This window comes from Argiope bruennichi, chromosome 10 (assembly GCF_947563725.1).
Source record: "Argiope bruennichi chromosome 10, qqArgBrue1.1, whole genome shotgun sequence".
NCBI classification, from domain to species: domain Eukaryota; kingdom Metazoa; phylum Arthropoda; class Arachnida; order Araneae; family Araneidae; genus Argiope; species Argiope bruennichi.
The window spans coordinates 23701489-23989846 of record NC_079160.1 but is presented as its reverse complement, the minus strand read 5'-3'; positions in this window follow the sequence as shown (position 1 = coordinate 23989846).

Below are 288358 nucleotides of genomic sequence, written 5' to 3'. Positions count from 1 at the left end.
TAAAATCATAACTATTTTGAAAGAAATGTTGTCATTGTTAGCAAAATCAATTTCTTGAACTTCAACTTTCACTTCGCACACAATGAATGTGATTGGTTAAAATTCAATGAACGCCAGTTTCACAATTAAAGACGCCATTTTCAGTGAAAGTGTTCAGTATTCACTTGTGTGCATAATTTGAGACTTTGTGCAGACTCTGATTTTCATTTGATTTTGCTGATTGCTTAATAAAACCTTTTGATTTACATTATTTATCTGTTTCTAACATCTGATATAAAATATGTCTTGTTTTGGTTTGCTCTTAGATCTCGTTGCAGGTCCCGACATGATGGACTGGAACTGCTGCAGCGACGACGAGGCCATGGACTGGGAGCCAGTGGACTGCGTGGAGGACATGGAGTGGGAGGAAGACCCTCTTCCTCCTCAGGTTAGTCCTCCCTTGCATCCGAAGTCGAAGGAGAACTTACCTTTGAAGGCAAAAGTACCCGCGCCTTTGACGTTAAGCGCTCCAAAACAGAAGGAGCGTTTAACTTTGAAGACGAAAGTACCTCAGCCAGCAAAGGCAAAGGCTCCTGAGATGAAGGAGCAAGCTCCTGTTAGGAATGTTAAGAAAGCTTTGCGCAGGTTGTAGGACAAAAACATCGAATTAGACCTGAATTTTAAGTGTTAAATGTCGCTCGAATAAAAGAAATTTTCTAAAATATCTCGATATTACAGATCAGAAATATTATTTACAGATATGAAGCCCGTTATATTTGGTATTTTACTGAGAAATTTGAAAACAATTGGTCTTTTATTCCCTTAATTCAAATTTTGCGATTTGGATAAAAAGATTAAAATTCACTAAATATAATTGATAAATGAAATTTTGCCAATTGCAGGTTTTCGATATTTTTTTATCACATAAGAAATTCGGTTTGCTTTCCAATGTGAATACAATTAGCTTTGCAACATTCTGCAAACGTCAAATCAAATCAAATATTCCTTATCTTTAAATATTTCGCCATATATTAGCATTTGAAATTTCATTTTATATATGTCCGTTAGAATTATAGCAGATATTCGCCAAGTTACAATGTTCGCTTTATACGGTAGTTAGTTTTTTATTTAAAGGTTTTTCGCCAAAGTAAATCCGCAGTTACTGAGTTGTTGGCTCAAAATGTTTTCATAATATCTTTCTATTGGAAGAACAGCTAAACTAACCGCTTTGAATCCAAAGTATGAAATCTTACATGCATATCAATTAGAGTAACAATTATAGTGGGGGGCAAAACTAATTATTAGAATGTTATAAAGCGCTCTTGGCAAAAGTTATATTTCACCAATATTTGGCTGGTGTTCTCAAATTTCGTTGTTGTCGTTAATTCAGATTTTCTGTCTTGCATATCTTAAATTTTTGAAAAAGATATTGGATATGTGCCTTAAAATGTAGCAATTTTGATATAAAAATTAATTTCAAAGTAACTTTCAGTTGTTTGTCTAGCAAATACTGTATGCATAACCGCTGTAGTAAAAGATATTTTATCCGATGAAAAGAAAACATACCTTTTTACTTATTTTTGATTTTTGAAATCTGGTGGAATTTCATTCTTTTGGATTATTTACGTTGCACTTGGCATTCTTACATTTTTTTGGCCATATCTGAACTAACGAAAGAAAGTGGAAGTTTTGAATAAGTTGAATTTTGGTGCATTTTTACATTGAATGAAATTTCAACTAAATTTGTTTACTATTTTTAAAGGGAAATTTCGCTTTGTAGTTTCATTATAGTAACTGTCTATCTTGTGTCGGAGTAAACATAGCATTCCTTTGCTCAATTGCAAAATCCTTAATATAAAAGTAAAATTATTGAAATTTTCCCAAAAGAGATATAAGCAACTTCTATTACCTCTTTTATTTTTCTGGGAACTTTTAAGCACAGTTTTATAAGAAGTATTTATTCTTCAATTTCTGTCAACTTTGCCATATATTTATTTTTAAACTGACCATTTAACTTCATATATATAACAGAGAAAGCAGATGCTATTAAGTATTTTAACACTTAACTTTATAATGAAGCTTCAAAATCTTTGAAACAACGACAATTTAGTCCTCACGATGTAAAATAACTTTTTTTCAGTTATTTATTTCCGACTGAATTAAATCAAAATTGTAGAGAAATTGGTAGCACAAGCCTCAAGTACAATGTAAGATTTATTAAAAGATAATTTAAAAATTTAACGATAAAGTTATACAATGTTTAATAAAAATCAAAAAAATTAGGTGGCAGCAATTTAAATTTCCTCTGGGGAATTTTAAGATTTATAAATAATTTTTAATCATGTATAACCTTATTGTCGTAGCAAAATAAAATAATGCAAGAGAATTACTGTGCAAAGCTTTCTTTTCAAAAATAAGTAAATAGTACATCAAAACATCAAATAAGTGAAACGAGAGTTTCAGATAATTTATATATATTTAAATAATTTTTCTACTAGAAGCGACATGAAATCAGAAACAAATAACTTTACAATTTTATCATGTTAGATATTTTGTTTATGAATTTCATTTGCTTATTTCTTCTCAGATATAGTTATTTCTATTCAAAATGAATAATCTTCAATATCGTTAATTACCATTTTAAGATAGACGCTGATTATTTTTAAAACAAATAACTATACATTGAAAAATTGCAACTATTCTTATGAATATATAAATATAAAATAAATATGTAATATTATCTTTCCTTAAGTCATTTTTTTAATGTTACGGAAAGTGCTCCAACTTTTTATGAGAAAACTCAGAGAACTCTATCTTTTACTTAAAACTATTGCAAGATAACATAATTACAATCAATTATATTGGCATATGTCTCTTACAACAATCAATTTTATACATTTAAAGACGGCTTTCTAATTTTAAAGTTTGACAATTTAATTTGAAAGAAAATATTTTAGCTACATGAGCATCTATGTCATGCCATTTTGGCTTAACCTCATGTCATTGGAGAATATATTCAACAGCAGAGCATGAAGTTACTGGTAAATTTTTAGTAATTAACAGATTGGTTTCAATAATATTTTATAAAAAACGCCAAATATCATTTGACAAGTATTCACTGGCAGATGATTAATGTACAAATACATCATTTTATCATACATGCAAACGATAAACTAATCAGATAAAGACATCAATAGGAGGAAAGAAATACAGGAAATATAAAAGAAATACTTCAAATAAAAACAATTTTTTTATTGCTACTAATGAATATGAAAATAAAATCAAACAAAGAACGAGTACCAGAAGTTGAGTTGAAGAAAATCCCAAAGCGTTGCTGCGAAATCATAAGATAAAAATTGTTGACTGCAAAGTAGATAAAGGGGAAACGATTGACTTAAAAATATTTTTCAATTGCAGAAAACTAACTTGACAGATATTTAAAGACAGAAGACAGATTTTAAAAACCAAAACAATTTATTGAATATATTCATAGCTGCGGGCGAAGCAGATTCAAACTTTTGTGGACACAAATAACAACAGTGCTTGGTATAGACAATCTATATATGTGTGAAAAAGAAAGAAATTATGCTCATTTAACGGACATATTATCATATATTAATTTTATGGTATTTTCCATTTCACCGGTTTAAATCACGCCAAGCAAATTTTATTGGCGACAACACACAATATAAACAAACACAAAATATAATTCATAATTTCATTGACGCATAGGATATCATATTTGGCGCGGGCTGTATCATTTTTGGCGACATTATACCCAGCTTTAGAGAAATAATGTACTAAAATTTTTTACAATTTATCTAAACTATCATGTAAAACAAATTCTTACCCACAGAAGCCTGCTATAGGAATTTTTGGAAGACGAGATATCCCGTCAGTGCAATAATTGTATTTGAATTGTGGAAGAAAGTAATAAATACATGACATGAAGCGTTTTAAAAATAAAACGATTTATTCAATTTCATTAATTATAGAGTGGGTTTTTTTAAAAAGAAATCCATGAAAAATAAGCCATTTTAAATTTTATTTTCACACTTGAGAATAAGGATAAAGCGAAGGAACTATTTAAAAAAAACTATTCCTTATATCTCATTTTAAATAGAGATTATATTAAAAATGCGCATTCAAACAGACATAAATGATAGTGAAGCCACATATAAACATTTATCAATTGGATGTTATATTTTACTAGAATATATAAGGTATCTCTGATATATTTTAGTCATGAATGTCAATTCTTTAAGACTTGAATTACGTTACAGTAGCAATACATTATTTTAAGCCATAACTCATCAAAAATGGCATTCCGGAAATCTCTAACTCTTAATTAAATTTTTAAAACAATTCAGCATTTCTAAAAAAATAGAAGTGGGCGTTTGTCGAGAGTTTTAAATTTTGGCGATATTTTCTTTATCTTGTTGACAAGTCTTATGTGACCATTTTAAGTTTAAACCGTAGATTCTGGATTTACTTATTGACAAAAAGCAGTGAAGATGATAAAAAGACTAGAAGAAATTTCTGAAAGTAAGATTTAAAAGTAATGTTTAACATCATTTAGAAATAAATTACCGAAGTATTAAAATGAATAATAATGTTTCAAATCATTATAACTGTTACATTATATGAATAGCAACAAATGCTATAGACGTAAAATGAATCGTCATTGCAGAATAAATGAAGAATTACTTTAATTTAAAGTTTATTGTTCATCAAATGAATTATGATTTCTTTTTATTAGCAGGAATTCAAAAGATTTTTCTATTTATAGTAAGGAAATTTTTAATTTAAAATATTTGAAATCCAATTAAAAACAAATTTTTCTGACTTTTGGGGAATTTCCATTCAGAATATTTTCGAAGCACGCATTTTTTTATTTTCCAGTTATTTGTTGTTGCTACAAAAAAAAAAATCTTTGGAAAAAATTAGTTAACAAGGTAATTTATATTTTAGTTATGGAATTTAATCATCTCATTGAAAGAAATTACCTATCCTACCCTAGCAAGACCAGTTTTGAGCCAGTTGGCAACTTCAACAAAAAATATGTTGCCCTTCAACCATAAAAAGGGTAATGAGTAATTAGAGGAAACGACAAAAACTAAAATTATAAATAATCCAGTTAACAGTAAAAAAAAAATAAAAAAAAATCTCGCTAACCTTTAAGAGTTGAATTTTTTTTTAAAAAAGTTACAAAAACAAGGCAAAAAAGACATATTAATCAAAAGGAAAATACATAATTAAACAACATTGAATTTTAAAAAAATATTTACTAAATAAAATTCCGAAAACTACAGATCATGAGGCACACATCGATTTTTGGCAGAAGGACTAAGATTATTTAAAAATGAAGAGCAATTTTACTCCAAATACATCGTTTGCACTTTAACGGTCAAGCAGGAGAATTATTTACTTGAATTTGCATCTTCAACATGTTTACGCTTGAATTCATTTTTGATTAAAAAGTTTTAAATTAGGAATTTCCACTCAACATTTTATTGATATTTTCGCTTTCAATTTGATGCAAATGACAAAAGAGTAAAACAGCAAAAAATTTAAATATTATTTTTTTTATTTAGGGCTAGAAATAAATTATGAAGATTATTGAATTATTTATGAATTTACCATATAGAAAGGGCGTATTCATGTGTCAAAAAAATTAATTCTTCTAAATTACTATGCTGGAATTTTAAGCCGGTGTTTATCACGATCGTATTCAAATGTTTATGTTGAATTTGAAATGAAATTTTAACAAAAAAAAATTTTCAGCATCAAGTAAATAATTTCTCGTGTTTTTTTTAACCCTTGGAAATTTTGGCATAAAAGAAATTCAGACGAGTGAAATAGATTTTAGCATTGTATTTCTGGGTGAATAATTTATATTTTTATAATTTATCAAAACATTTAAATGTCATAAGTAGGAAAATTAAAATAAAACCAAACTGAATGTTCCAAAAGTCCATTACTTTTATATTCAATATAACTTATTAACTAAAATATATACTCATCATTTAAAGCTAAGATATATATTCATCCTTTAAAGAGGCACTATCATTGCACTCAAGTAAAAATAAATGGGAAAAAATTAATAATTTTTATCTATTTTTATGAATTTGCCAATTTTATTTAAAGCTTATAAAAATCATTTATTAAGACGTAGATTAGAAGTACATTATAAATGATCTACCATCTAATTAGCACTGAATAAGAAAGACAGCTTTTAGTAAAATGATCAAATGTCATAAAATCCCCATTTATATGTATATAATTCTTGCAGTTCTCAAATTAATAAAAATAAAAAAATAAAGGGTATCAAAATATTAATTGAACCATTGCAAATATCCAAAAAACTTTGTTCGATTGATAGTGCAAAATTTTCAAATAGTTTCCTAATTTAAAGATTTCCTGCGTACTTGTGAAACATTTATCTGCAGGCTTTATTCATTCATTTGTAATATTAAGAGCGACAGAAACATCCGAATATGTGACTTAAATAAAACTTCCCGAATATGTGACTCAAATAAAACTTCCCGAATATGTGACTTAAATAAAACTCCCCGAATATGTGACGTAAATAAAGTGGCAGCGTTGGTCCACTCCCACTCACCAACGCTTTTTTCGTGCCCCACCAGTGGCCGAGCGCCGAAGCTCTTCAAACTGGTAGGCGGAGTCCTTCGCTTTAGAAAGCGGATCTCTGCCGGGTTGGCTGCTACGGGTTTTGCCTGGTTTCCCCGAGCTTCGCACGAATGTGGGCCAGCTTCCCTTACAAGTCCTTCCAGGGAGGCACTTAGCGCACTTTGACCATACTCATTTGGCATTAACCCTTTTCAAATTAAATGTTGAAGAGACCAGAGCTTAGTTAAGTAGCATCTACAAATACCGAACTTATATCCAAAACCGTGGCTTAGGTAGTTATAAGAATATTAATTCCTAAGTAACACGAGTGCGCTAGGTTTTTGTGGACGCGTCGATCCACTTTCCCCTTCTACCATCAACGCACGACACTTTGCTTATAGTTTACCCGAACTTGTGACCAGGAGATGGAACCCATTTTTAGGCATGTGCGAGGGAGGTTGATGTATTTTCGACCTCCCGGGGCTGTCCAGAAAGATAAAAAATGGTGTGAAAGTGGACAGCCTCGAGGGACTCTGGTAGCCGACCTCCAAGCGGTGTTCCTCGGGCAACGTTGTTGTCTTAAACACAACAGCGGCTGACGGGCTACCGAAATTTTAAAAGAAAAACAAAACTTTTCAAGTGATTCCGTAAAAAAAATTCAAAATTATTTTTGATATTACTCATCTCTGCATTATGAACAGAAATTAGTAGAAAAATGAATAAGCAACATGAGAAGACAAGTAAATGTTCCTTCTTACGAGTGTATCTATTTTTATTTTAAAAGTTCGTTTAAATAGGCAATCCTTTTTTTTTATTTAATTTCTTTTCATTTTTTCATATAGCCGTTTTGGATTGTTTTCCAGAGCATTAGCCTCTGCATCGGAAAAAATGAAAAGATAAAAGAAAATTAATTATTGATTTTTGAAATTAAAAGAAAAATGTATTTCGTTTAAAATTTCGTCATGAACTCTTATATTAGTTTAAATAGGAATGCTACTAGTGTATCCTCTTTTGAGGGAAAGAAAATTTTAGAGATTTATACTTCAAGTCTGTCAGATTATAACATGATAATGCGATTTTTATAATGTAAAGTTCATACATTGGAATAATATCTATAAATTATGGCATAATTAGTAAAAAAATTGTTCAAACATTCTAAAGTTTGCAATATTTGATATTAGAGCTATAAAGTGATCATTAACGAAGGATTTTTTCCAAAATTAAAAAGTACTCAATATTTTAACATTTTCATTAACAAGTTAATACCAAAAATTATATTAACTTAATATTTTAAAAATAGGTTTTTATTAATGCAGAATTTTATTACGTGCAAATTTTTAATTTCCCTAAATGAAAGGAAATTATTTGGATAGATTTTAAAACTATATTTTTCATTGTTACTGTTACTGTATTTATACTGAAACTGCTGTGACATATGAAAAAATATATTTTTGTCAAGTACCCACTTTATTACAAAACTGAAGACACCTTATTTATGTCCGTAAACCTTAATTAAAAATGCGAAGCGCGTTTTATCAATTTGCATTATAAAGCTACAGATTCATTCTGAGCGTGAGTTGGTTACTTGACAGAATGGCTCCGAAATTCGGTATTTATTAAGCATTCTTCGAAAACACAATCCCATGTACATAGGCGGCTGTTTTTGATCAATCTATATACATGGAATCACTCTTCTCAACTTATGTCATTTTCTGACAAACTTTTTCTGATGAAAACTAGACATGCTGGTGTGTGATGATTCATCAAGATGCATTTTTTTTTAATGAGTATTACATGCAAAAAGTTTGATATTGCGTGTAACTTATGGGGACAACCCAATGCCATCAAAAACATAACTTGTAAAAAAAACTAAGTCTTGCAACTCAGTTCTATCGTAAAATGTTGTGAGATCCATGTAATACCAAGTCGGTCGATTTATTTAGTGCCTACTTAAGGGTCCTTCTGTCTTAAGTTATTACGTAATTAGCTAACTTAACAACATCTTATAGTAACCATATCAATATTAAAAATCTTTTATGGTTAGAATAAATAGACTGACTTGGCCATCGCATATATTGACTTGGCTTCTCTATGAACTTTGGGATGAGACCCCATCGCATGAAATCACAATGTATCTTTACATTAAATTAGATTACATATTATATTAAATTAGATTGTTTAGTGCGATTGCCAAGTCAATTTATTTATTTAACCATAAAAGATTTTCAATATTGATATGGTCACTATAAGATGTTGTTAAGTTAGCTAATTAACGTAATAACTTAAGACAGAAGGACCCTTAAGTAGGCACTAAATAAATTGACCGACTTGGTATTACATGGATCTCACAACTTTTTACGATAGAACTGAGTTGCAAGACTTAGTTTTTTTTACAAGTTATGTTTTTGATGGCATTGGGTTGTCCCCATAAGTTACACGCAATATCAAACTTTTTGCATGTAATACTCATTAAAAAAAAATTCATCTTGATGAATCATCACACACCAGCATGTCTAGTTTTCATCAGAAAAAGTTTGTCAGAAAATGACATAAGTTGAGAAGAGTGATTCCATGTATATAGATTGATCAAAAACAGCCGCCTATGTACATGGGATTGTATTTTCGAAGAATGCTTAATAAATACCGAATTTCGGAGCAATTCTGTCAAGTAACCAACTCACGCTCAGAATGAATCTGTAGCTTTATAATGCAAAATGATAAAACGCGCTTCGCACTTTTAATTAAGGTTTCGGGGAAAAACGTCAACATTCTAATAAAAGTTTCATTAATTCAAATTCTAAATTATACCAAAAAATCGCATAAAGGCACACATTCTCAGATTCAAAAACATATAAGTTAGTACCTAATTTATTAGCTGTAGGTCAGACGGTTTGTGTACAACATCAACACAAAAAAGCGCATATTCATCTGTATTAAAAGTAGTTATATGCTAATTTCCTATCATGACTTTCCACATAATTTTAAAATATAAATATAAATAAAAACAGTGAAATTTCATTGATATTATCGAGTTCTTAGAAATTCTTAAATGTATGGTTTTCGAATCTAACATTCAATTCAAAATATATAATTATTTTATGTAGAAAGCACAAATTTAAAAAAAATCTGACTAATTTGATAATTCCCAGTTTAATTTAAAACATAAATTCTAGCAGTTTCTATTTAATGACCAACGAAAATTAATAATAAGAAAATTGGAAAATAAAATTAATTTCAGAAAGAAAATTAATTTTATTACTTAATTAACATTACTATTTTAGATCAATTATTAAAAATCGATAACAAGATATATGAAAGCCATTTATAGTTTTATTAAAAAAATCACTTTCAAATGATTATTAAAGATGAAAAATTTAAATTTCCTGCAGTCTTGAAATTTGCTTTTAAATCTACGAGAGTGGTCTTCCCCAAATTTTCTCACATATTCTCTAATAAACGTGTCATGCCAGAGAACGCCTTACAGGGCACTGGCGCAAAACCGTAACTAAATATTAACTTTTGAAGTGGACTTAGCATTTTTATTCAATTTATCGTGTAATACTTGGCGAGTTATTTGGCGATTAATGCTTGGCACGCAGTTAATATTATCCGAAAATCGTAATTGTCTCATAGATATGTTTTTCCCATCCAATTGAAACAAAAATGTGACACAAAACTGCACTTGTAGTTACAAATTCTTATACTAATGTTGATATATTTAAAACATTGTGTTTTTGAATTATCGCGTTTATTCCTTTCTGGAAGTACAGGCCGACACTCAGTCAACTCGTTGTTGGATTTAGCTCAAAATTTGACAAGTATCCACAATTCAGATATTAAATAAGTGTACCGAATCTTATCTATGTAACTATCGTGTTAAACTATATTCAAACAGCTGGACAGACGGACTTCCAATGAACAAATTTTACTCAAAATTTGATAGAAATCTACAAATTTCGTAGAAAAAACGTATACTAAATTTCAACCGTCCAGCTCAAAGGGTTAGTGAGTTGTCTTTGAATTTCCCCACTCTAACACAATTTGGTTTGAGTTAAAGACAGGAAGTCACGGATATACACACAGACATAATCCTAAACCAGCGGGAGCAGTCTCTCCTAAGCGCATTCGCACGGGATTGGTGCACAAAAGTTTCGAGGTATTACCCTTTGGCGTGAATTTAGCATTTTTACTAAATCTATCTTGCCGTCCTCGGCGAGTTTTTTGGCGATTAATCCCTGTCATAAAATATACGAAAATCAAATTTGAGCCTTAGAAGCGTTTGAAACACAAATTGGACTCGGAAATGTAATTGCAGCCCCAAAATCCCTAATAAAATGTAATATATTTAAATCCTTGCGTTTCCGCATAATCGCTTTACACGTTTCTGAAAAACTAACCAACAGACAGTCAACCCCTCATTTGTAAAACTCAAAATCTGACGGATGTCTACACTGTAGGATATTAAATATGCATATAGAATTTTAACAAACTAGTTTTCTTTGTTTGGCAGCTTTCGTATTAATTTATATTCTAACAGCCTCACCGATAGACTTCGTCTTAACGAAGTTTGCTTAAAATTGGGTTAAAGACTGTGTAGCAAATTCCATCTATAAAGCTCAAAATATTTTTGTGTTATTTTCGTCACAGACAAACGGACATTTTCCACAAATATGCTTTTCCAGTTTGGGGAAGCTTAAGAAAAGTCAAGAAATTTCGAATTTTATAACTATTATAACACTTTATTTATACTACGTACACGAGAAATTAAAAATATGTATATTTGATTCATAGATTTCAGAAACATTATATTCTCGAAATGGAGAGGTTGGATTTCATGCTGATAAGAATATTTACTTTGTAAATTTTATATACGTGAAGATAATACGGGAAGCAATAAACTCACATAAATATAAAAAATATACCTAAAAAATCAAAATATCGTTTCCACAAAAAGTATCAAATGATCTTCAAAAGTATAAAATTTTCAAATGATTAACAATATCAAGATTTTACAAAACGGTAAGGGTAGAAAATATCTGATGAAGAGGTCAAAATGAAGAGGAGGAAAATTAGAAATAAAAAGGTGGCAGGTTTATAACTTACTTCAGTTAATTGAAGAGGTCTTGAAATGGCCCACGTTTTCTCTAAGTAAGCTAAAAACATTTACCACTTTCAGAATACAATTATATTCCTATTTTAAGTTATCAATAGATTCTTTGAACTAAACATATTAAGTTGTTAATCTTGCTTGAATTTCTTCAAAACTAAGTTAAAGAGGGAATATAATACTTTTTATGAAAAAATTTATGAAATTTATAATTATTGAAAGATACTTGTAATTTCTTCTATTTTGTCAGCTATTAAACATCATAATTCTGCAAATACTTTCTATTGAGTTTGAGATTTCCTGCAGCTGACAAAGTATATAAACTTAGAAATAGATAACAATATAAATAACTTATTAACGGATAATAATTTAAGATTAGAATTAGAAATAAACATTTGTAGAATCTTGATATTATTCAGAGTTATCTAAAATAATCTGACAATATACTAATGACATAGATATTGGAACAAAGTATAGATTGAAAAAATTTATTTAAATGCAATCCTCTTCGGCTATTTTCACAGAATAGAAGTTCTCAGAAATGTTTAAGATTTATTAAATTTATAGTGCTTGCCTTTAATTAGCTGGTGATAGTTTCTTTTCATCACAAAAAACAAAAGCTTTTATTTTATCTTCTAAACTCATGTTTGTGCGATCGTTAAATACATAATTTTATTAACTGGCATACCAAAGAGCTAATTCGATGAAGATAAACATTTTCAGTTTTCATTTAAAAGCTATAAATATTTATCTTCTACATGTTTGAAACATTGAAACATCGATAAGTCAACCATCTAACTCTCTGACCCGCCCGAAGGCACACGGATTTAAACCATAAAACTGAATGACCGGACCGCCGCAACAGCAACATTGGCGGGAACTGTGGTTGAGTCCTAAGGGCCGTCACCACCCACGGTACAACCCTCCCCGAAGGAAGAACGTCCCGTCATCGATGGGAGGAGCCAGATCCCCCACCTATTAGTGTACCCTCCAGGGTGGCGAGATCAAACAACCATGACGGAAGCATCTCATCCTCATTTCGAGCTGCCCCCAGGGGGGATTGAAACATCGATAAAATAAGTTAGTACATAAATGGATTTTTTTATTATATTAATGCAGAGAATTTCACAAAGAATTTGCATATATCTTAAATTTTTTTAACAAAACGATAAAAGAGGTTTCCAAAAATGATTCCAAGGAGAGAATGAACAAAAAATAAAGCCTTTTATTTATTCATTATATTATATCTTCAGATATAATTATTAATTATTATATCTGATAATTATTCGTTTAATTATTATTTTTATATCGTAATTCATGGCGACAACTGAAGGCTAATGCTGTCTTTTGTTATGAATTTATTTTAGTTTCAGAAACAAGAAATAAGAATTCCAGAAAAATGCTCATTATTCAGAAACTAAATACACTAGCTTGAATTTTATCAAAAGTTATTTCTAAAATCTATTGAGTATTTCTGGTATAAAGTTTACAGTTCAATTCCATGAAAAATACAAATAAATGAATTTCACCTTTTTGAGGAATTTTACTTATTATTTTTCATAACTATCCAAGACTGAATCACCTAGAATATTATAATTTTTGCCTTTATATTCATTTAAAACATGTTACTTACGCACCTTTAAATGTAAATTTATTTAATGCACTACGGTTTTTTACATAGCCAAATACATAGCAACACAAAATACATAGCAAGCTTTTCATTTCTTTACGTTCAGTCAAACGGGCTACATTAAGCATCCAAATATAGACAGCATAAGAGAAAGATAAACTACGGTTTTTTATATTTAGATAGATAAGATGTTATCGACATAAAAGGTTTGATGTAAAGTTATCGATATTAAAACTACTTAAAATAAAACATCTAACGTTAGTATAAATTAATTACAACAGGAGTAAATTCATCAAAACTATAGAGTTGGAGCTGATTTTTTCAATGTAAGATAAATACTACTATCGACCGATGAAAACGAACATAATTATGCATGATTAATAGATTTCTTTGCACTCAGAATGAATAAACAGTGTAATCTAAACGATATTTACATGTGTCAGTTTCCCTGTATTAAATAAATCTGCATTATTAAAATAAATGATTTCATGTAGATTTTAAATTAATCCGTCTAAATTTAAAAATAACCATATCTCTGCCAAATTTGCAGCTCCATTATAACATGCGAATAATTCCTGCAATCATATTTTGGTTGGAATCTAATTTAGGATGCCTCTTCGCATCGCCAAGGATGCCAATAATAGTAAATCGCAATCAAGGTGGATGATCAGATAAACAATACTGTAAAACGGTTATTGTCAGCCATCTTGATTTTTCACTTTGGAAACTTGGCATTATTGGCAAGATAAGGAGCTATCTTAAAGTACATTTCAGCCCAGAATTTATTTGAGCCAGTCGAATCTTTCGTCAACATTAACATACAATGCCTGAAAATGTTTTTGTTTATTCAATATTCAATTTGAGTTAACAACGATTCTTTGTAAATACTTCCAATTAAGTAAATTGTACTAAAATAAAAGTTATATACTGAATTAATTAGAATTAAAGTCAAGATTATTGCGCTGTAACTCAATGCATCAAATATCGCAGACGACTGAAGAACAATTAGAAAATTTTCATGTCTGTAATAAAAACGACTGACGAAAGAGTCTAAACCTTATCATAAGAGATGTACATTTTTAAAAAGCCTCAAAATAGGTTATCCAAATATACTCTGAAATGCACCATCAAATGCACAGATCAAAATAGCAATGCTTGATTCAAAAAATGCGACCATAGATTATTAATCTCTGAGACTTCAAATCAGTAGAGTGAATGAATTTTCTTTATTTATTGGTACAATCTAGTAGTTGAAATGCATCTCCTGTTTTATAAATATTTTACAACTAAAAATATTCTATATATTCTCCCTTAAGTATTAGCAGCACCAAAAATATTACAATCAGAACCTATAGAAAAAAGTAGAGTCACCATATTCCAGAGAAAAGACTTGTATTTTTAAAGCAAAAAAAGTAAACAAAATGTTAATAAAAAATTTGAATAAAAAATGTCAAACTGTTTGTTTTCTTATTTTATTTGCTAAATTTTTTTTTAAATCTAAAAACTTACATATAAATTTATTTTCATTTTGCTGATAAAGAATAATTCAAGTAGTCAAGCAGGATAAGGCGACTCATAGGGAAAGCTGACCCCTATCGCATCACCAAAGGTAGAATAATATTAGAATTGATCATCAGCACAACATTTGAAGTATTACGACACAGAGAAAAGAACTCCGATTATTTTTTAAACATTAAAATATAAAAGTTTTTTTGTTAATAAAGAATTATAATTTATTTTACAAATAATGAAGGTACAATTCACCAGACCAAAATTAATCTTTCCGCTAACAAAAAATTATATAAGCTCCATAAGTATTAATTCTTCCGGAAGCAATTTAAAAACTGATTTGTTTGGAAAGAAAAAAATTTCAATATATAATTATGAAAATTTTACAAAGTCATCCTAATTTCCGTCGACGAATTGTTAATATAAAATTAAAAACATAACTATTTCGAAAGAAATTTTGTCCTTGTGAGCAACACCAGATTCTTAACTTCTACTTTCACTTCGCAAACAATGGATCTGATTGGTCAAAATTCATGGAAAGCTAGTTTCACATTTAAAGAAGCCATTTTCAGTGAAAGTGTTGACTTGTGTGCATAAATTTTGGGACTTTGTGCAGACTTTGATATTCGTTTGATTTTGCTGATTGCTTAATAAAAACTACTTGATTTACATTATTTATCTGTTTCTAACATCTGATATAAGATATGTCTTGTTTTGGTTTGCTCTTAGATCTCGTTGCAGGTCCCGACATGATGGACTGGAGCTGCTGCAGCGACGACGAGGCCATGGACTGGGAGCCGGTGGACTGCGTGGAGGACATGGATTGGGAGGAAGTCCCTCTTCCTCCACAGGTTAGTCCTCCCTTGCCTCCCAAGTCGAAGGAGAACTTACCTTTGAAGGCGAAAGTACCAGCGCCTTTGAAGTTAAGCGCACCAAAGCAGAAGGAGCGTTTAACTTTAAAGACGAAAGTACCTCAGCCAGAAAAGGCAAAGGCTCCTGAGACGAAGGAGCAAGCTCCTGCTAGAAATGTTAAGAAAGCTTTGCGCAGGTTGTAGGACAAAGAATCAATGTACAATTGAATTTTAAGTGTTAAATGTCGCTCGAATAACAATTTTCTAAAATATCTCGATATTACCAATCAGAAATATTATTTGCATATCTAATGCCCGTTAGATTTGGTATTTATTTTACTGACGAATTTGCAAACTGTTTTTGATTTCCATAATTCAAATTTGGCGATTCGGATAAAAAGATTATATTTGACTAAATATTACTCATTAATAAAATTTTGTCAATTGGATATTTTCAGAATTTTTTATTTAGCACATAAGAAATTCCTTTTGTTTTCCACTGTGAAATACAATTTTCTTTGCAATAATTTGCAGGCCTCTAACCAAATAAAATATATCTTATCTTCGCATATTGTGCTATATATTAACATTTAAAATTTCTTCTTCTATAAGTCCGTTGGAAATACAGCAGATTTTCGTTACAATGTCGTTACAAGCCAAATTATATTGTTGGCGTCATATGGTATTAGTTTTTTTGTTAGTCGATCGCCAAGTAAATCCCCAATTACCGAATAATTGACTCAGAATGTTTCCATAATATATTTCCATTTTATAAACAGCAAAACTAACTGTATAGAAATGCTGTCTTGAAATGTTTTATGCATCTGAGTGTTATGCGTTGCAGAGTAGCAATATCAAAAAAATAAAAAAAGGAAAATATTAAAAATATACAACGAGCCATATTCGAAAGTCACATTTAAGAAATATCTGCTTGTTGTTTTCCATCGTTAATACAAATATTTTGTCTTGCACATCTTATATCTTTTAAAAATAATTTGCACCTGCGCCATGAAATGTAGCAACTTTGGCCTAAAATTTAGTTTCAAAGTAATTTTCAGTTTCTCTAACAAGTACTGTATACAAAATCGCTTTTAATGTAAAATATTTACCCGATAAAAAGAAAAAGACACCTTTTTACTGATCTTTGTTTGCTTGGGTTTTTTTTTCTTTTGAAATTTTATGAAATGTTTATCGTGGTTACTTACGTTGTACTTGGCGTTCTGACATGTCTTTTGGTGACGTATGAATTAACGGAAGAATGTTAAAGATTTGAATATGTGGAATTAAGGAGCATTTTTTACACTCAACGAAGTTTTTAATTAAAATTATTTGCTATATTTTAAGCAATACATAGCTTTGTGTCTTCATTATAGTATCTGATTACTTGCTGATCTTCATTATAGTAAGCCTCAATCCAGTCCTTTTGATATATAAGCATAAAATTCTTTTGCTCCATTGCAAAATACTTAATATCAAAGAATAATTATTGAAATTTTCCGAAAAATAATACGAGTACCTTATATTACTCTTTAGTTTTTCAGAAAAATTCTGAATGGAGCAATTTCTTCAATATCACTTCAATTGGCTTGTTTCTCTTTCAAACTGGTCTATTATCGCCAATATATATAAACAGAGAAAATAATTGCTATTTGCAATTTTAACATGTGAAACTGTAATAAAGCTTCAAAAGCGTTCAAAAAATGAACATCTAGCCTAAAACGATATGAAATATTCAACATATCATAGCAGTACGTAATGAGATTTTCCCGATTGAATTATCAAAATTGTAGAGCAAAAGATTGACAAAGCATAAAAAAAAACGAAATGCAGCTTTTATATACATTGTTTATCAAAATCAAATATGAAACTACAGCAATTTATATTTCTCTATTTTTGTGGTGAATGTTATGAATAATTTTAAATCGCTTATAATCATTAACGTAATAACATAAAGAAACAATGCAAAGAGAATTTCTGTGCAAAGCTTTCTTTTCAAAAAATAAGTAAATATACCGTCAAAATATCAAATAAGGAAAATAAGATTTTCATTAAACTAGAGTTAAATTAAACTATTTTAAATAACTTATCTATTACAAAACGTTATAAAATCAAACAAACATCTTTGCCATTTCATCATGTTAGATATTTTTATATATAAGTATCATTTGCGTAGTCCTTTTCAGATATAATTATTTCCAATCAATATTAATAATCTCCAACATTAATAATTACCATCTTTTTAAGATAAAAGCTGATTATTTTCAAAATATAAAAATTATTCGTAAATCACACCTATTTTTGTAAATTCCATAATATAAAATACACATATAATATATTTTCTTAAGTACATATGATAATATTTACTTATTTAAAAGACTATTACTAAAAGTATTCTATCATTTTTGAGAAAACTCAATAATTTACCTAAAATGTTTAGTAAATCTGTTGCAAAATACCAAAATTAAAATCAATTATATCGGCGTATCTTTAGCAGTCAATATATACATTTAAGAACAACTTCCTAATTTTAAAATTTGGCATTATAGTTTGAAAGAAGACGTTTTGACTGCGTGTGCATCAATGTCACATCATAAGCAAAATTTGGCCTAAACACATGCTGTTGGCGAATACACTCAATAGACAAGCATGAAAGCATTGGCGATTATTTTTGATATTTTACCAATGTTTTCAAAAATATTTTTTAAAAAAAATTCATTTGGAGATCTTTTGTCGGCAGGAGATTATTGTAGAAATACTTTATTTTATCATGCATGCAAACGGTAAACAAGTTTAATAAACGCAAGAAAAACAAATGAAATGTAAAAGGAATTCTCCAAAGAAATAATTTTTTTGTTTTATAAATGCTAATAAATATGAAAATAAAATTAAAAAGATAATGAGTGCAGAATAACCATTGGATACAATATATATGGCATAATTTTGAAGATAAAACAATACTGAAAAAAATCTCTTAGCATTTTCATGAAATAATGACACAAAACAATTTGGTGAATGTAAAATCCCCATAAAGTAAAACAATATATGACAAAAAAATATTTATCATGTATAGAAAATTAACTAGGAGGATATTTCTTAAAAAACAATGATGTTAACACATTCATCGCTGCTGGAGAAGTTGGTTCAAACTTTTGAGGACGCAAATAACAACAGCACCTAGACCTGTAAAATCTAAAAATGTAAAAAAAGAAGGAAACTATGCTCATTTAACAGACATATGTTATCATGAATAATGTTGTACTTTTTCTATTTCGATGGTGCAAGTCATACCAAGTAGATTTTATTGGCGAAAACATACAATATACACGTAAAAACAAATTAATAATTCTATTACCATGTAGGTTATTATATTTGTTGTCGGTTGTATCATTTTTGGCGACATTAACACCTTCACTGGCAAAATTGTGAAGTACGAGAATTTCATCTAATTCATCTATACAATCATGTATAACAAATTCATATGCAATAAAGTGTGCTGTAGGAATTTTTCGGAGGTCGAGATCCCGTCATTGCGATGATTGTATTTGAATTATGGAAGGACCTAAAGAATATATTATCAAACGCGTTTTAAAAATGAAACAGTTTGTTCATTTTTATTCATTATAAAGTGATTTTTTTAAAGAAATCAGTGAAAAATAAGCAGCTTAAAACTTCTTTTTATAATTTAGAAACATTATATAGCGAATGAAATATTTAAACTGGCCTTTTTCCTTTCGCTTTTAATTCAAAACGCAGTATAAATGTATATTCAAACGGACCTAAATTATATTTAAAAATACTTTCAAACATTTATCAATTGGATGCTATAATTTTCGAAGAATATATATAATATTTCTGCTACAGATTAGTAATGATGTGAAATACGATACAGCTATACATTTTTAAGCCATAAACTATCAAATATGGCCTTCCGGAAACTCAAACTCTTACTTCAATAAAAAGAAAATTGAATACTTCTAAAAAACAGAAGTGGACGTTTGGCGAGCATTTGAACTTTTGGCGATATTTTCTTAATCTTGTCAACAAGTCTTATGTGATAATGTTACGTTTAAACCGTAGATTCTGGATTTACTCACAGAAGGAAAAAAAGTGAAGATTAGCAAAAGTCCAACAAAAATATCTCTCAATGTAAGATTTATTGGTAATGTAAAACATCATAAAAATAAATTACCACAGTGAATAATAATGTCATTCATCACTGGAGATGTTACATTATACGAGGAGCAACGATGGACTGTAGACGCAAAATGGATCGTCATTGCAGAATAAATGAAGAATTACTTTAACTTAAAGTTAAGTGTTTATCATACGAATTAAAATTTTATTTTATTAGCAGGTATTCAAAAGATTTTTCTATTAATAGTAAAGAAATTTTCAATTTAAAAAATTTGAAATCCAAATAAAACCAAATGTTTCCGAGTTTGAGAAACATCCATTCAGAATATTTTCGAATCACGCATTTTTAATTTTCCAATGATTCGTTGATGTTTCAAAAAAACTTTCTATGGGTAAAATGAGTTAATTAGATCATTTACATTCTAATTGAGAAGCTCAATCATCTAATTGAAGAAAATCACCCATCCTACCTTAGCAAGAACAGTATTGTGCCAAATTAGGAATTTAAAGGCAAACATATGTTGTGCAAACAACCATAACAAGGTAACATGAAACCGCAAAAACTAAAATTATGAACAATCCACTTAAAGGTTAAAAGTAAAACAAAAATACGCTAGCTAAACTTTAAGAATTTATATTTTAAATTACAAAAGATGAGTTATAAAAATCAGTCAAAAAGTCACTTCAAACTAACAAAAAATTGATAAGAATAATTTTTAACTATATTTACAACTGCTGTAATACAAGCATTGGAAGGCGGTTTTAGTCATAATATCAAACATTCGCAACACTATAGAAAAACAGATGAAAGTAAAACTCCTAAATTGCTTTAGGGCGATAAAACCAATCCATCTCTCGACAATCGAAGCACCCAAAACCATGCCTTAAAAAAATATTAGTCACTAGAGTTCCCGGTAATAATAAACTACAGCTTATGAGGCGATATATGGATTTTCGGCAGAAGAACTAAGATTATTTAAAAAATTAAGAGCCATTTTACTATAAATATATCGTTTGCAGTTTAGCCGTCAAGAAGGAGAAATACTTCCTTCAATTTGGATCCTCAATATGTTGAGACTTGAATTTGCTTCTGATTAAAAAGTTTTGATTAGAAATTTTCAATAATGATTTTAATGATATTCATTCATTTCAATAATGATTTTAATGATATTCATTCATTTCAATAATGATTTTAATGATATTTTTTATTAATTTGATGCAAATTACAAAAATGGAAAAAAACAATAATCTAAATATTATTTTTCATTCCGGAAAAGAAATGAAATATGAAGATGCTTTGTTAGATATACTATAACCTCTGAATCTTTCCTAATATTATTTATGAATTTATCATATAGAGAGGGCACATATTTTGCACGTTAACGTATTCATGTGCTAAAAAAATGTACTCTTCTAAATTTCTGGGCTACCATTTTTAGTAAATGTTTATCACTGACATTAAATGTTTATGTTGAATTTTAAGTGACATATTAACAAAAAAAAAATGTATAGCAGCAAGTAAATGATACCACTTTTTCTCTTCCCTTTGAAAAATTAGAATAAATGAAATTCAGGAGAGTAAAATATATTTTTTAACAGCCTTTTTTAAATAATTTCTATATTTTAAATTCATAAAAATTTTTAAATGATATAAGTATGAATATTAAATAAAAATAAAATTGAAAGTTCCAAAAACTCATTATTTTGATAATCACGATACGTTATAAAACTAAAACAGACATATTCGTCAGTAGAAGGAAAGATGAGCTGGTACTGTTCAAGGATTTAAAAAAAAATGGAAAAATTTTTATTTAATAATTTGAAATCGTCCTTAATAAATTCGGCCATTTATTAATAATGCACCTGTATACCCATTTCTAGGACATATATTTGTAGTAAAAATAATCTATCATCTAATTTAGTAGATCTACCCGACTAAATTAAGAGAAATTATGAAATAATATAAAATCAATCCTTATATGTACATCATAATAGATCGCACAAATGAATGCAAATACAAAAATTAAAGGCCATTAAAGCAATTATAGAATCTTAGCGAATATTCTAAAACTCAATTCAAATGAATTTTAAATATCATGTCAAATTTTCTAAAATCAAGCATCTATTTTTAAAATATAATCTTTCAATTGTTAATAATATTAAGAGCGATAGTAATGCCTGAAATTCCCTAATATGTGACTTAAATAAAACTTCCCGAATATGTGACTTAAATAAAGTGGCAGCGTTGGTCCACTCCCACTCACCAATGCATTCTCCGAGCCCCACCAGTGGCCGAGCGCCGAAGCTCTTCGAACTGGTAGGCAGAGTCCTCCGCTTTAGAAAGCGGTTCTCTGCCGGGCTGGCTGCTACGGGTTTTGCCTGGTTTCCCCGAGCTTCACACGAATGTGGGCCAGCTTCCCATACAAGTCCTTCCAGGGAGGCACTTAGCGCACTTCGACTATACTCATTTGGCATAAAACTTTTCCAAATTAATTGTTGAAGAGACCAGAGCTTAGTTAAGTAGCATTTACAAATACCGAACTTATATCCAAAACCGCGGCTAAGGTAGTTATAAGAATATTAATTTCTAAGTAACACGAGTGCGCTAGGTTTTTGTGGACGCGTCGATCCACTTTCCCCTTTCACCATCAACGCACGACAATTTCCTTATTGATAACCCGAATGTGTGACCAGGAGATGGAACTCATTTTCAGGAATGCACGAGGGAGGTTGATGTATTTTCAACCTTCCGGGGCTGTCCGGATATGTAAAAATCGGTGTGCGAGCGGACAGCCTCGAGGGACTCTGGTAGCCGACCTCCAAGCGGTGTTCCTCGGGCAACGCTGTTGTTTTAAATTCAACGGCGGCTGACGGGCTACCGATATTTTAGTAAACTAATCGACTGCAAATTCAGTATCGGAAATGAAATTGTACATGTCCAATACATAATATGTTTGCACATTAATGTAAAAGTACGCAAGCCAGTAGTTTTCTTAATTTTTTTTTTTTTATTTTCTCTTTTCATTAATCTTAGATTTGTAGAATATCAAATTCAGAAAACCGGAGCTTAGTTTCGATACACGATGGCCTCCGTTATGTTAATGTTTCTTGTATATGCAAAAACTATATCACCTATGCTAAAATACTTTATACGCTATTTATTACGCTACTATTACTATTTACTATTTATTACTATTTATTATTTATATACGCTATTTATTAAAAGTTTCAGAAAATTGCTCTTAAATCCTTGAGATCGATCTAAAAAAGCTTGAAACAATACATCGATATGGAAAAAAGCATTTCAGAAACTAGGTGACATTGGCGAAATGTTTCATTTCTACTAAATTTGAAAGATGCGATGTCTTTAGAGATGAAAATATTTTCATTACTTTTATGAATAAAAATAACTCTTTAATTCCTGTCAGGAAGTCACCATTAAAATCTGCGCTTCAACATTTGAGAGCAACAGAACACATTCTTCACATATCGAATCAGGTACTGATGGCCGCGTGTTACGTGTCAAAATTTTTTATTTAATACGAATCAGCTTTGACGACTCGTTTTTTCGCTAGTATTAGTCGTAGCTAAAAATTGAAGCTAAATAATTTCTGTTACTTGTTCTAAATTCTTCGAAAATTAAATTCGATTGATAGAAATAAAATAAAACGTGTTTCTCTTTCAAATACAAATACTTTCAAACTTCCTATTTTAAGAAACATATGACTCATAATATTATAGAAACCTTACGCAGCTCTGTTCATTATACTATGCATTCTTAATTTTTTGTCAGCCGCCGTGGTATTTAAAGTGAAACGGAAATAAATACGTTTCAAATAAAATATTTAAAAAAATCTCTGTTTTAGAATTTTTACTCAGTTACTGCCATTTGTGATATGAATTTTGCAAATCACTCTTTATGTACATATTCATACAAGAGTATATCATAGTAAAAAAAAGAAGTAAAATTTAAAAATAGTTATGTTTCATAAACACCAACGTGTGCAAAAAGTTTTAAATCAATATTCCCAACTAATAAATTCGCGAGTTCGCAAATTGTACAGACTAAGTGTATGGCAAAGGATACCGACGTGCTCTGATTGGTTTAAGCCTTGGCATCTTTTTGGCAATATTTTGCCAAAAAGATGCCATACCGAAATATATTTTTATAAAAATAAATAAAATTTGTAAATTTATCCCCGCCCTATTTTTTACGGTTTTCATGTAATATTAATCTGGAACACATATACAGCGGGAAAGATCAAGTCCTGAAACCTAAATTCTGGAAATATAAAAATTACAATTTATTAAAAATATTTTTTGTGTGTGTTTCTTCTTAATATTATTTTGATATAACTAAAAAAATTAGCTACGAAATCACATATTCCGTTAAAGCTTACATATTTATACGTTTTGGCCATTAAGTAATCATCTCCCCATATGTATTTGATGGGAAAGTAACAAACGTTCAGCACCAAGTATCAATGACTGAATAAATTATCTAATAAAGGCACAAAAATCATAGAAAAATAAGAATTATTTCATTGCTGCATCATATGTTGAGTAATTACTTTCATTTATTTTTTATACTTCTGTGCATAAACAACATTAGTTACTTGTATTACTACTGTTATTAGTAATATTTATTATTATTAATAATAATTAGTATTAGTAGTATTACTAGTAATAGTTAGAGAAAACAAGTATATTAATAAAAATTAGATCGTGTTCATATTAACTCGTATCTTCCATAAAACTAATGAAAGGTACAAGGTTTGAGCCAAATAAGAGAAAACTACACTATTATGAGTGCAAAATATTGCCAAAAAGATGCCAAGGCTTAAACCAATCAGAGCACGTCGGTATCCTTTGCCATAAACTTAGTCTGTACAATTTGCGAACTCGCAAAAAATTCACAATTACTTAAATTTTAAGTGCAACAAAATTTTAAAGCCGTATTAAAAGCATGGGTTATATAAAAATCAACTCAGTATAAACAAGTAATATATAAAAAAAATTAAAGTCGATTCCTATTTAAGTCAACAATTTTTTTTTATTTTAGTTACTTTTTATTAAATAATTGCAATTAATATAAACATGTATATACACATGACAGCATTACAATATAAAGTGGCAAAAGAGAGCTTGGTGACAAACTTGGCAAACATTTGGCAACATGGCGATGGAATTGGCGACCAAATAGAAATTACTGAGCAAATTAAATTAATTAGTTAATAATTGAAAAAAAACTGCATTAACATCAAGTGTCATCCATTACAAGTTTTAAAAAATGTATTTGAACTTGAGTGGATGAAAAAAAAAGTATTTTATTAACGAATGAAAATTTGAACAAGATATATAAATATAGAGAGAGAGTGTGAACTAATAATAGGAATTGAAAAAATAAGTTGACTCTTTTCATCTGGATCATCAACAAAAATATTTGTAACAATAAAAGATATTGTTATAAACTACGCTTAAATAATTTTTAAAAAGTAATTCAGTGTCATTCAAAAGTAATTCAGTAAAACATTAAGTGTTATAACTGAAAACATCTTAATATTTTTAGATGATGAAACATTCATGTTTGTGCAATAATATTTTCATACCGCGGAAAAACAAAACTTTAGATTAGTTTTTAATTGATTAAAACGTTTTTCAAATTTTTTCCAAGATGCACAATCTCATCCTGAACGGTAAATTTATACCAAATTTGGTAGTTTTAAGTTTAATTATCTGTTTTGTAGAAAGACGAAAGATTTATCTTTATTATTAGTAAATACTTGTAAAAAGGAAATTTGAAAGTTAACCAAAGAGCAAATATTTTTAATCCAAGAAGTATAAAATTAATTTGTAAAAAATAATAATTGAGAATTCTCCAAATATTGTATGAATCAACAAAATCTGACTATTTTCCCCAAAATTCTTAGCATTGTTCTATCTCGTAGCACAAATGGATGAAAAAATATGTTCTTTCATTCGAAATGTAATTACATTTCTCACAATGTACTCAAGAAAAAAACACTGGTCTCTAATAATTGTGTTAAAAATAACAACAAAAAAAACGGTGGCAGCAAATATTTCCTAAGCTATTCTCACTTTTGAGCAAAAGTAAAATAACTAATTCCAGAACATTCATTAATTATAAACTGGAAGACTTGCTATTAATGCCCGAAACAGAATGGATGAGCCTACGAAGAAATGGTGAACAAAAATCAAAGGAATTTTTTTTTCTCTTGTTTTTTTCTTCAAACCTGTAATCAGTCTTCTCCTTTGTATTCTTTTTTATTAAAGAAGACTTAAAGTTTTTTCCAGTTTATTTTCGTTTCTCTTCCCATTTTTTAATTTTTTTAAATACGTATGTGAACATAGTTTGGAGTCAACGTTCATAATTCTGTTTGGATATTTGTTCCTTTGTTTTGCAAAATTAGAAACTGCATTACTTAAATAGTCAGATGCGAATTATAACTTTCTATTTGTCTTTGATGAAGAATTTCATACTAAGGTTTTTATAAGCTTCGCATTTTTCAATGCATTTCAGTTAGAATAAAGCGCATCTTTACTTTCGAAAACATCAAACAAATTGTGAATGTACACTGAAAAATACTTCGAATAATATCTTTCGTAAATGAAAAACAAATAGAAAGAATTCTTTTTCAAGTATTTTTTTTAAATTCAAAAAATAATGAAATAAAATTATTTCTTCAAATCATCAATATTTATTATCACTTTAAAACATTCAATTTTATCAGCTAAGTCTGTTTGAAATTGGATAAGATAATTCTAATACAAACTGTTTCTTTAAACACTTATGAACATAAGCAGAATAAAGCAGAATTGTTTTCACTTTAAACATTACAGAATCATGAGATATCTTTCTTCTAAAATTTATTACGATAGCAACATTAAAATGGAAGAAAAGGCTTTTTTTTAAATAATTAATTAATAAATTGATAGTTAAACTTTGAAAATATTGAAATGACAAGAGTAAAAACTTTCAAAACTCAGCACCTCAAGAAATGAATAAAAATTCTGTTGCAAATCTCTTTCATTTTAACTTGAAACATATATTAAATAAAAGTGGTTTAATATAACTGAAATATATGTAAAACTACTGTGATACAACGTCGAAAACTGTTTATGTGTCTCACTTTTGTCGTGAATTTGACCTTTAAATTTAATATTTATCTTTTTTAACTCTTTGAGATACGCGATTTTAAAAGAAATAAAAACAATAGTAGTCCAAAAAGTTTTTTTATCATAAATAAATTATTTATTCCGATTATTTAAAATCAAACTTTACCCAAGATAAGAAAAATATAATAACATTTCAATAAGTTATTTTATACAGGTAAGAAATTAATAATCTTACTATCTCATCCCTTCAGAATAGTATAAAACATCAAATAACATGCTTTCATATTATAAAATAATTTATTCACTCATAATAAAACAGTGTATACCGTTATAAAATAACCCATACTGCTATGAAAGGGAAAAATACACTGTATCACACATTGCGTCAACCTTAGTCGCAGCAGAACATACAACTTACTGATGAGTTTTGATTTGTATCATTTTTTTCATTTATCTGCACATTTACATAGCATTTCCAAAGAGATGGAAAACTTAAAAAAATATATCAAACTATGACTTTGAATAATTTCGAGTTTTCTGTTTCAGTAAAAATATACCCCATAATGCATGAAATCCCTTTGCCACTGAAAAAAAGTAGTACAGTTTAAAACACACAAAGAGTGAATGATTCCAGGTCAAGCATTGCCCTTTTTTCAGGAAACTGAAAATTAATTTTTATTTCAAAAGAGAATGAAATTATCAAATATAAAATCATTAAATATAATACAGTTAGTTTGCATAAGTCAGCGATTCTCAACCGGTGGGGAGCGCCCCCTAGGGGGGCGCGAGCACACTAGAGGGGGGGGGCGATAATATCCAAGAGAAAATATTATTTAAAAAAATTGATTAACTGACTGAAAGCAAAGCACACATACCCATAGAAAACAAAATACATTTGGACATATTTAATAACTTATTAAAGTAAAACAAATTACTAAATCAAAAACTTACTTAATCAACACATACTAAATTAAAACAAATTTAATAATTATTAGTGACTTCCTGGGACCTGTCTTGTATAGCAAAGTTTTTCGAAGAAAGGCTTAATATTAGAAATAGCCACTCTCAGTTCTGCCGAGATCTATATTTTGTCTTCAAAGTAGCCACAGCTGAGAATCCAGTTTCACAAAGGTAGGATGTTGAAAATGCTAATAGAATGCGAAATGCCCTTGTTTTTAGTGCAATTATCCTCTACTCCTGCCCAAAATTCAAATAGTGATTTATTACTGAATTGTCTTCTAGTTTCACCTCTTGTCGTGAAGTCTATGAATTTTTCTTCCTCGTCAATTGAGAGTCCTTCAGGAGTCTTATGAAATGGATCCCTAACTCTCTCGTAACTTGCTATCAGTTTGTCGTCAGCAAGAAAATACTTTTTAAAATTCTTTGCCAGCATGGCTAAATGATTTTCAGTGGTATCCAACATATACGTATTTGCTCCTCGGATTTGAAGATTCAAGTTATTTAATTTCTCGAATATGTCAACCAAATAGCTCAATTTCATCACAAATAAACCATCGCGTAAATTCTCGGCCTCCGGTATGTTTTCTTCTTTTTCTAGGGAAAGGGTGATTTCTTCCTTTAATTCATAAACACGTTGCAAAAATTTCCCACGTGATAACCATCTTGCCTCGTAATAAAATAGTAAAGCTGAATGTACTGAACGCATGTCTTTACAAAGTGCGGAAAAGATTCTCGATTTCAGGGGGTCTCATTTTTATATAATTTACTACGGTTACAACCGTAGTTAACACAATATTCAGACCAGGACTCATTTCTTTCGAAGCCAAAGCTTCTCTGTGGATCATGCAATGTGTCCAGACCCACTAGGCGATTTTTGTTTTACAAGTGCTTGTATACCTTGGAATCTTCCGAACATTGAACGAGCACCATCGGTGCATATTCCGACGCAATTTTTCCATTCTATGTTTGTCTAGTTCATAAAATGTGCTGCAAAATCATTTAAAATAGCAAATAATGCGAGGGCCGTTGTTTTGAGTTCTATTTGTTTGCAGAAAAGTAGTTCTACTACTGAGATATTATCACAAAATCGAACATAAGCAATTAAATCAGCATCTTTATTACTATCTGTTGCTTCATCAAGCTGTATTGAAAACAATTTGTCACGCAACTTCGAAAAAAGCTGACACTGTACATCTTCACCAATCTATAAGACCAATTACCATCTTCATCAATCTATAACACCAATTCGACGAGCAACAGTATCATTTGAAACAGGTGCGGACTGCAATTGGTTTGAAAATTTATCTCGAACCATAGTTTCTACAATCTCAATTGCTGCTGGCAAAGTAAGTTCTTCACCAATGGCGTGAGGTTTTTTTTACATCTGGCTATTTTATATGAAACTTTGTAAGATTCGATTAAAGCTTTTTTATTCGCAGACAAAATTTCTTTAAAAAAGGATTTTTGCTTTTTATATGATTTTAATTCGAAGAATTCTCTGGGTTTGTTTACGTACTCACTATGAAGCGTTTCCAAATGTCGTTTATTAGGTTTCATGCTGCCTATGGCCAACATTTTTGAGCAAATTATACACGGGGCCTTTCTTCATTTACTTCAGTACTGGTAAACCCAAAATTTAAGCATTCTTGAGAATATTTTCTTGATTTTATTTTAGGAACCACGCTCCTCTGTGTACCTGTTGATACTTGACTGTCGTCTAATGCTCGCTTACTTCCGCTTAAAAATTTATCCATGAGTCTGCATAAATCTGCTGCCATAAATATTTAATAAGGTGAATTGCAATTAACATGAAAACATATATAACATACACATTTATGATATATTCGATAGCGATAGAAGGATCGACTCGAATGAGACTGGCTGGAATTGAAACTTGCGTTATCAAACATTTTCCTTCTTCCTATGAGAAAACATCTGCACATGCTCGAGACGGCATCGGTCGTGTGGATTCTCTTCCACAAACATTACTTATTTTTTTTTTCTTTTTAGTCATGTTTCTGTTTTATTTCGTTTATTATTCGAAAAAACGTATTCCCAGTTTCTAAATTTAGCTCACTCCATCTAGGTTAACTTTCATTAAAGAATTTTTCTACTTTCATATTCTTTTAACGTTATCGCCCTATTTGGCTTTCATTTCAAATATAATATTTAAATTTTCCCCGCTTTCATTCGCTTCATCTATTTACTGTCCACTTTGTAAAATGCCAGATGTGGTTTATCGCCAATGTTGGCTCGCTTTTACTCTTTTATTGGCAGTTAGTAAAAAATAATTTAAAAGCAGAATACAAAATACTCAATATACATTATCGCTGTATACTTTTGAATTATGATTGAAAACTGGACCACGAATACTGGTTGACCATACTGGACCACGAAAGGTTGAGAAAAGCTGGCATAAGTTATTTATATCGTGAAGATACCACACTCATTTATTCACAAATGCATTATATTATAAACATAATTTTTGAAGCATAAGCGTAGCCGAAGTCAGAGAAGAATACACTTTGAATTTTTAACTTCGTTTTATTTCCTTCCCGGAAAGCTTGATTTATGAACAAACAGAAGCGATTAGCACAACACAGAACGACACGGAACGAAATGAATAAAAGCTAATGAAAATTTTATCCCTGTGAATATATACTGTGAGATTTTAATAGGCATTTCTTACACGCGTCGACCTCAGGTAAAGGAATCATAGGGATTTTTTAGAAGAATTTGCATAAGTCAGCAATATTGCATCCCTTCACTCGGAGTGTTGGAATTTGTCGACATTTAGCCAATTCAGCAATTTTACAACTCGTGTTGTATTAATTAAATAGAAAAAGAATTGGGAAATTAAGAATTAGTAATTAGGAAATAAATTAAGTTTAAATTCGATTTTTTAATATCATTCCAAATTATATATACCAAATTTTAATCTTTCAATCCAAGAATTTTGCATCTGATAGAAGGAATACAATATTATTTAAAAGCTTTTTTCCAGCCATAGTCAGCAAAAGGGACCTCCAGCGAAATTAACACGCAAAGCTTTGAAGACTTCATGTGAAGATTTCTACGGAGAAATTGCTCTTAAATCAAGAAGGAAAAAATATCTTGATAGAACGAAACATGACCAGCAATGACCATGATAAAGTTTAACCACTTTATTGCTGAATTACTTAACTCCTTTCCAGTAGTGAAATATGTGAGGCATGGAACAAAACACCTATCCAGCAATAAAAACTCTTTAAAGTACCTATGTATAAATCAATAGTAAGCTTTATCCAAGTTTAACCCGTTATTCACGATAGCCAGACTCGGTCGTGAGAAACCATTGACTCATTATATATATAAAATAATAAAAATTCTTACATAACAATTATTTTTGAATAAAAATTGTCAATTTTTTACTTTTGTGAATATGTTGAGTATACAAATGGAAAATATGGTAATCGTTCAAAACATTCGCTGCCAGGATGTTGATGAATCGCAATGTTTTAGACCACCCTGAGTTCCAGAAACCCATTTAAGTACCGAATAAGTATCGAAAATAAATTTCGAAGAGATCCGATCAGAATATTTCATCTTTAGTTAATGGTAAAAAAAAAAATCGAAATCAGTCTTTAGTCCACATCTTTATCAGAATGAATCAAACTTTTTAATTCTTATATGATGAAACAAACTTGTATGCGTGCGCTATAAAAAGCATGTTGTTCTGAAAATAATAGCAATGAATACAACAAACGAAAAGGCATTTCGTTTATCATTTATAAAATGGCTCTAAAAAATTTGCTTTGATTAATAAATACTATTCTTTTTTGTCATAATAATTGGAATCGACATAATGCTAAAATACTGCTATCATTCAGAAGACCATAGAGTCGAATAAAACCAGTTTTTCTTTTCTGCATTAACTGACGCCAATTTTTTCGATGATCTTCGTAGAAATGCAGTCTCTCAGTATAGTCCAATCACATTTTCATGAAAATCAAACTGTGGAAAGAATATAATACAACAATATTCTTCATTTAAGTTGTTGGGTTGGGCATCCAAAACAAGCTATCATATTTGATATTTGAGTATCGGACATGATGACGGTAGGAAAGAGTGAAAATATTCTAGCATTCATTTTTCATGTTTAAACAAAATTTGTTATTGTGAGTAGGAAAATTTCAATCGGAAAGATATAAGCACAGAAATGGTTTAGGCAATGAATCGTCGAAAATTAAGCTATTTTAAAAGCTGATCTAGAAAAAGTAACACAAAGAAAGAAAAGGATGAAATTTTGACTTAAATATTTGGGTAATGAATGAAAGCAAGATATGGAATGATTTAAAATTTTCAAAATACATAGAGATTGCTTAAACAAAACAAAAAAGAAGAAAGGTTTAGATCCGGAACCTGTTAAGTCACTATAAAATAAATAGGATAATGGACATTAGAAAGCAAAAAGAAATGAAAAGAGTTCAAACTATGCGTAGTTTTAATGCCATGTATTTGAGATAGAATTTCAAAAATATTTGAAATGTGAACAAAATACAAACTATTTTCTTCTCAAAAACAGTATAAGATTAATTTGTTGGAAAAAACATAGTCGAGGATATCGAAATGATTGCACAAAACACTGTTGTTGTTTATAATGGCACTTGCCATGCACAAGCTCGCTGACGAAATCAACGATTTTAAGCCAAGGGAGCGTCTCTTGTTTTTAGTAGCGACAACTAGGGCCAAGAGTACGTCTTAGCTACTCACACATCTCATTCGCTTGCACAACCCCTTCTTACAGGGGGGCACATTCACACATCCCACAGATAGAACGGAGGAAGAACAACCATGCCCGTACCGGGACTCGAACCCAGGACGCCCAGAACACGGGGAAAGACGCGCTACCCCTATGCCAGGACGCCGGCGCACAAAACACTAAAGCAGGTTATTTTCCAGACATTTAAGTTAACTTTGTTCAATCTGTTTATTTCGAAAATAACACAAATGAAAAAAATCCTTCAAACCACAAATATATTTCTTTCATTATAATGCATTTCTGGAAAAAAATGCCGTCAGATAATGATGCTCAGAAAAATAAGTTAAAAAGGGTATTCTCAGCTCATATCTTCTATGCTTTGCAGTCTTCGGAGACAATAAAAAGAAAAAATTTCCCTAAAAAATATCGATTAGTTCCAGACTGGAAGCCCCACTATTAAATGTTTAAACTGAATCGAATCTAATAAATGGCGAATAAAATCAATGAAAATTTCTTTCATTCTTTTTGAGCTTGTAAACAGTTTTCTTCTTTGAAAACCATTTTATTGAAGGAGAATGGAAAACAATTGTCGAAGAACATTTCTACAAATTTTTAAAGTGTGTGTGTGGGCATATTTCGAGTCATTACACTTGGAAACATTGCCTCTTTAAAAATCACAAATCGCATTCACATAAGGAAATCTACATATACACATTTGCATAAAAAATAATTAAATGTTACCATTATTAACTGATTATAAATATTAACATTTTTTTCTAATTTCCATATAAAGTTAAAAAATGTTGTTACTTTCCAACATCACAGTCCTTCAAAAGCGATTCCTAATATATTTTATTGCTTGTAGTCAATGAAAGATAAATTCAAGAAAGTTAGGAAATTTAACATTGAAATATATCCTCTTAAAAATATGCATACTGCCTTAATATAAGAGGACATCTATATAATTATATTTGCATAATATTCAACATTTCGAATTGGAAACCCATTGTTTCGTGTTTTAAATTATTTCGAATAATTAAAAATTCTTATACACAAAATGAGAGATATTTAAAATAACCAGGAGATATACATTAAAAAGAATTAGGGTCGGTTTCAAAATTGGCAAAGTAACAAAAAGATCAGTCTATTAATTTATTTCATTAAAGTTCTCATTTCAATCTTTGACAAAACTTTACTCTAAAGAAAATCAGTGACTTTTTTTTAATGTTAATAGTTCAGTAATAAGAATGCATGTCCAAATTAGAAGAAACGTGACTAATAAAAAATTCTCCCAGTAATCCTCTAAATTTTATGCGTTGAGAAGATGCAGATGAAGATAGCATAAAAGAAAAACAGGTGTTTGTTGCTTAAGCATATTAGGGAATACTTAGAATCTCTAGAAAGTTATCTCAATTTTCGGAAGGTCAAATTACATAGAGCAATTAGAAGGCTTCTTTGAAACAAATTTTTGGAATTCTTTTGTCAATATCTACAAAGAATATACTAAGAAAATCAAACTAGGCCTTAGTTCAGAAATAATGCTATTCAAAACTAACTGAACACACCAAAATTGATTCAGCATACTTTTGTTGGAAATAGAACCACCTAGTGTTTCTAAAAATTGAAATGCATAATACAGTCACAGAAAATGACCACTGATAATGATCCTCTTATACGAGGAATTGATTTTTAACCCTTCAAAAGTGGTTACTTTGAAGATTAATATTTCTGTCACGAATAATGTAATCATATTCGTAATATTTATATTTATATATTATTTTTTATAGTAGTGTTCAAATTTTTTATAATAATGTCCTCAGAAAAGAAAGATTGTTCATCTAATGTAGAATCCAATTGTAAACTTCTAAACGTCGATCGTATAGTTATTTACTCTACGGATGCTAGTTGAAACATTGTCGATTTTAGAACTTTCAGTTCTAAGCTGACTCTTAGCACACTAGAATGAAAGTTACTTGAAAAACAAAATGAAATGTCAATTTCTGCATAACACGTATAATTCCTCATCCTCCGAGGAAAAGTAAGGAATTTCAGGTTTGCAGTGACTAAACCACTCAATGAAAAGACTTCACAGAAGAATATTGGGATTTCGGAACACGCTGTTTGCATTGTTTTACAACTAGATCGACATTACGGTTTCATATAGCATAAATTTTCAGCAAACGAAAATGTTTCTTGTTTCTGAAATATCAAATTCTATTAGTAATCACTTAAGTGCGATCAAAGTATTTATTCTTTTATTCAGTATTCCATTACTTTTTGAGATTTAATAAATATTTATTTTCTTAAGTTTCTTATTACTTCTTTATGAAGTGCCAAGTTCAACAATCGGCAAATCAAATGGAGCATAAATATGCATGATTAGCAAATTTCTTTGAAATCCTGATGATTGAATGATATACTCGTAGATTAATATTTACATGACAGTTTTTCTAAACTGAATAAATGTGCATTATCGAAATAATTGTTTCCATCTTAATTTTTAATTAGTCCTTCGAAATTTAAGTATAATCACATTTCTGCAAATTTTGTAAACACAGATATTATACTTTGTTTATGTCTAGGTAAATGTTTAATCAAATATTTCATTAAATGAAATATTTTATTAAAGAGTTCTTTTACATTACGGCTAACGTATAATAATCCAATTTTATACGTCTATTTTCTAGTGTCTTCCACAAATTTTAAAGTGCTTTGCACTCAGTTACTTACAAAGTTCCCTCTAAATAAGGTAACTGGATGTATATACAGTACTATGCGAATTAATTGGGACAAACTCCATTTTTTATAAATTTCTTCATTTCTGGGGAATTTTTTTGCCTCAAATAGTTTTAACTACATTTTCTTCCAAAAAGGTTTGTTCATGATTGGTCTTAACTGGTTTTACTATGTGATCATCACATATAGAGCATTTTACCATCCATTGTGTTTCAGTTGCTGCAGGAGATTGATTGTGTGAATTGTCTAGTTCTAATACATATAAAAAATGCATATATCACTCCCAGGAAAATGACCATAATTAGTATCCTCAGTCAGCACACTTCAATAACAGTGAGGAATATTGCTGCTGCAGCTGGAGTTTTGAAAATTGAGTGTTTCAATGATTATTAATCAGCAAATTAAGTTTGGGACAGTTTCTCCAAAACGAAAGAGTAGATGTGGATACAAACTCAATACAAAACCTCAGACAGACAAATTTCTTGTAAGAAATAGTAAAATGCACTCTCTCAAAACAAGTGCATATCTTCAGAGAGAATTATTAGCTACTGGTTTGAGCATGGATTCATCAACAAATAGATGAAGGCTTAATGAAACAGGGAGATGGGTAGAAAACCAATCAAAAAAACTATTGTTAACACCTGCAATGAAGAGAAACCATTTGTATTGGGACAGGAAATATCAATGCCATCAAATACATAACTTGTAAAAAAAACCAAGTCTCGCAATTCAATTCTTCTACTGTAAAAAGTTGTGAGATCCATGTAATACCAAGTCGGTCAATTTATTCAGTACCTACTTAAAGGTCCTTCTGTCTTAAGTTATTACATAATTAGCTAACCTAACAACATCTTATAGTGACCATATCAATACTAAAAATCTTTTATGGTTTAAATAAATAGATTGACTTGGCCGTCGCATGAAAACACAATGTATTTTAATGTACATTAAACTAGATTACATTAACATATTATACTAAATTAGATTGTTTAATGCAATTGCCAAGTCAATCTATTTATTTAAACCATAAAAGATTTTTAATATTGATATGGTCACTATAAGATGTTGTTAAGTTAGCTAATTATGTAATAACTTAAGACAGAAGGACCCTTAAGTAGGCACTGAATAAATTGACCGACTTGGTATTACATGGATCTCACAACTTTTTACAATAGAAGAATTGAGTTGCGAGACTTGTTTTTTTTTTACAAGTTATGTTTTTGATGGCATCTCCTTTCTTTTTGTAGATAATCCTTTTTTTATTTTTGTATGTAGCCTTCCTCTTTTTCTTTTCTAGTACTACTTCTTGAGCTTCAGCTACAGATTTTCTCAAAGCCCACTCCCTGTCTCTATGGGTTTTTCTCGTAAGCTTTTATGTCACAATTTTTGACAAGTCTGGACGGTAAATGCTTCTTAGTCTGTTGTATTCACAAATTAAGGATTCCTGCATTTTAATACTTCCAAAGTCGACATTAATTAGATGTAAGCCCTCCAGACTTGTAAATCTCGAAAATGCCACGTAAGCGTGACCGGATGTGAATACTGTGGACCGATATCCATCAGTGCATTATTTAGACATAGGCCCTGACTTTTGTGTATAGTTGTAGCATAGGCTATACATATCATACTTTGAAGATTAGTTTGCTTTTCTTCTACCAGAATTGATTCTCTGAAAAACACCCATTGCGTTTGCAGTTTCCACAGCTTCAAATTGAGTTATTTCAAATTAGATATTGTTACAACCTGTAATTTTGCTTTCCAGTGCGAATAGTGTCATCATACGGAAGACCGTTTTACAGTAATCTGTATTGGATGCTGTCGGATGCCGAACCAGTGATCCCAGAGCTTGGTGATAAACTTGGCGACCATTTGGCGACTTGCCGACAAAATGGATAATACTCGAAATTTCGAGAAATTTATGGATCCATCCATTATTACACGAATATTTTAGTTTTTCCTTGATTTATACACTAAACACTAATTGTATTCTAAATTTGAAGTTTCTATGTCTGCTAGAAGTGCCTTACAGTTTTGATGATCGGTCAGTCAATCAGTCAGTCAGTCAGTGACAAAATTCACAAATTTTGACTAGTTATAATTCTTAAACTATTTGTTCAAATTTAATTAAATTTGAAATATACCGTGTTTATATACTGATTGCTTGGTTGCAGAAAATTCAGACTTCTAGGTTTATCCACAACGAAGTTATAGGGGGTCAAAAATGGCCTGAACTGCAACGAGAAAAGGATGGTACGGATGTGCCGCTTGTTTTTGCTCGACTTGACGAGGGCACTGACGTGCCCCCAGATACTGGACTGCACAAAACAGGAATAAGGTCACATTCAGCGACAAAACATTTTTTGTACAAAGGATGCAATCAGCATTTGTCAGACGAAGTGCTGGAAAACCCATCAGAGAACAACATCTTAATCAAAAAGTTAAACCCATTCAGAAACAGATATTTTGGGGTCATTTTACAGCTGTAGAATCCGGTAGCTTAGTACCAGTTGAAGGGATGATGAACTCTAAAAAATACATTACAACACTCAAAGAAAAAATTGTCCCTCTGATGCAAATGTTTGCTGTTGGTGTCCTTCAACAAGATCTTGCTCCAAACCATCATTGAAAAGTGGTAAAGATTTTTTTCAAGAAAGGGTATTAACAGTTTTGGATTGGCCTGGTTATTCCCCAGATGTAAAGCTAATCAAAAATTTCTGGAGCATTGTGAAGAAACGTGAGAGTAAATCGAACTGTTAAACTAAGAGAAATTGATTGAGAATATCATAAAAGTGTGGTTTCATCTTGATGACAATAAAAACAAATGTTATAAATTAGTAGAATCCAAGTTAAAACGTTTACAGGATCTCATTAAAGCTACAGGAGGACATTCGCTACTAGATTGTTATAGCAAGCATGTAAGTGAACCAGTAATTAAACAACAAAGGTGAAACTTTTTGTGTTTGTCCCAATTAAATTGCACAGCACTGTATGTGTATGAATAAAATATAGAGAAATTTTTTTGGGAGAGGTCCCCCCCCAAAAAAAAAACTTTCTCTTATAATCACTAATAAAGGTGTAATCCCAGAAAATACCTTGAATGGCATTGGCATACAATAGTTATGAAAAATAAACTTTGGAGTGAATTCAGCATTTTTAATGAATCTATCATGACATCCTTGGCGAATTTATTGGCGATTTATCCCTGGCATGTAGTTCATAGTATCCAAAAATTCAATTTCGGTTTCAAGCGCCTTCCTCCCAACCAAATGAAACATAAATTTAACATAAAATAAAATTTATAATTATTAAATCATGTATCAAATTTGATATATATAAATCATTTCGTTTTGAGTCATCGAGTTTACATATTTCTACATGCAAACGCTAAAGTACAGACCGACGGATTGCCACTCTTAGTAAGATTTCGCTCAAAATTTGGTAGGTGCCTATAACCATATTTCTGTTAGCAAGTTCGTAAATTGTACAGACTAAGTCTATGGCAAAGGATACCGACGTGCTCTGATTGGTTTAAGCCTTGGCATCCTTTAGGCAATGTTTTGTACTCATAATAGTCTAGTTTTCGCTTATTTGGCTCAAACCTTGTACCTTTCATTAGTTTTATGGAAGATACGAGTCAAAATATCAACAATGTCTATTTTTTATTAATATAATTGTTTTCTCTAAATATTAGTAGTAATACTACTAATACAAATTATTAATAATAATAATAAATATTACTAATAATACTAGTAATACAAGAAACTAATGTTGTTTATGCACAGAAGTATAAAAACTATATGAAAGTAATTATTAAACATATGATGCAGCAATGAAATAATTCTTATTTTTCTATGATTTTAGTGCCTTTATTAGATAATTAATGCAGTCATTGAAACTTGTTGCTGAACATTTGTTACTTTCCCATCAACTACATATGGAGAGATGATTACTTAATGCCCAAAACGTATAAATATGTAAGCTTTAAAGGAATATGTGATTTCGTAGATAATTTTTTTTAGTTATATCAAAATAATATTAAGAAGAAACAAATACAAAAATTATTTTTAATAAACTGTAATTTTTATATTTCCAGAATTTAGGTTTCAGGATTTGATCTTTTCCGCTGTATATGAGTTCCAGATAAATATTACATGTAAACAGTAAAAAATAGGGGGGGGGGATAAATCCACAAATTTTATTTATTTTTGTAAAAATATATTTCGGTATGGCATCTTTTTGGCAAAACATTGCCAAAAGGATGCCAAGGCTTAAACCAATCACAGCACGTCGGTATCCTTTGCCATAGACAGTCTGTACAATTTGCGAACTCGCTTTCTGTTATGTCTGTTACATCTGTGGACCGAATTTTATCTGTCTGGCTTTGTCTTCGATTTCCAGTTATAGAACATTTATATTCAAACGGGCGGACAAACTTTATCTGAACGGGCTTTCCTCAAAATCTAATAGAAATTTGGAAATGTGGCAGTAAGCCAACATATCAAATTTCATTCATCTGGCTCAAATTCATTTTAGTTATGTTTCTCATTGACAGACAGACGAACATTTTTAGAAAATATTTTTTTCGAACTGAGGGTGACCTAACACGAGCAGATTCGTCCAAATCTCGAGTTCAAAAATATTTGAAGGTTGCTATCATTTCTCTATATGAAGTATATGAGAAATTATTAAAAAGCGAAAGCTTGATTCAGCTACTATGGCCTCTTCTACATACTCTCGATATTATTACATTTCTTAAACTACTTTTCGATTGTTTTATCGCACTTCCTAAATAAGAAATGAATACAGATAGCAGATTTCAATCATAATATATACATTAAAAAAGGCAGGAACTCTATTATAACATGCGAAGAAATTCTGAGTTCAGATTTTGATTCGAATCCAGTTAGGATGCCTCTTCACATCGCCAAGGATTCCAATAATACTAAATCGCCAATCAAGATGGCTGACCTGATAAACAATACTGCAAAACGGTTATTGTCAACCATTTTGATTTTTCATTTTCACCTCTTGGCATTGTTGGCTTTGTACGGAGATACGCTGAACTACATTTCAGTCCAGATTTTATCTAAGCCAACCGAATCTTTCACCAATATTAAAATATAATATCTCGATATATTTCGTTTATTCAGTATTCAATTTGAGTTAACAGCTATGTTTTGTAATTCTTTAGGTTAAGTATATTTTACCTAAATAAAAGCTATGTATTAAACTACGTACTGGGATTCAATCTGGAAACGCTTATAAACAGAAAATCGTAATATTTGGTGAATATTTTAGCTGTTGGAGAATTTAGTTGTTATTTTTGAATATACAGACTTCGCATAGCTGGCGTCCTTGGCGAATACAAAAAATTCCATGAAATGCCTTTATTCCAAAAGGTTAATGAATTCATAGCTCAATTATTTCAAACAATTTGTCGTATAGCATTAATTTTATTCAAGTAAAATTAATTTTATATGCTAAGTCCAGATCATTGTGCTCTAACACAATGCTTCTAAATAGCAGTAGATTTACGAGGGCTCAGACCATTTTGACGGCTGTAATAAAAATGACTGACGAAAGAGTCCATAATTCTATCATCAGAAAAGTACATTTTTATCAAGCCTTATATTAGGGTACTATAACATACTCTGAAATGCACTATGAAAAGCTTAAGCATAGCACAAATCAAAGCAGCATTACTTGATTCAAAAAATGCGACCATAGCTTATTAATCCATTCCTGTGACTCCATACAAGTTTGGTGATTCAATTTGTTTTTTTGGCGCAATCCGTATTGTTGAAATTCATCTCTTGTGGTTTAAATATTTTATAATTATAAATGTTTTGTATAAGATCTCTTAAATAATAACTATGCCAAAAACATTACAACCAGGGCTAAAAGAAAAAAATAAAGTTTCCATATTTCAGAGAAAAGACTTGCATTTGTAAAACAAAATGTAAATTTGTTTGTTTGTTTGAATGAGGGGGTTTTAGGGATTTTTAGCTACAAAGGCTGTCATCCCAAAAATGTAAATAAAATGAAAATGTAAATACGAAATGTAAAAATGTATGTATGTTAATATCCAAAACCTCTCATGTAAATTTATCGTCATCACAAAGATTTAAAATGTTTCAACGAATCAAGCGGGATAATACGACTCTTAGGGTCAGTTGGCCCCTTCCTTATAACGAAAGGTAAAAGTGATATTAGAAATTAGTATTATCACAACGTTGAACATACTTTGACAAAAAAAAATAGAATTTCGATCATTCTTCGAGCAGTAAATGTAAAAGTTTTTGGTTAAGAAAAAATTTTATACTTTTTAAAAATAAAGAAGATTTAATTCATGAGACCTAAATTCTTCTTTCCATTAACATAAAATTATATAAGCTCCATAAGTATTAATTTTTCCAGAAAAAATTTAAAACATAATTTATTTGGAAAGAAAATATGAATATATGATTATGAAAATTTTATAAAGTCATTCTAATTTCCTTCAACGAATTATTAATATAAAATTCAAAACATAACAATTTTGAAAGAAATTTTGTCATTGTGAGCAACATCAGATTCTTTACTTCAACTTTCACTCCACAAACAATGAATCTGATTGGTCAAAATTCATGGAACGCCAGTTTCACAATTAAAGACGCCATTTTCAGTGAAACAGTTGACTTGTGTGCATAAATTTTGAGACTTTGTGCAGACTTTGATTGTCATTTGATTTTGCTGATTGCTTAATAAAAAAACCACTTGATTTACATTATTTATCTGTTTCTAACTTCTGATATAAGATATGTCTTGTTTTGGTTTGCTCTTAGATCTCGTTGCAGGTCCCGACATGATGGACTGGAGCTGCTGCAGCGACGACGAGGCCATGGACTGGGAGCCAGTGGACTGCGTGGAGGACATGGAGTGGGAGGAAGTCCCTCTTCCTCCTCAGGTTAGTCCACCCTTGCCTCCTAAGTCGAAGGAGAACTTACCTTTGAAGGCAAAGGTACCAGCGCCTTTGAAGTTAAGCGCACCAAAGCAGAAGGAGCGTTTAACTTTAAAGACGAAAGTACCTCAGCCAGCAAAGGCAAAGGCTCCTGAGACGAAGGAGCAAGCTCCTGCTAGAAATGTTAAGAAAGCTTTGCGCAGGTTGTAGGACCACGAATCGATGTATAATTGAATTTTAAGTGTTAAATGTCGCTCGAATAACAATTTTCTAAAATATCTCGATATTACAAATCGAAAAAATTATTTGCATATCTAATGCCCGTTAGATTTGGTATTTTACTGACGAGTTTGAAAACTCTTTTTTATTTCCATAATTCAAAGTTGGTAATTTCGATAAAAAGATTAAATTTCACAAAATATTACTGATTAATAAAATTTTGTCAAATAAAAAATTATGAAAATATCTAATTATCACATAAAAGAAATCGGTTTGTTTTCCACTGTGAATAAAATTTGCTTTGCAATAATCTACTGGCGTCTAATCAAATAAAATTTATCTTATCTTTGCATATTGTACCGTAAATGAAGATTTAAAATTTCTTCTTATATACGTATGTCCGTTGGAACTACAGCAGATTTTCATTACAATGTCGTTACAAGCCAAATTATATTGTTGGCATCATATTTTTTTTAATTAGTCAATCGCCAAGTAAATCCCCAATTACCAAATATCTGACTGAATGTTTTATTAGTATATTTCCATTTTATTACCAGCAAAACTAACTGTATAGAAATGAAGTCTTGACATGTTTCATGCATCTTATTGTTATGAAGTGCAGAGTAGCAATATCAAAAAAAAAAATGACAAATAAAAAAGACAATTATTACGATTTTATAACTAGCCATAGTTGAAAGTTACATTTCAGTAATATCTGCTTGTTGTTTTCAATCGTTAATTCAATTTTTTTGTCTTACACATCTTATATCTTTTAAAAATACGTTGCACATGCGCCGTGAAATGTAGCAAATTACGCATTAGATTTAGTTTCAAAGTAATTTTCAGTTTCTCCAGCAAGTACTGTATGCAAAACCGCTGTAGTGTAAGATATTTTATAAGATAAAAAGAAAAGTAACCTTTTTTATTAATCTTTGTTTGCTTGTTCTTTTTTTCTTTTGAAATTTTGTAAATTTTTAATCGTGATTACTTATATTGTACTTGGCGTTTTTACTTGTCTTTTGGCGACTTATGAATTAACGGTAGAATAATAAAGATTTGAATAAGTGGAATTACGGAGCATTTTTTACACACAACGAAGTTTTCAATAAAAATTATTTGCTACATTTGAAGTGATACATAGCTTTGTATCTTCATTATAGTATCTGATTACTGATTGATTACATGCTGATCTTCATGATAGCCCTGTCCTTGGAGAAAATAAGCATAACAATCATTTGCTCAATTGCAAAATACTCTTAATATCAAAGAATAATTATTCAAATTTTCCCAAAAATAATGCGAGTACCTTATATTCCTCTCTAGTTTTTCAGAAAAATTTTGAATGGAGCATTTTTTTTTTCCAATATTACTTAAATTGGCTTGTTTCTCTTTCAAACTGGTCTAATATCGCCAATATATATAAACAGAGAAAATAGTTGCTATTTGCAGTTTTAACATGTAAAACTATAATAAAGTTTCAAAAGCGTTAAAAAAATGAACATTTAGTCTAAAACGATATGAAATATTCAACATATCATTGCAGTACGTAATGAGATTTTCCCGATTGAATTATTAAAATTGTAAAGCAAAAGATTGCCCAAGCATAAAAAAAACAAAATGCAGCCTTTATCTATATTGTTTAGCAAAATCAAATATCAAACTACAGCTATTTTTATTTATCTTTTATTGTGGTGAGTTTTATGAATAATTTTGAATCGCGTATACTCATTAATGTAATTGCATAATAAAACAATGCAAAGAGAATTTCTGTGCAAAGCTTTCTTTTCAAAAATAAATAAATATCTTGTCAAAATATCAAATAAGGAAAATAAAAGTTTCAGATAGTTAAATTAAACTATTTTAAATAATTTATCTATTACAAAATATTATCAAATCAAACAAACATCTTTTCCATTTCATCATGTTAGAGATTTTTTTATATAAGTTTCATTTGCATACTCCTTCGCAGATATAGTTATTACCAATCAATATTAATAATCTTTAATATTAAAAATTACGATCTTTTTAAGAATAACACTGATTATTTTCAAAATATAAAATTTAGTCGGAAATTACACTTATTCTTGTAAATTGCTTAATACAAAATATACATATAATATATATTCTAAAGTACATATAATAATATCTTTTCTTATTATACTTATCTTTTCTTATTATACTTTCTTATATTTACTTATCTTAAACTATTCGAAAAGTGTTCTATCTTTTTTGAGAAAACTCAAAAAACTCTGTAATTTACTTAAAATGTTTAGAAAATCTGTTGCAAAATACCAAAATTACAATCAATTATATAGGCATATCTTACAATAGTCAATTTTTACATTTAAAGACAGCTTCCTAATTTTAAAATTTGGCATTTTAATTTGAAAGCAGACGTTTTGACTGCGTGTGCATCAATGTCACGCCATACGGCAAAATTTCGCCTAACAGCATGCTATTGGCGAATACACTCAATAGACTAACAAAAAAGCATTAGCGATTTTTTTTTTTTTTTTTGTAATTAACAAATGTTTTCAAAAATATTTTTTTTTAAAAAAACAAATATCATTTGGTGATTTTTCGTTGTCGGGTGATTATTGTAGAAATGCTTTATTTTATCATTCATGCAAACGGTAAACCAGTTCAATAAACGGAAGAAACACAAATACCTGAAATATAAAAGAAATTCTCCAGAGAAATAATTTTTTTGTTTTATAACTACTAATAAATATTAAAATTAAATTAAAAAGATAATGAGCGCAGAATAACCATTGGATACAAAATATACAAGAAAATTTTGAAGAAAAAAATATTGAAAAAAATCTCTAAGCGTTAAATAAAATAATGACACAAAAAAATTTGCTGAGTGTAAAATCGCTATAAAGTAAAACAATATATGACATAAAAATATTTATCATTTATAGAAAATTAACTATGAAGATATTTCTTAAAAACAAGTATAATTTAATCGTTAACACATTCATCGCTGCTGGAGAAGTAGATTCAATCTTTTGAGGACACAAATAACAACAGCGCTAGCTCTGTAAAATCTGCAAACGTAAAAAAGGAAGGAAACTATGCTCATTTAACAGACACATGTTATCATTAATATTGTTGTACTTTTCCATTTCGATAGTGCAAATCATACCAAGCAGATTTTATTGGCGAAAACATACAATATACACGTAAAAACAAATTAATAATTCTATTGCCATGTAGGTTATTATATTTGGTGTCGGTTGTATCATTTTTGGCGACATTATCACCTTCGCTGGCGAAATTGTGAAGTACGAACATTTCATCCAATTTATCTAAACTGTCATGTAAAACAAATTCATATGCAATGAAGTGTTTTGTAGGAAATTTTCGGAGGACAAGATATCTCGCCATTGCGATGATTGTATTTGAATTATGGAAGGAACTAAAGAATACATTATGTAACGCGTTTTTAAAATGAAATAGTTTACTCAGTTTCATTCATTATAAGTGTGTTTTTTTAGGAAATCAGTTAAAAAGTAAGCAGTTTAAAGCTCCTTTTTAGAATTGAGAAACAGGATATAGCGAATGAAATATTTAATAAAAACTGTTCGTTTCCTTTCGATTTTAATTCAAAACGTAGTATAAATGTGTATTCAAACAGACCTAAATTATATTTAAACATACTTGCAAACTTTTGCCAATTGGTATATAATTTTCGTAGAGTATATAGAATATTTCTGCTACAGTTTAGTAATGAATTTCAATTCTGTCAGATGTGAATTAGGTTACAGCCATACATTTTTGAGCCATCACTTACCAAATATGGCTTTCCGGAAAACTCTAACTCTTATTTGAACAAAAAGAAAATTCAATACTTCTAAAAAAAAAAAAACAGAAGTGAACGTTTGGCGAGCATTTGAACATTTGGCGATATTTTCTTAATCTTGTCAACAAGTCTTATGTGATAATTTTAAGTTTAAACCGTAGATCATTCCACTGGATTTACTCATAGACGAATAAAAGTGAAGATATTCAAAAAGCCAAGAAGAAATCTCTGAAAGTAAGATTTAAAAGTAATGTGTAACATCATAGAAATAAATTACCTCTATGAATAAAAAAGTCATTAATCATAAGAGATGTTACATTATACGAGGAGAAACGACTGACTGTAGACGCAAAATGAATCGTCATTGCAGAATAAATGAAAATTAGGAATTTTTACTCAACATTTTAATGATATTTTCATTTTCAATTTGATGCAAATATAAAGAAAGTAAAATAGCCAAAAATTAAAGTATTATTTTTCATTCAGGAAAGGAAATAAAATCTGAAGATGCTTTATTATGGATTTACATAAAAATATTATAAACTCTGATTATTTCTTAACAATATTCATGAATTTATCATATGGAGAGGACACTTATTTTGGTACATAAACGTATTCATTTGTTAAAAATATTTTACTCTTCTAAATTTTTGTGCTACAATTATTAGCAGATGTTCATCACTATCGCAATAAACGTTTATGTTGAATTTTAACTGAAATATTAACATAAAAAATTTATAGCAGCAAGCAAATGATTTCTCGTTTTTTTATTTTTTTTTCTATTTTACCAATCAGATACTTGCATAAATGAAATTCAGAAGAGTGAAATATATATTTTTTAAACAGTTTTGAGTGAATAATTTCTATCTTTCTAATTTATCAAAATATTTAAATGATATAAGTAGGAAAATTAAAACAAAAAGAAACTGTAATTTCCAAAAGCGCATTATATTGATATTATACCTTATTAACTAAAACATATATATTCATCATTTCAAGAAAAAATCAGTTTTTATTGTTCTAGAATTTAAAATAAATGGAAATTTTTTTATTTAATAATTTTAAACTGTCGTTAATAAATTCGTATATTTATCATTAAAGCTTATGAAAACCGTTTGTAGAACATAAATCAGCAGCAAACGCAACATACCATCTAATTGAATAGATGGTAGGTTGCGACTAAATTAAGAGAAATTATCAAATGATATAAAATCCACCCTCATATATATATATATTAATACATCGCACAAATTAATGCAAATATAAAAATTAAAGTCCATTAAAGCAAATATAGAACCTTAATAAATATTCGAAAAATCAGTTCAATTCAATTTTAAATATCATGTCAAATTCTCTAAAATCAAGAATCTATTTTAAAAATCTAATCTTTCAATTGTAAATAATATTAAGAGCGATAGTAATGCCTGAGATTCACTAATATGTGACTTAAATAAAACTTCCCGAATATGTGACTTGAATAAAGCTTCCCGAATATGTGACTTAAATAAAGTGGCAGCGTTGGTCCACTCCCACTCACCAACGCTTTCTTCGAGCCCCACCAGTGGCCGAGCGCCGAAGCTCTCCGAACTGGTAGGCAGAGTCCTCCGCTTTAGAAAGCGGTTCTCTGCCGGGCTGGCTGCTACGGGTTTTGCCTGGTTTCCCCGAGCTTCACACGAATGTGGGCCAGCTTCCCTTACAAGTCCTTCCAGGGAGGCACTTAGCGCACTTTGACCATACTCATTTGGCATTAACACTTTTCAAATTAAATGTTGAAGAGACCAGAGCTTAGTTAAGCAGCGTTCACAAATTTCTCAGGTTAAGGTAAATTATAAGAATAGGTAATTAGGAATAAGTTTAGGTATTATAAGATTATTAATTTGTAAGTTACACGAGTGCGCTAGGTTTTTGTGGACGCGTTGATCCGCTTTCCCCTTTCACCATCAACGCACGACAATTTCCTTATTGATAACCCGAATGTGTGACCAGGAGATGGAACTCATTTTCAGGAATGCGCGAGGGAGGTTGATTTATTTTCAACCTCCCGGGGCTGTCCCGAAATGTAAAAATCGGTGTGCGAGCGGACAGCCTCGAGGGACTTTGGTAGCCGACCTCCAAGCGGTGTTCCTCGGGCAACGTTGTTGTCTGAAATCCAACAGCGGCTGACGGGCTACCGAAATTTTAGAACAATAATACATTTCATTCGTTCAATTAAATTGATTTAATAATAAGATATAATACACATCGACATTTCTTCGACATTCGACAGAAATTGTATATGCTGAAGTTATTAGGAAATTATTGGTCACGGTGTTTATATTATAATATTTTAAAACCACCTATTCTCAAATCTTCACAAACACAAACTTAAACTTTTTTTATTTTGCCTTTTTATGGTTTATTTCAAATTGTTTCAGATATGCCAATAATAATAATAAAAACAAATACAAAGCAAAAGATTCCCATCTGATATCTTTCTTATAAACGCAATTACATTTTGAATATTTATATATTAACTACAATGCTAACGAATGAACTTTAATATTCATTTGGTGTTCTTCAACTAGTCTTTTATTGCAATTTCTTTTTGTTTTTTTGTCACAGAGAAGAACCTTGGTATAAACGAAAGAGCAATAAATATTGCATCGTTTGTTTTTCAAAGTAAGATCAATGCACAGTCAAATTTTTAGTTGGCAGTAGAAATGAGTGAAAATGGCATTTAAAATCGAATGCATATACGGCTTAGGTCATGCATAGTGCAATTTTTAGGTTATGAAATTATTAATTAAGCAGGTGCAAGTGTTTCTGGTATACGTTGAAGATTAGTCTTACACATTGAGCGAGATTCACTCCATCATCAAGGAATATCAATAATATTTGAGTACTTCAGTTATAATGATAAATTCTTGAGTATTGCCTCCTCGAAAATTTCTCGCATACTCTTTAATAAAATTTTTTTCCCCTTTCTCCTCACTTTTATAAAATTGAGGTCCTTGGGCAAGGCTGTAAACGCCAAGAAGGCTCTGACTTTTTAAATGTATTTTGCGCATCTTTTTTCGGACAGATTTAAAATCAAGATTTTAGTAACGAAAACCGATATCAAATTTTATTTACTCAGATTATACAGTTTTTGGAATTATCATATATGTATTCATGTGAAAGTATAGATCAACGGGCATCCTTTTCAAAAATATGGTTCAAAAATTGTTAAAAATGTACACTTCAGTTGAAAACTTTGAATGGAATTTCATTTACCTTATCATGTTAAAGTTTTGAAGCTGCGTGCGTAGATTCAAGATTAAATACAGACGGATTTAGTACAAAATTTGATAAATTCGTGTTCCAAATTTGCTTTGCTTAGCATTTTTTTTATTTTGTAGTTATCATATTAATTTGTATTGGAATACCCGTATAAACTAGTTTCCTCTGAATTGATACATTCAAATTTTCATAAGAATGTGTTCTCTCAAATTTCCTACATCACTAATCCGTAAAAGAAGTAAAAGCACACACGTAGCCTGTAAAATACGGAGATAAACACCTTTAAACAATGGTTGAATAACCGAAAAGAACACAGAAACAATATAAAGGTAAAAATACTTTAATTAGTGTAACATAGCCCTAACTTTGCTTTTAGGAGATTGTGGATGGTATTAAAACCCAAACCATGGAATAAATCGACATTATCTTTGATTCAAAATTTCAAATCAGATATAATTTGCTGATTCTATGTTCAACCATCCACAAATATTACCTGCTCTTTAGTATCTTCCACACTCAAAATATCATTATAAGAATATTATTATTATATCATTATAAGAAATGCTAAAGTTATTTTATGAGCACTCTACACCCAAGAGAAGATAAAATTTTCCCATGTTATTGAATTTAAGATATACATTTTAAAATACTTCAAAGTAATAAGTACCTTATGATTGTGGCTCACTTGTTGAATGGCTTTGCATATTCCTCTGTCGAACCGGCAATATGTAGTTCCGCCTTGAGTCAATTTGTGTCCCAGGCAATATGTGTCCCCATGGACTCAATATGTGTTCTCCTTTTGTTTGTGGGACAAACAAAATATGTGATTTTACGTCTGTGTAATTAATAATCAAACTAAAAAAAGGCTAGTTGAATAAACCAATTTAAAATCAGCGGCATTAAGTAAAAACTCTTAATTAATACTTTCATAAAATTATACAGAGAGTATAGAAAAGATTGGGACAGATTTTGTTCAGGTCTAATTCAACTTCTAATTTTTTTTCACTGCTTTTAGGTGTTTTCGAAAAAATGAAAACACATGATGCGTACATATGTAAATATTTTCAGGAAATCGAAAAGAATAAATGTATTATTATTTCAAAGTGATTGTACTCTTCATTGATTTCTACTGAGCTCTTAGAGAAACTCGTTGTAGGAATTTTTTTTTATTTTACGCCGAAGAGCTGAGAAAGTAAACAAAATGGCGTGAAACATCATCTGGCTTCAGCTCGTTTTACTCACTGCGTCCTTTTCCGAATGTTAAAAGAACAATTGCTATTTCATTATTTACTAATTTAAGAATAAATTATAAAAGGAACCTATGTATTTATATCCTGTTAGCCGAATAAAATTTAAAAAGTAGAAATGCACAAGTGAATAAATCTTTAGTAATTCAAAACAGGAAAAAAAAGATTACTTTAAAAAATAAAAGAACATCTTTATAAATGCAAGTTTAAAATTTACACGAAAAAATTTAGAGTATATCCACAAAGTCAATCCGTTACCGATATTTTTTTCCCTCTAGTTGTTAGTTTCTTTCAAAAAGCGTTTAGTTGTCATTTTTTGATGAAAAAAATTAAACGGGAACTTTGTATATTATTTGCGATAACCATAAAATGCAAGTAACGAATATCGAAATTTAAAATAGACTAATTATTACAATGCAGAGATTTTTTTAAATACTTTTCGCTGGAAGCAATATAAAGTAATTTTGAGATGTTTTTACTTACAATAAATTTTCTCTTAAAAATGAATGTTTCACAATGTAAGCTGTATTCTTGCGTTTCATTCGGTAGATCAAATAAATTTAAACACTTATATTTTGCTTATTCGCATTACATTTAATTTTTTCAATTTATTCTTTTCAAGTTTGTAAATATTTCTTTTGCAAAAGTTTCAAGAAGTTCATTCAAGTTTATTTTAAACAAAGTAATCAAAATCTAAAATTTCGAATCATTTTCTGCTAGTTGTTTATCATCAACCGAAGGCTTTAAAATTCCTTGTATAATGTTCCGCATTATATTTATGATGAAGGCTACTTCGATATGATAGTATCGACAGAAAGAAAAATCGATGCTCAAAGCACCTATTTATGGCAGCTGTCATAAAATATACCTGGACATGAACTATCATAAAACTTACTCATCAGCATTCAGAGGCACAGTCATTGATGCCTGAATACAAATGAGAAATAAGAGGTTGTTCTAAACACGCATTGGACCCACCTGGAAAAAAATTATATTATATATATTGTAAGCATAACTGAGTCATAAACAGCGTAGCATCCAAAAATAACAAGAACCCCATGAAGACGATTTTTATGTAAGTGTGTAACATTGATATAAAAAATATGTTAAATTTGAAAGGAATATTAAACTGTACTAAAGTTAGAATTCAACTTTTGTCTCGCCATAGACGTATTTTATAACAATAATTATGTTTTAAGAAAGTAGTGAAGTTTTTTTGGAAAAAATTTAATGTATAGAGCAAAGTAATGTGATGTTATTAAATTATCGTCTGAAAATTTATTACTTCCCGAACTTCATTTTTAAAATACCAATAATACCTTCGTTTGTAAAACCCATTTGCCAATACATAAATTTCTGTAAAGCTAATAAAAATATGGGTACTTGTTTATTTTTATGTAACTCGCCGGAAAATGCATACTGGATCCAACTATTTGGACAGAATCTTTTCATTTTATGTATGCTCTCTTTAAAATCTGAAAGTCGTTTTGCAAAATGGGCAACCGCGAAAATAAATAATTCCGGAATATGATATAGACACCTATGGTGACAACCTGGTTCACAAAGTTCAATGTTCGCTAAAATTTTCAATTAAATATCCTATGTAACTAGTATCCTTGTAGCGTCTTCAGCAAAATATTTTTTTAGATTTTGATAAAAGCGGAACTCCTACTATTACAGAAGCTTTGCGACATTCTATTCTCTATACAGTATATCTAATTTTTTTTTTTTCATCTCCTGTAAAATTTGAATTTTAATTAGAAATAGAAGTAATTATTTCAATTAACACAAAAAATTTTTTGCTGAATCCAAACATGATTTTTAAAAATATCAGAACCAAAAAAAAGCAGAGTCTCACAATATTACAGCTTCACATGCATTAAGTATATGTTATATATATTAGAATTTATGCAACATTACGAAGAATAGATAGATTTCTTTAGATAGAAAATATTGAATAAATAGATAGATACATATTGTATATATATTATTTATATTTATATATTATTAACTTTAAGTACTGGAATAGATATTATATAATTGAATAGTTTTAGCTTTATTTTCAAACGGTATTAAAAGACATAAGACATAAAATAATCTCGCTAGATTTAGAGTGAATTCCTAAGTCAAACTAATGTAGCATATTTGAAGTGTGTCATGAAAGCATGATTCGGCTTCATTCTATTGATAATTAATTCTGCTGTGGGTGGCGATTAGATTGATGTCAAAAACAGAATATCCAAAGCTAAGAAACCGAAAACACTATTTTAGTGTCCTTTTCTTTAAAAAACCCACTGTCCGTTTATTTCTCTTTGAAATGTTACATGGCCATTTTCATGAAAACAAAATTATTCATAGTGAAACTAAGAATTGGAATTTCAAATTATGAAATAAAATATCAACGAAAGTCTATCAAAGTTTGTTCTGGTCCCATTCTTTGACATTTTCGGAAATTGATTTTGGTGTCATTAGTTTTCTCAGATCTTTTACACAATCTTAAAAGCAAAAAAATGTGTATTTTATGCATTAAAAGAAATTTCAGTTTAAGTAAAGGTATTCAGGTAATCAAAGTTTCTGTGCAAAGTCTATGAATGGAAACTTTTGCATTAAAAATTGAGAAGATATATACATGAAATATACAACGCAGCTAATAAAGTCAAATTTAGCTAAATGATTTTTATATCGACTTTAAACAAGCATATAAATGATATGTGTCACATTACATACACATTTCATATATAACGTGACACGTTTTCAAATATTTTATATTCCAAATTGGACATCGTGTCTATCTAGTTTTCACAAAGAGGTCATAATTATCAACGCCATGATATTGATAATTAATTATATCCAACATAAATTGATTTGCCTTGCAATTAAGAAACGATTTATTTCATTTCCCTTTATTTCATTTTAACATTATTTATCGTTTAAAGTGCTTAAATTTTAAACGAAATGCTTTATACTTTTATCCATTTCAATGAAAAGTGACTTGGGTGCATTTATCAAGAAAAATAAATTAATACTTTAAAAGTGCCGTAAGTTTCTTAGAATTTTAGCACCCAAAGGAAAAGCAATTTAACACTATACAGAAAAAATAATTCCAATAAAATTATCTCACAGACGAAAAGGTTTCAAATAAATTATGTGTGTGTTAATAAATTTGCAGATAAAAGATTTTGTCCTCATTGACCAATTAGTTATTAGTGACTAATAGCAATCAGAACATTTACTGTCTAGCTTCTCATGCAGTTTCTTCTCACTAACCGAAACTGATTTTATTGGCTTTCTGTAACCGAGAACTTGGTAAAAGGAAATAATATAGCATTAGTAAAAAAAAAAAATACTTACACAAATTTCCGAACACTGTTTTATTAACCTCGCTTTATGATTGCATCTTGATCAAGTTCAAGTGAATAATGCGCTCCAATATTAAGTTATACTTTTATACGTTTTAATGAAAAGTGATTTGTGCACATTTCACTATCAAACATTATAATCCAACAAAATAATTTAACACTTTAAGAGTTATTTTCATTATCACGTATAAATAAAAGTATCTGACAAGAGCTAATAAGTTTTGTGATACATTTATCTTTCAATAATTATTACTATTCCGATTTATTATACTAAACAGCAAATACAACCCTTTAATTCTTTCCTCAAAATCAATATTCGATGTTGAAATAAATATCTAGGAAGCCAATGGCATCTTTTATTTTTACATCTTCCCATACACATTTCACCGCAGCAATACCAGAAAGTATTGTTTCGTCCTCTTAAATAATTTAATGACAACCATCAAAGAAAAATATCCGTCCGTGAGTTTCAAATTCAATGAAACTCTCGCTGTTTAAATAAAAGCTGATTCGCATTTCGAACAATCCAGTGGCACAATCAGGACGCTTAAAATTCCGAAACAACTCACACCGCTGTGAAACATTAATTACAATCAAAGGCTTAAAATCAAAGGAGAATGCCTACCTGCTTAGATCGAGTTTTATCAACTTGTACAGATATATTTATTGATTGGAAGAATAGTAGGTAACTAAATTGCAGTTTGTAAAATGAAAAATGTTATCATCGAAAAAATATCATTGTCAATAGTTTGCTGCTAAATTGCTATTAAAGTTCTTTTTTACTATTTCTAAACATTTTAACGTTTTTCTTTATTTTACAGTTCGTTTTAACTCATGTTAGAAATGATATCGCGCGTTCAAAAACAATATGAAAAAGAAACTTACTATATTTATTAGCATTCCTTTATTTACAATGATATTATTAAACGGTGAAAGTTAATTTTGGATCATGCATTTTCTTATGTCTTTAAACACAGATATCAATAAAACTATAAAAAAAATTCTTATAAACTGTGAAAACTTTAAAAGACTTCTAAACTAATATGCATTTCAGCATATGTCAAAAGTAGTCTTCATTTAATATCGATGGCGAAAATATTTCAGGTGCGTAGTCACCAAAATCGGCATACAAAATTGGCCACTATCCATGTTAAAGTATGCGGTTTCGATCTGTTAAATAATTGTACCATAAAATACCGATAGGAGAAATCAAACTTTGAACGAAATTCATTGAACCAAATGTCTGAATATCAAACTTTGAACGAAATTCATTGAACCAAATGTCTGAATATCAAACTTTGAACGAAATTCATTCAGAAGAAACCTGTCTGAACAGTTACCCGAGAACGAATGAACTAAATTACTCTAAAAACGTAATTAAGTGAATTTAAAGGAAATATACGTCTAATGCATCAAAAATGCAGATATAAATAGAAATTGAAACCAAATCTGTGAAGGGGTTAACTGTCTGTCAGTCTTTACATCTTCATGAATGTAAATGGGATAATTGATCGAAACCTTACTAAACAAGTAAATAAAATTTGAATTCTTCAAAATGTGAATTCTTATTGAATGATGTTAAAATTCGATAATATATATCGCATTTTATGACGTTAAAATGATATACTATAATAATTATATAATTTCTGTAGCTGATAATATAAATTCTGCAATAATAAAAGCTTATCTTTATTTAAACAAGATTAAAATATGCTATGTGAAAAAAAAAAAACGGAAAAAATTCATAGAAAAATTCGTAGATTTCTGTTTGTGAATATTTTATCTTTAGTAATGATGAAAAAAGTCTAAATCAGTCTTTAGTTCAGAGTATTTATCAAACTTTTGAATTCTTAATTTATTTTTACTGATACAGGATGATAAAGAAGTAATAGAGGATGTTTGGAGTGCTGTAGCGTGTAAGGTACTAGATGAAATATAACAAAATTGGCCACTATCCATATTAAAGTATGCGGTTTCGATCTGTTAAATAATTGTACTGTGGTGACGCTTTATAAGCCAGATAACAGCTACGAAACATGAGAAATTTCTTTTGTCTTGTGGTCATTTTACTCGGCTACGAACCCAAAGGTTGCGAGTTCGATCCTCGCTTATCGCCAACAGCAACATTGGTGACCCGATGACGTCATACGCAAAAAACCTTCATATAACTGTTGTAGCGCCCTCTACCAGAAATAAATAAAATCAAAGCTGATAAATAATCAGCCAATAAAAAAATGAAAAAAAATGAAGCTGATAAACAATCGGCCAATAAATAAAATGAAGCTGATAAATAATCAGCGAATAAGAGAAAAAAATGCAGCTGATAAATAATCAGTCAATAAATAAATAAAGCTGATAAATAATCAGCAAAAAAAAAATTGGATAAGACGCTACAGCCAATATATCACCACTAATAACAGCAAAGACAGGACAAAAAATCGTTCGTCTCACCTCCGACGCACTGAAGGGGGAGTAATGTGGTGACGCTTTATAAGCCAGATAACAGCTACGAGACATGAGAAATTTCTTTTGTCTAGTGGTCTTGTTACTCGGCTACGAACCCAAAGGTTGCGAGTTCGATCCTCGCCTATCGCTAGTAGCAACAGTACCATAAAATACCGATAGGAGAAATCTTGGCGCTGCAGGCGCATAAAGTGTGAAAAAAGAATATATAATTGCAGATGCAAACAGTAAATAACAACTCACCAAATACTAATGATAGCAATAAATTGTATAATACTTTATTATAGCACTTTACAAATTTGGCTCAGGGTGACCACCAGACTGATGTTCCAATCATTTCATGCAGTACATGAGGTTTTCGACAGTGTATCGCAGAATATCGGCATTTATTCATCTGACATGTAACAGTACTATATCTTTTAAAGCAGGAATGCTAGGAACATGTCCTTGATACACAACACCTTTCAAGTATCCCCACTACCAGAAATCACCAAGATTCAGATCAGTGTTATCAGTGAATAGCTGATAACTTATAAGGAAAAAATGTCAAGATCTTATGCAATATTTTCTGCTCCGTCGAGAACGCGAGTTCGCAAATTGTACAGACTAAGTCTATGGCAAAGGATACCGACGTGCTCTGATTGGTTTAAGCCTTGGCATCTTTTTGGCAATGTTTTGCACACATAATAGTGTAGTTTTCGCTTATTTGGCTCAAACCTTGTACCTTTCATTAGTTTTATGGAAGATGCGAGTGAATATCAACACGATTTAATTTTTATTAATATAATTGTTTTCTCTAAATATTACTAGTAATACTGCTAATACTAATTAATATTAATAATAAATATTACTAATAATACTAGTAATAAGAGTAACTAATATTGTTTATGCACAGAAGTGTAAAAACTAAATGAAAGTAATTACTCAACATATAATGCAGCAATTAAATAATTCTTATTTCTCTATGATTTTCGTACCTTTATTAGTTAATTTATGCAGTCATTGAAACTTGTTGCTGAACGTTTGTTACTTTCCCATCAACTACATATGGGAAGATGATTACTTAATGAAAAAACATATAAATATGTAAGCTTTAACGGAATATGCGATTCCGTAGCTAATTTTTTTTAGTTATGTCAAAATAATATTAAAAGAAAAGCACACAAATATTTTTAATAATTTGCAATTTTTATATTTCTTGAATTTAGTTTTCAGGATTTGATCTTTTCTGCTGTATATGTGTTCCAGATTAATATTGCATGTAAACCGTAAAAAATAGGGGGGGGGGGCTGGGATAAATTCACCAATTTTATTTATTTTTATAAAAATATATTTCGGTATGGCATCTATTTAGCAAAACCTTGCCAAAAAGATGCCAAGGCTTAAACCAATCAGAGCACGTCGGTATCCTTTGCCATAGACTTAGTCTGTACAATTTGTGAACTCGCGTAGAGAACGAAATATTGATTTGTCATGATATTGAACGTGTACTGCTAGTACCATCTTATTAGCTATCGCCTGATCCATAACCGCAGTTACAACTTCTTCAACTTGTTCCTTACGTCCTTGCATTCCTGTTGTTTCAAATCTTTCAACCACTCTTCGTAAGTTAGTTATGGTCATCGGTCCTCTACGTAACTGTTTTAACCGCTGGTATTCACTGGTATTTATGCATTGGTTGTTATGAAGCACTGATATTTTCATCCCGCTGATAAAACAGCTGGACTAATAAAGCACGTTCACGTAGTGACAACGCCATCGTGAAATCTTGCAGAATCGTAAATTCCCGAAGTCACAAAGTACCCATATAAGCAAATTACATAATATAATTTTCGATCGCAGCGGAAGAAAATCACATGCATAAAGTCGTACACATCCACCAGCAAATTACATTGTAAAGTTTTCGATAGCAACGCAAATTTCATAATAAGTTTTCCCTAACTGAGTTTTCTGGTACTAATTTTTTTTTTCTTGACAAGTCGAAACCCCGTACTTTAATGAGTATGGTGACCAAATTTTGTTATATTTCGTCCAGTACATAACACTCTACAGGGCTCCGAACACCTGTTAAAATATTGATAATATTTGCATCAATGTAATTTATCAATACAGTTCCAATCTAATTCTCAGGAAAACCAAACTATGGAATAAATACAAGGCAGTGATTTTCTGTATTTAATTTGTTTGGTTGTCCGTCCAAAACTCACCACTATATTTGATACTGGATATAGTACAAGATAAATGCAGGAAGGAGTGAAATAGATTCCAAAATTGGTGTTTCTGGTTTAAATAAAACATAATTATTGTGAGATGAAATATTTACATCGAAAACATTGAAAAAAACTTATATAATGAGCCGTCGAAGATCAAAACAGCTTAAATAGGGCTAAAAGTTTCTTTCGTGCAAAAAGGCCATAAAAAACATTTCAAAATAGTTTTATCATTATATATATATATATATATATATAAATTGTTTAATTATTACAAAATATAAAATAAAAAGGATTATTTTCCAATTCCTTGCATTATTTTGAAAAATGATCTAAAAAAAGGCAATACACAAATAAATAAAAATACGGCAATAAAACTGTGATTTAAATATTTGGCTAAAGAATGAAAAAAGGTCATTGGACATTTAAAATTTTCGAAATACATACAGATTACTTAAACAAATCAAAAAAGGAATATGAATCATGAAGGTGTTAAGTAATTGTCCAATAACTAGGAACACTAAAACAAATTAAGAAAGTTTGAAACTATGCATTGTTTTGCAACAATATATTTGAAATGAAATTTCAAAAACATTTGTAATTTGAAGCAAGTAATATATAAAAAAATTTAAGTCCATTTCTACTTATTTTCTTATATTATTTATATATATCTTATATTATTTATGATCGGGTGTCATGTCAGTAATCAGAGAATGGTGACAAAATTGGCAACCATTTGGCAACATGGCGGAGGATTTGGCGACCAAATAGAAATTACTGGACAAATTTAATTAATTAATTAATATTTGATAAAAACTGTATTAAAATCAAGTGTCATCCAGTACAATTTTAAATTTTTAAATAAATGTATTTGAACTTGAGGGGATGAATAAAAGGTATTTTACTAAGGATTGAAAATTTGAACAAGAATATATATCTATATATATATATAGGGAGAGTGTGAACTAATAGTAGGAATTGAAAATATAAAAACTATTTTTGTCTCAAAAACATCTTAAGATTAATTTTTGGTAAAAAAAAAAAAAAAAAGAATCTCGAATATTCGAAATATTACACAAAACAATAAAAATAATTACCAAGTTTTAAAGATAATTCAGCTCAATCTACTTATTTCGAAAATAATATAAATGAAAAAAAATGAAACCGCAGTGATATTTCTTTCATTTAATACATTTCTGAAAAAAACCCTAATAATTATGTTCAGAAAAATAAGTTAAAAAACTTATTATCAGCTATTATCTTCTATGCCTTGATGTCTTGTGAGGCAAAAAGAAAATAAATTTCCATAAAAAAAAAATCCATTAGTTGCAGATTGTAAGTCCCAATATTAACTCTCTGACCAGAACCGATTCTAAGAAATAGCGAAAAAAATAGAAGAAATTTTCTTTCAGTTTTTCCAGCCTGTAAACTGTTTTCTTCTTTGAAAACTATTTTATTGAAGGAGAAGGCAGAAAGAATGTCGAAGATATTTTCTGAAATTTTTTTAAGTATGTGTGTAGTCAGAGTTCCAGTCATTAACACTTCGAAACATTGTCTCTTTAAAAATACCCAAACTGCATTCACATAATAAAATATGCCTATATATATATATACTTTAAATAATACTATATATATAACCATTTTTTCTAATTTCCATATAAATTCAATTGTTGTCATTTTCCGATATCAAACAGTACAGTCCCTCAAAAGGAATTGCTTGTAATCAGTGAATTGCGTTTTTAATTTTTATTGCTTGTAATGAGTGAAAGATAAATTCAAGAAAAATATGAAATTTAACATTAAAATATATCCTCTTAAAACTATGCAAATTGCTTTCATATAAGAGGTCATCTACATAATTAAATTTGCATGATACTTAACATCTCCATACAGAAACACAAATTTTCTGTGTTTTAAACTATTTCGAATAATTAAGAATTCTCAGATACAAAATTATAGATATATGGATTTAATAACATCAGAGATACACATAAAAAAACTATTTTATGTGTATTTTATACTGAGATACATATAAAAAATTAGGTTCCGTTTCAAAATATGCAAAGTATCAAAAAGATCACTGTATCAATACCTTATTTCGTTCAAATTCTCATTTCAATCTTTGACAAAACCTTTCTATAAGAAAAATCTATTTTTTTAAATGTTCGCCGTTTAGGAATAAGAAGAAATCATTACTTAATTAGAAGGAATGCGACTAATAAGAAATTCTCCCGGTTTTCTCCTAATTCTTCTATGTTTAAAAGATGCAGATAAAGACAGAAGAACAGAAAAACATGTTTTTTCTTTTAAGTATAAGAGTGAATACATAGAACCTTTAGGAAGTTATTGCAATTTTTGGAAGGTTACACATAAAGAAATTGGAATGCATTGTACTAAACCATACAACAGAAAATCGGTTTATTTTGCGAAGATATCAATTAATAATGGGTCAAAAAAATAGATGCACTATATATCCCCAAAGTTGATCAAACTTGATCTGAGGTAAAATTGATTCACATCTGATCAATGTTTGAGGGAGGATTCCTTGGTAATTTTCAGGGAAAATATACATATTGCAAAATTTCATTTATAGCATAGAAACAGAAAATAATAAAGCATTTATTAAGTTTCATCAATTTTTAAAATATAATCAGATAATCTATGAATCAAATAGTTCAGAAACTTGTTCCAAACAGATATCTCAGAATGTTCAAAATAATGTATACGAAGTTACATTATTTTAGCAATACTTGCCCATCTGCGATCGAGTTGATTACCTGCGACTTTGAAACAGGTTTTTGGAATTCGTTTGTAAAGATTTACAAAAAATATACTAAAAAACTCAAATAAAGCCTTTGTACAGACTTAATGTTATTCAAAACTAACTGAAAACACTTGTCATGACTCCAACAGCTCCAAATGTGGTTGTTTTCAAGATTAATGTTTCTAGCTGGAATAATGTAATAATATCCATAATATTTTGTATTTATATATATATTATATTTTTTATAGTAATGTTCAAATAGCATTTCTCAAAAAAAAAAAAGGATTTTATTTCAACTACTGTAGAACTACTGTAGAAAACTTCTAGGCGTCTGTAACTTAATCATTTACTCTACGGATGCTAGTGGTTAAATTGAAACATTGTTGATTTTAAAACTTTCAGTTCTAGACTGACTGTTCGCATGCTAGCATGAAAGTTACTTGAAAAAAAAATCAAAATGATGATTTCTGCATAACATGTATAACGTCTCATCCTTCCAGGCAAAGAAAAGAACTTGAGATTTGTAATCACTAAACTGCTCAGTAAAAAGACTTCTAGATGAATGGTGGGAATTCGTAAAACGATGTTTGTATTCTTTTATAACTAGGCGACAATACGTTTACATACAGTTTAAACTGTCAGCATATAAAAATATTTCTTGTTTCTGATATACGAAATTCATTTTTTTATTCCATTCCATGGTATTCCATTTTTTTCTGTTATATAATAAAAATTCATTTTCTCAATTTTCTCATTACTTCATTATAAAGCCAACACTTCAACTATCGACAAATGAAAATGAACATAATTATGGATGATTAGCAAATTTCTTTGAAGTCACGATGATTGGATGATGTATTATTTGATAAATATTCACATAAGGCAGTTTCGCGAAACTGAATAAATGGGCATTATTGTATAAATGTTTTCATCTAAATTTATAACTAGTTCCTCAACATTTAAATGTAACCCTATTTCTGCAAATTTTGTAAATAGAAATATGATTCTTTGTTTATCCAATGTAAGTGAAAACATTTTACTCCCTGGCATTTTTGCATTATAGGTGACATAAAAATGCAATTTTATACCTCTTTTTACTTTCTTATAATTACTTACCTTATTTAATGAAACTTTGTAATTAGAAGTAGAGATATCTATGAATAAAAATTTAGAGAAATAAAAAGCGGAACTGTTTTCATTTTTTATGGATACCATCTGTGTATTCCGGACTTTATTTCATTTCTTAACATCTTTTTCAATACTAATATCACATTTCGTAAATAAGAAATTAGTACAGATAGCAAATATCAATCCTAATAGATACTTTGAAGAAAGCAAGAAATCCGTTATAACACGCGAATAATGTCTGTAATCAGATTTTCATAGGAATCTAGTTTAGACTGCCTCTTCACATCGCCAAGAATGCCAAAAATCTGAAAGCGCCAATCAAGATGGCAAGCCTGCTAAACAATACTGCAAAACAGTTATTCTTAGCCATCTTGAATTTTCATTTTGACCATTTGGCATTGTTGGCGAGGTAATGAGGTACTTTGAATTATACTTCAGTCCTTATTTTATCTCAGCCTATCGAATATTTCGTCAATATATTTTCGTTTATTCATTATTCAATTTGATTTAACAATGATCGTTGTAACTTCTTCATGTTAAGTATATTTTACAAAAATAAAAATCATATACTGAATTAACGTCCAGATCTTTCTGCAACAACTCAAAGCATCAGACATAGCAGTAGATTTAGAAGGGTTAAGATCATTTTGATGGCTGCAATAAAAACGACTGATGAAAGAGTCTAAAACTATCTTCAGATACGTACATTTTTAATACGCCTTAGAATAGGTTAATCCAAATATACCATCAAAAGCGTAAGCATAGCACAAATCAGAGCAGTAATTCTTGATTCGTAAAATGCACCCAAAACTTATTACTCTCTGCGCCTTCATCCCCTCAGGGGCTCACCTTCTTTAGGTGGGTACGGGTGTCCCAATCCCGAGGTATCCAGGGATCTTTAGTCTTTCTTCTCTCTTCCTACCCTACTCTATCCATTTTCTCTTCTTTTCCCCCTTCTCTCTTTAAATCCCCCCTTGCCCTTCTGTTTTCTTCATTCTTCCATCCCTCGATGGTATTAAGGGGATTAAGCGAAGGGGTCACTTCTTGGGCTTGGTGTTAAGGGTGGTCAATGTCCCCGGGGGTTACTCTCAGCGTATAGGTTCCGGCTAGCACCATGGTAAGCGCCGAGGCTGGGAATGTCTGGAGCCAGTGGCTGCCATCCCTTGTTGGGCTCCGTGGTGGGCGGTGCCGTCGAGATCCGAACTTTTATCTGAGTCTTATTGGGTTTTTTTACTTCTGACACTGAACCGTTATCTGAAACTGCTCGTTTTATTATTCTCTCCATTCCTGATGGAAAACTTTCTGAATTATCTCCTTTTGCCGTTGAAAAAGCTTTGAAAGGTATTGGCGGTAGTCCAAAATCAGTCAAGAAACTTCGGTCGGGCGACTTATTGATCGAAACAACTTCTGCTCTTCAAACCAAATCCTTTTTGCAAGCCAAATCATTTTTAAATCATTCCGTTTCTGTAACACACCGTACACTTAATTCCTGCCGTGGTGTTTTATCTGAAAAGGAACTCTTGAATTCTTCTGAAAGTAAAATTCTTGATGGCCTTGCCAGCCAAGGTGTAATTGCAGTGAAAAGCATTTTTATGAAAAAAAGGAAATGCTCTGGTTGCCACTAATAGTATTATCTTAACTTTTTATGCAACAAAATTACCACCCAGCATTAAAGCAGGCTACTTAAACTGCAAAGTACGCCCTTATATACCTAATACTATCAGATGCTATAACTGCCAACGTTTCGGTCATTCCAAGACGGCTTGTAGAGGGACACAGACCTTTTCTAGATGTGCAACTGCTGGCCATCAAGCTAATGATTGCACTGCAGACCCGCAATGTGTAAATTGTAAACAACCACATCAATCCGACTCCCGAAACTGTCCACAATGGAAATTAGAAAAGAAAATAAAAGAACTTAAAATAAAGAAAAACATATCATACTTTGAAGCTAAAAAGCTGTTAACACCTGAACAAAGGCCACTTTCTTATACCAATGCAGTGAAATCAGTAACTTCCTCAAGTACCCTGACATCCATTGAAACTGGGAAATCTAAACCAAACACCAAGCAGAAAGTTGAGACTAAGAAAGCAAACAAAAAATCTGACCAAATTAAACAAGCTAAAGAAACAAAATCCGATAAACGTACTAGAATTTTAACAGAGCGTAGAGCCCAAACGAAGTCTTCAACAAAACATTCCTTAACACAGGAAGACTTTCCAAAAGAACAGAAAAAAATTAAAGACAAAGACTCGGGCAGTGATCCTCTCTTCAGTGTTCACTTGTCTGAAGAAGAAATGTCCTTTAGTGACTCGAACGAATTGGTATCCTCTAAGAAACTATAAAGCAGTTTTCCTCCTTTTATCCCCCTTTAATGGCAGACTTTCTTTCCTGGAATTGTCGTGGGCTAAAAACTAAAATTTCAGACTTAAAAGATCTCATCAATACCTATGCACCAGTTTGTGTCGCTTTACAGGAGACCCATCTGAAACCGGGCGATAATATCCATGTTTCAAACTACACTGCATCTTTCAAAAATCATATAAATGATAGAGCTACAGGTGGAGTTGCACTGCTTGTTGCAAGCGGCCACCCGTCCACTCCGTTGAATTTAAACACAAATTTACAGGCTATTGCTGTTCGAATACATATAAAATCCCTGATAACCATATGTAATTTATATTTACCTCCTAATGAATATATCAATCAAACTGATTTAAATTCTTTAATTCAACAACTTCCTTCTCCGTTCTTATCATCGGAGATTTTAATGGCCACGGCCTCATTTTGGGGAAATTCTGACACCAATACAAGAGGTTTACAGATTGAAGAGCTTTTACAGGATCACAATCTATGCCTTCTAAATACAGACGAACTAACCTATTTCCACCAGCCTACAAAATCCTTCCATGCAATCGACCTTGCCATTTGTTCTCCATCAATCTTACCGTTTCTTAATCTGACTGTAGACAAGTATTTCCACAACAGAGACCATTTTCCTCTCATTATAACTGACGATAGACATAACCATCATCATTATTATCAACCATCTAGATATATATTCACAGCAGCTGATTTTAATACATTCTCTGTTCTTTCAAAAATAAGTAAAATTATGGTAAAAAAATTATTCTATTGATCAAGCATTAGACTTAATTACCCAAACTATAATCTATGCTACAAATTCATCCATCCCACAGACTAAATGCACTCGGAAGAAGCAAAGTAAACCATGGTGTAATAGTGACTGTCAACAAGCCCATAAGAAACAGAGGAAAGCATGGAACAACTTTCGAAGATATCTCACAACCGAAAATTTAATAGCATACAAAAGAGCCAAAGCAGAGTCTCGACGTATTCAACGACATTTTCGTAGAATGTCGTGGCAAAAATTTGTTTCAGCCTTAAAAGTTCCTATTTCAAGCCGAGAACTTTGACAAAAAGTTAAAAAAGCTACAGGCACTCCTTTTTCTAATATTGTGTCAATATTAAATGTTAATAATCAGATTATATCAAATTTAAAATAGCTGTACAAATGCAATAGAATACAAATACAATAGCTTCTAATTTAAAAAGTACATCCTCCAGTGAAAATTATAATCCACATTTTTTAAATTTCAAAAAACTTTCTGAGAACAAAAAATTGAATTTTGAGTCTCAATCTGATTTACCTTACAATAGTAATTTTACATTTCAAGAACTTCAGTTTGCTTTATCAAATGTTCATAAATCTTCTCCTGGTCCAGTTAACATCAGCTATGCAATGATCCAGCATCTAACTTACCAATCGCAGAAAAACTTGTTGCATCTCTTTAATCGTATTTGGAAGGAACAATATTTTCCGTCTTCTTGGCAACAGGCAATAATTATTCCTCTCTTAAAGCCCAATAAAGATCCCACGAATCCTTTGAACTATCGCCTAATAGCTTTAACAAACTGTCTGTGCAAACTCTTAGAAAAAATGATTAACCGACGACTTATATACTTTTTGGAAACAAAATTCTTAGTCAATTCCAAAGTGGCTTTAGAAAGGGAAGATCAACTTTAGACAATATTTTAAGTTTAGAAAACGATATTCGTTCTGCTTTTTTACAGAGGAAACACTTGGTGACCATCTTTTTCGATATCGAAAAAGCCTACGATCTCACATAGAGATATGGCATCCTGAAAGATCTCTACGACTTTAATCTATGAGGAAACTCGCCAATTTTTATTCAAAATTTTTTACGATTGAGACAGTTTAAAGTTAAACTAGGACATGAATTTTCTGATATTTTTACCCAAGAAGAAGGTGTCCCACAGGACAGTGGTTTAAGTGTCACACTTTTCATTATAAAGATTAATAGCATTTTAAACCAGCTTCCATCATATGTCAAAGGATACCTTTATGTAGACGACCTATACATTTCTTGTATGGGAAATCATATGTGTTTTATAGAGAGACAACTGCAAACGGCTATGAACAAAAGTAAACAGTGGTCAGATTTAAATGGTTTCACTTTCTCAACTGCAAAAACAGCGGGAGTGCATTTTTGTCGGAAGAGAAATCTTCATCCAGAGCCTGAAATTATTCTATATGGTCAAAAAATTCCTTTTCTAAATGAAATTCGGTTCTTAAGAATCACTTTCGACGAAAAGCTAACGTTTCAATCCCACCTAACTTTTTTACGAAAAAAATGTGAGAGGGCTTTAAATATCTTGAAAGTTCTTTCTAATACATCTTGGGGAGCTGACAGAACTTCATTGCTGAGAATTTATAGAGCTACCATCCTTTCAAAAATAGATTATGGGTGCGCAATCTATGGCTCAGTTAGGAAAAGCATACTGAAAAAATTGACCCTGTTCACCATGCAGCTCTTAGAATATGTTCTGGAGCTTTTCGCACCTCTCCAGTTTATATGTTGAGTGTTACGAACAAGATTTACACCTTAGAAGACAAATGTTTTCTTTACATTATTATTTTAGAATTCAGTCTCAACCTTGCCATCCATATTACGATTTTAAACTTCGACATTTTCTCCTTAGTTTGCAAGAAGCTAGAAAGAACTTTGAACCTATATTTTTAACCAGGGTGCGCACTATTTTATCGGAACTCAATATGAACCATCTAGAATTATCCCCACATCCATTTAACAGTATCCCCCCACGGAGAATCCATACCTTTTATTTTCTGAATTCTTTTGAAAACTTTAACAAATCGGACACAGCAGATATTGTTTATCAAAAATTATTCCTCGAACACAGGTATCATTATCAGTCTTTCATTCCTGTTTACACTGCCGGACCTAAGACATCTACCCATGCCTCATTAGCTGTGGTTTTTTCCAGATAAAATGTCATGTTTTCAACTTTCTTCATGTTGCACCATTTTTACTGCTGAGACCACTGCAGTTTTGCATGCTTTATTAGAAATTTTAAATAAACGTAGTAGAAGCTATATTATTTACATTGATTCTTTAAGTGTTTTACAATCTTTAAAATCGCTCCAAAATCATGCTCATCCAAATATTTTAAAGATTTTAGACCTATTTTATAAGATTATCTCTCGTGGTTTTACTGTCTTATTCTGTTGGATACCATCCCATGTGGGAATATGCGGGAATGAGCAGGCTGAGAAGAGTGCCAAATCCGCAACTCGTTTTTTAGAAACACCCATACCTGCATGTGATTTGAAAAAACAGGCAAAAATCTGTCTTTACAAGAACTGGCAAACTCAGTGGGATTCAGAAACTCTAAACAAACTTCATACTTGCAAGCCTATCATAGAAAACTGGCCTTCTTTGAATTATCGAAAACATGACACAGTTTTAACTCGTCTGAGAATTGGTCACACTAGATTCACACATAGACATCTGTTATTAAATTATCAATTGCCAACATGCCCACATTGTGACTGTGGAATAACAGTTTATCATATCCTTGTTGAATGACTATATTTTAATGCTCAGCGCTTATTTTATTTCAAAAAACAGCGGTGACTTAGCCCTTGTTGCTTGGAAAAGATCCACATGGGAACCTTTTTGTCTTTTTAAAATCTACAGGTTTTTATTCCTTAATTTGAACTTGCAATTTTGACTTCGTTTTGACTTTTTGTAATTTATCATCGTTTTACTAATGTTTTTTTATATCACTTTTATAGAAACTGTTTTTATTAAACGTTGAAGTAGAAATAAACTTGTTTGGCGCAGTACAACCTTCATATTGGTTCTTGTGCCAAAAAACATCAAACCAAGTCAAATCAAACTCCGCGCCTCCATATCAGTATAGTGAATCAATTTATTTTATCCATTGGTACAATCAATTAGTTGAATAGTATCTCATGTTTTATAAATATTTTATATAAGTTAAATTAAATATTAGTACTACCAAAAATAATATTATAATCAGAACTCATAGAGAAAACATGAAGTCACGACATTTCAGAGAAAAAACTTGTATATACAAAACAAAAAATGTAAAAAAAGGGTTAATATAAAATGTTAATACAAAATTTAAAACTGTTTGTTTCCCCGTTTTATTTGCAAAAACAATTTTAAAAAATCTAAAAACATACATATAAAAGTATCTTTATTTTCCTGTTAGATAATAATTCAAGGAATCAAGCAGGATAAGGCGACTCATAGGGCAAGCTGGCCCCTTCCGCGTCACCAAAGGTAGAATAATATTAGAATTGATCATCAGCACAACATTTGCAGTATTATGACACAAAAACGAACTCCGATTATTTTTCAAACGTTAAAATATAAAAATTTCTTTGTTAAGAAAGAATTATAATTTCTTTTACAAATAATGAAGGTTCATCTCACCAGACCAAAATTAATCTTTCTGTTAATATAAAATTATATAAGCTCCATAAGTATTAATTCTTCCGGAAGTGATTTAAAAACTGATTTGTTTGGAAAGAAAATTTGAATATATGATTATGAAAATTTTACAAATTCAACCTAATTTCTGCCGATGAATCATTAATAAAAAATTAAAAACATAACAATTTTCAAAGAAATTGTGTTACTGTGAGCAACATCAGATTCTTAACTTCAACTTTCACTTCGCAAACAATGGATCTGATTGGTCAAAATTCATGGAACACCAGTTTCACAATTAAAAACGCCATTTTCAGTGAAAGTGGTGACTTGTGTGCATAAACTTTGAGACTTTGTGCAGACTTTGATTTTTGTTTGATTTTGCTGATTGCTTAATAAAAACCATTTGATTTACATTATTTATCTGTTTCTAACATCTGATATAAGATATGTCTTGTTTTGGTTTGCTCTAAGATCTCGTTGCAGGTCCCGACATGATGGACTGGAACTGCTGCAGCGACGACGAGGCCATGGACTGGGAGCCAGTGGACTGCGTGGAGGACATGGAGTGGGAGGAAGTCCATCTTCCTCCTCAGGTTAGTCCCCCCTTGCCTCCTAAATCAAAGGAGAACTTACCTTTGAAGGCCAAAGTACCCGCGCCTTTGACGTTAAGCGCTCCAAAGCAGAAGGAGCGTTTAACTTTGAAGACGAAAGTACCTCAGCCAGCAAAGGCAAAGACTCCCGAGATGAAGGAGCAAGCTCCTGTTAGAAATGTTAAGAAAGCTTTGCGGAGGTTGTAGGACAAAAAAAATCGACGTAGAATTGAATTTTAAGTGTTAATTGTCGCTCAAATAAGAATATTTTTTTTTAAATATCTCGATATTACCAAACAGAAATATTATTTAATATCTGATGCCCGTTATATTTGGTATTCATCGTTATGTGTTTGTTTACTGAAGAGTTTGAAAACAATTTCTCTGTTATTCCCATAATTTAAATTTGGCGATTCGAATAAAAAAAAAAAATTGACTAAATATTACCGATGAATGAAATCTTGTCATTGGACATTTTCAGAATTTTTTATTTATCACATATGAAAATCGTTTGTTTTCCAATGTGAATATAATTTGCTTTGCAATAATCTGCAAACGTCTGATGAAATCAAATATTCCTTATCTTTAAATATTGCGCCATACAGTAACATTTAAAATTACATTTTATATATGTTCGTTGGAACTACAACAGATCTTCGCCAAGTTACAATATTCGCTTTATATGGTAGTTTATATTTTAGTTAAAGGTCCATCGCCAAAGTAAATCCACAGTTTCTGCGTTGTTGGCTCAAAATGTTTTCATAATATATTTCCATTGGAAGAAGAGCTAAACTAACCGCTTTCAATCCACATTTGAAATGTTTTATTCATATCAATTAGAGTAACAATACAAATGGAAAAAACTAATTATTAGAACATTATAAAGCGGTGTTGTCAAAAGTCATCTTTCAGGAATCTTTCGCTGTTGTTTACGACCGTTAATTTAAATTTCTGTCTTACAAATCTTATATTTTTGAAAACAACATTACACATGCGCCAAGAAATGTAGCAACTTTGGCATCAAAATCAATTTCAAAGTAATTTTTAATTGTTCTTCTAGCAAATACTTTATGCATACCCGCTGTAGTGAATGATATTTTTTCTTTTAATCGGTTAATATACCTTTTTACCTCTCTTTTTGTTTAAAAACTTTATGTAATTTCAATCGTGTGGATTATTAACGATGTCCTTGTTGTTGGCTTTTTTTTTCTTGTCTTTTGGCGAGGTCTGAACTGAAGGAAGAGCTTTAAATATTTGAATAAATTGAATTAAAGGGCATTTTTACATTGATGGAAGTTTTGATTAAATTTATTTGATATTTTGTAAACAAAATCTATCCTTGCATCTTCATATAGTAACTGATTACATAAGCTTCTACCTTGTCCTTGGCGCTAAATAAATATAAAATTCCCTTGTTCAACTGCAAAATACTAAATATCAAAGAATAATTATCGAAATCATCCCAAATGTATCGCCTCTTTTTTTCTCCAATCTCGTTCAACTTTGCTTGTTTTTCTTTCAAACTGATTTATCAGCCTCAGTACATATAATAGAGAAAACGGATGCTAATTTTACATATAAAACTATAGCAAAACTTCAAAAGTTTTCAAATCATGCAATTTAGCCAAAGACGACATAAAATGTTTGATTTATTTTTGCATTAGGTAAAAAGATTTTTTTTTCAGAATCAATTACTAAAATTTTAAAGGAATAGATTGCTGAAGCATAATAAAAAATGGCATACACCATCTATATAAATTGTTTAACAAAATCAAATATCAAATTATAGAAATTGATATTTCTTTATTATTTGGTGAATTTTAAGATTTATCAATAATTTTAATCGTTTATAATCATAAATGTAATAGCATAATAAAAATGGAAAGAGAATTACTGTGCAAAGCTTTCTTTTCAAAAATAAGTAAATAACAACAGAATATGAAATTAGGAAAATAAAAATTTCAGATAGTTCATTTCTATAAATTTAAATAATTTATCTAGTAAAAACGTCATAAAACCAGAAACAAAAAAAATTTCCATTTCATCATGATATATTTTTTATAATAATTATCAAATGCGAACTCCTTCTCAGTTATAATTATTTCCAGTCAATATTACTAATATTCAATGTCAATAATTATCATCGCTTTATGATAAACACCGATTATTTTTAAAATGTAAAATTATGCATTCAAAAATTAGAATTATTCTTATGAATGCCTCAATATAAAATTACATATATAATTTTACCTTTCTTGAATTTATTTCTTTTTAAAAAAATATTACTGGAAGTATTCTGCCACTTTTTTGAGAACTCTAAAAACTCTAAATTTTACCGTTTTCATAAATCTATTTCAAAATAACATGATTACAACCAATTATATCGGCATATCTTACAGATATAAATTTTATACATTTAAAGTCAGTTTCTTAATTTTAAAATTTGAAATTTTAATTTGAAAGCAGACGTTTTAACTGTGTGAGCATAAATATTCCGCCATGTCGCCAAATTTTGGCTTATTGGCGAATACATTCAATAGATTAACATAAAAGAATTGGAGATTTTTTGTTGTTTGTATTTAACCAATATTTTCAAAAATATTTTTTTAAAAAAAATCCACATATCATATGGCGATTTTTCGTTGGCAAGTGATTATTGTACAAATACTTTATTTATCATGCATGCAAATTGTAAAATAGCCCGACAAATGGGAAAAAAATACTTGAAATATAAAAAGAGTTATCCAAATATGGAAATATTTTTGTTTTATAACTGTTAATAAATATGAAGATATAATTAAAAAGATAATGAGTGCAGAATAACCAATGGATACAAAATATATGGCAAAATTTTGAAGAGAAAAAAAAATACTGAAAAAAAAATCTAAGCGCTACCATGAAATTATGATACAAAAAAAATTCTATTGAATGAAAATTCTCTAATGACAAAACAATTTCTGGCATAAAAATATTAGCCTGGGAGAGATTTATTAAAAGCTAAAATAATTTATTCGTAAACACATTCACTTCTGCTGGAAAAGTAGGTTCAAATTTTTGAAAGGACAAATTGTAACATTGCTCGTACTCGAAAATCTATACATCTAAAAAAATTGAGCTCCTTTAACAGACATATGTTATCACCATCTTTAAAATTCTAATGCGTAAATCACGCCAAGCAGACTTTATTGGAGGCAACATACGGTATAAAGACATATACAAATTTATTTTAATACTATTGTTAGCGGGGATATAACATTCGGCATCAGTTGCATCATTATTGGCTACTTTGGCGTCCAAAACGATGAAATGGAAAAAGTACCAAATTTCTTTCCAATTCATCTTAATTATCATGTGAAACAAATTCATGCGAAATGAAGTCTTCTGAATGAGTTTTTTGGAGGATGAGATATCCCGTCGGTGGCAATGATTGTATTAGAATTGTGGAAGGAAGAAATGAGTACGGATCTGAAACATTTTAAAAAGGGAATAATTTACTCATTTTCATTAATTACAAACCGATTTTTAGGAAATACGTAAAAAATAAACACTATTAAGATTATTTATTCTGAATTGAGAAATAGAATATAGCGGATGAAGTATTGAAAAGCAACTGCTCATTACTTCTCAATTTAATCGAGATCTTATTATAAATGTACATTCAAACAGACCTAAATTATTTTTAAGCAAACAGAAAACATTTGTCACTTAGACGTTATATTTTCAAAGAGTATATCAAGTATCTTTGCCACATATTGTACATAAACATCAATTCTGTAAGACTTGAAGCACGGTACAGTAAACATACATTTTTTGAGCCATAACTCATCAAATAAGGCATTCCGAAAATCTCTAACTCTTACATAAATTTTTTAAAAATTCAGCATTTCTACTAAAACAGAAGAGGATGTTTGGAGAGCATTTTAACTTTTGGTGGTGTTTCCTTAATCTTGTTTCATATCCTTATACGATACTTTAAAGTTTAAACGATAGATTCTGGATTTATTTATAGACGAAAAAGATAAAAGATAGCAAAAAGACAAGAAGATATCTTTGAAATTCTAATTTAAAAATAATGTATAATACAATACAGTTTTTACATCATACTAGCAGCAACAACTAAACAGTAAAAGCAAAATCAATAGCAAAATAAATTAAAAATTCCTTTAACTTAAAGATTAGTGTTTATCAAACGAATTAAGATTTCTTTTTATTAGCGGGGATTCAAGAGATGTTTCCCATTTAAAGCAAAGAAATTCTCAATTTTTAAAATTTAAAATATCATCTTTTATAAGCCCTATTAAAAATCAATTATTTCATAATGCTCGGTATAAAGGTTTTTCTGAGGAAAAATTAGTTCATTAGATCATTTATATTCTAGTCATGGTACTTAATCAGTTAACAGATGCAAATTACCCATCCTACTATTGTAAGACCACTATATTGAGCCATTTGGATACTTAAACACTAAAATATGTTGTGCAATCAACAATAACAAGGGGGGTGAGTAATTACATCAAACAGCAAAAACTTAAATTCTAAACTATCCATTTAACGTTAAAAAAAAAAAGAATACACCCTGGCTAACCTTTAAGAGCTTTTATTTAAAAGTAAAAAATACCTTTTTTTTTACCGCTGAGATATTAGCATAAATGAAATTAGATTTCTGAAAGTGAAATAGATTTTAGCATTGGGTTTCTGAGTGAATAATATATTTTTCTAATATTTCAAAACTTTTAAATGGTATAAAGAGAAAAATTAAAATAAAACGCAACTGAATGTTCCAAACTTATCTTCACTATTACTCATTGACTAAATATATTCATCGTTTAAATCTAAGATGGGCTACTACTGCTCTCAAATCAGAAACTGAAAAAAAAAAATTAATAATTTCTATCTACCCTTAATAAACTCGATTTTTTTCATTAAAGATCTTAAAAACTATTTCTAGCATATAAAGTCAAAGTATATTATAAAATATCTACCATCTAATTATAATGGAATAAAAAAGAAAGCATTATTGAAATTTTCAAATGACATTAAATTCCCATTTATATGTATATATTTGTGCAGTTCATAAATCAATAGAAATAAAAAATTAAAGGCTATCGAAATAGTGATAGAAACATGACAAATATCCTAAAAATTTTGTTCGATTGAACATGATTTTTTTTTTAAAGTTTCCTAATTTAAAGAAATTCCTGCGTATTTGGAAAACATTTATCTGCAAGCTTTATTCATTTATTTACAATATTAAGAGCGATAGTAATACCCAAATATGTGACTTCAATCAAACTTCCCAAATAAGCGACGTAAATAAAGTGGCAGCGTTGGTCCACTCCCACTCACCAACGCTTTCTTCGCGCCCCACCAGTGGCCGAGCGCCGAAGCTCTTCGAACTGGTAGGCAGAGTCCTCCGCTTTAGAAAGCGGTTCTCTGCCGGGCTGGCTGCTACGGGTTTTGCCTGGTTTCCCCGAGCTTCACACGAATGTGGGCCAGCTTCCCTTACAAGTCCTTCCAGGGAGGCACTTAGCGCATTTCGATCATACTCATTTGGCATTCACCCTTTCCAAATTAAATGTTCAAGAGACCAGAGCTTAGTTAAGCAGCGTTCACAAATATCTCAGGTGAATGTAATTATAACAATAGGTAATTAGTGATATGTGTTTAGGGATTATAAGATTATTAATTTTTAAGTTACACGAGTGCGCTAGGTTTTTGTGGACGCGTTGATCCGCTTTCCCCTTTCACCATCAACGCACGACAGTTTCCATATTGATAACCCGAATGTGTGACCAGGAGATGGAACTCATTTTTAGGAATGCGCGAGGGAGGTTGATGTATTTTCAACCTCCCGGGGCTGTCCGGAAATGTAAAAATCGGTGTGCGAGCGGACAGCCTCGAGGGACTCTGGTAGCCGACCTCCAAGCGGTGTTCCTCGGGCAACGTTGTTTCAAATTCAACAGCGGCTGACGGGCTACCGAAATTTTAGAATACTATTGGACTGCATTCTCAGAATTAGAATAAATTAATGGAAAGTTGTAATAAATATCGGCGTTGTTATATGGTTGCTATATTAGATATGGTGATATATTTTGGAAAATTATTGGTCACAATGTTCATATTATAATATTTTAAACCACCACATCGCGTGTCTCCACAAATATATTCTTTGACTTTAAGAATTTTTTTAATTGCCTTTTTATTATTTATTTTAGAAGTAAAAATAGATAGAATTTATTTCAGATTCTTTTCATATGCCTATAATAATGTTATTATTGAAAAATTCAAACAGATCCCTAATGCATATCTTCCTTATATAATGCAATTTCTTTATGAATAGTTATATATTAACTACAACACGAATGAAACTGAATATCTATTTGATGTACTTAAACGTGTCTTTCGTTGTAGTTGCTTCTTTTTTTGTCACGAAGCATAAATTTTATAAATGCGCCAGGACAATAAATGCGGCATCACAGATTTCTCTCAATTTTTTTCAAAATTTAGCAAAAATGAATCAGTGAAATAAGTGGAATGTATATACGACTTTGAGTACAGCTAGCAGTTCAGTTTTTGGACTGTGAAATTATTCATTAAGGGGATGCGAGTGTTTCTTGTGTATTTCGAAGATCGGTCGTAAACATTAGAACAAGATTCCCACCATCATCAAAGAAAGTTAATAATATTTTAAATGTATTTACCGGCTGATCGCCAAAGGCGGCTAACATTTAAATAAGAGAGAACCGCCAAAGAATTTCCTTCAGTTTTCAGACTGTGGCTGACATTGTTATAGAGCTTTGTATTCCTCTGGTTCATTTTCAAGTCAAACAAAAACACTATGTGTACTCGTCTTATATATAGGACAAAATAAATCTACGACTGCAGATTGGTACTATGAAATAAAAGAAAAACTACCAAAAACCTTCTGAATAAATCAATTTTAAATTCGTGGTATTAAGAAAAAAATCTGAGACAATGCTCTTAGAATAATAGACAAAGAACATAGACAAAATAGAGAAAAACAGACAGAGCAATTGTGACAACTTCTGCTGAAATCTAATTCAAGTACCGTTTCTTATTTCAATGCTTTTAAATAATTTAGGAATAGCGAAAAAAAATGTATATGCATGTGTAAAACTCTTCGTGTATTTGAAGGTAATAAGTTTATTATAATTTCATAATGATGGTAAATTATTCTATTGTCAGTAAAGTGAGAAAAAAACGTTCATCAGTTGGAAAGTACAGAGCTTCTTAGAAAAGGTCCAGTAGGAAAATTTTTCTTTTATTCAGACAAACGTGCATTCTGACAAGCAAAATAAATACACACTTTGAAAATATTTCCATTATCATGCATAAATAAACGCATCTGACAAGTTTCAATGCATTTCGTAACACCTTAAATGGATTTCATTTTCCAATAATAATTACTATTCCAATAATTTGTATTAAACAGCAGATAGAACCTTTAAATCTTTCCTCAAATTCAGCATTCGGTGGGTGCAATAAATATTTATGAAGCCAATGGCATCCTTTATTTCTATACTTTTAAAAACAAATCTCGCCAGACTAATACCAGCAAGCATTGTTCCGTCCTCTTCAGTCCTTTCATGACAACATTCAAAGGAAAATATCCGCCCGTGAGATTCTAATCCTCGTCATTTCTAGATGAAATTCTTGCTGTTTAAATAAAAGATCATTCGCATTTCGAACATTCCAGTGGCGTAATCATGCCAATTAAAATTCCGAAATAACTCACACCGCTATGAAACATTGATAACAATCAAAATCTGCACCGTGGAGAATGCCTAACTGGCCAGTTCGTAAGTTTTATCATCTTGTAGAGATATATTTATTGATTCGAAGAATAATAAGTATATAAATTTTAAATTGGTAAATGAAAAATATTATCATTATAAAAATATAATTATCAAAAGGTTGCTGCGAAGCTGCATATAAGGTTCTTTCTAATTGCTTCTGTACATTTCAACGCTTTTCTTTATTTCACGGTTCGTCTTAACTCATGTTAGAAATGACATCGAGGATTCAAAAACAGTATGAAAAAAACTTACTACATTTATTAACATTCATTTATTTACAATGATATTATTAGACGGTGAAAGTTAATTTTGGATCATATATTTTCTAATGTATTTAAATAGAAATATGAATAAAAATAAAAATAAATAATTCACATAAATTGTCAAAACTTTTAGAAACTGATATTTCATTCAGAGTCTGTGAATAAGAGTCTTCATTTAATATCAACGGCGGAGATGCTTCAGGGGAGGAACCCAAAAACTTTCTCGCATACTCTCTAATAAATACCACAGAACCCCTCACATGTCATTGGTGTACAATAATTAGGAAATATTCATTTTTGGCGTGAACTTAACGATCTTACTGAATTTATCGTATCATACTTGGTGATTTATTTGGCGATTACTCTCTGACATGCGTTAATTGTATACAAAAATGTTAATTGTAAACAAATATTTGACACAAAACTGCTCTTGTATTTATAAAATCTCATCCCCAATTTCATATACATAAATCTTTTTTTAATTACCGCGTTTATACGTTTCTTAAAATACAGACAGATAAACCGTACATGGATTTAGCTCAAAATTGAACATGTATCTACGCTATAGATGTTAAATCTATATACTGAATTTTATAGCTTTGTCTAGCTTTCTTCCATTTATCTTTATAGTGTTAATTTATATTCCAATAGCCAGACAGACGGTACACCTCTGAACTCTGTGTGTGCCAAATTTCAATCATCTAGCTCAAATCATTCTAAGTTAACTTTGTCACAGACAGACGAACATTTTTCGGAAATGTGTTTTTTAAACTCAGGAAGATCTAAAATGTGGAGATTTGTCAAAATTATGTTATTTTGTATCATATTTAATATATCATGACACTCTTTTTTAAATATGATTACAAGTTGACAATGAATTTAATATATACGAATAATATTTATATATTATAGAGACCAGAAATAAAGCAATCTGATTGAACTGTCAATCCCCAGTATAAGTTAAATCATCATTTCTAATCATTTCTTTTTAATACCTTCAAAGATATTATTATTAAAAAAATTTTAATTAAATTGAACAAGTAATATATAAAAAAAATAAAGTCAATTTCTACTTAGGTCAATAAAAAAAATATTTTATTTTAGTTACTTTTACTAGAAAAAATCTGGAAATAGGTTAAAGAAATACTTCTGATGTTCCTGCATTATCTTGAAAAGTGCAAAAAACAAGCGTACAATATATTCCATTTAAGTCAGATGTTATCGAATACCGGTTAATGAGTGGTGATTTGTTTCTAATGTATAATGTAACACAATATATCGGAAAGTGTAAAATATGGTCTTGGGAATGAAATATACCAGTCCAATACATAAGAAGGTTGCACATTGAAAAGTACACAAGAGAAGAGGTGTTTTTTTTTCCCAATTAATTTTGAATAGCGAAATGTCAGCTACAGAGATGAGTTCGGATTTACACATATATAAGACGGTTGCACATTAACTTAAAAGTACGTAAACAAAGAATTTTTTTTCTATTTTAATTTCTTCTTTCAATTAATTTCGAATTGTGAAATGTCAGCTACAGAGGTCAGGAGTTCAAATTTGATACATGATGTCATCCGTTATGTTTCTGATTCTCCGACATGTTAAGAATATGCCTCTGCCTCGTTGCTTAAGTACTTCAATTTCAATTTAATAGAAGAAAATGTGCCAAAATCATTGATACAGATATAAACCGGCAGAATTGGTCTATTCAAAACTTTCTTGCATACTCTCTAATAACGCAGTTATCCCAGCGAACGCCTTGCATGGCACTAGCATAATATAGTTACAAAATATCAACCTTTAATTAGTAATTTTTACTAAATCTCTCACGAGATCCTTGGCAAGATTTTTTGGCGAAATCCCTGGCATTGCGTTTTATAATATCCGAAAATCCAATTGGTCTTTTAGACGCATATTTCCCAACCGATTGAAAATTTGACACATAATCACACTTATCAGTGCTATCAGTGAATAGGCGATAATAATAGTTTAGCCATAAATAGTATAATAGTTTATTATAGCAATTTGCAAATTTGGCTCGAGTTGACCAGATAATAATAGTATAATAGTTTATTATAGCAATTTACAAATTTGGCTCAAGGTGGCCACCAGCCTGATGTTCCAATCACTGCATGTAGTACACGAAATTTACTACAGTATATCGCTACATATCGGCATTTATTCGTCTGACATGTAACGTTATTTGATCTTTTAAAGCAGGAAAGTCAGGAACATGTCTTTGATACACAACACCTTTTAAGTATCCCCACAACCCGGAATCGCCAAGATTTAGGTCAGAGTTATCTGTGAATGGGAGATATCTTTAAAGAAAAAAATGTCAAGATCTTAGACAAAATATTTTCTGCTCCGTCGAGAACGAGATATTTGTTTGTCGTGATATTGAACGTGTACTTCTGGTACCATCTTATTAGCTATCGCCTGATCCATAACGGCGTTTGCAACTTTTTCAACTTGTTCCTGCTTGATACCCGTAAGTCCTTGGCCTGGTCCTTTCTGTTGTTTCGAATCTTTCAACCATTCTTCGTAAGTGAGTTATGGTCATCGGTCCTGTACGTAATTGTTTTAACCGCTGATATTTATGCACTAGTATTTTCATCCCGCTGATAAAACAGCTTGACTAATAAGGCACAAAGCCATCGACGGCAGAATTCTTGCGGAATTTAAATTCCCGAAGTCAAAAAGTACCTGTATAAGCAAATTACATAATATAATTTTCGATCGCAACGCCAGGAAATCACATATGTAAAGTCACACACATACACCAGCATATTACATAATAGAGTTTTCGATCTCAAAGCAAATTACATAATAAAATTTTCCCTATCGGCGTTTTCTTTCATTAACATTTTTTTTTTTTTTGACAAATCGAAATCCCGTACTTTAATGTGTATGGTGGCCAAATTCTGTGTTATGTCTCCAGTACATAATACGCTGCAGGGCTCCGAACACCTGTTATTTTTTGATCATCCTGTATAATGAAACAAACAAGTATTCCTGTGCTATAAAAAGGAAGTTGTTCTGAAAAGGAAAGCAATGAATTCAATAAATGAAAAGGCATTTAGTTTCTTATTTATAAAAGGCTTCTGAAAATTTGCTTTGGTTAATAAATACCGCTCTTTATTATCATAATTGGGGACGATATAAAATTAAATTACCTCTATAATTCAGAAGACCATATTGTGGAATGAATAAAACGTTTTTCGTTAGTTGATGCCGGTTTATACTGATAATATTCGCGTCAATGTAATTTATCAATACAGTTCCAACTAGATGGAATAAATACAAGGCAGTGGTTTTCTTCATTTAATTCGTTGGGTTGGCCGTCTAAAACTTACCATTGTATTTGATACTGGACATAAGACAGGATGAAGGAGGGAAGGAGTAAAATTGGTTTTTCTTGTTTAAATAAAATATAATTATTGTGATATGAAATGTTTGTAACGAAAGCATTGAAAAAAACTTATATAGTGAGCAATCCAAGATTAAAATAGCTTAAATAGGGCTAAAAGTTTCTTTTGTACGAAGAGGCAATAAAAATCATTTCAAAATAGTCTTATCACTATATATATAAATTGTTTAATTATTACAAAATATAAAGGAATAAGGATTATTTTCCGATTCTTAGCATTATTTAAAAAAATTATCTAAAAAAGCAATAAACAAATAAATAAAAATGATTATTAAATATTTGAGTAAAAAATGAAATAAGGTCATTAAATTTTAAAATTTTCGAAATACATACAGATTACTTAAAGCAAAAACGGAAGATGAATCGCGAAGGTATTACGTAACTGTCCAATAACAAGGAACACTAAAACAAAATTAAGGAGATTTCAAATTATGCATTGTTTTCAAAAATATATTCGAGATGAAATTTCAAAAACATTTGTAATTTGAAACAAGTAATATATATATAAAAAAAAATTTAAGTCAATTCCTACTTATTTTCTTATATTAATTATATATATCTTATACTATTTATGATCGGGTGTCATGTCAGTAATCAGAGCTCGGTTACAAACTTGGCAACCATTTGGCAACATGGCGGCGGATTTGGCGACCAAATAGAAATTACTGGACAAATTTAATTAATTAATTAACATTTGAAAAAACTGCATTAACATCAAGTGTCATCCACTACAATTTTAAAAAATGTATTTGAACTTGTATTGATGAATGAAAAGCATTTTATTAACGATTGAAAATGTGAACTATATATATATATATATATATATATATATATATATATATAGGGAAAGAGTCACTAATAGTTGGAATTGAAAAAATACAAACTATTTTTGTCTTAAAATCCTCATAAGATCAATTTTTCGGTAAAAAAAAGAATCGAGAATATTCGAAATATTACACATTACAATAAAACGAATTACCATGTTTTATCGATAATTTAGCTCAATCTATTTATTTCGAAAATAACACAAATCGAAAAAAATAATTCAAACCACAGTTATATTTCTTTCATTTTAATGCATTTCTGAAAAAAAAACATTCTAATAATTATGTTCAGAATAATAAGTTCAAAAAGGGTATTTTCCGCTAATATCTTCTATGCTTTGATGTCTTGTGAGGCAAAAAAAAAGTCAATTTCCATAAAAAAACATGCATTACTTGCAGACTGTAAGCCCCAATATTAACTCTCTGAACAGAACTGATTCTATGAAATGGCGAAACAAATCAAAGAAATTTTCTTTCATTCTTTCGAGCCTGTGAACTGTTTTTTTTCTTTCGAAACTATTTTATTGAAGGAGAATGCAGAAAAAATGTCGAAGATATTTTCTGAACATTTTAAAAGTATGTGTGTGTTTATATTTCGGGTCATTAACACTTGGAAACATTGTCTCTTTAAAAATGCACAAATTGCATTGACATAATGAAATCTGCCTTTATATATTTGAATAAAAATAATTAAATTCTAACATTATTAAATGATTATAAATATTACCATTTTTTTTCTAATATCCATATAAAGTCAAAATTTTTTGTTATTTTCCAAATTGAAACAGTAGTCTCTCAAAAGTGAATTTTTATTGCTTGAATATAAGAGGGCATCTACATAATTATATTTGCTTGATGCTTAACATCTCCAAACAGAAACCCAAACTTTCTGCATTTTAAATTATTTCGAATAATTAAAATTTCTCAGATACAAAATTACAGATATATGGATTTAGAAACACCATGCACATAATGCATGCGGAGGTACACAAAAAAAAAATCAAGGTCCGTTTCAAAATATGCAAAGTAACAAAAAGCTCATTGTATTAATACTTTATTTCGTTCAAGTTCTCATTTCAATCTTTGACAAAACTTTGCTCTAAGGAAAATCGATGTCTTTTTTTTAAATGTTCGCCGTTTAGGAATAAGAAATCATTACTTAATTCTAAGAAACGGGACTAATAAGAAATTCTCCCTGTACTCTCCTAATTCTTATATGTTCAGAAGATGCAGATAAAGACAGAAGAATAGAAAAACAGGTGCTTGTTGTTTAAGTATCATAGTGAATGCATAGAATCCTTAGGAAGTTATTGCAATTTTTGGAAGGTGACACAGAAAGAAATTACAAAACATTGTAATAAACCATACAACAGAAAATAGGTTTATTTAACGAAGATATCAAATAATAATGGGCCAACAAAAATATATACACTATATATCCCCCCAAAGTTGATCAAAAATGATCTGAGGTCAGAGTTCATTAACATCTCATCGGTGTTTGAGGTAGGAATATGTTGCTATTTTCAGGAATATTATGCATATTGCAAAATTTTATCTATAGCACAGAAACAGAAATTAATAAAGCATTTGTAAACTTTCATTTATTTTCAAAAAATAATCATATAATCTATGAATTCAGTAGTTTAGAAACTTGTTCCACACAGATGTGTCAGAATGTTCAAAATAATGTATACGAAGTTGCATTATGTTAGTAATACTTGCCCATCTGCAATAGAGTTTATTACCTGTGACTTTGAAACATGCTTCTGGAATTCGTTTGTAAACATTTTCAAAAAATATACTAAAAAAGTCAAATAAAGCCTTTGTCCAGACTTAATGTTATTCAAAACTAACTGAAAACTTCCGTCGTAACTCCAACAGCTCCAAAAGTGGTTGTTTTGAAGATTCATGTTTCTATTTCGAATAATGTAGAAATATTCATAATATTTTGTATTTATATATTTTAATATTTTTTGTAATACTGTCCAAATTGCATTTCTCAAAAAAAGGAGGATTTTATTTCAACCCTTGTATAACCCAATTGTAAACTCCTAGACGTCTATAATGTAATTATTTACTCTACGGATGCTAGTTATAAAGTTGGAACATTGTCGATCTTAGAACTTTCAGTTCTTGACTGGCTATTCGCATGCTAACATGGAAGTTACTTGAAAAACAAAACAAAATGACGATTTCTGCATAATATGTGTAACGTCTCATATTCCCAGGCAAATTAAGGAATTTGAGATTTGTAGTCACTAAACTGCACAATAGAAAGACTTCTAGAAGAATGGTGGGGATTCGGAAAACGACGTTTGTATTCTTTTATAACTAAGCGACAATACGTTACATACAGTTTAAACTGTCAGCATACAAAAATGTTCTTGTTTCTGATATACAAAATTCATTCAGTAAGCACTTAAGTTCGACCAAAATATTTTTCTTATACGGTATTCCATTTTTTTCTGAGATGTAATAAATATTCATTTTCTCAAGTTTCTCATTACTTCATTATAAAGCCAAAATTTCAACTATCGACAAATGAAAATGAACATAATCATGCATGATAAGCAAATTTCTTTGAAGTTATGACGTATTACTAGATAAATATTCACATACGGCAGTTTTACGAAACTGAATAAATGGACATTATTGTATAAATGTTTTCATCTGAATTTTTAATTAGTTCCTCAAAATGTAAATGTAACCCTATTTCTGCAAATTTTGTAAATAGACATGCGATACTTTGTTTATGCAATGTAAGAGAAACATTTTACTATCTGACATTTTTGCATTATAGATGACATATAAAAATGCAATTTTATGCCTCTTTTTACTTTCTTATAATTACTTACCTTATTTAATGAAACTTTGTAATTAGAAGTACAGATATCTATGAATAAAAATTTAGAGAAATAAAAAGTGGAACCTTTTTTTATCTTTTATGGATACCTACTGTGTATTCTGGACTTTATTTCATTTCTTAACATCCTTTTCAATACTAACATCACATTTCGTAAATAAGATGTTAATACAGATAGATCAAATCTAATAAATACATTAAAGAAAGCAAGAACTCCGTTATAACAGGCGAATAATGTCTGTAATCAGATTTTCGTAGGAATTTAGTTTAGAATGCCTCTTCACATCGCCAAGAATGCCAAAAATCTTAAAGCGCCAAGCAAGACAGCGCCAATGTCTGTCTTGATAAACAGTACTGCAAAACAGTTATTATTAGCCATCTTCATTTTTCATTTTGACCATTTATCATCGTTGGCGAGGTAAAGTGGTACCTTGATTTATATTTCAGTTATTATTATATCTCAGTCTATCGAATCCTCGGTCAGTATATTTACGTTTAATATTCAATTATTCGACTATTCAATTCGAATTAAGAATGATCTTTGTAAATTCGGGTGCACCGGAGTTTAACCCCCATCTTCGATCCGGTGGACCGTAAATTCTTCATATTAAGTATATTTTACAAAATAAAAATCATATACTTAATTAAAGTCCAGATCATTGTGCAACAACTCAATATATCAGACATAGCAGTTGGGTAACAGGATGGTTAAGATCCTTTTGATGGTTGTAATAAAAACATGAAAGAGTCTAAAACTTTATCGTCAGGTTTGTACATTTTTAACAAGCCTTAGAATAGGTTGATCTAAATATACTCTGAAATGCACCATCAAAAGCGTAAGCATAGCACAAATCAAAGCAGTAATTCTTGATTCATAAAATGCACCAAAACTTATATACCTCTGCGTTCCGTATAAGTATAGTGAAAAAAATTTCTTCATATACTGGTACAATCAGTTAGTTGAATAATATCTCAAGTTGTAGGAATATTTTATATAACCTCAATTAAATATTAGTAGCATCAAAATAATATTACAATCAGAACTTAGAGAAAATTGGAGTCGCCATATTTCAGAGAAAAAAAACTTGTATTTACAAAGCAAAAAAATGTAAAAAAGGGTTATTATAAAATGTTAATAAAAATTTTTAAACTGTTTATTTCCTCGCTTTACTTGCAAAAAAATTTTTTTTTTTAAATCTAAAAACTTACATAAAAAATTTAACTTTATTTTGCTGAGAGATAATAATTCAAGGAATCAAGCAGAATAAAGCGACTCGTAGGGAAAGCTGGCCCCTTCTGCATGACCAAAGATAGAATAATATTAGAATTGAATATCAGCACAACATTTAACATATTACGACACAAAAAACGAACTCCGATTATTTTTCAAACATTAAAATATAAAAGTTTTTTTAAAAAAAGAATTATAATTTCTTTTACAAATAATGAAGGTTCAATTCATCAGACCTTAATTCCTCTTTCCACTGACATAAAATTGTATAATCTCCATAAGAATTAATTTTTCGGAAAAAATTTAAAACCCGATTTATTTGGAAAGAAAGGGTGAATATATGATTAGGAAAATGTTTACAAATTGATCCTACATTCTTTCAAGCAATGATTAAGAAAAAATTAAAAACATAACTATTTTGAAACAAATTTTATCATTGTTAGCAGCACCAGTTTTTAAACTTCAACTTTCACTTTTCAAACAATTGATCTGATTGGTCAAAATTCATGGAACGCCAGTTTCACAATTAAAGACGCCATTTTCAGTGAAACTGTTGACTTGTGTGCATAAATTTTGAGACTTTGTGCAGACTTTGATTTTTGTTTGATTTTGCTGATTGCTTAATAAAAACCATTTGATTTACATTATTTATCTGTTTCTAACATCTGATATAAAATATGTCTTGTTTTGGTTTGCTCTTAGATCTCGTTGCAGGTCCCGACATGATGGACTGGAACTGCTGCAGCGACGACGAGGCCATGGACTGGGAGCCAGTGAACTGCGTGGAGGACATGGAGTGGGAGGAAGTCCCTCTTCCTCCTCAGGTTAGTCCACCCTTGCCTCCTAAGTCGAAGGAGAACTTACCTTTGAAGGCCAAAGTGCCAGCGCCTTTGAAGTTAAGCGCACCAAAGCAAAAGGAGCGTTTAACTTCAAAGACGAAAGTACCTCAGCCAGCAAAGGCAAAGGCTCCCGAGACGAAGGAGCAAGCTCCTGCTAGGAATGTTAAGAAAGCTTTGCGCAGGTTGTAGAACCAAAACATCGATGTAGAATTGAATTTTAAGTGTTAATTGTCGCTCGAATAAGAATATTTTTTAAAAACATATCTCGATATTACCAATCAGAAATAATACTTAATATCTGATGCCCGTTATATTTGAAATTCATCGTTATGTGTTTGTTTACTGAAGAGTTTGAAAACAATTTCTCTGTTATTCCCATAATTTAAAGTTGGCGATTCGAATAAAAAAAATTAAACTTGACTAAATATTATCGATGAATGAAATCTTGTCAATTGGACATTTTCAGAATTTTTTATCACATAAGAAATTCGTTTGTTTTCCAATGTGAATATAATTTGCTTTGCAATAATCTGCAAACGTCTGATGAAATCAAATATTCTTTATCTTTAAATATTATCATTTAAAATTACATTTTATATATGTTCGTTGGAACTACAGCAGATCTTCGCCAAAGTACAATATTCGCTTTATATGGTAGTTTATATTTTAGTTATAGGTCCATAGCCAAAGTAAATCCACAGTTTCTGCGTTGTTGGCTCAAAATGTTTTCATAATATATTTACATTGGAAGAAGAGCTAAACTAACCGCTTTCAATCCACATTTGAAATGTTTTATTCATATCAATTAGAGTAACAATAAAAAATGGAAAAAACTAATTATTAGAACTTTATAAAGCGCCGTTGTCAAAAGTCATATTTCAGGAATCTTTCGCTGTTGTTTACGACCGTTAATTTAAATTTCTGTCTTACAAATCTTATATTTTTGAAAACAACATTACACATGCGCCAAGAAATGTAGCAACTTTGGCATCAAAATTAATTTCAAAGTAATTTTTAATTGTTCTTCTAGCAAATACTTTATGCATACCCGCTGTAGTGAATGATATTTTTTCTTTTAATCGGTTAATATACCTTTTTACCTCTCTTTTTGTTTAAAAACTTTATGTAATTTCAATCGTGTGGATTATTTGCGATGTCCTTGTTGTTGGTTTTTTTTTTCTTGTCTTTTGGCAATCTCTGAACTGAAGGAAGAGCTTTAAATATTTGAATAAATTGAATTAAAGGGCATTTTTACATTGATGGAAGTTTCGATTAAATTTATTTGATATTTTGTAAACAAAATCTAGCCTTGCATCTTCATATAGTAACTGATTACATAAGCTTCTACCTTGTCCTTGGCGCTAAATAAATATAAAATTCCCTTGTTCAACTGCAAAATACTAAATATCAAAGAATAATTATCGAAATCACCCCAAATGTATCGCCTCTTTTTTTCTCCAATCTCGTTCAACTTTGCTTGTTTTTCTTTCAAACTGATTTATCAGCCTCAGTACATATAATAGAGAAAACGGATGCTAATTGAACATATAAAACTACAGCAAAGCTTCAAAAGTTTTCAAATAATGGCAATTTAGCCAAAGGCGACATAAAATGTTTGATTTATTTTTGCATTAGGTAAAAAGATTTTTTTTTCAGAATCAATTACTAAAATTTTAAAGGAATAGATTGCTGAAGCATAATAAAAAATGGCATACACCATCTATATAAATTGTTTAACAAAATCAAATATCAAATTATAGAAATTGATATTTCTTTATTATTTGTTGAATTTTAAGATTTATCAATAATTTTAATCGTTTATAATCATAAATGTAATAGCATAATAAAAATGGAAAGAGAATTACTGTGCAAAGCTTTCTTTTCAAAAATAAATAAATAACAACAGAATATGAAATAAGGAAAATAAAAATTTCAGATAGTTCATTTCTATAAATTTAAATAATTTATCTAGTAAAAACGTCATAAAACCAGAAACAAAAAAAAATTCCATTTCATCGTGATATATTTTTTATAATAATTATCAAATGCGAACTCCTTCTCAGGTATAATTATTTCCAGTCAATATTAATAATATTCAATGTCAATAATTTTCATCGCTTTATCATAAACACCGATTATTTTTAAAATGCAAAATTATGCATTCAAAAATTAGAATTATTCTTATGAATGCCTCAATATAAAATTACATATATAATTTTACCTTTCTTGAATTTATTTCTTTTTAAAAAAATATTACTGGAAGTATTCTGCCACTTTTGTGAGAACTCGAAAAACTCTAAATTTTACCGTTTTCATAAATCTATTTCAAAATAACATGATTACAATCAATTATATCGGCATATCTTACAGATATAAATTTTATACATTTAAAGTCAGTTTCTTAATTTTAAAATTTCAAATTTTAATTTGAAAGCAGACGTTTTAACTGTGTGAGCATAAATATTCCGCCATGTCGCCAAATTTTGGCTTATTGGCGAATACATTCAATAGATTAACATAAAAGAATTGGAGATTTTTTTGTTGTTTGTATTTAACCAATATTTTCAAAAAAAAAATCCACATATCATATGGCGATTTTTCGTTGGCAAGTGATTATTGTACAAATACTTTATTTATCATGCATGCAAATTGTAAAATAGTCCGACAAATGGGAAAAAAATACTTGAAATATAAAAAGAGTTATCCAAATATGGAAATATTTTTGTTTTATTACTGTTAATAAATATGAAAGTAAAATTAAAAAGATAATGAGTGCAGAATAACCAATGGATACAAAATATATGGCAAAATTTTGAAGAGAAAAAAAAATACTGAAAAAAAAAATCTAAGCGCTACCATGAAATTATGATACAAAAAAAAATCTGTTGAATGAAAATTATCTAATGACAAAACAATTTCTGGCATAAAAATATTAGCTTGGGAGAGATTTATTAAAAGCTAAAATAATTTATTCGTAAACACATTCACTTCTGCTGGAAAAATAGGTTCAAATTTTTGAAAGGACAAATTGTAACATTGCTCGTACTCGAAAATCTATACATCTAAAAAAATTGAGCTCCTTTAACAGACATATGTTATCATCATCTTTAAAATTCTAATGCGTAAATCACGCCAAGCAGACTTTATTGGAGGCAACATACGGTATAAAGACATATACAAATTTATTTTAATACTACTGTTAGCGGGGATATAACATTTGGCATCAGTTGCATCATTATTGGCTACTTTGGCGTCCAAAACGATGAAATGGAAAAAGTACCAAATTTTTTTCCAATTCATCTTAATTATCATGTGAAACAAATTCATGCGAAATGAAGTCTTCTGAAGGAGTTTTTTGGAGGATGAGATATCCCGTCGGTGTCAATGATTGTATTAGAATTGTGGAAGGAAGAAATGAGTACGGATCTGAAACATTTTAAAAAGGGAATAATTTACTCATTTTCATTAATTACAAACCGATTTTTAGGAAATACGTAAAAAATAAACACTATTAAGATTATTTATTCTGAATTGAGAAATAGAATATAGCGGATGAAGTATTGAAAAGCAACTGCTCATTACTTCTCAATTTAATCGAGATCTTATTATAAATGTACATTCAAACAGACCTAAATTATTTTTAAGCAAACAGAAAACATTTGTCACTTAGACGTTATATTTTCAAAGAGTATATCAAGTATCTTTGCCACATATTGTACATAAACATCAATTCTGTAAGACTTGAAGCACGGTACAGTAAACATACATTTTTTGAGCCATAACTCATCAAATATAGCATTCCGAAAATCTCTAACTCTTATTTAAATTTTTTTTAAATTCAGCATTTCTAAACAGAAGAGGATGTTTGGAGAGCATTTTAACTTTTGGTGATGTTTCTTTAATCTTGTCCCATAGCCTTATATGATACTTTAAATTTAAACTGTAGATTCTGGATTTATTTATAGACGGAAAAGAGGGGAGATAGCAGTAAGACAAGAAGAGATCTTTAAAATTCTAATTTAAAAATAATGTATAATACAACATAATTTAGAAAGTAATTACAACAGTCATTAAAATTAATAACAAAGTCATTAATCATTACAGTTGTTACATCAGAGGAGCAGCAACAACTTAACAGTAAACGCAAAATCAATAGCAAAATAAATTAAAAATTCCTTTAACTTAAAGATTAGTGTTTATCAAAAGAATTAAGATTTCTTTTTATTAGCGGGGATTCAAGAGATGTTTCCCATTTAAAGCAAAGAAATTCTCAATTTTTAAAATTTTAAATATCTTTTATAAGCCCTATTAAAAATCAATTATTTCATAATGCTCGGTATAAAGGTTTTTCTGGGGAAAAATTAGTTCATTAGATCATCTATATTCTAGTCATGGTAGTTAATCAGTTAACAGGAGCAAATTACCCATCCTACCATAGTAAGACCATTATATTGAGCGAGTTGGATACATCAACACTAAAATATGTTGTGCAATCAGCAATAACAAGGGTGGTGAGTACTTACATCAAACAGCAAAAACTACAATTCTAAACTATCCATTTAACGATAAAAAAAAAAAGAAAACTCCCTGGCTAGCCTTTAACAGCTTACATTTAAACGTAAAATATACTTTTTTTTTCGCTGGGATACTGACATAAAAGAAATTGAAATTCTGAAAGTGAAATAGATTTTAGCATTGGGTTTCTGAGTGAATAATATATTTTTCTAATATTTCAAAACTTTTAAATGGTATAAAGAGAAAAATTAAAATAAAACGCAACTGAATGTTCCAAACTTATCTTCACTATTACTCATTGACTAAATATATTCATCGTTTAAATCTAAGATGGGCTACTACTGCTCTCAAATCAGAAACTGAAAAAAAAAATTAATAATTTCTATCTACCCTTAATAAACTCGATTTTTCTCATTAAAGATCTTAAAAACTATTTCTAGCATATAAAGTCAAAGTATATTATAAAATATCTACCATCTAATTATAATTTAGTAAGAAAGACAGCATTAGTGAAATTTTCAAATGATATAAAATCCCCATTTGTATGTATATATTTGTGCAGTTCATAAATCAATAGAAATAAAAAATTAAAGGCTATCGAAATAGTAATAGAAACATGATAAATATCCTAAAAAATTTGTTCGATTGAACATGATTTTTTTTTTTTTTTTAAGTTTCCTAATTTAAAGATTTTCTGCATACTTATGAAACATTTATCCGCAGGCTTTATTCGTTTATTTATAATATTAAGAGCGATAGTAATACCCGAATATGTCTCTTAAATCAAACTACCCGATATGTGACTTAAATTAAGTGGCAGCGTTGGTCCACTCCCACTCACCAACGCTTTCTCCGAGCCCCACCAGTGGCCGAGCGCCGAAGCTCTTCGAACTGGTAGGCAGAGTCCTCCGCTTTAGAAAGCGGTTCTCTGCCGGGCTGGCTGCTACGGGTTTTGCCTGGTTTCCCCGAGCTTCGCACGAATGTGGGCCAGCTTCCATTGCAAGTCCTTCCAGGGAGGCACTTAGCGCATTTCGATCATACTCATTTGGCATTAACCGTTCCAAATTAAATGTTGAGGAGACCAGAGCTTAGTTAAGCAGCATTCACAAATTTCCCAGGTGAAAGTAAATTATAATAATAGGTAATTAGGAATAAGTTTAGGTATTATAAGATTAATAATTTGTAAGTTACACGAGTGCGCTAGGTTTCTGTGGACGCGTTGATCCGCTTTCCCCTTTTACCATCAACGCACGACAATTTCCTTATTGATTACCCGAATGTGTGACCAGTAGATGGAACTCATTTTTAGGAATGCGCGAGGGAGGTTGATGTATTTTCAACCTCCCGGGGCTGTCCGGAAATGTAAAAATCGGTGTGCGAGCGGACAGCCTCGAGGGACTCTGGTAGCCGACCTCCAAGCGGTGTTCCTCGGGCAACGTTGTTTTGAATTCAACAGCGGCTGACGGGCTACCCAAATTTTAGACTGCATTCTCTGAATTAGAATGAGATAATGAAAAGTTATAATAAATATCGGCATTGCTTAACAATTAGATATGGTGAAATTATTAGGAAAATGTTTGGTCACAATGTTCAAATTATAATATTTTAAAACCACCACATCGCATATCTTCAGAGACATATTCTTTTACTTTAAGAATTTTTTTTTTTTTTATTTTCTTTTTATTATTTGTTTTAGAAGTAAAAATAAAAGGAATTTATTTGAGATTCTTTTCATATGCCTATAATAATGTTATTATTGGCAAAGACAAATAGATTCCTAATGCATATCTTCAATATATAATGTAATTACTTTGTAAATAGTTATATTTTAACCACAAGGCGAATGAAATTTAATATCTGTTTGATGTACTTAAACGACTCTTTCGCTGTAGTTGTGTGCGTGTGCGTGTTTCTTTTTGTTTGTTTTTTGTCACGTAGCAGAAATTTTATAAATGCGTAAAGACAAGAAATATGGCATCATAGATTTCTCCCATTTTTTTGCGGCAGTAAAAATTAGCAAATATGTTATTAAATTAGTAAAATAGGTGGAAAGTATATACGACTTAGAGTACAGCTCTCAGTTCAGTCTTTGGAATGTGAAATTATTAATTAAGGAGATGCGAGTGTTTCTTGTGCATTTCGAAGATCAGTCATAAACATTAGAACAAGATTCCCGCCATCATTAAAGAAAGTAAATTGAATTTTAAAATGTAAATTATTGTTATCATCACCATTATCGTGATAATGCTCTCTTTGAAAGGTTTTCGTATACTCTTTAATAAATATTTTTATCCCCTTTTCCTCACTCGCATGGAATTGAGAACCTTGGGCAAGACCGTGAACCCAAAAATGCTCTGATGCTTCTCATATTTTGGGACATATTTTTCCGGACAGATATAAAATTAAAATTTTACACAGACACAAATATTTAGAAACGAAATCGCATATCAAATTTTCTTTACTGAAATTACACCATTTTGGAATTATCGCATATGCATTCATGAGAAAATGTAATCAATGGACGAGCATCCCTTTGAAAGATATGGTTCAAAAACTGCTGAGAATATACACTTTAGATGCTATGACTTTGAGTAACATTTCATTCACCTTATCATATTGAATTTTTGAAGTATCTTGCTTAGAAGCATGCTAAAGTACAAACAGATATATCAAATTTTGTACCAAATCCATGTTCCAAATTTTACTTACTTAGCTTTTTTTTTTAATTTGTAGTTACGGTATTAATTTCTGGTAGGATACACAGACAGAATGACTTCTTCTCAATGGATTCATTCAAATTTTCATATGAATCTAATATCGAATCTAATGCTCCCGATGCTAGATGTAGTCCCAAAATGGGGCACCTCAGAAAAGAGAAGTTTCAGGTAAGGTTGGTTCTCACCACGTTGGTGAGTATAGAAAGGGTGGCAGTCGGTTACTTCCAACTGATGATGGGACGTACTTTCCGCGGAAAGGATTGTACCGTGGATTGTAATGGACCTTAGGACTCAACCATAGTTCCTGCCAATGTTGCTGCAGCGGTAGTCCGTTCATTCCGTTTCCGGTCTTCCATGTGCCTTAAGGGAAACGAGTAGCCGGTTATGCTAATGCGTAAATGGAAGGAAAGCGCGATTGTAGCCTGTAAAATACGGATGTAAAACACAGACAAAAATTTGTGAACAACCGAAAAAGGCACAGAAACGACATAAAGGTAAATGTTTTAATTAGTGCATCAAAGGTCAGAGGCTCGAGTGAACATGCAATGACACTTTGCATTTTGTGGATGGTCTTGAAACCCAAACCGTGGAATCTTTTGACTTTGTTTCATTCCAAATTTCAAAACAGATATAATTTACGGATTCTAAGTTCAACCATTAATAAATCTTAACTACTCTTTAGTATCTTCCAAGTTCAAAGTACCATCATGTGTACGAATCGGCAAAGTTATTTTATAAATATTCTATGGCCAAGCGAGGATAAATATTTAATACTCTGTTGAAATTCGGATGCGTATTTTGAAATACTTCAAAAATAATGAGCAATTACCTGATCGTTACATTTAAATAAGAGAGAATTTACAAAGACTTTTCTTGGGTTGTCAGACTGTGGCTGACATTATTATAGAGTTTTGTATTCATCTGGTTCACTTTCATGTTAGACAAGTAAACTGTGTGTACTCATTTTATATAAGGGACAAAAAATTCTTGCGACTGCAGATTTGTAAGTATATTATAAAAGAAAAACTACCAAAGGCTTATTGAATATATCAATTTAAAATTTTTGGCATTAAGAAAAAAATCTGAGATAATGCTCTTAGAAAAATAGACAGAGAGCATAGACATAATAGAGAAAAACAGGCAGAGTAATTGTGACAACTTCTAATCAAATCTAATTCAACTTCCGTTTCTTATTTCAGTGCTTTTAAATAATTTAGGAATAGCGAAAAAAAATTGTATATACATCTGTAAATCTCTCCATGAATTTGAAGGAAATAAATTTATTATTATTTCAAAATGATGGTTAATTATTCTATTGTCAGTAAAGTGAGAAAAAAACGTTCAGCAGTTGGAAATTACAGTTTTTCAGAAAAGGTGTTTTAGGAAAAATTTTATTCCGTAGAGCTGAGGAAATAAATAATATGGCCTCAAATATCTTTTGACCATAGATCGCTTTACTCATTGTATGCTTTTTCGAATCTTTAAAAAACTTTTGATGTTTATATTTACTAAAATTAGAATAACTGTAAAAGAAGCATGAGAATTTATATCCGATTAGAGAAAAAAAATATTAAAAAGAGGAGATGCATTAAGGAATAAATCTTTAATCATTCAAAACATGAAAAGAAACATTAGACGATCATCTTTACAAATGCCACCTAAAAAATGGAAAAAATTACCTTCAATCCACAAATTCAACCCATTCCCGACAATTTTTTTCTCTGGTTGTTAATCACCTACCAAACTAAAATGAATTCCAGGAACATTTAGTTTTCATTTTTCAAAAAAAAAAAAATCTATATTTTACGCTATAGCTATCAAATACATATAACGGATACGAATTTTTAAAATAAGCTCATTATTATAATGCAGAGATTATTTAATATTTTTTGTTTGAACTTCGAACCATTTTCTGCCGGTTTGTCATCAACCGAACATAAAGTAACTTTCAGATGTTTTTCCTTGCGATAAAATTTCTCTTAAAAATGAATTGTTCACAATACATGCCGTATTCTTTTTACTTTTCATTCGATTTATGAAATGCATTTAAGCACTGCTATTTTGCTCATTCGCATTAAGATCCCTATTTTTAATTAATATCCAGAAGTGCAAATATTTCTTTTGCAAACGTTTCAAAAAGTTCATTCAAGTTTATTTTAAATCAAGTATTAAAAATCTTCAAAGTCGGACCATTTCCTGCTAGTTGTTTATCATCAATCGAAAACTTTTAATATTCCTTGCATAAAATCAGGCATTGCATATCTCACACAAAACTGCTCTTGTATTTACAAAATTTCATGCCAAATTTAATATATCTAAATCTCTTTTTTAAATTACCGCTTTTATATGTTTCTGAAAATAGAGACATGTAGATAAACCATAGATGGATTTAGCTCAAAATTTGACTTGTATCTACGCTACAGATCTATGACTCACTGTTATCTCTCTAGCTTTCTTCGTTTTATCTTTTTAAACTATCTTCTTTTTATCGAAACAGTACTAATTTCTATTCGAATAGCCAGACAGACGGTACACCCTCTGAACAGATTTTATTCACAGTTTGATCGAAATCTGCCAATTTGGTGTAAAGAGCATATGCCAAATTTCAACCATTTAGCTCAAATCATTCAGAGTTAACTTTGTCACAGACAGACGAATATTTTCCAGAAATGTGTTTTTTTTTAACTCAGGAAGATCTAAAACGTGGGGATTCGTCAAAATCATGTCATTTTATACCATTTTTAATATATCATGACACTGTTTTTTAAATATCATTGCAAGTTGACAAAGAATTTAATACATACGAATATTATTATTTATTTATTATAGAAAACAGAAATAAAAACAATCTGTTTAAATATCAATCCCCAGTATAAGTTAAATCATCATTTCTAATCATTTCTTTTTAATAGCTTCAAAAATATTGTTATTTAAAAAAAATTAATAATATTTAATTAAAATTAAATTAATTTTACTTAATTAATATTTGAAAAAAACTGTAATAACATCAATTGGCATCCACTACAAGTTTTAAAAAAATGTGTTTGAATTTGAGTGGATGAATAAATTTATTTTATTAACGATTAAAAAATTGAACAAGAATTTTATATCATTATTATTTTATTATATCAATGCATTCCATATTTTTAAAAAATATATATCTCGAAATAGGACAAGGAATTACTTTTGATCTTCCTACATTATCTTGAAGATGGTAAAAAAACACTCGTACACAAAATTCCAATATATGTCAGATTATTATCGAATTTTGGTAAATGAGTGGTGATTTGTTTCTAATGTAAAATGTAACACAACATGCCGGAAAGTGCGAAACTTAGACTTGGGAATGAAATATACCAGTCCAATACATAAGACGGTTGCACATCAACTTAAAAGTACGTAAGCAAAGAGGTAAGTTTTTTTTTTTTTTTTTTTTTTTTTTTGCTTTCTTCTTTCAATTTCGAATTGTGAAATGTCAGCTACAGAGATCAGAAATTCAAGTTGATGCACAGAGCCATCCGTCATATTTGTGATTCTTCGACATGTTGAGAATATGTCTCCGCCTCTTTGCTAAAACATTTCAGGTTACTATTTAATACGTAGTTATTAGAAGAAAGTGTGCCAAAATCATTGATACAGATCTAAACGGCGGAACTGATCCACTCAAAACTTTCTTGCATACTCTTTAACAAAAATGTTATTCCGAGAAACGTCTTGCATGGCACAGGCATACTATAGTCAGGAAATATTAACCTTTAGATTTAGTAAAAATGCCTAATTCAATCTATCATGAGATCCTTGGCAAGGTTTTTTGGCGAATAATCCGTGGCCTTGCTTTTCATAATATCCGAAAATCCAATTTGTCTTTTAGACGCCTTTATCGACTGAAATTACACGATTAGACGATGAATTTTCAGTCGATAATTTGATAATATATATATATATATATATATATATACAGAGAGAGAGTGAGAGAGTGATCAAATAGTAGGAATTGAAAAAATACATACTATTTTTGTCTCCAAAGACTCATAAAACTAATTTTATCTAAAAAAAAAGAATCTAGAATATTCGAAATATTACACAAAACAGTAAAACCAATTACCAAGTTTTAAAGATAATTTAGCTCAATCTAGTTATTTCAAAAATAACATAAATGAAAAAAAAATTCAAACCCCAGTTATATTTCGTTTATTTAAATGTATTTCTGAAAAAAACACTCTAATAATTATGTTCAGAAAAATAAATTAAAAAGCTTATAATCAGCTATCATCTTCTATATTTTGATGTCTTTTGAGGCAAAAAGAGAATAAATTTCCATAAAAAACTGCCCAATATTAACTCTCTGAACAGATTCGACTCTAAGAAACGGCGAAAAAATCAAAGAAATTTTCTTTCATTTTTTCGAGCCTGTAAACTGCTTTCTTATCTGGAAACTATTTTATTGAAGGAGAATGCGGAAACAATGTCGAAGATATTGTCTGCAAATTCTAAAAGTATGTGTGTGATCATATTTCGAGTCATTACATTTGGCAACATTGTCTCTTTCAAAATGTGTAAATTGCATTCACATAATTAAATCTGCCTATATATATTTGAATGAAAATAATTATATTATAACATTAGTAACTGATTATAAATATTATCACTTTTTTTTTCTAATTTCGATATAAAGTCAAAAATTGATGCTATTTTCCAATATCAAACAATACAGTCTCTCAAAAGGGATTGCTTGTAATCAGTGAATTGCTTTTGTAATTTTTATTGCTTGTAATAAGTGAAAGATAAATTCAAGAAAAATATGAAATTTAATATTGAAATATATCCTCTTAAAACCATGGAAACTGCTTTAATATAAGAGGGTATCTACATAATTATATTTGCATGATGCTGAACATCTCCATACAAAAACAAGCTTTTCTGTGTTTTATATTATTTCGAATAATAAAAAATTCACAGATTAAAAATTGCAGATATATGGACACCGGAGATACGCATAAAAAATAATTGTCCGTTTCAAAATATGCAAAGTAGAAAAAAGATCATGGTATTAATACTTTATTTCGTTCAAATTCTCATTTCAATCTTTGACAAAACCTTGCTCTCAGGAAAATGAATGTCTTTTTTTAAAGGTAAACCGTTTAGGAATAAGAAAGCATGACTAAATTATAAGAAACGGGACTAATACAAAATTCTCCCTGTACTCTCCTAATTTTTATATGTTCAGAAGAAGTAGATAAAGACTGAAGAAAAGAAAAAGATATGCTTTTCGTTTAAGTATCAGAGTGAATACATAGAATCTGTAGGTAATTATTGCAATTTTTGGATGGTTACATTTAAAGAAATTAGAATGCCTTGTCAGAAACCGTACAACAGAAAATCGATTTATTTGACGAAGATGTCAGTTTATAATGGGTCAATAAAAATATATGCACTTCATATCCCCCCAAAGTTGATCAAACTTGATCTGAGTTCAAAGTTCATCAACATCTGATCAGTGTTTGAGGGAGGACTCTGTTGGAATTTTCAGGGATAATATACATATTTCAAAATTTCATCCATAGCACAGAAAGAAAAAATAATAAAGCATTTATTAACTTTCATTCATTTTTAAAAAATAATCAGATAATCTATAAATTGAATTGTTTAGAAACTTGTTCCAAACAGATGTCTCAGAATGTTCAAAATAATGTATACGAAGTTGCATTATGATAGCAATACTTGCCCATCTGCGATAGAGTTAATTACATGTGACTTTGAAACTAGCTTTTTCCAAATCGTTTGGCAATATCTACAAAAATATACAAAGAAAGTCAAATAATATTTTGTATTTATGTAAAGTCATAATATTTTGTATTTATATATTTTAATATTTTTTAAGTCATGTCCAAATTCCATTTCTCAAAAAAAGAAGGATTTAATTTCAATTATTGTTAAAAAAAAATTGTAAACTTCTAGACGTCCATATTGTAATTATTTACTCTACGGATGCTAGTTATAAAGTTGAACACATTGTTGATCTTAGAACATTCAGTTATAGACTGACTGCTAACATAAAAGTTACTTGAAAAAAAATCAAAATGATGATTTCTGCATAACATGTATAACGTCTCATCCTTCCAGGCAAAGAAAAGAACTTGAGATTTGTAATCACTAAACTGCTCAATAAAAAGACTTCTAGATGAATGGTCTGAATTCGGGAAACGATGTTTGATTTTTTTATAACTAGGCGACCGACAATACGTTTACATGCAGCTAAAACTGTCAGTAAACAAAAATGTTTCTTGTTTCTGATACACAAAATTCATTTACTAAGCACTTAAGTTCGATCAAAATATTTTTCTTATACGGTATTCCATTTTTTTTTCTGAGATATAATAAATATTCATTTTCTCAATTTTCTGATTACTTCATTATAAAGCCTAAATTTCAACTATCGACAAATGAAAATTAACATAATAATGCATGATAAGCAAATTTCTTTGAAGTCATGATGATTGCATGATGTATCACTTGATAAACATAAGGCAGTTTTACGAAACTGAATAAATGGGCATTATTGTATAAATGTTTTCATGTAAATTTTTAATTAGTTCCTCAAATTTAAATGTAACCCTATTTCTGCAAATTTTTAATTAGTTCCTCAACATTTAAATGTAACCCTATTTCTGCAAATTTTGTAAATAGAAATATGATTCTTTGTTTATCCAATGTAAGTGAAAACATTTTACTCCCTGGCATTTTTGCATTATAGGTGACATAAAAATGCAATTTTATACCTCTTTTTACTTTCTTATAATGGCTTAGCTCATTTAATGAAACTTTGTAATTAGAAGTACAGATATCTATGAATAAAAATTTAGAGAAATTAAAAGCGGTACTGTTGTTATCTTTTAAGGATACTGTCTTTGTATTCTGTAATTTATTTCATTTCTTAACATATTTTTCAATACTAATATCACATTTCGTAAATACGAAATTAGCATAGATAAATCAATCCTAATAAATACAGTGAAGAAAAAGTGAACTTCGTTATAACACGCAAATAATGTTTGTAATCAGATTACTGTAGGAATCTAGTTTAGAATGCCTCTTCACATCGCAAAAAATGCCAAAAATCTTAAAGCGCCAATCAAGATGGCTAGCCTGATAAACAATACGGCAAAACAGTTATTCTTAGCCATCTTGATTTTTAATTGGCGAGGTAAAGAGGCATTGTTGGCGAGGTAAAGAGGTACCTTGATTTATACTTCAGTCCTCATTTTATCTCAGACGCTCGAATCTTTCGCCAATATATTTTCGTCTATTTACTATTCAATTTAATTTAACAATGATCGTTGTAACTTCTTCATATTAAGTATAATGTACAAAAATAAAAATCATATACTTAATTAAAGTCCAGATCCTTGTGCAACAACTGAATGCATCAGACATAGCAGTAGATTTAGGATGGTTAAGATCATTTTGATGGCTGTAATAAAAACGACTGATGAAGAAGTCTAAAACTTTATCGTCAGATATGTACTTTTTTAACAAGCCTCAGAAAAGGTTAATTCAAATAAACTCTGAAATGAACCATCAAAAGCGTAAGCATAGCACAAATCAAAGCAGCAATTCTTGAATCATAAAATACACTTAAAATTTATTAATCTCTGCACCTTCATATCAGTAAACGGAATCAATTTTCTTTATTTTTTGGTGCAATCAGTTAGTTGAATAGTTTCTCATGTTTTATGAATATTTTATATCAGCTCAATTATATATTAGTAGCACCTAAAATAATATTACAATCAGTACTTATAGAGAAAATTGTAGTCAACATATTTCAAAGAAAAAAACTTGTATTTACAAAACAAAAAATGAAAACAAAGGGTTAGTATAAAATGTTAATAAAAACTGTTTGTTTTCTTGTTTTATTTGCAAAAATAAATAGTAAAAAATCTAAAAACACGCATTTAAATTTATTTTTATTTTGCTGAGAAATAATAATTCAAGGACTCAAGCAGGATAAAGCGACCCATAGGGCAGACTGGCCCCTTCCGCGTCACCAAAGGTAGAATAATATTAGAATTGATCATCAGCACAACATTTCACGTATTAGGACACAAAAACGAATTCCGATTATCTTTAAAACATTATAATATAAAGGCTTTTTTGTTAATAAAGAGTTATAATTTCTTTTACAAATAATGAAGGTTCAATTCACCAGACCAAAATTAATCCTTCCGTTAACATAAAATTATATAAGCTCCATAAGTATTTATTCTTCCGGAAGCGATTTAAAAACTGATTTGTTTGGAAAAAAAATTTGAATATATGATTATGAAAATTTTACAAAGTCATCATAATTTCCGTCGTCGAATTATTAATATAAAATTAAAAACATAACAATTTTGAAATAAATTTTGTCATTGGGAGCAACATCAGATTCTTAACTTCAACTTTCACTTCGCAAACAATGAATCTGATTGGTCAAAATTCATGGAACGCCAGTTTCACAATTAAAGATGCCATTTTCAGTGAAAGTGTTGACTTGTGTGCATAAACTTTGAGCCTTTGTGCAGACTTTGATTTTTGTTTGATTTTGCTGATTGCTTAATAAAAACCATTTGATTTACATTATTTATCTGTTTCTAACATCTGATATAAAATATGTCTTGTTTTGGTTTGCTCTTAGATCTCGTTGCAGGTCCTGACATGATGGACTGGAACTGCTGCAGCGACGACGAGGCCATGGACTGGGAGCCAGTGGACTGCGTGGAGGACATGGAGTGGGAGGAAGTCCCTCTTCCTCCTCAGGTTAGTCCACCCTTGCCTCCTAAGTCGAAGGAGAACTTACCTTTGAAGGCAAAGGTACCAGCGCCTTTGAACTTAAGCGCACCAAAGCAGAAGGAGCGTTTAACTTCAAAGACGAAAGTACCTCAGCCAGCAAAGGCAAAGGCTCCCGAGACGAAGGAGCAAGCTCCTGTTAGGAATGTTAAGAAAGCTTTGCGCAGGTTGTAGGACAAAAACATCAATGTAGAATTGAATTTTAAGTGTTAATTGTCGCTCGAATAAGAATATATATATATATATATATATATATATATATATATATATATATATATCGATATTACCAATCAGAAATATTATTTACTATCTGATACCCATTATATTTGGCATTCACCGTTATGTGTTGTTAACTGAAGAGTTTGAAAGCCATTTCTCTGTTATTCCCATGATTTAAATTTGGCGATTCAAATAAAAAGATTAAACTTGACTAAATATTACTGATTAATAAAATCTTGTCGATTGGACATTTTCAGAATTTTTTTTTTTTTATTTCTCACATAAGAAATCCTATTTGCTTTCCACTGTGAATACAATTTGCTTTGCAATAATCTGCCAACGTCTGATCAAATCAAATATTCCTTATCTTTAAATATAGCGCCAACATTTCAAATTTCATTTTATATATGCCGGTTGGAACTATAGCAGATCTTCGCCAAGTTACAATATTCGCTTTATATGATAGTTTATTTTTTAGTTAAAGGTCCTTCGCCAAAGTAAATCCACAGTTACTGTGTTGTTGGCTCAAAATGTTTTCATAATATATTTCCATTGGAAGAAGAGCCAAACTGACCGCTTTGAATCCACGTTTGAAATATTTTATGCATATCAATAATAGTGGGGAAAAAATATTTATTAGAATGTTATAAAGCGCCGTTGTCAAAAGTCATATTTCAGGAACCGTTCGTTGTCTTACATATCTTATATTTGTCAAAACGACATTGCATATGCGCCAAGAAATATCGCAACTTTGGCATCAAAATTAATTTCAAAGTATTTTTCAATTGTTTGTCAAGCAAAAACTGTATGTATAACCGCTGTAGTGAATGATATTTTATCCAATTAAAAGAAAAAATACCTTTTTGCCTCTGTTTTTAGTTTAAAACTTTACGGAATTTCAAACGTGTGGATTATTTGCGTTGTATTGTTGTTGGCATTCTTATTTGTCTTTTGGCGATGTCTGAACTGATGGAAAAGCTTTAAATATTTGAATAAATTGAATTAAAGTGCATTTGTACATTGAAGGAAGTTTCAATTTAATTTATTTGATATTGTGTAAACAAAGTCTAGCCTTGCATCTTCATTGTAGCAACCGATTACATAAACATCTAACTTGTCCTTGGCGATAAGTGAATGTAACATTCCTTTGTTCAATTGCAAAATACTTAATATCAAAGAATAATTATCGAATTCTTCCTAAAAGGAATATCAGTGCCTTCTTTGCCTCTTTTTTTCGAAGTAATTTTAAAAGGAGTTCTGAATGGAGCATTTTTTTCTCCAATCTGATTCAACTTAGCTTGTTTCTCTTTCAAACTGATCTATCAGCCTCAGTACATATAATAGAGAAAACGGATGCTAATTTAAAATATAACACTTCAGCAAAGCTTCAAAATTCTTGAAATAATGTCAATTTAGCCAAACGCGATATAAAATGTTTGATTTATTTTTGCATTAAATAAAAATTTCAGGTTGTTGTTGTTTTTTTCGATTCAATTATGAAAATTTTAGAGCAATAGATTTCTCAAGCATAATATAAAACGGCATACAATATCTATTTAAATTGTTTCACAAAATCAAATATCAAATTATAGAAATTGATATTTCTTTTTTATTTGGTGAATTTCAAGATTTATCAATAATTTTAGTCATTTATAATCATAAATGTAATAGCATAATAAAAATGCAAATAGAATTACTGCGCAAAGCTTTCTTTTCAAAAATAAGTAAATATCATCAAAATATCAAAGAAAGAAAATAAAAATTTCAGATAGTTAAATTATATAAATTTAAATAATTTATCTAGTAGAAATGTCATAAAATCAAAAACAAATAAATTTGCCGTTTCATCATGATATATTTTTATAATAATTATCAAATGTGTATTCCTTCTCAGATATAATTATTTCTAGTCAATATTAATAATATTCAATATCAATAATTAGCATCGCTTTATGATAAACAACGATTATTTTTAAAATGTAAAATTATACATTCAAAAATATCAAATATTCTTATGAATGCCTCAATATAAAATACATATATAATTTTATCGTTTCTTGATATTCTTTTTTAAAAAATATTACTGGAAGTTTACTGTCACATTTGAGAGAACACGGGAAACTCTTAATTTTAAATCTTTCAAAACTCTATTGCAGATTAACATAATTACAATCAATTATATCGGCATATCTTACAGCTAACAATTTTATACATTTAAAGTCAGTTTCTTAATTTTAAAATTTGAAATTTTAATTTGATAGCAGACGTTTTAACTGTGTGTGCATGAATATCACGCCATAAGGCAAAATTTTGGCTTCATCGCATGGTACTGGCGAATATACTCAATAGACTAACAAGAAAGTATTGGCGATTATTATTTTTTATATTTAACCAATGTTTTCAAAAATACTTTTTAAAAAAATCGCCTCAATCAAATATTGATTTTTCGTTGGCAAGTGATTATTGTACAAATACTTTATTTATCATGCATGCAAATTGTAAAATAGTCCGACAAATGGGGAAAAAACAAACACTTGAAATATAAAAAGAGCCATCCAAATATAGATATATTTTTTTTGTTTTATTACTGCTAATAAATATGAAGATAAAATTAAAAAGATAATGAGGGCAGAATAACCATTGGATGCAAAATATATGGCAAAGTTTTGAAGAGAAAAAAAAATACTGAACAAAAATATAAGCGTTACCATGAAATAATGATACAAAAAAATCTGTTAAATGAAAATTATCTAACGGCAAAACAATTTCTGGCATAAGAATATTTATCTTTCATAGAATATTAGCTTGAGAGAGATTTCTTAAAATAAAATAATTGATTCGTAAATGCATTCATTGGTGCTGGAAAAATAGATTCAAACTTTTGAAAGAGCAAATTGTAACATTGCTCGTACTAGAAAATCTATACATGTAAAAAAACTGAGCTCCTATTACAGACATATGTTATCATCATGTTTAAAATTCTAATGCGTAAATCACGCCAAGCAGACTTGATTGGCGACTACATACGGTATAAACACATCACAAATTTAAAATAATACTACTGTCAGCGGTGATATTATGTTTGGCATCAGTTGAAGGATTTTTTGACTACTTTGGCGTCTAATAGGATGAAATGGAAAAAGTACCAAAACATTTCCAATTCATCTTAATTATTATGTGAAACAAATTCATACGAAATGAAGTCTTCTGAAGGAGTTTTTTGGAGCATGAGATATCCCGTCAGTGGCAATGATTATATTAGAATTGTGGAAGGAAGAAATGAGTACGAATCTGAAACATTTTAAAAAGGGAATAATTTACTCGTTTTCATTAATCAGAAAATCATTTTTAGGAAATCTATAAAAATAAACAATATTAAGATTATTTATTTTGAATTCAGAAATAGGAGCTGATAAATTATTGAAAAAACTGCTCATTACTTCTCACTTTTAATCGAGATCTTATTATAACTGTGCATTGAAACAGACCTAAATTATATTTAAGCATAAAGAAAACATTTATCACTTAGACGTTATATTTTCAAAGAGTATATCAAGTATCTTTGCGACATATTAGACACGAACGTCAATTCTGTAAGACTTGAAGCACGATATAGTAACCATACATTTTTTGAGCCATAACTCATCAAATATAGTATTCCGGAAATCTCTCACTCTTATTTAAATAAAAAAAAATTCAGCATTTCTACGAAAACCGAAGAGTACGTTTGGCGAGCATTTTAACTTTCGGTGATGTTTCCTTAATCTGGTCGCAAAGCCTTATGAGATACTTTAAATTTAAACGATATATTCTGGATTTATTTATAGACGGAAAAGAGGGGAGATAGCAGGAAGACAAGAAGAGATCTTTAAAATTCTAATTTAAAAATAATGTATAATACAACATAATTTAGAAAGTAATTACAACAGTCATTAAAATTAATAACAAAGTCATTAATCATTACAGTTGTTACATCAGAGGAGCAGCAACAACTTAACAGTAAACGCAAAATGAATCGCAGAATAAATGAAAAATTTCTTTAACTTAAAGCTTAGTCTTTATCAGACGAATTAAGATTTCTTTTTATTAGCGAGGATTCAAGAGATATTTCCCATTTATAGCAAGAAAATTTTCATTTTTTTTAATTTTTAAATTTTATCTTTTGAAAGCCCAATTAAAAACAAATATTTCTGAATTTTAGAGAAGCCTCCATTCAGAATACCTTCAAAGTATGTTTTTTTTTTTTTTTATTTTTCAGTTATTTCATAATGCTCCGTATAAAGACTTTTCTGAGGAAAAATTAGTTCATTAGATCATTTATATTCTAGTCATTGTACTTAATCAGTTAACAGAAGCAAATTACCCATCCTACCATTGTAAGACCACTATATTGAGCCATTTGGATACTTAAACACTAAAATATGTTGAGCAATCAACAATAACAAGGGTGGTGAGTACTTGCATGAAACAGCAAAGACTAAAATTCAAAACTATCCATTTAACGATAAAAGAAGAAAATAACTTTACTAGCCTTAAAGAGCTTATATTTAAACATAAAAAAAAATTTACCGCTGAGATACTGGCATAAATGAAATTGTAATTCAGAAACGTTAAATATTTTAGCATTGGGTTTCTACGTGAATAATTTATATATTTTTAAATTTTCAAAACTTTCAAATGGTATAAAAAGAAAAAATAAAATAAAACGAAACTGAATGTTCCAAAAGCCCATTATTTTTATCTTCGCTATTACTCATTGACTAAATAAAACATATTCATCGTTTAAAGCTAAGATGCACTACTATTGTTCTGAAATCAAAAACTGAAAAAGAATATTTAATGATTTCTATCTACCCTTAATAAACAAGACTATTTTTCATTAAAGATCATAAAAACTATTTCTAGCATATAAAGTTGAAGTACATTATAAAAGAATACCATCTAATTATAATGGAATAAGAAAGACAGCATTAGTGAAATTTTCGAATGATATAAAATTCCCGTTTATATGTATATTTTTGTACAGTTCACAAACCAATAGAAATAAAAAAAAATTAAAGGCTATCGAAATAGTGATAGAAACATGATAAATGTCCTAAAAATTTTGTTCGAATGAACATGAAATTTTTTTTTTAAGTTTCCTAATTTAAAGATTTCCTGCATACTTTTGAAACATTTATCCGCAGGCTTTATTCATTTATTTATAATATTAAGAGCGATAGTAATACCTGAATATGTCTCTTAAATCAAACTACCCGATATGTGACTTAAATAAAGTGGCAGCGTTGGTCCACTCCCACTCACCAACGCTTTCTCCGAGCCCCACCAGTGGCCGAACGCCGAAGCTCTTCGAACTGGTAGGCAGAGTCCTCCGCTTTAGAAAGCGGTTCTCTGCCGGGCTGGCTGCTACGGGTTTTGCCTGGTTTCCCCGAGCTTCACACGAATGTGGGCCAGCTTCCCTTACAAGTCCTTCCAGAGAGGCACTTAGCGCATTTCGATCCTACTCATTTGGCATTAACCGTTCCAAATTAAATGTTGAGGAGACCAGAGCTTAGTTAAGCAGCATTCACAAATTTCCCAGGTTAAGGTAAATTATAATAATAGATAATTAGTAATAAGATTAGGTATTATAAGATTATTAATTTGTAAGTTACACGAGTGCGCTAGGTTTTTGTGGACCCGTTGATCCGCTTTCCCCTTTTACAATCAACGTACGACAAATTAATTATTGATAACCCGAATGTGTGACCAGTAGATGGAACTCATTTTTAGGAATGCGCGAGGGAGGTTGATGCATTTTCAACCTCCCGGGGCTGTCCGGAAATGTAAAAATCGGTGTGCGAGCGGACAGCCTCGAGGGACTCTGGTAGCCGACCTCCAAGCGGTGTTCCTCGGGCAACGCTGTTGTTTTAAATTCAACAGCGGCTGACGGGCTACCCAAATTTTAGACTGCGTTCTCTGAATTAGAATGAATTAATGAAAAGTTATAATAAATATCGGCATTGCCTAACAATTAGATATGATGAAAGTATTAGGAAAATGATTGGTCAAAATGTTCAAATTATAATATTTTAAAACCACCACATCGCTTATCTTCACACACATATTCTTTTGCTTTAAGAATTTTTTAATTGTCTTTTTATTATTTGTTTTAGAAGTAAAAATAAAAGGAATTTATTTCAGATTCTTTTCATATGCCTATAAAAATGTTATTATTGACAAATACAAACATATCCCTAATGCATATCTTCTCTATATAATGAAATTATTTTATGAATAGTTGTATAGTAACAACAAGGAGAATGAAATTTACTATCTATTTGGTTGTACTTAAACAAGTCTTTCGCTGTAGTTGTTTTATTTTTTTATTTTTTTCCCCTTTTTGTTTCTTTTTTGTCACGTAGCAGAAATCTTATAGATGCTTCAGGACAAGAAATGTTGCATCATAGATTTCTCGCAATTTTTTACGGCTATAAAACTTAGCATAAATGATATTAAATTAGTGACATAAGTGGAATGTATATACGACTTGGAGTACAGCTTGCTGTTCAGTATTGGATTGTGAAATTATTAATTAAGGAGGTGCGAGTGCTTCTTGTGCATTTCGAAGATCAGTCATAAACATTAGAACAAGATTCCCGCCATCATTAAAGAAAGTGAATAGAATTTTAAAATGTAAATTATAGTTATCAACTCTTGATAAAAGTCTCCTTGAAAGGTTTTCCTATACTCTTTAATAAATATTTTTATCCCCTTTTCCTCACTCGCATGGAATTGAGAACCTTGGGCAAGACCGTGAACCCAAAAATGCTCTGATGCTTCTCATATTTTGGGACATATTTTTCCGGACAGATATAAAATTAAAATTTTACACAGACACAAATATTTAGAAACGAAATCGCATATCAAATTTTCTTTACTTAAATTACACCATTTTGGAATTATCGCATATGCATTCATGAGAAAATATAATCAATGGACGAGCATCCCTTTGAAAGATATGGTTCAAAAACTGCTGAGAATATACACTTTAGATGCTATGACTTTGAGTAACATTTCATTCACCTTATCATATTGAATTTTTGAAGTATCTTGCTTAGAAGCATGCTAAGGTACAGACAGATTTGATACAAAATTTGATATATCTATTTTCCAAATTTTACTTATTTAGCTTTTTATCCCATTTTGTAGGTAAGGTAATAATTTCTAGTAGGATACCCTGACAGACTGACTTCTTCTGAGTGGATTCATTCAAATTTTCATACGAATCTAATATCAAATCTAATGCTCCCAATGCTTGATGTACTCCCAAAGTGGGGCACCTCAGAAATAAGAATGAGAAGCTTCAGGTAAGGTGAGTATAGAACTGGTGGAAGTCAGTTACCTCCAATAAATGACGGGACAAACTTTCCACGGGAAGGTTGTACCATGGCCGGTTATGGTCCTTAGGCCCATAGTTCCTGACAATGCTGCTGCAGCGGCAGTCCGTTCATTCCGTTTCCGCTCATTTCCACGTGCCTTAAGGAGAACGAATAGCCTGTTATATTAATGCGTAAATGGAGTGAAAGCGCGCTTGTAGCCTGTAAAATACGGATGTAAAACACAGGCAAAAATTGCTGATCAGTCGAAAAAGACACAGAAATGACATAAAGGTAAAATACTTTAATTAGTGCATCAAAGGCTCAAGTGCACATGCAATAACACATTGCATTTTGTAGATGTTGAAACCCAAATCGTGAAATCTTTTGACTTCATGTTTCATTCCAAATTATAAATCAGATATAATTTACGAATTCTATGTTCACCCATTAATAAGTTTACTACTCTTTAGTATCTCCCACATTCAAAGTATCATCATGTGTAAGAATCAGCAAAATTATTTTATATCTACAAAGTTATTTTATAGCCAAGCTAGGATAAAAACTTAATACGCAGCTGAAATTCGGATGTGTATTTCGAAATACTTCAAACATAATGAGCAGTTACCTGAACGTTATATTTAAATAAGAGAGAACCTCCAAAGCCTTTTCTTGGGTTTTCAGACTATGACTGACGTTATTATAGAGCGTTGTATTCCTCTAGTTCACTTTCATGTCAGACAAGTACACTGTGTGTACTCGTTTTATATATGAGACATAAAAAAAGTCTTCGACTGCAGATTCGTAAGTATGTAATAAAATAAAAACTACCAAAAACTTATTGAATAAATCAATTTAAAATTCGTCATATTAAGAAAATGTCTTACATAATGATCTTAGAAAAATAGACAGAGCATAGACATAATAGAGAAATATAGAGACAGAGCAATTGTCACAATTTCTGTTCAAATCTAATTCAACTGCCGTTTCTTATTTCAATGTTTTTAAATAATTTAGGAATAGTGAAAAAAATTGTATATATATATCTGTCATTCCTTCGTGAATTTGAAGAAAATAATTTTTTTATTATTTCATAATGATGGTAAATTTTTCTATTCTCAGTAAAGTGAGAAAAAAAATGTACGACGTTTGGAACTTACAGCTTTTCAGAAAAACTGCTTTCAAAAAATTTCTTTTATTCAATAGAGCTGAGGAAGTTAATAAAATGGCCTCAAATATCTTCCGACCTCAGCTTGTTTTACTCATTGTATCCTTTTCCGAATCTTTAAAAAAGCGTTTGATTTTAATATTTGCTAAACTTAGACTAAACTGTGAAATAAGCCTAAGGATTTGCATCCTATAAGCCAAAAAAAGTTTAAAAGAGGAGATGCATTAAGGAATAAATAATAAATCATGCAAAAGGAGAAAAGAAAAATTAGCCGATCATCTTTACAAACGCCACCTAAAAATAAATCAGAAAACATTAACTTAAATCCACAAATTCAACCCATTCTCTAATTGTTAATAACCTACAAAAATAGAAATAAGCCTAAGAATATTTAGTTTTCATTTTTCGAAATAAAAGGAAATTTTCTATATTTACGCTATAGCCATCAAATACAAGCAACAGATATCGAATTTTTAAAATAAGCTCATTATTATAATGCAGAGATTTTTTTAATATTTTTTGTTTGAACTTCGAACCATTTTCTGCTGGTTTATCATCAACCGAATATAAAATAGATTTGAGATGTTTTCATTTGCAATAAAATTTCTGTTTAAAATGAATAGTTCACAGTACATGATGTATTCTTTTTTACTTTTCATTCGGTTTTTTAAATGAATCCAAGCACTGCTATTTTGCTCATTCGCATTACGTTCCATTTTTTTAATTCATTTCCAGAAGTGCAAACATATTTTTTGCCAACTTTTCAAAAAGTTCATTTAAGTTTATTTTAAATCAAGTATTAAAAATCTAAAAAGTCGAAACATTTTCTGCTAGTTCTTTATCATCAACGCAATAAATATCCCTTGCATAAATTCAGGCATTGCATTTATGATGAGGGCTTCTTCGTTGAGATGATATCGATGAAAAGAAAATTCGATGTTCAAACAATCTTTTTATGGCGGATGTCATAAAATATGCCACAAGACATGAACTATCATAAAACCCACTAATCAGCATTCTGACGCACAGTCTTTGACGCGTGAATACAAATGAGAAGAAATAAGAGATGTTCCAAATAAGAATGGGACGCCATTTGGAAAGAAGAAACTATATATATATATATATTAAGCATAACAGTCATAAACTCCATAGCCTCCAGAAATAACAGGATTCCCATGAAAAGATGCTTTTCCATATAAGATATGTATCATTGACAAAAAATATGTTCTGTTTAAAGGGAATATTGAACTGAACCAAAGTTTAACCTTTTTCCGCCGGAACACGCACACAATATATTCCAATTTAAGTCAGATTATTATCGAATTCTGGTTAATGAGTGGTGATTTGTTTCTAATGTATAATATAACACAATATATCGGAAAGTGTGAAATTTAGTCTGGGGAATGAAATATACCAGTCCAATACATAAAACGATTACACAGTAACTTAAAAATGCGTAAGGGAAGAATTTTTCTTTTCTCTTTTTGCTTTCCTCTTTCAATTAATTTCGAATTGTGAAATGTCAGCTACAGAGGTCAGGAGTTCAAATTTGATACATGATGCCATCCGTCATGTTTGTGATTCCCCGACATGTTAAGAATATGCCTCTGCCTCGTTGCTAAAATACTTCAATTTCTATTTAATAGTTGTTAGACGAAAATGTGCAAAATCATTCATACAGATCTAAACCGAGGGAAGTGGTCTACTCAAAACTTCCTTGCATACTTTTTAACAAAGATGTTATTCCAAAAAACGCATTGCATGGCACTAGAATACTATAATTACGAAATATTAACCTTTAGATTAAATGAGTCATTTTTACTAAATCAATAATGAGATCATTGGCAAGATTTTTTGGCGAATAATCCCTGGCATTGCATTTAATAATATCCGAAACTCCAATTTGTCTTTTTGATGCATTTTTCCCAACCGACTGAAAATTTGACACAAAACCACACTCATGATCACAAAATTTCACACCCAATTTTACATATTTATGCCATTGAGTTTTTGAGTAACATCATTTAAATGATTCTGCAGGTGCAAACTGGTAGAGGAACCTTGTTGGATTTGGTTCAAAATTTGATAATCAACATTATCGATGTTAAATTTGAAAATCAAACGCTTATCCACCAACCTCCATTTCTTTTGCAGAAAATCGTGTTCATTTATATTCGAACAACTTAACAGACGGACTTCCTCCGAATAGAGTTTCCTTAAAATCTGATAGAAATCTACAAATTTGGCATAAAGTCCATATGGTAAATTTCATTCATCTAGCTCAAAACGTAAAAGACACTAGAAAGACAATTATATTTAATACTAGTGTTCTTCAGAGACCTATTGGTTCGATGGTATTAATGGTAGTTAAAAGTCAAAAGGAAGTAGTTTTTGTAACTACTTCTTAGTGGCTTTCAAAGCAAATTATCTTTCAACTTCCAATTTTGAGAAACATAACTCGTACTCTTTTAGAAGACTTACGCCGCTCTGTTCATTATACTATCTCTCCTTTTGTGTCAGCCACTGTGATATTTAAGATGAATCGGAAAGGAATACTCTTCAATTAAATTTTTTTGGAAGTGAAGCGAATTAGGAAGCCCTTCAATTAAAATATAAAAACTGCTATTTTAAATTTATAACACAGTTCTATTCATTTGCGCTTTGCATTTTCCTAATGTATCTTTATATGTACATATTCATATAGGACTATATCGTAGGAAAAAAATGCAAAATTTAAAAATGGGTGCGATTTTACACCAATATTTACAACTACTTTAATTTTAAGGGTAACAAAATTTCAAGGCATGATTTCTATGAAAATCAGCACAACATGGAAAAATAAGTCGTCTTTTTATCAGGATCATCAACGGCAAAAAAAATGTAGGCTTAAAATTTGTAGCAAGAGAAATTGTTTTAAACTACTCTGTAATTAGATTTTAAAAAGATATTCAGCATTATACACCAAATAATGGCAGAAATGTAAAAGCTATTATATTTTAAGCTAATTTTAAAATAATGTTTGATCTATAATATTTTCATTAAGTTATCATGAAAAAACGCCATATTTTCGATTCATTTTTTTAATTAGTTCCTAGATTCACAATCTCATCTTGAAAAGTATATTTGTGCCAAATTTTGAAGTTCGATTTTTAATTATATATTCTGCAAATAACCGAAATACTCACACTTAGATTTATCTTTATTATTAGTAAATATTTGTAAGGAAGAAATTTGAAGGTTAACCGAAGAAAAAATGTGTTTATTCTGGGAAGAAATATAAAATTAATTCTTTGGGAAGAATAATTGAGAATGTCCCAAATATTCTACAAACGCAAAATCCTAAATTTTTTTTCCAAATTTTTAACATTGCTCTTTCTCACAAAGTAAGAAACACAAATGGATGAAAAAAATATTTTCTTTCATTCGAAATGTAATTACATTTCTCACAATATAATAAATTTCTGAAAGGAAAAAAAACTGGCCTCTAATAATTGTGTTAAAAATAAAAAAACGGGGGGGTAGCTAATATTTTCTAAGCTATGCTCTCTTTTAAACAAAAATAAAATAACTTCTTCAACAGCATTCATTCATTACAAACTAGAAGTCCTAAAATTAAAGCCCAAAACAGAATTGATGAACATACGAAGAAATGGTGAACAAAAATCAGCGGAATGTTCTGTCTTTTGTTTTTTTCAAACGTGCAATCAGTCTTCTCCTTTGCATTCCTTTTTATTAAAGGAGAACGCTTAAAGTTTTTTCCAGCTTAGTTTCTTTTCTCTTCCCATTTTTAAAATTTGTTTTTTTAATATGTATGTAAACATATTTTGGTCTCGAAGTTCCAATTCTGTTTGAATATTTGTGCAGGGGTTTTGCGAAATTAGAATGCATCACATAAATAGTCAGATGCGAGTTACAACTTTATTTTGGCTTTGAGAAAGAATTTGATACTTAGCTTCTTGTAAGCTTCTTTCCTTATAAAGCTTCCTATTTTTCAGAGCACTTGAGTTAGAATAAATATCATCATTAGGTTGGAAAATATGAAACAAATTATGAATGTGTACTGAAAAATACTTCGAAAATATCTTATGTGAATGAAAAGTAGATAAAAAATTTTCTCTTTTAAATACTTTTTAAATTCAAAAAATAATGAAATGAAACTTTTTTTTCTAAATAATCAATATTTATTATCATTTTAAAACATTCAATTTTATCAATAAAGTCGAGTTTGAAATTATATAAAGTAATTTCGATAAAAATGGTTTCTAAAACACTTTTATGAACATAAGTAAAATAAAGCAGAATTGTTTTCACTTTAATCATTACAGAATCAAAAGATATCTTTCTTCTAAAATTGATTACTAGATGGCAACAATAGAATGGAAGCAAAGGCTTTTTTAAAAAAGAATTAATTGATTAATTGATAATTAATCTATACTTATAATAAAGCTCAATGTGTGTGTGTGTGTGTGTGTGTGTGTGTGTGTGTGTGTGTGTGTGTGTGTGTGTGTGTGTGTGTGTGTGTTGGCACTCTACAGGCCAGGTCATTTGACATACAGCTATCAAATTTGGTACATGTATACCTTAGAGGTCGGGAATGTGCACCTGGGGTCCTTTTTTTTGAAATTTTAATTAGAATTTTAATTATTAGTTAAAAACTAACTTTCCCGCCAAAAAAATCTTCCATTTTCCCCACCGCCAAATGAGTAAGGCTTATTTTTTTTCTCCCAACAGTAATGAGGCTAGGTTTAATATTTTTCAGCGGATTATTTCAAACGATTCTGTTTATTTTCTTAATGTTTGATGCATTTAAAATGAAACATTGTTAATTAATCCATGTTTCAGATCCATTCTGAAGTACTTTTGAATTAAAATAACACAGAATAAAGGAAATTAAAAATGTATAATCTGCATAGCGTTACCCCAACTGGCGTAGAAAAATTCACGCATTTGCGTTACCTAACTGGCGAAGAAAATTCACGCATGCGCATTGTTCTGATTGTTGTCATGACAACCACTTTCAACGGATGATTTAAATTATTTTTAGGTTGGTTGCATGCTTTTGTAAGTACATTGTATTTATGTTAGTTATATATTTTTTTGTATATGCTTATAGTTTTAAGTACATCGTTTTTTAAGTAGTTTTTTTAAACCTGTTTTAGACCGATTATTTTAAATGATTCATTTTATTTTCTTAGTGTTTGATGCATTTAAAATTAAACATTGTTAATGAATCGATCTGTTCATGATGAATCTGAGAAAATTTTGTTGACAAATTCTTGAGATATTACATAAATTAAGAAAGATATTCTTTAGTGCCCATAAAGTTTAAACGCTCAGTGACTATTATCAGTAATCATATTATTAAAAAAAATGCTTTGTTTCAGTAAAAAATATTATTATATTAATTGCAGATTAATCATTTACACTTAAATTTAAACCATAAACTCTACGAGGGGTAACAGAAAATTAGAGAGATACATATTAAGTTATGACTGAAGGCCTTTATAATATTATGAGTGAATTATATGACTATCAAAATTTAAAGTTTTAAAATATTTTGCTGAAGAATCTATTAAAGTTGGAATTGCATAAAATATTTATTTATTAAAATTTTAACGAACATTAAGATTGGCGAACCGGCTGGTCGCCAAAGGCGGCTAGTCTTAAATAATATTGAAATGACAAGAGCAAAAGAATCCAATACTCAGAACCTGAAGTAGTGAAGGAACATTCTATTGCAAATCTCCCTTTCTTTAACATGAAACAAATCATATTAAATAAAAGTGATTTGATATAACCAAAATATGTGTAAATATACAATCGTCCTGCATGGAAAACTGTTTTTGTTCCTCTATTTTCCCATGAATTTGGTCAATAAATTTATTACTTTTCTTTAAATCTTTGAGACACACGATTTTAATGAAAATAAAAACATCAGTTGCACAAAAACATTTTTATCATAAACAAATGAAAAAAAAAATTTATTTCGATTATTTCGCATGAAATATTTACTCAAAATAAGAAAAAATATTTCAATAAGCCCTTTGTTAAAAGGTAGGGCATACATAATCCCACTCATTCACAGCCGAAAATAACATACATTTTTATATTAAAATAATTTATTCAATCATAACAAAACGATGTATACCACTATAAACATCACACCATGAAAAGTTCATATGGTATGAAAGGCATGACATATGAATGTTCACTACATCAAACAAAGCGTCAACCTGAATGATAGCGTCTCGCATAGCTTATTGGGAGTTTTGATTTGTATAACTTTTTTTCTACTTATTTATGCATTTAACTTTGGTGTATAGAATTTTACTGTAGCAAAAACTTTAAAAGATGTATTAAACCATATAAATATAACTTCTTTTCGAGCTATGTTAAAATATACCCTATATATAAAAAAGTACTCAAAAAGAGACACGGTTTACTCATCTAGTTCACTCATTGGTGGGTTTAATCTCACCAAGCACTAAAGAGTTAATAATTCTTCTTCAAGCATTGTCTTATTTTTAGGAATTTGACAATTAATCTTTACTGCAAAAAAGAGTGAAATTATCAAATACAAAACTTCCAAATATGATACAGTTAGTTCGCGTAAGTTATTAATATCTTGCAGATATCCACACTTATTTACAAATGAATATACCTTTCAAAATTCCATCTTTCGATCCAAGAGCTTTGCATCTAATAGAAGAAATACAAAAAAACTAGACGATCACAGTATTTTTAAAAGAGTTTTTCTTCCAGAAATAGTCAGCAAAAAAAGACATCCAACAAATTCGCCATGTAAGGCTTCGAAGACAAATGGATGTGAAGATTTCTACAAAAACATCACTCTTAAACCAAGGAGGAAAAAAAATATCTTGATAGAATGAAATATGACCGGCACTAAACTTGATAAATTTTAGGCATTTCATTATCCGGTTACTTAACTGTTTTTCCGTAGTTAAATAAGTGAGGCGTGGGACAAAACACCCAACTAGCAATAAAAATTCCTAAAAGTACCTATCTATAAATGAATGGTTATACAAGTTTAACCCGTTATTCATAATAATCCGACTGGCTGGGGGTAACAACTGACTCATTATATACGGAATATAATAAAAAAATAACTATATAATAATTCTTGATAAATTATTTTTTGATAAATATTATTTAAAAATAATGTTTTTTACTCTCTCGAATGCGGAATATTCAAAGAGAAAGTATTGTAATCGTCAACAAATTCGTTCTCGAGGTTTTGATGGATCTCCTCGTTTCAGGTCTCCTTAAAACATCCTATTAAAACTATGTTTGCTTGTCTGTTGTTCTGTCTGTAAAAACGGTTATTCAAAAGTGGTGAGCTAGATGAATGAAATTTTACATATGAACTTCGTTCATTTCTTCGCCAAACTGTTTCATTTCTATTAAAGTTTTAATGAAATCCATTCAGAAAAAAAGATCTATCTATCTATATATTTATCTGAGTCTAAATGCACGCGATAACTAAGCAATAGTTAGCGACTTCGTAAATAGATGGCGTTAAATTCGATGCACATCTAATACATCTAAAATGTAAGATGCATGTAGAAGTCCTGTGAAAGGATTAACTATCTTTTGATCTTAGACCTAACAATTCAGGTAGATAAAATATGGCTTACAGTTTTAGACATTTACGTGTGAATTCTTATCAATAATTTGATTATAATATTATAATTTGTATAGCTGATAAAACTAATTCTGCAATAAATAAAAGCTTATCTTTGTTCAAATGAGATCAAAATATTCTATATGAAAAAAAATTGAGAAAATGAGTATTAAAAAATTCGAATTCCGATTGTGAACATTTTGTCTTTAGTTAATGATAAAAAACGAAATCAGTTCATATATTTGTCAGAATTTAACTTATTCATTCTTAACTTATTTTTAGTTATATAATGAAATAAATTGACATGCCTGCGCTGTAAAAGAAGTTGTTCTGAAAATAATCACAGTCAATAGATACTATAAACAAAAAAGCATTTAGTTTCTTATTTCTAAAATGGTACTAAAAGTTATAAGTTAATAAATCCTACCCTTTATTGTCATAATAATTGGAGTCGATATAAAAATACCTCTATAATTCAGAAGACCCTATTGCGAAATAAAGTAAATAAAATGGCGGTGTATCCGATAATGTTTGTAGCAATGTCAATATACTTCCAGCTGAATTCCCATGGAAATCAAACTGTTGGAGAAATACAAGAGCAATTTTCTTGTTGCGTTGGCCGCCCAAAACAGGCCAGTGTATTTGATACTGCATATAGGATAGAATAACAGTTATAGGAAGTGAAAAGATTCTAATATCGGCTTTTCAGGCAAATGAATTATAATAATTTGAGAGAAAAGTTTAAATTGAAAAGATATACGTATTGAAAAAAAATACACAATTAGTTGTCAAGGATTAAGATAGCTTAAATAGGGATATAAGTGTGTGGGTGGGGGGTGCGTGCGTGCGTGCGTGCGTGCGTGCGTGTGCGTGTTATATTATTTTTTAAACTATTGCAGAATATAAAGACTATAAATGACTTTCCGATTCATAGCATTATTTTGAAAATTGATCTAAGAAAAGCAAAAATATAAAAATGAATAAAGTGAGGAAACTTGAGGAAACTCCGATTTAAATGTTTGGCTAATGAATAAAACATGCCATTGAACTTTATTTAAAAATTTCGAAATACATATAGATTTCTTAGACAAAGCGAAAAACAGACGAATCATTAGTCCCGAACGTATAAAGCAATTTCTAATAAATAGAACAATGGACGATAGAAAGTTCACATCGCTAAAATATATTAAGAAAGTTTCAAACCATCCACCGTTTTGGAATCATATTTGAAATAAAATTTCAAAAACATTTTAAATTTGAACAAAGCAAAAAACTATTTCCGTCTCAAAAGCAGCATAAGATTAATTTCTTAAAAAAAACACGGTTGAGAATATTCCAAATATTGCATAAAACAACCAATAATTTTCCGAAGTTTATAAGATACTTTATCCCCCAACTTGTTTCAAAAATAACACAAATGAAAAAAATTATTCAAAACACAGTTATATTTCTTTCGTTACAATGCATTTTTCGAAAAAAAATCTACCTCCTTTCATAATTATGTTTAAAAAAATAAGTTAAAAAGCATATTGACAGCTTATATTTTCTAAGCTTCGCAGTCTTCTGAGGCAAAACGAAAATAAGTTTTATAAAGAACATTCATTAGTTCAGATTGGAAGTCTCAATATTAGAAGCGGAACAGATTCTAAAAAATGTCGAACAAAATCAACGAAAGTTGCTTCTATTTTTCTTTCCTTCGAACATGTAATCAGCTTTCTCCTTTGGAAACCATTTTATTAAAAAAGAATGTATAAAAAATATGTCGAAGTTATTTTTCCCAATTTTAAAGCTGTTTTAAAGCAATTGTTTGTACATATTTCGGATCATTCAAATTGAAAATATCTTGCATTCATATACTGAAAAATCTGCATATATATATTTGCATAAAAGTAAATAGATTTTAACATTACTAACTGATTATAAATATGTTATTTTCCAGTTTTAACACAGTTTAATCCCTCAAAAAAGAATCTGGACTCTTCCTATTTCTTGTAGTCTAGAACAGAAGAAAAATATGCAACTCAACTTTCCTTTTTAAAAACATATAACGGACCATCTAGATAATTATATTTGCATAATGTTTATCATTTCGCCCCGCAAATCCAAATTTTCCGAATAATTAAAAATTCTCAGACATATATCTATTCAAAATCCCCAGATATGTACATAAAAAAGAACTAGAATCTGTTTCATATTATGTAAAGTAGTAAATACATCGTTCTATTAATGTTTTTTTTCATTAAAGTTTTAATTTAAGTCTTTAAAGCAACTTCCCTCTAAGTAAGATCAATATATTCAATTGTTTCACCATTAGAAATGAGAGAATACGACTAAGTTAGAAGAAACATGATTAATAAAAAAAATTCTCCTTAAACTTTCTTATTATACGTACAAAAGATGCAGATGAAGCTAAAAGATTAGGTACTTGTTGTTTAAGGTGTATGTACACACTTGAAACTTCGAAAATCGTTCAAAATATCGAATATTTTTTTATTGCTTAATAATGTTCTCTGATCCTTTAGCTTTCAAACGATACCAAAATGTTGTCAATATTCGAAATATTTCTCGAGTTATAATTATTTTTCTTGAGATGCTTTCATTAAAAACTCTAGCTACGGTGTTTTTAAAACTCATTTTATGAAGAATGATATTTTTCCATTATGTTGCTTCATTCAAACAATGATAACTCAACAAGAAATGAACCAAATACAGTTATTTATATATCAAAATAATCTGTATGAAATAGCTAAAGTTTTGTGCCTCAATCAAAGTTATATTTATAGAAATAAATTTTTAATAGCTGTTTAAAAGTTAAAATTACAGAAAAAATCTCGCTTTTTCTATTCATTGTTGATGAAAAAATTGTTTAAAAAAACTATACATTTTTATATCTTGTTTGAGGCAGATAACATGAAGACTAATATTAGGCATCATTTCCAACTAGAATTGTGTGTCTGTACAAATTAGAATTTAAGATATCAGGTTTCAAAAAATAGGCTAATTAGCTCATTAAATATTATTTAATTAATTAATAATGAGTGTAATATGGTTTTTTCTCACTGAAATGAGTTTAAACATATATTAATAACCTACTGTGAAAAACTGGATTTTTAAAGTTAAAATTTAAAAAAAAAAATCTTCAAATGTGTACGTACACCTTAAATGTACGAGAGAATTTAAAGGAGTACATTTCCACTAGTTTACAAAAATGGAACGTTAGTTTCAAACTCATTTAGCCCGTGCATTCCTTATCTATTTACTGAAAAAAAAAGCGTGAAGCCTAAAATAGTAGTTATAAAACATCTCTCATATTCATCACACTTACGTTTATCATACATTAAGAATTTTTCCAATAATGTGAAAGTAAACTGGTAATTAATATTTTCCCTGTTTTTGTCTTCTTCTAATTTAAAACAACCTCTAAACATTCATTCATTATTATATGCTGAGATATACGGTATTAAACTCAAAATATAAGTGATGAGCATGCTTTAAGAAACTAGGGGGAAATCTATGAAATTTCTATTTGTTTTTTTGTTTGTTTTCTTCTGTTTTGTATCTTTCTTCATATTTGAAAATTCCAAAATTTTAAAAGAAGATGCAATATCATAGAGCAATAGTAGAAGATGTTTTCATCACAATGTCGATTTTCTGTTTTTGTTTTTAACGATTTTTTACGACGGTTTTATTTAAAGTTCCTTAACTTTTTGGGGTTACAGCTGAAGGATTTGAAAATTGGGAAAATTGTGTTTCACCCAACAGTTTTCAACTGCTCATTCTAAACATATTTAAACAGCGTAGCATTATTTTTTCCACATTAAGAAACGGAGGAAAATCTGTGAAATTTTCTTTCTTGAATCTCTCCTCTTACCTATAAACTTTTTCACAGGAAAAAAATAATTTTTTTTCAAAACCTCTTTAAATATTTGCGCTTATATATTTCGAAATTACAGTTTCTATGTACTTTACATTATAATTAATGAAAAGATAAAAATTAAAATTTCATTCGATTTAAAATGAAACAAATGACATTGAAAAATTTCTGTGGTTAAAAAATATTTTACATACACGCATAAGATATAATACACTACGAAAAACTGTACTAAACCATCCAGTACTATAAATTACAAATGAGTTGTACAATACTACGAAGTATTATAATAATTTTATTGAAAAATAAAATTAAAGCTGATATCTTTAATTTTTCTGTACCTCTCATAAGATTTATGTTATAGAATAAACTACAAATAAAATAAAGAACTTTATTCATGTTTGAGAACTTTAATGAGTTTCTTATATGCAAAAAATAATCGAATGAACCATGATTACTTTGAAACAAAAAAAAAATCATAATGTAATACTTAATAAAAGAACCATGAAAAATCAGGTTGAGTTATTATCGAAACTTTGCTTTTTATAAAGCAATGCGGGCTTAAAACATTATTTATTATGATAAAGTTATATTAAGAAATTCAAGATTAAGAGAAAGAGAAAAATATGTCCTAGACAATGTAGAAAATGAATGGAGATGTGAAAAAATGTTTAGACGGAAAATTTTTCAGAAGTTGATTTATAGAAAAAACTGGATGAACTCATAAGATTTGATTTTTCGAAAATCTCTGGAACGAGCAAATCTTATGATAATAAATAGAAGAAAGATTCCATTTTATAGGAGAGCTTCCAAGAGAGGATATTTTTTTTCTATAAAGGTTGATAAAAACATTTTTTTTAAAAAAAATATAGACTAATTTTGTATTTTAAAAATGTATTTTTATTAAAGAGGTTAGGTTTTTTTTCCCATTCCTATTTTTATCTATACTTATAATAAAGCTCAATGTGTGTGTGCGTGTGCGTTGGCACTCTACAGGCCAGACTCTTTGAAATACATCTACTAAATTTGACATATGTATAACTTCGAGGTCGGAAATGTGCACCAAGGAACCCCACCCCTTTTTTGAATTTTTTATTAAAATTTTAATTATTTAAAAAATAAGCAAAATTTCGACGTTTTCCCGCTATAACTTTCAGAAATATTACAGCACAAAATTGATTTTTACATCATATTGAAGTTCAAAAAACAATCTTTTCAATGAAGCTAATGTTTTGATCTATAAATTTCCAAAGAATAAATTTCTAATTTAAATTTTTTTTAAATATAATTTAATCATATTTTTCAAAAATTTAATAACACAAAATAGAAATAAAATTTAATCTGCACGAGCTGGGCAAAAAATTAGCTTGTATTAATGTGTTTCCACCCCATTTTCAAAAGCTCAGATTAAAAAATAAATTAATTAATACTGCAAATTGTCTAAAAAAATGTAATTTTCAGCACTTGACTGCACGAAATGAAATAAATAGGAAATATGATATTTTCTACAAAAATAAATGCAAGACAATGTTTTCTATGATCGTTTGCAACATCTATATTTTAATTCAATAAATCAGCTTTTTGTAAGGTAAACATGGTTTAATATATGCAGGATATCCATTCAAATTCCAATGATTCAAGGCCCAATGGTTATTTTGTAAATCTTTATAAATCTTTAGTAAAACACATACTGTTTAGTACTGTTAAAATGATCTAAATGAGGTAAATAATTATATTTTATGAAACTTGAGTTAGTAAATGCACAGATAAATTAGCAAAGTATAAAAAAAATTTTTAACTCGTATGTCAGTCATATTTAACAAAATATTCTTGAGACACAAATATCTATACTCACGTTAAAGCTCAGTGTGTGTGTGTGTGTGTGTGTGTGTGTGTGTGTGTGTGTGTGTGTGTGTGTTGGCACTCTACAAGTCACACCATTTGACCTACAGCTACCAAATTTGGCATGCGTATACCTTGGAGGCCAGGAATGCATACTTTTTTTAAATTCTTTTTAGAATTTTAATTAAAAATTAAGCGAAACTACTATATTTTCTACTACTATTTTCCTACTATAACTTCCGAAAACATTGCAGAATAAAATTGATTTTCACATCATATTGATTATCAAAAATTACCTTTTCAACGATACTAATGTTTTAACGAACAAATTAAATTTCTATTTTTAAAGAATTTTTTTTTAAAAATGTTTTAATCCTATTCTTCAACACTTTATTTCACGCAAAATAAAAATAACTATTATATAACAACTATCACTATTCTATAACAACAGGTGATTGTAGACCACTTCATCGAAGAAGCCAATCATCTTCCAGAGTTCTCGAGAGTGATTGACCTAAATTATGAAAATGTTGATTGTTCTAATATTGTAATATTGAAAACTTCATAAATTGGTCAGATTTGATCATAGATGATAAAACGTTTATTTATTTAAAAGTTGGAGTGTGACGAATATTTTGCAGAATATTATTCCTTAGAACGAAAGGACTGTAAAATTTTGATTTCATAATTTTTTAAAGTGTATTCATAAACCAAAAAAATATAATTTTTGACATCTTTTAAATTTTTTTAAAAATAAAATTAAAAACTAAATTTTACGATTACCGTGAAATTTTTGATTAATTCTTTGAGATATTATAAATTATGTGCATTACAAAATAATTTTCATAGGACTTCAATGCCAAACGACTCTACTCTCTGTTTTCATATTTTTTTTAGAGTATGCTTGGCTTCAGTTAAAAAATTGTCTTTATATTAATTACAGTTTCGCCATTCCCATTTTAATTTAAAGCTGAATTTTACGGGAGCTGAGTGAAAATTAGACAGAGATGAGTAGTACAATGAATAGAACGGCTTTAGACTTGCATAATTGTATAATTGAATAAAATGACTATCAAAACTTGAAAAATATTTTGCTGAAAAATTCTATTATAATAACAAATTACATAAAATATGAATTGAACATTTTAGCAAAAATTAATACTGATGAACCTGTTGGTCGCCAAAGGCGGCTAGTTATTAATAAAGAAGAATGTACTTGTGTGTTATCAATTTTTAGAAAAAGTCTGGATCTACCATGTTTAGCAAATATAGGTTGGAAGGTGGAAAGTAACAGCTTTGGAAAATTTTTTAAAATTTCAATTAATTAAAATTTTAACGTTTCCGAGTAACCCGGTACAATATTACTCAAAAACTTTCAAAAATTGTATTGACCAGCTGTTTTGTTAGAAATGTTAGTTATATTTGTATTCAGGTAAATCATTTTGATATGAGTTCGTGTCCATGATTCTGTGAAATTGTTTCAAGTAAAAGTAGTAATATTTTAATTGCTTTACTTGTTCTGCGCATTATGCATATGAGTTTTCCTAATGGCAATCAGTGTCATTACATCATAGTGCAATTGAACACGTAAATATCCATTTCAGTTTCTAAATTTCGCAATATTGTAAATTCCCTTTTTTTTATATACGTCTTAACTCCACAGATTAAACAGAAATCTTCTTCCTCGGCTTTCAAGAATGGAAGAAATCACGTTATTAAATATTCAATGAATCAATGGAAACGGTTTGAAAGTGGCGGACAACAATGTAATCTATTGTTGGAGATATTAAAAAAAATGTTTTTAAAAAATTAATGAAATTCAAAAAAATTCCTCGCGAATATTGAATTAATATCATTAAAAAATACTTTTTTTAAATTTGAAATGGTTTAAAATTTATTTTTATGTGATAATATTTTTGGAAGTTTTTACGGAAAAAGACCAAAATTCAGTTTAATTTCTAATTAAATTTTTTTAAATCACTCAAAGCTACAGTTTAAAATCCTTCAAGGTTATATACGTACCAAATTTGATAGCTTTTGACCAAATTATCTGGCCCGTAGAGCGCCAAGAAATACATATTGTTACAAATCTGTAAATTTGCTACCCGGCACGAATAGTGTCATCCTGGGAAAAACCGTTAAAACTTTTGTAAGATCTATCCTCTGCGTCAATGACCTGAGAGCTTGGCGGCCATTTGGCGACTAAATGGGTCATACGGAAAGTTCGAGAAGTTTCACGATCCAACCAGTGGGAACCGAGATACACACAGATACGCCCCGATTGGTCTAAAGATTCTAGCCCCGCTTCCCGGAACTATAAAAGACGGGCACTCTGAAGCTGTAGTGAAGTCGTGTGTGAGAAGAGTCGGAGTCGCCGACAAGTAAAAGATTTTAGAGGATTAGACAGCAAGCAAGCTGCTGAACTATGGCGATTAAATGCGTTACGTTATTATGATTGATCGACGGTATTTTGTTGTAGAAAAATTTTTGTAACAATACATTCATATTTATTAATAGTATAGATTATGATTTCTATTGATACTTTATTAAATTCAAATTTTAAAAAAACCTATTTCAGTGTTTAAAAGAAGTTGTTCTGAATGTTTTGAAGTTTGTTAATAACTAGCAATAATATACTTCTTTCTTGTAATAAACTTCAAATATTGATGCAAAAAAACCCAAAAATAGCTACTAAAATTTCATAAACATTAATTTTTCAACAGCATCAATTTTTAAACCCATCCCATTCAACTGTTTATCGACAACCTCGGGGTGTATTTAAACGCAATATTACATCTTAAAGCGCTTTTCCGATTGAAGTTATTAATAACCGACGGCATCGCCTCGCTGGAATTGAAGGCATGCTGCGAATTAAATCTTGCGTATCTTTAAAAAAATAAATTGTGTATTCAATGAATCTGGAGTCGGACTTTTTATAAGCATCCCACACCGATTCGAAATATCTCGAGCTGTCCACAAACTACGAGATATTTCTCAGCGCTAATTAATTATCCGATTAATGATATAGCGTGTTTAGTTCGCCGTAATTAGCGACTTGAAAGAAGTGATGAATATTGGTTGCATCAAGGAAACGGTTGGGAAAGCTTTATTTATTTATTTTTGCTGAAAATTAAATTTAAAGCGATATTGCATCCTGCTGTTCGTTCCCAGACAACACCAATCAGCAAAAACTCGGTGAAAAATAGTTTTCTAAAATCGCATTATTTAGGTTATATATTTGGAATGATTTTTTCTAGCGCGTTGCATTAAAAATGATAATTTTGATGGAGTATTCAAACTAATTTGTTGTTTATCTATACTTATAATAAAGCTCAATGTGTGTGTGTGTGTGTGTGTGTGTGTGTGTGTGTGTGTGTGTGTGTGTGTGTGTGTGTGTGTGTGTGTGTGTGTGTGTGTGTGTGTGTGTGTGTTGGTGCTCTACAGGCCAGACCGTTTGACATACAGCTACCAAATTTGGTACATGTATACCTTGGAGGTTGGGAATGTGCACCTGGGGTTCATTTTTCGAATTTTCAATTAGAATTTTAATTATTACTTCAAAACTAACTTTCCCGCCAAAAAAATCTTCCATTTACCCCACCGCCAACTTTTCCGCCAAAAAAATCTTTTATTTTCCCCACCGCCATACCAGAAAGGCTTCAGTTGTTTTTTTCTCCCAACAGTAATGAGGCTAGGGTTAAAATTTTTCGGTGGATTATTTCAATCGATTCTGTTTATTTTCTTAATGTTTGATGCATTTAAAATTAAACATTGTTAATGAATCGATCTTTCAAATTCATTCTGAAGTACTTTTGAATTAAAATAAAACAGAATAAAGGAAATTAAAAATTTCTAATCCGCATAGCGTTACCCCAACTGGCGTAGAAAAAAATCACGTATTTGCGTTACATAACCGGCGAAGAAAATTCACGCATGCGCATTCTGTTCTGATTGTTGCCATGACAACCATTCTCAAAGGATGATTTAAATTATTTTTGGGTTAGTTGCATGCTTTTGTAAGTAGATTGTATTTATGTTAGTTATATATTTTTTGTATATGCTTATAGTTTTAAGTACATCGTTTTTTAAGTAGTTTTTTTAAAACCTATTTTCAACCGTTTATTTTAAACGATTCGTTTTATTTTCTTAGTGTTTGATGCATTTAAATTTAAACATTGTTAATGAATCGATCTGCTCATAATGAATCTAAGAAAATTTTGTTGACCAACTCTTGAGATATTACATAAATTTAAAAAGATATTCTTTAGTGCCCATAAAGTTTAAACGCTGAGTGACTCTATTTTCAGTAATCAGATTATAAAAAAAATGCTTTGTTTCAGTAAAAAATATTATTATATTAATTGAAGATTAATTCTTTCCATTTTAATTTAAAGCATAAATTCTACAGGGGCTAACAGAAAATGAGAGAGATACATATTACGTTATGACTGAAGGCCTTTATAATATTATGAATGAATTATATGATAATCAAAATTTGAAGTTTTAAAATATTTTGCTGAAGCTATTAAAGTAGAAATTGCATAAAATATTTTATTATTAAAATTTTAACGAACATTAAGATTAGCGAACCGGCTGGTCGCCAAAGGCGGCTAGTCTATAATAGGGCAATATTTGTAGTTTTGTGCAAAGGTTTATTTTTTAATTTTTTTTGTTTGTTGGGAATTTTAAGAAGCGAAAATTCAATATAATACTCCATTTCTTTCTTCAGCGTTCGCAATTTCATTATTTTATCTTCTGACATGAATTATCCCAATAAATGTTTATCGTTATATTCTTTTTTATTTTTAAAATTAGACATTTGACTTTAATTTACATTTTTAGTTGTAAAACATTTACTTTTTTTAAAAGGCTTCTTTTTCAGTTAAAATATCATTATAGTTTTTCTTTGACATATGTGCTAATGGACAAAAAAAAAAATTGTATTCTTAAAAATTTTAATATGTATAACTACCACAGAATATTTAAAAAAATAAATTAAATAAACAAACATAATAGTATAAAATCGATAATTCGCATTCGTAAAGTGCGATATAACGGTAGTCTCTAAAACGTAAAATTTGCCGGGAGGAAGCAGATCAGCCAACATGTATATGGTTCGGTTGGTAATTTCCGTTAGAGATGGGAAATCCTCCCCATTTATCGCAAAAAAGGTAGATACTGACTTAGGGGTTGTCTTCTTAATCTGACCATGGTTTAAAATAGCCATATCCACTTCTAAACAGCCTTGATGCAGCTTCAAAATATGGCACTCTAATCTAAACAATAAATAAGTGAACCTTTTACTGTTACACAAAAATAACTATTCATTTGTGAAATACTAGAAATCATATTGTTAATACACTGAATTTTTAGTGATTTCCATAGGTGCATCGGCTTTCTGTATTTCTATTTGCACTTATTCCGATGCAATTTTATTTGTTTTAATCTTGGATTGATCAATTTTTAAGGATCAGAGTTTTATGACTACAGAATTATAGATTCAGAGGGCTGTTCCAGGCCTTCTATGGTCATAAAGACATGAGCTCTAGACAATGCTCTCAAGATTTGCAAATTTCAAAAATAGTTTTAAAAATTTCTCAATAGATGGCGTAATAACACAATTGAAATGCAATTTGCATAAATGAAATGTCTGACATGCAGATCACGAGACAAGTAAAAGTGGAAGACACGTAGTAGTTAACTGATGCACATAAGCATGACACCGACCTTAATAGACAAAACTCCAGAAGAATGTTGAGATCTCCAATGCTATGATTAGGGCATTGAATGCACGTCGTGGATCTATGATATGGCGCATTTGTTTTCAAAAGAACGGGCAACATGGAATTTTATCTGGTAGATACCACTCAAAATAAAGCTCTACACGCATGGAAAATGTTGCAACCACGACCTTTAGAGCAACAACCTTATCGTCACAGAGTACATCATGCTTTATTTTACTGTAGTGAATTGTTATGAGCGAGGATAGAATCTGGGACCTTGTGGTTCGCAGCCGAGTAACAAGACCACAAGACAAAAGCAATTGCTTGTGTTTCGTAGCTGTTATCTGACTTATAAGCTTTCCACCACAGTACCCTCCTTCCCGTGAGTCGGAGGTGAGATGAACGATATGGCTGTTGAGTAGTGATGTATTAGCTGTTGAGTCTAATGCACCTGTACCCATTTGAGCATTTGGGTAGCGCCAAGCGTTATGGCGAGCGTGTGTGAGTGAGTGAGTGGTTGGTTCATCGTTCAAGTCACCAATGTAACGGATTATTATGAGTAGGGGAAAGAACCTGAGACCTTGTGGTTCGCAGCCGAGTAACAAGACCACAAGAGAAAAGCAACTGCTCGTGTTTCGTAGCAGTTATCTGGCTTATAAGCTTTTCACCACTTTACCATTTGGGCAGTAATACGACGAATCAAAATAAAATAGAAAGTAACGATTACTCTTTAATTCCTTCAATCATCAGGAAACGATCAGAAAAAGGAATAAGTGACATTTTGATATCTGAACGTTGATTATGGGTAATGTCTCCCAGTGAAAAGTAAAAGGAGTTTTAGAGCGCACATTGATTTCAAAAAGAAAAGCATAAAAAACGAACAAAAGTTTAGCCTCATAACTGAAATATAACTATCGACGAAAATATAATAAGCATTGAAAAGTTAATATCGCTGAAACAGTTCGAGGCGCAGTTTGAAAACAAAAAAATTTGAAATTGTACAGCGTTATGAAATACATCATTTTAGATAATATTTCAAAAGAAATTTCTATTCAAAACAAAGTAGAAAATGTGTCTTGCCTCGAAAGAAACATAAGGAAATTTATAAGAAAATGATAATGATAATTGAGAGTATTTCAAATATTGTACAAACCATCGAATCCAATTATTTTCAAAAACTTTTTAGTATAAGTTCAATCTCTTTATTCACAAAATAATACAAGTGGGTAAAAAAAATATTTTCTTTCATTCAAAAGGAAATATTGCATATCTCACATCATAATGCATTTCTAAAAGCATTTGTTATCAGTTACGTTAAAAATGAAGAAAAAATCAAATTTACATCTAATATTTTTTAAGCTTTACTGCCTTTCTGGCTTAAAAAAGTATAATAAATCTCGGAAGAAGATCCATCAATTAAAGATTGGAAATCCGAATATTAAAGCCTAAAGCAAAACTGATCATAAGAAGCTACGAAAAAAATCCATGAGATTCCTTTCTTTTTTTTCCCCAACATATAATCAGTCTTTTTTTTTGGAATCCTTTTTATTAGAGTCGAATACATAAAACCTCTTTCGAATATATTTTTCCCCATTTTTAAAAAAAAATTGTTTTAAAGGATTTGCATGTACATATTTTCGGGTTTGAAGCTCTGGTTTTGTTTGGATAATTATTCAGTGGATTTACAGAATTAGAACGCATCATTTAAGTAATCAGTGGCTAATTATGGCTTTATTTTGGTTTTGATAAAAGTCTTCACTTAAAAAGGTTTGCGTGCAACATATTTTTAAATGTATTTTTGTTTCAATAAATATTATTAGGTCGAAAAACATTAAAAGAAATGTATGTCTGCCGAAAATACATGAAAAATTCCTATATTTCAATTTAAATAAAAATAAATCCATAAAATGCAGTTATTTCTTTAAAACTAATATATATATAAAATGAGGCGAGAGAAAAAAATTTTATAGAAAAGAAAATCAATGGCGATTTCTTAACTTTATTTTGAAATATTTATACGAATTATTATGACAATTTGATTTGAGATGTAAAAAAAATCAGATTTAAATGTTTAATGATAAAAAATATAAAAATTTAATGATTATTGTAATCATATATATCTCTAGAATGTGATAACTTCAAATCATTTACCTTATAGAATCAGTTAAAAAGCATTTCCAAAATGTTTTCAATCCATATATATTATATATAACGCTTACGTGGTCCAGAAATCGCTACTTTTACTTATTGTCGAATGGCGACAGTCAAATTTAAACAAACTATCGTTTCTGCTATCTCAAGAAAAAAAAATTTTAGTTCAAAGATTTTATATTTAAAGAATAATAAAGCAAGCGATTGCCTTATAATTTTCATTTATAAGGTGAGTAACTATTACATTTCTTAAATTTTGAAAATGTTTATTTTGCAATAAAATTTATTATTCTGTTTTTTTATTATTCTTTGAATAGAAATATCATTATATTCGAACTAACTAGAAAAAAACTAGTTATACAAATAGAAAAACTATATAAATAGCTACTAATAAAGTACCAAAATAACTTCTTAACGTAAATTAAACGGGATAATATCCTGCTGTCATTTTCTAATGTTCGATCAAAAAAGTAAAATGTCATTGCTTCTACTATAATCAGTAGAATTTGCAAATTTGTAAAAAACGAATAGAATGGAAAAATCAAACGATATGCATCATGTCATTTTTTTATAAATTTCCAAAATAGATAAATATTATTTACAAAAGTGATATTTTTAACTAAATGAAATTAAAATTTCTTCAATGAACTCTAATTCTAAAATATTTCATATATTTCCCAAAACCAAAAGGAATGTCAGAATAACAAAATATGTGCTTTTAAAACTATGTTTATAAAAACAATTTTTGTTCATTTGTAAAAACAGTGTTTTCAGCTTTGAATTTTTAAAATAAATACCAAGATATGATTACTTGAAATAAGATGTTTTGAATTTATTTATTTTTCCTATCTTTACAAAACAAGTTTCCATAGCAAAAAAAGTATGAATCCTTTCTTATTTTGAAACAATGTACGATTAATGTATAAAACAAATATGATAATTAGAAAAAAAAAACATCAAAGCTTATTATTTGCTTCATAAATAGCAATTTTATTCATTTAAGCAGAAGACAGCAAAAGGATGAAACTAATGTTTTATTTCAATCATATTTACATCCCTAAGTTTGACAATTATGAAAAAGAAATCTAGAAAAAGAAAGCAATAAAATATCTGAAATATCCTACATGTTTAATTAAAAAATAAAATGAATAATCTAAAAATATCCATTAATTATTTATTAAAAAATCCAACATTAAATCTCAAACTTGAATTCATGAAAATATTTTTAAAAATAGTAAAAAAAAATTCATTTTTTTAATATTTTCTTTCCTAGCTCCCCCTTTACTTTTGATTATAGCAATCATTTCAATCTTAACGTAATGTAGAAACTTTAACTGCCATATTGTTTGATTTAAGATCAATTTTTTTAAAGTTTTTTCGCTAATATTTTTAGAAGTTTAAAGTTTCAAAAAAAATTTCATTCAAATATTATCAGTAATATTTGAATGAAAAAAACAACGGATTTTCAAAATAAAAATGTCTATCTGAAGTAATAATTAATTTTAAAGAAACTCTCCTTTAAAAAGTGCTTTTATTAAAGTCCTTTTAGCAACTTATTTGCATGCATTTTTTATTACATAAATGGCGATAGATTCATGTATATTGAAATATAAGTTTGAATTTAAAATTCTCTCTATTTCAATTTTCTCAGTTCTTTTTTATAAATAAACACTTAAGTTTAAAATCTCGTGATTTAATAATATTTAACAAAATCTTCGAAGACCAGCTCGAAATGTCTAATGGTAATAAATGTTTCAACGAATGGCAGAAGGGAACTCTTAATACACCGTTACATGCCTGTAAAACAATAATGACAAGAATTGTCGTTCTTGTTTTTCAAACATGCAAATGTTTAGCGTAGTTCGTCGCATTTGAAACAAAATGATTTCATCTGTATGACAATATCCATCCTCATTTATAGTTAGTTCTTAAGCGTGGAGTCTCCAATATTTTTAATCTTCCATTTTTACCAGATTTGGCACGAACTGATTTCTTCCTTTCACCAAATACAAACTATCAGTTAAGTAACAGTATTCCAGGATTTTAGGGCATATTCAAAATCTTACACGGTTCTGTTCAAGAGTATTCCATGGAATATCTATAAAAACTACGAAATTGCTACAGCTGCTCATGAAATATAAATGAAACAGTTTCAAATAATTATTGAATACGGTTTGATTTAAATTTATTAGGTATATCAATAAAGACTATAAAGGCACGTCGTAGTAGATTATCAAGGTGCAACATTCCTTTAAATTAATAATAATCTGGTTAAGAAAATTCTAAAATATATTGAAACACTAATATAATATCAGAATAAAGATATATTTCATGAAAAAAATGAAAAACAATAATGCTTATTTTTTGTCTTTATTTTGAACTGAGAAATTATTATAATTAATAATAATTTTAATTAAATAATAATTTTTCAGCTCAATTAGATTATTTTCAAAGCATGAAATATTGATATGAGCATTTCAAACAAAAGATCAACATTGAATTTCAAAAACAGCTGCAAATGCTAACTAAAAACAATATTTATTTCTCAGATTTGAGTTTGATGAGTTCGTGAAAGTAAAATTATTTTCATTAACAATTTTACAAAGGATTTCAATTCAAGCATTCTTCGAAATGCTTCATTTCAAAAATAGTACAATAATAATTTATAAGAAGAATTTGAGAATTCCATACGAAAGAAACCCCACGTCTTATTATCAAACTCATTTTTATCGCGTGCATTATTGATATCTTTACTAAAAAAAAGAACCCCGAAGGAGAAATTTATAAATATATATTCTTATTTTAACAACACTAACATTTCTCAAAATTTAAAAATTGCTAAAAAAATACACCTGTACTTATGTTTTAAAAAATGGATAAAAAAGCAAGCTGGCAGCTGATACCTTCTAAGTTTTGTCCTTTTCTGAGTCAAAAACAAAAAAATACCACTCGAGCTACCATTAATTTTCATATCGAGATGCATAGTATTAAACTCATTATAACTGATGAGCATGCGTTAAGAAATAAGGAAACAAAATTTACGAAACTTTTGTTCATTTCTTATTCTCCATTGAATCGTTCTTTTTCGCTGCATTCTTCAAAATCTTGAGAGGATGCAATGTTATAGAGCAATTAGTAGAAGTACCGCTCCACCCTCAGTTTCGGTTCTATACGTATTTTATTTTTCGTTTTCGAAAAATTATTTTTTCAAAGGCTTGACTTAAAATTTGAATTTGAAAAGGCTTTTTTGAATTATAGCTAAACGGATTAGAAAATTGGAAAAGTTCGGTTTATCCAACAGTTGTCAATATCGTATATTCTGTTTAATTAAAAGTATATATATTAAAAGTATTGTATTAATTATAAGTATTTAAGTAAAAAAAAAAATTGCAACGGTTATACTGAAAAAACCGCGGAAAATTTGAGGAAAATTCTTTAATTCCTTTTTCTGCATTGAATCAATTTTCGTATTTCCAATACTTTTTATCAAAGAAAAATAAATTTATCTTTTGATTTCAATTTTTCAGAATTTTTTTAAAAATATTTGTGTTTATGTATTTCGAGATTAAATCTTCTGGGATCTTTGCTTAATAATTCAATGTAATTGAGAGTTCAGAAGAAAAAAATTTCTATAGATAGCAGCTAACTGAATTATTCTGTAACTTATTTTAAAATCTCAACTCTTAATTATTACTTACACATTTCTTGATGAATTATTTTACAGAAATTTATTACATCCAGGAGTTTTGAAATATAATTATGACTAGAATATATCTAATTTTACTTTCTCGTATACGTTATATAAGCATAATAATCTTCGAAAAAATTCGAACTCGAGATTTTGCCGAATCGCCACGTATTTGATTACAAAATCATATTTTAAAAAATACCCGTCTGTTTGTATGTGACAAAGATAACTCAAACACGCTATGAACTAGGCAGTTGAAATTTGATATACTGTCTTTATACCAAATTAAGCAGATTTCGATTAAATTGCGGGTAAAATCTGTTCAGAGAAAGTCTGTGTGTCCGTGTTTTCAAATATAAGTTAACACTATAATTTGAAAACAAAGAGAACTATATAGATAAATTTCAGTGTACAGATTTAACATCTACAGAGGGGAAATCTGAAATTTTAGACCAAATCCAACAACGATTTAACGACCAGCTGGTTGGTAGTTTTAGAAATATGTAAATAGAATAATTAAAAAATATGACTTAAACATATGGAACTTTCCGACAACAGGTACAATTTTGAGTCAAATTTTTATTTCAGTCGTTTGAGAAAAAAGTATCTAAAAACACAAATTCTCTTTTTGGATACTATTAGAACAATGTTAGAGATTAGTTGCCAAATAACTCGCCAAAGATGGCAGAAAAGATTCATCAAAAATACAAAATTCACACCAAAGTTTATATATCGCCACTATGGTACGCCAACGTCATGTAAGTCGTTCTCAGACTTGGCGAGTTTATTAGAGAGAATGCGAGAAAGTTTTGGGAAGACCAATCCCCCTGGTTTGCTGAAGTAATGAATTGCTAAAAATTATATTCTTTACCGTTTTAAAATTATTACATATTTTTATCATTTTTGTTATTAAAATTGCTTAATATACACACATAATCAATAGTAAATGATGAGAAATAGCATTTAGTAGCACAATATTAAAAATTAAAAATAAATAAAATAGTACCATAAATTATTTTAACAATTATGTAGAAATACAAAAATAAATTTGGTAACTTCTAATATTATAATACTTCAATTTTTCTGTTCCCTCCAGAATAGTTATATAATCAGACAAACTGTTGCGCTTAAAAAAAACATACGTTAAAAATACATTAGTTGATGAAATAACTATATAATAAATTGGTAGAATTATAACAGAAACATTACTTTTCAATAAACGAAGCGAACTTATGTTATTTATATGATTTTGATATATTTAGAAATCTAATACTCGAGAAATGAGAAAAAAGATGTCCGAGAAAATGGAGATTAACTTTTTTTTTTATTGAAACAATTTCAGAGGATAATGTATAACAAAACCGAATTACATTATTCTTGCAAAAATAAATTAAATAGTACCATAAAATATTTAAATAATTGCATTGGATAAGTAAAATTAAAATTGATAACTTCTAAGAATACGATATATTACTTTTTCTGTTTCTTTTATAAAATTTACGTAATAAAATGAACATGCCATAAAACGTTTTCATTATATTTCATAAAAGATTTCAAGTTCTAATTTTTTTTTTTTTTGTGAAAGTTTATAAAAACAAATTTGTAAATATCTAAACACAAACTACTTTCAAAAACATATATATAATATAAAGTTCTCGTTTTGTTCATATTAGCTATTATTCATACAGTAATAAAAAAAATATTCTAACGCATTTTTTATAAAAAATCAACTGGAATGACCAGAGAGCCCCAAACAATAACCTGAATTTATGAATCATACACAACCTCGTAATGAATGTCTGATGGGTTCCACAAATGGAGTACGTCTAGTCATCGTCTGCAAGCAATACCATTACAGTACACTCCCGATTATCCGCGGAATTGGGTGGCGCGGTCACCGCGGATAATCCGAAAAAAGCTAAAAACGGGTACAGCGAAAGAGAAAACAGTCATTCCAACTTTGAAAAATCGTTTTATGTACAATAAAACGTAAAATAAACAGCAGGAAATGTTTAACTAACGCTTAATATTTTAGTATATCACTCAAAACTAACCTAAAATGCATTTTGTTAATGAAAACAGAAAAGTCCTTTGTACTTACGAGAGGCGTTAAGGATACACAGAAAAATTAATACATATGTACTGTTTTAATACTGTAATGTATTATGTAATTACAAAAGCATAACTGTAAAACTACATCTTTTTGAAGAAATCAGTCATTTGAGTTTGCTTCTTGCTTTGGAAGCATTTTCTCTTTGCTTGAAAGCAAAAAATAAATAAAAAATACTTAGTGCGGCAGGCGCGGATAATCCGCTCCGCGGATAACCCGCTCTCGGATAATCGGGAGTTTACTGTATTATGTCACTAAAACTAGCTACAAACCATTTTACTTGCATAGATATTTCTTCTTGTAATAAGAAAGGTTCCCCGTCTTTTAACAATCTGTAGGAATAGCTTATCCCTCCACTAGGACATTTTTCCAATTGATCCGTCTGAACGTAACGTTAAAGAAACTGTTAACCAACCAGCATTATTATATCCCAAGTAGAATCATGTATAGAGATATACAAACCTATGAAAGTGAATAATAGAGGAACCATAGAACAACATGGAATCTTAGAACAAGATTTTTTCTCAAGCTAAGCATCATTCATCTCGCAATCAACGGATAGTTCGAAAATACTCAAATATGCAATGCCATACAAAATTTTAAAAACTTATGATTTTTTAGGATAAATTTGCATGGGATTACAAAAAGACTATTAATATACATGAAAAATTCTCCAAAAATAGAGAGTTTAGTTTTCTTTTAATTTTATAATTCATCTACTAATTATTATCAAATCATACAAAAGTTTGATTAAAAAACATAGGATTTTTTTTATATATTTTGGAATTATGTTCATTTAGAATTGGAATTTTAAGCGTTACAAAAGCAACTATGAATTTTTTGTAAATAATCCTTGATGTGCCATATTCTTTTATTACATTTTCACACAAATAATCACACTTTGTAACATATAATCACAAAGATTGTTCCAAGTTTATGAATAATCTCTGTAACAAAGAAAAGGAACTTAAATTAAATGCATTCACTTTGCCAGATGAAAACTTAATGAAAAACTCCTTTGTTTAATTTTGCTCACTTTTCAAACGCAAGAACACAAATTTTACGAACTTTTGATTAATATTTGTTCTAAAGTAATAAAGTGATATTTGATCAAGAATTTGATTGTTTCCACAAACACAAGCACAAAATCAAACATGAACTCACAAGTTCACAAAATAGCAATTAAAATTTCATAAACCTTAATTATTTATCTAAAACATCTTTCTTTTCAAAGCGATCCGAAACAGTAAAACAAGCCTTTCTAGGAGTGATTTTTAAAAGTTAATTTACATCTTAAAACGCATTTCCGATTGAGGTTATTAATCACCGGCGGCATTGTCTCGCTCGAATAGAAACTTTGTTTCGAATTAAATCTCCCATAGCTTTAAAGAAATAAATCGTACACTCAACAAACTCTGAGTCGATGCTTTTTTTTAGAAACATGCCACGAGGATTTAAAATATTTCAGACTGTCTGCAAACTATGAGGTATTTTCTCAACATTTAGTTACCCGATTAATCACAAAATGTGTTTAGTTACCCGTAATTATTGATTTGAAAGAGACAATACATATTAAGTGTCTCAAGGCAACGACTAGAAAGACGTTTTGCCTTTTTCTGCTATTGTTTAATAAAATTTAAAGATGTGTCAACTAGGCTATATTTTCTTTCACAAACAAAAAAAATAGAAAATATAGGAAAAAAAGTTTTCTGAACTCATTTTTCTGATAAGTTTACTATTTCGAGTAACTTTTCTAGAGCTTTGAGTTTAAAGAGATTTTGTTTTGGGGGTTCTTCAATTCTATTATTTAACAAATTTAAATAAGTATCTAACGTTTCGTTCGAATTTGACTTTTTTTATTTTCTCGTATACGTAAGTATAGAACTCGTATACGTAAGTATAAGTAAGAATAGTAAGTAAAGAAAATATAGTAACCCTCAAAAAATTCGAACTCGAGATTTTGACGAATCGCCATGCTTCAGACCACCCGAGTTTGAAAAATGCATTTTTAGAAACTGTCGGTCAGTCTGTCTGTCTTTGACCAAGATAACTCAGAAACGCTTTAATTTAAATAGGTGAAATTTGGTATAAACTCTTTAAACCAAATTTGCTGATTTCTCTCAAGTTTTGAGTAAAATACGTTCAGAGGAAGTCCATATGTCCTTTTGTTCGAAAAATGTTATAAATGGGAGAGAGATAGATAAGACTGGGTACGCAGATTTAACATCTTAGTGTAACCACCTATCAAAATTTTAAGTCAAAACCAACAACAATTTGACTGTCCGTCGGTTCTGCACTTTTAGAAACTTGTAAACAAGATAATTCAAAAACGCAATGCCTTAAACATATCAAATTTGTTATGGAATTTTGAGATCACAAGTGCAGTTTCGGGTAAAAGTTTTCTTTCATCGGTTCAGAAAAACGCAAACAAATTCGATTTTTGGATGCTACTAACGCACGCAAGAGATTAATCGCCAAATAATTCGCCAAGGATGACATTATAGATGCAGTAAAAATGCTAAATTCAAGCCAAAAGTTAATATTTCGTCACTATTGTGCGTCAGTCTCGTGTAAGGCATTCTCTGGCATGACAAGTTTATTAGAAAGTATGCTAGAAAGCTCTTGAGAGACCACTCCTGCTAGTTTTGATTAAGAATTAAAAAAAAAAAAGAGTCAAAGCATTTTCTACATTTTAATACTGAGATTTTTTTTTATAACATTGTTTTTTAAATTTTGAAACATTATTTAATGAAATATATTGATATAATTTCAAAACATATAATGAAAATTAGATATTCACCTTAATTTATTTACTTAATTTTTTGCGGTAAAACGAGTGTCCGTAAAATATTCAATACTCAGTAAAGAAATTCTCTCTAAAAAATTACACCGTAAAACTCAAATAGATTATTTTAAAGATGAATTTCTATAATATGCCAGTATATATGTGGTGGAGCAGTAAACTACGGGCTAAGTATACTAAGTAAACTACGGGCTAAGTATACTAAGTAAACTACGGGCTAAGTATACTAAGTAAACTACGGGCTAAGTATACTAAGTAAACTACGGGCTAAGTATACTAAGTAAACTACGGGCTAAGTATACTAAGTAAACTACGGGCTAAGTATACTAAGTAATCTATGGGATAAGTATATTAAGTATATTATGGGCTAATTATACTAAGTATATTATGGGCTAATTATACTAAGTATATTATGGGCTAATTATACTAAGTATTCTAAGTAATCTATGGGCTAAGTAAATTCTTGAAAAAAGCTTTCTTGATTATCAAATTTTGGAGAAAAAGGTCTTAGATCAAGGAAACTATGAACTTCATGCGGTCCACAACTCACACTGACCGATTCCAATCCTAAATAGACCTCCAGCTGCAAAATACTCCATTAATTTAAACGAAATAAAAAAAACGCTAACAGACAATGCTACTTAATCATCCATAATTTAGCTAATAAAAATGGTAATATTAATTACAGATTGATTTACAGTTGATTTTCGAGAATAGTGAATTTTCTGAATTTTTATTTTGTATTAATTTGTATGCATATTTCATTTTCAGCTAAATCATTCTTTCAGGATCTATTTTTATGGAATTGTCTTTTAAAGGGGAGGTGGCGTCCTTTCTTTAATTTTTATTCGCTGATTACTTCTCAGAATAAACATAACCAGTTGAAAATATCCGCTCTCCTCTACCAGGTATTTTAATATTTTTTAAAATGTCTATAAATTTATTTATGTACGTATTTTAATATCATTACAGATGTTTTTAATGTCCGGTCAAGTATCTGTAGAATATTCTTTTTTAATATGAGACAAACCTCACAGAAAATCAATATTATAAATTCGTTACGAATAAGAGCATAATTCGATTCCGAATTTTACTTGTAATATGAAACATTCTATAGGCGAACCATTTTTTTCTTAGTAATCCATGTTAAATGAGACATCCAAAACAAATACTTAAACTTACTTATTATAAGGTAATTTATTATTTATAATGAGAGGTTTCCCTCACAAGAAAATTGTCTTAAGGCATTTTTCTTTGACTACGCTTCAAAATTTGGCAGAAGTGAGACAATATTATCGTTAAATGAATTTAGAATGCGCTTTAGCATCTTCCTTAATTCAATGGAAAGTTGTTGCTCACTTGAGTCTTATTTCTCCTCTCCTCACCAAATCTCCACCTTAACTTTTTGTTGCAAGGCAGAATGCAGCTCCTTAAGTTATTCGATAGTTCTGGCTTTGTTCTTTCGCCAGCTCATTAGTGTCATTACTATCCACAATCCTGGCCAAAGACATGATCTCGTCCATTCAGCTTGCACAACCCCTTTGGAGTCGCATTTGACAACGCTATCCGACGAAACTTCTTCCATTAAGATATAAAATCGCCCTTCAAACATACAAACAAGCCAATCCAACATGTAATGTCACGATATTTCCTCGCCACTCGATCTACGAACTATCCTTGCTAAGCGAGTCACTTTTTTACATTTTATTTTGTTTGTTATGCAAATGACTTGTTTCGCCAGGTGCTTTTTAGGTGAGATTTGATTGTAATGATATTTAAACTCTAAAAAAAATGTGTTCACAAAAAAAAGTAATAATTATTTTTTCAATAATTAAATGCAAACACGAATATAGTGCAACAAGCTTAAAAAGTAATTTCACAGAAAATATTATGAATTAATTTTTTTCTATTTTTCTAGTAATTTATTAAATAAACAAATTCTAATAATTTACTAATCAATTCGAGTAATAAATTAAATTTGCTTCCACTTCTCCTAAAAAAAACTTTTAAAATAACGCTAATAAATGCAAACGTTTTGAGAAAGCTTTACGTGTGCAAATTTCAAGAAAGGAACCAAGACTACAAGACAAAATGCCATACAGTCAGTTTTACACAAATATGGATTTCCATTAGTTACATTAACTGCAATTGTAATCATCATATATCATATTTATTTCTGCTTAATTACCATAACAGGGAACAGAGAATTTGAAAAAATTCTTATTAGGCTGTACAAGAGTGATTTAGCCCATTCTTTAGGCATTATCATTAAAGAATCATTAATTACAGAGAATCATCTAGAGGTTCCATCAATTTTTTTTAAAATAATTCATTGATATCAGCTCAATGCTTGTTTGTTTAAATTTTCCTCGATAATTTTTATAGATGAAATATTATAATTATTTCGTAGAAAGGCGATTAACATTTAAAAAAATTATCACCCTTATGCCCAATTCATTCTAAAAATCAAACTAATGAAATTAAGAAAATAGTCAATGGATATCACAACATCGTTTGTCAGTTGTGTCAAAGCATTTTTTTGATGCAAATCTGTTAAGAAAACTAACAAAATATGCTCTAAAATAGTTGTATGTGCTTACAAGAGAAGCCAAGCGTCACTACTGAAAATAGTTTTTCACTCAAATACTATGTATAACTGTTGACATAAGACATTTTGATATAAAAGGGCAATAAATTATCGTAAACCATAGAGATGTATACAAATTGGTGAAGTGTTATTAAGAGATTATTAAATAATTTTAAAACAAAGTCATTGGACTATAGTTGAACGCGTTATTTAATTTTTATTACATGCAATATACACCAATTGTTACTTATAATTTTATTACCTGCAATTCCAATATAAATGAAACTACATTGCGGAAAGCAATTGCTATAGAGATAAAATTTATGAAGCGGTTAAAATCAATTTTGGTAGATTGGTGTGGCTTGGAACAAAAAATAAAATGTTTATATACTATCATAAAGTAAAATGGTGTAAGCTGTTTCCACTAGAATTTCGATACAAGAAACATTTATGCCCGATTTTTTTAATGTTCGGATACTCTAATTAGAATACAGTAACATGTAAATAGTAATGTCATATTTACTGCTTGTGTAACAATAGTTTTCAAATTATATTACCTCAGCTATTATATATATATTAATACGAATTTTAATTGCATTCATAAAAACTTTAATTTCCTAATTTTCATAATCTTGTCAAAAAAATATGATTTAAAAACGACAACTTCAAACATCCATGTGGTTTTGCCTAAGATTTGTACAAACATGCAACAAATCCAAATACCAAATTCACCCTATTTCATACATGGTTACATACTTTTATAAAGGTTTATTTTGATAAATTATTAGAAACTAAGTTATTTATTTAAATTTTCAATCAAATATGTATTTTATTCCATTTAAAATTAATTGAATAAAAACGGTTTTCCAATATACTCTTTTTAGAATACTGAGAATAGAATTATTTTTAATTTAATTACTACCCACATTAATTTATAACTTATTTTTTTTGTAGACATTGCAAAATTTGAAATTATTTTTTTCCGATTCATTAAAAAGGTTCTACTGCTCGTTTAGAATATAAATTTATTTAAAATAATTAACTAGTAGTTAAACTTTTAAAATGCTAAAATAATTAGTTATAACCATTTTTTTAATTTATAACTTATTTTTTATATAAACATTGCAAAACGTTGAAATTATTTTTTTTCTCTTATTCCAACAGACAGTATCACTAGTATAAAATCTAAATTTGTTTAAATTAAATAATTAAATAAAAAATTAAATAATTAATTTTTTACAATAATTAGTGCAGAAAGCTTCAAGACTCCATAAAATGAAGTAATGAGAGGGAACAATTACAAATTTCCATAACTGCAAACATGAAAAAAAATCAGCTTAAAAATGTTTAATAGAAAGTGTAAAATAAAAAGTGTTTTGAAATAATCAAAATAACTGAATTTTAAATTGTCCAAGCTTTATACTATTCACGGTATTGTGTTCTGCTTCCAACGCTCTGTTCTCATATTTAATGCATATCTTCTTTTGTTAGTTCCAAATTAGACATGTTTCCTTTTTTTTTTTATGAAACTACGAACTTATATTTACTTTAAAAAAGAATGAAACTCTCAAATACCACTCCAAGCTCCAAATATAATAAAATTTTATGTCATAAATTATTTATTATAGTATTATAAATAAGTTTAGCAATCCTAAACAAAAAAAAATTCCTTCAAAGTCCCATCTTTCCATCATGGAATCTTTTATCTGATATGGGAGGAATACAAAATGCCGGACACGCAAAACATTATTTAAAAGCTTTTGTCCAGCAATAGTCAGCAAAAGGGGCTTCCAACGAATTTGCCATGTAAGGCTTCGAAGACAGATCGATGTGAAAAATTCCACATAAAAAATTGCTCTTAAACGAAGCGGAAAAAGAGATATTTTTGTACAAAAAACATCTGTCACTGACCATGATAAATTTTAGCCACTTCATTGTCGGATTACTTAACCCCTTTTCAGCAAGTGATATATGCGAGGATTGTGACAAAATACCTAATCAGCAGTAAAAATACGTGTAAATCAGCGTTACACCTAAGTCACGTTTACGACTTTTCGCATATGCAATGCATTCGTTGATATATTATCTCAGGTGTAAGCACTCTTACTGAATATTCTATTTCTTTTATATTACCTTTAACTATTATCTCTTTTCTGTTTCTACTAATTAAATTCGCTTCGTAAATGAATATATTATAAATAAACTAATGATTATCTAATAATTAAGATGAATGTGTGTGTGTCTTTGAGCTTTCTGAGATAGAAAGAGATATTGTGTGTCTGTGTTGGCGTTGCAAAGCCAAATCGTTTGATCTAGAATTACCAAATTTGGTACATATATACTTTTGGATATTGAGAGTGAGAATCCCGGAACTACTTTTCCGATATTTTTATCAAAATTTTAATTCATTAAAAATTAAGCGGAATTTTGACAAATAATCTCCAAAAATATTACAACACAAAAATCATTTTTGAGTCATCATAAAAATTGAAATAATTAACCTTTGTAGCACCTCTTTTACCCCTTGAGCAGAAAGCGCCCTTTTGTGGCGTCTTACAGAAGACAATCAGTCGAACGGCAGATCTGCATCTTGAAGTCGACTTTTTCCCTATGCGCAACCCTTGCGCTAACGCCGAATGCTTTGGGCTGGAAACCGTGGAATCCCTCCACCATATTGTTTTCTTTTACCTAATTTTCTATGTGTGTCTCAATAATAAGTGTTTGTAAATTTTGTAGTATAGCTGTGTTTCTGGAAATTAAAATAGCGTATTTAAAATCGGGCAGTTCCTTCGAAAATCCCAACACACCCACTATATCTTTCAATTTTTATTCAATGTTTGCTTTTCTAATTTTAATTAATTTTTTAAGAAAATTTTAAACGCATTTTATAATAAGGTATTTTAAAGTTGAAAGGAACTTCAAATTGTGTTCGTTGTTAGTATTATTATTTCAATTTGCCATTTTCTCCATTGTTAATCAAAATATGATTAGAATTCAGTGTAAGGCATGGTTTAATAAAGTTTTGTGTACTTACAATTGAAATTTAATTTCATTACCATGCCACGTTAAAATATTTAAATGTTTCAATTTTGAAAAACTGCTTATGGTTGTTGCGATATAATCGAATGTATAAATAAAAGAAAATCAAGAAAATAAATAGGAGAATGAACGGAACGGCGTAAAACTCTTAAAATGGTATTGCTATAGAGACATATAACAATAAGCCAATATAACATCAAATTGAAAAAGGCTTTGCTGAAGAAGCTACTTGAAGAAGCTTGAGCTACAAGGAAAAAATTTGGTACATGAACTTTGAAACAAATTTGTACATTTCGATCAAATATTGAACGAAATTTAGTTCAAGAAATTGCCTGTCCAGCGCAAGAGAATGCGATAATTTAAAGATGTTAAGAGCTAAATAGATAACATTTGGTACGCAGGTATTGTACTTAAATTGCATATGCTATGAAATTTGGAACCAAATTCCTCAAAGGGTTGCCTCCTCTTCCGATTTGTACTATCGTATGCATGTAATATCAATAATTCAAAAACGCAATTTACTTAAACTGGTGAACTTTGGTTTGTGATCATTCGGCTACAATTGTAATTATACGACAAATTTCAGTTTCAATTTATTAAAATAAAAGGCATTCAAAATACATATTTAGTTTTCTGCTAATTGTGTCTTAACCATACATCAGTGCTTAATTACTTAAAGAACATTTGCAAAAGGTTGGCATTCCATAACTATTGAATGCATTTTTTTTTTAAATTCACAATCGCAAATATTTAGTACATTCTGTATGGGTTATAAGTATACATGGAGAAGGTGAAATTATTTTATACTTCTTAGTTCATTTTTAAAACATGTTATATATAAAACAGTTATTTAAATAATTATTTATGTGAAGCTAGTATTGATAAATAGAATTTAGTTAAAACTAATATTTTTCATTCCTAAAGAAAACATGGAAATATTTTTTTAAAAATAAGCAAGTAATGTAGATATTCATAAAAAAAATACTGCCCAACATAATTTTCTTTTCTTCAAGCATTAAAGCATTTTATTAAATGTCACATAAAATAAATAGAAGTTCCATTTTCAATATGAATTGAAATGTTGATCAAATATTCCACATAATTTTTCCCTAGAATTCCTAACTTCCATTCCAAAAGATTAGAAGGCAGTAAATGCATTGGGAATTCGTTTGCATGTATTTGAAAAATAAATTCGATAAAAAATTGCAGAACCTTTAGAGAAACTCGCAGTAGGGGAAAAAATTTTCTGCGGCAATTCATATTTTATTCATTTTTAAATACTTGTCGATCTTTTAGTGGATTTTTTAACTCTCGGGAATTCCAGACGTTCGCCTTCGGATCGAAAATCAAAGTATGGAATCGGCGATTTATTGACGTTCTAAAAGTTTAGGAAAGATGCGTGCGGTTAGAAGGGGGAAAAAAAAGAAAGAAAAAAGGTGTTTTCATCGATAATCAAAATCGTCTTTGTAGCGCTTGATATTGAATCTTGTTTTGGGAAATTTATGCAGATTTTTCTTTCCTTTTTTTTCTGTAATATTTTATCATGAAAGAGGATACTTCTAAGGTAGCAAAGAGCCACGTTAGAGACGAAAACACTTATTTTATTTGCTGCTCCCTGATTTCCGATTTTTTTTACCTCCAACCATCTACACTTACACCACAAAAATTTTGAAAATAAATAATAATTTCAAGATAGAACTAATACCTACATTATTTTCTAATATTCCTATCAAAATCGAAAGCATTTCATATATAGAAATAGCAAGTTCTCCGAACCGCTCTGAAGCGCATAAATAATTCTGAATGATCAGACCACAACGACAGCATTGACGAGAACTAAACTGAGTCCTAATGGACATCACCGGCCGTGGTACAATTTCTCCTTTTTGGAGAACGTCCATCATTCGATAAGGAGTATCCGACAACACTTCATTTCCATACTCACTCAGGTAGCAGGAACCAAAGCTTCTCATCCTGAAGTCTAAGATGCTACCCCCAGTGGTTAGATTTCATATATTGCAATCACAAGCTGAATGCTCCGACCCACCCTAAGGCCTATGGAAAAACTGAATGATCGAATCGGCGCGACAGCACTGGCGGGAAGTGTGGTTGAATCTTAAGGACCATCTACGGCCAAGGAACAAACCTTCCCATGGGAAGTACATTCATCATGGATGGGGGTACCCACCTTTTCTGTACCTACAATGGAAGAAAGAACCAACCACCATACCGGAAGCTTCTTATCCTTATGTCTGAGGTGCCCCTCATTGGAATTTCATATATAGTAAATAAATTTTCCCACAACTGAAATATTTACTATAAAAATTTTAAGAAACGCTTAATAATATTTCCTTATTAGAAATCAAATTTGCAAAACTTTTTACTTTCTGGTATACGTAGTATAGAGAAAGCATTATAACCGTCAAAAAAATAAGATTTTGACGAATCAACACGATTTAGACCACTCTAAGTCAGAGAAACACATTTTTGGAAAATGCCCGTGTCTTTCTGCGACAAAGGCAATTCAAAAAGGCTTTGAGCTAGACAGTTTAAATTTGATATTCGATCTTTACACCAAATTTTTAGATTCCTATCAAATTTTTAGTAAAATATGTCCAGATGAAGTCCATCTGTCCAGTTGTTCGAATATAAGTAAGTTAACACAATAACTACAAAACGAAGTGAGCTAGATGGATAGGATTCGGTACACACATTTGACATCTATAGTGTAGATACCTGTAAAATTTTGAGTCAAATTCAGCGAATGGTTGACCGTTTGGCGGTCTGTACTTTAAGAAACAGAGAAACGCAATGAGTTAAATATATTAAATTTGATATGAAATTTTGTGATTACAAATATAGCTTTTTAACAAATATTTTGTTTCAATCAGTTGGTAATAATACATTTCGATTTTCGGATATTCGCAAATTGGTGATTTCTAGATTCAGAAAAATGCTAAATTCTTCAAAGGTTAGTATTTCGTAAAGAATGTACGACAGTGACATGAAAGTCGTTCTCTGGTATAAAACATTTATTAATTAGTTTTAGTTATATTAATATCCCGTTTTAAGCAATACTAGGGCTATTTTGGGACGGACTTCGTAATTTTGAATCGCGATCAGATGACGAGGACGGCACCTAAGCTGGCATCCCCCTCTCCACACCACGCCATACCAGTGGAAGGACGTTTGGCCCTGACGGATTTAACGTACAACAGGCCCCCTTACACGACGGTTCTTCGGTGGAATCGGGACTCGAACCTGAAACCCTACAGCTCACGAGCCGAGACCTTACCACCAGGCCACCACGGCCCATAAAACATTTATTAAAGAGAATGCTAGAAAGCACAAGGGGAGGTCAGTACCTTTGGTAAGAATTTGTTTTAAACGGTACATTGATCAAAACATGCTTTTATATTTCAGAGTAAATAGCAATCAATATATTCCCTATCTCAACAAAAACAGTCTGGATAATATGTTTTGAAAAGGGTTAAGTTAAATAAAACTTGTGGTGTTTTTCAGGTTTTCAGAAATGCTGTGTGATGGCTTTAAAAATGTAACATCATAGAGCAATTAAGTAGAACTTTTCATTGCTAATTAATTATCAGATTAATCACGCTACGGATAATTTCTACGCCATTAGAGACATCTGAAAAGCTTCAGATATTGGCCAGATTAAGGAGAGTCTTTTTTTTTTCTTTCATTAATTTAGCTTTGGCGTTAATTTTAACGAGGTGATTTTTCTGCACCTGCACTTCATTACCAGACAAAACAAACCGAAAAAAAAGAAGAAAAAAAGAGCTCTAGACGCTTACGTTTGACTGTTTGTTGTAATTGTAATTGCGGATGTGGAGAAGTTGGAATGACTTCTCTGGAATCTTCCGCTTAATGAAATTAAGTGTTGGGAGTACGTTAAAGTCAATAGGTTTTTGAGACCTAAATTAATGATGTTTTGTTTTATTTTAGTACCAAACAAGCAGCAAAACTCTCTTAATGATAGTGAAATTTACAAAGTGTGAAGAGAGTGTTTTTTTTATGCATTGTGTATGCATTGCAATGAAAATATTTTTTCTGTTCTTGTGAGTCAAGCAAGGTATAACAGCGGCTGTGGTCTCTTCAAAACGTTCTCGCATATTCTCCAATAAAGATGAATTTGTATTTTATAGAATTTTTTTCCCAACTAATTGAAACCAAACATTAACATGGAACTATAATTACAATCAAAAAATCACAAACTAAATCTATCCATTTAGATCAATTCGTTTTTGAGTTATCGCGATATTAAATCTACATACCAAATTTTATCCATCTGGCATTTTCGATTTGTAGTTATTGTGTTAATTTATATTCGAACAGCCGTCCTCCGAATGGAGTTTGCTCAAAATCTGACATAGATCTATAAATTCGGTGGAAAGACCATATATCAAATATCATTCGTCTACGCAAAGCTGTTTTGAGTTATCTTCGTCAGAGATAATCAGACATTTTGCAAAAATGTGTTTTTTGCACTCGGAGAAGTCTGAAATGTGGTGATTTGTCAAAATCTTGAATTCAAATTTTTTGACAATTGCAATGCTTACTTTATACTTCGTATATGAGAAACTAAAAGTACATTCATCTCTGCTAGGATTTTTAATGTTTATATTTAAGAGTTTATTTTTTTCGCAAAAGAAATGACGCTTCGATCAGAAAAGACGTTTAGTTAAAAAGAGTTATATCAATGAAATGCAAAAAAAAAAATCTTCACTTTGGATTTAAATATCAAATTTTTCGATTTACTTACAAAAATAAAAAGATTATTGAATGACAAGACAAAAGCTAAGAATTCTTTGGCATCCATTTTTTTCAAATTAAAAAAAAAGAAAAAAATTAAAGTTTTATTATCTATAACTTAACCATAATTAATTTTTTTAATTTATTTTAACTTTTAAAATAAATTTAAAAAGAAGCAAAAAAATTTCCCCTCAATGAAGGATTATCTGTTCTAAATTATAGGAACTCTACAAAATGAATAATATAGATACATTTTTAAAACCTTATTCATTAATGGAGTAAATGTTTTGGGTGTTTTAAATCTTTTTAGATATTCCATGACGTTAAAATTATGAAGTCGAAGAAGCTTCGACTATATAAAACGACTATTAAAGATGAGCATTTATACGTTTAAGATTGAAAATGACTTATATTTGTAAACCATTGGGAACTATCCTCCCAAAACTTCCTTCCTCGCATACTCTCTAATGTCCTTGTCATGCCAGAGAATGCCTTTCGTAACGTCGGCGTACAATAATTACGAAATATTAACTTTTAGAGTGCATTTAGTAATTTTAATGGATCCATTGTGTCATCCTTGACAAGTGTTTTGGCGTTAATCCCTCGAATACATTAATAGTATCCAAAAATCTTATATTTATTTTCATTACATTCATAAGTCATTACATTCATAAGTTTTCGCGTTTACATGTTTCTGAAATTACAGACCGACAGATGATCAACCTTTAGTTCGGTTTGGCTCAAAATTTGATATATATGATTACAAATACAGATATACTATGGATGTTAAATCTGCGAACCGTATCTTATCTGTCTAGATCGTTTTGTAATTATCATAGTTTCTATTCAAGCAGCCGAACAGACAGACTTCTTTTAAGCGGATTGTGCTCTAAATTTCGTAGAAATTTGCCACTTTGATGTAAAGATCGTATATCAAATTTCAAACGTCTGATTCAAAATGTTTTTGAGTTATCTTTGTCATAAACAAACAGCTGGAATGACATTTTCCAAAAAATGTGTTTTTCGAACTCTGGAAGCTCTAAAACTTGCAAATTTGTCAAAATCATGAGTTCGCATTCTTTTGACGATTACTAAACTATCTCTATATTACGTATAGGAGAAAATAAAAGGGCAATTCGAGCTTCCAACCGGAATATAGAAGAGAAATGGTAGCGTGCTTAAAAGTGTGGTTTATAGTATTGTCTGAATTTTTAAAATGTTACTCAATTGTATTTTTAAATCAATTGTGCAAATTCATGATTTTATATCTAAATGAGGAAAAACGCGAGATATTTCTAAACATAGGGAAGCAAAACAACACAAACCCTTTTAAAAATTTATATTTGGAAAAAAAATTAGCTATTTTTTTTAATTTAAGGGTAAATCTATGAAAGTTCACTCCACAATGTGATTTGTAGGTCCCAGTGAGACTGAAATACTTCTCTATACAAAGTTCAGAGGATTAACAGTGGAAACCCAATTCATAAAGTTTAGCTTATTATTAAAGTAAGGCTTTGTGCACAATTAAAGAGAAATAGAATTTTCTATCTTAACCGTCTGGAAATCTACTGCGGATACCTTTAGAATATTGTGTGCAATTAAATTATTAGTACCATATCCCTTAAAACACTGAATCATGTGTGCAACTGCATCTCCAGTTTCTCCATAAAAAAAAATGGAGAGACTTATTGACTTGATATTGTGGTGAAAGCTTATAAGCCAGTTAACAGCTACGCTACCCGAGCAATTGCTTTTGTATCGTGGTCATGTTACTGGGCTGCGGACCACAAGGTATCAGGTTCTATCCTCGATCATTCCAAAACCGCCACAATATCTATCAAATAGCTGATGCTGCTCACATCAACTTTTGTAAAATAATAACCGCATACTTGTTTCTATACATTTTGATTTTATAGTTCCCTAATTATTTTTCGATATCCTTTCATTGGTTTAAAACATTCATATCAATTCTTGTTCTAATGAGTTCAAACTATTCATTTCAGTTTCACATAAACTTGAATTATTTATCTCGAAAATTCTAATCTGTCTTGTTAAGCAAGGTTAGCAAATATAGAGAAAACAGATAACTCGCACTTTTGCCGAAACTTCGTAAAGGTACTTTTTAAAAGCCAGATTGCATCAGAAAACGCTTTTCCGATTAAGGTTATTAATAACCGACGGTTTTACCTCGCTAGAAGTCGGAAGTTATTTCCGAATTAAATTCTCCGATGCTTTGAGGAGATAAATTGCGTGCATTCAACGGAGAAAGAGTCGACGTTTTTTGTTTTTTTTTTAAATATTTACGAGGATTTAAAATACTTGACGTCGCACCCACGATCCTCATCGTTAATTAATTACCCGATTAATCACACTGTATATTTGGTTCCCCGTAATTAGAGGCTTGGAAGTAGCGTTGTATATTGGTTAGATTAAGGAAACCACGGTAAGTTTTTCTGCCCGTTTCCCTGTGCCTTTAATTAAATTTAACGAGTTGTAGATTCTCTCTCGCCATTTTTACTAGACAAAACAAGTCGAAAAGGAAAAAGAATTGGGGAATGAAGTTTACTCGAAGCTATTTAGTTGTAATGGCAATAGTGGAGATACTGGAACTGTTTTGTTTTTAACGCGATTAGGTGTTAATAGCAGATTAAGTCAGAGAATTATTTAAACTTTAAATAAAGAATGTTATTTACATTTTTTCCCTTCTTTAAAATGTAAACAAGCTTAAGTATAAGGGTAAAAATTGTAAAATAAGCGCCTGAAAAAAAGTTGTTTCTGTTAAATTAGAGAAACTGCTGAACAGCTGAATTAAAGCAGTTCTACAAAAGCACAAAAGATGTATCCCCTCCCCAAATGTTTTCTTGAACAAAGATGTGTTGCTATGGATAGATAAGATTTCTTATTAAAGGTTAAATTGTTCGATAAAATAATTTTAAATTTAAAAATTTTCAATCAATTAGGCATCTGGTAAGAAAAATTGTAATTTTATATATGAATAGTGTGTGTGTGTGTGTGTGTGTGTGTGTGTGTGTGTGTGTGTGTGTGTGTGTGTGCTTGCGTTAGCTTGTTTAAGTTTTTTAAGTTTTTTTTTTTCCAAAATAATTTATTGTTTTTTTTCCATCCGTTATCATATGACAAAAAGATGTCATGGTATTATCATTGAAATTAGGTAATTTAAGAATGTTTTAAAATTTTCATTTGAATTTAGAGTATTACGCTTAAAATCAAAAAGTTTAACTTTAGGATAATCATTTATTTAAATTTCTTTAAATCTGCAAACTAGTTAGATAAGTTGCAAGGGTCAATTGCATGCTATCTTCGAATCTCGCATGATTTAAATATAGGAATATCTCCTCCATTTAAATGCAGTAATGTTAGTGTGACAGAATATCTCACCATTTATCTTTCTTTCAATATTAGCTATATAGTTATAACAGTTGTACTAGTCGAAATGAATGGTATCAATACATGTGGATCCACATTATCCTGACAAAGGCAATTGATCATATCACGTATTCTATGTTATTCAATGCTGGTCAGCTGTCTCACATTCTGTTGCTTTTAGCAACAGCGCAATGAATTTCAAAATTAAATGTGCAACATATTTTACAAACACAAGCAGCATTACAGCCATCAAAAAGATTTTTTTTTCTTTCTCCTATAAAAAGTATATAGAGTCAAAAAATTAGAATTCGTGATTTTCACGATCCTTGACCATTTCAAACCTCTCCAAAATAAAAATATAAAAAAATTACACACACACATTTTTGTTTTTATGTCTGTCTATCTGTCTGTCTGCTTTCGTAGTATTCCCTCCTCCCAAGGACCCAGAATGAAAATTCAGAGAATGATTCCTCATCTCGAAGTCAATCATGATCTTTTCAAAATTAAAGAATACTGTTTCCAATTGTAATATATACATTTATATTCCATTATCTCCACTTTTGTTCGTAGCATTATTTGTTTCTGTATTTTTATTTTCCCTTTTGTATTTGTCTTATCCTTTTTTTTAATGTATTTTTCCTCATTTTTAGCAGTCTTATTCTGTTAATATTGTTTTTATTGTCCTTTTTCTTGAATTTTGTTAACCACAAATAGACTGTACGTGTGTTTCTGTAGAATAGCATAGGTTTTAACTTTCCCATTGATAGTGTGATTACAAAGTAGCGGCCAATTCTCATTTGGATCTCAGCCAGCTCATTGTTCTCGGATTTTGTTTACCTAATGTTAAAACTCCCTTACCAAATTTTAGTCAATAAATGTCAGATTTCGGGAAATTTGGGTGATGTCACAGCGTTGAATAGTACAGGAGCATCTTCTGAAATATCTCTCACTATATGCCCATTGCAATATTTAAATAACTAGAAAGTTATAGTTGTACGGACATGAAGCGGTGTTAGGTTTGTCTGTCAGTAAGCACTATGACTCAAAATTACTTCGGCTTACGACCCTATTTGTGCATTTCTTTCAAATTTTAAACAAAATCCAATCTCAGAATATCTGTCTTAATGCCTGTTTCTGTACAAGTTAACTCGATAAACATGCAGCATATAGATAAAAGTTAATGTGCATCTGAAGTATAGATTCTTGTGAAATTTTGAATAAACACCTAGTCGCCTATTGGTATCCTTGCATACGTGTAAACGCAATGGTGTAATTCGATGAATTGCGGCATGCAAATATGTAATTATAGCTATATTTCTGCATTAAATTTCTTTTTCAAGCGATCAGAAAAAAAGAGGCCACAATACACATTCGTGCAATGCATTCTGTAAAAAAGCTATATTCACTCCAAAATATAATATTACTAATTGTTTGCCAATGTTATGCAAGGCATTCGTCGCCTTACTGAAAGTCCACATGTTTCTCTTGTGGGAGGTTGAGAATAAGATATATTTTGGAGATTAAGCAAGAAACTTTCGAAGAGACCAGTCTCGCTACTTTAAATTATTGATGATGATGTGTTCGCTTTACCACAGAACGAGGGTGCAGTAGCTTCTGAGGGTAAAGACCCCTGAGCACCCGAGGGCAGGGGTCTGACTTCTAGCTCATATGAAGATGAAATTCACACATTCGCTTGCACAACCCCTTTTTACAGGGGGCACATTCATACACCTCACAGACAGATGAAGAACAACCCTGCCCGAACCGGGATTCGAACCCGGGACGCCCAGATCACGGGGAAGACGCGCTACCCCTATGCCAGGACGTCGGCACTTTAAATTATTAAAGAATTTAAATGAAAAGAACACTGTAAATCATTCCCATTTCATAACATTTTATATATGCTTGTAAATCACCGGCGACTTTTATATGCTCTTATCTCTTCTCCAATCAATCAGAATAATTTAAAAGCTATTATTTTGAAAAAGACACCTCGTGGAACATTGTGATCTAAATAATTTATGTGCTTTAATTACTACTAGAATTTAAAATATTTGTTTTCATAACAAAGCCCTCGCCAAGAACAACTGGTGATAACAAAAGAAAAATTAACGGCTGATTAAAAGAGTGCAAATAGTAAATTTCTGAAATTTCTCAAACGACCATAGAGATGTATCCGTATATACTTGAATTCTTTGACTTAAGAATTTACTTAATTTCCTAATTAAATGATAGATCCTATTTAGAATAGTTAATTTTGTTTAATTCCTATAATAATATAAAACGCATTTGATGTATTGAAGCGTTTATAAATGATTATTGTATTTTAAATTACTTTATAAATATTATTTAAATTTATTTAATTGCAGACTTAAAATAAAAAATGCACTAATTTGATGCGAATCAGACTTGTCATAGTATCTGAAGGGGTTCACGCCTGTAGAATTAAAAAGTGTGAAAAAAGAAAAATTTCCTGAAATCAAGAATTCTGAAACAAGAAAAAGTTATTCAAACAATTATAATGCTCATTTTTCATAATAACATATCATATAAAAAACACTATCTTGCCTATTATAATAAAATTAAATCTCACTACTCATATCTATTATATAAACAAATCGTTTGCAACCTTTCCTAATTAATTATCAAATGTATTAGAAGCACATAATGGCAACAATCACAAAATCCAAAAATCCGAATTCAAACGAAAAATAAAAGGGTGTGCTTTAAAAAAACTTTTTAAAACATATTTATCAATATAATTAAAAAGTAGATTCTTTAAAGTTTCAATTGTTTTCAATATTTTCTCATCTTTAGCTAATAATACTCGTACATCATTACGTATGTCATGGCTTATCTACTAATTGATCATTGCATTTTTAAAATAATAAAATAATGTATTATGTATATTGTATAATACATTGGTTTATTTAATGATAATAAACCAGGAAATGAATGAAAAATTGATTTTGAAACTTTTTTTAACAAACATGTTAAATTCAGTAAAATTTGTAAAAAAGACACAGATGACTGAAAGTTGTAATTTATCTTTTCTTTATATATATAACATCTTTTTTGATATATTGAGAACGACAAATTATCGGTGTTCGGATACTTAAGTACTGCAGAGACTCGCCGACGTCCGCGGGATTCGAAAAAGGCTCCAAGAAAAATGCACATCTATTTCAAAATGAATAAAATATGAGAGGCCGCTGCAAAGATGACTATCGATTGCGGAATTTTCTCCGAAGACTCTCGGATTTGTTATCGAGTTTATTTTCTAAAAGTATGGAAATGAATTCCTGATGTATTTACAGCTTCTAATCATTCGGAATCGACGCTGGGAACTCTGGGAGGAATAAGATGACGCAGAATAATTTTGCAACTCCTTAATGCAAATGGAGTGAGGGATTTTATTAAAAGTGAATGTTTTTGTAAAACGCTCTACCAGCTAAAGGAACAAAATGAAATTGCGCTTTAATCCTCCAGCTGCGTATCCCGCGATTTCTGCGGGTTGGCAATCATTTCATTTTCTATTGCATCCCGCGCTTTTCGCAACTTAGAGTGTTTATTTATACGATAACCGATTTTCATTATATTATTAACGTGTAACATATAGTATCAGTTCACTTTCTTTGAAAAAAATTTGAACTTATTTGTAAACATCGCATCTAAATAGTGATTTTAAAGAATTACAGAGCCAGAGGGTTAAGATGCTAACTATCATTACATTGCGACTTTTTTTTATTTTGTGAGAATATTTTCGCATTTCGGACTTTCTATCAGGATGATTACTTCCTCGTATATGAAATATAAAATATTGTAATCGTCAAAAAAAAAATCGAACTTGTAATTTTTACGCTGAACTCCACATTTCGGAACTCTCTGAACCCACCCCCCCAAACACATTTTTGGTATATGCCGGGATAGCCTGGCTGATAGGGCGTTGGATTCGCGTCTCTTGGGTTGCGAGTTCGAAAACCGCCGTCCGAAGACTCTCCGCGTGTGTGGTGGCTGGTGCGCGTATAAATCGTCATGGTCACAAAGTCCTCCATGTCAAGAGTAATACCACTGGGGGTACTGGATCAGAGGTGATCGTTCTCTGATTCAGGTCTAAATTCCGATCTGTGAATGAGTGAATGAAATGCATGAATGATGTCCGTCCAGTAAAAAGGGTTGTGACGTGTGTAGCTAAGTCGAACTCTTAGCCCTAGATGGCGTTATTGAAAAACAAGAGATGTACCCTTGGCTTAAAAATCACTGACTTCTAAAATCAGTAGGCTTGTCTATGACAAGTGACATTAGAAACAACAACAGCATTTTTGGTTTTATGTCTGTCCGTCTGTCAGCCTAAGATATGAAGATGAGAAGCTTTCAGCATGGTGGTTGATTCTTGCCACCCGGATAGGTACAAAAACTGTGGAAGTCTGTTTGATGATGACAAGACATGCTTCCCACGGGAAGAGTTGTATTATGACCGGTGATGACCCTTAGGATTCAACCTTAGTCCCCTCCAAACCACCACTAAGACACAATGATTAAATCTGTCTGTTCATTAGTTGGGAATCCGAAGCGCTTGCGTCGGCAACATTCTCTCAACTAAACGTTGTCACAGAATCAGCGTTCTAGCTCTTTTTCGCAAAATGCCATTATTGTTTCCTATTTAGAGACATCTTAACACTAGTACATTTTGGCTGTGTTATTGTTTCCTACTTTTCGCGTTTTCAGGAATATTCGTAGAATAAAGGGTGGACTGCCATTATCCAACGCCCTGATTTTGTTTTACTGTACACCCACTCAGAGATTTCTGTAACAATATTCTAAGGGGATTAAAAATATTTTTTTAAAAATCGTAAATTATAAATTAATTTTTTTAAAAAGCTAATTATTAGTAAAAAATTACCTATAAACAAATTTTTTTTAAACATATTTTAAAATACTTTATTAACCATATTATTTACGTACTCGTACTATTAAGTTACGAAGTAATAAAAAAAAACTTTGAAAATGAAATGTAAACTGAAAGACATATGATAAATCTGGTCTGTAGATTTTATCAAAAGTTGCCTTCAGGCAGGGATTCAAAACATGGATTTTTAAAAGCTTCTTTTCACATTTTTTTTAATTTTGAATAATTTTATTAATATCTCAGCTATAACAGCATTGACGCACTTTAAATGCAATGCAACGTTTTTATAAATTTCGATTTACTTCAGGAAAATGTTTTGAATTAATAAGTTCATAAATTACTGTTCGTTTTATTTTTTTGGTGTATCTTTTATCACTGTTTGTTATTACATACTTATATTTATTTTATTAATTCTCTAATATTTAATGCAAAGTTTTATTGTTTTTGCTTTCAGATATAAAAGTTTTATTATAATGAGTGGTACGAAAAAAATTCAATTTAATTATTAATTCCTAATTCACATTTTAAAATGCATAGTTGCACAACATTTCTATCCCAAAATGCCTCCAGAAATGAGATAAATATCGAACTAAAGTTTCAGCTTTACAAACACGAAATAATTCACTTTAAATTAAATGTATAAAATGGTTTAATTACTTAAAATGCGGATATTTTATTGAAATGATATAATTACAAAAGGCAAAATTAAAATCATCGAACATTTTTTGAAAATGATTTATAGTGGAACGTATTAAAAAATAATTAATTTGAAAGATAAACTCTGTTAATAATAACCTTGTTTTCAGTTAGTTATTAAAGAAACTTTTTAATTCCTTGATTAAATACTAAATAGGGAAAATCAAATTAGAAATTAAAAGCACCAAAATAAGCATTATGATAGAAAATCATGATATTAAATTGCCTCGTTCTATTATTATTTTATTTTAAATTGCGCGTATGGCAGTAACCTTTCAGCGATCTGCGCAAATAATCCGAGAAGTTAATATTTTGATTATCGAATATGAAGAAAGTGAAAAACTGCAAATGATTTTGAAAACCAAATTCCAATTTAAAAACCAGCAATAAACTTGGATTATTGATAGCCAATACATATCATTCTAGCAATACCTCCTTTCCGATACTTTGGAAATGAAAAATTATTGTGGATCCAATATCTTGATATTCTTGAGGAATATTGACGCTCAGAGGCTTCAAATATATCACTATAAAAATATTAAATATAAGCGATTTTTGAATGGTTATCCGTCGATTTGCTGGGTAGTCGAAAGTAGAATTTATTTTTGAAGAATGAATTCCAGGTATATTTCTAGACTTTTAATCGTTTGGTATCTTTACCAGGAATCAAGGGTGCAAAAGTTGTGGAATATTTTTGGAAATTTGAGTGATTTCGATTTTTGAGAGAAAGAGTTTGTCGTAAGCCTTAGGGTAAGTGGGACAGCTTCTATACGGATTGTAATTGCAATCTTCCTATTTCGTTTCTATTACGTAAACGCAATAATAAGAGAGTGCCCCGTCGCCGTATACCCTTGGTATGCTGAGTGAAAGGAGTGTAGAAATCTGCAGTCGTAAAGACGTTAAAAACTATATTTTCAACTTTTTTTTTCTCTCGAAACCAAATTTGAGAGAAAAAAAGTAAGAATGAATGAATAAAAGTTAATGAAAAATCAGTTTTAGATATGTGACTGAATTTTTTAAAAAACCTCGAAAACAGTTATATTTTTGAATTTTTGGATAAAAAAAGTTGAAAAAACAATTATGAATTATTTTAAAATTTATCAAATGATTTCCTTAATATTTTGCTGATAGCTCAAGAAATATGTTATCCAGTTTCCGAACTAAGAGACAAGCTGTATTTCTATCCATTCTTTAAATCTTGGGCTTCGACTGATAAATAAAACAATTTTTTTTTTCATTTTTTTACATTCTGGAGCATTTTACATCCTTTTTTGCATTTAAATTATTTTTTACATTTATTATTATTAATTACATTATATAATATTTTATCGAATAATTATAAAATATTTATAAATGAATAGTTTTTTTTATACTATAATCCAGGAATATATCAATATGCATAACATATTGAGAAATAATTGTGCCAAAAAAAAATTCTATCAAAGATTAGAATTTGAAAAAATAGCATCTAAACGAAATAGCATTAAAATGTATGTAAAAAATATTTTAAAAAAATAGCTAAACTAGAAAAAAATAACTAAAAGCGTAAAATAGCATTAAAACTCATGTAAATGTAAAAGAAATCAGCTTAACTTACCAAAATATATATTTAGAAATAAAATTCAAATGATTTTATAAAGAAACCTGTTCAAACATTATGATTTTTTTTAAATTTAATATTCTTAATTTCAGAAAAAAAATCGGCTTTTCATCCTACCCACCTACCTTAAAAAAATATTATTTATTTAAAGAAGAATTTTTTATCTAATAAGGAAATAATTTTTCTAAATTTATTTTCTTTCAACTGCCATAACTATTCTTTAAAATGGAATTCAAAGCATGATTTGAGAGTTTTCTAGGACCTTACATTACTTCCAAATTAAAAAAAATGACAAATAATTTCTCTGTATCTGTTTCTATCCATGAACTGAAATACCATTCAACATTTCATTTCTAAAAATCAAAAGATGTTCTAGTAGATGCTATGCTGAAAATCTAAATTTTTCATTTCGAATCAATTAAAACTTCTTCACACAAGTTCCCCACACATTACGATTTTTATTTCTTTTTAATATTAGTGAATATAAAGACAAAAAGCATTATGAATCATAAATACCACCTTTCCCGTTTCACCATTGCTACCAAAGAAAAATACCTAAAAAAAATTCAGTTTGATGTAGATAATCTACATTATTCGCTTCAACTGAATTGAAACTTCATTATAACTAGATTTCCCAAGTAAAAAAATGGACCTCACAATTTTTGATTATTTTTAATATAAGTAAATATAATGATAAAAAGAAAGATTAATCATAAATTAATAATTGACGCTTCTCCCATATTACCGCTGACAATCAAGTAAAACACCAGTACAATATTCTGTACGATGTTGAGAATCTACATTTCTAATTTTAATCGAATTAAAACTTCTTTATGACAGATTTTTAATTCATTTTAGTATAAGCAAACAGAATGACAACAATCAACACGAATTATAAATTAACAACAGCTCCCAAAAAAAACATCAGCCAGAATGTCCCCCCCCCTTCACATGATTCTAGAACATTAAACTTTTATAGTGTGTTTTGTGACCAATATTGTATAGTGAAAGAAATTAAGTTTACTAACCATCAATTCCTTTCAGTGAACTGCAAAGTTCTTTATAAATTTACATTAGTCGCCTTTGGTGACCAGTTGGCTCACCGGGAATATTTATCGGATTTAATTTTGATTGAATCTTTTATGCCTAAATTGATATCCACGAATCAAGGGACAAAATATTTTAATCATCATATTAAAATTGGCAAACTCGTGTCATTTTAATTGTTTTAAACCTGTTTTATTTTTTGTGTATTTAAACCTAGCTAATTATTGTTAGGTATTATGATATAATTATGACTTTAAAAAAACTGAGATATTTATCCACAAATTGCTCTTTGTCTTTCGCGTGACGATAATTTCACTTTCTAAACAGTGCAGACTGTAAAGTCAACCATCTAACTCTCCGCCCCCCCGAAGGCACACGGATTTAAACCATAAAACAATTACCCGACCGCCGCAACAGCAACATTGGCGGGAACTGTGGTTGAGTCCTAAGGGCCGTCACCGGCCACGGTACAACCCTCCCCGAAGGAAGTACGTCCCGTCATCGATGGGAGGAGCCAGATCCCCCACCTATTAGTGTACCCTCCAGGGTGGCGAGATCCAACCACCATGCCGGAAGCATCTCATCCTCATTTCGAGGTGCCCCTGGGGGGGATGTACAGACTGTAAATATGGACGTTAATCCTTAGCATTTAATAATGGATAAAATTCAAGTGAATAAATATTATATGAAAAAATAGAAACGTTTTTAAGTTCAAAGCAATAATGAAAACTTTGCAAAAAATTATGCGTAAAAACCATTAAATTTTTTTTTCAATATTTTGGAAATATGACTAAATATGTATCATTTACAATCAATTTATCGATATTTAATACATTTTCAATATTTCGGACAGAATTCATAGAAATATAATTGTATAGATTGATCAATGATTGATATTACAAATAAAGTCGGTATAAGGTATAGATGCCGATGCAATTGTTGTCTTCATTTCTGATTATAAAATACACTTTTTTTACTGAACATAAATATACATTCTGACAGAAAGTAGAAAAATATTGATTTGTAGAGACTGACGATGTATTCTATTACAAACTTTCGCGTGGATCACTATTCCCAAGATTTGAGACAACCCACAGAAAAACATCTCAGATTCGTCAAGCTTACTTCTGGCCATGCTTTATTCCATCCAAGCACCCTTTCTCCCGCTTAGTTTAAAGTCATTTTTTTTTATGTTCAAAGCTTAACTTCAAATCCTTACGTTGCAAATCTGCAGACTTTTTTTTTAATGCTGACTACTGTAGCTAAAGGAATCTACGCTAGACATTCCGAAGAATTTCCTTTTTGGGTCTTTGTGTTTTTTTTTATACTCCATGTATTCGATAGTCTATTACAGAATAGCTGAATTTCTTTGTAGCAAAAATTTTTATTTCCAAGTTCCTGTATTTTCGCAATAAATATAATTTATGGACGATAAGTGTAATGTACTTGAAGTTTTATTTTGTATAGGAAAAGAGACTGATATTGTTTACTACTTAGTATGCTACTCATTTTAGCATGCTAATAGCACTTTTAAGCAAGCTCATCACTAAGCCATATTAACAAAATGAAGACAAAAGAGGCAGAATTATTTTTAAACATTATAACCACCTGTTGTAGTATTAAGTCGTTTAAATTCGTTGAATAGAAAATTATTCAAAGAAAATATCTTAGTAATCCATTTGAGGAATATTAATTTTTAATATCAAAATTTTTATTATTTTTGTTACAACTATCAGTCTTAAATAATAATATTGTTCCGAATTCTTTATCTTGAGCAATTATTTTAATGGTGAGGAAAAAAGGTTTTACAGATAACTTTACAGGATGCGTAACATTGCGTTTTTGAATTTGCGTTTTGAACTATCCATTTACATGTGTCTAAAAGTACAAACCGACAGACAGATAGTCAAACCCTAGTTAGTTTTAGCTCAAAATTTGAGTGATGTCAATACTATAGGTGTTAAAGCTGTTATCGAATCTTATTCATTTGGCTATGTTTCTTTTGTAGCTATCATGTTAGCTTATATTCAAACGGCGGGACAAACAGACTTTCTCTGAACATATTTTGCTGAACATTTGATGGAAATATGCAATTTGGGTGAAGACAGTATACCAAATTTCAACCATGAAGCTTAAAGCTTTTTTTCAGTTCTTTGTCATAGACAGACAGACGAACATGTATTTTTGGAACTCAGAGTTCAGCTTTTGTGCCCGGAAAAGTGGATGTTTATTTTTTTTCCCTGTTATTTCAAATATATAAATTGAATAATTTTATCTTTTAATTATTTAGTTAATTAAATAATTACATATAAATACGAATTCATAATTTATTTGATAGTTAAAAGTAGTATTTTATTAAAATTATTGTATTTTCAGCATCACAGTAGTAGTAGCAGTAGTAATCATATTATAACAAAATTGATGAATGTTATGACTGACCTTTGCATCTGATCTTTTGCATAATTGCTTTTCATCATTTATCCCACCTATCATAACTATTCTTCATTAAAATGGAATGATGCCTGTTATTTTGATCCAACTATAGTTTCAGTTTAGAAACCCTACCTATTATCCAATTGAACTGCTATCGTTAGTACACGAAATATTTGAAAAATGACTCTTTTAATCGGCTTCGGCGTAATCTGTTGCTCGCATTATCGCCACCTGCAGAGGAATTATAAATCATATTGACCACTTCCCGAATACACTTTGACTTCAGCTCATCTGTCAAAAGTGAAATGACAAATCGCCAATCCACAATATTGGTTCAACTCTCATTATCCACGTTCCATTTGTGCCCAGAAGTTCCTGATTGTATTTGAGAATGAATTCAACGTAAATAAATAATAGACATTTTCCGCATTTACGGAATTATATGTTTCTGAATAATTTTATATCATGTAAGTTTTCAGATTTTGCTGAAAAATATTTAATTGCAGTTTTACAGCAAATTTCCTGTTCCGCATTTGTGAATAAAAAATAATGACATTTGACCGGTATGAAAAAAAGTTCTTTCAAGTTTGAGATTCATATACAATTAATCCCGAAATTTTTTTTCCCGGAAAATGATGTTTTTCAATAATAATGAAAAAGTTAAACATTGAATTTAATACTTTGTAGCTTAGTCATCTTAATACATCTTGGTAATCAAATTTTGAAAATTTTTAAGATAGAAACCTTTTTTTAATTTTTTTTTCTTTGTTTTGAATGATTTTTCGCACTTATTGGTCGATTTTTGGTTATCGACAATCTATGCACATCTAAATGGAACAAATAATTATGGTTGAAATGAAATTTCTTCTGAATGTTTAACTTAATTTACCTTCGACATCTAAACGTAAAAATGTTGGAAATCAATCATCATTAACGTTCATAACATAATCCACTCAACTCAAAACGTAATGTTAGTCAATTTTTTCAAAAAAAAAAAATAGGATTTAAAACTTCTTTGACTTTTTTTAAACTTTAATTTTATACTTTTCTCGACAATATAATTTTTTAAAATTTTTTTTAGGAAATTAATAAAACATCTCTCCTAAACTAAAAGCAGGTACGGTAATTACCTTGTAAAAGATTTCTTCTTTAATTTCAAGATGTGTTCAACTATTTTCTTCTCAGATCAGGAATTGCGGTTGAAAATATTTCTTCTAGAGTGTCATGTGCCTTTTTTTTTTTGACAAAGAAACAACTGAAAATTAATCTTTCAAGAAAGATAAAAATAATTTTATAGGAAATGTAGATTGTAATATTATCGTTTGCAACCTTCTTTTTTTATTAACATAATTTTATTTGGTTATTTTTATTTATATTATCGTCGTAAGTTCGTATAATTGCTGGGAAAAAATAAGCCTGCAAATTTTCACATTCTTTTGAATTGATTTTATTTTCATACTTCATTTTAATCTATGTTATTATAGTGGATTATTGTCATGTCAACATAGCTACTAAAAATTATTGCGAACATTTCCAGTGAAAATTATTAAAGTCAAAATAAAATTTGTTAAAAACTAAATATATTTAAAATTTTTAAACAGTTGAAAATCGATTATTTAGTAATATTTTGTCCATGTCATTAAAAAACTTCAGCTAGACTAATCGGCTTTTCTACTTCGCTTCAATCTATTCATTCATTTCCTTTATTTTCGAGCCTAATTTCATAAAGTTATTTATTTACTTTGAAGGACTAAATAATTTTTACTAAACTATTCTGAAGCCTCATTATATTTATAACTATTTCTTATGATATTACTATAAATGCTGATACTTTTAAAATTCTTTTGATAATAAGCTTCTGACATAAAAATCCTGCCAGAGACACAGATTCAAACTCAGACAGACATTTTCGTAACTTAAGAAGTAAATTAAAAATAGTATTTTTTTTTCTTTTAAAATTCATATTTACTTTTCATTATATTTAATACATTAAGGTAATAATATTGCTTTAAAATGATGTTTTTACAAAATATTCTGAAAATTTTTTAACTAAAGAGGGTTTATATACATAAGAATTAAAATATTTTACTTTTGTTTTTAATTTTTCTAAACTCGATAACAATATGAAGTTTTCCTGTTTCATTGCACTTAAAATCACTTCATTTCTTCGTTTGTAAAAATTTTAAGTAATATTTCCTACTAAATCCGCTTTTGACGCTTAATCTCTTTAAATAAAGCGTTCAAGGTCTTTTAATATGTCTATGGCCACATTTACGATCTGAAATAACATTTTTAATTACGAAAAAAATTTATTTTTCTTTTTCTTATTTTTTGGCAGATTTGCACAAAATAAGATACCATTTTTGATACAGTAAAAATATTTAACTAGAATGCAGCAATCATTCCCTAATTCACCGATCAGAAACATAAGAAACACCGTTTAACATTGATAACACTGCGGCATTGTGAACTTTAAATTTTAATTGGCTTATAAAAGTGTTGATTCACAGATCCATTAGAGACACGATTTTTTCTTTCAAGTCTATGGATAATACAATTTGGAAAATTCTGTCGGTTTTTACTACCATCAATCAGAAAAGCATACGTTAGTGTAATCTTACGCTTAAAAATTATGTTGAAAGACGTGAGAGTTATTTTAATGCAAAAATCCTTTTTTGTGATAAACAGTGCCGAAAAAATATTACTCAGTGGAAAGTTTTGCAAAAGAGGTATGCGAACAGTTAAACTGCACTATAGCAATTGCGCTTGGTTATAATTTATTTATTATTATTCGTGAATTTATTGGCTGAAGAGTATAAATAAGGCAGTGTTTCAACTTTATAAAAATTAAATTAATATTTTTTCCCCTTTGTGAAAGTTAAAAGAATTTATAAAGAGAATACATATTCCTACTACTGAGATTATAGCTTTTGAATATATTCGACTTGAAACTTTGAGATATGCATATATTTGCTTTAAAAATAAATAGAAAATACAAAATATAACCGCAACCCAATTTTTGCAGGATTATATGAAAAAACAGATTTAATTTCCATACGATATTATCTTATATTTTGATCTTTGAAGTTTAAAAAAAATGCCTAGTGTGCAAGGAAGCTATATTTAGAATTATGGAGTGTATTCCGTAGTTCTAACTATCTCTAATTCTAACGATCATATGTAAAAAGAAAAAAATAAATATGTATTTTTTAAGATGAGTGCAATCGATAAATAAATTACATCAAAGCCAATAGAAATAAATCAAATCAGAAATTAATTTTGATTCTCATTTTATTTCCAAAATTGACTGTTACACTTGTTCTACATTTTCCGAGCTTAGTCTCATACGAAATGAGTGTTTGCAACGGGAATTTAGTTAACGATAAAGAAACGGCGATGAAGAAGAAACTTATTTAACCCTTTCTAGGGCCGTGGGAAGTATGCTTCCCACCAAATTTATCAATCTTTGTATGAAATTATGTAGGTTGACATAAGTTCTGACACATTTTTTTAAGTAAGTCAGAAACTTATATGTTTCAGTTCTTTATCTCAGACAAAATGATGTGTCTTGATGTGTTACTTAATTATTAATTAACCAAGTTAATTAATGAATCAAATTAAATTGATCTAATAAGCTAAATGAATCCCTTTCCTTATTCTAATTTCAAGCCTAAAAATATTTTAACATAATATGACTATAAAAAAATGGCCCTTTAAAGGGTTAATATGCCATGAAATACCAAAAAATGAAGTCATATTTACAAGCAATTTTAGCACGGGAATAATTATTTAAGTTAAATAAAAATACTATGAGCATTTTCGTTCATTGCTTTTATTTAATTCTATGAAATATTAAAAATAATGGAAATATTAACTTAATAGCTGCACATAAATAAGACTAAATTGCTCTAACAATTCAGCTTAATAAATGTTTCAGATTAACAATTCAGATAAACAATTCAGCTTAATAAATGTTTAGTTAGAATTTTCCTTCAAGATTAAAGAGATTTTATGAGAACCATATTAATATCAACAAAAAGTCCATTGTTTTAAAAATTGTATTATTTGATATAGTAAGAATACAAAGCATGAAACTGCAGTATTATAACTTTATTTCTTTTTTATTTTCTCATATTCTTTTTAAAGGCAAAGTATAGTAATTAATCATCAAAAAAAAATATGAATTTGAGGTTTTGACGGATCTTCACGTTTTAGAACTCCCTGAGTTCAAAAGACACATTTTTGAAAAATATCTCTGTTTTTATGTATGTCTATGCAAAGATAACTCAAAAATACTTTAAACTAGATGGTTGAAATTTGGTATACGGTTTTTATACCAAATTTGTTGATTTCTATCAAATTTGGAGCAAAATCCGCTGAGTGGAAGTATGTCTGTCCAGCTGTTCGAACGTAATTTAACAATAAATACAAAACGAAGTGAAAACCAAATAGATAAAATTGTATACATAGAATTAAAATCTATGATTTAAACATCTGTGAAAGTTTGAGCCAAATACAACAAGAAGTTGGTCGCCTGTATGTCTTTGCTTTCAGAAATATGTAAACGCGATTCCTCAAAAAACACTGAAGCATCAAGCTAATATTAGACATTTTTTATTTAACATGATTTTTAAAAAGAGAATTTTAAAAATGCTAAATGCATTTGTTCAAAAACGTTAATGTATTTTTGTTAGGATTCGTAAACTAGTTTTTACCAACTCCAAAGACTATAACAATAATTATAACTTAAGCAGTATCGTCCCCAAATTTTGAACTAGATTATAAACTCATAAAATGTTTTTTCAATTTACGAAACTTTCCATTCATGAAAAAAAAAATTACTTTTTTTTTATTACCCAAATGTTATATATCTTCTTTTACTGATTGCCTGAAAAACTCATCGCCTTAAATTCATCCTTAAATGCTACTCTCATAAAACGAAAAGAACAAGAAAAAGCAAAGCGATTTCTCTTACAAAAGCAATCAGGATTAGAAATGGCCATGCTTTAAAAAAAAAAGTCAAGAAAACTCATTTCTACATTTTTTTTTTCAGGTTATTCTATCCGGTAAGGCTACTCTAGCTTAAAATTCGCACTTCGGTAAATTAAATTTAAGGCGAAGTAAAACTAGTTGGTGAACTTCCTGCTAGCATTCATTGCTTGTCTCAAGTATCTAATTACGAGGAAATAAATCTACTGCGAGATTAATCGGATAATTAATTATCGATGAAAAATGCTAGGCAGTATAGATTACCGGCTTTACGTGTTTTCAATCTTCGCATCGTGATTTTTTTTAGACTCTGCTTTCGTTAAATGCTCGATTTATTCCATCAAATTTAATTTCGTGGGCACTTTAGATTCGAGCTTCGGAATGCCGTCGTTTATAAATAACTTCAAACGCCAAATGTTTTTTTTAACGCCTTTAAACTTTTAAGGAACAGCGGACTTTGAAATAAGCAGAAATGGACGAGATCATGAAATTTTATTTTTTTCCGTATCATCACAAAAATATATGTTTATATTTATCTGAAATAATGTTATAAAATGTATTCTTAAATAAAAGGAATATTTGAAATATATTTTAAGGACTTTTTCTGAACATGATATTGTAATTAGATTTAATTATCTTTGAAATGTTCTTTCATTTCTGAAGAAATTAAATATAATTGATATTAAAGATTTCAGTTAAACATTAAAAAATGTTAGGGCACACATTTTATATTTCGAGTTTCTTTTTAGATAATTAAAAACCAATATCCGCTCAGAAAAGCATAAAATTCTTATGAAAATTCAGAATGTGAGCATAAAAATATTTCTAAAAGTTACCATTTAATTGGAATTAAAAAGTTACACACAGTTTTGTTACAAATAAATATATGTATTGGGTATTAAGTGGTAAATACTTTTTAAAAATTAAATCGCCTGGAATATTTTAAAATTTTTTAAAAAAATTATATATCTTAATTTTTTAAAACTAATATTTCATTTTAAAAAGTTTAAGAAATTTGACGTATTTATATTTAAATAATTATACATAAAAAATTGCATAACTAAGTAAATAATTTGCAAAAGTTCGTAATAAAATCCACTGTTCGCTTATGGATTCTTTTCAGAAACGCATAGCTAAAATGGCAGGAGATTCGTTAACGTTATTTAAGTAAAGCGTTGTTTAATAACTGAATTTAAAGGTTTATGAGAAATTATAATTACAGCTTTTATCAAGTTTAACATTCACAGTAATGAGAATTATGTTGATAGCTTGATTTTATTCTTTTTTATTCTTTTAGAACTTCGAAAAATGAATCAGGGTTCATATACTCTTTTTCCTATTACCATGAATATTAATGATAAACTAATTATGACATTTCCTCAGGGAATAATTATTAAATTCAAGATGTACCATCCTCCATAATTTATCAATCAAAACCCACATATATTGTGTAATTTTATATTATTTCCCATATTTTTGATTACACAAATCACAACAACAAACACTTTTCCTAAGAATTTCAATACTTCGAACTGATTGGTAAAACAGGCTGCCTGAAATCGATATAAAGAATTTAGTTCCGAATATTCTTTTGAATCTTCTTCTTTCAAATAACTAATGGCTTTAATTACTGTTATAGTGGTTTTCTAAAGAACTGCCCGGTTATAAATACAATATTTTTTATTTCCACAAATACAGCTACACTATAAAATTCACAAACGCTCATCTACCACACACACATAGACAATTAGGTTAAAGAAAACAGTATGGTGGAGGGATTTCACCGTTTCCAGCCGAAAGCATTCGGCGTTAGCACAAGGGTGCGCATAGGAAAAAAGTCGACCTCAGGATGCAGGTCTCCCTTTCAACTGCTTGTCTTCTGTAAAACGCCACAAGGAGGCGCTCTCTTCTCAAGGGGTAAAAGAGGTGCTACAAAGGTTAATTATCTGATGGCACGGCAGTGCCCCCGCCAAGTCGAGCAAAAACAAGCGGCACGGCCGTACTATCCTTTTCTCGAAGCAGTTCAGGCCATTTTCAACCCCTTATAACTTTGTTGTGGATAAAACTAGAAGCCGGAATTTTTAGTAACCAAGCAGGCATTATATAAACACGGTATATTTCAAATTTCATTAAATTTGAACCAGTAGTTTAAGAATTATAACTAGTCAAAGTTTGTGAATTTTGTCACTGACTGACTGACTGACTGACAGATCATCAAAACTCTAAGGCACTTCTAGCAGACATAGAAGCTTCAAATTTAGAATACAATTAGTGTTTAGTGTATAAATCAAGGAAAAACTAAAATATCCATGTAATAATGGACGGATCGATAAATTTTTCGAAGTTTCGAGCATTATCCATTTTGTCGGCAAATTCGTCGCCAAGTCGCCAAATGGCCGCCAAGTTTGTCACCAAGCTCTCGTATCACTGGCTCGGCATCCGGCAGCATCCAATACAGATTACTGTAAAACGGTCTTTCATATGATGACACTATTCTCGCTGGGAAAAATTAATTAAATCTCAAAATTACAGGTTTCTAACAATATCTAATTTGAAATAATTCAATTTGAAGCTGTGGAAGCTGCAAACGCAATGGGTGACTTTCAGAAAATCAATCTGGTAGAAGAAAGCAAACTGATCTTCAAAGTATGATCGCAAAACTTAATGTCGATCAAAAAAGAGTCTTCGATATGATCACAAATAAAATGGACACAACCGATAATAACGCTGACGTTTTACGCTGTTTTGTGAGTGGAACTGGTGGCACTGGAAAGAGCTTTTTAATAAAAACTCTGAAAATTTGGGTTAAGACTTATTTAAACAAAAAAAGTGGCAGTTAGTACTCCAACAGGAATAGCTGACTATACATAGAATAGATTGACTATACAAAGACTATTGCAACTTCCTGTAAAACACAAGCAAATACCGAAGTACAAACAACTTTCTGATGAAGTGCTCCTTCTGAGATCAGATTTGAAAGAAGTAGTGTTGTTTATAATAGACGAAGTGTCGATGATATACAATATTTAACATATATTTACTTACGCTTATCTGAAATATTCGACACAAGAGACGATCAGAATGGGTAGTTTGGAAAAAAACATCTTGTAGTTTTCGGAGATCTCTTACAGCGTCCGCCGGTAAGAGAAAAGTCACCTTTTGAAAAACTCTCAACTGCTGAAACTAACAAGTTATTAGGTTCCCTCAGTGTACCGAATATGTGGACTGAACTGTTCATATACGATGAACTTACAATTAACATGCGACAGCTCAATGATTTTGACTTTGTTGAAATGCTAAATAGAATAAGATTAGGTGTGACTACACAAAAAGACCGCGACTTACTCTCGACTAGAATAATAACTCTCAAATCCAATTCAAATGAAAACAGATTAATTGAAATAATTGAGCCCCTCTCGAAACTTCCTGATGATATCGTTTGCTTATTATCTACAAAAAACATGTGTCAACAATTAAATACTGCAATGCTTAAATCTCTTCTACATCCCAAAATAAAACTTACAGCTGTAGATAGCATAAATTTCCCCAGATACCTAACAAAAAGAGCTCGTGAATGCATAAAAAAATATGAAGACAATGCTTCTATGACTGCAGGCCTGGAAGAGAACATAATTATAAAAATAGGAGCAAAAGTCATGTTAAGGCGAAATATTGACGTGAGTCTTGGTTTAGTTAATGATTCTATCGGTATAGTGCAAATAGTAAAGGTTGATCCGGAAAATACAAAAATAATTAAGAAAATATACATCACATTTAATAAAGAACATGTTCACGAGCTTAGTCCGGTCAAAACTAAATTTGAAATTATTAATAGACCTTATGTTCATCGCGAACCGTTTCCCATATGTATAGCCTATGCTATAACTATACACAAAAGTCACGGTCTGAGTCTAAATAATGCACTGATGGATATTGGTTCTGCAGCGTTCACATCCGGTCATGCTTACGTGGCACTTCCGAGAGTTAGAAGTCTGGACGGCTTACATCTAATAAATGTCGACTTTGCAAGTATTAAAGCGCAAGAATCCTCAATTTGTGAATACAACAGACTAAGAAGCATTTACCGTCCAGACTTGTCAAAAATTGTAACATCAAAGCTTACGAGAAAAACCCATAGAGACAGAGACTGGGCTTTGAGAAAACTGTGGCTCAATGTCAAGAAGTAGTACCGGAAAAGAAAAAGGGGAAGACTACATACAAAAATAAGAAAAGGACTATCTACAAAAAGAAATGAGATGCCATCAAAAACATAACTTGTAAAAAAACCAAGTCTCGCAACTCAGCTCTTCTATCGTAAAAAGTTGTGAGATCTATGTAATACCAAGTCGGTCAATTTATTCAGTCCCTATTTAAGGGTCCTTCTGTCTTAAGTTATTACGTAATTAGCTAACGTAACAACATCTTATGGTGACCATATCAATATTAAAAATCTTTTATGGTTTAAATAAATAGATTGACTTGGCAATCGCACTAAACAATCTAATTTAATATAATATGTTAATGTAATCTAATTTAATGTAAAGATACATTGTGTTTTCATGCGATGGCCAAGTCAATCTATTTATTTAAACCATAAAAGATTTTTAATATTGATATGGTCGCCATAAGATGTTGTTACGTTAGCTAATTACGTAATAACTTAAGACAGAAGGACCCTTAAATAGGGACTGAATAAATTGACCGACTTGGTATTACATAGATCTCACAACTTTTTACGATAGAAGAGCTGAGTTGCGAGACTTGGTTTTTTTACAAGTTATGTTTTTGATGGCATTTCAATTTTTATGATGACTCAAAAATGATTTTTGTGTTGTAATATTTTTGGTGATTACACAGATTTGGAGAGGTGCTACACTGTTTTATTTATATTGTTCTGTTTCTATTTTCCCTCTTTATTCCCTCTTAATTTCACTTGTTTATTTATTATTGTTTTCTTTTCATATTCAGTATTTTATTTTTATTTTTGTTATTTTACTTATGTTTATATCTCACGTGTTAATGTAGTTATTACAGATTATTAAGTTCCTTGTATGTATTCATTTTATTATATATTGCGGTTAGTAATTCTGCATGTTTATTCTAGACAGAATTCCCCTTTATGCATGTATTTCTAAGTAATAACACATTTTATAATGTTAACATCAATTAATTTTAGACATATATGCTATTACAATGCATACATATATTTTACAAAATTTACATATTAGCTCATTTTGCCACTATATCTCTTTGTCCAAGTTATACTATATATATCATAGCGTAGTTGATTAATCTCAGCTAATAATAAAGGGAAAGGCCGCTCTCGTCTGTGTGTGTTGGCCCTCTACAGACCATTTGACTTAAAGCTACCAAATTTGGTACATATATTGCTTTGAAGGGTAAAAATGCGTACCTGGAAGCGATTTTTAAAATTTCACTGTATTTTTGTACGTTTCTCTTCAAATAATTTTCGAAAATATTATTGTAGAAAAATGAATTTTACGCCACTCAAAAGTAGTGTAAAATGCATTCATCTCAAACTTTAGCAGTTATGCAAACTTTTAATGAGTTTTGGCAACATTTAAGAAAATATCTTCGTCCTGATTTTCAAGAATAGATTGCCTTTTTGCCTTGAAATTCAAACCATTTTCACCGTTTCATATACTGTCTGAACCAGTGTTTCTTTTCCATTGTTTAAAATTAACGTTAAAGAATTCCGTTTAATATATGGGTAGTTTACAAAGCAAATAAAAAATGTTCAATTACAATAGCACAATTCAGGAGATATATTTACAAAAGATTTACATTTTTAATAGTGTTATGACTTTATGGGACTGTCCATTAGAAATGTTTTTATGTACACAATAAATAAAAATGAAGCTAGACAACTAAAATAACACGACATTCATTTTAGACAATTTGGTGGAATTATAGACATGGTGTTATATCTAAAGTTTCATTTGAAATAAAATATAAACAATATTTTGGCGAACCAGCTGGCCGCTTGAGACGACTAGTAGATAAATAAAAACAAATATTCAAAAAATAATAGAATAAAAATTAACCTAAATTAAATTATTAATATGTCTAAGATGTGCTGGAGAATGATTCTAAATCAACTATTTTTAAAAAAAGATAGGCCTCATAACGAACACTGCCTTAGATTGCAAAATACTGAAATCCACGTTGATATGAAGGCTATTAAAAGATTAAGCTATTAAAATAATATGACTTTGATATCTGTCACCGTTTGATACTTAAAAATATTTTCTTGTGAGAATTATGAACATTAAATTATGCATAAGAGGTTTAATTGAAACTATATACAGCCAATATTTCCAACGAAATAATGGAAGCCAAGGCAGTTGATAGTAAATCGCATATAAAATTACACTAATAACGAAGCAGGTATCTAAAATTAAAAACTGATAAAAAATTTCAATACTGATAACTGCCTTGAATCCTTTCTAAAACACGAAAAAAATAAATGCTAAATTATTGACAATCCGATACTTTGACATTCTATAAATAGGCTGACGCCCGGAAGTATCAAAAAGGTTTAAACAAAGTTCCCAAATATTAAAAAAAAAATTGAATAAAAACATGAGCGATCGTTAAAATGTTGTCAATCGATTGTGGAGTTTTTTGAAAAAAAAAAAAAAAAAAGATTATCGGCTTTGCCATCGAATTTATTTTTCAAATGTTTGATAACGAATTCGTTCAATATATTTACAACTTCTAATCGTTCAGAATAATCGCAGGAAATGAGCCCTGCAAGTTTTATTATTTCATTACTACTTATGTTTTCTTTCAAAGCTATTTTTTTTTAAATTGCCACTGTGTTTCTATTTTCTGTTAGCAGATAATTGTTACAAACCGATTTTAGTGTTTAGTTTTGATCTGATCATTCGAAAAACCATTATGGAAAAAGAAGATTCCATTTCAAGAAAATAGAAACATTTAATGTTATTATAATTTTACATCTAAAGATATACAGTGAATAATTTTTTTAGTAAGCTTTCTGCTCATGTGCGTGATATTTTCTACTACAACTTTTGTTAGTGAATCTGTGAAATGAGATCTGCGTTATTTTTATAAGGATAGCAATTTGTTTATAAAGACACATCTTCTACTATATTAAGAAAGATTTCGTCGTCTTTTTAAAACTAAAAATTCCATGATCACAGAAATATATTTCTTACACAAATTAAACATAAATAATAAATCGGTATAAAATTTTGAAGAATATTATGAAAGTTTTTAAAAAGATTACTAAAACTCTAAAGAGAATAATTAATATCTTTTGTAAATATATAGCGAATCCTAGGAAGAAAACTGACTTAAATCAAGAATCCATAATTCCACCTCTAAAAAAAATTTTTATGTATCGAGAAAACTTTTAGAATTCTTCGACTGTTCGCGCTAATTTGCAAAATAAGCTATCATTTCTCCCAAAGAAAATTTTTGCAAAAAAAAAAATAGATGCGATAATAAACAAGAGCATTTCCTTTCATAAAAATACTAGTGAATTTAAAATTCTGAGATTTTATCAAAAGTAGTAGGAATTTAGGCCGCTCATTAAAAATACAAGCATCACTATGAACGAGGTATGAAATGTATTATGCATTAGCGAAGTTTGCGGGCTTGTTGCTCGACTCATTGAAAATCAACCCGTTATCGGTAAAACAGTGAATTACTCGTTTAAAATAATTGTAAAATAATAAACAGAGTATTTGAATATATCATTTTTATGAACTTAGGAAATAAAATTTTTAGGTTTTAACTATATTCTTTGTAATAAATTCAGTAATAAATTCGAATAAGTAATTCAATAAAGGTATATATTTATTTAAATATTTTTTGATACAATTTAAAGAAAATTTGTATAGACCAAATTAATAAATACTGTTACGAATCTGTAATGCTACTTCCCAGCATAGTTGGTTCCATGGGAGGTCTCAGAGCTTGGCGACCATTTGGCGACTTGGAGACGAATTTGGCGACTTTGGCGCCAAAATAGATTATACCCGAAACATCGAGAATTGTCCCGATCGTCCAGTAGGAACCGAGTTACGCCTCGAACGTTCCTGATTGGTTGAGAGGCTTCTAGCCCCGCCTCCTGATGCCTATAAAAGGAAGCAGTCCTGCCGCTGCCGAGCAGTGGTGGTGAACCGACGGTGAATTGAGTCGTGGCCCAATGGAGTCGAAGAGTAGTCGGAAGCGACGGTGAAGAACTCGTCTTCCAGGGACTAGCGGAGCAGCGACGGAGTAGAGCTGCTGTGTATACTGTTGTATGCTGCACGTCTCGGCTGAAGATAATCGTCTTCTGTGTTGTATATAGTTGTCGTCTTTGTGCAGTCCTGTGTGTCATCGTGTAAATAAACGTCGTTGTTTCATTTTCTACTGCCGCCTGCTGATTGAGCGTTCTCCACACCATATAACTCCCACTATCCAAACGAACCCCAGAAATTTCGTAACAATACTATTGCTTCCATGCATCTTTTATTTTATGATTATATATTTTATCATTTAACCCCTTCACTGCCGTTTACGAGATATCCCGACGGAAGTTGCAATAAAATTAAGCGTTTATAAATTTCGCTGGCAGTGAATGGGTTAAACTTGCTAAAATTATTCATATTTGTCTGATAAATTATTTTAACAACATCAATTTTTATTATCACAATGAAACTTTTCCTCATACCTAATTATTTATCTACATTTGAGATGTTATACGTTTGAAGAATCGTAGACTGATAAGAATTTATTCGATTATATTCCTAATAAAAGGCTACATTTTCATTCGTATACAATCTTTGGAGAATTAATTCAGTTAAATTTGCTCATATTTTATAACCAGAAACACTTTTATTTAATCTGACTTGTTTCATGTTTGTAGAGTCATATTTTTGTAATGGAATTTTTTCGCTCACTTCCTTATGCGCTAGGGGTTTGAAATCTTGAATACACCGATTATAATATAAAATTTTTATATTTTCAGAACTTTAGATCAGCTAATCATTATGTAAATAAAACGTAATAATGGCACAGTTAATATTTAATTTGAAAAACAATAGATCTCATTTTATCTATCCGAAAATAAAGTAAGGGAAATGCAAATATAAAACATCAAAATTTGATTTTGAATAAACTACATCTGATTTTATAGATTTAAGGTATTTCATTACTTTTTATTTCTAAATAGTGAGTAAAAATGTCAGTTTATTGAAAATTAGAGCTAGCGAAAATTCTGATCTGAATCAAAATAATGAATTCGGTTTTCGCTAATTTGCTGCATTTCCAAAAATAAAATATATTATTTTACAAATTTGGCATTTCATGTACATTTGATTATTTAACGAATTTTTATATTATCCATTCATTTTTCTACAGCATTTTTAATCTATTGCTTAATATTTCCTTAATGCAATGAAAGTAAATGCATTTACAAGTAATAACAAATGGAGTTTGAGTTTTTTTCTAGTCATATTATGTTAAAATATTTTTAGGCTTGAAATTAGAATAAGAAAAGGGATTCATTTAACTTACCAATAAATTTAATTTGATTAATTAATTTGGTTAATTAATAATTGACAAACCAAGACACATTTTGTGTGAGATAATGAATGGAGCATCTAAATTGCTGTCTTTCTAAAAAAATGTGTCAGAACTTAATGCCAACCTACATAATTTCATACAAAGATAAATAAATTTGGTGGGAAGCATACTTCCCACGGCCTTAGAAAGGGTTAAATGGAAGTCCCGAAGTTCGGTAACTGTAATCACTAATGAGCAACGTCATCATATAATTATATCAGAAGTTAAAAAAGGCTTAACACAGCAACGTTCCCCTCAAAAACCGGAATCCGAAGTCGGCTTTCACTCTAAACCAATATTCAATTCGAGACGACTTCAGACCATTGAAACTTAGATCTGTCATTTATAGTTCTTATGGATTTTTCTAACAATCTGAAAACTACTCGGCAGCATATCGTGAAAGTTGTCAATTGTATTTCCCAAACGATCAGAAAATGATTGATGAAGCGAACTGAAATGGAAATCGGAAAAAATTCAATTTGAAATTGTATTCTTTTATCCAATCAGAAAGAAGCAGGAACGTTTCATTCGAAGGCATGAAGAATGTATTGTTGTTATGGAAATGATAAATGTACATTCTCTTTTCAGCGACTTTTTTTTTTCCTTTTTTTGCAATTTGATTTAGTCAAATTGTTTTTCGAAACAGAATATTTTCAAAATGTTTTTAATTTACTCGGAAGAATTCTATCAGAATATTTCGATTATTTTTAGAAAATTACTTTTTAGCATAAAGAAAATTCAGGAATTATACAAGATATATTCACAAGAATCTTCCTGTCAAAAACAGAATTTTGCAGATGCATGGCCGAAAATAAGAAAACTGATATAATATCTTCGATTCATTAAATCCCAAGAGTTATAATTTGTACAATTAAGAAGTGATGGCAAGAAAAGATGTCTATTTACATCCCGATACAAGAAGAAAAGTAACAGAATTTTTCCCTTTAGTAGTTTTATTGCAAGATTCCGATAGACTTGAGTCAAGAAATAAGAAATAATTTTAGAACAAAGTACTAAGGAATAATTTAAGATTTAAAAAAAATAGGAAATTAATCAAGAATGAAAGCAATATCATTATAGTGTGCGCGTGCTTGTGCGTGCGTGCGTGCGTGCTCGCGCGCGTGTAGAAGGACTAGATTCTTTATAACCACAATACGAGCTAGATGAAAATAATAGGGGAGGTTTTAGGAATTGTCATTTAATTATTTTCTAAGTTTCACATTTCACAAGACAACAAGAACACGAATATGCACTTAGAATACAATCTAATAATGACCCCCAAGAAGGATCATGGGAAATATACCTTGATGTTAATAAGGTAACGCCATCTGTTGTATCAAAAGAGAAAGTAGTCGAGTTATGTAACTCTACATATTTATATTATACATACATATATAATATAAAAAGGTACAATATGAAAAATACATGCATTACATATTTTATATATATATATATATATATATATATACTAGCCGCCTTTGGCGACCAGCCGGTTCGCCGCTCTTAATGTTCGTTAAAATTTTAATAATTAAATATTTTATGCAATTTCTACTTTAATAGCTTCTTCATCAAAATATTTTAAAACTTCAAATTTTGATTATCATATAATTCATTCATAATATTATAAAGGCCTTCAGTCATAACGTAATATGTATCTCTCTCATTTTCTGTTAGCACCCGTAGAATTTATGCTTTAAATTAAAGTGGAAAGAATTTATCTTCAATTAATATAATAATATTTTTTACTGCAACAAAGCATTTTTTTGTAATATGAAGACTGAAAACAGTCACTGAGCGTTTAAACTTTATGGCATTTTAAATGCATCAAACACTCAGAAAATAAACAGAATCGTTTAAAATAATCGGTCGAAAACAGGTTTAAAAAACTACTTAAAAACCGATGTGCTTAAAACTATAAGCATATACAAAAAATGTGTAACTAACATAAATACAATTTAATTACAAAAGCATACAACTAACCTAAAAATAATTTAAATAAAGTCAACATCCGTTGAAAATTTTTGTCAATAATCAGAACAGAATGCGCATGCGTGAATTTTCAACGCCAGTTACGGTAACGCAAATGCGTGAGTTTTTTTACTCCATTTGGGGTAACGCTATGCAGATTAGAAATTTTTAATTTCCTTTATTCTGTTTTATTTTAATTCAAAAGTACTTCAGAATGAATCTGAAAGATTGATTCATTAACAATGCTTAATTTTAAATGCATCAAACATTAAGAAAATAAACAGAACCGATTGAAATAATCCGCCGAAATATTTTAACCCTAGCCTCATTACTGTTGGGAGAAAAAAAAAACTGAAGCCTTTCTCGTTTGGCGCTGGGGATAATGGAAGATTTTTTTGGCGGAAAAGTTGGCGGTGGGGAAAATGGAAGATTTTTTTGGCGGGAAAGTTAGTTTTTAATTAATAATTAAAATTCTAATTAAAAATTCGAAAAAAGAAACCCCAGGTGCACATTCCCAACCTCTAAGGTATACATGTACCAAATTTGGTAGCTGTATGTCAAACGGTCTGGCCTGTAGAGCGCCAACACACACACATTGAGCTTTATTATAAGTATATATATATATATATATATATATATATATATATATATATATATATATATATATATATATATATATATATATATATATATATATATATATATATATATATATATATATATATATATATATATATATATCTGTAAAGTAGAAGGCAGATTTCAAGACATAGACGAGACGTTGTACTTCTAATTTCGTTTTATTCTCCCATAGGAGAAAAGCATGATTATTTACAAGAAGACGCAGCGAGACACAAAAGCAGAAGTAATGAAGAAGGGAAGAAGGGGCGAAACAATTGATCTCTAGCCTTATATAACGTGGGATTTCCGGTCACGCGCCGATTCAATATACGTGGTGACCTTTGAGAAGGGCAATCGAAGTATCACTTTCACTCGATAGGTAGATGGCTCAGTACTTTTTACACAGCTTCATACGTGGAATGGGATCAAGAAATAAGAGAATGAAATTACTATGGGCTAAATTAAGATAAAGTTTTGGAAATTAATTTGGTTAAATTAAGAGTTTAAAATATCATTATACACACACACATATTATATATAATCATAGCGAATACTTTTATGGCTGAAAAATATAAAACATTCTAAGAATCAAAATGAAATTTGTCTGGAGATTTTCAACTGCTTCGACAAGTACGATGTATGTAAAAAAAAAAAAAAATCATCTCAAAGAAACGCCCTTTATTATTATTGCAAATTTATATACTTTAACGGATGGATTTGCACTAATTAAGTTTAATTTATCTAAAACTTTGTCGTAAAATGTATTGCTATGGAAATGTTATAAAACAAAGTAGAATTCATTTTCAAGTGTCCAATCCTAGAACCTGTCCTCAAAATATATGTCCCATATCGCACATTATTTATATCATTGATAATTTATATGCTATTAATATAAATTGCCGCATTTACTTTAGATTTATGTTTAACATATGTCTAGACGCATCAACTAAAACGATATTTGAGTAATAGCGATTCATTTCAGCTTCCTATCATTACGTAAACGAAACGCATTAGATCTGCGAAGTCATTTCGTTTAATAATGTTTCCGTTCTTAGCACCATATATTTCCCCAACTATTTACATTTACTAAATTAATTAATTAAAAGCATCTTACTGGCTTTTCACTTGGAAGAAAATGCCCCATCAAGTAAAGATGCTTTTCAATATATTAACTTATAGTTATCTGCTACTAAATTGAACTTTGTTATTTATATATAAATATTAAGACTCTGAGAAACGAAGACATCCAATATTTACTATATAAACTTAAGGGAACATTTCTATAACAGAAATAGTTGTAACTCAGATATAGCCCCAGGATTTCATTCATATCTCTAAAATTATGTAATTACATAATGCGTTGTCAATGATAGTTGGATGATTGATCTGTTATAGGCTGTCATGTAACAGCAAGAGGCGTTTGAAATCTTTCTGAAGTTCAATTTCGTGGTTATTTAATTTTTGAAGCGTTGATGCGTGGTTTTACTTTCTCGTATATGAAGTGTACAAAGAAAAATTGTTGTTATTGTCAAACAATCTTGAACTAGAAATTGTCACGAATCTCCACTTAGCAGGCCTCTTTCGAATGCGAGAAACTTTTTGGACTTACTTCTGCCGCTCTGTCTCTGAATAGAGTAATTCAAAAACGCGTTGATCTAAACAGGTGAAATTTGGTATTTCGCATATGTCAGATTTTTATAAAATTTTAAACGAGATTCATACATAGTGATACGAGTACAAGTGAATACGATAATTATAAAATGTAGAAAACTAGATAGATAAAATTTGGTTCATTGGTTTAACATCCAAAAGTAGATCTTCATCAAATTTCGAAATAAATTCAACGAAGGATTGACCGAATGTATATTTAAACGCAGATAAAGACACGAACTCAAAAACCCAACAACAGACTGATGAAATTTGGTAAGCAGTGTTGCTGACATTAATAGATATGCTTCATATTTTGGTTCACAAAATAAAGATACTCAAGTTTTCTTCACTATATTACTAAGCATAAAAGGAGTTGTGCTTTTTAGTTTAGTTATATTAACATCCCGTTTTAAAGCAACACTAGGGTTAATTTGAGACGGAATCGCAACCTTGAACCGCTGTCAGATAACGAGGATGACACCTGAGCTGGCACCCCCTCTACAGACTTCCACTCTACACCAGCGGGAGGACATTTGGCCTCGATGTATTTAATGTGCACCAGACCTGCTTACACGACTCTCGACTTCCGAAGCCTTACTTCTGGTCCACCGAGGACCAGGAGTTTGTACGGAGCTCGGAAAATAAAAATTGAACTAATTGTATCATTCATAATATTGCCCAAAGAAATATGGGGAGAAGGGAATAACATCTTCACAAGAAAGTATGGAAAAGTTTAAAGAGCACATTTTAAATATAATTAACATTTAAATATTTTATTAATTAGAAATGGATTTTAATGCATATATTCATTATCATGTTTTTAATGACTACAGAAAAAAATAAAGAATTACAAAACTTTATTTCAAATATTTAATGTGGAATATCTTTGGTGAAAATATCTTTTACTCCCTTTTTAAGAAAATCTAAGTCTTTTTTTAGGAATAACTAGCATGTAATTCCCGAAATAAAATTTTATATGAAAAAGCTTAGATAGAAATATTTTATATTTTTCTTTTAAACACTTCAGGAAAAGGGTCTTTTAAAAACTTTTCCTATTACTATTTCCTGCATAACATAACCAGATTTCAGTTTTGAAATTAATCTGCCGACCCGAAACACGGAAGATACGAGTTTAATCTAAATTTAAGATAGTTTCAAAGATATTTTCCGAAATAAGGAAGAAAAAAAATCAAAGGAAACTTGCCTAATATAAGTAACTTTAGACTTAAGACTAAATCTCATCATTTTTTAACCAAGAAAGAAAAACTGTTTTTCATTTTAATTATACAATAGATTGACTTTGCAATCTGTCTTACCTTTGACAAGTTATTTGATAAAAAAAAATTATTTTAATATCCTAGATATGCCTTAGCTACAGTTTTACCCGATTCAGAAGTCTTTAATAAAAATTCTACTTTTATCTAGATTTTCCTTAATTGCCTTTGAAACCTTCGATCATTTTTCAGCTAAATTGTCAGAAAAAAAATGAGTAACTTTCAGATAAATGCGTTTTCTTGAAAAAAAGCTCTGCAAATAAAAACTTGCGCACCATTTCTAATAACAAATGAAAAAAAAAATCACATTTTAAACCGATTTTTTTCCTTGTTAATTGTGAAATGCAAATAAAAAATGCATACGATTTTTGACTAAACTAAAATACAATCACAGTTGTTGAAAATTTAATAAGCATTCTTATATTTTGGTTCCAATTCTGCAATACCCTGGCATCTATATCAAAAATGGTAAAATATTTAGCCGACTTGATTATGTGTTCTTTAGTTTTTCAAAGAAAAAGAAATTCACGCATATTCCACAAGGATTGAATTTTCTAAATAAATGCAAAACTATTAGGAAAAAAGTTGCTTCCACTCTGAATCGGAGCTATAAATGTTTTATGCTTTCCTTCTTACCCTCACTAAATTCAAAGCCAATCGGAAAAAACGACACTTTTGCTTTCCGGTAGCTTCAGCATGTAGTATTGTTATTCTTTTAAGCACGCATTATTCCATTCGCCTTTTATTGCAACGTTCTGGAGTTGCGCATCCCAACTTGCGTGGAAAACGAAACTGAATTGGTTCGCAACTGGGTACATTGTTCGGTTACGAAATCACTTGATATCATTTCATCTGACTGAATTGTCCCTCGCAGGCGATTATTTGAGCGCAGATGAAAAAATAAAATTTTGGCATTTCTTTCTCTTTTTTTTTCCTGTTCTAAAGCACCTCTTGAGATTTCAGTAATCGAAGAGATCTTTGCATAATGGTAAAATTCATACTTTTCTTTCGAGAAGTCTTTTTTTTTTATTTCTATTTTTGAAAGTCTAATTTTAAATATTTGAAAATAAAGTTACATGTACTTTAAAACGTATATTTTTTTTTTTTTTGAAATTAGAAAATTGTAAACAGCGGGATCTCTTTCTACTTTGTAATTTTATTTTCAGTAAAGTTAATGTTACATGAGCGTGAGCACGTTACGGTAACTCTTACAGTTTAGTATCAGATTTCAGAATGCTAAAACCATCATTTATGGTGGAAAGTATTAAAAAAAATAGTTTAAAAACTAATAAAGGAAGGCGTTCTATAAAATGTTTCTAGAAAATAAAGAAAAGTTACTACTGATATCATCAGCTGCCTGCTCAAGTTTTGTCTCGTTTCCCCGGGAGTCACACCAATGTGGACCAGCTTCCCTTGAAAATTCTTCCAAGAAAGAATTTAACATTTCCCAGTTATCCTTATTTGGCATTATATCCTTCTACAATAACAACTAAATAGACTAGAACTTATTTAAGTAGCAATTCCTTATTTCCAACTTGTACCGATAAAACAGTGATTCATTTATAATCAGATGATGATGATGACTTATAATTAATGATGTGAAAGAGGATAACCCTCGAAAAACTTTGGTAGCCGACCTCCAAGCGGTGTTCGTTGGGCAACGCTGTTATTTGAAATTACAGCTATTATTATTAGTAACAGAACAGAGGCTGACGGGATACTGAAACTTTTGAAAAATAGAAAACCATAGTAATTTTTTTAATAGACTTTTACATAAATTTTGCGAGAGATATGACAGTGAAAAATTAAAAATAACGTAGAATTATTGAATAGAACTATTTTAATATCCAATTATATGGCATACCTTTATTTTAAAATTTTCCGATGAAGGTATTATATGTTGGCTAAATAATCGATATATATATTTTTAAATCTTAATTTGTTAGAGAAATGCAGGAACTGGATTTTTTCATTCCAAATATTTCTGTTATTTAAGAAAACAAGGTTCCTGAACATGTCCTGTGATGCATACTGAGTAAATGTTCCATGTGATATGTTTTTTTCAACTGTAATTTAGTATATTGATAATAAAATATGCAATAAAAGCAATTAGAACTTCTTTTAAAACTGCGGAGCGTATTTGTTTAAGAACAAAAAAATGACTAGAAATACCAAATTCATTATCAACTTTTACTTAAAGTATGCTTCAAGAAGTTTTTAATAAAGAATACTATTAGATCATGATACGATTCCAACAAAGATGTAGTTTAAATGATCAGCAAAAGGATATTTCCAAACAAAATGAAACATATGTACAAAACGTTTCAAGAATCACAAAAAAAAATCACAAAGTCATTGGAACATTTCTTAAAAACGTGTACTGAATATCGACTCTGGTATTATATAGATTCGAAGACTTCAAAGAAAAGAAATCTTGATGTTCCATTTAAGATAGAAGTCAAAACTGTTATTTCAACTTGGATAAAAAGTTGCTGTCACATAACTTTCAAGATAGACAAAAATTACGGCGGGACGGCAGGGTCTTTCGAATGCGAAACATTTTCCCCTCTTCGTTTGGAATGAGATAAAGAAGAAAAAGCATCTATTTGAAAAGATGAAGAAAAGCAATACTCTACTACATCGGTTTGTACAATTTAAAAAGAAAAACTTAATTTATGCGTTCTTGTCTATAAAAAATATTAAAGTGATCAAAATTCTGACAGGAAGATTTTAAAATACTTCTCCATCTTTCATCTTATTGAAAACGAAACAAGCTTTTAAGGAATAATGAATATTCATTTTAATTTTTATTCTAACAAATGAACTCGAAACGTTCATTGCTAATTAGATGAAATACCCCTTTTAATTCTTATATCTAAATTGTTGACATGTCTCAAATTCCTTCCAAAATAACTGTACTTCTAAAAGTATTGGGTTGGTGCATACTTAACAGGTGTTTTCATGCATTTTTGAACATTATTATGATAAAGGAAACACGTAAATTCAACAATAACATTTTTAATGATTAATCTGGAAGACGGTCGATTCTATGATTTCCTAATGGATGATTCCGCTTCTTTCCCACCAAACACATTGCATTGCCTTCTTACAGTTATTACCATCGTTATTCCTTTTGATGAAACTCCTGGTGAAATGCAGACCTCCTTGCTTTTGAGGTTTTTCAAGAGAAGCCACGATTCATCCCCAGTGACAAGATCCTTCAGAAACGGACCCGCTCGTTTCGTTGAAGAAAATCGGTGATATTTCAGACACGTTCGGTTTTACTATTGTTGCTGAGCTCGTACGGGATCCATCCAACCAATTTCCATACCTTTCCAAGCTTTATGAGACGACGAACGTTGGTTGAATGGTCCACATTGAAGTTGTCAGTCAGCATTCGAGTTGTCAAGCTTTCGTCTCCTTCCACAGCTGCCAAAAGTGCCTGGTTGCCGAAATCCTATGGTCGACCTCTTCCTGGTTTATCTTCCAATGGTGTCGCCAGATTTGAAACGGGCAAACCATTCCCTGCACCGACTTTCGCTGATTTTGTCCTCACAGAAAAGTTCGTTGAGATGGCGAAATGACTTGCTGCTCTCCATCCTTTCTCAAAGTAGTATAGCATAATATGGCGAATATGAGTATGGTTATCGACACGCATTTTTATAATCTAAATGTTTTGTTAATTGCTATTAAAATATAGCACGTTAAATAAACGCTTGATAATTATGCGCTAACCCAATATAATTGAATATCTTTAACCCTTTCTAAGGTCGTGGGAAGTATGCTTCCCACCAAATTTATCAATCTTTGTATTAAATTATGTAGGTTGGCATAAGTTCTGACAAATTTTTTAGAAAGACAGAAACTTAGATGCTTTAGTTCCTTAACTCACACAAAATGATGCGTGTTGGTTTGTCACTTAATTATTAACCTAATTAATTCATTAATCAACTTAAATTTATCTAATAAGCTAAATGAATCCCTTTTCTTATTCTAATCTCAAGCCTAAAATATTTTAACATAATATGAATAGAAAAAAATGGCCCTTTAAAGGGTTAATATGCCATGAAATGCCAAAAAATGAAGTCGTATTTACAAGCAATTTTAGCACGGGAATAATTATTTAAGTTAAATGAAAATACTATGGGCTTTTTCGTTTATTGCTTTTATTTAATTCTATGAAATATTAAAACTGATGGAAATATTAACTTAATGGCTGCACATAATCAAGACTAAATTGCTCTCCAAGTTTTAATTAATAATTATAAAATATGGGGCATGCTTTCATTAATAGAATCAAACAATTTTGAATTTTATTTTAAAATTAATGAGCTTATAATTTTTTTAAATATAGCGCAAATTTCTAAAAACAAATTGCACCATTTTAAGCTTTATTAGGATTTATATAAATCAATGCAATTTTTCTACCATTTCCTTGAATATCATAACATAATGATGTTTCCCTAAAATTTTCTCGCCTACTTTATAATTAAGGTATTGTCACAGAGAACAATTTGAAAGAACCGCTGGTGTATAATAGTTATGAAATTTTAATCTATGGCATGAATTTAGTCTTTTTAATTAACCCATCTTAGTATGATGGAAATTTCCATTATAACATTTAATGAACACAAAATTGTACTCAAAACAGGTATACTATAAATTGGTTATTGCTGTCAACTTTTTCCACGACTATTGCGTAGTAAGGAACAAATACGCCAAAAATAAAAAGAGACCACAATTATTATAACTAGTTTGAACTTGTCATTGCACTATTTATTGCGGTTGGAAGAAACGTGCGATTTCTTAAATATTTTTAATATCTAATCTGAGATTTTTTTTTCTAATAAAAGCGATAATGAGTGGAGAAATCTAGAAGAAAGGGACATTGAAGATTTTGTACTGAGCTTAACACGTAAATTTGCATGATGATGGATATTTCCATCATACTGTTTAATTATTTTATACTAGCCGCTTTTGGCGATCCAGCCGGTAAGCCGTTCTTAATACTCATTAAAATTTTCAGTTAAATATTTTATGTAACTTTTTTTTAATAGCTTCTTCATCAAAATATTTTTAATCTTCCAATTTTGACATATAACTCACTCATACTATTGAAAAGCTTTTAAGCCATAATTTACTATGTATCTCTCTAAATTTCTGTGAGCTCCCGTAAAATTTCAACTTTAATTTAAAGTGGAAATGATTAAACTGCAATTAATATAAGAACATTTTACGGAAACCACGCATTTTTTTAAATGAATATTGAATCAATCAGTAGTTAAGTCTTACGTGCACTACAGAATAATTTTCATAATTATCTTAAAAAATATTCAACAAAAACTCCCCAGATTCATCATAAAATTCAGTTTTTGATTTTACTTTCAAAAGGCTTTAAATGACGTTAATAACAATATTTTATTTTTTCTATAAATATACTTCAAAAATTATGAAACGTAAATTTTATATAGTCCTTTGGTGCTAAGGAATCATATTCTACGAAATATTCTTGACACTCCAACTTTTAAATAAGTAAATGAATATCGTTACCTTCTGCTATCAAATATGATCGATTTATGCAGCTTTGAATAGAATAGTTTAGAACAATCAACATTTTCGTAATCTTAAGGCAATCACTCTAGAGAAATCCTGAGAGATTATTGGGGTATTATTTTTAAGATCGTCGATGCAGTAGTCGAATATCACCCATTTTTATTGAATATTGAAATTTAAATATTCATAAATCAGTCAGCTTTAGAGACTGATTACGTTTATTGGAATGCAACTTCTTTTATATAAAATATTATAATCTCAAGAATATTTTGTTAAATATGATTCACAAAGCAGAGAATCTAGATAGAGCATTTTTAGACTCAAGTTACATATAATATGAATTATTTACTCAATTTAGACCATTTAACAAGCATTTTTATAGTTAATGGTTTACAAATTAGTCATTTGTGTCTTGAATTGATAGGATATTAATTAAACCATTTTTACTGTAAATAAAGCTGTTTTATTAAATTAGTAATATCGATATTGCTAAAGATCATAGAACGCTTTACTTTGCATATACTTTTTATAAAATAGTCTCTTTCATATTTATTTCATTTCATACAAAAACATGCTGAAAATTACATCTTTATAACAGTCGATTTATTTTTTAGTTTGAGCTTTTGTCAATATGATGGCAACATATTGACTCATTTTTCTCCATTGAAGCATCACATGCTCGTACAAGTGAACTTTCATTTTTACTTTGTACGAAATAAGTTGTTGAAAAATATGATTAAATTATTTTTTAAAAATCCACTAAAAATAGAAATTTAATTTATTGCTTAAACATTAGTATCATTAAAAAAAATAATTTTTTGAGCTTTAATTTGATGTAAAAAGTAAAAATCATATTCATGAAATAATATTTTCGAAAGTTAAAATAGAAAAACGTAAAAATTTCGCTTCATTTTTAATTAATTAAAATTCTAATTAAAAATCTGAAAAATATCGCTCCGAGGTGCACTTTTCTGACCTCCAAGATTTTATATTATATATATATATATACCAAATTTAGTAGCTGTAGGTCAAAAGGTCTGACGTGTAGAGCACCAACACACACATTGAGCTTTATTATAAATATAGATTATATATTCTTACTAGGATTTTTTTTAAACATTTTTCCTTTAATCTAGAGCATGAATTATATCATACTGATTTATTTCACAGAAAATAAAATAAAATTATGCTAAGATGGGTTAATCTATCGTTTGATCCTTGGAACATTTTTTGTCAATTATTCACTTTTATGAAGTTCGTAGTATCAGAAAACCAAATTAGAATTTTAGACGCATTTTTCTCAACCAATTGAAACCAAAATTGGATATACAGTCACACTTGAAGTCGCAAAATTGTATACCAAATTTGATATATTGAAGCCGTTGCATATTTACAATTTGCAGGTTTATGCAAATATAGACTGAAAGCCATTCCAACTCCTTGTTGAATTTTGCTTAAAATGTTATAGTTATCTACACTATAGATGTAACATCTGTGTACCAAATTTTGTCTATTCGGTTCTCTTCATTTTGTAGTTGCCATTTTAACGTTTATTCGGACTACAGGATAAACAAATTTCCTTTGAATAAATTTTGCTCAAAATTTGAACGAAACATACAAATTTTGTTTAAAGACAGTATACCAAATTTTATCCTTCTAGCTCAAAGCATTTGAGTTATTTTTCTCACTGAGAGACATATTTTTTATAAATATTGTTACGAATCTGCGATGCGGCTTTCCAGCATAGTTGGTTCCATGGGAGGTCCCAGAGCTTGGCGACGAATTTTGCGACTTTGGCGCCAAAATACCCGAAACATCGAGAATTTTCCTGATCCGTCCAGTAGGAACGGAGATACGCCTCGAACGTTCCTGATTGGTTGAGAGGCTTCTAGCCCCGCCTCCCGAGACCTATAAAAGGAAGCACCCGCAGCTGCCGGGCAGTGGTGAGTCGAGTAGTCGGAAGCGACAGAGAAGAGTGGTCGTGGACCAGTGGAGTCGTCGTAGTTGTGAAACGACGGTGAATTGAGTCGTGGACCAGTGGAGTCAGAGTAGTCGGAAGCGACGGTGAAGAACTCGTCTTCCAGGGACTAGCGGAGCAGCGACGGAGTCGAACTGCTGTGTATACTGTTGTATGCTGCACATCTCGGCTGAAGATAATCGTCTTTTGTGCTGTATATAGTTGTCTTTGTGTTGTCCTGTGTGTCTTCGTGTAAATAAACGCCGTTGTTTTATTTTCTACTGCCGCCTGGTGATTGAGCGTTCTTCACACCATATAACTCCCACTATCCAAACGAACCCCGGGCAATTTTCGGAACAATATGTTTTTGGAACTCAAGGATGTCTAAAAAGTGCAATTATGTCAAAATCTCGAGTTCGAATTTTTTGAAGATTGTATTCCTTTCTTTATACTTCGTGTACCAGAAAATAAAAATACTGTATATTTCCAATAAATGATTGAAAATCAAAGAGAAAACTCACAAATGAAAATGCTCTTCAGTAACGGCTCTTAAACGAGTATCTGAATAATTCTTCATAAAAAATGTAAACAATGCCAGAAATTTTCATTAACTTATCAAGAAACTGAATCTAATATTACTTCTAGATGTCTAAACTTTTAATTTACAGCTACTATAAATGCTCAAAATCTCGAATCATAACTGTTGTCAAAGCGAAGGAACAAAATGGAAGAAGTTTCAAGTCTTTCCTAACAGCTCATTTTCACCCACGACGACTCCAGTTGACGCAGCTTAATATACGTTCCAGTAGTGTATTGGCTCCTTGAGTGACAAAAAGGAATGCAAAACTGCTCATATTCCATCATGGAAGGAGGGTTATTTTTGTCACTATCAATATCTTTTTCCTGCCCGGAGATTACCTTGTCTTATTTTCTGGATGCTTTTCAGGCAAGACAGGGTTTTTGTGATTACCTTGTCAGAGTTCCCTCTTTGTGACTCCAGTCAGCCAGTTCGTCTAAGTCTTCACAGATTCTTAGACCTTAAGCTGTCTTATTTTTTTAGCGAAATATTTTTATAGCAAAAGGCGGAAAGGATAGATAGCAGCAATGTAATCAGTATTGTCAAAAAAAGTAGCAAATAATGAGTGATTAGGACTTTTGAAGAAATTATAGCAAATGAGTGCAATTCAATTTTTTACACTGATAAAAAGTAATGAGATGCATTATTAAACATATTTGAGTATAATAATGTTTAGGTATTATAATAAAAAACGCGGTAATTAACCACGTCTTTTAAAGTTGCAATAAAATTTAATTATATTTGGTTAGATATCGTCAAAACAAAATTTAGCAACAAACATTTTTTTGTCGAGTCGAATCGGCTTCATAAGAATCATGATTCAGTTATTAACTGTAAGATATTGTAAATATTTTCAAATACCCATACGATAAATTTACTTAATATTTAAGGAAGATATTTTCGTTGTTTTAATAATATCAAAACAAGTATTAATATTATTCATTCAAAATCAAATGGTTTTTATCTATATAAATACTTTAAGATGTCAAAGCAACACCCACCATTCTGATAAATATTACTAAGTTTTGTATAATTAATTCTCTCTCTCTCAAAATTCAAGCACCGTTAAATATCATTTACATTAATCTGAAAGATATAATATTTTTTAAAGTATCAAAAGTCACGTTTAATTTAACATTGGACCTCAGTTCAATGTCTCCACCGATTTCAAGAGGAACTATTTGTAATGATTTTTCCTTGAGAATTCATCTCCATGTCAGGACTATACATAAGATCTTCAGGGGGGAGATGGAATAAGTTTCTTTGGATTTGCTTTTTCCTAAAAGGAGTGCAAAATGGGGAGAAAAAAATTTTTCCTCTTAGCAAATTCCATTTTTTTTTTAAATTTATTTATATACTTCCTACTCAGAAATCCAAATGGGGAAAAAAGTAGCTTCGAACTTTTTGATTTACTTTTGATATTCAGAAGCAATAGCACCTTGGAAATTTTTATCATAAGGGTCCAGAGCTTTTAATCCTATACTAAGAAGTAATGCCTTTTTATGCCATACATTTTTAATTAATTCTTTGAATTGGCAAAGGATTGGTTAAATAATTTACTTCAAAGAAGTATCTTTACTTTTACATTTCAATCAAAAATCTAGACTCAAAATGCGTTTTAAATTGGTTTTCCTTTATTCCTAATACTAATTTATACAGATTTATTTAACTACGAGTAAATAAAAACATTTTAAAGAAGAATTTTTTTTTAGAAATTATAATCTCTTCGTTTGCCAAGAAAAAAAATTGTAAATGACAGACAAAGTGAACTTGTGTTTAATATTCAAGATATGTGAAAACAATTTACCGACAACAAATCTTATAAAAATTTGTTCCCGCCATAATTTAAAAAAAAAAAATATTTGTAGCTGAATTTTAATTTTGTAGTCACAAATATTGCAATTATTTCAAAATTGCAATCATATAAGTAGACATAATTTTAATTTCATAGTCGCAAATACTGCAATATATTTTAAAATTGCAATCATATAAGTAGGCATAATTTTAATTCCATAGTCACAAATACTGCAATATATTTTAAAATTGCAATCATATAAGTAGACAATTTTAATTCCATAGTCACAAATACTGCAATATATTTTAAAATTGCAATCATATAAGTAGACAATTTTAATTTCATAGTCACAAATACTGCAATATATTTTAAAATTGCAATCATATAAGTAGGCATAATTTTAATTCCATAGTCACAAATACTGCAATATATTTTAAAATTGCAATCATATAAGTAGACAATTTTAATTCCATAGTCACAAATACTGCAATATATTTTAAAATTGCAATCATATAAGTAGACAATTTTAATTTCATAGTCACAAATACTGCAATATATTTTAAAATTGTAATCATATAAGTAGACATAATTACGTCAAGGCGGAAACTAAAAAGTTCTTGCAGCCATTTTTGGCAAACATTCTCATTCGATGCAATTTCAATCAACGAAACAAACTGCTCAGAGAGTTTACATTAAGTTTATCGAATACGAAACAATGTCCAAAATAGAATAACAAATTTAACAAGTTGGAAGTGGTCTACACTGAGTATCCAATAGTTCTCGCATACTATAAAATGTGAGTTTTATCTTTTTCCCGCATAAATATTGAGGATCTTAAATAAAGCCCCTAAAACCTTGCATAGTATTTGTGAACGATAGTTACGAAATATAGATCTTTGACTTGAAATTAGGATTCTTACGGAATCTGTAGAAAAAAATATAATTTTTGAACATATTTTAATTGGCCAATTACACCAAACTTTTATGCAAAAACATACTTGTAATCATAAGACGACATACTGAATTTCATCCATTTAAGTAATTGCCTTTACATGCTGGTAAAAAACAGACGATTAACCTTTAACCTTTTCAATCACCGAAACAAATCACTCAGAGTTTACGCAAAGATCATCGAATGCAACAATCTCCGAAATAGAATAAGATATTTAACCAGCGGGAAGTGGTCTCCTCGATACTTTCTCGCATGCTATCTAATTAGAGTCTCCTACCCCTTCTTCTGCTTAAAATTGTGAACCTTATATGTATAAATAAGGCTGCGAATACCTTGCATGGTATTTGAGAACTATACAAAATATAGTTATTTGGCATGATCTAGCATTTTTATTCAACCTATAGCGAGAATATGTATTTTGAACGCATTCTTTTAGCCGATTAACATTTTAATGTTAGTCGGCGCTAAAAAATTCATAGAATTCACTGAATTTCATAGATTTAAGTAATAGCATTTACATATATACGAAAGACAGACCGACGGACAGTTGACCCTTCAACAGATTTGGCTCAAAAATCAAAAAAGAATCTACATTTTAGATGTTAAATCAGATATGGACCAAATTTTGTCCGCCAAGCTCTCTACGCATTGTAGTATTCAAGTTCACTTATTATCGAACAGCTCGACAGACAGACCTTTTGTGAATGGATTTGTTCAAAATTTGATAGAAATTTACAAATTTGATCGCAATTCCATAAACCAAATTTGTCATCTCGCTCAAAGTGGTTTAGATCAATCTTCATTATAAACGGACATTCAGATGTAATGCTTCAAATGTATTTTTCGGACTCAAGGTAGGTCTGAAACGCAAAGATTCGCCAAAATCTCGAGTTGGAATTTTTTTTAATAAGTTAACCATTTTTGACGAGTTTATTCAACGACAATCTTTATATAATAATTGTTTAATTATTTTATTTATAATTATTATATTTATACAATATATATGTTTATGAGAATTTAGATACGATGAGAATTTAGATGTCGAAGCAGTTAACTGGTTGATGATTACAATATGTCCTCTCTACTTCGCATATGAAAAAGAAAAAACGAACACATCATCACTAATATGTGTACTTCGTCATGATACTTTGGAAACAAAATATCGAATATCCGTTACTTAGGTGATCTTGAGACTTTCTGGCGCCGAGAAAGCTACTGAAGGCTTCAAGAAAAATCCGCAACGATTCAGAGATGAATAAAATATGAGTGATCGCCAAAAAGTTGTTTATCGATTGCAGAGTTTTGTCTTGGCGCTTACGCGACAAACCTTCTGATTTGTTATCGAGTGCATTCTTAAATACATGAAAATGAATTTCTGATGAATTTACAACTTTTAATCATTTGTAATCGAAGCTGGAAATTTGGACAGAAACTGAGTTACTAGAATCAATGTTGAAATTTTCATGGGAATGGACGAGGCTGATTTTATTTTAAAAAGTTATTGTTTATGATGTATTTTGCTATCATAAAAAAAGGTGATAAATAGCTTTTTAAGTGATATTTTTTGTGTATCAAGAATACTTTAAAAAAGTATAGTATGGGAGATGTCATTTGATTGGCATGTTCACATAATGGGTGCAGAAATTTTAGTCAGAAATTTTAATTATCATTGTATAGTTTGTGTAAGTATATAATGAATGCGCCATGCTTTGGAACATCTACAAATAAACGAAAAAATTATTAAAAGAATTGAAAATTTTTAAGGATACTTTTTAATTTGGGTGTCTTTTCTCTGGGTCTTATTTCGAAAAGACTTTGATTGCAAACGCGAAGTGTTTTTTTTTATTTGAAATTCATTTCATGTTAATGTTTTTAAACCCAATAAAAAAAGGCACTTTCATGTAAAATAAAAAGATGAATTCTGATGAAATTTCGATTAAAATTACATTGAAAATGCCAATATCATTTCGATGGATTTAAATTGAATAATTTCTTTTCAAATCTGATTGGGTAACATATATAGACCAAATCTGTTGTTACACCGTAGATTAAAATTTATAGTTTTTTTTATTTATTTATTTAGGAGGCGACACATTATTTCGCTATAGTCGTTGAATATTTTTTATTTGCGTTTTAATTATTTGTGTATTGCAATCAGTTTATTTATATGGAATATAAATCCAAATGATATCTCCATCATTGTTACAATGACGACAACTACTTCACACAATGTGCTTTTTCATTGCCATAAGTACTTCTTTAGGTGTTTGAGTGCCAGACCGAAAAATTACAACGCAATGTTTCTTCTTTTCTACTTTATTCTCTCCTCTATGGTATGAAAGAAATTCAGTAATCTCACGTGACTTGAAATTAACCGAGTCCATTTAAAATTAAACAAAGTATCCTACAATAATTAAACTAAAGTCTCTGAAATGATAAGCATTTGTACTTTTAGCAGGCATATAAAGCATTTTTGGGCTATTATAATTTCAGATGTTGATTGTTGAAATAAAATTAAAATCGAGCACTAACAATAAAATTTGATCCAAATTTTTATTTAGTTAAATATTTTTAAAAAATAAGTTCATTAAAACTATCAAATTAATGAAAATATTATATTTATTTACAAATGGACCCCAGAATGTTGCAAATCATTCATGTTGCATGATATCAACATGATAATTCATGTTGCATGATAATTCATGCATCATGCCGGCGTCCTGTCATAAGAATAGCGCGTCTTCCCCGTGATCTGGGTGTCCCAGGTTCAAGTCCCGGTTCGGGCTTGGTTGTTCTTCGTTTGTGTTCTATATGTGAGGTGTGTGAATGTGTCCCCGGGTTAAAAGTGGTTATTCAAGCGAAAATGGCGCATGGCTGTTGGCCCTAAATGGCGCTACTGAAACAAGAGACGCTCTCCCGACTTAAAATCATTGACTTCGTCAGCGTGCTTGTTTATGACAAGTGCCATAAAAAAAACAATGTATTATTTCAGAGTTTTTACAACAAACAAACTGACGATCTATGTATTTATTTTTGCCTTTTTGTATATCTCCGTGTCTATTAAGTGTGTGTGCGTGCGTGCGTGTGTGTGTGTGTGTGTGTGTGCGTCTGTGCGTGTGTGTGCGTCTGTGCGTGTGCGTGCGTCTGTGCGTGTGCGTGCGTCTGTGCGTGTGCGTGCGTCTGTGTAAAAGAAAAAAAACGAATATAAAGTGAAATAACAATACTGCGAAAATCTTAAGATGGATGAATTGACAATTACGTTTTTAATATAATTATTATTCTATTTCACCGGCCCTCTTTGTAAATGTTTCTGCACATATTGAAAAGAGCATATGTAGAGCAATTAAAATAATATGGCCTTATTGCCCGAAATTTTGTCGGTATAAGAGACGAAGTTATATTTAAGAATTTAATAGATATTATATACAACCAATTTCCTGGTGATAAAGCTGGTCGTCAAAGGAGAATAGCATTTTATAATCCATAGATTATTTTTATTACAAATTTATTTATTGGACATTGAGGTAACATCATGGACAATCAGGTATCATAACATTTTCGAAAATTTCTACTTTAGCCATTCTTTGGTCCAAGACAACTACTTAATCTGCTTAGTGGGAAATCCGTCATTATCCTTTTATGGTGCTGTATTAAACAAACAGGAAAATGCTTCATCAAAAAAAATCTTTCAGTTTTCTTTGTCTGATATTAACATCCCATTTTAAAGAAACCAGGCCTGTTTTGGGACAGCGTGGTAATCCTGAAGCATAATCAGATGACGAGGATAACACAAGAAATGGCATCCCCTCCCTCTCTAAAGTTTGACACAAATTTAGCCTCGACGGATTTCACTAGCATCCGACCCCTTTATTTTGTGGCTCTGTGGAAGCGGATTTTGAACCGGAATTCTCCAATCATGAAGCCTAGTCTTTATCGCCAATTAAATAATCCAAGACATTCCTTGGTTTCTCTGGCGACAACGTAAAACAAATCAAGGGCCACCTGGTGAAGAAGGCTCATCCTCCAGCTCAAATCCCAGAAAAATGTTTCAGATAGAAGCTGTATCTTATTCCATTTTATTAGAGGAATTTATGAATTTAATGCTGCGAATAAGGTTAAAAAATCTTCAGTCCTCTCCCTGAAATTAATCAATATTCATCGCTTCTCTCAAAACTCCAATGAGTAGTAACCAAATTTCCAATTTGATTAATCAAATAATTAATTAGCAAAGCGAAACGCAGTTTAACTTGTGCGTGTTACTACTTAAAGTCTTCGTAACGATTATTTAAAAAAGCGTCTTTTGAATGCACGATTTATCTTTCCAAAACATCGGGAATTTAATTCGAATACTGCTTTCGGTTCGAGCGAGAAGACGCTATCGGTTATTAATAACTTTAACCATACGAGCATTTCCCGATGTAATTTAGCGTTTAAGAATTACTCGCATAGTTTTGGTAAAAGCGGCGTGCGATTTGTTAGATGTTTGAAAAGAGGAAGAAAGTTGTTGTTCGCAAATATTATTCAGACTTAAGAGAGTCTTAAACAGAACTTTGGGTGTTTTTAAAAAGAATGAGAATTTATCGAAACTATTTGGGATATTAACCCTTCGGTCGAAGTATTGAATATGATTCTAAAAATATATGTTAAGTAATCGAGCATTCAAAGGATGTTTCGATTAGAGGGTTAGTATTAGTTTATTTTCTCTTGAACATTCAATTTTCAAAACTTAGTAGAATATGACTGCATTCTCTTTAAATCTAGTCGACATATCTGATTAACTAAGAAAAAAAACTTTCAATTTATCATGAAGTACATTTTTAATAAGAATTTATAAAGAAAGATTTGTATTTCCAATAGCTTAAAACTAAATAAATCAAATTAAACATAATATCATGAATTTATATTTACTTCCAATAAATTTTAATCACTATCTTGTTAACTTAAAAACACATTTTAAGGATATTATTTATAAATAAATTCTCAAATAACCAATAAAAAGCAGACATTCTGTCGGGACAATCACCTTATCAATTTCAGTAAAAAAATTATTAAAACCATCCACAACTTATTCACTACTTTTTGTCAGTGATAAGATTTTTATCAACTCCAAAAATCAAAATCGATAGTGTTTTTATGTAATAGATATAACAAAAAAATTTAAGTTGAACATAAAAAAACAAGTAGTTTGTTATTTGATGAGAAAGTAAGAAAACAAAATCGGAAAAAATTGAAATACTTCTTGCAATGCCATAATATATTTATGATCTCTATTTTACTCACTATTGAAACAGAAAATAATCACGAATGCTATTAGATTTTTTTTCAAAACGACCGATTTTTTTTTTAAAAATTAAAACTTAAATGATTTTGATTAAAAAAATTTTGCATATGAGTTATTTAATAAGATGCTTGACATCAACTTGTTTCTATATCGGATAACTTAATTTTTTTATCTTATAAGAATTATTTTCAATTAAATAATCAGACATTCCAATCTGCGATGAAAAACTTCAAAACTTTATTCGTCACAGCTATGTTATTATATTAAATGGCCATGATGTCAAAAAAGCAGCAAAAGAAATTTGCCTTTTCAAATGTTAATTAAAACATTCTTCTATTTATTAAACCCATTTTTATCACCAGAACAAATCGATTGAACTATTTATTCTTCATCTCAATTATTGAATAGAAATAAAAAGTGGAACTGCAAGCAAAGCCAGCAAGAAAATCAAAAAATGAAAACTCCAGTAGAATCTTGATTATTGATAGCCACCATTTCTCCTCTTTTTCCTCAAGTTAAGAAATATCATAATTATTGACTATTTTAAAAACACGTCAAAGCTCTTTCTCTCCAAAAAAGATTCAAGAATAAAAACAGTTCTCTTCAAAGCGAATAAAAATTGAGTGGCTACTAAAGATAATCACATCTTCTAATTGTGGGAGTTTTCCTTAGCTTTTAAAACGACAAATCAAATTTGTTATCAGTTTTAATTTTGCAATGAATGGGGGGGAAATTTCTTATCAGCTTTTTAATTAAGGCAAACAGGGTATAATATATATCCTTTTAATTCAGGGCCCAATAGCTGATTTGTAAACCTTTAATAATAGAAATATAAGAAGAAAAACAGTACACAGTCTGAATGAAGTAAATAATTATATTTTTATAACTTGAGTCAATAAATGCTCTAATAAATGAAGAATGTTTAGCGTTTATCTAGGTCCTCTGCTCTATGAATCATATTTAACAAAATTCTTGAAACACTAATATTTTAACTGAATAGAGTTGTACTCTGATCAATTAAATCAGTCACTTATTTATGAAAATTTGATGGATATGGTTCACAGACTGTCAGTCTGGGCATTTGCTCATAAATTAAGAAGACAACTTAAAAATGCAACGGTTTAGATAAACTGGTACACTATTTAGATATAAAACAGTGCCAGCACTTAATTTTTTGCACTGTCTTGCATCTAAATGTATTCATCAAATTTTGAATTAAATGCTTCACAGAACTGATAGGAAGTCTATCTATACTTTAGCATCTATGTAAACGCAAAATCTCAAAAACACAAGCACTTAAATAAATGAAATTTGATGAGTGATCTTTTTAATTACTTTGGCAAATTTTTGGTCAATTGGCCTTAAAAAGAAGGTTTCTTAAATATATATTCGGTTTTCTTTACTATAATAAGAAACAATTTTCGAGTGCGGGACTCTGAAAACAAAATTTTGAACCCTCATGACCTTCAGACTTTGCCCAAGGTTCACATCTTTATCCGGGATAAGGAATAATAAGAGCTTTATTTATTAGAGTATGTGAGAAATTTCAGAGGAAAACCATCCCCATTGTTTGAGGGCCTACTTTTAATTGCGCCAGAATGTCAATAGCAAATAAATATCTAATTATAAAAATTATTTTAAAATTTAACATTGAGAATTGTTTTGCCTTTATGAATGATTTATTTATTTATTTATTACAGATGGATTTTGTTTCTTACACTAGTTATAATTGCTACATTTTTTGTCTAAAGGAAGAATCAAGTAAAGCAATTATTAGAAATTTATGTTAGCAATTTAGTTTCAAGCTTTTGAAGTCGCGATGGCTTCTTTTGCCAAAAAGCTGTAAAAGTGAAAAATGGTTGAGACATGCTTGTACGTTTTATTTTATAAACCGTTTCTAAAAAATAATTTATCAATGTTTTTTTTTTCTTTAGGATTCATCATGTTTTAAGTACTTTTTTTGAGCCAATATCTGTATCTGGGAATCAACAAAAATTGCAACACTTTAATCTCCTAAAAAGTAATTTAAAATTCCACAGGAGCCAAACAATATTTTAATTTATGACAGTTTTAAGATTAAAAAAAAGAGAATTAACTTGATGGTCCAAGTAATAGTAGATATAGGACTTAACTCAATACAGATGAATAGAGAACAATTTTTTTTATTTTATTTGAGAAAGAACTTTTCACTGTAATTACACAATAAATTGATTTTGTAATCTGTCTTTTCTTTGATAATATAGCCGACGAAAAAAGTATTATCTCGGTATTCCAGAATATGATTTCGGTTATCTTTTTACTCCAATTCAGATATCTTTAAAGGCGATTGGGTTTTTTTTTTTATTCGAAATTTCCCTTAACTGTCATCATGATCTTGGATCCATTTTTTATTTCTCAGAGAAAAATAAGTAACTTTGAGATAAATGCTTTCTTTTAATGCATTTAAAAGTATTAAATACTAAAAACTTGAATTTAAAATAGGATACACTGATTTTTTTTTCGATCTTTGTTTATTCTGGAGGCATACATTATATCTAACCCAATGCTTTTGTTTTCAAATGTCTATTCTCAGCATGTTTTAATGAAATTTGAAGATAAATAAATTTGAATAATTTATCAGTTCTATGTTTATATGATTTCATTCTTTCTGCGTAAATACATTTATTGCGAAATCTTAATTCCTCTTTCAATATATTTTTAAAAAGTTTTTAAATTTTAATTAGTCATTGAAACCTGCTGCCTTATGAGTTTTCAAATTTATTCGAGATTACAACATTATATAAGCTCAATCATGAATGTATATATAAAAGAATTTTAATTTATATTAAATAAATTTTCTTAATTTGTTGAAATATTGATTACAAAAAGAATGCATTCTTTATTCAAAAAATTAATTTAGATAATATATTTGTATTTTTCGAAGGAAATATTTAATTATATTGATTATTACTGATTAACCATGATTTTAATTTCCAATATAATCATGCATTAATAGTTAATGCAATACTTGACTGTATTTGTATGTAATGAATATTGTCAATGTCTTGCACGTTCTTTATTGAAAAAGAATTTCGAGCCTTAACATTTCTTACAAAAAACATACATTTCAAAGAACTGAGTAGTAAGAATATAAGTTGTAGATCTTAAAAAATGTTGCAGAAATTTTAAGGATTTAATTCTAAAAGAAACAAGTATTGCTATAACTTCCATCACAATTTTCGATGGTTTACTCATGTAGCGAGTAAATTGTATGAAAATGTAAACTATCTCAACTAATTGAATTTCATCTATTTTTATGACAACAATATGACAATCATCATCATATTACATGAATATATTAAGTTCTACTTCTCATTCTATTTAACATTTTCAATCTCTTGATCTCTCTCTCGTGCAAACAATCTTGTGCTTAATCTCTTATGCAAAACATTTTTAACCGATATGAGGATTTCAGTAAAAGTTGCAAAACATTAAGTATTTTAAACATGCTATATTTATATTTGAGATCTTAATATAGGAAAAAAATGGCGCTGTATGTTGCAAAGTATTAGTTAAATTAGTTTATTTTTCAAAAATTATACATCTTAAAGATATTAATTCATTTCATCGAAGGTTTTTTTTCTCAGTCAGTTATTTGTCAGTAGGATTTTTATCTTTAAGACGAAATACACAATGCAATACACCTTTCAGGGAAAATAGTTTGGATTTACCTAGAATTAAACTACTAAATTTGGTTTAGTTTAATTATTTCTTGATTTAAATTTCATTACAACATTAAAAAGCTTTCTTAAAAATTAATTTTGAATAATAATGAAATAAATCTCAAAATGAGTAAAAAATGGTTTATATGTAATAATATATCTGCAATGTTTATGTGGGTAAACTTTCAAATTTCGATTAACTTTTAATTAAAAATTAAATACGCATTTGAAAGAAAATTTCTTATATATTAGAAAAATTCAATATTCGAACATTAATTTCAAAGCAGAATTATTTGATTTTCACTCTTATCAATATAATAATGCTTTTAGATTCGGGTACTACGCAAATTTCATGCTTCTATACATAGTCAAGATAAACGAATGTAGTAGTGAAAAGTAATCACTATTGTTTTGTCCTTTCTTCTTCAGAACAAAATTTGAGCAGATCTGCGACTTTCGTGTAAAGATCATCGTAAATTCAATATGGGTTTTCGAGTTCTCATTCTCTTAGAAGAACAGATAAATATAATTTCTAAAAGATTTATTTTGGATTCAGTTCCAAAAAGTCGATCTTAATAGAGAGAAAAATAAAAAATAAATATCAAATTTTTGAATGAATACAATGTTTCTCCTGTATATATACAGCCATATTAAGAAATAAAACACTATTAAAAATATTTTTAGTAGTCCAAAATATGAAATCACAGTTTTTATGAATAGGAACAAAATATTTGAAATCTTAACTTTCACGGTGATATTTTTTCCTGATACAAATCTAGTTGACGTGATAGTTTAGCCACATGTTGGCTCCTTAAATGGCAAAAAAGCGGTACAAAATAGGCTATTTTATCAGGAAAGAGGGCATTTTTGTCACGATCAATATCTCCTCTCTGTCGGCGGGATTACCTTGTCTCATTTTGCTGACGTTTTTGTTGTGGCGAGACGGGGTTTTTGTGATTACAGTCTGCTCGTTCCATTCGAAGTTTTTTTCGGCACTATTCGAAACGCTTCGACAAAGCCACCAGTGATATTTCTGGGCTTAAGTCGTCTTTTTTTTTCTACCGTCTCCTGTCAAAACTTTTCACTCTAGTAGACCGAAAAAAAGTGCTTAGCATATCAATGCTTCCTTATACAAAAGTTTCAGACTGTAAAATGCCTGAATTTGTGAGGAACTGTAACGATTAACTTGAATTTATAAAAGTCGGATAATTTCAATGTATAAAGAACTATATAACGAATAAACTGAAATTAAATAAAACTACAGCATGCAATTTGAATAAATAAAAATCTATTGCAATGTCTTTTATTGTTCAATTAGCGCAGAAATTTCTAAAGGAAATGGAAAATATATATATTTATTCTCAAGCACATAGTATCTCCCAGGTCAGTTTAGTTATATTAACGTCCCGTTATAAAGTAACACTAGGGCTATTTTGGGACGGACCTCGTAATTTTGAACCGCGGTCAGATGATGAGGACGACACCTAAGCTGGCACCCCCCTCTTGACACCACACCACACCAGCGGGAGGACGTTTGGCATGACGGATTTAACGTGCAACAGACCTCCTTACAGGACGGTTCTTCGGTGGAATCGGGTCTCGAACCTGAAACCCTACGGCTCACAAGCCGAGACCTTACCACCAGGCCACCACGGCCTATAGTATCTTCAAGTCCACAGTTATAATAAACAGATACCTTGACCATATATACACAACCCCGGTTCAAAAATCCATGCACCGTTTATACATATTCATAAGCATAATCAAATAAAGCAGCCAGATATAAAAACTACTGATTTTTTATTAAAAACTAATTAACATACCCGGCGCTATTCGGTATTAAAACTATTTCATGCGTAATATTTTTAATACAAAAAATATTTTATATAATTATAATATATAGCAATATTTATAACCTAATTTTTTAACATTAAAATTTTTTATTATATCACTTATTCAATGTCGTTATCAAAATAATTTAAACCAGGAGATTTTTTTAAAGCAGCTGATTTCCGATTTATTAATATGTGTTACAGAAGTACTCCACATTTTGTTCACAAAATGTTGAAGTATAAGAAAGACTTTGAAGAATATTTTCAAACACTTAAATAATTAATTTTTCATTAATAAAAAACATGAAAATAAAATAAATCAGTAGTTATTTCTGTTATAGTTTGTTAATCGTATACTTTCAGAATTTTCTTTTACAATTTTGATCGTGTGCGCTGGCAACATGTCTTGATACTTACTTTTGTTCTTCAAAAATAAAAATCTCATTTGTTCGTGAAAGCTTTGCTTTTTTAGCCGTTATTCGAATTTGAGCAAGACTTTATACTTGTTCTTAAGCGTTGTTATAACAATTAAAACCCATAAACATACTACAAAAAAATATATTTGAAATAAAAGAGAAATTTAATAAATAGTGGTCGAATCGTTGAACGTATTACCGCTACCTAGCAAAGGAATATTTTCCTTACTTCAGAATTGTCTATGTTAAACTTTTTAAAAATCTTATAACAATTTAATGAAAATTAGTACCTAAATAAAATTACTATGTCTTAAAAGGCAGGATTTCGAATTTTAAGATAGTGTAAAAATGTTTTCAGGAATAATTTTCCTATATTACTATAGAAAAAGGACAAAATTTTAATTTCTATTTAATTAGAGTTGATATTTTGAAAGATCGTCAGTATTTTTTCTTATCTCAAATAATATTGTACGAAATTTAGCTGAATAGGCTAAGTCGTTTAAAAGCAGTATTTGAATATACATATATATCCCGTAATGACTTCTATTCATATTAAGATGAGGAAATATTTAAAAAGCATTAAGGAATTCAAAAACAATTTTAATATACTATACAAAATTTTCATTAATATACTAATACATTCATTAATATACGATACTCTGCGTGAATTCGAAGCATTTTCTATAAACTGTGAATGCTATTTATGTAGCTTAAACTAACGGAAGTGGTCTTCCTAAAACTTTCTCGTATACTCTCTAATAAATTTGTCATGTTAGAAAAGGCCTTACATGGCACTGGCGTACAATAGTTACGAAATTACTTTTAACGTGAATTTAGCAATTTTATTGAAATTATCGTCTAATTTCTTGGCGAGGTATTTCGCCATTAATCCTTGACATGAGTTAATTGCCTCCTAACATCTAATTTCTATTTTAAACACGTTTTTCTCAACCGATTGAAACAAAAATGACAAAACTGCACTTGTAGCCACAAAATCTCATACCTAATTTCATATATTTAAGTCATTGCATCTTTCAGTTATGTTTACATATTTCTGAAAGTACAGAGCTGACTTTAAGAAGTCATTTGAGGTTTTAAGCCAAGGGTACGTCTTGCTTTTTCAGTAGCGCCATCTAGGGCCAAGAGAATGACTTAGCTACATACACGTCACAACCCTTTTTACGGGGCGGACTTCATTTATGCATTTCATTCACTCAAGAACAGATCGCAATTTAGACCTGAATCAGAGAACGGTCACTCCTGATCCAGTACCCCCATTGGTATTACTCTCGACATGGAGGACTATGTGACCACGACAGATTTATACGTGCACCAGCCACCACACACACGGAAAGTCTTCAAGCGGGGGGGGGCTCAAACTCGCAACGCAAGGGACGCGAATCCAGCTCCCTCCCAACCAGGCTATCCCGGTTTAAACTATATATGTTAATCTGTGCACTGAATTTTTCTCCATCTAGCTCTATTCGTTTTGTAGTTATTGTGTTAACTTATATTCGAACAGCCGGACAGACAGACTTCCTCTGAACGGAGTGAAATCTACGTATTTGGTGTAGAGACCATATACCAAATTTCGACCGTTAACAAAGCGTTATTGAGTTATCTTTGTCACAGACAGACGGACAGTTTCTAAAAAATGGTTTTTTTGAACTCAGGGAGATTCGTTGAAATCTCGAATTTGAATGTTTGGACGATTATTTTACTTTCTCTATGTTATGCATATCTCTATATTATTATACATTCTCTATATTTCTCTATATTCGAAAATAAAAAAAGCAGTCCTAATATTGGAGAAAAATCTAAATCCAGGTATTCTAAATTGTCAGTAGTAAAATCCGAATACACTTCTGCTACTTCGAATCTTACCATTGACTTAAATGTACCATCGACAGACTCTTATTTTTCTGACAGAATCAATAGCTCAATGCTACTGCCGGCTACCTCAAACCAGGCGATGCCCTCTGCGCATTGTCAACCTCTCTGGGAGAATGGTATTCTTTCCTTAAATACCTGGTCTGAATTAACATAACCCCAAGAGACATGCAATTGTTTCGCAGCGAAACAATGCATGCCTGTTACCGGAAATGAGTGTTTACACTACCATCAGAGTGTCGTGGGTCAGTCGGGCACGTGTCTTGATAAAATATTGCAAGCCAAACTCCCCCATCACATATTGCCTTATGCTTAACTGTCAAATATTTCAAGTATAATTGGTGCGATGAACGATGCAGAGGCCACCAAATGTGTAAGGGTTTTCTTTTTTCAAATTTTAGAGAAAAAAATTATTTAGACGAAGTCTTTCTATGGAACTATCTGAATGCATGTGAATACGATAACTGAAAAACATTAAGAGCTATATAGATGGTATTTGGTGCGTAACTTCAGCATTTAAAATGAAGATACACATCAAATTTATAACGAAATCTATCAAAGAGTGGAACGTGTAACATTCCCCGTTTCCCAGTACTGATAAGACATTTATAGCCAGGTGTGTCGTCGCTGTTACTTACTAAACGCCTCGAGACAGCCAGATGGTGGATCTTTTCACCTGGGTGGTCTCACATCTGTTCATTAGCGACTACAGTGAAAGACCACATATAGAATTCCTCGGCAAAGAGGTATTGATAGTACCTTCAAAGAGAAAGGGGTGTCCAAACATCCGGATGCTAGATGTTTCTCTTTGTGAAAGGACCTTCTCACGACCCAATGGCGAAGCTTAGAACATATTGCTGAACCTCAATTGGCCGAAAGAGAGCTCAAATGACCAATGTAAATTAAGAGGCGGAAATTGTCGCCAAAATAAAGTGCGGAAATTTTTATAAGGGAGAGAAGAAACGAATTGCAGGCGGACTGTTGGACTACGTCCACGAGTTCGGAGTCCGAGAACCAACCGAGTTTCAAGAAAGCCTTCGACTTTGACTGTTGTATCTCCTACTACAGGTGTAAATAACTATTTATTTAACCAAGATTAGAACAAGTTGTTCTTTTGTATATATAGGGTTGTAAAATAATAAAATAGGGTGTAAAAAAATAATTTGTCTTAACTATTGCTCGACAGTTTCCTGCAAATAACACACAAGCACCAGTTTTCTATGAAATAACTCTCAACGCTAAAATTCGTCGCCCGAGATATATAATTTTATGCTGGGAGAGAAGGAATAACACCTTTATTAAGGAGTACGTGTGAAAATTTTGGGTAAACACTCCCATTGGTTGAATTTAGTGTGGGGAGGGGTTTCTAGGCATCGGAAGTCCAGGAAAATGTTTATATGATTACATATCAAATAAATACTTTCATAATTTAACAAAATTTTATCAATAAATAATAAATTTGTTCGTGTTCTAAATGATTTATGATGAAAATCATTCAAGAGCAAGTATGTGCATCTCTAATAAAATGTCAGGCTGTCAAGGGATGGTAAACCAAACTAATAAGCATATGCTCAATTCTATGTCACTTCATAACTGATAAATGGCTACACTTTCAAGGCATTTTCCAATTATTTAAAAGATGCAGTTTCTAAGGTAATGATAGAAGGCACGTAATAGTTTAATGTTATAATCCATACTGATGCCAATACTGTCTCCGTAGTAGAAATAGCTATTCCTTCAACATAAATCTTTCCTTTTTTGCACAAGTATAGAAAAGATTAGAAAATAAGCGAATCAAAACCTTAAGCACTTACCGCGTTTTCAATTTCCTAAATAAATGCGAGACAGATAAAAAGCTATTTCCTCCACATCAAAGCTATAATTCATCACGTTCCATTCCTTACATTCATAAATTCAATCCCACTTTGAAAAAAGAAATAACTATCACTTTACGCTTTCCAGTAGTTTTCGCACGTGATATCGATATTTATTTTTCCGTGCATTATCCTCGTCTGTCTTTTATTGCGATTCTCCTGAATTGTGCATTCCAACTTTTTACAGGAAACAGAACAGAATTTCTCGCCAGAGCGTGTTGCTTTTGTTACTTGGCTACATGATATCGTTCCATCTGACTCGAGCTTTCCTGACAGACGATTTTTTTTTAACTCTGTGTAAAAAATAAGCCTTTAGAACTTTCTTTTTTCCCTCGCTTCTCGTGTGTCGTGAAAATGTTTTACAGTCAAAAAGTTCGTCGGAAGATTAAGATTTATCTCTTATTCCGAAGAAATAGAAAATTATAAAACCAAAATAAGTTTAACCATTATGGTTTCACAGAAGAAAAATCAATAAATCAGTCTCTGGAATTTTTTTAACATTATCGAAGAGGCCAGAAAAATGGAACATTACGTTATTATCTCATTAGAATATGACAATTTAAAATATGACGCTCTAAGAGAAAGAATACAAACTTTATATGAAATCAGACAACTCAAAAACCATAATAGATATACTTTACAAAGTGGCAATTCGAGCAAGCGATGGAAGCAAACCCAAGATAGCGCAGAAAGATCTTGCACATCCTCAACAAAAAACATCGTTTTAGCTGAGATAAAAACTGGTGAAGGAAAATTAGTTATGAGCAGATGATTTTGCGCTTGTCATCAGCGATTAAATTAGACGGAAATTGAATAAACATGAATTTCGCCCTCGAAACTTTAAAAAAACTTAGACCGATAAAAATCCATTTCAAATCACAATTTTTAAAAAAAAAAAAATCACAGAATACTTATATTTATTAAGAAAATTGTTCAGGAGACCTACGATTATGAGTAACATTCAAACATTAAAGGACTCAAATACCTGGAAGCAAGAGATAGAACAAGAAGCTAAATGGTAGTGTTCATATTTAAGAACAAGGAGCTTAAGCTATCCCCCTTCCCCAATACCATTAACTTCGTCGCATAGTAGGTCTTTTTAGGGAAATACAACAAAACTTTAGAAGGGCTTTGTATGAAACAGTCTCGGAGAGGACACTACGTCACTGTCTTTCTTAGACTGAAAAAAAAAATCCTCTAAACAGGAAATTACAATTCTTTTTATCAATGGATCTTACCGACCAACAAAGCTGCTTGGTAGGTCATTGACTGCATCATACCGTGGCCCCTACAAGCAAACCAAGAAGCCATGTGCATTAATGTTCATGTTCGTTGTACACAGTCTCTCAAAACTTTTTTTAACACTGTTCAGCATGGAGAGACAAAGAAGCTTTTGTGACATGTAATGTTCCATTGGCCTTTAAAAAAAGACTTCATTGGTGCTTCGACTATTATGACCAACCTCAATTAGCTTAAGAGATTTAGAACTGACAGTTTTGATTTAAAAGTTTCAGACAGCAACCACCTCCTAATAATAACGAGCCCTTTTAAAGACCATGCTTGCTGAAAATACGTTATGTAGCACGCGTGATGTAGCGAATATCTAGAATATTGTTGTTGTTTCTTATGGCGCTACGGACAAGGCCGCTGTTCGAAGACAGCCGATTTAAGCCAAAGGAGGAGCGCCTCTTGTTTTTATCGTAGAACCAACTAGAGCCAAGAGTACAACTTGACTACACACACGTCACAACCCTTTTTACGGGGCGTACTTCATTCACGCATTTCATTCACACATCCACAGATCGCAATTAAGACCTGAATCAGAGAACGATCACCCCTGAGCCAGTACCCCCAGTGGTATTACTCTCGACATGGAGGACTTTGTGACCACGACAGTTTTAAAGCGCGTCAGCCACCAAGCACGCGGGGAATCTTCGGCCAGCGGGGTTCGAACTCGCAACCTAAGGGATGCGAATCCAACGCTCTACCAAACAGGCTATCCCGGCCTCAATATCTAGAATAACGGTAGCAACAAAGTTACATAATCACCGAACCTATACGAGACAAGTCAATAGATGTGAAATCTGTATTCCACACCTATTGATGGGGAGCAGCTATATGAAGCGCCCCTCAATGTGCCTCTCCAGCGACAAAGCTAATCCTTTCTTGAAGAATCTTGTAATAAGAAACAAGACAGACTGTATCAAAATGTGCATCAGAAAAGCATTTGGTCTAAAGAGAGTAAACCTTCAACTGTCTCTTGCCCTTATGAAGTCTAAACTTCACCTGAAAAAAAGTTCAATTGTCCATTTGGCGCGGTTTGAAAGAAATATGAAGTATAGAATCGATTCCTTTTTCAAGGTGAAATCATTCATTCCGTCGAATATAATAACCAACTTTATATACTGGAAGACTCCGTAGCATAAAAACAGTCGGAATAGGAGAACCAACAAGACGCCGTTTTTTTTCCATGACAATGCGAAATATATTGCTTTAGCTATAAGAGAAATTATTGCAGTTTGATTGGCACGTTCTACCTCTTTGTTTATCCCCAGATCTTGCTCCATCCGACTATTAATTTTTTCAGCCATTTTAAGAACTTCTCGATGAATGCTTCCAATCCCTAAACAAAAATGTTCCTCGACGAATATCTTGTAAATAAACCCTAGTAAATTTGGAAAGAAGGAATAATGAAGTTTCCTGCAGAGATGGATGATAATAAGGCAGTATTTTTATATATAATGTTATAATTCAATCTTAAACAACGTGTATTTATTTCTTATAAAAAAAAGAAAATAAATTTAAAAGGCATCCTAATAGCTCTTATGCAAGTAATACCCCAACCTAGACAGAGGCCATGTGGGAAACTTGATTGGGTCGCCTATGGGCAACTCCGCCTAGTACGAAAGAACAAATGACATTTGGTGACATTGGATCCTTGCAAACAACAAAGAACCCTCTAGAGAAAACGCATACTGGTACAGAAAAATGAATAGAAAAAAAGCATTAAATATTGGGAAACATTAAAAATGCATAAAATACATTAAATATACGTTGAATTTTTAAATTTGGAGAGAACTAAAGTCCTAAAGTCATTAAAATTATCCTAGTAGTTCTTATAAAAAATCTAATTTAATAAAAAATTAAACATGAGAAATAAAAAGGCTGGCAACGAATATTTTTTAAAAAGTAAGATATACAAAACGCATCTAGAGTACGTATACATTAAGGCAGAAAAATATATCCAAGACAAAATAAGTATAGTTCTGAAAATGCAAGATGGTTGAAGTTCAATGGATTGCATGCCATAAAATTTAGTTATTTTATCAGATGGGTAAAAAAAAGTAAAAACAGCTTGACTTCCGTTATGAATTTCCCTCATTTAGGGAACGTTGAAGATCATTTTGTTCTTATGAATACCTTGCATATTACAAACGATTTTTGTTTAATATATTCGAGTTAATTACCTCGCTTTAAAAAAAATAATAAGGGCCATTATAAGAAATTTATGGTAGCATTCGAATCCTGAATATTTTTACGTGCAATGATATGTTTCCTAAAAACCTGTAAAAATAAAGAATAATTTGGCCGTCATTTCGGAAATATGCTTACATGTTCTCATTTCGGAAACTCAAATAAGTTATTGCTTTTCTTCTAATCGCTTTTGGAAGAGACCTTTCTATAAACTGTTTTCTCAGATGCTGAGTATTGACAAAAAAAAGCGTCGTTTCTGAAAATGCATTTTTTTTAATTACGTCCGCTGTTTCTAAGATGTAGATTATTCACGAAAAAAAAAGTCAAACTACACCCTTGCAATTAATCTCGAGATAAGTAATTTCCAGATTCGCAAGAACCGAGTATCGCTTTAATATACGATGATTCTAAAGACATTTTTTGAGAAGAAAATAAAAATAATTTAGTCCAAGTTACGTAGACATGGGATAAACCCTCAGTTTAATATCATAAGAAAATCTATTTTATTATTTAAAGAAAGGACCTCTTCACTTTAATTACACAATAGATTGATTTTGCAATCTGTCTTGCATTTGACAGATTTCTCGACATAAAAAAAGTCCATGTTCGATATTCCAAAATATGCTTGAGGCGTGTGTAGTCGATTCAGAAATCTTTAATGAATATTCAGTCTTTTTTCCATTTAGTTTTCCTTAATTGATTTCTAGATCTTCGATCCATCATCCGCATAGTTTTTAGGATGAAAATGAATAACTTTTAAGCCAAGTACTTTTTTGGAATCGATGTGGAAATGAAAACTTCTGCCAATATTCATTGCATTAGCAGTGTGTTTTAATTCTGAATATACATTTTTGTAGTGCATTCAGTTTTATAAAATTATTCTACCCTTGCTTTAAAGGAAAATTAATGTAAACATGTAAATATTTTTAAACCTCAATAAATTATGTTTTTCATAATATCATTAATAAGCAATCGTTTCAAACATCAAGAAAAATATATTTTTTTTAATTTTAAGGAATACCTTTCATTAACTTCAGTCGCATACTATTCACTTTTCTTATTCTCAAAATATATAACTTCGTGCCATTTTTTTTTTCGTTTATTTCATTAATTTGGTTATATAGCTGTTCATTTTTGAATTCAAAACATGCATTAAAAATATAATGATCAAATTAAATCAATAGTTTTCGAAAATTATAAAAAAGAAAATCCCATTGCGGAAGTTGTCTCCTCAAAACTTTCTTGCACAATCTAAAAAATGTGCTAGACCCCCCCCCCCCTCTACATAAAATTCCGGATACAGGAATTCCAACCTATGAAAACTACAAGAAGTCAGATTTTTATGTTCATAGTCTTACACTTGAAAATTGTGTGCTTCATATTATCATAAAGAAAATCGGCATTCGTTTATTTAATGTATGACCTCGTCAAATAATCAATTCAATGTTTCGACCTCTTCGGAAAATGCGTATCTAAACTGTGTCACAAAAATTTAGCAATGCCGAGTATACTCTGAGTATGAGTAATTATGAAATTATGTAGTAAAATGAAATGACTTCATTTTAAATAATCAAATTTATTTACTTCAACTAACATACATTTTTTGAATGTGAACCCCCTTCTTGAAAATATGTAAAAAGGATAAAAAAGGATCCTCATCTCAGTTTTTATTTACCAAGTGAGCCAATTATTGAACAGTCTAAAAACAATTTATGGTTGCGTAATTGCTTCTCAGATGACTAATACGAAACAGCGATACATTTACGGAAAACAATTCATATTATATGCAGATTTTTTTATAATTAATATTTTTTTTGTTCCTTTGATTTCGACTTGGCCTCAAAATATTTCAAACATCTTGAAATTTATAAATATATTTGAGTTTTTACTAAAACTGTCATTCACTCTGCAAATTGTCTCGACTTGTTACTCCTGGGGAATAAACTCTTCATAATACAAGATGTTGTACTTTTTCCGTCATGAGTACACTTGTCAAAAATAGTTAATTGGATAATTAATTAGGAAGTATCGATCTTTGTTGTAAATCTTTAACAATCATTAGCAATCTTTTTTTTAGAAATTAACCATTGGCATGCTATTAATACTCAAGTAGCAGAAAATCAAGTATATATTTTGACATTTTTATACATTTGATTGAAATCAAACTATATAGAAAAACTATAGTAAAATTTCACAAACTATTACAACACAAGATTATATAACAAATTTCATGTATTTAAACTATTATGTATACATTCATGCGAAACTACAGACTTAAAGACTGTAATATCTTTTACTGATAAGCTTAAAAATCTGAAAAGAATCTAATATAAATGATAAAACTGAGAACCAAATATTATTTAAGTTGTTACGTTTTTGAGTTACCACGTTTATAGGCATGTAAAAGTACAGACCGACAAATGGTCAACCCCCTCAATAAATTTGATTTCAATTATGAAACGAATCAATATTTTAGATGTGCATAAATCTTATCTATGTAGCTCTATAAGTTTTTAGATATCACTTGTTCATTTGCGCTCGGACAGCTAGACAGATAGTCTTCCGCTAAAATTACGGTACGATTTTAAATACTAAAACTGTGTGTGTGTGTGTGTGTGTGTGTGTGTGTGTGTGTGTGTGTGTGTGTGTGTGTGTGTGTGTGTGTGTGTGTATTACTAAAGTGGATAGATGCATAAAGATAGCTTCAGTTCATTATAAAATCCCTAAAAGAATCTTAATTGTCGGTTTTAAACTCTAGTAAAATCTGATACTTAACACTTAAAGAAATAACTTGAAAAACAGAAAAAATTCTATCCTTAGATCAGAAAATAGAAACAGGTTACATATAATCTTGTGCAAAGAAACAAAATCTCTAGAAGAATGTTACAATAAAAAAAGAAAGAAATTCTTATCTTATATTTTACTCATCATATAGTCTGTGGAAGGAACTTAAACTATGGTATCATGGGACCCAGTAATAACTTGCACTTGTGTAACTCAATTCCATTTCATTTTTGTTTTTTCTTTTACTCAATTTCGTTGGAATACATATAACAACTCCATAGTATCGTAATAGCAGACGAACTGAAATAATTCACGAGAAAAATAATTTAATATCGTCTGCAAAAGTTATCCAGTCGCCTCAAGTAATGGATTCTTTTTTTAGATTGAATTTATGAACAGGAAGAAACCAAAGCATACAAAAATTATTTCTCTTATGTAGAGGAAGTAAACATTTCTAACAGCTTAGTATTTTTTGTAGCAGTAGCCGTCTATAGCGACCTTCAGAATTTGTAGTGTATGGTAGTTGCATTTACTTTCAATTAAATCTCTTATACATAGTTTAATACTCACGATTCCTTTACAAAGATATCTTTAAGCCTTAAATTGTGAAAGAGATTAAAACCGTACGAGTCTATATCAATAACGAAAGGCCCAAAACGCCCATTCAACGAAACTACAACAGGCGCTCAAGATCCCACTGTGATATTTTTTCTCTTCATTAACTGTGACTGATTGAATAACCAAGGTGAGTAGTTTATTACAGACGCTGGCTCAGATGGTTTAGATGGTTTTATGAGAATTCTCAGAGGATATCAGAGAAGACATTCGTTTAGTAACCATCAGCTAAACGGAATTATCTTTAATATATCAACCCCTTAAGAACAGAGGCAGTATGTACTGAGACTTTTTAGGAGAAATTTAAAAAACACCACCGTGCCAGTGTTCTACGGCACCTGAACTCGAATGATCTCAGGAACTAGAGGATAAATAGCCCATCCATGCGTTTTGGAAATAATATACTGCATTTCTCGATTTCAAACAGCAGTATAACTTTCCCCACATCAAGAAATAAAAACTATATCTGCTAAAAAGATTAATCAAGCAGGTGTGGTTTCCACCCTGCAACATGAAAGATCATTATTTTACCTCGATTACTAGTTCTCTCTTTCCCGCTGTTGATTCTCAAAATATTTCGGGATCTCTAAGCTTTAATGATTTCCCGAAACCACGTGTTAGTTTCCCTACGGAACGTTAATGCAGACGAATTATTTTTGCATTTTTGCCCGAACCAATTGTAGATTATGCTTCTGTTCTGTGATGAAACTGGATTCATGGTTACAGTTACTGTTGTTGCTGTAAGGGAGAGGGAAGGGAGTACAATTCCATTTGTTGATTAGTTCTGGTAGTTTCATTTCTTACATTCTCGTTTTAACTCGTGGCGTAAATGTAGTTGGTGCGAGTTAGAATCGCAGAAATGGTTTCAAAATAAAATTTCTTAGGAGAAAAAAATTTAAAACTGCCAGAAAAGAGTGAAAATCGTTCTCTAACAGTTTACACTTGTTTGTGTTGTTGTATATTAACAAAAGCGACTTTTTTGAAATAATTTTCTTGATTCGAAATCAAGCACAAATTCAGCTCAAATTTACTCACTTTAAAATTTATTCAAGAAACAATATGAATATTATATATAGGCAAAATAATGGATAAATAAAAGAAAATTTCTAGTTGAAAGTATATTTTGCAAATACTTTTAAAAACTCTAAACATTAAAGCTTTGATTTATAAAATTGTCATTTTATTTCAAATTTCTTAAATCACTTTTCTTTAAATCAAATAATTTTTATTTGAATTTGATAAAACTGCCAGCATTTAAAGGTGTATACGAAATTTGGTGTGTACATGTCTTTTTGCACTATAGAAAAGCAATTTTTATAATAAATAACAAACAATTTTTGCTTTGTGAATTGATAAAAGGCGAAATAAAGATGAATTTTTAATTTCTAAATTCGTTTCTTATATGCTTCTAAGATTAGATTCAAACAATTGCCTTATTTTTAAAAATCGCTTTATATTCTAATTTTAAGAAAATCGTAATTGTCATTCAAAAGGAACAAAACCGCATCTTCCATACAAATATTATTTAAATTTGGAGTAAAATACTTGTTCTTAAAAATTGTTGAAGCAATTCACAGAACAAAATTCGAAAAGAGTTAAAGGTAATCTAAAAATAATTTCGTAAATAACTAATAGGGTTCTTGTTTATTTACTTTGCTTTCTGCGCAAAAAATAAAAGTCAATTAAAATTATATGTTTCTATTTTTAAACAATTATAACCCGTTTTTTATTCTAGAAATAAAAACAGGTTATAATAAACTATGTTGTTTATTTAGTAATAAACAAACAAAAAATAAGTTATTTTTAGACGCACCTTTTTTTTAACTCACTTTACACCACCATTCTCTCTAACGTTGCTTTTTTTTCTTTCATTATATGAAAATTAATGGAACTATAAATTACAAAACTTCTCCATTTCGTTTCAGAAAAATATGGGAAAGGTGATTATTTTGAAACAAAATGTGATGCAATGTAAAAAAAAAATCCTCAGTTAAACATTTAAAATTATTTTCTAATAATAGCTAAATATGGATTTTTTTTTTTTTTTTACACTTTTGGGCAAAAAAAAGCACCCAGTTATTTAATGCTTTCCTTTTTAAAAAAAAACGGCTCCATTATACTCAAAAAAGTTATTATTGGAAGTAAAAACTCTCTTCTACGTAAAGAAAACAGTTCATTTATTTAGAGTCGCATGCTTCATAGTCTTGGAATATGAAATCAAAAACTAGTAAAAAAAAACATTTAATTTTGAGAAAAAAACATATGGATTTACTCCACTTTTTTGCCCTCTAGTCATTCCAATCAAAGAATTAATCATCCAAAACAATAAGAGAAACTAAGCTATTTCTAGTATTTTTTATCCTACAAATGAAATACAACAATTCAGAAACAAAAAAAAAATTAACCTTCATTTACTCACTATATTTTGTTTTTGTTAGTTTTTTATTTAATTTTGTTTTACATCTTCAATTCATGCATGAAAAGATTTTTTCTGCAGGAAAAATCATTGGAAATAATAAATACTTAAATATGCAGGAATTTAAAATGGAAATTTATGTATTACTATTTTCTCTCTAAACGTCTAACTCTAAGGTAGAACAAACACCTTTTCCTCTCAATTTTGTATTTGTTCAGGAAATAGAATGTTCCGGAAATTCGATTCATTTAATGCATATGTGAAAAATTTGAACTAAAGTTTCCAAAATACAAAAACTAAATCTAAAATTGTACAATATTCATATAAATTTCTTATTTATCATAAATGTGTGTGCATGTATGCGTTTGCATGTAAGTGTGCGTCGGAGGCAACTAATTTTAGATAATTTGGACGCATTAAGATATTTTTTTCACTCAATTCTTAATATCTCGAACTTATTTAATCGTCTAATATTATTATACATCTTATTCAGATACTTTATAGTTATTCTTATACATTTCATTGTAAAGAAAACCTCAGATATTTAAGCATTTCTGATCGAGCCTTCTATTTTAAATAACTTCTCACTTAATTGGGTATATTGCAACTGAGTAGCTAAGAGCCGTCACATCGATTTAAGAGTGAATTATCACACCATTAAGACGATGCAAATTTCAATTTTAACCTTTTATTACAGATCCGGCCCAACATGCCGCACACATTCTATCCTGGAAGGTGAATTTTCGTTTAAATTGAGATATCACTACGGTTGTTCTCGCTTTACATCCTGCACCACTCGTTTAATAGAAACCTGTCTTCAAGGATAAAATTTGCATGGCTGGTTGGACTGAATCTGTAGTGTACAGGTTAAACAAGTTTGGAATAAAAAATCTTTTATGCTGCAAAATATGAACTAAATCTGTCAAATTATGAAAAATGGTCCCATGGTAAATTTACCTTAATTAAGAATCTATATTGTAGATGTTAAATTTGTGTACCAAATTTTAATCTTTTTGTATTCTTTGATTACTCGAACCAGCAGACACATATTTCCTATGAAAGGATTTCGTCCAAAAGTTAAAAAAAAAAAAGTATAAATTTGACTGCAAGCCCATATACCATATTTTATTTGTCTAACTGAAAGCATTTTCGAATTATCGTTCACAGAGCAAGAGAGATATTGCCAAAGAGGTCTGATTAATCAAAATTTCTCGTCGAATTTTTAACTACAAAACTTCCATTATATTTCATATACGAAAAAGTAAAAAAAAAAAAAAAATGATTAAGTCTGGAATCATATTCTTCACTGAATTTTCAAATAACCTTCTGCTACGGAAAAATGAATAGAAAGTTATCGCACAGTCGTCTCACAAAAAAAAATAATGGCCACTTTCGTGAACCAATTTTTTTTTTTTTTTTGTTACCCACATAAGTTGGAATACATAACTCTGGAGAGTCACAATAAAAGACGAACGAGGATAATGCGTGTGAAAAAAATAATAAAAATAACAGCACCACATGCCAAAGATATTGGAAGTCTAAAGTGACTTTTTTTCGGTTATGTTTGAATTTACGAACAGAAAGAAAGGAAACGTCAAAAAATTATAGCTCTGGCGCAGAGGAAATAACTTTCTCTCCCAGCTTTACATTTCTTCAGGAAATTGAATACGTGCGAAATGCTGAAATTTCTACTTGAAAAACCGTAACAATACTTCTAAGATAAAGATAAATCCATAGTTAAGTTAGAACGTTGACTTTGGTTAAGATGGCGTTGTAAAGTATTTGGCGTTTTATTACATCAGTTTGATACATAAGAAATGATATTTACTATATAGGATTACAAAATACAAGCATGATTTATTAATTTTTGAATATTTGAATGAACTGATTACCTTAAACGTTTGTTTTGACAGGATTTATTTTAACTAAAATAATTTATATGCTATGTGTTTAACGGATTGATAATCCTAATGGAAGAAAATCAGACAAACACTTCATTGCAAACTGTCTAGGCTGATGGTAACCAAAATAAAACTAAAAATTGTATTTATTCTCTATAGAAGGCAATGTAGGACCCGCACCGGTTAAAATAAAAATTCTGTCGGCAAGCTAGAATAACAATGTATAATCCTTTTCTTATGATTAAAAAGGGGAAGAAATTATCCTTCCATCTCTCCTTGATTTCTCCTCTAATTTTATAATGAATGAGACTGAGTATGAGCATATTTCTTTTTCCAAACAATATTAGAAAGAAAATTTTATCTTTATTTTCCATCGCCATTTTCTCCACTAATTTTACAAAAGATGGGGCTATGAATGTAAGTATATTTTTCCAAAAAATATAAGGAAGAAAATTCCATCCTTCCATCTCTCTTAACGCTATTATCTTCTCTATTATTTACAAGGGATATGCTATGAGAATATTTATAGATAGAAAGAATACAAGAGATCTAGAGGCCACCATCCACTTAGGCTTAGACGCAGTAAAAATTTTGGGTGAACATTCCCATTGGTTTCATTTTGTGTATGGCGGGGATTCTATGCCTTCGTAAACCTCAATCGGAAGACCAGGAAAATGTATAATATGATTACAAATCAATTGAATACGTTCATAAGCAACTTTGATCGTTTTCTAAATGACTTATGGTGAAAATCACTCAAGAGCAAATATGTGCATCTCTAATAAAATGTCATGCTATCAAAGCATGGTAATTCAAAGTAATAAGTTTATTCTCAATTCTATGTCACCTCAGTTGAATTCATGACTCGTAAATGTTAATCAACAATCTACAATTGTCTAAAAGACACTGAAATGTTTTAGGTAATGACAGAAGGCACATAATATCTTAGTGTCGTAACCCACCTTGATATCAATACTATTTCCAAAGTAGAAATAGTTATTCCTATTAGAAAACTTTCTTTTATCGACAAGTATAGAAAAGATTTTAGAGCATCAACGAATCAAAATCCCAAGCATTTATCGCGTATTCAATTTCCTAAATAAATGCGAGACTGAGATAAAAAGCTATTTCCTCCACATCAAAGCTATAATTCTTCACGTTGCATTCATAAATTCAATTCCCACTTTGAAAAAGAAAAAACTATCACTTTACGCTTTCCAGTAGTTTTCGCACGTGATATCGATATTTATTTTTCCGTGCATTATCCTCGTCCGTCTTTTATTGCGATTCTCCGGAGTTGTGCATTCCAACTTTTTACAAGAAACAGAACAGAATTTCTTCCTCGCTAGAGCGTGTTGCTTCTGTTATTACATGATATCGTTCCATCTGACTCAAGGTTTCTTGGCAGGCGATTTTTTTAACCCTATGTAAAAAATAAGCTTTTAGAACTTTTTTTTTCCCTAGCTTCTCATGTGAAGTGAAAAAATTTTTACTGTCAAAGAATTCTCCATAAGATTAAGGTTTATCTGTTATCCCACAGATAGAAAATAAATTAGAAATAAATACTTGGAAATGCAAAAATAGAACAAGAAAAATGATTAATCCGGCCCGAAGACTTTTCAAGGGTCACCCTCAGACAGGGATTCAAATGAAGAATTTTTTTTCTGTGAGGGGTCTTACTTTCTTAATTCCATTAATTATGTTCATTTGTGGTTTAGATGTAGAAGTATCAGCGCTCTTTAAATACAATGTATCCTTTATTATTGATTCAGGAAATATTTGCTTTTAATTTAATTTCATAATTATTGCTTTTTTTGGTTGATAGTTTCCATAGAATGTAATTTTGGTTTTATAATTTTCCAACAACAACTGTGGTTTCACAGAAGGTAAATAAATAAATAAATCATTTTCTGGAAATTTAACCTTATTGACGAGGCCAGAAAAACGGACATCAAAGGAAAATAATGCATTTTAAAATGGGAAACTGTAAATGAAATAAACAAGGGACTATAAGAGATTTATACTAAATCAGACTACTCAAAAACCTTTATCGACACATTTTAAGGTCGCAAAGTGGCAATTCAAGCAAGCAATGGGTTAGCTGATAGGAAGCAAACGCATGACTACACAGAACCATCTTGCGTCACTATAAAAAATCGTCACTATAAAAAAAATCGTTTTAAGTAAGATTTTAAAGATTGGTCGAGGGAAATTAATTATCAATAGAAGGTTCCTCTTATGTCATCAAATGCAGAATTCCCCGGGAATTGAAGGAAAATTTACATTTCGTCACAATTTTTTTTAATAAATAAAAATGAATTTGAAATTCGAATGAAAAAATCCAGAGATAGTTATATTTATTCATAGGAAAATTGTCCAGGAGACCTACAGTCTGAAGAAACATTCAACTATTAAAACAAAATGTCATCTCCGAAATGTCTGGGAGTGAAAATAAGATGAGAAGCTAAATTGGGTTGCTCATATTCAAGAACAAGGCGCTAAGGCTGAAAAAATAGACCAAATGGAAAAATGGGCCATTTTTGGGAAATGGATGCAACCATATGGTCAGGTATGGTCATTGTAGGTCCTTGCCCAGGATTACATTAAAATTACAGCAGGACCCTATGTCAAGCATTCTGAAAAAGCATGCTCCATCACTTTGTCTCGTCTTCTTTGGAAAAAAATAGTAATAATAAATTGTGTAATAAATATTTTGTTTAAAGTCACCTATTCATCTATTTTTAAGTTCATCTATTTTTACATCGCACTTCAACTAAATACACAGAAATCTCAGCTTTTACTCATTACAGATACTTATACTTAACTATATTAGAAATAATACCTAATCATCTGACCGAGGATTGAATATGTCAATCAATGTGAAATTTCGTTTCCATCTATTGATGGGAAACAGCCGTATGAAGCGCGTGTTTCCGTGCGATTTTCTCCCCCAATTATAAAAAAAAGAAAAGTTTTTTGAAGATTTTTGTCTCTAGTAACTGCGTTCCGATTTGGTATTAAGTTTTCCATTGAAAACGCACTTGCTTTAAGAACAATGAACCTTCAATAGTCACGAAGTGTTGACCTCACCCGAAGATAGTTATATTGTCCATTTGATGCGGCTGGAAAGGGATATGAAGCATAGCTTTGATTTCTTTCTCAAAGTGAAGTCATCAGTTCTGATATGTATTATAATAAACTTGATAAATTAATATCGCCTCAACAGAAAAAGGCCGGGAATAGGTGAACTGAAAAAGTGTATTTCATTACAATTCATTAATTACAATTATTTCATTGCAAGCGTATTGCATTAGCTATTAGAGAAAAGCTGTTATAATTTCATTGGCACGTTCAACAGCTTTCTTCTCTCCCAGATCTTGCTCCATCAGACTATTATTTTTTTCTGTCATTAAAAAATCTTTAGAAACATTCATCGTTTAAATCACTAAACAAAATAAAATTGTTCCTTGGAGAAATATCTTGAAAGTAAGTCCTAACATTTTTGGAAAAAGGAAATAATAAAGCTTCCTGGAGAGATGGAAGAACATAAGACAGTACGATTATATAAAATTTAATAAAATCAACTTTAAAAAACATCTTATATTCATTTCTCAACAAAAAAAGAATATAAAATTTTAAAATCAAGAAAAGAAATCCTAATATTTCCTATAATAAATCTTCGAATTCAACCAAAAAATTAAACATGAGAAATAAAAAGGATAGCAATGTATATTTTTAAAAAATAAGAGACAAAAAGCATCTAAAATAAGTCTACATATGACAAAGTCAAAAAAATACATCCAAGATAAAATAGGTATTGCTATACTGTTGAAAATACATTCCGCTTGAAATTCAATGGATGGCATGCCATTAAAGTTCATTAGTTGTCATTTTATCACATGGGGAAAAAAAATAAAGAGAATTTTGAATTCCATTATGAATTTCCCTCATTTAGGGAACGATGACGATCATTTTTATTCTTATAAATACCTTGTATAATACAAACGATTTTTATTTAATATATTCGAGTTAATTGCTTCGCTTTAAAAAAATGAGGAAAACGGCAATTATAAGAAATTTATGTTAGCATCTGAATTCTGGACATTTTTACGTGCAATTATGTATATCCTAAAAACTAATAAAAGTAAAGGATAATTTGGCGCTAATTTCAGAAATATGCTTACATGTTCTCGTTTCGGAAACTCAATTTATTGCTTTTCATCTAATCGCAGATGCAGAATATTCGACAAAAAAAAATCGTTTCTGAAAATGCATTTTTTTTCATTATGTCTGATGTTTCTCAGATGTAGATTATTCACAGAAAAAAAGTCTTAAACTATACCCTTGCAATTAATCTCGAGAAAAGTAATTTCGAGTTTCGTAAGAACAGAGTATCGCTCTAATTTACGAAGATTCTAAGGACATTTTTTGAGAGGAAGAAAATAAAAACTAATGTAGTCCAAGTTACGTAGACGTGGGATAAACCCTCCGTTTAATATCATAAAAAAATCTTTTTTTATTATTCCAAGAAGATAGGACCTCGTCACTTTAATTACACAATGGATTGATTTTGCAATCTGTCTTGCATTTGACAGATTTCTCGACATAAAAAACGTTCAAGTTCGATATTCCAGAATATACTTTAGTCGTGTGTAGTCGATTCAGAAATCTTTAATGAATATTCAGTTTTTTCCCCCTTTAGATTTTCCTTAATTGATTTCTAGATCTTCGATCCATCATCCACATAGTTTTTAGGATGAAAATGAATAACTTTTAAGCCAAGTACTTTTTTGGAATCGATGTGGAAATGAAAACTTTTGCTTATGTTCATTGCATTAATAGTGTGTTTTAATTTTGAATACACATTTTTATAATTCATTCAATTTTGTGAACGAATCCTGCGATTGATTTAAAGAATCATTAATTTAAAACACGTTAAGGCTCTTAAACTTTAAGAAATGATGTTTTTCATAATATCAATAAGCAATCTTTTCAAAGACTGAAGAAAAACTTCCATGCTTTTATTTTATTTTAATGAATATTTTTCAATAATAAATCATACTATTCGCTTTTCTTTTACTTAAAATATATAGCTTCGTACCATTTTTACCTTAACTTCAGTCATTTGATTATATAATGAAAAACATAGTCTGTGGAAGAAACAAACTATACGAAAACGATATCACGAGACCCAGTAATAAAACATCTTGCACCTCCATTTCATTTTTGTTTTTTCACTTACTCAAATTTGTGGGAATACATATTACAACTCCATAGCATCGTAATGGCAGACGAACTGAAATAATTCACGAGAAAAATAAATTAAGATCGTCTGCAAATGTTTTACAGTCGCCTTAAGTAATGAATTCTTTTTTTAGAAGGAATTTATGAACAGGAAGAATACAAAGCATACAAAAATTATTTCTCTTGTGTAGAGGAAGTAAACATTTCTAACAGCTTAGTATTTTTTGCAACAGTAGCCGTCTTTGGCGACCTCCAGAATTTGTGGAGTATGGTAGTTGCATTTACTTTCAATTAAATCTCTTATACATAGTTTAATACTCACGATTCCTTTACAAAGATATCTTTAAGCCTTAAATTGTGAAAGAGATTAAAGGCGTGCGAATCTATATCAATAAAGAAAGGCCCAAAACGCCCATTCAACGAAACTAAAACAGGCTCTCAAGATACCACTGAAATCTTTTCTCTGCATTAACTGTGACTGATTGAATAACCAAGGTGAGTAGTTTATTACAGACACTGGTTCAGACGGTTTGGAGGGTTTTATGAGAATTCTCAGAGGATATCAGAGCATACATTTGCTTAGTAACCATCAGATAAACGGAGTTATCTTTAATATATCAACCCCTTAAGAACAAAGGCTGTATGTATTTAGACTTTTCACTGGGAATTTAAAAAACACCACCGTGCCAGTGTTCTACGGCACTTGAACTCAAATGATCTCAAGAACGAGAGAATTAATAGCCCATCCATGCGTTTTGGAAACAATCTACTGCATTTCTCGGTTTCAAACAGCAGTATAACTTTCCCCACATCAGGAAATAAAAACTATATCTGCTAAAAAGATTAATCAAATAGGTGTGGTTTCCCCCCTGCAACATGAAAGATCATTATTCTACCTCGATTACTAGTTCTCTCTTTTCCGCTGTTGATTCTCAAAATATTTCTGATCTCCAAGCTTTAATGATTTCTCGAAACCACGTGTTAGTTTCCCTACGGAACGTTTTGCGGACGAATTATTTTTGCATTTTTGCTCGAATCCATTTTAGATTATGCTTCTGTTCTGTGATGAAACTGGATTCGTGGTTACAGTTACTGTTGTTGCTGTAAGGGAGAGGGAAGGGAGTAGCAAAATTCCATTTGTTGATTAGTTCTAGTTGTTCCATTTCTTACATTCGCGTTTTAACTCGTGGCGTAAATGTAGTTGGTGAGAGTTAGAATCGTAAAAATGATATCCAAAAATAAAACTTCTTAGGAGAAAAAATTTTAACTGCCAGAAAAGATTGAAAATCGTTCTCTAAAGCGAATTTTAATGAATTTTTTTTCTTGATTTATTAATTAGTTTGCAATCGTATTTTCATGAGCTTTAAGCTCAGATACAGTGACTTTAAAGTAAAGTTTATTAAATCAAACTTTCAATTTGTATATTTTGTGTTACATATAGGCAAAAAAAATGTATAAACAAGCCAGTAATGTTCTAGTTTAAAGTATATTTTATCTTGCAAATCCTTTTCAAAAACTCCAATACCACTTTGATTTATACAATTGTTATTTAATTAAAATTTCTTTAATCACTTTTGCTATCTTTGCTTAAAGAAATTTTGAATATATAAATAAGGTGTAAACGAAATTTTGTGTTTACATGTCTTTTTCCATTATCAGAAAGTAGTTTTTATAATTAATAACAAGCAATTTTCTCTTTGTGCGTGAATTGGTAATAAAACAAGGAAAATAAAGATGAATTTTAAATTTCTAAATTCGTTTCTTATGTTTCTCCTAGATTCAGTTACATTCTAATTTTAAGAAAATCATAAATTCATCAAAGGGAACAAAGCCACATCTACCATACAAAAATTATTTTACTTTTAGAACAAACTATCTTCTCGTGAAAAGTGTTGAAACAATTCACGGAACAAAATTCGGCGGCAAACAATTACAAGTAATACTTAAAATACTATTGTAAATAGCTAACATGGCTATTGCAGCTTTACTTCAGTTTGTTTCTGTCCAAAAAATGAAAAGTCAATTAAAATTATTTGTTTCTATTTTTAGTAATTATAATCTGTTTCTGTTCCGGGATCAAAATTCAATACGGAATAAACAATGTCACTTTTTTTTACACGTCTCTTTTTGCCCTCACTAAACACCATTCCCTCTAATATTGATTGCTTTTTTTCTTTCATTATGGGAAAATTAATAGAAGTCTGAACTACAAAAGCTCCGCCATTATTTCGAAAATGCAAGCCTGTAAAAAGTATGTGAAAGGTGATTATTTTTAAATAAAACGTGAAGCAACATAAAAGAATTCCCTTCAATCAAACATTTAAAATCGTTTTGCATGAATAGTTAGATTTTTTTTTCTTCGAAACAAAAAAAAAATCCTAATTATTTACCATATACTTTAAAAAAAATGTCTTCATTTTGCTTAAAGAAGTTATTTATTGGTAGCAAAACCTCTTCGGTGTAAAAAAAAGCATTCCTTTCAAAGAGCAGCTCATTTACATAGTTCATACTCTTTGAATATGAAATAAACAACTAATTTTTTCCAATTTCTGAAAAAAAATTGATTTTTTCCTCTTTGTTAATTCATGCATCATTCATTTCGATCACAGATTTAAAGATCCGATGCAATAAGAGAAGTTAAAAGCCAATTAACTAGGTTTCTAGGAATTATTTTTTCTTACAAATGAAATACAAAAATTCAGAAGCATTAACAATTAACCTTCATTTATTAATCCATACTTTGTTTATGTTGATTTTATTTTTATTTTATTTAATTTTTTTGTTTTGCATCTTCAATTTAATGCCTGAACTTCTGCAGCAAAATATCATTGGAAATATTAAAGTGTGCTGGAATTTAGAATGGAAATGATTATATTTAATATTCATATTCATTTATTATTATTAATATTATTGTTACCTCTAAAAATTTTTATCTCTAAAGTAAAATAAATTCTTTCCCACCGTAATTTTGAATTTGTTCAGGAAATAGAGTTTTTAGGTAATTTGATTCATATGAACATATGATAATATATACATATGAACAATTTGGGCAAAGGTTTGCAAAATGTGAGAACTAAACTAAGTTTAGATTATAAAAATTATTTTTATCTGCACAAAGATCATTAAATTTTAATGAAAAATTTGAATTAAAGACCAATGAGAAAAAGTGCTTGCGTCCGTGCGTGTGATGATTGTGCAGGAGCTCTGCAAATCAGATCAGAGCAGTTGATTTAAAAGTTACTAAACTTGGCACATATGTACCTTTGTAGGATAGAGCTATGACCCTTGGGGCCATTTGACATTGTAATTAAAAATTTATTCGATTAAAAACACTAAGCGGAATTTCGACATTTTCACCATAACTCCAGAAATTATCAAACAAAATTATTTTCACATTGACATAAAATTCAAAAAATTAACTCTAGAACTAGACCAATTTTTTGCTGAATATTTTTCCTTATTTTTAACTATTTTTTTTTTTAATTTAAAGATATTTTATGTTTTCAATTATATTTTTGGTTATGTTCAAAATGATTTCAAAATAAGAATTTAAAGTTTGTTATTTATTTGACTAAGCATTGGTGCTGTTATTTCTGAAATTTTGTCACTTATTCATTTAATTCTTTCTTTTGTACTTTTTTACTTTTAAAAAATGGGACTGTCTACAAGAATTCAAAAATCACTTTAGTTCAAAGATGTAAAATCCACCTGCCAAAAACTCTAAACTTAAATTTTATACTTATAATAAAGGTGTGCGTGCATTGGCATTCTATAGGCCATACAACCTTCAATTAAAGAATTTAACTCGTATATACTTTTGAAGGTGAAAATATGCTCATTAAAACGTTTTTTTTTAATTTTAACTAGGCAATTAAAAATTTGAATTTTTACATTTCAATGCGATAACTTCCGAAAGCATTATTTGCCCTAAAATAAATTTTTATACCACTTCAAAATTTTAAAATTTCTTTTAATGATATCTATTTAACACTCGTTCATTTTTTTTTAATTTTGGCAATTTTTTTTAAAAAAATTTCAAATTTCTAACAATATCCTAAAATTCTAATCGTTTTTAATTTTTATGAAATATTTAACTATGTGGTTTTCTTCCACTGTTGAAAACTATGAAAGAAAGATACATATATGCAGTTTACAAGGCAAAAAAAAGGAGGGGATAAATCGGAAATATCGAGAGCCTTCATCCGAACCTTCCTCGCACATTTTTCAACAGAGGTCTTATCTAACACCACCACCCGCATAAAATCTAAAATTTGATGAAATCTATAAATTTGACCTTAAGTCTATATACCTAATTTTATTTGATTTACTCAAAGTGTTTTTGATTTAACATTCACAGACCAAGAAAAATAACGCCAAAGATGTCTTTTTCGAAATCAGGAAATTTAAAACATGGAAATTCGCTAAACTTTCTCATCGAATTTTTAATTACAATACTCCCATAATATTTATTATACAAAAAAGTAAAAAAAAATGATTAAGTCATATTTTTCACTGAATTTTCAAATAACCTTTTAGATGTCAAAATGAACAGAAAGTTATCGCACAGTCGGCTCACAAAAGAATAATGGCCACTTTCGCGAACCAATACTTTTCGTTACCCACATAAGTTGGAATACATAACTCTGGAGAGTCGCAATAAAAGACGAACGAGGATAATGTGTGTGAAAAAAAATAATAAAAATAACAGCATCACATGCCAAAGATATCGGAAGTCTAAAGTGACTCCTTTTCGGTTATGTTTAAATTTATGAACAGAAAGAAAGGAAATGTCAAAAAATTTTAGTTCTGGCGCAGAGGAAATAACTTTCTCTCCCAGCTTTACATTTATTCAGGAAATTGAATACGTGCGAAATATTGAAATTTCTACTCGAAAAACTGTAGCTATACTTACAAGATAAATCTTTAACTGGAAGTTATATGCAGCGCTAGTGTAGAGTTGGGATCCAGTGTTAAATGAGAAGGTGACTTTGGTTAAAATGACTTTGTAAAGACTGACGACTTATTTCATCAATATAATTGATCATAAATGAGATTTACTATATAGGATTGCAAACCATATTTGTAACACATTGGCTTTTTTTATTAAGTTAATAAAATTGAAGAGCGCCTTATCAGTTTGTTTTAACAGTATTTATTTTAATGAAAATAATTTAGATGTTAGCCGTTTTTAATGGATTGATAATTCGAGTAGAAAAACCAGCAAAACGCTTGGTAGCAAACGATCTAAGCTGATGGCAACCTAAAAGATTAAGAATTTATTCTTTATAGAAAGTTATGCAGGATCTTCAGCGGTTAAAATAAAAAAAAAAATCTGTCGGCAAACTGGAATGAGAATGTATAATTCTTTTCTTGGACATACAAGGAAGAATATTCACCCGCCATCTCTCGCCATTTTCTACTATAATTTTACAAAGGATGGGCTATGAATACGAGTTTATTCTTTTGTTCCGATAAATATAAGGTGTGGGGGGGGGGTTCATCCTTGCCTCTCCCGCTATTATCTCCTCTAATTTTACATTTTAGTGCTATGAAAATGAACTTAAATGGAAAAATTACAACAGATGAGAGCTTTACAACAAAGTGTCATTACTTAGGCTAAGCTGCGATATAAATTAAAGTGGTGGAAATATCATTGTATCACATAACATTTCAGTATTTGATTTAAAACAATTATGACGGCAAGCCGAGATTTTTTTTTTTCAGTAGATATAAGGGGGAAGTTTAAACCATTTCTCCTCCAACTTTTCGAAATTTGGTGCTATTAAGAATGAAATTGGAGGGAAATAAAGAATTTCCGACAAGATATTCCAAGCTTTAATTAAAAAGCAACCAAATCAATTAGGTAAAAATTTGTATGATATGATGAGATGATAAATGCACTTTAAAAAGATTTATCTTTGCTTTTCAATCGTAGCAAAGTTATGGTAAAATGAAAGCATACATTCGCCATACTTTCCGCCTTCTTTGAATCACAAAGACCATCTACAAACTTCGCACAAGTTTTCACTACTCTTACAACGTGACAGATGGCGAGAAATTTTTCTAGCCAACGTAATTTTAGAAAAACCGAGATATTTTTCTTTTTTACATCCTCCAAATTTTTCTAACATATTCACAAAATAAAATGAGCAAAGCCTCGTACATTTAAATATGCACTTTCACCTGAGAGAACAAAGATATTAGCTCTAGAAACCATCATCGTAGAAATCGCGGAAGGTTTGTCTCACAATTATTTTATGGCAACAGTTTTATAAAGAATGACTTAAGAAAAAGAAATTTCAAAAAATGTGCACGTTATATACAGGGCAGTCGCTCATAAGCCAAAAGATCATGCCTAGTACCCTATTTATAAACAATACGTGCTTTTTTTTTCTATCACTTTTAGGAAATTGCAGAGACGTGTATAATATAATGTCAATGATTTTTAATTCAATATTTATTTTTGACGAACATTAAACATTTTTCAGGAACCTTATTTTCAAAATAACTTTAAACAATTTAATCAAATATTTTCATCATAAATTTCTCTTTATTTCATAACAATATTGCTCTTGTTAAATTTTTAAATGTACAAATAACTCAGTTTATTAGTTTTAACTCTTAATACTAAAATGTCCTAAACATCCGCTCAACGAAACTACGACGAAGGCCTGAGAAACTTAGATATCACAGCGAAACTTCTACCCTTTTCGTTAAATGTGATTGAATACCCGAGGCGCGTGCTTTGTTCGTTCAGTAAGCTTGCCAAGATGGGTTTGAGGAATAAGGATAATTTCTGGGAACTCTCAAAAGATGTCGGAGTATACATTTGCTTAGAAATTATCAATCTAAACATGGCTGTTTCTTTGTATATAAACTTTTTAAGAACATGGGGTTGCCATTGAATTTTTAAGAGGAGTAGTTTATTTTTTTATTTTGTGAGCAGAAATTCGGGCTTTTCAGTATCTTGAGGTACATGAGCTCGAATAATCTTAAGAATCACATTATTAAAATTCTTGAAGCTAAAAATCCACTTTCTACTTTGGAGTGAATAAAAATCGTTCAAAAGCGTAGTAAATCGAAATAGGTTTCAGTATTTTTCATAAATTCAATAATCCATGTAACTGGTTTTCGAATTGAATGCAAATTTTTAGCAACCATTTCCATTTATAAATCAAAAAATCAAATAAAGGAATGTTGCAGTTTCATATATGAAATTTAGAACAGTCATTCAGCTTAGAAAATTTGGATTGAAAGATACTATCTTATTAACCCTTCGCACTCGGGAGGTGACTCATGGTAACCATTCAAGACGGTGCATCATTTTGACGTTTTATTTTTCAATTTTGATTGTTAAAATTACCTACAGAATGGTAAAATGATGAAAATTAAATTCACAAGGAGATTTAACTTGAAACAATTATATAAATTTATTTTTCGGAACAATAAACATGCCTTTGTATTAGGGCAAAGTAATTCGATGCAAAACTAAGAATTTTGCATCGAATTACTTTTCCGGATGCAAAGGGTTAAAATTCCTTTCCACATGTAATTGACAGTGATTTCAGACTTTCATATAAGTTAAATGCCAATATTTTCATTCTTATTATAAATACAGAAACTATAGATACAATATATCTTTTAAATTGTTTATCACATTTGTATGCTTCATATTATTTTATTATTTATTTATGTCATGAAATAAAAAAATGTATGCCTTCGGAAATATAAATCAAACATTTCGTTTCCACCCTTTCAGCAAAGAAAGGCATTTATTTCCATTACTACTAGTTATCTCTTTCCGTCTGATGCTATTTAAAAAGATACTTTTAGTTCCCTAAGCTTCAATTATCTCCAGACATCACTTGTTAGTTTCCCTAAGGAACATTTTGCAGACGATTTGCTTTTAACATTTTGCCCGAACCAATTTAAGAAAATGCTTTTTGTCTAATGCGGAAATTGGATACACGGTTACTAATTCCGATGCTGTTTGAGGAAAAAATAGCGAAACTCCATTTGTTGATTGGTTTCTAATTATTGCTCTTATTCATCTTTCATATTAACTTCCACAGTAAATATATTTGGTGCAGTTGAAACAATTTTAATGGTTTCGGAAAATAAAAGGCCAAAGGTAAAAAAAAAAAAGACCGCAAAAGTGCATGGAAATTATACTAGCAAAAGTATCACTATCTTATTCATCTTTCATATTAACTTCCACAGTAAATATATTTGGTGCAGTTGAAACAATTTTAATGGTTTCGGAAAATAAAAGGCCAAAGGTAAAAAAAAAGACCGCAGAAGTGCATGGAAATTATACTAGCAAAAGTATCACTATCTTATTCATCTTTCATATTAACTTCCACAGTAAATATATTTGGTGCAGTTGAAACAATTTTAATGGTTTCGGAAAATAAAAGGCCAAAGGTAAAAAAAAAGACCGCAGAAGTGCATGGAAATTATACTAGCAAAAGTATCACTATCTTATTCATCTTTCATATTAACTTCCACAGTAAATATATTCGGTGCAGTTGAAACAATTTTAATGGTTTCGGAAAATAAAAGGCCAAAGGTAAAAAAAAAAGACCGCAAAAGTGCATGGAAATTATACTAGCAAAAGTATCACTATAAGTTATTACAGCATTTCCATATTAATCAAAGTATACGTCATAAGACAGATTTCATTCATTTTTAGGTAATATTCAGTCAAAAATTTTAAATATAGAAACACTTTAAGCCTTAAGAAATAATGGCATGTTAACTTAGACATTTTCAGAGTAAGTAAATAGTAAGCAGTAAATATATATTCCAAAGAGCTATGGACCGTTTTTATCGGATTTCTGTAACAAAAAAATGAATGGAATATCGAATATATTAAATTTATAATTGATCAAATCATATTAATATTAAATAATTATAGTTTTATATCATAATACTAATATTAAAAATACATTTAATATAGAAAAGAATTTTGATCCGTACTTCGTTTTTAAATATCTATATGTCATTTATAAAGTTTAGTTTCACAATGGCTAAATAGATTGATAAAGTTTCGTTCATTTCGTAAAATCATAATATTTGAGACGGGTCAAGATTTTGCATTTAACTCGGAAATTTAAATACTATAATTTTGATTCATCTATTATTTCCTCTTATATATGTATCAGATTCTCAATCATATATCCTAGAAGAGTAGAAACTATGAGTATGGTGGTTGGTTCTCGACAAGTTAATATTTTTTAGGTTTTAACTAGAAATCGTCGATAAATTTAGTAGATAAATCTTCCAAATGCAACTTTACCGTCTTATGTGCAGGTAAGCAGTACTACACTATCGCTATCCATTAAGAATGGATGGAGTTGCATTTATACGCCTAATAACAGATTTTTAAATGCTATTTCCGAAAGATGTTATGCATTTCATTTTTTTATAATTGTTTTGAAATGAGCGTAGACGAAAGATCATAAACATTAATCGAATTTCTGTTTATTCCTACATTCAATAATTACATTAGAAGTTCAAAGAAAAGTAATTATTTTTATTGAAAAAGGAATAACCTTTGAACCCTTCATTCATTCATATAAAGTAACTTCTTAAAGATCTTGTTGTTATATGTTATCTGATAATCTTTTGAAACATATGTAATCTTGTTAATTTTTCATTTTCAATGATGTAGAAAAACAGGCAAGTTAAACTTATTTTTAGTTAATCTACAGTCTGAAGGCAAAAATATGGTTATAATATTTTTTACTTATTCAATTAATTTGGCAATGCTTAGAATTACCTTTATAAAAAAGTATTAATTTAAAATGAATGGAAAAATGCATTTGTTATAAAAAAAATCACTTTATATCACATCAAGTTTCTAATTAATACCAAACGCCTTCTCTTTTAAAGTGTTAATATATTTTTGCTTGACAGAAATTCATTCTTGAAGTTTCGGGAGTTCATATTTAATTTTCAGTCATGATGAATCTAATACAAGAAGGGGTGGGGATGGTCAAGTTTTCCTCTCCTATCATCTTAACATATTTCACCATTCCTCCTGCTTTTTTTTTCTTATATGAAAGTTAATAATACTCTATAAAATATAAGCTGTCCTTCACTATCGGGAAAATGCAAACTCGTAAAAAAAGTTTTATCCTAAATAATTGTTTATGAATAAAGCATTAAATAAATCTCTCACTCAAACTTAAATCTTTTTTTCGGTGAATAATTAAAAACCTTGGAGTGGATTTTTTTTAGAAGCTAAAAAAATCAATTACCATTTTTCTAGTAAAAGAAAAAGTATTTTTTAATTGTGTTAGAAAACGTTTGTTATGTATTCCAAGCAATTTAATCTTTCTTAGGTGTAAAAAAAAACATTCTTTTTAGTATTCATTCATGTTTATGTATATTCATTTATCACCATTGTATGATTTATGTTTAATAAACAAGAAAACAATCGGCACATTAAATTTTCCTCAGATCGTAAAGAAATTATTCAAAACTAATAATACTCATTTATTTCTTTATTTTTCTTATTTAAGTACAGTTGTAATTTAGAAAAAGAACCATTGACCGAGATGAATCAAATACATAAATTACCATAGTTAATTTACTTCCAAACGAAATGTTAGAGAAAGATATAAAAAATTAATTTGATCGTAATTCATGGTTAATAATCTTTTTTTCTCGACTACTTCCTTTTGAACTAATATACGATAAAATTATATTTATTTCATCAAGAGTGGTGAAAAAAATCCCAAGATTCGCAATACAATACTATTTACTTAAGAATTTTCAATACACAAGAAAATGTATATATAAATATGACCATATAAAATTATATTTGTATTTATTAAAATTTCTTACATCAAGTTATCCATCCCCCCCAAACAAACACACACCTTGCTATTGCCCCCCCCCGCTTAAATAGTTCTAAGCGAAATAATATTTTTAAATGTCATTAAACACATATCTAACCAAAATTGAACCAAAAAATTCTGAAAGGTAAAATGATTATGCATAAATTAATACCTAATTAAAGTATTGAATTTTAAGGTCAAGTAGGCCTTTTCTCAGTTTTGCACCCATTTTAAAACATTCTGAAAGAGCTAGAGTCACTTTGTTCTGCAGACTTTACCCACGGTAGCTCCTAATTTATTTTTGAAGCAGTCACTTCATTAAAAAAAAATACTGTGTTAGATATAATAGAAGAAATTATATAAATACTAAAAACTGAGAATATTTTGTATTAGCTCCTTAAATAGTTTATTTTATCTACTACCTTATTAGATGATTTTGGGAATATTTTGTCATTTTGATATTAATGAGAATCTATAGAATACTTAATACACTTACATTCTACTTGTTTTTATGTTGAACTAGCTGGTACCCGGCTCGTTGCTGCCGCAGAAGAAATAATTTTGGAAATATGGTTTGCAATTTGAAATAACCGTCTTGTTTAATTAGGAATGATAGAAAGAATTATATTTTTTTTTGTCAACAATGAATAAATTCGTTCAAATTGAATGATATATAAAGTAAAAGTACAAATAATATTTAGTCTATTTTTTGACTTCAGATATAATGATTGCATTATGCCTATAACCTTCGCGCAAGCTCAAGCAATAAGTTGGGAAAGTTTTATTGCAGTCGGAGAGAAGGTATGGCAGCGCATAAGGTACAAAAAAAGCATTCATTTTTATATATTATAGCATTTCTGAATGGTCCGATTGTTTCTTTAAAGTGTAAAAATACGGTATAATCGATGCATGCATACCGTACTTCCAAATCGATTAATGGATTAAGTCAGATTTATAATCGCTTTAAGTTGAATGCCATCTTTATCATTTTAAAATGTAATCATTCGGTGAAGTTTGGGAATATTTTGCATTAAAATGCTTAAATACAGGAGCTTTTGTGCATTACTTTGTTAATTTCAGATTTCTAATTCGAGAAGAAATTTAAAGTTCAATATCCAATGGATGTTTTTAAAAAAAATCTCAGTTTTACTAGAAGATCCGAATTATTATTTTTTCCAGCAGAAAGATTAAGAAAGTCAGAAATAACTCAGCTATAAGAAAAGCCATCATTTAGCAGGTTTGTTTCAAAATTAAATACAATACAAGTATCAGACACTTAATTCTGAAATGCTTGATATCACAATATGAATATATTAAAATAAAAACTGGCAGGATTGATCATGCCCAAAAAACTAAATATAAATTCTGAACATTTTTCCCGACCTACTGACACTGAAATTCAACTCGGAACTATAATTATTTAAGTAACGAGAACACGTATCAAATTTTACTTAATTGCTTTAAATTGTTTTTTGACTTATGTATATAAGCATACAAGAGTGCAGGCAAACATTCAACAGATTTACAAAATAAAGAAAATAAAACACACAATAAAAACTTACACATCACAGAATGAAATCGATTGTAGCAATCGAATAAAAATCGTTTATCAATTCGAAAGTTGAAATTTGACTCCATAAAAATTAATCTGGAGCCAACTGAAATTCAAAAAATATGGATATAATAAAACCAGATATATCAGTCTTTCCTCCTAATTACCTCAAGAATTTCGAATGGAATATTGCTGCCGATGTGCGCGGGAAGCCTACTATAATCAAGAAAGATCCGATTCAAAATGTGATATTACATTTATCTAACTCGTTTTATCTTTTGTAGATATCATTTTCACTACTATTCGAGTAGACAGACTACAAAATAACCGATTAGATTGCCTTCAAAATTTGATAAAAATTTACAAATTCTATGCAAAGGCAACATAAATTTAATTCGACTATTTCAAAGTTTTTTTTTAATTACTAGTTCACAAACTTAGTGACAGACGTAGTTTCAAAAATGTGCTTCTGGAACTCATAGAAGTCTGAAATATGAAGATTCGTCAGAATCTTCAATTTAAATGTTATGTTGATTCAAATTTTAATTTTATTATGATACATTACTTGTATATTTCGTTTACGAGAAATTAAAAAATGCTAGTCTTTCAAAAATGTTCCGGCAGCAAAAATTCCCCTTTCTGTATTAGAATTGAAAAAAGAATTATATATATCTTGTATTTTCTTTCGATATTTAAATAATCGTCTGCGAAAGAAAATTATTGCAAATAAAAGGATATCACGTGGTTGGGGGAAAAAAACGACGCGACTCGGAAAGCAATTCTGTTACTATACGTTTGGATGCACAGCCCGGGAACATTGCGATAAAATACAAGCTATGGTAATATGTGAGAAAAGAAAAGTCAGCACCATATGTGAAAAATATTGGAAAGTATAAAATGCGACGTGTTTTTCGATTGAGCTTGAATTATAAAGGGAAAGAAACGAAATGTAAAAAATCATAGTCTGAAGCAGAAAGAACTTTTTCTGGAAGATTTATACTTATGTAGAAAATTGCAAATATGGTATATATTAGTTTTTTTCTAATATGAACCATATCGATAATCTCAATAATAAATAAGTCTGGACAATTTTTGCTTAGGAAGTATTTTCTATCCAAAATTCGGAATATAACTTTTACATTGGAACGCGATTGGTTATCATTGCTGTAATGTCTTTTAGATCGATGGAAATGACCTCAAATGACAGCTACAACTTACAGAAACGAGAACGTCGTTATGGAAATGAAATGGGTCGCACAAATGTGATGGGTGTCAGCGTGACATTAAAATAGAAATAAGCATACTTCTTTCACGACAGCTTTGAAAATTTATTTTAGTTCTTCGTGTTCTTGTAGCTGTTATCGATTAAGTCTCTTATTGTGGGAGATTTTCGATTCCTTTTGGTAATTTCTAACTTCCCCACCTACAATGAACTCGATCCAATTGGATGATCTTTGATAGTTCAATCGTTAATTAAGAATCAAGTTAAGGGAGTCGTTAATGCAAGTATAAGAGTATAGAGAAAAGAGTCAGATGCCCCTATATTGACTGCACATTGACTGAAATAGCAATGTATGTTCAAAATCATATTTGTGGTTTAATTAGGGTTTTCGGTCTATTTGGATTTAGTTTACAATTACTTTAAAGATGCTTCAGTGTTACCAATAGATTCAAAGTACGTAAATGTTGAATGAATTAATTAGAGTTACAATCCGCCATCGAAGATAGTTATAAATTTTCTTATTGACCCTTATAAACTACAAATGTCAATCTCAAACTATGAACGCCAGTAATGTATAAGTTTTAATTGTTTTTTTTTTCAAAAGCAATGACTTATCAAAGTAGCCTCTAGGCAGAATTAGGGATCAGATCGTTATGAGTTTGACATCAGATTACATCAAAGATCAGCCATATATGCGAATTTTATTCAAATATAGTGAGAGAGGAACTTTCTCCCTTTGATAAGGTGAGAAAACTTTGGCATCATTTGGAGAAGTGGTGTAGGCATCTCCTCACTATGGTTCGACATAATAAGGTCCTTACCAACATAGACAAGTTCAGCTTCAAAACATTTAACTTAACTATGTTAATGTAGTAACAGTTGTAGCCACAGTTACTTTCAGCGTTGCTTAACAATCCATCATAAAATCAGAAGTTCATATAAATTTATTTGGAACTTCATTTCTTTCTTTACTTAAAAGTAAATTAACACTAAGCACTTCTTTCATTCTAAATTAATTTTAATAAACTACATGAATTTAATTGTTGAATAATGAAAAAAATTTGAACTTAAAAGAAATACTTTTACATATTATAGTTAAATACCTAAAAAAATATTTTTGAATCATTTATATTAAGTCAACAGATTCATAATTTCCAACCCTTTGATGTCATCATTTTAAAACATTTACTCAGTTATGTTTGTGAGCCTTTTTTAATAGAATGCTTGAATACATTAGCTTTTGGGTACTTAAATTCAATTTTTTTGATTCCAGAAAAAAAAAATTGCAGTTCCAGATTCAGTAGATGGGAAAATAATTCCAATTTTACGAAGAGTTGATTGGTTAGTTGGGTTTTTGGAGGAGAGCCATTTTTAAATTTTAATCCTTTGCCTCTTACTCCCATTCAAGACGGTGCTTCATTTTGACGTTTGATTTACTTATTTTTCAATTTTGATTGTTAAAAGTAACTACAGAGTGATAAAAAGATGTGGATGAATTGATTGGGGAAATTCAACTTCATATAATTATATACATATAAATTTTTCGAAGCAATAAACAAGTCTTTGTATTAGGTGAATTATGCATCGAATTACATTTCTGAGTACAACGGGTTAAGAGGAGAATTCGAATTTTTATTTTTTCAAATCCTTCATTAGTTTTTTATTATTTTCTCAGATAATTATAAACTCATCCCTAATCATTAATTCATTAACGTTTTTTTTTTATCGACGGCATCGTTAATACTTCTAGAAAATTCAACATTTCCATACTTGATACCGATTCAATTTATAAAGATTTTTTTTCTTTCAGTATAAGCACACAAGTGTTTGCATTAATTCCTTTTGTTTCATTTCTGATTCTCCATCTTTCAACAAATTTATTAAATTAGTGAATAAACTAATTCAGTTTAATCTATTCATCAGTTCCATCCAGAAAATATACCTCCCTCAAATTTAAAAGCATGGGTATTTTCGCAACGGGTATATATGGGTAAAACATGAGTAATGCAGAGCCTGATATTCAACTATATCGGGTTCCCCATTAAGAAAGATATATTAACGGTATTACTATTAAGTATTATGCAAGAGGTTTCACAAAAATATATAATTGTTTAAAACGACAATTTTAACATTTTTAGGATGCAATTTTAAAAAACTATCGATATCAAATGCATATTATGAAAAATAGAAAATATGAAACAAACGAACTCTGAAATCCAAAATCACATCTAATAATCAAAATAACTCACCAAACATCCGGTGTTGAAATTCCAGCGTCGGTTGCATCCATATAAAAGCTCAACAAACTGGTCTAATTTGTCTGTGGAAAAGGTGTTTGTGAATTTACTGCAAGCGATTGATAAGCTAAAAATGATATATTTATTGCAACAAGTGATTAATCCTTAAAAAATTTCGCCAAAGATGTAATGTGAAGCAGCGTCTACACGAGGTCAGCTATTTCCCGCAATAGAAGGTCACGCCTACGTCAGGAAGATAACTTGACCCCAAAGGAACAATAGCGAGCAGTTGTCCGAGTGGGACAATTATTTGCTATTGCTTCATCACGTGATCTTCCGAACGTAGGCGTGACCTTCTATTGCTAACAATTGTTGACCTCGTATAAACGCTGCTTAAGCCATAGCTAAAACTTCACTAAATTCATCAGTTGCATGCAGTTAATACTGCTCTATAGTGACCTCATAATACACTTATGAGGTCACTATAGAGTATTTCTGGTAAAAGCAGATTTAAAATATTGATAATAAATGTTCAAAAAAGTCAGTAATAACAGAAACAAGTCAGAAAAATTTAAATCCGGATTTCGATCAAAACCGATCAAGCAAAATATTGAGAAGGAAGTTTTCACCAATGATAGGGCAGCAGCTTAGGGGATTTCATATCATCAGAATATCAGTAACGTAAGAGGATTTAATGGAAAGAAATTTCATCACTCTGAAGTTCGGTTCAGTTCAATTATATTAACGTCCCGTTTTAAGGTAACACTAGGGCTATTTGGGATGGACCTCGTCATTTTGAACCGCTATCAAATGACGAGGACGATAGCTGAGCTGAAACATCTCTTTTCCAAACTTCTGAACCACATCAGTGGGAGAACGTTTGAACCCCAATGGATTTAATGCACACCAGATCCACTTCCACGAGGGCTCTGCGATGGAATCGGTTCTCGTATTTGAAACCCTCCGGTTCCGAAGCCGAGATCTTACCACTAGGCCACTGCGGTCCCTCAACATTCTAAACAAGATGGTACATAAACGAGACTTTCGAACCAGGGGACTCTGGGAGTTTTTCAGAAAGATTATACCTCGAATTAACAGTGGAATTTACATTTCAACCAAAATAATCCACCAAGCTTCATACAGAAAAACAGCATACAATGTATTAACAATATCTTCCAATCCAATGTGGGTATGGCCATTTCGCCTAGGTCATGTCAATGAAAACTTTTAAATTCTTTTATTCCAAATACTTGTATGATTATTGCTTGACATTTTCGCAAGGCAACGATAATGGGATTCTGAAATATCCCATAAATGAAATTTAATATTCTTTTCTCACATTACAGATTTGATTTATATGAAATGTTCCACGTTCAATCTCACACCATCGAAACTTAGCTAGTCTGCTTCATAACATTGTGAATATTCTTCGCATATGCTATCCCCAACCTTTTAATAATTCCATTCTAATAAGGTATTTTATTTACTGCCTATTAAACAATACCATTATTAACCCTCCTTCAATCACAATATCTAATGGATGCACATTATATAAACGTCACCAAACATTAAACATTTTTTCAAATGATAATTTGTCATAAACGTCAATCTATAAAATTTCAACTACAAGCTTATAGAATAAAACACTATGCGCTCATATATTTACCATATGTTAGATGCGGCTTGTCCAAGTTTGGCTGTTGCTTCAAAAAATTCAACCTCCAACTTTACATAACGAAAACATTTTCCTACATAACAAACATAGCGAAATGCCGTTTCTTGCCGTTACTTTAGATGGTGTCAGTTTGGCGAACATTTCAACGAGTAACGAATCCGTCACGAGCTTGGCGAGCTAGCGAAACTTCGTTTCTTGCCATTACCGTAAATGGTGTCCGTTTGGAGAACGTTTTAACGAGTAACGAATATGTCATTAACTTAGAAACTTGGATGAAAGAATATCTTAATCCTATGTACTATTCGTTTTCGGATTCGAAAAGCCTCCGTACTTTTGAGCATGCGTCAGGATGTGTTTATTTAGTCAAAATAGAGATAGGAGATATGAAAGATGATGTTTACATTTAGCAATAAGAGGAACTCAATCTGCAGCCTTGGGGCACATAACTGCAGATAATTCGTAATATCTTCGGAAAAAGCATTAATTCACAATAAAATACTTTATAGAAATTTTTATTTACTATAAGGAGCCTAATCATTAAACTGTAGTGAATAAATGAAAGGTTTATGTTCTTGAAATTTGGTAATCCACTCTTCTTTACAAAATAACAATATATGTTAAAACACTTCTTTATTTTCTCGCATACGTATTATAGAAAAAGAATGGCAGTCGTCAAAAAATTCGAACTCGAGATTTTGATAAATCTCTAAGTTTTAGACTACTCTGAATTCGAAAAATAATTTTTTTGGAAAATGTCTGTCTGTCTGTGACAAAGATAACTCAACAACGCTTTGGGCTAGACGGATGAAACTCGGTTTACGATCTTTACACTGAATATGTAGATTTCTCTAAAAGTTTCAGCAAAATCTATTCAGAAGAAGTCTGTCTATCCGGCTGTTCAAATATAAGTTTATTCGATTGCTACAAAACGAAGAGGTCTAGATAGGAAAAATTCGGACCACAGAATTAACATCTTTAGACTAAGCACCTATCGAAGTTTGAGCCAATTCCAACAAGGGTTTGATTATCTGTCTGTCTGTATTTTAGAAACATTAAATGCGATAACTTAAACATGTAAATCGATAACTCAAAAATGAAATTATTTAAATACATCAAATTTGGTATCTGAGGTTGTAATTACAAATGTAATTCTATGTCAAAATTTATTTCAATCGCAAGGGATAAACGTGTCTAAAACACAAATTCGATTTTCGGATAGTATTAACCGCATGACAGGGATTAATCGCCAAATAACTCGCCAAGGGTGACAAGATAGATTCGGCAAAAATGCTAAATTCACAAAAACAAATATTTCGTAACTATTGCATCCCAATTCTATGCAAGGCATTCCCGAGATAACACCTTTATTGCGATAAAGTTTTAAAGAGACCACTCCCGCTGATTTGTTTTGAATTTTCTTGACAACATTTTGATATTAACAATAGTGGATAGTTTTGAAAACCCATTTAATGATATTATATAAAATATTTTTTGCTTTTTTTTTAATTGGTCATATAAGCAATCAATTCTCAATTTTCAGTTCAAATAAGTACGAAAAGAAACTACCTTACGTATATATATGGAAAAAAATTGAACAAAAATGTGTCCGATGGAGCGGAAATGAAAGTTGGAAGAATTCCGGAAATGTGCTCATCTTTCCAGATCTTACCCCTTAGCGAGGTAGAATCGTCGAAAAGTGGTTGTCTTGGATACAAAAACGAACGGTATCGTCAATGATTTTGACTAAAGGGGAGTTAAACTTAATTTTGATAACAATATCGGAATTTGTTAATTAAAACCAGACTCCACGTTAAAACCATTTCTTACCAAAATATTAAATCAAAACTAATCTAAATTTACTTATTTATACAGAAATAATGGTTCGAAGAACATTGCTTTCGTAATTATTTATGCTTTATAGTTTATAGAAAATAATAGGTTTGACAAATATGGTTGAGAAAAAAAATTCGACTGGCATTTGAAATTTTATAATTTGTGGTTTCATAAAAAAAATAATCAAAACAATTTTTGCTTTCTCTGTATATGTATTTTTCGAGCAACAAAAAGTCAAATTTCATTTTCAGTAATGATCAATGCGATGCAAAGTTATTTTTGTCATGCGATTTTTTTTTTGTAACCTGTTAACGCTTAACTTCATTCTGTCTGACTATTATTATTTTTTTCTCTTACTTGAAAATTAATGGCACTCTATAAAATACGAGCCCTCTTTCATTATCTCGAAAACGCAGGCCAGCGCAGAAAAATAATAAAAAAAATCTATACGCAGACGATTATTTATGGATAAAACATTACGAAACATAAAAAAAAATTCTCCCAATCAAACTTTTAAAATCGTTTTCAGTGAATAATTAACACCGATGTAGCTTTTTCATTTTGTAATTCTGTGTTCTTTACCTTTTTTTTTTTTTCCTTGCGTTAAAAAAAAGAACGACAGTCAATTATCATTTTTCGTGCAGGGAGAAAAAAAAACTTTTAATTGTGATAGAAAAGTTTGTTATTCGAAGCCATTTAGGTTTTCCTCGTTGTAAAAACCGAATTCCTTCCCGAGCAGTGGTTTATTTGGTTTCACATGACTTATGCTAAATGAATGCAGTCAACAAATTAAAATTTTTCTCAATCCTAGAAAACAGTTCGGAAAATAAAGTACTGATTTCTTTTGCTTTATTGACCTAAGCATCTTTTCAGTCAGAACGAAGAACTAACCATTGATCAGAATAAAGAGAAAAAGGTAAAATTAGTATAGTATTTTTTTAATCTTTTTGTTTCTAAATAAAATGTAGAAATTAGAATAGTATATCAAAATAATTTGATTCGATGTTATTTATTGATTTATTTTAATTGCAAATTTTTTATTGCTTTTTCCTTTTTCTTACACATTTAGAACTAATGGAATGAAATAAAATAAAATTAATTCAAAGATAAATAAATCAAAATATCCCTCCCTTTGTTAGTCTTACTTTATAGGCATAAAATAATGAAATCTTTCCGTCAATGGTAAAGAAGTAGATATGTGAAGACTACATATACTATTTAAAGAAAGAGAAAGAGAGAGTTTTGAGTTTGATTGAGTTTACTGACGCAAAAACCATATATGGTTGAACTGTGCCAAACAAAGGGTGATAAATGGCCATATTTTAAAAGCCTATTTAACCAGCGTGAGTGGTCTCCCCTAAACTTTCTCATACTCTCTAATAAATGGTGAAAGATAAAATTTTATTTTAGCTTATTTTACTTATTTTTTTACTTAAGTCTTATTTTACTTAACCAGCATGAGTGGTCTCCCCTAAACTTTCTCATACTCTCTAATAAATGGTGAAAGATAAAATTTTATTTTAGCTTATTTTACTTATTTTTTTACTTAAGTCTTATTTTACTTAACCAGCGTGAGTGGTCTCCCCTAAACTTTCTCATACTCTGTAATAAATGGTGAAAGATAAAATTTTATTTTAGCTTATTTTACTTATTTTTTTACTTAAGTCTTATTTTACTTAACCAGCATGAGTGGTCTCCCCTAAACTTTCTCATACTCTCTAATAAATGGTGAAAGATAAAATTTTATTTTAGCTTATTTTACTTATTTTTTTACTTAAGTCTTATTTTACTTAACCAGCATGAGTGGTCTCTCCTAAACTTTCTCATACTCTCTAATAAATGGTGAAAGATAAAATTTTATTTTAGCTTATTTTACTTATTTTTTTACTTAAGTCTTATTTTACTTAACCAGCATGAGTGGTCTCCCCTAAACTTTCTCATACTCTGTAATAAATGGTGAAAGATAAAATTTTATTTTAGCTTATTTTACTTATTTTTTTACTTAAGTCTTATTTTACTTAACCAGCGTGAGTGGTCTCCCCTAAACTTTCTCATACTCTGTAATAAATGGTGAAAGATAAAATTTTATTTTAGCTTATTTTACTTATTTTTTTACTTAAGTCTTATTTTACTTAACCAGCATGAGTGGTCTCCCCTAAACTTTCTCATACTCTCTAATAAATGGTGAAAGATAAAATTTTATTTTAGCTTATTTTACTTATTTTTTTACTTAAGTCTTATTTTACTTAACCAGCATGAGTGGTCTCTCCTAAACTTTCTCATACTCTCTAATAAATGGTGAAAGATAAAATTTTATTTTAGCTTATTTTACTTATTTTTTTACTTAAGTCTTATTTTACTTAACCAGCATGAGTGGTCTCCCCTAAACTTTCTCATACTCTCTAATAAATGGTGAAAGATAAAATTTTATTTTAGCTTATTTTACTTATTTTTTTACTTAAGTCTTATTTTACTTAACCAGCATGAGTGGTCTCCCCTAAACTTTCTCATACTCTCTAATAAATGGTGAAAGATAAAATTTTATTTTAGCTTATTTTACTTATTTTTTTACTTAAGTCTTATTTTACTTAACCAGCATGAGTGGTCTCCCCTAAACTTTCTCATACTCTCTAATAAATGGTGAAAGATAAAATTTTATTTTAGCTTATTTTACTTATTTTTTTACTTAAGTCTTATTTTACTTAACCAGCATGAGTGGTCTCCCCTAAACTTTCTCATACTCTCTAATAAATGGTGAAAGATAAAATTTTATTTTAGCTTATTTTACTTATTTTTTTACTTAAGTCTTATTTTACTTAACCAGCATGAGTGGTCTCCCCTAAACTTTCTCATACTCTCTAATAAATGGTGAAAGATAAAATTTTATTTTAGCTTATTTTACTTATTTTTTTACTTAAGTCTTATTTTACTTAACCAGCATGAGTGGTCTCCCCTAAACTTTCTCATACTCTCTAATAAATGGTGAAAGATAAAATTTTATTTTAGCTTATTTTACTTATTTTTTTACTTAAGTCTTATTTTACTTAACCAGCATGAGTGGTCTCCCCTAAACTTTCTCATACTCTCTAATAAATGGTGAAAGATAAAATTTTATTTTAGCTTATTTTACTTATTTTTTTACTTAAGTCTTATTTTACTTAACCAGCATGAGTGGTCTCTCCTAAACTTTCTCATACACTCTCTAATAAACTTTTTATGCAGAGAACGTCTTGCATGGCATTGGCTGACAATAGTTGCGAAATATTAACCTTTTCACTCGGTTTCTATAAAGCGTTAAATGCTATTCGAACAGTCAGACAGACGAACTTCCACTGAGCTGATTTCACCCAAAATTTAATAGAAACCTACAAAGTTTGGTTTAATGGCCTTGTATCAAATTTCAACTGTCTAGTTCAAAGCCTTTTTGAGTTATCTTTTTTACAGATAGACAGACAGATGGATGGACGTTTTCCAAAAAGGAGTTATTCAGAAAAGTCTAAAATGTGGAGTTCCGTCAATATATCAAGTACGAATTTTTTTACTATTTTTATTCTTTCTCTATACTACGTGTACCAGAAAGTAAAATTTAAATTAAACGTCTTAATCTGCTTGCTAAACACTTCTAAAAAAATATAATTTAATAAACAAATAGTAAAAATTAATCATTTTTAAAAAATAAAAAATAATTGAGATGGTGATCTTTATGAAGTATCATTTAAATCGATAGCAGAAGAGTGAAAGCAGCGGATACGTTGATTATAAAATTGTAGACATTCTATTGGAATGTACACAATAGTTAGAAAGAAAGATACACAAAATATATACTCGGTTTTCTCCACTTCTGTATGAAGCTCAAAACGTTTACTATACGTCATACTGTATACTATACAAGTAGAGGGAAGAATATCCCCGCTATTTTAACTCAAAGAAATAAAACATAAATGGAACGGGAAAAGTCACATATTTCTTATTTGTTTCACATCGACATCCATAGAATTTTCAAATAATCAACGTATAAAAAAAAACTTTGCCACGGAAGACTCATATTTCTTCGCTAACAAATAACGGAAATCCGGCGAAAGCAGTTTCGTTCTGCATTGTATCTTCTCTTGCATGCATTCTGGGAAATCCTATCTATTTCGATTTTTGCAGTGATATTTCATGCACCTGCAATGTGACATCTCGAATCGAGGTGACTGATAAGATTTCGTGTCACTGCCGCTTCTCTTTTAGACATATTGAAGAATGTTTTGGACATGGCATTATTTCGGAATGAGGCTGTGGTGGTCAGGTAAATGAGAAGGAAATCCGAGTCTCTAGCCAGAACATCGTGATATGATACCATTTTTTATCATGGCTTTGACATTGACAATAACATGGTAGTTGTTAAGGAAAGGAACAAAGAGAAATCAAAACCGAAACTACTGACATGAAATAAACACAGAAATCAACACTTTCTCCAACACTTAAAATTATCTATTCCTACCCAACATACGCAGATTATAAATATTAATTTTTAATAATTTAAGCAGAATACACTTTTATACCTCTTCAGAATAAAGAAATTCTAAATAAAATATTTTTGGTACTCACTTTTGCATTGTTGAAATCTTAGATATGATTAAAGTTGAATATAGACTTAATAAGAGTACGACATTCTTCGATGAATCTTTATATTTACTTGACGATACCGATTGAGCATGACATTAATCCATATTTAAAACATTAAAAAATTAGACATTTTGCTATTTCATTATGAACATTTTTAAGCGTCCTACAGTTGAAGACTATGTCTAGAGAATTCCAGGAGTAGACGTACAGTCAAAACCGGAACCATAAAATGTTATATATGTATATATATGTAATGATATTTTAAAATCTAATTTAAATTTAATTAATTTCCTTTTAGCTCAAATCAGCACATATTAACTTCATTCTAAAATATTCTCTTATTTCCTGATCCCATTCCACTTTTTCTATTTAATTAATTCAACAGAAACTTTTTAAAAAATACTTAAATCGGCAGTTCACACACTTCGAGTGAAGGGATAAAAAACTGTCAGCCAATCGAATTCTTTTTAAAAGATCCCTATGATCCCCTTGTCTGTCGAAACGTGTAGAGAATTTCCTATAAAAATATCACAGTATATAATCACGGGGATAAATTTCACATTAGCTTTTCCTCATTTCGCTTTTGTGTCGTTCTGTGTTGATGTGCTCGTCGCTGCTGCTTATACATAAATCGTGCCTCCCAAGATGGAATAAAACGAAGTTAAAAATTCAAAGTGTCTTTTCTGTCTTCGGCCACGACTCTGCTTATTGATTACTTAATTGTGACCATGTAATGATGAGTTTAGCTGTAGGACACTGTATGGGCAATGCTTGTTCTTCGAGTACATGCTAATGAACAGCTATTGAATTCGTCAATAAACTTCGAAAAGTCTTGGGAAATATTATGGAACAGTTTTTTTCTTACAGAAATCCAACCTTTCAATGATTTACTGCCAAACAGAATATCCGAAGTCATAAAATTTAATAAGAAGAATATTCCTTACTAATACCGCTTGAATTTTATTCTATTTTTATTTTTCCTGTTTTTTTACAGTTTCAGATAGTAGATAACTAGTTCTGTTGTCATTAATATTTTATTTTTGAATATCATGGTAATGTCATCTATAGTTTCTTGTTGAATTATCTGTAAAATGCTGCTCATAAAAATAATTTTAAAAAAATATTGCTAATTTTTGAAAAAATCTCTAGTGTCCTTACTTTTTTTACGCAGTGTATATCAAATTTCATTTTTTTTTAAGTCATTGAGTTTTTGAGTTATCCTGTTTAAAAGAATGTGAATAAACGATCCAAATAAACGATCAATTTGTTAATATATTTGTTTCAAAATTTCATGTGGATCTAGAGTTTAAATGCTCTAATTATTATGTTCACTTGTTTTTGGAACGGTCAATTTGTCGAAGAATTTTGAACAATCAATTTGTTGACGAGTTTCGTTCAAAATTTGATGTGGATCTGGAGTTTAAATGCTCTAATTATTATGTTCACTTGTATTTGGAACGGTCAATTTGTCGACGAATTTTGAACGATCAATTTGTTGACGAGTTTCGTTCAAAACTTGATGCGGATTTATACTTAAAATGCTAAAACTGAGTACCAAATTCTATCCATATATGTTCTCTAGCTATTACTCTCACTAGTTCTTAGTCATATAGAAAAACTTCCCGTCTCGAAATATCGCTTAAATTTAATGTATATCTACAAACCTAGTGTACAGATCACATACCAAATTCCATCTCTCTAATTCAAAGGATTTTTGAGTTATCGTGTTCACAGACAGACAGACAAAAGTCTCAAATGTGGAGAATCGTCACAATCTCTAGATAGAATTGTTTGAAAATCACATTATTTTCTCTTTATATACATTGTATGTGATAAAGTAAAAATACTCCGAAAGTAATTACATGAAAAATATAAATAAAATTCTTTTTCATACTTCAGCTGGATTATTCGAATCTTTTTCAATATCCGATCATTTCTGTTACATTTAATCTCGGACGAAATGTAGCTTTTGACGGATCAATGACTAAAAAGAAATCGTGTGTAACTAATAGAAACAATCAATCAAGTAGAACTATGAGGAAAGGAATCATAACAGTCCAATCACTGATAAAAACTCTATTACTACGACGGAGATTGGTCTTTCTTTAATCGACTGTCAGCGAACGATTAATCTAGTAAATTACTCGCCAATCGATCACCTTTTTGCTTTCATCGTACGGCAACAGCTGTTCGTACCAAAGAAAAGGAAAATATCGTCTGCTTCGAAGTTATTCGAGGGACAAATATAAACGAAAGAAAATTACAGCTTTTTTTAACTGTGTTATTACAGGAAATGAATTTTTTATAAGGAAAAAAATGACAAAATGTTTCCTACAGAAGGTTAAAAAAATATAACATAAAAACATGCAGAGATTGTGACATTTAATAAGTTCCAAAAACTAGAATAACTAAAATAATTATCCTCTATATGATGAGGGAGATTTTTTTCAAGTTCTAAAAAAATATTTGAATAATTAGCAAAATGTTCAGTAAAAAGGAAGAATTCTTCTTTGAAGAATATTCGCAAAAACTTTTTTGTCTTTTACGAAAATTAGAAGAATTTGTTTAGAAAATCCATGTTCAGAAGAAGAAAAAATTATATTGATAACATTTTTCTTTCAGACGCGGTAAAATTGCGATTGGTTAGCTTCATACAATTAATAGCGTACTTTGTATGTTAAAGAAAACATTTTACAAACGTCAAGCCGGATTTTTCAGTACAACAAAGAGATTCACAAGCTTTGTAATTCACTTTTAGGCTGTGATGATTCGCCACATGTTCAGCCAACAGTTCTTCAAAAACATTTCTTGAAGGCTGTGAAAGAATATTGTTTCCTTTTAAAAGAATATTCTTAATCCTTGTAATGGGAAATCTTTAAGTGCAAGAATTCTATAAAAAATTTCAAAACTTTATACCACCACAACCACAAACTGGCTACTCCGACCGGCCGGAAAGCACACGGTAAAACTTGAATGATTGAACCGCCTCAAAAGGAACACTAGCGGGAACTGTGGTTGAATCCTAAGGACCATCACCGGCCAAGGTACAAGCCTTCCCTAAGGAAGAACGTCCCGTCATCGATGGAAGGAGCCAGACCTCCACCTTTTCTTGTACCCACAAGGGTGGCGAGAACCACCACCATGCCAGAAGCTTCCCATTCTCAATTACGTGGTGCCCCCCACGTGAGACTTCAAAACTGTGTAAATAATCTAAAACTGGTTTTGGCACATTGTTCTGTCTTAACCTATTCCTGTATTGACAAATATTTTATTTGAGATGTGAATGCTAACAATTAAAAAATAACAATAGTGTTCCCGAGATAATTAGAAAGGATGAACAGTCATAGATTGCTTCAGCAAGAGTTTTGGAATGCTTAAAAATTATTTTTTTGATCGTAAGAAATTACAAGCTAATGTCATACTTTTAGAGCATTCTAATCACACCCTATATGGACTGGATTTTTTTCTCTCTTGACTGATCAAGTTATGTTTCCTTTAGATGACTTTTGAATTATAACTCTTTGCACTCGGTTGGTGACTCTCACACCCCATTCAAGACGGTGCATCATTTCAATGCTTTGTTTATTCGTTTTTCAATTTTTATTGTTAAAAATGCTTACAGAAAAGCAAAAAGACGTAGAACAATTTTTCGGGAAATTCAATTTAAAACAATTATGTACATATTTTGGTGCAATAAACAAGCTCTTGTATTAAGTGAATAATTATGCATCTAATTACTCTTCCGAGTACAAAGGGTTAATGAATATAAGGAGATCTCGCTTGCGGTATCCTTCAGAAATATAATCTTCAAGAATATGATTTTAAATTCCGACATCTCGAAGGAGTCTCTCACGGAAATACAGAAGCCATCTCTTGGAATTGTATTGTTTACAGCTGCAAACATTTTTCATCTTAATTGGAGGGAAGCTAATACCAATAGCGATTAATTCTCTCGAAATGCAAACTTCCAGTAGTTCCGAGAGACATTTACGACAGCAAAAATTTAAGACGTTCTCGAATCCTTGAAATTTTAAGCTTACCGGAGAGAAAGTAAAGAAAGACCAAAAGTCAAATCTAAGATTAACTCTGGCTTGTCCTGAAAAACTAACATTGCAGGCATTGAAATCAAATGAAAAAGAATGAAAAATAGAAAAGTATAGAACTCTAAAAAGATTCTGAAGCTTTAACAAGGTAAGAAAAAATTATGTAAGTTCTTATAAATTTCTTCAAATTATGAAGTTCAGTAAAGATTTTCCTCTTTCATTAAAAAGTAACATAATAAATATATTTAAAAAAGAATGGACATTTTAAAAACTATTTTAATTATTTTTGTACAAATTTGAGGCATCATTAAAAATAACTATCTTATCACTTTATATGAATAAAATTATTATTTCATCAAATCAATTAACCCCTCCCACCAAGCCACGATGAAACAATAAATTTCCCTTTTAAATTCAGAACGTTGTAGTTGTTTTGTACTCAACAAACTTGAGCATTCTTTGACTACATACTCTTATTGTCATGCCTCTTAGTTGTTGTGAATTAATTGTTCACCTTGGGGTACGGATTCAATTCAATTTCAATGAATTCTGCAAGTTATAACAAAGAGTTAAAATTTTATTTCTACTGCATATTAGTCATTCATAAAAATGCTGTCCTCACGCTGTTTAGTTGCCAAAGAGTAAGTGCCCGAATTCTTATTTACTAATTTATGAAGATTAGCTCAAAAAGAACAAGAGTAGGCCTCAAGCCAAATCGATATCCGGAAAATATTTAAGTGAGTATATCAATGTGTTTCTAATATCTGCATCCTTTTCGGTCATGGGCCAGAAAAATCTCGCTGCTCCTTGGTCTACTTCCCTCAATATCAGCCTTAAAAAAATTTGACTATCATAGGAAACTATTGATTGTTTGTTGAAGTTCAATATCGGATCCAAAATTTCGTACACAATATTTAGCACATGCACTAAAACTTTAATCAAAAATGACTTTTCTTACAACAACATCAGTTATTGTTACTTTTATCTTCTCTGCAATTCGTAGGAAAGTCCATCAAGCACAATATGAAATTTTATAGAGAATTTTTTTTCACTTTTCTCTTTATCGTGTGGCAAGTAAAATATTCAGGAGAAATGTTCATAAATTTCATATAGTTATTCTCACCATATGAAATTTCTGGAATTATTTTCATTAGATTCTTGTTATGATAATTATTCAGTTATATAAAAAAAAACATTTATAATTTTTGAACCGTTGATGAGATTTTGTTAAAACTGAATAGTAGAACGAAGGGATTTTTTATCATGTTCTTCTCTTATTATGTTGTGGTTCATTTTTCATTGAAAATATCGAAAGTCAGGATTTCTGAGGTCATATCAATTAATATGGCCTATTATTAGAGTAATAATAGCCGGATTGTAGCTCAAAGAAAATTTGTGATCAAATTGAAAACAAGGGGTCTAGGTCTTATAACAATCAAAAATGAACTGTTTGAAAAAACTGGTAGTATTTCTGATGATATTTTGGCAATATTAGTCCTCAGACAAGTGCAAAAACGCCTGAAAATATTTAGAAAACATGAATTAGGCTTCAAAATAGCTCAAGACCATTGGGCAGTCAGCCATCTGACTCTCCGATTCGCCACGCACACGGATTTAAACCATAAAACTGAATGACCGGACCGCCGCAACAGCAACACTGGCAGGAACTGTGGTTGAGTCCTAATATCCATCACCGGCCATGGTACAACCCTCCCCGAAGGAAGTACGTCCTGTCATTGATGGGAGAAATCAGATCCAACACCTATTTGTGTACCCTCCTGGGTGGCGAGATCCAACCACCATGCCGGAAGCATCTCATCCTCATTTCGAGGTGCCCTCCCGGGGGTTAAGAACATTGGGCAGACGAGTTGCACAACAAGTACGGGAAACTTTGCAATAAATTGTTATTCAAGATCTGCAGCTCTTTCTTTACAAAATTCAAACTCATCAACCATCAAGCCCTACTGCGAATGACCAGTTTGTGTTTCGCCAACTCTCTCATCGATACGACTGACAAACAAGAATTTGATATGAATATGTTTAGGTTTAGTGAAAGGCCACTTTCATTTGGAGGGTAGTGTCAATAAGCAGAATTTCCACACTAAAAATCCCCATTTCAAGGTCCAGAAATCTCTCCATCCCAAACGATAAATGTTTGGCATGAAATACTATGTCGTGGAATAATCGGTGCTACATTCCTTGAAGGTACAGTGACTGCAGAATAGTATGTCAAAATTTAAAAAATATATATATCATCCTACTATCCAAAGTGACGCAGATTTCGAAAAGATGTGGCTCTTGCAGGGCAGAACACGACCCATTCGGACCGATAGAATGTTTGAAGTCATGGAAGAGCATTTTGGGTTGCGCATTCTAGCTTTGGGGTACCCACAGGTCATTGGAATAGAAATCACTTGACCACCATTTCTACTGATCTCAACCCTTGTGGCCCATTTTTTGGGGAAATATTAAAGACAAATTATGCTCAAGTAATCCGAAACTACCGTTGAGCTCAAAACTGCCATACCGGAGGTCATCTGAAGCATCGATTTCTCGACACTTCAGTGTTTTTTGCTCTTTGTCTGCGCGACGTCATGGTCATAGATGACAAGAATATCGAATATGTCATAAATTAAATCCAAATATATGCAGTTACTTTTAAAATTTGAATAAAGTTTTAGAAAATGTTTTTTTTTATTTCTGTGGCATAATAATTATAGCCTTCTATTAATATTATCTTGGGTAAATTGGATGTCATTGTTTTGAATTTTATCTCTAAGCATTTTAAATATTGCAACATTGTGATTATCCGATGTGCTTTATAGGTTTAAGGCCAAAGGCTTAAACGCCAAGAAATTCCAAAAGAATTAATTCGCACCTGATATTAACGACAAAATTTAAATTCACAAAGGGTTTGAAACGTTATCTAAAATAAAAATACAACGCTGCTTTGGAAATGGAAATTTCCCAACCACTTCTTAATAAAATGTTAAATAATCATTAGGTGTTTTTTAGCAAGATCAAGCAATAAATGCTGATGATGCGAGTACGAATGTGTCAAAGAAAACAATCCCTGATATTTTGAAACGCAGCTTGCTTCATCTTTCAATAATTTTGTTTTAAAACAGTACATGTACAAAATAATGTATATAAATGAACTGTTAAGCAATAATTTCCAAAATTCCTTAACTAACAACAGTTAATTTTTTTTTTTTTTAATTTTGAAATGAATTTTATATAACCTTGAGATTAGTGTTTTTATTCTTTTTCCCTTGAAATGATAAAAAAATGTGATTTTTACGTAATTCGGTAATTATTATCAATAATTATTATAAAAATTCTAAAGTCAGAAATTATAAGTGGCAGCTACTGTAATTCAAAAATGCTGATTCCCAGCTCCATATGCATCATTTTGGTAAATAAAATGCTTTAATTTATTTTTACTTGAAAACTTCTTCCAAAAGCTGACTAATCTAATTAACAAACTTTTAAAAAAGATTGAAAGTACTTACAGGATATTAGCACAAAATGTCGCCTTTCTTATGAGCACAGAGGTATTTTCAGTACTAACGGGTCTTAATTCTTCAGACATCGATAAATTTTAAAAGCAAAGTTATATTGGGATTTAGTTATGTTTGTTTTTTAGAATTATTCTTATTGTTAAAAATCCACTATTCCATAAAACAAAGGGAATACTGTCTATTGACTTCAATAATGACTTAAACAATGCGTAAATTGTTGAAAAACTCTATTTTTGTGCATCTTGACAGATTATAGAACTAATATTGTGCTGTTATTTTTAAAAGTTCTTAACTCAGATTTCGACGTAAAAAGGCGAGTTGGTTTTTTGAACTGTGTGCTTTTTGATTGAAAAATAAGTACGTAATTTTATTTGTGACACGACGATGGTGCCACATGAGACTGTTCGCACTGTTGTAATTGCTGCCACCGTATGGATATACAGTGCTTATCAGGCATTACTAAATGGCAATTTTTACTGTCTTATCAATTTTCTTCCAATAATTCCTCTGGTCATCATATTTAAATTTGGATTTCAAAATGATCTTAAAAGAACCCGCCATTTTAAAAAGATAAACCAAAATAAAAAATCTTCTTCGTCCACTGAAGACGATTTCTACAAACTGGATCTGCTGTCCAAAAGTATGGACGAAAATTCACTTGAAGACCTCCTTATAACCATGTCCTCATTCCCAACAGATGCTATTGAAATAATACCCACAAATGAAAATATTCTGGAGGAAAACTTTATTCCAGAGAAAATGTCTATCTCACCTGAATCCGATGAAAGCCCTGAAACTGTTCTAATTGATTTTAATGATAATAATATCTTACAAAATTCTCCTCACAATAATATACTGGCAAATAATGTGCATGAAGTTCAAACTCATAATGAAACAGTTGAAATCTCTGAAATATTTCCAGAAGATATCTCTGAATTCGAAAACTTATATCGCCAAAACCAACAAGATGCATTCGAAGAATTTGTCAAACCTAATTTTAATATAACAAGATTACCAATCAATTCATACTGCGCAGAATGACTCTTAAAACATGCGCAATGCTGTATCGGAAATTGGAAATTGGATAACTCGGACTATAGTATGGATTCTCTGTAATAAGCTGATAACAATATCGCTTTTCCCAATAAGAAACCTTTTGAAGTATGAACAATCTGTAAAATGCCCAATGGGTTGAGGACATGGTAGAATAAAGAATGTGCAATCCTTCATCAAGTTTACAAATAATTCAAACAGACATACTGCATAGTAGAATATAAAATCATATGGTTCCAGATTAAAAATTCAGCGGTATCTTTTTTCACTCAGGACTAAAAGAACTGGGAATAACATTAAAGACATGTTATTTGAATATTTCTAGTGCTAAGGATTATAGACTACAAGTGGTAAAATCTGATCATATGAAAAGGCTGTGTGAACATTCAATAATACCTTTCAGAGAAATTGGAAGTGGTACGCACGCAAGATATAAAATGACTCTCTTATATCAATGTCAAAATGATTAATTCAATAGTAAATTACGAATTGTAAAATAATAAATATGAATATAACGTATTTCTATCTAAGTATTCGCCACTTCCTTCCAGTGGGCTGAGGACTGGGGGAAAGCGAAGTAACAAAAACCGCCATCTTATATCAAACTTCTTCATATAATGATATAATTCTCTAAATGCAAGGAATAAAATTTATCCACAAGACCGACCTGAATCATATGTAACGAATTTTCTCCAGAGAAATCAGAATACATTCAGTTGAAAGAAATATCAAGGTGAAGTCGATTAAATTTTAATAACAGACAAATATAGAGAAAATACCAATGGCCATACAAAATGGAGATTCAGCACAATATCTTTAAAAATACTCGTTTATGATCAACCTTTATTGATGATATTTCAAGATTTCGTATATGTCCAAATTAATTCAAAATATCTTTAGATAAAATATAATAATGTGATCATAGTTCGTGACCATTTGGAAACAACATCCTTATTGTTAACATTGGTGACATCCTTATTGGGAGCAACATCCATCCAACTAAGCTTATTGGTGATTCCGGAATGAGAGCAAGTAGACGCTACAACAAGAATCTACGAGGGTCATCCATAAAAAAAGCTTTCCACGGCCCATAGAAAGAAGCAAAGCACAATAACCTAGAAAGATTTATTGCAAAATACTGAGAAATATATCAGTTACATGACAACATAAGATCTACCAGAATCGTAACACTTGTCATACCATGGATAAGTTTTTTTATTCCAGTATCATAGAACTCTGCCGCCTGTGAATGAAGCCAGCACATCACAGTTGTCTGCAAGTCAAGTCTGTGGGAAAATGATGCATGGACAGGTATTTCTTCAGGTACAAAAAAAGGCAGAAGTCGGTAGAATGTAGAATCAAGATCGGTATTATAGGGTGGGTGGATAACATTTCCAGAATAAAAAACATCTGAAACAAATGTTTTATGGAATTCACCATATGCGAGCGATGGTTGTCGTGCAACAACACAACACTAGCACTGAGTATCCCAAGCCTCTTCTTCTGTCTGGCTCGTCGGAATTTCTCTAGTGTTGCGCAGAAACGTTCAGCGTTCACCGTATCACACCACGTCAAGAAATCAAAGAACAGAATGCCATTTCTGTCCCATAAAACCGTGCACATCAATTTCCTAGCCGATATAGTCTGCTTATCTTTGGTTCTACACCTGTGAGTAACGCCAATGCGTTGGTTTCCGGAGGGAAATGAACAAACCATCACCCGTAACTTTCCTTTTGAAAAACTCGTCATCTTCATTGTGGTATCACTGCAGAAGAGTCAATGCCGCTCACAACAGGTGTTTCGTAACAACTTCATGCTTTACAGTTCGTGATAGCTGCAGGAAATGGCTACTGAGTTCCATAATCGTAAAACGACGATTCTGCATAGTGCACTGCCGCACTTGCTCCAACAGGTTGCAAACAATGTGAAATGCCGTCTGCAGAGCTGTTTGTAACGGGCATTATGCTTACGTTTGGAAAATTCCCGAAGCAACGACGAACCATCTGCTTGCGCACCATATCCGGTCCATACACTAAACACGGATACGATGGATTTCAATCGGCATTACATTCTGTGCATTTAACATTATCCTACAGAAAACTGAGAACAAATTGATCTGAAATTACCAACTTATGAATCGTATTTCAAGATTTCATATGTGCTTCTTAACAACTGAGAACTCACGGTGATAAAATTTAATAATGTGATTATACAGTCTCAATATTTTGCACTTCTATCTAATGGAATGAGAGCAGACATATGCTAGAATAACAAGTCTACAACTCCCCATGAAAATTAAATATCTTTGGTGAACAGCATAAAATGTAAAATTATATGGTCATCTTGTCAGATATAACAGTATCTTCCAATGGGCTAAAGAATGTTAGAAGTGAAAGTATACCAATGCTGCATCAATACTCCTGATATTTTGCAAGTAAATTCATAACCAGATGCAGTTATCTTTATGAACATTTCATAAATCTAGTGAATTTTTATCTTTTCTAGTGAATTTTTCAGTTAAGACAATATATTAGCAGTAAGGCAATAAGTATCTTAAATCATCAATAATTTAAATTGGACCTAGGAGCGGCCGAGGCGAAATCCGTGGTGCAGAAATTTTCCAAAAAATTCAAAATTGCACTATGTTTAATATTGTGTGAACCTTCTGTAATATCATCCAGTGAACTTAGTATGGATACATGCTAAATAGAGACACGAAACTCCTATGTCAAGATTACCAGCATTTCAGTGGGTAGCAAGATTTATATAACCACATGGTCAAGCTTCTTGAAAATTCACTCTTATTTCCCTACTGGAGAAGGATGCAAGTAAAATTAGCAAGAAAATAACTCTGATTAAATATTCCTTATATTTGCAAGTCAATTCATAGTTTAACACCACCATCTTTTGTGAAGATTTTTAATGAACTAGTGATTTTCTAATTGTAAGAGAAAAAGTAATCTCATTCATAAAGCATCAATATCTTCCATTTGCTAATAAATGGAAGGAGGGAAATTGTCAGCAAAGTAATCCTACTTAAAGAACCTTCCTAATTATTAAATTATTAAAAGTTTATTTATTTTATTTATTTATTAAATGTAAAGAAAAAACACTGTACAGAAATGAAATCAATATAATTAAAAATGTTATTTTTTTGAGTTTCAAGATAATGCAAAAACCTTTTCGGTATTTAATAGGTTTGGAATTCGTCCATTTCCATACGTAAGTGTCCGAGTATCCATAGTGACAGTTAAGCCTATTTTCATTCTAGATTAATAAACTTTTCTATTGATGCTTATCTCTACATTTCTTTCACATCTTCTGACTGAATCAAGTGTTTGACACGGCAAGCAGAACTTTTAATATAATAATTTATTTGATTAGCGAAGTGTTGAATTAAGTGCAACTATAAAAACGCTGAATTATATTCATAGATTCTTCATATTGTTAAGTGAATTTAGAATTAAATTAAAACATTCTGCATGAAAGTTCCATATAGAATCAAGCGATTTAATATCATCAGAGAAACAATTTAGTCAAAAATAATCAATAATTATTTCAATTGGGTCGAGTGGAAGAGAATGTATAAGCGACACGGACATCATACTTTAAGATTACTTATAGTGATTTGATTTTCTAAACGCAAGAGATAAAATTTATTCAGAAAACCAACCTGAGTCTTAAGTAAACTATATTCTCCAGTAGACTCAGAACAAGCACAGTTGAATCGAACGTCAATTTTAATATAATCATGTCTACAGACAATTAATAAGTGTATAAGAATGAGCATAGACATATGGGAATACAGAACGAGACTTAGGAAAATTCTTAGGAATTAAGAAATTCCGGTGGTAAAAGATGATAATGTTGTCATAACATCTGAATATTCTGTAATCATAATTCAATGGAATAAAAACAGGAAAATCAAGAAAAACAATCATAGAATCCTCTTTTCTTAAAAATTTTGATTATCCTTGTCATCCGATTGTTGCACAAATCATGGAACAACTATCAATACTGGTCAACAGAGATTTCGAAGTAATTTTCTGCATGGGTACCGAGTCATGTTGGCAATGAGCTTGCAGATCAAGCTGCAAAATTAGTTCAGAACCTTTCAATTTCCGTGTTCCCTTTTGTGATGTATCAAGTTATATCAAACGGTATATCTATGAAAAGTTGCAAGAGGTTTGGGACACGCAGGTTGATAACAAACTACATGCTATTCAACCAAAAATAAATATGTGGCCAGTTTTACCAAACCGATGCTCAGATGTAAAATTAATTCGTCTACGAATCGGGCACACAAGGTATACGCATAGACATTTGCTGTTTAGTGAACAAGCTCCTCATTGCACGAATTGTGGAGTGATGAATTCTATTACACATATTCTTACTCAATGTCCCAATTTTAATTTTGATCGTTTAACTCACTTTCATTCGCCTAGTTTAAATTTACAGAACCTGGTGGGTGAGAAACCTGACTCAAAACTTTTTGACTTTTTAAAAGGCATTGGTTTCTTTCATAGCATTTAAAATTTGAGATTTATTTTTATTCTCGTGCCAAATCACTATAAATCATAGACTTTCTAAACTTTTGACGTTTTACAATGTATCCTTGCTTTATTTACACCTTTTACACTTTTATAATGGAACTGTTTAAATATCTTTGTGGAGGGCGCAGTTTGTCCTAAATTGGACCTTGTGCCAGAAAATCTAAACTATACCATACCATATCTAGAATCCTCTATCATGATTAAATATATTCAATGGACCAACTGCTTAAAAATTTAAAATTATATGATCATTATGTCTAATAATTCAAAAATACCTAACAGGGACTGAAAACTGATAGGACAAAAAAAAGATATCTTTCTTCTTCAATTTGATAATATTTACTAGATATTTCAGAATTAGACCTTTTATCTTTTTATGTGATATTTCCATATATCCTTTTGATTTTTTTCATTACAAGACATAATAATTAACTACGTCACAAACTGATAAAACAGCATCACTACCCCTGTCTCTCTGAAAAGAAGAAGAAAGGAAATGACCAAGACGAAAATTCTACTTCAACAATTCTTGCATATGTCACTTAGTTCATACATACAAAAGTTTGGGCATTACGGTATTAAATTCATCTTAAATAATAATTCTCCTATATATCTTTAATGAATTATTATTAGAAGTGCCCAACTATCAAGAGTATCTTCCAGTGGGCTAAGAACTGGAAATTTAAAAAACGGCGATTTTACTTCAATATTTTTTACTTAATCCATAGAATTCAAAACTAACAGAGATATAATATAATATGATCATAATATTTGAATTTTTTATAATATTTTTCATTGAAGTGAGAAGCGATAAACTCTAGATAATAACCTGAAAATCCTGCTTCAACAATACCAACATTTAACAGCCGCCATTGCCTATATTCCAAGGACCTAAGATCATTTGATGAAAAAATTTGATACCATGATCATAAAGCGCCTTAATAATATCTAATGGAATAAGGACAGGTCAAAACAAGAAGTCCACAATTTTCTATCAATAAAACATATTTTTCGCACGCATACATACTGCTTAAAACACTGTATAAACATTTGATCCTTCTGCTAGGAAATTCAACAGCATTTGCCAGTGAGCTGTGGTCTAGTAGAAGTGAAATTGACGAGAAAATCATCCTGATTCATATTTTTAATACTTGCGACTGAATTAGAAATTATATGCCGTCCTTTTTTGTAAGAATTTCTTATAATCAATTGTTTTTCAAGTAATAAGACATACAATTTAACTATATTACAACCAAAAATGTAAAGTATCAACATCTTCCACTGACCTGAGGTTTGAAGGAAGTGAAATTAACTGTACAATTACTCAATTCCAAACAAAGCAAGATAAAACATGAACATAAATTCATTCAAAATGAAGATTTCCCGGAGTCTTATGTAAACTAACAATTAGTGGAACTCAAAAATTCTCAAATATATTCCAATGTGCGATGGACTGGAATGAGTGAAATTAGGTTTACGTCTAGGTCTTCAATATTTTTTATATATTCTAAATTATTTCTTGTTGTTGTTTCTAATGGCGTTAGAAGTCGGTGATTTTAATCCAAGGGTGCGTCTCTTGTTTTTCAGTATCGACATCTAGGACCAAGAGTACGACTTAGCTACACATACGTCACAATCCTTTTTACGGGGCGGACTTCATTCGTGCATTTCATTCACTCATCCACAGATCGGAATTTAGACCTGAATCAGAGAACGATCCTCTCTGAACCAGTACCCCCAGTGGTATTACTCTCGACATGGAGGACTTTGTGACCACGACAGATTTATACATGCGCCAGCCACCACACACACGGAGGATCTTCGGCCGGCGGGGTTTGAGCTCGCAACCCAAGGGACGCGAATCTAACGCCTTACCAACCGGAATATACCGGCCCCCCAAATTATTTAGAACATGAATGGATATGACAAAATATTTTAGGAAGATTTTGTTCATGTCCTTCAAAGGAGAGAGTATTAGCAATAGCAAATTAATGTCACGACAATCCTATATCAGGATTATCAACATTTAACTGTGAAGCAAGAATAACAATACAAAAAAAAGTTTCCATCCTTTGTGATAATTCACCAATCAGAGCATTTTGGAGGGGTGAAACTTGCAGTATCGCCATCTTGGCTCAACATTCCTTATTTTTGAAGAGAAGTTATATTTAGATTCGGCGATTCTACTTGAAAATTTAAAATTTAGTCTTGTAATTTCATATTATAAATAAAAATATTTAACCAAAATTCATCGCAATTGTTTACATGATTGAATAAGCGACACGCCAATGTTAATCGAGATTCCATGCATTGATATGATTTCCAAAATAAGAGAGATAAAATATATTCACAACTCAAACCTGAGTCATTAGTATTTATATTCTCCAGTGAGGTTAGAAAATGTAGAATTGGATTTAACAGTGAAATTTAAACATCCTCATATTTGTCAGACCATTAAAAACTGCCAAAGATAGAGTAGAGCCATGAAGATACAGGAAAAGAGGATTCACTCTCATCCTACAATGGAGTGGCAGAAATTAATTTATTAATAAGTTTATCATATTTCGAAAATTATTTTATATTTAAATAATTCGGAATTTATGGGGATATATCATACTATGTGTAATAAAATCAAATAAAAGGAGGACTATTTGACAAAATAGTAACAAGTCTGACATATTATATATCCTTGCGAGACATAATGCGTAACAGAATATGTAATTATATGGTCGATTTGCCTGGAAATTCAATGATATCTTTCAATGGACTGAAGAGTGAAACTAGGTAGAAAGCCATCCACCCATCTTCCATATTCCTTACATTTGCGAATGCATTACACACCATCCTATTTTACGAAGATTTGTTTTATTTTAGTGACTTCTTAATTATTAGAAAATTAGTGACTTCTTAATAATTATAAAATATTTTTCTATATGACAGGCTGGACCATTATCAATATTTTCTATGCGCTTAGTAATAGATGAAGCGATGCTCTAAGAATCATCGTTCTTGTCAGAACTGCAAAAGATAGAGCATGGTCAAATATCCTTTCAAGATGAACTGTTCCTTCACTACATTCTCCTTCGTTATTCTTTATTTATCGTGAACATTTAACGTTACTTATGTTCTTATATAGAAATCATCCTTCTTCAATATTCCTTATAGTCATTGATCGTGAACTGACCCACCTTCCAAATGATAAATAGTTAGAGGTGAAATCATAAACTTGAACATTCTCCTTCAGTATTCCTCATTCATCATAGTCATTGATCGTGAACTGTCCCACCTTCCAAATGACAAATAGTTAGAGGTGAAATCATAAACATGAACATTCTATTTCAGTATTCCTCATTCATCATAGTCATTGATCGTGAACTGTCCCACCTTCTAAATAATAAATAGTTAGAGGTGAAATCATAAACATGAACATTCTCCTTCAGTATTCCTCATTCATCATAGTCATTGATCGTGAACTGTCCCACCTTCCAAATGATAAATAGTTAGAGGTGAAATCATAAACATGAACATTCTCCTTCAGTATTCCTCATTCATCATGGTCATTGATCGTGAACTGTCCCACCTTAAAAATGATAAATAGTTAGAGGTGAAATCATAAACATGAACATTCTCCTTCAGTATTCCTCATTCATCATAGTCATTGATCGTTAACTGTCCCACCTTCCAAATGATAAATAGTTAGAGGTGAAATCATAAACATGAACATTCTCCTTCAGTATTCCTCATTCATCATGGTCATTGATCGTGAACTGTCCCACCTTAAAAATGATAAATAGTTAGAGGTGAAATCATAAACATGAACATTCTCCTTCAGTATTCCTCATTCATCATGGTCATTGATCGTGAACTGTCCCACCTTAAAAATGATAAATAGTTAGAGGTGAAATCATAAACATGAACATTCTCCTTCAGTATTCCTCATTCATCATAGTCATTGATCGTGAACTGTCCCACCTTCCAAATGATAAATAGTTAGAGGTGAAATCATAAACATGAACATTCTCCTTCAGTATTCCTCATTCATCATGGTCATTGATCGTGAACTGTCCCACCTTAAAAATGATAAATAGTTAGAGGTGAAATCATAAACATGAACATTCTCCTTCAGTATTCCTCATTCATCATGGTCATTGATCGTGAACTGTCCCACCTTAAAAATGATAAATAGTTAGAGGTGAAATCATAAACATGAACATTCTCCTTCAGTATTCCTCATTCATCATAGTCATTGATCGTGAACTTTCCCACCTTCCAAATGATAAATAGTTAGAGGTGAAATCATAAACATGAACATTCTCCTTCAGTATTCCTCATTCATCATGGTCATTGATCGTGAACTGTCCCACCTTCCAAATGATAAATAGTTAGAGGTGAAATCATAAACATGAACATTCTCCTTCAGTATTCCTCATTCATCATGGTCATTGATCGTGAACTGTCCCACCTTAAAAATGATAAATAGTTAGAGGTGAAATCATAAACATGAACATTCTCCTTCAGTATTCCTCATTCATCATGGTCATTGATCGTGAACTGTCCCACCTTCCAAATGATAAATAGTTAGAGGTGAAATCATAAACATGAACATTCTCCTTCAGTATTCCTCATTCATCATGGTCATTGATCGTGAACTGTCCCACCTTAAAAATGATAAATAGTTAGAGGTGAAATCATAAACATGAACATTCTCCTTCAGTATTCCTCATTCATCATGGTCATTGATCGTGAACTGTCCCACCTTAAAAATGATGAATAGTTAGAGGTGAAATCATAAACATGAACATTCTCCTTCAGTATTCCTCATTCATCATGGTCATTGATCGTGAACTGTCCCACCTTCCAAATGATAAATAGTTAGAGGTGAAATCATAAACATGAACATTCTCCTTCAGTATTCCTCATTCATCATGGTCATTGATCGTGAACTGTCCCACCTTAAAAATGATAAATAGTTAGAGGTGAAATCATAAACATGAACATTCTCCTTCAGTATTCCTCATTCATCAGGGTCATTGATCGTGAACTGTCCCACTTTAAAAATGATAAATAGTTAGAGGTGTAATCATAAACATGAACATTCTCCTTCAGTATTCCTCATTCATCATGGTCATTGATCGTGAACTGTCCCACCTTAAAAATGATAAATAGTTAGAGGTGAAATCATAAACATGAACATTCTCCTTCAGTATTCCTCATTCATCATGGCCATTGATCGTGAACTGTCCCACCTTCCAAATGATAAATAGTTAGAGGTGAAATCATAAACATGAACATTCTCCTTCAGTATTCCTCATTCATCATGGTCATTGATCGTGAACTGTCCCACCTTAAAAATGATAAATAGTTAGAGGTGAAATCATAAACATGAACATTCTCCTTCAGTATTCCTCATTCATCATGGTCATTGATCGTGAACTGTCCCACCTTAAAAATGATAAATAGTTAGAGGTGAAATCATAAACATGAACATTCTCCTTCAGTATTCCTCATTCATCATGGTCATTGATCGTGAACTGTCCCACCTTCCAAATGATAAATAGTTAGAGGTGAAATCATAAACATGAACCTTCTCCTTCAGTATTCCTCATTCATCATAGTCATTGATCGTGAACTGTCCCACCTTAAAAATGATAAATAGTTAGAGGTGAAATCATAAACATGAACATTCTCCTTCAGTATTCCTCATTCATCATGGTCATTGATCGTGAACTGTCCCACCTTCCAAATGATAAATAGTTAGAGGTGGAATCATAAACATGAACATTCTCCTTCAGTATTCCTCATTCATCATGGTCATTGATCGTGAACTGTCCCACCTTAAAAATGATAAATAGTTAGAGGTGAAATCATAAACATGAACATTCTCCTTCAGTATTCCTCATTCATCATGGTCATTGATCGTGAACTGTCCCACCTTAAAAATGATGAATAGTTAGAGGTGAAATCATAAACATGAACATTCTCCTTCAGTATTCCTCATTCATCATGGTCATTGATCGTGAACTATCCCACCTTCCAAATGATAAATAGTTAGAGGTGAAATCATAAACATGAACATTCTCCTTCAGTATTCCTCATTCATCATGGTCATTGATCGTGAACTGTCCCACCTTAAAAATGATAAATAGTTAGAGGTGAAATCATAAACATGAACATTCTCCTTCAGTATTCCTCATTCATCATGGTCATTGATCGTGAACTGTCCCACCTTAAAAATGATAAATAGTTAGAGGTGAAATCATAAACATGAACATTCTCCTTCAGTATTCCTCATTCATCAGGGTCATTGATCGTGAACTGTCCCACTTTAAAAATGATAAATAGTTAGAGGTGTAATCATAAACATGAACATTCTCCTTCAGTATTCCTCATTCATCATGGTCATTGATCGTGAACTGTCCCACCTTAAAAATGATAAATAGTTAGAGGTGAAATCATAAACATGAACATTCTCCTTCAGTATTCCTCATTCATCATGGCCATTGATCGTGAACTGTCCCACCTTCCAAATGATAAATAGTTAGAGGTGAAATCATAAACATGAACATTCTCCTTCAGTATTCCTCATTCATCATGGTCATTGATCGTGAACTGTCCCACCTTAAAAATGATAAATAGTTAGAGGTGAAATCATAAACATGAACATTCTCCTTCAGTATTCCTCATTCATCATGGTCATTGATCGTGAACTGTCCCACCTTAAAAATGATAAATAGTTAGAGGTGAAATCATAAACATGAACATTCTCCTTCAGTATTCCTCATTCATCATGGTCATTGGTCGTGAACTGTCCCACCTTCCAAATGATAAATAGTTAGAGGTGAAATCATAAACATGAACCTTCTCCTTCAGTATTCCTCATTCATCATAGTCATTGATCGTGAACTGTCCCACCTTAAAAATGATAAATAGTTAGAGGTGAAATCATAAACATGAACATTCTCCTTCAGTATTCCTCATTCATCATGGTCATTGATCGTGAACTGTCCCACCTTCCAAATGATAAATAGTTAGAGGTGGAATCATAAACATGAACATTCTCCTTCAGTATTCCTCATTCATCATGGTCATTGATCGTGAACTGTCCCACTTTAAAAATGATAAATAGTTAGAGGTGAAATCATAAACATGAACATTCTCCTTCAGTATTCCTCATTCATCATGGTCATTGATCGTGAACTGTCCCACCTTAAAAATGATGAATAGTTAGAGGTGAAATCATAAACATGAACATTCTCCTTCAGTATTCCTCATTCATCATGGTCATTGATCGTGAACTGTCCCACCTTCCAAATGATAAATAGTTAGAGGTGAAATCATAAACATGAACATTCTCCTTCAGTATTCCTCATTCATCATGGTCATTGATCGTGAACTGTCCCACCTTAAAAATGATAAATAGTTAGAGGTGAAATCATAAACATGAACATTCTCCTTCAGTATTCCTCATTCATCAGGGTCATTGATCGTGAACTGTCCCACCTTAAAAATGATAAATAGTTAGAGGTGAAATCATAAACATGAACATTCTCCTTCAGTATTCCTCATTCATCATGGTCATTGATCGTGAACCGTCCCACCTTAAAAATGATAAACAGTTAGAGGTGAAATCATAAACATGAACATTCTCCTTCAGTATTCCTCATTCATCATGGTCATTGATCGTGAACTGCCCCACCTTCCAAATGATAAATAGTTAGAGGTGAAATCATAAACATGAACATTCTCCTTCAGTATTCCTCATTCATCATGGTCATTGATCGTGAACTGTCCCACCTTAAAAATGATAAATAGTTAGAGGTGAAATCATAAACATGAACATTCTCCTTCAGTATTCCTCATTCATCAGGGTCATTGATCGTGAACTGTCCCACCTTAAAAATGATAAATAGTTAGAGGTGAAATCATAAACATGAACATTCTCCTTCAGTATTCCTCATTCATCATGGTCATTGATCGTGAACCGTCCCACCTTAAAAATGATAAACAGTTAGAGGTGAAATCATAAACATGAACATTCTCCTTCAGTATTCCTCATTCATCATGGTCATTGATCGTGAACTGCCCCACCTTCCAAATGATAAATAGTTAGAGGTGAAATCATAAACATGAACATTCTCCTTCAGTATTCCTCATTCATCATGGTCATTGATCGTGAACTGTCCCACCTTAAAAATGATAAATAGTTAGAGGTGAAATCATAAACATGAACATTCTCCTTCAGTATTCCTCATTCATCAGGGTCATTGAACGATATTGCTGTTCCTACCTTCCAGATATAAAGAGACCGATAGCTTTGGAATTAGCAATACGATTACCCTTGTTAAATATTCATTTTATTTGACTGTGAATTTAGAATTTCGAAAGATCAAGTGCAGTGGGCTGACAACTAGAAGAACTCAAAATTTCCCAATCACCATCCTGTGGCCTCAGAATTGAAAGAAATTATATTCGCGATACGACCATCTTATTTCAATACAACTTATATTTTCTAAAATTAGTATTAGGTGTAATTTATTAACATTAGGTAAAATATAACAGAGAATCAACATTCTGTAATATCATCCAATGAAAGGAATGTAGTCATTAAACGGAAATATGACAATCTTATATTAAAAAAAGTCATTAACGTTCAAGAGTGAAGTGAGATTTTAAACTCAATAAATATAGAAATATGATTATCCTAAATTAAACTTCATCCATTCCTGCAATTTTGCTGAGGACTGGGAGAATTGAATCCATCTGTAAAGTCATCCTGTGTCAATATTCCTAGCATTTTGAAATAAATTCGACCACTCCCTGAATGTTTTATATATAATTTAACTTTTATATTACAAGTGATAAAATTGATTCATAAATCAAATTATCTTTCATTGAGGAATGATAAAGGATCTATAAGTGAAAACGCCATAAATCGTCTTCAAGACTTCATGTATTCGTGTGGTATTCTAAACACTAGAGATAAACTGTATCCACAAGACACCACAATAATCAGTATTTTCCAGTAGGCTCAGTACTGAAAAGTCAGATTTAATGTCACGGCTATTAAACAAAATTTCTAATTCTTTTTTGATAGAAATTAGAACTCTCAAAGATATTTCATAGACACAATGTCCAATGTCATTTTCTTGGCTACAGAAGAGGCAGTCAGGGTTGTTAGAAAGTCGAAATTTATTCAGTAAAGCTGGAGTGATGATTTTCCAGGTAATTTGACGTTATCTTATCTGATAGAAATTAGAACTCTCAAAGATATTTCATAGACACAATGTCCAATGTCATTTTCTTGGCTACAGAAGAGGCAGTCAGGGTTGTTAGAAAGTCGAAATTTATTCAGTAAAGCTGGAGTGATGATTTTCCAGGTAATTTGACGTTATCTTATCTGATAGAAATTAGAACTCTCAAAGATATTTCATAGACACATTGTCCAATGTCATTTTCTTGGCTACAGAAGAGGCAGTCAGGGTTGTTAGAAAGTCGAAATTTATTCAGTAAAGCTGGAGTGATGATTTTCCAGGTAATTTGACGTTATCTTATTATATCATTTCTTCTAAGTCATGTGGTAATGGAAAGAATGGTTGGAATATTTCCTAATATTTCTTGGTATTTGCTATTCTCATAAGTTTTGTGCAAATTTTGATGAGGGATTACTTGATAATAAGATATTATATCTTCAACAGCAATTCACTCAAAATATGGATACGATTCCATATCTGTTTTGAAAGTTAAGTTTCTATTTCAAACAATATTTGAATGTCCTGGAGTGCATAGCGATAATATTCTTTGGTTGAGAATTTTTCTAATTAGAATTATATTAAGCATTTTATGAATAACTCTCGAAGATTTGTTTGACAAATTAAATTTTTGAAGAATTTAAAGACAGAAAAATTATCTGTTAACAACAGTAGATTTTATTTTCGCACATACATAGTATAAAATATAATAATCGTCAAAAAATTTGAAATCAAGCTTTTGACGTATTTCTACGTTTTAGGCCTCCCTGAAATAGAAAAACACATTTTTTGAAAAATGTCTGTCTATCTGTGACAAAGATAACTCAAAAGCGCTATGAGCTAAAAGGTAGAAATTTGGCACTCGTTTTTTACATCACATTTTCGGATTTCTATCAAATTTTGAGTAAAATCCTTTCAGAGGAAGTACGGCTGTTCGAATATAAGTTAACACGATAATTATAAAAGAAAGAGAGCTAGATAGATAAGATTGGATACACAATTTTAACATCTATAGTGTAGATACCTGTCAAATTTTGAGCCAAATCGAACAAATTAATGATCGTCTGTTGATCTGCACTTTCAGAAACATTTCAACGCGATAATTCAAAAAAAACAATTATTTAAATATATCAAATTTGGTATGAGGTGTTTTTGATTACAAGTGCAATTTTTTGTCAAATTTTTATTTCAATCGGTGGGGTTACGTGTGTCGAAAATAAAAATTCGATTTTTGGATACAATGAACCGCATGTCAGAGATTAATCGCCAAATAATTCGCCAAGGATGATACGATGGATTCAGTAAAAATGCTTAATTCCCACTAAAGATAAATATTTCGTAACTATTGTACTCCAATATCATGTAAGCCATTATTACCATTATTACATAACAAGTTTGTTAGATAGTATGCGAGATAGTTTTGGGTAGACCACTCCTGCTGGTTTTTAGTTAGACCTATCTCTCTATTATACAAGAAGCAGCTCTGATTGTCAGTTTTAGAGTTGCTGGTGTTTGTATAAATGTTGATCTTATTATGTATTGCTCGATGGACACTGCATGATCGACTGTTTCCGGTAGCTGACATTTAGGTCTGGATGAACAGAATGAAGATGTCTTCCATTGACACTTCTAATTTCTGTCTGCAACACTGAAAAATCCAGAATTCCACTGCAGAAAAGGAGGAATATTAAGATTTTTTTAAGGCCTCTGCAATTTTACTTAATAAAGGTCAATCAGAAAATGTCACACGTGCAGGAAAATAAAAAGGAACAAAGAACTTTGAAGAAAGTAAAGGTTGAAAAAGTAGGGAGAAAGAAAAAAAAACATGCTTAAAAAAGAAAGAAAAAATTTAAGATGTGAAAAGCAAAGGAATCCATTTTAATGTAAGATTAAGTACCAAATTTTTCACCGTGGCTACTTGCATTTAGTTGCATCTGAATAACGTTAGATTTGGCGAGATTTTTTAGTTCTTTTTTCCTTCTGATCGGCCAGCCGAATTTTTCACCCCTCATTAAATATATTAGGAAAGTTTTGTAGGAGAGTCACAACTGCTTTATCGAATATTCCGAAGAATCCTTTGAGTGCTTTGAGTTTTTTTCATTAACAGTTTGAATAATAAAGTCCATTTTGTCATTGAATGTTTTTTCGATCTCGATAATTGCCGCATTTACTTTGATGCGCCAATTATTTTGTTGAATGCCTTGTGGATGCTGATTGATTAAAATTTCAACACGAATCACCTGTTATGTGATTTCGACACTTTAGTTCCAATATCAGCTTCTCTTTAGTATATAAGGCACAAATTTTCACCTTAGATGACTGTGCACCTTGATACTTTTTTGATTATTTTGATTTTGCGTTCTGTATCGTAAGCTGTATCATACAGGCGATAAAACCTTTATTTTATCGCAATTTTTTTTCTGATGAAAGAAACTAAAACAATTTGGACATTGTCTTGAACCCTCAATAAAAGGTTGAATTTTTTTTATTTGTGAAAGATCCAAGAATAGTGATAAGAATGGCAAAATTCCTCGCGTCTTATTTTGTTTTACAAATAGATGCATTTCGATGATTTCTATATCACCATATTTGCTTTATTCTTTTGTTGTTTCTCCAAGTGGTATTTCGGTGGAGATGTCAAATAAAAGAAAGAGAGACGTTATGTTCTCCCATATTGCGTTCGTTGTGACAGGAATATTCATACTCTATTAAGTTTAAGCAGTATTTCCGCACGAATTGGATCTTGAGACGTAAAGGTCTTTTTCCTTTGTCGAGTAAATTTCATATTTGAAATACTGAGTAATATTGATCCTTAATATATATTTCAGTAGAAAAGATTTCATTTGAGGAATCTCAGCATCAAAATTTGATGTAATAATACTCATTTCCCCGTATTGCTTTTAGCCAGTCTTACGGATTCCGCTTTTTTAAAAGCTTTTCAATAACTTGCGGATGCATTTTCAATTAATCTTTCACTGAATTCAATGAGAGTATATCATTATTGAAACCTTTTACAGTCAACTCTTTGGAAAAGGAAAAAATAAACAGATCTCGCCAATTTCCTTCAAAAAATAAATAGGAAACAATCCAAAAGTAAAAAAGAAACAGCAACAACGCTCTTTGCAGAAAGAATAAGTTAATTAGAAAATTTCCTCAGTCAGTAAAATAAAAGCAAACAACCGAAAAAAAGTCACTTATGTAAAGAATTCTGTATTTTTTAAAATTATATTGCCAAATTGTAAAAAAAAGAAATAAGGAAAATTTCTATGAAATAAATAGCGCAATTTGTTATTTTAAAAATGATTAAACTCACGTGGACTTAAGTTTAAGAGTTGGGAGGTAAAGAGATGGTCAGATGAATAAAACTTTTAAAAAACTGTAATGTTTTTCGCAACACATGCAGAGATTGATTGCAAATTTCTAGAAACTGCAAGTGTTTTTGTTTTGATTTTTAAGATGGGTTTACACTGGACCAGTTATAAGACGGCCAGTAAGACAACGCATGCGCAGAAAGGGACGGATTTATTTTTGCCACAGTTTCATAAGATAAATTCTGGCTTTCCATGTTCGGCTATAAATTGCCGTTTTGGCATCCCTGAATTTTTCTTTTTCATTGCATATCGTATTAGAATGATGCATATTTATACAAAGAAACATGGTAAAATAAAAAAAAAGCTTTCCATAGCTAATTTGGAAAACAATAGAAAAAAATGGCAAATAAAATGAAAAGAAAAACACAACCTCGCCTCAGAAAGGAAAAAAAAAAGGAAAAAAAATATCTGAATTAATCTATGATAAGTGGTTACTTTTTTCATGCCAAAAAAAAACGCCAAATTCTACAAACGCATGAGCAGTAAGAAAAAAATTACAATACAGCGGCTTGCTTACTTATTGTCCCGCGGAAATTAGTACTTGCCATGGAACGAACAGCATTTTTCAACCTTTCTACGCATGCGCTACCTATTGACCGTCTTATAACTGGCCGAGTGTAAATTCACCTTTGTATTTAATCTTGTTCTGAAAAAGCAACATTGTGAGCATTTCTTTTTCTTCAGAATTATTCGTTTGGATTCCAGAGAGTTCATATCTGCAATGATTAAAGCAGAAATTATTGTAATTGCCATCCTACTTCCTGATTTCTCATAGCATATTGAAATGAATTCCAATGTCTTAGAGGTATGATATTATAAATTTCCAGATTACATATATTTATGATGAAGAAAAATTTAAACTAATCAATTAAGAAATTATAATAAAAGCAATTATGAAACAAAATTATTGCTAAGAAAAGTAATGTGAATTAAAATATTCAAAATTAATTTGTAACTGTATATCTGAGATTTGGAAATTTATAAGGTCATCTATGTAATTTTTTCAAAAGTTCCCCAAGGACTTAAATTACTGAAGAATCTAACAGAATTAATTTGCCCCTGGTATTAGAGACGAAATTGAAATTCTTAATGGGTTCAAAAGTTTACTTAAAAAGAAAATACAATGTTACGCCGCAGTTGAAAATTTCACAACGTCTTTTTTGTAAAATGCTAAATAGTCATGAGGTGTTATTATAAAAAGTTCTAGCAGTAAATGTTAAAGAATCTTGCGAGTGCAAATATATTGAAGAAAACAATCCAAAAACCGCTTAAATGTTTTAAATTCTTTATATTCTGGAATGCAGCGTACAATATCGTTCAAAAAAAATTTTTTTAAACTGTACATATAAGAACAATATATATAAATGAATTAGGTAATAATTGCCAAAAAATCATTAATTAACAACAGTTAATGATTTTTTGTTAATTTTGAAATGAATTACAGGTAGGCAAAAGTTTTCTTGTTTAAAGTTGCCTTGAGGTAAAAGGTTTCCTTCTTTGTCTCTTATAAGATAAAAAAAGTTGATTTTACTAATTTCGGTAATCATTATCAAAATTCTAAAGTCCCCAAATTATGAAATTATAAGTGGAAGCTACTGTAGTTCAAGTTGTTGATTTTCAGCTCTACATGTATCATTTGGGTAAATGAAATGCTAAAAAACAATTTTTACTTCAAAACTGGTTCTAAACGCTGACTAGTCTAACTTTCAAACTCTACGTTACAAGTATTTACCATAGATTAACAAAAAATTTCGTCTTCTTTTTGAGTACAGAGATAATGTCAGAACTAAGAGGTCTAAATTCTTGAGACATCCATGTAAAATTGTAAAAATATAGTTATTTTAGGTTTAATTATGTTAGTTTTTTAGAATTATTCTCATTGTTAAAAAAAATTCATTATTTCATAAAACGAAGGAAGTACTGTTTATTGATCAACTATAACTTAAACAATGCATAAATTGTTGAAGAACTCTATTTTTGTGCTGTTGTTTTTAAAAGCTGACAATCTTATTTCGACGTAAAAAAGCGAGTTAGTTTTTTAAACTGTGTGCTTTTTGATTAAAAAATAAGTACTTAATTTTGTTTGCGACACAACGATGGAGTCATATGAAACTTTTCGTACTGTTGTGATTGCTGTAACCATCTGGATGTACAGCGCCTACCAAGTATTATTTCATGGCAATTTTTTCTATCTCATCAATTTTCTTCCAATAATTCCTTTAACCATCATTTATAAATTTGGATTTCAGAACGATCAGCATAAAGGCCAGCATTATGGGAAGAAAAAGGAAAATAAAAAGTCTACATCATCTGATGATGATTTCTATAAACTAAACTTGTTATCCAAACGTATCGGCGAAAATTCTGACCTCCTCATGTCTATGTCCTCGTCCCTTTTAGATGCATTTGAAATAATACCAGCAACTGAAAAAATTTTAGAGAAAAATTTTATTCCAGATTCACCTGAATCTGATGAAAATTCTGAAATTGCTCTGATTGATTTGAATGATAATAATATCTTAAAAAATTCACCTCACAACAATATACTAACAACCAATATCTTCGAAAATCAGATTCATAATGAAACAGCTAAAATCTCTGAAGCTTTTCAAGAAGATATCTCTGAAGCATTTCAAGAAGACATCTCTGAATTCGAAAACTTATATCGCCAAAACCAACAAGATGCATTCGAAGAATATGTCAAACCTAATTTTAATATAACAAGATTGCCAACCAATTCATACTGCGCAGAATGGCTTTTAAAACATGCTCAATGCTGTATCGGAAATTGGAAATTGGATAACTCGGACTATAGCATGGATTCTCTGTAATAAGCTGATAACAATATCCCTTTTCCCAATAAGAAACCTTTTGAAATATAAATTTTCTGTAAAATATTCAATGGGATGAGAACATGCTAAATGAATCCTCCATCTAGATTATATACACATAGACAAACATACTGCTTTGCAAAATATAAAACCATACAGCCTTCCAGACTGAAAATTCATCATCATTTTTTTCACTGGACTAAGTATTGGAAGAAGTACAATTAACAATACAACCATCTTGTTTCAATATTTCTCCCCACAAGTGGTAAGATGTGATAATATAATAATTATATGTAAAGAATAAATAATAACTTTCGGTCAGATAAGAAGTGGTAGGCCCTTCTTATATAACATGACATGAAAATATATTATGACAGTACTATATTAAGATCACAATGAGTTAACAATAAGAAAAGAATTTCATGATAGTAAATATACAGATATTGCAATCATATATAAATATTCACCATCTTCCATTGGGCTGAGAACTGGTAGTGATGAAATTAGAAATATGATCATCTTACGGCAAATTTAAAGATTTCATGTTGCCATGAGATTTTTATAAGTGCAAGACATGAATCCCAAGTATTCAGTATTCAGTATTCACCAGTTGGGTCAAAATAAGTAGAAATGAAACAAGTGTCAGGGAGAAGACGATATAATATGAAAAACAGTCAAGACGTATGGCCATAGGGAATATAGATTCAATAATATCTATAGAAAGGACTCAGAGTCTATCGACAAGGAATTTCCAACTTGTCTATAATATTTCAAGATTTCTTATATATTCAGTTGTGGATTTCTATTGAAAAAATGAAATTATGTTATCATAACATATGAATATACCGTACTAACATCCATTGAAAAAGGACAGGAAGATAATAGAAAATCGTTCATCATTATTACATATTTATATCAGACAATCTTCTTAAGTATTGTAAAATTATTTAGTTATCCTACCCGAAAATTTCAAAATATCTACCAGAATGCTGTAGACTTATACAGGCAACACTAATGAAAAGAGCATCTTGTCTCATTACTCCTAAAGGAATTGGAAAATTCAAAGTATTGAACATCAACATAAATCCACTCAGAATATCCCCTTTCCCAGATATTTTACAGTACAATCGGAACACACAACGCTTAAATATCACCAATATCTTTACGTGGGCTGAAGAATGGAGGAGATAATTCTTAAATATACTCCGAATGAATTTTCCCGGATACCTCATAGTAAACTCAGAGTAAATAGAGCACAAATATCACCAATATCTTTACGTGGGCTGAAGAATGGAGAAGATAATTCTTAAATCCACTCCGAATGAATTTTCCAGGATACTTCATAGTAAACTCAGAGTAAATAGAGCACAAATATCACCAATATCTTTACGTGGGCTGAAGAATGGAAAAGATAATTCTTAAATCCACTCCGAATGAATTTTCCAGGATACCTCATAGTAAACTCAGAGTAAATAGAGCACAAATATCACCAATATCTTTACGTGGGCTGAAGAATGGAAAAGATAATTCTTAAATCTACTCCGAATGAATTTTCCAGGATACTTCATAGTAAACTCAGAGTAAATAGAGCACAAATATCACCAATATCTTTACGTGGGCTGAAGAATGGAAAAGATAATTCTTAAATCTACTCCGAATGAATTTTCCAGGATACCTCATAGTAAACTCAGAGTAAATAGAGCACAAATATCACCAATATCTTTACGTGGGCTGAAGAATGGAAAAGATAATTCTTAAATCTACTCCGAATGAATTTTCCAGGATACTTCATAGTAAACTCAGAGTAAATAGAGCACAAATATCACCAATATCTTTACGTGGGCTGAAGAATGGAAAAGATAATTCTTAAATCTACTCCGAATGAATTTTCCAGGATACTTCATAGTAAACTCAGAGTAAATAGAGCACAAATATCACCAATATCTTTACGTGGGCTGAAGAATGGAAAAGATAATTCTTAAATCTACTCCGAATGAATTTTCCAGGATACTTCATAGTAAACTCAGAGTAAATAGAGCACAAATATCACCAATATCTTTACGTGGGCTGAAGAATGGAAAAGATAATTCTTAAATCTACTCCGAATGAATTTTCCAGGATACTTCATAGTAAACTTAGAGTAAATAGAGCACAAATATCACCAATATCTTTACGTAGGCTGAAGAATGGAGAAGATAATTCTTAAATCCACTCCGAATGAATTTTCCCGGATACTTCATAGTAAACTCAGAGTAAATAGAGCACAAATATCACCAATATCTTCATGTAAGTTCAGGATTGGAGAGGACAATTCTTAGATATTCCAAAGGATTAAAATTTAAAAGATGTAACAAATTATAATTTGATCATAATTTGTGAACTTTCCGAAATAACACCCAATGGAATGTGAATGGGTAAACACAAGACAAACAAGTCTACAACCCTCCATCAGTATAGCATATATTCAGCTTACACAACGAAAAATGTTTTGTTATATTATGAACCTATCTGAAAAATCACCAATATCGTCCAGTGGCCTGAGGATTCGTATAGGTGAAAATGACGATATGACGACCCTGTCTCAACATTGCCAATTTTTTTTGCAAGTTAATGCAGCATTAGACAGAACTAGCTTTTGCAAATTTTTTACATATTCTAGTGATTTCCCAATTACAAGATACAATAGGTTGCACTATGTATCTGCATCATAAAGCATCGATTATTTCAAAAAGATGAGGAGCAGTAGAGGTGAAATTATGGACAAGATATTTGAAACTATCATATTTGTCACTAAATTTAGAACATGATCGAAATTTCATTCAGAGTCATAATTCACCGAAATAATTCAGCAACAATAAAACTGGTAGAGCAATATTACCAGCATTTTCCGAAGGCCTGAGGACTGGTACAGATGAAAATGGCGATATAACGAGGCTACCTAAATATTGCTAATTTTTTGGAAGTGAACTCAAAATCAGGGACAAATATCTTAGTGAAAGTTTCGAATTGCAAGATACAATAAGTAGCACTATTAAAAACTACATCATGAAACATCAATATTATCCAGAGGGTGAGAAGTGGAAGAGGCGAAATTATTGGCAAGGCAATCATTCTTATCATGCTTGTCAATAAATTTGGAACAGCAGAATTAGAAAATGGCCATTTCATTTAGAATCATAATTCAACGATGTCCATCAACAGCTTTATAATTAGTAGAGCATAAATGTCATCAATTTAATTGTGGCCTCAGATCTGGTAGATGTCAATTTAGGAATTACCATACTATAAAAATATCCCACGCATTCATGAGTGAATTTTAAATTAGATTAGAATATTCAACATAAATGTTCTTTATGAAAGTAAAGTGATTTAATATTCCAGAGATTCATTTGAATCAACAGTCAATTATATCTTTCATTGGGTTGAGGAGTGGAAGCTGAGATACAAGCAAGACGCATACACAGTACCTCGAGATGTGATTCCTAAATGAAAGAGAAAATATTTATCTAAACAATCGATCTCAACCGTTAATAATCAGGATTCTCCTGTGGGCTTAGAACATACAGAAAATAAATGAAGGTAAAGCCGTGTCACCTTTAAAAACTCCTCATCCTGTAAACAACCAAAAACTGCTAAAGGTAAAGCATAGCCATCTGGCCGCGCGTAATGACGATTCATTGTTAACTTAGCGAGCGACCTGAAATAACCAACGTATTGATTATATTTTTAATTTTTTTCATATTTTTGGAAAATTATACATGCTAGGAATGAAATTTGATAATGTGATCAAACGTCTGAACATTCTTAATAAATGTAAAGGAATGTGAATTGTTACATGAAATATAACACGACTCCATTCCTCCATCAAGATTAAACATATGTAACAAACAGACTGTTTAAAATGACATAATCATAGAGCCATTCTGCAAGAAAATTCAACAGTACTTATCAATGGGCTGAGGACTGATAGAGGTAATATTTGTGAGAAGATCTTCCTGGTTCCATTTCTTAATATTTACCAAAAATTTCATAATTAGAAATCAAATTCTTTTATTATAATTTCATATGTCCTTGTGATTAGCTTCTCACAATACAATAATTTGCATCTACCTACTTACCAATCTACCTACAGCAGAAGATATTGCAGCATCAGCATCTTACGACGGGCTTTGAAATGGAAGACTTGAAATGATGGTTTCCGAAATCCTATTTTAAAAATCTTCGTACGTGTCACTCAATTCACAATTGTAAAAGACAAAACATAGCCAATTCCCTCCAAATTGATAATCACAATATATCTGTTAGCAGACTCGGAACTAATAATGCTCAAAAATCATCTATATTTTCCAGTCGGCTGAGGACTGGAAGAAATGAATTTAGATACGGTGTCTTACTTTAATATTTCTTACTTAATTCAAATGATGCTAAAGAATGTATAATATTATGTTATCATAATCTGTGAACATTCTGTGACATCTTTGAGTCAACTGATGAGTGATAGAAGGAAAATTGTCTAAAAATTGTCTAGCAAATTAAATCCAATGCTAAATTTGCCAACCTTTAATTATTAATTAAGAATTACAGGATAATAAATAACAACATAGCAAATATGGAAAATCACCAATATATTCCGGTGGACTGCGAATTGGTAAAGATGAAATTAGAAATTGCCATCCAAAATGAATATTCCTTGTGTTTTTGAGTGAATTTAAAATTAGATGCATACGTTCTACATGATAATTCCATATATATTCTATTAATTTAAAACTCAACAGAAAAAAATCTGTCAAAAAGCATCTTTAATTAGGTTGAAGAGCTACAAGCTACACGAACATCAGGCTTCAATATTATACCCGTGATTTGATATTCTAATAGCAGAGAGAAAATATTGCACAAGACCGATCAGAACAACGAGTAAAAAATAATGTCCAGCGCATCGGAGAAGAAGTGTTGAAATAAATGTCAAGACCCTTCAGCATTATATTTCTTACAGTTACTCATCATGACATTTTAACATTGGTTCTGTTCCAACCTTTCAAATAGCTTAAAATAAGCAAAATGATCATTCTTCCTCAATATTCCACAAAGCCGTTTATCGTGCACTGTTCCAACTTTGCAACTGCCTGAGGACTGTTAGCGGTGAAATTAACAACACGAATATCCTTCTTCAGTATTCCTTATTCATCATGATCATTCAACTTTATTCATCATGATCATTCAACATGTTCTTACCTTCCAGGTGTAAAGAGATCTACAGCGTTAAAATTAGCAACATTATTATCTTTCTCAAATATTCCTTCTATTTGACTGCGAATTTAGAATTTCGAAAGATCAAATGCAACTCTATGGCCTTCTAGCAGAAACACAATTTTTCCTCAAGATTGAACTTCCAATAAATCAATAATGTTTTACATCCTACGTTGCCTCTTTCATTTAATTAAATTTTATTAAAAAAATTCCAATAATTTTAAAAATAATTTTGTTTCTTATACTTTAAAAAAGTTTCAAATTATGATGTAAATCACTTAGAACTGTTACAGTAAAGTTTAAATCGTAATTGAATCATTAGATACTATTCAATCAGTTTTTGTCAACAGAAATTTGATTGGTTTTTATTTTTGTCAGCATTATGTTTGAAGCACTTGACAATGAGTATTAAGGAGTAATATCTGATGAAGAAGTATTTTTTTAATATTTATGTCTATGAAGTTTACAAGAAGAATAAATAAGTGGAGTTACAATATCGGTAAATTTAGAAAACAGTTTAAATAAATATTTATGTTTCTAAAAACGCTATGATTTTATGAAACTATCACTATAACAAAGTTCCATTTCAATTATAAATAACTTAAACTACTACAATTAACTTAACACTACTTTAATATCTAACAATTTGGGAGAATCAGAGACATAAAATACCTAACGATTTATCTGAAAACAAATATAAACAATGTTATTATTGGAGAACCAGCTGATAACTTGAGGTGACTAACTAATTATAAAGAATGATATTGTGTGTGTGTGTGTGTGTGTGTGTGTGTGTGTGTGTGTGTGTGTGTGTGTGTGTGTGTGTGTGTGTGTGTGTGTGTGTGTGTGTGTGTGTGTGTGTGTGTGTGTGTGTGTGTGTGTGTGTGTGTGTGTGTGTGTGTGTGTGTGTGTGTGTTTCGGTGTGAGTATTGATGCTCTGCAGGTTACACTGTTTAGTTAGAAAAAGACTTAGACTTAGAGTTTGGTGAAAATGTATATCCCGAAGCAATTTTTTTATCTTTAATCAAAATTTTAATCAATTGAAAATTAAGCTAATTTTAAAAATTGTCCGTGATAATTTGAAAAATAGCACATAAATAAAATTTTATTTTGAATTTCAAAAAAAATTCCTTTAACCCTTTCTAGGGCCGTGGGAAGTATGCTTCCCACCAAATTTATCAATCTTTGTATGAATTTATCTAGGTTGGCATAAGTTCTGACAAAAATTTTTAGAAAGACAGAAACTTAGATGCTTGAGTTCTTTATCTTACACAAACTGAAGTGTCTTGATTTGTTACTTATTAATTAACCAAATTAATTAATGAATCAAATTAAATTTATCTAATAAGTTAAATGAATCCCTTTCCTTATTCTAATTTCAAGCCTAAAAATATTTTAACATAATATGACTAGAAAAAAATGGCCCTTTAAAAGGTTAAATCAAAATTTTAATCAATTGAAAATTTACATAATTTTAAAAATTGTCCGTGATAATTTAAAAAATAGCACATAAATAAAATTTTATCTTGAATTTAAAAAAAAAATTCATTTAATAGTTATGCCAAGGATTAATGGTCA